Source organism: Schistocerca cancellata, chromosome 7 (assembly GCF_023864275.1).
Source record: "Schistocerca cancellata isolate TAMUIC-IGC-003103 chromosome 7, iqSchCanc2.1, whole genome shotgun sequence".
NCBI lineage: Eukaryota > Metazoa > Arthropoda > Insecta > Orthoptera > Acrididae > Schistocerca > Schistocerca cancellata.
In genome coordinates, this window is record NC_064632.1 from 493,052,296 (window position 1) to 493,289,996 (window position 237,701).

General features: G+C 42.4%; 1 protein-coding gene and 1 non-coding gene across 2 annotated transcripts; one reads left to right on the forward strand and one right to left on the reverse strand.

The window, feature by feature from the left end:
* Positions 1-20,128: 20,128 nt before the first annotated feature.
* Positions 20,129-179,483, forward strand: LOC126092840 (carboxylesterase 5A-like). The gene is made up of 12 exons (XM_049908570.1): positions 20,129-20,179; positions 38,260-38,421; positions 47,833-48,030; positions 63,178-63,322; positions 78,470-78,655; positions 88,951-89,150; positions 102,916-103,090; positions 128,095-128,175; positions 128,260-128,360; positions 155,512-155,629; positions 161,205-161,325; positions 178,785-179,483. The coding sequence occupies exons 1-12, from the start codon at positions 20,150-20,152 to the stop codon at positions 179,011-179,013; spliced, it is 1,746 nt and encodes a 581-aa protein (XP_049764527.1). The 5' UTR covers positions 20,129-20,149; the 3' UTR covers positions 179,014-179,483.
* Positions 179,484-203,566: 24,083 nt separating this feature from the next.
* On the reverse strand, positions 203,567-203,640 carry Trnat-ugu (transfer RNA threonine (anticodon UGU)). Its single transcript has one exon. It is a non-coding gene; the product is annotated as a tRNA-Thr (tRNA).
* Positions 203,641-237,701: the final 34,061 nt, after the last annotated feature.

The window sequence follows — 237,701 nt, forward strand, 5'->3', positions numbered from 1 at the left end:
GGATGTGTGTGATGTCCTTAGGTTAGTTAGGTTTAATTAGTTCTAAGTTCTAGGCGACTGATGACCTCAGCAGTTAAGTCGCGTAGTGCTCAGAGCCATTTGAACCAATTTTTTGAACCCTCCTCCAATTATAAATTGTCCATTTGCTGTGCTGTATGAACCACTGAACTAGTGCAGCCTTATATGCCGCTGTGAGCAGTGGCATTATACAAAGTATACAACTCTATGCAGTTCCTTGAAATATTCGCTCGGAAACTGTTCCAGGTGGACTGCATTCACTGACATCTGCAATTCCTGTTGCTTCTGAGACCCATGGTGGTTAACAAGAAGTGAAATCGTCTCCTGTCGGTTAGGAGTTTTTTTACTACTTCGGATTTTACGCATATTGCAAGGCTGCCAATGATACAGCACTTCTCGACAAAGAAACCAATCGGGCAGCTCCGTTCACGGTATTGTCGTGCGCATGTCCACACACGATAGTTCCTTCCTACTTTGCTGTCACGTGTCCGCGTCCACTCATTTTACTGTGCCGATTTCGTGCAACCGACTGGCACTTGAAGGAGGTTGACAAAAAGTGTAGAAACATTCACAACAGATTCCATTGATCTCTGAATCGTCCGCTATTGTTTTCAAAGGAATAGTATATAATTCTTAATGAAAAATACTGGTAAGATCATGTAACTATGACTGAAATGGATAGCGATCACGCAAAGGCTTTACAACGCTGAGACATGGTGAATCCGATGGCTGGGGGGAAATGCGACAATTCATCCTCGTGGTCACAAAACGAGTCGTGACGATGTGTGCTGTGTGAACTGGGGCCTCTCGTCTTAGAACACAGCATCTTCACTGAGGAACAAACACTGCACCATGGTATGGACTTGATCGGCAAAAATGGTCACATAATACTAGACAGTAATGCGATTTGCTGGAACCCCAGCCATGTTTCGCGCAAGGGACGGCCAGACGTTGGAAGCAGTGTGAAACAGGTCTCAACCGAGGACCGAATAACTTCCTTCCATTCCAGCACAGTCCATACTTTGTTCTCGGCACCAGGTATACCTGTTACGGGCATTCTGATCACTAGTGAGTGGTTCTGGAATTCCAGCTCGCCCTGCAATTCCAAGATTATGGAGCGCTCTTCATCTGCATCTACATCTACGTGATTACTCTGCTATTCACAATTAAGTACCTGGCAGAGGGTTTAAAGAAGCACCTTCGTGCTGTCTCTCTACCGTTCACTCTCGAAAGGCGCGCGGGAAAAACGAGTACTTAAATTTTTCTGTGCGAGTCTTGATTTCTGTTATTTTATCGTGATGATCATTTCTCCCTGTGTAGGTGGGTAGCCAACAGGATGTTTTCGCAATCGGATGAGAAAAATGGTGATTGAAATTACACGAGAAGATCCCGTCGTAACGAAAAACGCCTTCGTTTTAATTATTGCCACTCCAATTCACGTATCATACCTGTGGCACTAACTCCCCTATTTCGTGATAATACAAAACGAGCTTCCCTTCTTTGAACTTTTTCGATGACATCCGTCAGTCTCATCTGATGCGAATCCCACACTGCACAGCAACACTCCAGAATAGGGGGGACAAGCGTAAGCAGTCTCTGTAGCCCTGTTGCACCTTCTAAGTATTCTGCCAATGAACCGCACTCTTTGGTTTGCTCTACCCACGACATTATCTACGTGAATGTTTAACTCTTAGTGTAGTTTCGGTGTTGACAGTGTTCACGAGTGCGACGTTGAAGCCTGCTGTGACTTTTGTGGCAGTCTTCCTCTTATTTTTCGTCACAATCCGTTTCAACGACCGCCTGTCACGATCACTCCCAACATACTTCAGATCGCTTTGTCACTTAGCGGATGATGTTTTCTCCTCTTTCCCTGTATGTGGTATAGATCTTGGATACAGTGCCTCTTGAAACACAAAACACTTGGTCTACCTTGGTTACAGAAGTACTCATCATACCACCATGAACTATTTGTCCTCCTTCGAACTGACCTAGCTCTGACATAATGCATTCGCACCTACACAGTACACTGTTATGACCACGATTGACACATGCAACTTACTGAGGACGTTGTACCGGTGCCGTTTTTTTTTGTGAAGTACAATAGCGGAACCTTGAGGCTTGTTAGCGTCTGCACTTATTTTTAATCATTAATTTATCGCCGTGTTTCGGAAACTTTGTCCAACCCCAGGACATATCACTTCATTGCAATATCATATGTCTGCGTTGGAGTTGCCATTTCTACACCACCTGCGACGCACCAAAGTAACACGTGTTCTCTTTTATAATGGTGGGTAGTTTTTTTTTTCTCTTGAGCTTTTGTAGCTGCGTCGTAAACCCACAAAATAAAAACCGAAAATACACTACTGGTCATTAAAATTGCTACACCAAGAAGAAATTCAGATGATAAACGGGTATTCATTGGACAAATACATTATACTAGAACTGACATGTGATTACATTTTCACGCAATTTGGGTGCATAGATCCTGAGAAATCAGTACCAAGAACCACCACTTCTGGCCGTAATAACGGCCTTGACACGGCATTGAGTCAAACAGAGCTTGGATGGCGTGTACAGGTACAGATACCCATGCAGCTTCAACACGACACCACAGTTCATCAAGAGTAGCGACTGGCGTATTGTGACGAGCCAGTTGTTCAGCCACCATTGACCAGACGTTTTCAGTTAGTGAGAGATCTGGAGAATGAGCTGGCCAGGGCAGCAGTGGAACATTTTCTGTATCCAGAAAGACCCGTACAGGACCTGCAACATGCGGTCGTGCATTATCCTGCCGAAATGTAGGGTTTCGCAGCGATCGCATGAAGGGTAGGGCCACATCTGAAATGTAACGTCCACTGTTCAAAGTGCCGTTAGTGCGAACAAGAGGTGAGCGAGACGTGTAACCAATGGCACCCCATACCATCACGCCAGGTGAAACGCCTGTATGGCGATGACGAATACACGCTTCCAATGAACGTTCACCGCGATGTCGCGAAACACGGATGCTACCATCATGATGCTGTAAACAGAACCTAGATTCAGCTGAAAAAAATGACGTTTTGCCATTCGTGCACCCAGGTTCGTCGTTGAGTACACCATAGCAAGCGCTCCTGTCTGTGATGCAGCGTCAAGGGTAACCGCAGCCATGATCTCCGAGCTGATAGTCCATGCTGCTACAAACGTCGTCGAACTGTTCGTGCATATTGTTATTGTCTTGCAAACGTCCCTCTTTGTTGACTCAGGGATCGAGCCGTGGCTGCACGATCCGTTACAGCCATGCTGATAAGATGCCTGTCATCTCGACTGCTAGTGATATGAGGCCGTTGGGATCCACCACGGCGTTCGGTATAACCCCCCTGAACCCACCGATTCCATATTCTGCTAACAGTCATTGGATCTCGACCAACGCGAGCAGTAATGTCACCATACGATAAACCGCATTCGCGATAGGCTACAATCCGACCTTTATCAAAGTCGGAAACGTGATGGTACGCATTTCTCCTCCTTTGACGAGGCATCACAACAACGTTTCACCGGACAACGCCGGTCAACTGCTGTTTGTATATGAGAAATCGGTTGGAAACATTCCTCATGTCAGCACGTTGTAGGTGTCGCCACCGGCGCCAACCTTGTGTAAGTGCACTAAAAATCTAATCATTTGCATATCACAGCATCTTCTTCCTGTCGGTTAAATTTCGCGTCTGTAGCACGTCATATTCATGGTGTAGCAATTTTGATGGCCAGTAGTGTAAAATATACTTCGAGCAAGTTGTCTTAGATTCGGTTCGAATTGCGGTTCCTCATGTGGAAGAGCAGATAGTCTAGTTCCATCAGATCAGCTAACGACGGTTGAATGTAGTATGGTGGGAGAGGTACTTCAAATCAGTCCTCAGCTTAATAGCGGCAAACCCGTAGCGGTGCGGCGCGCCTGCTTGTGTTCCACACCCCGCTTAGCGGAGCTGCGTTGCGTAACCTACGTAGGGCGATTACGGAGTTGTTTGAGCAGAGACAGCAAACAGGCTCATGACTGTGTGACGGGGTCTCCGCTATCAGCGGTAGTCGTCGCACTCTCGTTAAACCACAGTCCGCGGCTCTCACACGCCGGACGTCGCCACACTCTTCGCAGGTGAGCAGAAGTTAATTTTCCATGACATTCTCCATCGTTTTAGGAGGAGATTTTCTAGTAGGGCCGTAGCTGGCAAAATATTTTTCTTGTTGAAAGTGAAGAAATAAAAAATAAATAAAATTACACGTAGAAATGGTAGCGATAGAATTGCTATTTGCAGAGAAAGTTCCTTTTATTTCTACTTTATTAGTTTTTTTTCGTTTTGTGATCTGGTTTTTTCGGTATCAGGCTTTCATTTTATTCAGTCAGCAGGGCTTTCAGGAATCATGTTTGATCCGTATGCCTCTGACATTTATGGCATCAAACGTTTCATATAGTTCGATAATCTGTTACAAATCTAATGTTCTCTTCTCCCCCCCGCCCTCCGTCTCTTTCTGTCGTCCCTTATGATTCTCGGATTCTGAAACTGCTGCACGCCCGGACCCATATCGTCTCTATTTCTCATGTACTGGTTCACACACGAAACTTACAACGTGCCAAACACAGAGATACAACACTTCAACCTCAAAGAATGTTGTGTATAGGTAGTGTTACATTCTGTATTAATTTGTTTACTTTGTTTACCAGTTGCACAACGACGTATTCATTTGCTTATAAGTGCGTAATACCAGTTACGTGGACCCCTTCCATGTTTCATAAATTAAGCAAATATCTGGCCGTACTTTCCGGCCGTTGCTGGTATTCATAGAGAGAATATTGTGGATAATATTTGCGTCTCTTACGGCAACATTTTTACACAAATTTACCATGTACTTTTTGTCTGTAGTATACGATAACTTACGAAAACGTTATAATGGTATAGTTTACAATGCCAACGGTTGCAAAAATAGCCATAAGATGTGATGAGTGTGTGACGAAAATCAGTCTCCAGGGCCTTAACCAGTTATGCAATGTTTACAGAGAAATGGGCTGAAAATATATTGTATCTCTTGAAAAAGAAAATGTAGTTACATAATATCTAGACAAAAAGATGCATCCATCGGTCAGGAAACTAGATACTCCCACCACTCAGTACTGTCACTAACTCTAAAAGCCACGATATCCTGAATTGTTCATGAAATATTGGGTCTTTCAACGGATTATGATTAATGCTAGTAATCATAACTGTAATAGTGTGGAGCTCGTCATTTCAATAGTTGCAAACATTTCGCTCTTCGTCTTATATGCTACACAGCCTCTAGTTACATGAGTGCCTGGTTTTGCTTCAGAACTCTTCTATACAAAACAAATATACCTCAAGAGGGAAAAACTTAATCTAAACGTTAATTTAAATTTCATTCTTGAATTGCCACGAATTATGCGTAACACGTTTCATTAGAGGACTTACTGATGTGACGTTGTTTGTAGTATTTGTAGTGTCATGCGCATTTGATTCCCGCGCAGGATGGTGATTACTTTCATTCGTGAAATAAATGTCATGTTTGCCTCATTGTACAGTTAATCAAAACGTATACACCATCAATGAATGCAACTTTTCACAAAGGTTCTGTTATTAGTTCAGTAGTGCTTTATTCAGAATTCTACAAAGCACATTGTTTCGCATCTGAAGAAGAGCCTGATCCTATCCCATTACAATATTAGCTGTAACACTCCTTTAAAATTTCTAGGAATGTTACTATGAAGCACCATAAATTTGGGTTTGTACCGGATACAGGCAGTGACGAACGATAAAAATGAACTACATTTGTTGGCAGACTTGTGGAACTGTACAGTGCATCGGCATGGAGAACTACACTCCTGGAAATGGAAAAAAGAACACATTGACACCGGTGTGTCAGACCCACCATACTTGCTCCGGACACTGCGAGAGGGCTGTACAAGCAATGATCACACGCACGGCACAGCAGACACACCAGGAACCGCGGTGTTGGCCGTCGAATGGCGCTAGCTGCGCAGCATTTGTGCACCGCCACCGTCAGTGTCAGCCAGTTTGCCGTGGCATACGGAGCTCCATCGCAGTCTTTAACACTGGTAGCATGCCGCGACAGCGTGGACGTGAACCGTATGTGCAGTTGACGGACTTTGAGCGAGGGCGTATAGTGGGCATGCGGGATGCCGCGTGGACGTACCGCCGAATTGCTCAACAGGTGAGCGCCACAATCAGGACTGCATACGACCGAGGCACACAGGGCCAACACCCGGCATCATGGTGTGGGGAGCGATCTCCTACACTGGCCGTACACCACTGGTGATCGTCGAGGGGACACTGAATAGTGCACGGTACATCCAAACCGTCATCGAACCCATCGTTCTACCATTCCTAGACCGGCAAGGGAACTTGCTTTTCCAACAGGACAATGCACGTCCCATGTATCCCGTGCCACCCAACGTGCTCTAGAAGGTGTAAGTCAACTACCCTGGCCAGCAAGATCTCCGGATCTGTCCCCCATTGAGCATGTTTGGGACTGGATGAAGCGTCGTCTCACGCGGTCTGCACGTCCAGCACGAACGCTGGTCCAACTGAGGCGCCAGGTGGAAATGGCATGGCAAGCCGTTCCACAGGACTACATCCAGCATCTCTACGATCGTCTCCATGGGAGAATAGCAGCCTGCATTGCTGCGAAAGGTGGATATACACTGTACTAGTGCCGACATTGTGCATGCTCTGTTGCCTGTGTCTATGTGCCTGTGGTTCTGTCAGTGTGATCATGTGATGTATCTGACCCCAGGAATGTGTCAATAAAGTTTCCCCTTCCTGGGACAATGAATTCACGGTGTTGTTATTTCAATTTCCAGGATTGTATATACAGGGTGTTAACTAATGAATATCGGGGTTTTAACGTTTTATAATATTTATTACATTAAACTTACAGTTTTAAATGCTATGTCAAATGAAAGAGCAACTCAGACAGTTGAGTTTGGCACCAGTGCGCATTCGCAGCGTGCAATGTTTCCGCCGCAATCCGCTAGACAGCGGTAGTGGCGAAGATGGCGACTAGAGAACAGAAAGCGTTTTGTGTTTTGAAGTTTGCAAAGACCGAATCTGTAGTTACTGTGCAATGTGCGTTCCGGCTGAAGTTCAATTGTGATCCTCCAAGTGATAATAACATTCATCAATTTGAAGATAGCCGGCCGGAGTGGCCGAGCGGTTCTAGGCGCTTCAGTCTGGATACACGCGACCGGAACGGTCGCAGGTTCGAATCCTGCATCGGGCATGGATGTGTGTGATGCCCTTAGGTTAGTTAGGTTTAAGTAGTTCTAAGTTCTAGGGGACTGATGACCTTAGAAGTTAAGTCCCATAGTGCTCAGAGCCATTTGAACCATTTTGAATTTGAAGATACTGGCTGCCTTTGTAAAGGTAAGAGCACAGGACAACCAAGACGTAGTTAAGAGACTGTTGAGCGAGTGAGTGAGTCGTTCACTCATAGCCCAAAGAAATCAGCCCAGAAGGCTAGTCGTGAATTTCAAGGTCCCGTGCCGACTGTTTGGAAAGTTTTAAGAAAACGCGTACAACTACGTCCTTACCGTTTACAGTTATTACAGGCTCTAACGTCGACACACCATGGATTACGTGGCAACTTCGCAAACGAAATGTTGTTTCATGACGATGAAGATTTTCTGGATCATATTGTCTTCAGTGATGAATCGACCTTTCAATTTAGTGGACGTGTTAACACTCACAATGTGCGCATCTGGGGCTCAGGAAATCGTCACGAGGTGGTACACATGCAACGAGATTCCCCTACAGTGACTGTTTTTGCTCCGTATCCCAGTGGAAAGTTTATGGGCCTTTCTTTTTGGTGAACCTACTGTAACTGGCAGTTCTTACCTTGATACACCAGAGCAACGGCTCTTCCCTCAGTTGGAAGTAGATTGTGCACCACCTCAATGGCATAGCGAAGTACGCGATTGGTTGAACTTCTCTGTACCCAGGCGCTGGAAAAGCTGCAAGGGTCCCAATGACAGGGCTTGCTTTGCATGGCCTCCACGTTCACCCGACCTAATGTCATGCGATTTTTTTCTTTGGGCTTCATCAAAGATCGTGTGTACATGCCTCCGCTACCAGCAGACCCCCCTGAATTAAGAAATCGGATTGAAGCAGCTGTTGCTACAATCACTGAAAACACACTTATCAACGTTTTTGAAGAACTCGGCTATGGAGTTGATGTGCGCCGTGTCACAAATGGTGCTCACATTGAGCATTCATAAGGTTCTTGATGAAACTGTTTGAGTTGCTCTTTCATTTGACATATTTATAACGGTAAATTTAATGTAATAAACATTATAAAGCGCTAAAACCCCGATATTCATTTATAAACACCCTGTATTTGGGCGACCAATTGTAAAATCCTGCTCCAACGTGTAGTGACCTTGTCAAGTAGACAGAGCAGCAGACATCGAGCGAATTCAAAGACATTTCACTAGGAATGAAAGAATGTGGTAAAGCTATTATGGAAGTACAGCGGAAGTTCTGAGGGAATATAAAATTGGATCTGTGAAAGGAAGACGAAGGTGGTTCTCTCAGAACCTTGTTGGATGCATTTAGAGGATGAAATTGAAAAAGACAGTGCAAATTTCTGCTGCATTCATTGAATAGTAAATACAAGGAGTGTAAGATAACATTAATTACGGCGTTTATCGAGTCATACAGTCATTTCCCACTAGATCAATGCATCAGATTTATAAGACATCTCTTACTTAAAGTTTCCTGAATGGCCAGAAGATCAATGAGTATCTTACGTATTAGTCCCCGTAACGCAGGGCCCAATGAATTGTAATGATGTAAGGTTGCACGAAAAAAGTAATTTGAAGTAATCCGTTGTCATTTCAGCTGTTAATTGTACATTGGACAACACACGTGACCTCTAAAAGAGGAAATCTATGTCACTGACACTTGCACGTGCGTTAATAGCGGTATAGTAAGCTATGTCTGAGTCGTACAACATGATCTTTACCGACGTAAGGAACTTCAGAGCTGTTGGATCTACAGTGCGTTTGAGGTAAGTTGCGACTTTTGACAGTTGTGTACAGAGCGAGGGCAAGGACGCGCAGTTGCCAGCGTGTGCTCAACACGTCAGCAGGTGACAGTAATTCCGGACCTACTCGCTGCGGAACCTCGCAGGTTCGCATGCCTGCATGAACATCAAGCCGCGCAAGCGCGCAAATTTTCTCAAAAGATTTTGAAGAAACTATTCAGTAATACACTCTGATTCTCGCACATCTTACAGCTTAAATCGTCAGCTTCGTGATGAACTGCCTATCATTCCGTTTATGGTCATGATTATTGTGGTATTCAGTATTAGGTAACATACTGCAAGAAATTCTTGAAGTTTGCAATGAAAAATAGGGGTCGCTATGAATTTTCGTTTGGTGTGTGATAGGTCATATGTTGATGCGTATGAAAAGCACACAACATACTGAATTATCCTTTGAACTTGGAAGGCTGTCGTTATTTGTCTACAATTCAGAGAAATTCAATGTATGTGAACCACTACGTCACGAATGCGTGCGCCAGCGGATAAGCAGGAATGACATATTCTTAAATTCCTCGCATTTCGCAAACGGTCTGAAGTACTGAAACTAGATTTTGGCAAATGATAGCACATAAAGTGGAGGATATTTAACTTTATGATTAACATGCAGAACTTCCACATCAAACGTGATACTAAAGAAACTACATATATTTTTCCATGAAATAATGTAATATTTGAGAACCACGGGGAGCTGGTGGAATGAGAATTGCTGTGGGTTTTGTAACATTATAAGTGAAGATGTTAACGTTTATTTTTAATTCTGAGACGGGATTTTTCTAAACTACTGACTTGTCTTCCTTCAGTTGGTAGTTTAATAATAATTTACGCTGTTTCAGGATTCCGTAGCAAGTTCCATTGCGTTGGAATATTAATGAGATGAGCATTTGTAATGTCTGCTGTCGTTCGGCAAAACAAGCAGATTTTAACATGGGAACAAGAGAAGTTACGTATTACTCAAAACTTCTCATAGTCCTTCATGAATCCATGTCTCCTCCACTAACTTCTTGGTATGGCTGACAACTCGAGACCATGGAGTAACATTTGCAATGGCTTCTTTTTCAGCATTTCAACCTCACCGGGCGTAGACTTCTTGTGGTTTTGTCTCACATTAATTTTCGCTGAGGCCCATACAGTCTCAGTCGGATTGAAATGAGAGTGATACGCATGGAGCCTGATTAAACTATGTCCTTTACTGTCAGCCAGTTTTTCGACCTGCTAGGTTGGCTTGTATAGTACGACAGATTCCATTAACTTTGCATTATACATGGTAGAATCAACTTTACGAGTGGAGCGCTTTGTATACAGAGCAAAATATACACCTTCCCCCGCTGTTTTCGTTGTAGCTTTATCTATCACAATAGATTGGTTTCACACAGCGTTCATTATTATTGTACAATTGAGAGAAATATTTTGCAGCAGAAACATGTCTGCATAGCCAGTGAATGTGTCCTTGAACGATCACTTTTATAGCGAATCTCGTGTTCAGATGTGATGCGCTATTATTATAAATGCAACACAATCACAAGAGAGTTGTTCACAATACCTGACGACTGCAGAACACTTCAACGCCAGAAAATAAACACTTTACAACGGTAGCTGACGAACATAGATGCATCTGATGCGTGACTCCTTGTGGTATTGTTTATCCACGACCTAGGAAGAGGGGCGCCTTACCAACCGAACCGCTGGCTGCGTGGAAGGAAAACTGGCTCGTCAGTGGTTTTACCTGGGCAGAGGCGTCACATCGCCTCCACTGAGCCAAAGTCGCAACTAATTTTAAACGCACTTATAAGAATTCAAATGATCTGTTGATGGAATACATGTTTAAGAACATAGGAGCAGTCAACACAGGCAAAATAAATAAATATATGCAGAAAGTATAAAAAATGAGATGTTGCCACAAAATAGAAGAAACTGCAATATTGAGACACACAAGCAAAGCGGAAAAAATCTTGTGTGAAATTATTTCGCTACTGAGGAAGGGAATGAGTCTGAAGTTTTATTTTAGACAAATCCGTCCGTTACGACGTATCAGCGTTTTCTTATTTCATAAAACCCACACGTGACTACGTCTTTGCTTGGCATACTTTCTAATGTGATAGCGGAAAACCTTCCTGAAGTCAGTTCCTTTCTGTTGTAGAACCAACACGCAACTGTGACAGGGTATGTACAAAATTTCACCAAATATTGTTATATTGTGGGTGTGGATAGGTTCCTGGTCATGCGTCTCGTCTGCTGTCAAGTAACGTTATAAATGATATCAGAGATGCTGTCTCCACTAGAAAAGTAATTACTTGCTCTTGTCTTCTGTGCAACTATAATCGTTTTATAAAAGAATTATAAGATTATTTTTCAACATCATAACAGAAACCGGATATCTGCGAGTAGGACGTGTCCTCTTAAAGTTATGAACAGATTTAGTTATGAATGTAGATATTTAGCCTATAGTTTCTGATCAATGAGTTTGCGAGGTGAAAATATGTGACATGCATGGCTTCATTGACTTAGAAGCTTCAATTTTTACAGCTCCAAGGGGCCGCAGTATTTGCTCGTATAAGGGTCTTAAGAGAACGGACAAATAGACGGACAACAAACTTGATCCTATAAAGTTTCCGGATGAGGGTCTTAAGAGAACGGACAGATAGACAGACAACAAATTTGATCCTATAAAGTTTCCGTTTTTACCGATTGAGAAGAGGAACTCTAAATCGCCAGTAGGCTTATAGAAATTAGTACACGTATCATTGGATCATTCTGCGGAATTATCATAAACTTTAGTTACTAACATTGGTAGTTAGTACATTACAAATTCGTACAAAATTAGCAACATTTAATGATTGCTACCACTGTCAGCTACTGCTGTAATTTAATTTACCTTTCGCACTAGACCTTGAGGATGAAAATAGATCAGGTGCACACCTAAGAATATGCAACATGCACTAAATAAATGAGATTAGTAAAAATGGTGACAGGCAGGAGATAATGCCATTTGATGTTAAATACGTATCCAGTAAACTTGTTGCTCACTAGCTATAAAATTGTGTATCCAAATTTGATGCAACCTACTGTCATGTCAATAGTGCCCTAAAGTTGATTAATGGAATTTGATTGTCTTAGGATGCTCTTCATAGAGACTATTTTAAATAGTACTAACTTTTTTTTCTCTCTTCTAATTTACGCAGAATTTTCTTCTAACCATCTATCTATCTACAGGCGTCTTGAGATCTCTTTTTAAGATGGCATTCTTGCAATGTTCTAACGTTCTCGAGTTTTAGTCTTCTGACTTGTCATTCCGTTCTATATTCTTTAAACTCTTCATTTTTCTTTTTAACCCTTAATTCAGGTATGACAAATTTGCCTTGTATCTCATCTATAAATATTTATAGGTAGAAGATGCAATTATCTTCATAATTCTGATTCTAGATTATTGATGGTCATATATTGTCGCATTGTTACACCACAACCTTATAAACGTTACTTGATGATCCATTTTTCCATTACCATTTGTTTTTCTTTGTCGCTTTACTAGTACGTCAATCAGCCTCGTTGCTGTATATCATTCGCTGGTTGAGAAAAGCGTATTTACAAAAAAAGTTGAATACACTTCAGTTAATTTTCGACTAAATGTTCATCTGAGCGCGAAGAACGTTGAGTATTACTTAATACCAATTTCTTTCTTGAAATTTTTGTGCTACATTCTATTTTTAAACTACATTCGTTTCAAATAGTAATTAACCCAATTTTTTTTAAATTCTGTGTATGCATAGGATCGTATTATATATCTAGTTAATTTTTCAGAACGTATTACCCAAGTGAAAACAGGAGGTTGTCAGTGAGGGAGTGAGTCAACGGGACGTACAGAGGAGCTTGTTCACCAGGTATCGGGTTAGCACAATGGCACTTGAAAATAAAATCTGGCATGGCTGTTCACACAAGTATGTGACCAATCTAAGTGTCTACAACGATTCTATCACAGAAAGAAGTGTAGAAGATACTATGTACCTGGCCAAATTGTGGGCCTCATTCACTCCATTTTCCTGATTCATGTCTACAGTCCGTTTTTGCTCATTTTCTTACCCATTTGCTTCTTGCTAAATCCATTATGTGGCTCTAAACCTTCTCTTTTACGAAATAATGCTGTTAATGAGAGTTCCAATTGACTCTAAATAACCCACTTCGGTGCTCCTTATTATGTAGCACACCCTCCATGTTGCATATGACTGCTCATTTGAATCCAAAGTGCGATTATTTGTTTGTTTTTTATCCACGCACTGCAAAGGTCTGTATACGAATAAATGCCTAGACAATCAAAGAGCTTAAAAATGGTCCTATCATCTATAGACATCGTATGTATCCACACCACTGATCAGGAAATTAATGTTACAGATATGGTAAGACAGTATAATCATCTGCAGAAGCAAAATCGCCAAAACTGACATCCCTCTATGACGAACAATTTCCATCAACAGCATCACATGGTGTCGTTCCAAAAAACTCCGTAAAAGGAACAAATGACCCATTGCCCGAAATACGAATCTCTAAACAAGGTCCGTACGTACGTTTTGTAAGAACTTTAAATCAGTTACCGAACAATTAGCTAGCTCTCGGAAAATCTTTTGTACAGCATATTACTAAAGATGTAGTTAACAAACCAAAATTGATTGAAATACAGTTTAATTGCTAAAAGGAAATTGTAACAGAATGTCAACCCTTAGAAAACGGATAAAACGCTTGACAGATGACACAACATAGTTCAAGAAAAACGTTAACGATGCAGCTGAAGATGGAATTCGCTTTGTGTCATCAGAAATTTCCATGACATTAACGAAAAATCATAAGCACACTAATAACAATTATGTACCTTAATCCGTGCACCATATCTAGTGTGACGTTTCCCAGCAGCAAAAGTGATTCAATGTTATTCGTTTTGTGCACCTTCGTTCACGTGTGACAGTTTTCGTCTCTGTCTGTGTGCAAGTGTCTGAACAATTTTATCTTGGACTCTACGCCCGTGAACGGCACCTTGTATTCTAAAAAGTGTTTGTCTCCGTTTATATGTCCACCATGTTTTTTCTCTAAATGCCTTCATTTGTCTATTTGTGTTTCTTTGCGGCGAAAGAGCGGCGTCGTATGCTGCTGCAGGCCTGCCTGTAATACAGGTTTCAAAATAACAATAAAGAAAAAAAATATATACATATACTGAAACATTGCACTGCGAATGGATGTCACAGTGTTAATGTGCGAGACGTTTTGTCAAAAGAATCTCTCAGTCAGTAATCTGCGGCGCACGTCATTGGCGTATAGGCGTGGCAGTATGTGACAACGTTCCACTTGAAAGAACACCGTAATGTGTGCTGTTATTAGCTAACTCCCCTCTGTGTCTATCGAGTGTAATGAATATGGTGCCGCAACTCTTACCAGATCTTCTATTCATGTTCTACAGATATTTCATAAGATCATAGAATTTCCTGAAAATTGACGGAAATAAAGAAGAAAGTAATAAAATTAAGCCACGACAAGTGACATTTCTAATAGCAGCAAAGGACGTAGTAAAGTATAGACATCTACGAAAGAAGTAATTATGTGCATTTGTTGAATTTGATACTATTAACACAGTGCGTAGTCAAAAAATGGTTCAAATGGCTCTAAGCATTATGGGACTTAACATCTGAGGTCATCAGTCCCCTAGACTTAGAACTACTTAAACCTAACTAACCTAAGGACATCACACACATCCATGCCCGAGGCAGGATTCGAACCTGAGGCCGTAGCAGCAGCACGGTTCCGAACTGAAGCGCCTACAACCGCTCGGTCACAACGGCCGGCAAGTGCGTAGCCACTTGTCATCTCTCAAAATCGCACAGTGCGAACCTTAATGAAAAAGACAGCAAGGAACAGTGGGGGAAGATGAGTACCACAATAGGCAAGTGTAGAAGGAGGATCTCTTTTTTTCAGTTATCAGTCTTCTGACGGATTTGATGCGACCTGTCACGAATTCCTCTCGTATGCTAGCCTTTCCATCACGCAGTGGGATTTGTAACATACGTCCTTAATTATTCACTGAGTGTATTCCAATCTCTGTCTTCCTCTATAGCTTTTAGCCACTATAGCTCCCTCTAGTACCATGGAAGTTACTCCCTGATGTCTTAACAGGGATCCTACCATCCTATCCCTTCTTGTCAGTGTTTTTCATAGATTCCTCCTTATTCATTATTTTATCAGTCCACAGAATTTTAAACATTCTTCTGTAGCAGCACATCTCAAATGCTTCGATTTTCTTCTGTTCCAGTTTTGCCACAGTCCACGTCTCACTATTATAGAGTGCTTTACAGAAGACGTACATTCTCAGAAAGTTCTTCCTTGAATCAAGACCTACATTTGTCATTAGTAGACTTCCCTTGGCCCGGAATGCCCGTTCTGGCTATTACTTTGCTAGTTGTGTCCTCCTTGCTCCGTCCGTCATAGATTATTTTGCTGCCTAGGTAGCAGAATTCCTCTACCTAGTCTAGTTCGCGATGAGCTATTCAAATGTTAAGCCTCACCTTGCTTTCATTTCTGCTACTTCACATTACTTTCGTCTTCCTTTCATTCACTCTCAATCCGTAATCTGTACTCACTGGACTGTTGATTCAATTCAACAGATCCTGTACTTCTTCTTCACTTTCACTGATGACAGCAATATTATATGCAAATCTTATCATTTATATCCTTTCCATTCTTTTCTATATTATTCCTGCCAGTAATTTGGACACATGAGCTGTTCAGCGGATTGTGCGATAATTCTCTCACTTGTCGGCTCTTCTGAACTGTGTGGATGATGTTTTTCGGAAAGTCTGAAGACATTGCGCCATTATCATGTATTTTACTCACCAACGTGACTAATCGTTTTGTTGGCACTTCCCCCAAATATTTCAGAAATCCTGATGGAATTTTATCTATATTTTTTTCCTTATTTGATTTTGTCTTCCAAAGTTCTTTTTAAATCTGATTCTTGTACTGAATCCTCTCTTCTACCATTCAATCATCTCACAAGACATGTCATCCCCACGATAGAGGTTGTCAGTGCACTCTCATGACCTTCTGTGTTTAATACTGGAATTCCCATGTCACTCTTAATGCTATCTCCCTTACTTTTCATTTCACCGGACTTTTCTATGTGCTTACTCACTTCTTCCGGCTATCATTTCTTTTTCGATTTCTTCACATTTTTCATGTACCGATATCGCCTTAGCTTTTCTGCACCTTCTACTTATTTCATTTTCAAATGACTTGTCTTTCTGTATTCCTAAATTCCCAGGAACATTTCTATACATCCTCCTTTCGTCCATCAGCTGAAGTATTTCTTCTGTTAGGCATGGTTTCTTCGCAGTTACCTTCCCTGTACCTAGGTTTTCCTTTCTAACTTCCGTAACTGCTCTTTTTGATTCCTTCACCCCAGAGAACATTCCTTAGTGCTTTCGTAACCCATTTCTTTGCACACTAATTGTTTCTGACTAGTGTCTTTAAAGTTCAACCTACTCTCGATCATTTCTAAATTGTGATCTGAGTCTATATGTGCTCCTGGGTACGCCTTGCAATCCAAAATTTTATTTTCGGATCTCTGACTGGCCACGATGTAATCTAACTGAAATCTTCTAGTATCTTCCGTCCTTTTCCAAGTATACCTCCATCTCTTGTGATTCTTGAACAGAGTATTCGTCATTACCATCTCAAATTTACCGCAAAACTCAATTAGTGTTCATGCTCTCTCATTCCTACTATCAAGTCCATATTCTCCCGTAATCTTTTCCTCTGCTCCCCTTACAACGACATTCCAATCACCCACGACTATTAGACTCTCATCTCCCGTTACATACTGAATAACCCGTTCATATCCAAATAGACTTTCCCTATCTCTTCATCTTCTGCTTGTGACGTGTCGGCATAGATACCTGAACTACTGTTGTAGGTGTTGGTTTACTGTCGATTCTGACTAGTGTCTTTAGCGTTCTGTCTACTCCTGATCACTACTAAATTCTCATATGAGTCTATGTCTTCTCCTGGATAGAACCCTATCACTGACCTGTCCATGGTAACTTACCCTCTGCTCTATTTTCCCAGTCATAAGACATACTACTCTGTAACACCAAAGGTGTGCTGCTGTTGTTATTACCCTACAATTTGACCAGAAATCCGTGTCTTCTTTCCATTTTTCACTTACTCCCATTATATCTAGAATGAGCTTTAACATTTCCAGTTTCAGATTTTCTAGTTGCCCTGCCACGTTCAAACTTCTAACACTCCACGCCGTGATTTGTAGCTGGTTATTCAATCCTTACTCATGGTCACCTTCCCCTTCGCAGTCCCCCCCCCTCCCCCCATATTCGAATGAGGGACCAGTCCGGAATCTTTTGCCAATGGAGAAATCATCATGTCACTTTTTTCAGTTACAGGCCACACAAGTATTTTATTAATAACAAAAGCACTGATTTAACGACGAAGTTGAAAACAACTAGCAAACCCGGCAGCTCTTCTTCTTCCGTTCTCTGTCCATCTCCTCCTTACATGTCTTTACCGCGCCCTTTTTGATGATCTCCCCATTCCCCCTCTCCCTGAACTTGAGCCTTGTATTTTGTTATCGCCACCGAATCCTTGGTTGTGCACTGAAGTTATTCATGGTAATTACGTAAATCAGTTGAGGATATCATCGTACGTGATGTGGGTGTTTCTCCTGCTACTGGATCTGAGGGGATAGCAGTTTCAATGTATTAGCTTCCAATGACGAAAACCAGTTACACAACTTTCTTATTTAAATGTATTATAGCTATAAGTGACTGCGAGAATGAAAAAGAAACCACACATGTTCACAGCACAGCATTTTCTTTCTCACAGATAGTTTTAACATATACACTGTGCATTGTTTAATATATATATATATATATAGTCCATATCCGCCTTAATTTGTATTAGACTATCAAGTAAAAATTCGAAGTAAACTTGTGAAGTAATTTCGAGGTTTTTCCTGACAACTTTTCCCTATTATATTTTGAATGTATAATTCTACTTTATATACATCATAAATATGGATCTCGTGTCGTTTCAAATGTTTATTAGAGCATCGTACAAAAATCTGAAGTAAAGTGGTCAACAGCATTTCGAGATTTTTGCTAAAAATGTTTCCCCTTTATATTAATATGTGTTCACATATCATATGTATTCAAATAGTACAGCTTATATGCGTCCAAACTTTTATAAGGGCATCGTTTAAATATTTGACGTAATTCGGTTAAAACGTTTTCGAGAGATTTGCTATCAATGTTTTCTTTTACGTATTGTACACTGAAGACCCAAAGTAACTGGTACACCTGCCTAATATCGTGTAGGGCTCCCATAAGCACGCAGAAGTGCTGCAACACAACGTGGCATGGACTCGATTAATGTCTGAAGTAGTACTGGGGGGGGGAAGTGAGACCGTGAATCCTGCAGGGCTGTCCACAAATCCGTAAGAGTACGAGACTGTGGAGATCTCTTCTAAACAGCACATTGCACGGCATTCCGGATAGTTTCAATAATGTTCATGTCTGGGGAGTTTGGTGGACAGCGGAAGTGTTTAGACTCAGAAGAGTGTCTCTGGCTCCACTCTGTAGCAATACTGGACGTGTGGGGGGTCGCATTGTCCTGCTAGAATTGCCCAAGTCTGTCGGAATGCACGATGGACATGAATGGATGCAGGTGATCAGACAGGATGCTTACGTATGTGTCACTCGTCCGAATAGTGTCTAGACGTATCAGGGATCCCATATCACTCTAACTACACACCATTACAGAGCCTCCACCAGCTTCAACAGTCCCCTGCTAACATGCAGGGTTCATGGATTCATGAGGTTGTCTCCATACTCATCACGTCCACCAGCTCGATACAATTTGAAACGAGACTCGTCGGACCAGTCAAACTGTTTCCAGTCATCAACAGTCCAATGTCGGAGTTGACGGTCCCAGGCGAGGAGTAAACCTTTGTGTCGTGCAGTCATCAAGGGTACACGAGTGGGCCTTCGGCTCCGAAAGCCCATATCGATGATGTTCCGTTGAATGGTTCGCACTCTGACACTTGTTGATGGCCCAGCATTGAAATCTGCATCAGTTTGCGGAAGGGTAGCACTTCTGTCACGTTGAACGATTCTCGTCAGTCATCGTCTTTGCCATTCCTGCAGGATTTTTTTCCGGCCGCAGTGACGTCGGAGACTTGATGTTTTACAGGCTTCGTGATATTCATGGTACATCAGTGAAATGGTCGTACTGGAATATCCCCCCCCCCCTCCCCTTCATCGCAATCTCGGAGATGATGTGTCGCATAGCTCGTGCGCCGACTACACTGTAGCACATTAACCGATCTAACAACTGCGAGAGACATTTCTTATCTTATATAGGAGTTGCCGACTGCAGCGCTGCATTCTGCCTGTTTACATACCTCCATATTTGAATACGTATGCCTATAGCAGTTTCTTTGTCTCTTCAGTGCGTGTATATGTATATGATGTCAGTCAAAATGTTTGTTACAGGACCGTGTAAAAACTTGAAGTAAATCGATTCAGAACTTTTCAAGATTTTTGGTAACAACGTTAGGCGACAAGTTGTCTTGATGTTGTTGTATAACAAGTAATAGCCGGCAACGGTGGCCGAGCGGTTTTAGGCGCTTCAGTCCGGAACCGCGCGACTGCTACTGTCGCAGGTTCGAACTCTGCCTCGGGCATGGATGTGTGTGTTGTCAGGTTAGTTGGGTTTAAGTAGTTCTAAGTTCTAGGGGACTGATGACCTCAGATGTTAAGTCCCATAGTGCTCAGAGTCATTTGAACCATTATATAACAAGTAATATTGGATGAGTTACTGTAATTTTCATTTATTTTACACTTAAACAAAACTTTTTTCTCTCTTGACCTTTCTAATATTATTCCATTGTTTCTTATAATGTTACAGAGTGGAATAAGCTTTTTCAATCTCAAATTATTATTTTTCGTCGTTCCGTCAAGTTTACGGCTCCTTACCAGCTACTGGAATGAAGAAAAACCTGGTGAAATTTATAATGGTGAGTATTTGCTTCAAACCTGTTCTACTTCAAGAAGCAAAAATTTATTCTACATCAATTAAGAACTCTAGCTACTTTCACAACATCTTTTATCTCCAAAACACAATGAAAATATATAATAACTGCGACCGAAGAAAGGGAGCATTGCGATATCGCATCAGAGGACCACACGTGAACAATAGTAGTAGTAGGTGAATAACAAAACAAAGTCAGAAAGCGCAATAAAGAATCTGATACTACTTCAAGTAGAATCTTCACTGGTGCATGCCAGAGACTTGAACTTAATCTATCGGTTCAAGGCATATTTGTCACACTGTTTTGAACATTCTAGTTACGTTTGCGTTTCTCTCGGTTCAGTCTCCCTTGTCAAAATAAGTGTGAACTTGTATGCCGCGTATTCAGAGGGAAAATAGGAATGGTAATGTAATTGTTAAAGAAAAGAAGTATAGAAACAGCATTTGTTTAGAAGATTTGTTTACTGTAGTAGATCGCAGTGTTGTTAGGCAAATACTGTAGGGATGCATAAAGGAAGTGTACAACTTTTCCATACACTACACCCATGAAATAGCGGAGGCCTTTACGGCGGCTGTATTTCGTAGCAGTGTTGGCGATCGACTGTGATTTCCGGGCACGGCTGATTTTGCATTTCGTCTTGTACAGAATGCAACAGAATAGGACACTGGAAAATAAAGCTCGACGTTCGATACCTCAGGTTGCAAATACAAGTGTGTACGAGGTAAGTATTGGTTCAAACTTCTGTTGTAGGATACGACTATGATTTCTGGAAACATGTACGACATCCGACTGATTTGACGGCGTGTTGAGCTTCAGGTTTCATATTGTAGCCTGTGTACTGTGAATTCTGAACCCAACACAGACTGAAAACTTTGTAAAGGAATTTGTACAAGACAAAATTTGGATTCTTTTAGTAATGCGTCGCTAGAGATAGGAAGAATGGCTCGCGCTGCGTTGATGTACTTGTGGAAAATTCTTGCACATTGTACCGGGATCAACGTCTTTTCCGATTAGCCTGATGATTAGGCACCTCGAACAGCAGCATAGAGCGCAAGTTCCGTTAATATACTGCCCCCCCCCCCCAAAAAAAGTGACGCACGCAGAAGACATGTAACTTCGTATATGTACACAACATTGGAGGGTCCCTAAATTGTTGGAGTTACAATTCCGTCTGACAGGTATAACGACCACTAGAGTAAATTAGTGTTGTTCCTGTTTATTGTTTCCATGCATGGTAGGATCTGTACGAGGAGTGAACAGGGTCTTATGCTTAGTGGTCATAGTGAAGGACACAGAGATAACGCTTACTTGTGTTAAGACAGCGTCAGTGTGTTCGGAAAAATTCTCGTGGGTGTCCATTTGGCCGGCTGGTCGGATCGTGCATAATCTAGATCTGTGGTGTGTTTGGATGTTACAGAGTCCTGGTGTTGGACTGTGGTGCAAAGTGAGGACTAATAAATGACACGATGGCTGCATTGTGCAACCGGAGTATCGTAACACCTTCACATCTGCACCTGCCATGCTACATATACATCTACACTGGAGCCGGCCGCGGTGGCCGTGCGGTTCTACGCGCTCCAGTCCGGAGCCGCGCTGCTGCTACGGTCGCAGGTTCGAATCCTGCCTCGGGCATGGGTGTGTGTGATGTCCTTAGGTTAGTTAGGTTTAAGTAGTTCTAAGTTCTAGGGGACTGATGACCACAGCAGTTGAGTCCCATAGTGCTCAGAGCCATTTGAACCATCAACACTGATGAGACATAGAAACTGGTATAGGCATGCGTATTCAAATAAATGGATATGTAAACAGGCAGAATACGTCCCTGCGGTCGGAAACGCCTACATAATACTACTGTCTGCCGAAGTTGTTAGATCATTTACTGCTGCTACAATGGCAGGTTATCAAGATTTAAGTGAGTCTGAACGTGGTGTTGTAGTCGGCGCAATAGCGATGGGACACAGCATTTCCGAAGTAGCGATGAAGTGCAGATTTTCCCGTGTGACCATTTCACTAGTGGACTGCCAATACGAGGAATCCGGTAAAACATCGAATCTCCTACATCTCTGTGGCCGAGAAAAGATCCTGCAGGAGTGGGACCATCGACGACTGAAGAGAATTGTTCAACGTGACAGAAGTACAACCATTCTGCAAATTGCTGCAGATTTCAATACTTCCACATACTGTAGCAGGTTTCAACGCTGTGCCATCAACCATCTAACGAAATATCATCGATACGGGCTATTGGAGCCGAAGGCCCACTCATATACCCTTGATGACTGCACTACACAAAGGTTTACTCCTCGCCTGGGACCGTCAACTCCGACAATGGACTGTTGACGACTGGAAACATGTTGATTGGTTCAACGAATCTCGTTTGAAACTGTAACGAGCTGGTGGACGTGATGAGTATGGAGACAACCTCATGAATCCATTAACCCTGCTTGTCAGCAGTGGACTGTTCAAGCTGGTGGAGGCTCTGTAATGGTGTGTAGTTAGAGTGATATGGGATCCCTGATACGTCTAGATACTACTCAGACGCAGGACACGTACTTAAACACCCTGCCTGGTCACCTGCATCCATTCATGTCGATCGTGCATTCCGACGGGCAATTCCAGCAGGTCAATGCGACCACCCTCACGTCTAGTATTATACAGAGTGGAGCCAGAGGTACTCATCTGAGCCTAAACGCTTCCGATGGCCACCATACTCCCCAGATACGAACTTTATTGAGTATATCTGGGATGACTTTCAACGTGCTGTTCAGAAGAGATCACCACCTCCTTGTGCTCCTACAGATTTATGGACAGCCCTGCAGGATTCACCATGTCAGTTCCCTCCAGTTCCTTCGACATTAGTCGAGTCCATGCTACATCGTGTTGCGGCAGTTCTGCATGCTCACGTGGGCACTATACTATATTAGGCACATGTGTACCAGTTTCTTTGGCTCTTCAGTGTACATCCAGATAGATACTCTGCAAATCCCGCACCATGCGTTGCAGATAAGACCCTTTACCACTACTAGTCATTTCCTTTCCTGATCCACTGACAAACAGGGCGAGGATGAAACGACTGTCTGTATGCCTCCTTAGTAGCCCTAATTTCCTGTATCTTATCTTCGTGGCCCTTGTGCGGAATGTATGCTGGCGGCAGTAGACTCATCCGGCAGTCAGCTTCAAATGCCGGTTCTCTTAACTTCCTAAATAATTCTTCTCGAAAAGAATGTCGCCTTCCCTCCAGGGACTCCCATTTGAGTTCCCGAAACATCTCCGTAACACTTACGTGCCGTTCGAACCTATTGGTAACAAATGTAGCAGCCCGCCTCTGGATTGCTTCCATGTCGTCCTTGACTCCGTTTTTATCCTATATGCAGTCTCCTATACAAATGAACCACTCTTTCCTAAACTTGTCCCAGTAAACCGAAGTCGACCATTAGCCTTCCCTACCACAGCCCTCACATAGTCGTTCATTTCCTATCACTTTATACTTGTTACGCCCAGATATTTAAACGACGTCATTGTGTGAAGCAGGGCACTACTAATGCTGTATCCAAACATTACGAGTTTGTTTGTCCTACTCATCCGAGTTAACTCATATTTTTCCAATTTTATAGATGGCTGCCATTCATCACACCAACTAGAAATATAGTCTGTCATCTTGTATCTTCCTATAGTTACTCGACTGTTAATCCTCACCAAGCACCACAGCATCATCAGCAAACAGATTTCTGCCTATCCCGTCCGCCACATCATTTCTGTACGTAGACAAAAACAGCGGTCCTATCATACTTGCCTGAGGAACTCCTGACGATTCTCCTGCCTCTGATGAACATTCACCGTCGAGGACAACATGCTGGATTCTACTACTTAAGGAGTCTTCTATTACTTATTCCATATGCTCGTACCTTTCTTAACAGCCTGCAATGGTCCTGTCAAATGCTTTCCGGAAATCAAGAAATTCCCCTTCATCCAAAGATCCTAAATCATCCTATTTGTTGACATAATATTCTCAAGCTTTTGTATGTCCATCCTTTTAACAGGAGGCCTCGTGGACGACGGCCGTTTACTATCGTGACAAATAATAACACCTACAGCCGTCCTTCAGTGCGTTGAAACTGGTAGAGACAAAATAAAATAAAATCATAAGGACGGTTATAGGTGTTTTTATTTGTCATGATAATATTCTCAGTCTCAAGCAAAGTTTATTATATTCAAACTACGAAAATGATCAAGGATCCTGCATCAAACCGAGGTTAGGGATAGTGATCTGTAATTTTGCGATAAACACAAGCTAGGTAAGGGGTAAGTGCCGTAAAGTACTCTTTGTAAAACCGAATAGGGATTCCATCCGGACCTGGTGACTTATTTGCTTTCAAATATTTCGGTTGTTTCAATACATCAGGAATTCTTATCCCTAGGTCGTTCATACGGGAGTCTGTCTGATGGTCAAACGACGGTATGTTTCTACAGTTCTCCAGCGTGAACGATTTCTTAAACGCGAAATTTAAAACTTCGGCTTTCGTTTTGCTATCTTCAACTGCCAAACCAGTCTGGTAACAGGGGACTGAATGGAATCCTTAGACCCGCTTAGCGACTTTACATAGGACCAGAATTTTCTCAAGTTCTCTGTCAGATCTTTTGCTAGGATATGACGGTGGAAGTCGTATGCTTGGCGCATACACGTTTCCACAGACGCAACGATCTCTATTAACCTTTGCTTGTCGTCATTTGTGGGTTGTATTCTAAATTAACCAAAGTGGAACAGCTCCTGCTTCCTCAGCATCTTCCAAATTTCGTTATTAAACCCTGATGGATCTTTCCCATCCTTAGTCCCCTTGCTAGGTAGATGACGCTTCAGACCAAGATTTAAAATCTGCTTGAACTTTGCCCATAATCCTTCTACGACCATGGTACTGGAACTAAGTGACGTTTGCTCACTGTCTAAGTGAGACGGTAATAACTGTTTTAATGCCCTATATATCGGGAACACTGTCCTAGCCTTCTTGACTGGTTTATTAACTTTCGTAACCATAGTTACTATAATGACATAATGAAGGCTAACCACCGTTGTCGATAATACCCGGCCTATTTGTATCTACAGGGTCTAAGTTATTTCCACTGCGTGTGGGCTGCCGAGCTAGCTGCTCAAGACAGTTTTCAGAAAATGTGTTCAAAAGCAACTCGCACAACTGTCTATCTGTATCCCCCGCAATGAATTCATAGACATCCCAGTTTATACTTGGTAGGTTAACTGGTATCTGGCTGTTTACGTGCTACTGACCCTGCCATAGACCTGCCATAGAGACAAGTTATCCGCGACAAGATAACTTCGCTGGCGCTCTCCACCCATACCTCTATAGCGACAATAATACTGTCGACCTCAAGCAACCATCACCCTCCTATAGCCTTTAATCTGTCTTTCTGATACATGTTCCACTACTCGTTAAATGTCTTAGAGCTTTTCACCTTAGATTTCAGTAAGCTCTCGGTCCCAAGAATAATTTGAGTGCGAGAGCTTTCCTGGAAGGCATAACGATATGTTTACGTAATGTGTATACATAAACATACAGTTATAAATGTCCCCGTTCGTAGTCGCTAATTATAACAATATGTTTACTTTTGTGCTGTAACATATAGCTGTAATCAGCGGTGGAAACATATTTGCGAACGCCGACCGTGTGCGGCTGTTTCTTGTTTGATCGTCTGATCAGTCGGAAGTTGCATTGCAGAGGAGAGTAAATGCCTATTTAAAATATAATTATTTTTGGATAGCTCAACATGAATTTCCTAAGGGACCGTAGTTTATCATGCATTTACCAGTAGAATATGGTGCGGAGAAAATATTTCGCCGCATGCAACTTCCGTTCGAACTCGACGAAAGAATTCGTGACTGTGAACTCTCTATTTGGCAGAAACATAAAGAAAATTAAATAACTTCATGAAGGAGTGAGACATAGATTCTATATTAAATAAATAGTCCATACACCAGTTCCATTTAAGTCTGAATTTATGGCAATTAATAGACGAACTTACACTGCAATGAAGGATTTAACATGGATGCCGTTTTGACTGGCACCTCTCGTAATGAAAACAATTCCTTTGACGTTTTCACATACACGTCGCACAATAAATCTACTGCTAGGCACTTTCAGTATTACACATTTACTTTACACTAAAACAATATTATTTTTAACGATAATAATACGGCGGCAAGACATGCGCGTCCGACACAAGTTACAAGAGACAAGAGAAGAATGAGTAACTTTTCATCGAGAATATCTCGTACATAAAAAAAAAAAAAAAAAAAAAAAGTGTAGAAGTGTTATTCTTCTGTCCGTTTTCCGCGCCGCGGTTTTCAAAGTCAATAACTCACTGCATCTCTGACGGCGCTTCGACAATAAACAAGTTACGTCACAGGTCGTTCACCTTTTACATTCTCGCAACATTATTTGCTAACTGTAGCTGTTGCCGAGCGACTGCTCGATTAGTGAATGATTTAAAATGATAAGGCAATCACATAATGTTACAAAGGCAAGTAACGGACTCCACCCAAAAATTTGTGTCATCCCTCTCCAGCAGCCACCGGACTAGGGAATTACCACTCCAGTGCGTCAGCTGTCGTTAACGCCACAACACAAACAACTGCGTCTGAAGAGGTGTAGTGACCGGGAAATACGTCTGCCGATGCATGGCATTCCATCGTGTTCAGCGATGGATCACGGTTATCCACTAACCCAGGTGACCTCCGTCGGCGAATATGGCGGCGACCTAGGATGAGATACCATAGTTCCAATGATTAGGAGAGACACAGCGGTGTTACTCCTGCTGCCATGGTGTGTGGAGGAATTCGTATGACAAGACCACGGCTTTTAGTGACCGAGAGAACTCTGATGGCACACTGGTCCGTCACGTCACGTCCTCATGTGTTATCTCTCATGTGACAGGATCGTAGTGGTGCCATTTTCCAAGACGATAATGCCCATTCAGAAATTGCACCCGTGTCTATGAACTCACTGCGTGATGTTGAATAACTCCCCCTGCCAGTAAGATCCCCGGATCTCTCCCCAACACAACATGTGTGTGACGTCAAGTGCATCTCAGTGCCCGTATGTTGAATATCAAGGACCCATTACAGCACTTGTGGGCCAACTTGAATCAGAAGAGGATGTAACAACTTTATGACACCCTTCGCGACTAAATCCAAGCATGCATCCTACACACACGAGGGTACAAACGTCTTAGTGCTCAGAAGGCTCATAATACGGATTTCTTCGTTAATTTTACTCGATTTTGTAAGCACTACAATAAGATCACATAACCTCTAAACCCCTGAAGCTTCGTTTGTTGCTCTGTTTATGGTTTCGTCACTTTTTTGTCGGACTCTGTATTTCAACAATTCATGGCGTTCAGGAGTCGTAATAAATTAAATATAAACTGAAATGAAACAGTGAGGTACCTAATATGACAGTGACACAGCACACAAATCTTAAACATTTTTCCTCGAGTTTTTGAAGTCTGTTCAGCATTAATAAAGGTACAATTAAACTGTCGAGTTCACAGTCTCTGTCACTCAGTTTGTAGCCACAGATAACTTCTTTCATTTCTATACACATCTTCTTCTTCCTCATCTGCTTCTTTCTCTTCATCTTCTTCGTACAAAAATTGAGTCTTCCCCCTGCCACCACAGCTTCCTCTCTTCAATAGCCTTCATCGTCTTATATGAATAACATCTCATCTCGCTCATTCATTATATATATATATGTAATATAACTGACAGAGACTGTGAACTCGACAGTTTAATTGTACCTTTACTAATGCTGAACAGACTTCAAAAACTCGAGGAAAAATGTTTAAGATTTGTGTGCTGTGTCACTGTCATATTAGGTACCTCACTGTTTCATTTCAGTTTGTGTCTTCGGTTTGTTCCGTAGATATTGGCTTCAAATGGTTCAAATGGATCTGAGCACAATGGGACTTAACATCTGACGTCATCAGTCCCCTAGAACTTAGAAGTACTTAAACCTAACTAACCTAAGGACATCGCACACATCCATGCCCGAGGCAGGATTCGAACCTGCGACCGTATCGGTCGCGCGGTTCCGGACTGAAGCGCCTAGAACCACTCGGCCACTCCGGCGGGCTCTTGGCTTCGAAAATGTTTTGTAAAGGAATATCATGTGTAATTATATGTCCAATGAATTTTGCTCTGCTTTGATCTATAACTTTCAGCAGTTCTTTCTTCTTTCCTATTTCTTGTAGAACCATGTCATGCGTTTTTCTATCCATCCAGCTGTTTCTTCCAACACTTTTTCAAAATTACTTTCCCGCAGCTTCTAGGCGAGCTTTCGCCTGCTTTGCCAACGTCCAGGCTTCATGTCCCTATGGCAGGTCACCCAATATGAATGTCTTTATGAACCGTTCCTAGGCGTGGTATCTGATGTGCTTGCTCAGTGGAACGTTCTTATTTTGTATGGCGCTTATGGCCAGTGCTAGTCTCCTCTTCATTTCATTGAGACTTCAGTTGTTTTCCTCCATGCTGCTGCCCAGGCAACGAAATTCTGTTACTTTGTCGAATTGCTCACTCCTTATTCTTATATCAGACTTACCTTCACCTCCTTTATTGTCTACAACCACGATAATTATTTCATTGGTTTTTATAGTCTTAGCTGTTGTCTCTTAATGTAATACCCTAATCTATTTAGTTCGTTTTGTCACTACTGCAATGTCTTCTGCAAATCTAATGCAGCGAATATGTAAACCATTAAATTTAATTCAAATCCTCTTTTTCTTCATTGTTGGTATTGTCTTCTCCATTATCGTACCGAGCGAGGTGCCGAAGTAGTTAGCACAATGGACTCGCTTTTGGGAGGACGACGGTTGAAACCTGCGTCCGGCCATTCTGATTTAGGTCTTCCTTGATTTCCGTAAATCGCTTCAGGCGAACGTAGGGATGGTTTGTCCGACAGCACACGGCCGATTTGTTTGCCCATCCTTCCCTAATCCGAGCTTGTACACTGTCTCGAATGATCTCGTTGTCGACGGGGCGTTAAACTCCAGTCTCCTCCTCCTCGTCTTCCCATGATCGTATTAGTTTAGTAAGGTTATAGCTGGTACTCCTGTCTCACCCCCATTCACATTTTTGGGTCTTTCTTGCTACTATTAATATCCAGTTCAGTACTTTGACTTTGCTGTATTCTCAAAAGCAATCGCCTGTCCTCCCCGCCAAGTTCTACTTTGCGCATTGTTTCTAATACTGATTTCTAACCAACCTTGGGTAATGCAACAGTTTCACTTTTTGTGAAGTCTGGTAGTACAATAGCCTCTTCATAATATTTAGATACAACAGTAAACAGTTTACAGTTGATGTTATCACTACTGTTTTGTAGTAGCTCTGCAGGGATGTCAAATATACAAGTTGTTTTATTTGGTTTTAATATGCATAATCAAACTAAAAAATATATAAAATGAGCAAGACTGCCGATTACGCAGAGTATTTAGGTAGCAAGGACACCGTTCTCCGCGAAAGCTCGAAGCAACCTCATTCCAAGGGAATAAATGTTATATCTGAAATGTTAACTTGACGTCGTGGATCATAACCTCAGACTAAAGAAAATAATCGTAATAATAATTTACTTAGGATCAACTTTACCATTCGCCTTACTAGAACTGGGCGAACTGACGGAAACCGTATGGCTCAGAATTTGGGGTTCTTTCCTGTGGCAATAGATTTCTTGCATTCCATAGAGGTAAGGAGACTAACTCCCCCCCCCCCCCCCCACACTTCCCCAGATTCGTTCGGTATGGTGGTTAAAATGATCGGTGCCTGGGACCAGATCGCACGTAACCGACAACGTGTAATGAGAATGATGAGGCACCATAGCAGATTCCAAATTTCTTTGAGTTAAAGAGCCTCTGTTCGGCTGCAGAATGTGCTGAAGGATATGGTCCCTAACTCGAAACGCAATATTCATCAGATCACACGCATTGGTGAAGACGTATCCTCGACGGAAGCAAATGTGGTACCAGAACACCTTCGACGTCGTTGTGCTACAGTTGTCGTTGCGTTTCGGATTTTTTCAGTAGGGTATATTCACCTAGATTGGCAAAACAGCCGAAACCTTGCTCTGTGACAGATGAATATTGCAGCCAAAGAACAATGCCGTGCTCGACTGGACCATATAGATCACCACGTCCTGCCTCATACGGCTGACGTGAGGTGAGCGGAAAGTGCTAAGGAAAGTCACGCGCGTGCGGATGTTTGAAACTTTGCTCGGAATATGTTGGTCGTGTAGTGGAAGGTCCATGAGAGCTACATGATCTTACATGTTTTTTAAAATTATAACTGACAAGTTCAACTGTACACTATAGAATCTCCTTATCTGCATTACAAACTAATTTGACAGACTATTCAGAGCAGCCGGCCGGTGTGGCCGTGCGGTTAAAGGCGCTTCAGTCTGGAACCGCGTGACCGCTCCGGTCGCAGGTTCGAATCCTGCCTCGGGCATGGATGTGTGTGATGTCCTTAGTTTAGTTAGGTTTAATTAGTTCTAAGTTCTAGGCGACTGATGACCTCAGCAGTTAAGTCGCATAGTGCTCAGAGCCATTTAAACCATTTTTTGACTATTCAGAGCAGCACTTACAGTCTGCATCTTCAATTATTTGCCGTATCCTCAGTTATTTCCAATCTCTGCTTTCTTCTGCAGTTTATACATTGTACAACTACCTCTAGTATCATGGAAGTATGACCCTTATGTATTACCGCATGTCATGCCATCCTTTTCTTTCTTGTCAATTTTTTTCATCTGTTACTTTCTTCGAGGAGAACCTTTACCTTCTCAGTCCACCTGATTCTCAACATTCGTCTGTAACACCACATCTCTGGCGCTTAGATTCTCTCCTATTCTGGCTTTCCTACAAGCCAAGATTCGCTATCACACAATGCTGTTCTCCAAATCCACATTCTCAGAAATTTCTTCCCTAAATTAAGGGTTATCTTTGATCCTTGTGTGTATCTTTTGGCCACGAATGTCTTCATTTACAGTGCCAATCTGTTTTCCATGTCCTCCAGCTTGGTCCACCATGCGTTAGTTTGCTTCTAAGATAGCTTCGTTAATTGCATCTAATTAGTGGCCATCAATTCTGATGTTAACTTTCCCACTGTTCTTATGTACGCTACTTATAATTAAATTCGTCTTTCTTCAGTTTACTCTCAATCCATATTCTGTAGTCATTTTAATGTTCATTCCACTCAGCAATTCTTCCTCATCTTCACTGAGAATACCAGTGTCACCTACGAATCTTATCACTGATATCGTTCTCCCTGAATTTTAATCATGCTTTTGAATCTTTCTTTTCAATCCATTCTTACTTCTTTGCTGCGTACCTGTCTCACCGCCTTTCGTTCTTGTTTGTTCTTCAAAAAAAAAAAAAAAAAAAAGTATGTAACTCGTTTCCCCTATACCTAACTCTTTTTTTCTCAGAATTTTGAACTTCTTGCAACATTTAACATTGTCGAACGCTTTTTCTAATTCGACTATTCTTTGAAGGTGTCTCGATTTTTCTTCAGCCTTCATTCATTATCAAGCGGAACGTCGAGGGCTTCCCCCTGGTGCCTTTACCTTACCTAAAATTAAACATCATAATCGAACACTTCCTGACTTTCCTTTTCCACTCATCTGCACATTATTCTTGTCAGAATCTTGGATGCGTTGAGTTGTTGATTGTTCGATAGTTCTCACACTTACCTGCTCTTGTTATCTTCAGAATTGTTGTTGATATTTTTCCGAATGTCTGGTCGTATGTCGCCTTTCTGATACATTCTCCGCATTAACCTGAACACCTATTTGGTTGCCACTTCCCCCAATGATTCTAAAAAGTCTGATGGAATGTTACCTATCCCATCTACTTTGTTTAATCCCAAGTCATACATAGCTCTTTTACATTCTGACTGTAATATTGATTCTCTCGTCTCTTCCATTTCCTCTTCTATCACGTCATTGGATGATTCCTACCCCTCATTAACCCACTGTGTACTATTTCCACCTATCCTCTCTCTCCTCTTTGTTTATCAGTAGAATCCCCATTGTATTCTTAATGTCTATTCTGACGATCGTCTCTTTTTTTATTTCTTCATATCTTTCCTGTAACCATTGGTCTTGCTATCCTGCACCTCCAATTTACTTCATTCCTATGTTATTTATGTCTTTCTCTCATTGAAAATTTTTGTAGTTCCTCCTTTCGTCGATTAGTTATCTTCCAAGCACCCGTGTTTGTCTTTTCAGCATCTGCGAGAGCTCTTTTTAGAAATATCCTTTCTTCTGCAACTGAACTCCCTCTTGTGGTATTTCTCATCCAAATCTTTAGCTGGCTTCAAATGCATCTCAACATTTTTCGGTACTTTAGTATCCCATTTCGTTCCACACTGATTCTTCCAAAGATTTTCTTAAATTTCAGTATACTCTTGATCATTACTCACTTGTGAGTTGAGTATGTGTCTGCCATGGGGTGCGCTTTGGATTGTAAGGTATAGCCAAGAACAGTACAAAACTTTCAGTATACACCCGAAAATGTTCAAATGTGTGTGAAATCTTATGGGACTTAACTGCTAAGGTCATCAGTCCCTAAGCTTACACACTACTTAACCTAAATTATGCTAAGGACAAACGCATACCCCCATGCCCGAGGGAGGACTCGAACCTCCGCCGAGACCAGCCGCACAGTCCATGACTGCAGCGCCTAAGACCGCTCGGCTAATCCCGCGCGGCTGTACACCCGATATGCGGAGCAACTGGCAACGGCCATTTCATAATTTAAGACATGATATCTGATAGCATCTCGTCCATTTTTAATATAGAGATGAAAGTTTTTAAGTTCACTGGATTACCGACAACGACCTACATTGTGCTTAGATCCGAAATCCTGTAATTCCTACAAGTTCTGCTCATTTAGCTCCAACTGAAATGATGTGATTTACTGCCACAAGACCATACGCTGGTGCAAGAGTTGCAATGTTCTTTGGGGACCTTGGTCTGAACTGAGCTAGAGACGATGCTTATAGAGGGCAGAACGTTAGACCACTGCAAGATTGACTGCGCAATGTTTTAGACACTCATCGATGCAAAACTATTATGGGGTCTGACCGGCCACTTTGATAACAATAGTTAGCCACAGACTGCAATTTGGTTAGTTGCAGTAAGTGTGAACTTGTATAGCGCTTAAGTAACAACAGTTGACCATACTCTACGCGTTTTCGGAATACGTCTCAAGCACTGGAATTTTTATGCTGTAATGGGAATTCCACTGTTAAATGCAGAGGCGAGAGCATACAGGTGGAACGAGAACACTGAATGCCTCTATGAGGGGAAAGACTTGACTGAGACGACAGCAGAAGGAACAGCAGTCGATAGGGAAGAGATAAGGTATCGAGCACTGTAATCAGAAAGGAAAGTTATTCAAGAAACATCAAATAAAGTGTAACTTCATCCCCTTCAGCGCGACTGCGAACAATGAAGTACTCCGATAAAGACAGCGAGACCAGGAATATCCTATAAAATCCAGTGCCAACGTTCGCACTGTTGAAGGCAGACGCAATTAACATAGACGTCACACCCAATTGGTGCAGCCAGAAATGTATGCTATTGCTGAATGTCTTGACACGGGACGTACTATGAAGTACGGGAGACAAAGTTCATTTCATCCACCTCCACGTCCTGGGACTCCATGGTTAAAGAAGCAGTCGAAGTACAAACAGGGTGAGTCACCTAACATTACCGCTGGATATATTTCGTAAACCACATCAAATACTGACGAATCTATTCCACAGACCGAACGTGAGGAGAGGGGCTAGTGTAATTGGTTAATACAAACCATTAAAAAATGCACGGAAGTATGTTTTTTAACACAAACCTACGTTTTTGTAAATGGAACTCCGTTAGTTTTGTTAGCACGTCTGAACATATAAACAAATACGTAATCAGTGCCGTTTGTTGCATTGTAAAATGTTAATTACATCCGGAGATATTGTAACCTAAAGTTGACGCTTGAGTACCACTCCTCCGCTGTTCGATCGTGTGTATCGGAGAGCACCGAATTTCGTAGGGATCCAAAGGGAACGGTGATGGACCTTAGGTACAGAAGAGACTGGAACAGCACATTACGTCCACATTCTAACACCTTTTTATTGGTCTGTTTCACTGACGCACATGTACATTGCCATGAAGGGTGAGGTACACGTACACACGTGGTTTCCGTTTTCAATTACGGAGTGGAATAGAGTGTGTCTCGACATGTCAGGCCAATAGATGTTCAATGTGGTGGCCATCATTTGCTGCACACAATTGCAATCTCTGGCGTAATGAATGTCGTACACGCCGCAGTACATCTGTTGTAATGTCGCCGTAGGCTGCCACAATACGTTGTTTCATATCCTCTGGGGTTGTAGGCACATCACGGTACACATTCTCCTTTAACGTACCCCACAGAAAGAAGTCCAGAAGTGTAAGATCAGGAGAACGGGCTGGCCAATTTATGCGTCCTCCACGTCCTACGAAACGCCCGTCGAACATCCTGTCAAGGGTCAGCCTAGTGTTAATTGCGCAATGTGCAGGTGTACCATCATGTTGATACCACATACGTCGACGCGTTTCCAGTGGCACATTTTCGAGCAACGTTGGCAGATCATTCTCTAGAAACGCGATGTATGTTGCAGCTGTTTGGGCCCCTGCAATGAAGTGAGGAGCAATGATGTGGTCGCCAATGATTTCGCACCATACATTTATAGTCCACGGTCGCTGTCGCGCTACCTGAGCCAGCAAGGATTGTCCACGGGCCAGTAATGCATGTTCCGTAGATTCACTTCCCCGTGGTTTGTGAAACCAGCCTCATCGGTAAACAGGGGGTAGAACTGCAACGCATTCTCTGTTAATGCCCATTGGCAGAATTGCACTCGATGATTAAAGTCATCACCTTGTAATTGCTGATGTAGCGACACATGAAACGGGTGAAAGCAGTGACGATGCAGTATGCGCATGAAACTGCTCGCCGACCGTGGCCCGTGTTTGTTACAACACGCAACTGAACGTCGGAGGTTTCAAGCGTCAACTTTAGGTTACAATATCTCCAGATGTAGTTAACATCTTACAATGCAACAAACGGCACTGATTACGTATTTGTTTATATGTTCAGATGTGCTAATGAAACTAACGTGGTTCCATTTAAAAAATCCTAGGTTTGTGTTAAAAAACATACTTCGGTGCATTTTTGTATGGTTTGTATTAAACAGTTACACTAGCCCCTCTCCTCACGTTCGGTCTGTGGAATCGGTTCGTCAGTATTTGATGTGGTTTACGAAATATATCCAGCGGTAACGTTAGGTGACTCACCCTGTATAAGAGGCGGCCTCATGACAAGAGACGGGGGATTTCAACTTAGATAGGCATGGGAATAGACTTGGCGGTACTAAGGCATCACGGCCGCAGACGAGCGAATCCAAAGAATAAAAAACATGGAAATCGAAACCGGGAGATTTAAATTGGGCACTAACAAGCTGCCCACATGCGCCCTGGCCCGCAAGCTATGAATCGTCTACGACGACGTTTTCGTTCCATCCCTTGGATCCTACTGTTTCCTACCAAGCCAGCACATATGCTGTTGAGCCACTGCAACATGACAATAAGCGCCTAAACATGACTAGATGCTGTCTCATTGAAATACTGCACAGTTTTCACAACATTATCTGAGGCGTGGCCTGTGGTCAACTGAAGCAGTTAATACCACAGAAATGCTCTAATCAGCACAACACTTTGCTCTTTGCAGATGATTGGCTGCAAAAAGTGTGGCAGTTACAAAGCGACCAGCAACAAATGTCAGCGTCTTGTAAATCATATGTAATACATTATAGATATTTGTTTTCAAAACCAGTGTTCCAGGTCACATTTTCGCAAAAGCATAAACAAACATAATTTCGTATCTCAGTTACGTAATGTATGTCAGTAAACTTACAATTGCAGAGAAAAAAGTCACACCACCAAGACGGAGTTGTGCGACATAAACGGAAGTTGATAGGTTTGTTTCTACATCTGAAAGATGATGTCTCTTCCAGTTTCGCGACAGACGCATAAGATTGGCGCTAGTAACGCCAATATGAGGTGAAAATCAGTTATGCTTTAAATACCCGCTGTAACGGTCATGAATGTCAGTTACCTTTGAAACTGAACGTGATGAGTTAAATGTTATTCAAGAATGCCCTTAACGCTACAAAGACGCCATTATCAGCACCTCACTGAGTTTGAACGAGGTTGTATAATAGGGCTACGAGAGGCCGAATTTTACTTCTATGATGCAGCAGAAAGACTTGGGAGGAATGTAGCCACTGTCATGATTGCAGGCAGTGGTGCTCACGAGAATGTACGGTCGCAAGTAAACTGGGCTATGGACCGCCACGTGGCATTACCGAAAGGGATGACCATCGTGTTCGGTGTATGTGTCTGGCTCATCGTATTGCATCTGCAGCAGCAATTTCAGGAGAAGTTGGCACCACAATGACAAAACGAACAGGTAAAAATCGATCATAGAGATAATTCATAAGCCAAGATCGCTTAAATACTGTTTACACACTGAAGGTGCCATCATCGGATCTGTGAAGACATAACATGAGAGGTTTGAGGGAGGGCTTACATGAGTTACACTATTTACATTACTATTAGTACAGTACCACATGCCTGAACGTAGATTAACATTAATAAACCATTAGGATATAACGATACATGAGGCAGACCAGCTGATATAAAATCATTGTCACAAAAAATAAAAAAACAACTGCTCTCATGGTCATTCTTTTCCATAAGATATGTAAAACCGAAGTCACAAGATAAAACTATATGGTACATGACCGCTGCTCGACTAACAGCGGTCGACATCACAGTGCCCTATTCCACGCAGGTTTACCTGCTGCGATTCTAGTGGTTCGCTGCCAGCCACTAGATAGTGCTGTCCAAGCAGTGCACACACAGTCCCACGGTGTAACCATTCATTACTACTACAAAACACCTGTACTATTACTGCTAATGAAATAGCCATGCGAAGGACACTTTGGCGTCACTTACTGTACATGCTATATATATTATGCATACTATACATAATGTACATAATATACTTACTATAAAGTACGTCAATTACAGAGTAAAAACATCTGAAGGAAGGGCATTATCCATATTAGCGTCATACAAAACTATATATTATAATTTACCCTTATTCATATATGGAAGTCAGGAATACACTCATAGTAAGCTCTTCATAACACGACTTAGATACAATGTGACGAGTGATTAAAACCTGTATGATGGGCTTTACCTCTCTGGGCACTACGGTATTGTAAGCGCTAAAAAATACTAACTTGCTATAAAAGGCTCTCAGCGTCTACACACTCATTTTGAACATAATACCGACCGACTATGAAAACCTGCATAGGTACATGAAATTAAGGAATGCCAGGTCAGAAACAATCCGAAGAGGCACGGGAACAGGGGGGAAAAAAACAGACATGCACACCAAGATGCACAGTCACTCCACGTGCGCTCCCATCGGCATGGCACTCGTTTCGTTCATTCAACTCATCGAATGGGGAATAATGGAAAACCATACTACTACGATACCGAGAAAATACCCATTCGATTACCTCAACGGCAGCTCCGAACCAGACGCCCAGTAGCGTGCATTCCATTTACCCCGAAGCACAGCCATTTTAGATTTTAGTGACGTCAAGAAAGACCTCAAAAGAAGGTGTGCTGGCATAGTGGTTAACACATATGTCTAGTAATAAGGAAACCCGGTCAGGCACAAATTTTTCAGCTTGTACCAGTGATATAAATCAGTGGCCACAGATCACTAATGTCTTTAATTCCTTTGAGTCTTGATGTACCTGAACAGTGACCGTTCCTTCTGGGATACCCTGCACAGGCTTCACCACTCCTCACCAAGTGCCTGACGCCATTAATTTCGCACTACAGTATGGGTTCCACTATAAATGTTACCCGAACCTGTATATCTGGCTGACCATGCACTTGTTGTGGCAGGTGCTGGTGGCGGCCGCCCCCACACTGGGGGTGGAGGTGCAGCTGGCAGACGGCAGCCGCCTCCTGGGCGTCACCAGCTTCTCCTCCAGGACCCGGCGGCCTATCCACGAGTTCCGCGGCGTGCCCTTTGCCAGGGCGCCAGGGGGCTCACACCGCTTCCAGGTAAGTCTGCATGGCTTCCGAGGTAGTGACTGACCCGGGAGAGCCAATATTACATTACGACATATGACACATCACACGATGGCAGTGAATAGTGAATCGTGCGTCTTTTATTGGACGGCACCTGGAATGGACTCTTAGAGGACACCGCGCTCAACCTTTCCCTCCCAGCAATCGCAGATATTTGTTTGTTCAACTACCGGTTTCAGTCACTTTCACATCTTCTAATTGATCTAAAACGAGAAATTGTGCATGTTGTTGTTGTGGTCTCCAGTCCTGAGACTGGTTTGACGCAGCTCTCCATTGTACTCTATCCTGTGCAAGCTTCTTCATCTTCCATTACCTTCTGCAACCAACATTCTTCTAAATCTGCTTAGTGTATTCATCTCTTGGTCTCCCTCTACATTTTTAACCCTCCACGCTGCCCTCCAATACTAAATTTGTGATCCCTTGATGCCTGAGAACATGTCCTACCAAACCGATCGCTTCTTCTTGTCAAGTTGTGCCACAAACTCCTCTTCTCCAAAATTCTATTCAATACCTCCTCATTAGTTATGTGATCTACCCATCTAATCTTCAGCATTCTTCTGTAGCACCACATTTCGAAAGCTTCTATTCTCTTCTTTTCCAAACTATTTATCGTACACGTTTCACTTCCATACATGGCTACACTCCATACAAATAATTTCAGAAACGACTACCTGACACTGAAATCTATACTCGATGTTAACAAATTTCTCTTCTCCAGAAATGCTTTCCTTGCCATTGCCAGTCTACATATTATATCCTCTCTACTTCGACCATCACCAGTTATTTTGCTCCCCAAATAGCAAAAACTCTTTTACTACTTTAAGTGTCTCATTTCCTAATCTAATTCCCTCAGCATCACCCGACTTAACTCGACTACATTCCATTATCCTCGTTTTGCTTTTGTTTATCTTCATCTTATATCCTCCTTTCAAGACACTGTCCATTCGGTTCAAATGCTCTTCCGAGTCCTTTGCCGTCTCTGACGGAATTACAATGTCGTCGGCGAACCTCAAAGTTTTTATTTCTTCTACATGGATCTTAATATCTACTCCGAATTTTTCTTATGTTTCCTTTACTGCTTCCTCAATATACAGACAGAATAACATCGGGGAAAAGCTTCAACCCTGCCTCACTGCCTTCCCAACCACTGCTTCCCTTTCATGGCACTCGATTCTTATAACTGCCATTTGGTTTCTGTACAAATTGTAAATAGCCTTTCGCTCCCTGTGTTTTACCCCTACCATCTTCAGAATTAGAAAGAGAGCGTTCCAGTCAACATTGTCAAAAGCTTTCTCTAAGCCTACAAATGCTAGGAACATAGGTTTGCCTTTCCTTAATCTTTCTTCTAAGATGAGTCGTAAGGTCGGTATTGCCTCACTTGTTCCAACATTCCTACGGAATCCAAACTGATCTTCCCCGAGGTCGGCTTCTACCAGTTTTTCCATTCGTCTGTAAAGAATTCGTGTTAGTATTTTGCAGCTGTGACTTATTAAACTGATAGTTCGGTAATTTTCACATCTGTCAACACCTGCTTTCTTTGGGATTGGAATTATTATATTCTTATTCAAGTCTGAGGGTATTTCGCCTGTCTCATACATCTCGCTCACCAGATGGTAGAGTTTTGTCAGGACTGGCTCTCCCAAGGATGTTAGTAGTTCTAATGGAATGTTATCTACTCCCGATGCCTTGTTTCGACTTAGGTCTTTCAGTGCTCTGTCAAACTCTCCACGCAGTATCATATCTCCCATATCATCTTCATCTACATCCTCTCCCATTTCTATTATAATGTCCTCAAGTACATCGCCCTTGTATAGACCCTCTATATACTCCTTCCACCTTTCTGCTTTCCCTCCTTTGCTTAGAACTGGGTATCCATCGGCGTCTTGATATTCACACATGTGGATCTCTTTTCTCCAAAGGTCACTTTAATTTTCCTGTAAGCAGTATCTATCTTACCCCTAGTGAGATAATCCTCTACATCCTTATATTTGTCCTCTAGCCATCCCTGCTTAGCCATTTTGCACTTCCTGTCGATCTCATTTTTGAGACGTTTGTATTCCTTTTTGTCTGATTCATTTACTGCATTTTTATAAATTCTCCTTTCATCAATTAAATTCAATTTTTCTTCTGTTACCCAAGGATTTTTACTAGCCCTCATCTTTTTACCTACTTGATCGTCTGCTGCCTTCGCTACTTCATCCCTCAAAGCTACGCATTCTTCTTCTGCTGTATTTCTTTCCCCCATTCCTGTCAATTGTTCCCTTATGCTCTCCCTGAAACTCTGTACAACCTCTGGTTCTTTCAGTTTATCCAGGTCCCATCTTCTTAAATTCCTACCTTTTTGCAGTTTCTTCAGTTTTAATCTACAGTTCGTAACCAATAGATTCTGGTCAGAGTCCACATTTGCCCCTGTAAACGGAACCGCGCGACTACTACGGTCGCAGGTTCGAATCCTGCCTCGGGCATGGATGTGTGTGATGTCCTTAGGTTAGTTAGGTTTAAGTAGTTCTAAGTTCTAGGGGACTGATGACCACAGATGTTAAGTCCCATAGTGCTCAGAGCCATTTTTGAGCCCCTGTAAATGTCTTACAATTTACAATCTGGTTCCTAAATATCTGTCTTAGCATTATATAATCTATCTGATACCTTCTACTATCTCCAGGCTGATTCTATGTATACAACCTTCTTTTCTGATTCTTGTGTTAGCTATGATTAAGTTATGCTCTGTGCAAAATTCTACCAGGCAGCTTCCTCTTTCATTTCTTATCCCCAATTCATATTCACCTACTATGTTTCCTTCTCTCCCTTTTCCTAGTATTTGAATTCCAGTCACCCATGAGTATTAAATTCTCGTCTCTCTTTACTACCTGAATAATTTCTTTTATCTCATCATACATTTCATCAATTTCATCGTCATCTGCAGAGCTAGTTGGCATGTAAACTTGTACTACTGTAGTAGGCGTGAGCTTCGTGTCTATCTTGGCCACAATAATGCGTTCACTATGCTGTTTGTAGTAGCTTACCCGTACTCCTATTTTTTTATTCATTATTAAACCTACACCTGCATTACCCCTATTTGATTTTGTATTTATAACCCTGTATTCACCTGACCAAAAGTCTTGTTCCTCCTGCCACCGAACGTCACTAATTCCCACTATATCTAACTTTAACCTATCCATTTCTTCTTTTTAAATTTTCAAACCTACCTGCCGGATTAAGGGACCTCCGATCCGTAGAACTCCAGTATTATTTCTCCTGATTACGACGTCTTCTTGATTGCATATTTACGAAAAATTATTTGTAATAGAAGGCTATCAGCTATTACAAGTGGCATCGTGAGATAGTTAGGAAGGTTAACGGCGTATCTGTGTTCGTAGAGTTAACGGAGGATGTAATGAAATATACAATGTAACCTCCCAAGAAAAATGCTAATGAAAATATTTTAAATGTCAATGGGCATACAGCCAAGTATAACCTCCCCGTAATTATTTTTAAATGATATGAATTCAATAAAAATGCAAATAATCCCATATGTTAGCTTCCCACGGTAAAAAAAGTCAATGATAATAAAAATGTGCAAAAATGTTAAGTCCCCACAAAATTAACGTTATGCTAAACCTGATAAATCTTATAAGGCCAGCTGCGCTAACCTTAGGCCCTGTGCAGTAACCAGCGTGATAAATTGATTCTTGGAGGAAAAGCAAAGGAAATTTTCTTTCAATAAAATGTTTGTTTTGTTAAAAAGCTTGGTTTGAAAACAAAATTATTATTGGGGCGATTCTTGAACAAATTAGTTACAGTTAATTTACATTACATTATCAGATGTGCGCAAAGCTGCTTCATTACCTTATTTAAAAAATATACCTCGTCCTGAATCTTGACCAGAAAGCCATGTCGGCGCCCGCCAACTCCTCACACAACAGCTAACTCGCAACTGTACTACATGCTCTCGCGACTCGCTACGTACCACTACTAGCTCGCAACAGAACTGACTACATGCTCTCTGGTCAGAGATTCTGCGGCTCGCCATCGCTGCCTATGAAACGTACGCGTTTCATAACCCTCCACTGGGGGGGCAAAAATTTGGCAGCGATGGTGAGACATTTGGACTTGCCAAGCGCGGCAAAATTTCTTCTTAACTAATTAACTTTACAATTACAAAGAATATACAGATATAGAACATGAGATAAATATGGTGCACATGCACCGAGTACAAAATATTTCAGACAAAGACAAAAATATATACAATGAGTACAGAGCAAATCACAAAAAAGCTATATACAAATCGTATCGATAAATGACAAAAGTGCACATTCACTGAGGTAGTGAACTTATCAGGAAATCACAAAATGTATACAGAATGAGTACAAGTCATACTAACAAATAGCGAAAGTGCACACGCACTGTAATGCAGAACACATCAGCGAATCAAAATAGTATGGACAATGGATACAAATCATATTGAAAAATGAGAAAATTGCACAGGCACTGAAGTAGTGAACACATCAGGAAATCACAAAGAAAATGTATTACAATAAGTACAAATCATGTTTACAAATGACAAGAGTGCAGATGCACTGAAAAATTCTTCAAAGTTTTCACAACAAATCTCATTGACAAATGACATAGGTGCACATGTACTGTAGTTTAGACCATATTAGCAAATGAGGAAATGTCCTAATGAGTATAAATCATATTGACAAATGACAAAAGCGCACACGCACTGTAGTAATCTCTAGTATTTTTCTACAACGAACAAAAAAATCAAGGAGTGTAATAAAGTGCACATGCACTATAGAAGTCTTTAGTAATTTCAGGATAACTGATCTCATTAACAAAAGAAAAGAAGTGCAAACGCACTGTATATGACTTTTTCATTTTACAATAATTAGGGAAGGAATAGGAAGGATTGCGTCATGGTTGTAGCACTTAGGTTGCACCCAGCTGCACTGAAAGTCCATATCTTTCCACAGAAATACAACACCAAGTGAGACAGTTTGCAGTTCTTTTCCCAGAAGTATTTATCAGCGTATCCAAGACACTGAAATGTCGTAGTAATATTCCCTGTTATCATTTTAGCAGTACATCAGGTACACCAAACAGTGGGACCATAATAACGTCTCCATCGCTCACGGTGGTGGACAGCATGTCGTGTCAACACCACGCTCTTACAAAGCACACCAACGTAGAATTAGTGCAAAAACCTAATATAGTGCTCCATGATCATGAGGATGGACAGGACAAATGGATATTACAGTAATTCAGGGTAGTTAGCTCAGAAGGTGAAGGACATTAAGTCACATACAAGTCGCCATTAGTAATTACATTAGTAGTTTGCGGCATTCATAGCCCAGTTATTGAACATTTCTGTACCATGAATGTAGTATTACAGAAAAATGTTCATTAATTGATTTACAGACAAGAGTGGCAATCAATGGCTGATTACAAACCAACAGAAGTCATTATTCAAAACAAGAGCTAATGTGTGTAGCATCAAGCTACTAGTATTTATATATGTAGCATAAAAGTGACATAATACAAATTTAAAATATAGGAAACTGTGGCATTCATTGGCCAGCAAGTATTGAATATTACAAAACACTTTTCATAACTCATCTGCTTTCGGTAATTATTGGCACTCATTGGCCAGTTACTAAACGTGTAGCAAGTATTGAATATTACAAAACACTTTTCATAACTCATCTGCTTTCGGTAATTATTGGCACTCATTGGCCAGTCACTAAACGTATAGCAAGTATTGAATATTACAAAACACTTTCCATCATTCAAGTAGCATATGACATAGTGAAAATGTAACATATTGTAACTATTACTCAAGGTCTGTGATTAGAAGACATTATTCAGTATTTCTCAGAACTCTCTTCAATGGGTAGCATTATTTGGAACTGGTGATACATTTTTTTTTAGCAATGCATTGCTTTGGGTAATTATAAGGGAAAGCAAGAAGAGAAAAAAAAATTTGCTTCTAGGTTGTTCCTTTAAATGAAAAATGTGTAACGTCATTCGTCATGAGTCAGCTGTAGCAAGGTTATCAAACAAATAGAGTATATGTGATCACATTCATGAATGACACACAAATGGGTAAAAAAAAAAATGCAAGTATTAGAACAGGTATAATAAGTAACAGGTTTAGTAAGTATCATGAAAAGCTTCCACTGGAAAAATACAAAATGGATTATTGAGCTGAAAGAAGAAACGCATATTATGCTGAAAAGTAGTGAACTTCTAATTAACAGCTAGTGAAACATGTATAAAAGATGTGTTCCATAGCTATCCCTTCCAAAACCTTCAGTCATCCTACTAAGCAATAAAATACCTACTGTCAAAACGAACTGCAACAAATACTTAAATAACTACATAGCATAAATACATAAACTTCAACATCATCCTCATCTGTAAAGAAAAAAACTTCATTATCCATCACTTCGTTATCCATAACTCCATCATTATCATCACCTGTAAAGAAAAACTTCATTATTCATAGTAGCATATTCTTCACCATTATTCATCATCACTCATTATCATCTGCAAAAAAATATCACTTCATTATTCATTATACAATTATTCCTTATCTCTATCATATTTCATCACTAAAACTAAGATGTGTAGTTCTGTCTGACAGCCTTCATCAATCGCCTCGTATTCTGAAAGAAAAAATTAGTTAAGAGTGCTATTCTGCGATGTGTATTGTATATTCTTGTTAATGCTTGTTAATTCTGATCCATTTACTCTTCTTCATAAGGTTTTTGTATCCTCTTTCGTCTATTCCGTAGTTGAAATTCCCATTTCCGTTTAATTTATTTCATTTACGCATCATTTCTTTCTGAAATTGATGAACAAAGATTAATGCCTTGCATTTACATCATACACCCACTAAATAATGACTGATTTATAGTAACATAATTAAGCATACAGCATCATAACATGACGGAAAACGAAATATGTCAAAAGCATAGACAGTGTTCAAAGGCAAAAATGTACAGAGAATATCACAATGCAGCAGCAAAAAAAAGAAAAAAATGTAAAATAGTCACGATGTTGAAATATTATAGGGCAAAAAATGTCAAAGTCAACTGGTGTTCGCTATATCTTAACTAATTCATAGTGCATACAAACAAAACAGGAAAACAATCATACATACAAAAAAAATGGAAAATGTGCACGGTCTGATGTGTAACGACAAGAAAAGCGACCTGCTAAACTTACCTTGCCGGGCACTTGCCAAGAAAAAAAATACGACAGTCATCAGTAGGTAATCGCATAAATATAATTGCATAAGTGATCATAAAAGAAATTAGGAAATGGCACTACACTGTGATAAATCATAAAGTATGTTCACTCAATAAAAGGTTTAATATTTGAGACGTGGCGATTGCCTTTACTTTTTCTCGTTCTCAGAGTTTCGGCGTGTACAACATTGGCGTGAGGAATGCTGCGAATCCGATATGGACCTGCGTATAGAAGTTCAAATTTACTGCACTTACCTTTTATTCTGCTGGATAAATAGTGTGTACGTGTTAATATCTTTTGTCCAATGTGAAAGTCTCGACGTGTACAAACCTGTGTACAAACCTGTTTTTGCTGTCTTCTCCGGCGCTCTGCGGCACGTTTGATGTTGTTCAGTGCAATGTCAATTATTTCACGGTGTCGTAGTCGACGAGATGTAGGAAATGTTATTAATTCTTTAATTTTGTTAGGTGGTTCAACATTTATCAGTATAACAGACGGAGATAGCATAGTGGATTCATTTGTCATGGAGTTAATTACATCCTGGAATGAGTGTATGTTTGTGTCCCAATTAATATGTCTTTTGTGGCAATAAATTCTACACAGTTCACCAATTTCTTTCATCAATCGTTCACAAGGGTTCGAAGAAGCATGGTACTTGGATATATAGATCGGAGAAATGTTTCTAGCTCGTAACATACGTGTCCATATAGCAGAACGAAATTGTGATCCATTGTCAGAAATTACTTTTAACACATGCCCTACATGAAATAGAAAATGCTTTACAAATGCTTTCGAAACAGTTTTGGCAGTAGCTTTGCGTAACGGAGTGAAGGTAACAAATTTGAAGTGAGTTCAACAGCGACAAAGATGTAGCAAAAACCTCTGTTAGTTCTTGGAATTGGATGGAATAATGAGTGTTTAGCATTTTTTCATGACTTTATTCTATTCTATGTGATGATGCCATTCATTTCATGGTTATACATTGTATTAGCTTACTCTGTTAACTTCATGACGACAGCTCGCAGTAGTTGATAGCCTACTATTACGTAGATTTTTCCATAAATATGCACATTTTCTCTTTTTAGACCAATGTGAATATTCTCATAATGACTGAAACTGGTAATTGAATGAACAAATATTTCCAGTCAGAGACTGTTGCGGTATTTAAAAATTGTGATAAAATATGATTCATCGGTATTAGTTTGAGACATATTTTGTTATTCTGAGCGCTGAATTGTTCGGTAGTTGCTTATCCTGTAAACCCTCTGGATTGTTTATATGTGTTAATAAAGTGAATTACATTTGCTTAACGCCAACACAACTTCCCAACCATTTGTCATTCCCATTAGGTTCCTGTGACACACCACGAACACCGTGCAAAAGGCTGTGTTATGAGAGGAGGTAGCATCTGTCATCTTTGGCAGCTGTGAAAAGTTCTTCACCCACTCCCTCACATATCACAGCCAAGTGAACAGCTAAAGGACCTGTTACGTGCTTGGAATGCTCTATCACTTACCCGCTTCTGATGATGATGCTAGCCGAAACATGTTAAAGGAAATAATGCAATAAACAAAAAATTTCTATGAAGAAATGATAATCAGCCAATCAATTGCAAAATGGAAACTTCATTTTAACCCGTTAACCATGGGTTCAAGTCTTCTTCAGAAGTATAGTAATGACAACTTGGTTTGACAATTTTCAGTGTAATGTCCAGGCTTTGTGACGTGGGAAGGTAAAAATTTTAAAATTTTGTGCATGGCTGGAGCAGCAACAGTAGGATGAAATTTTCGTGAAGAAATAATAAGCTGCCCAGGCCTCAAAGGCTGCTTCTAATTATACGGATATTTCCTAGGAAATTCTGGGAAACGTGCTGACACTACTATCCTTCTGAAGAAGACTTGAAAACACGGCCAAAGGAGTTTAAATAAAGTTTCCACTGTGCAAATGATTCGCTGTTTACTATTACTTCACGAAGATTTCATCCCACAGCTATGTACAACATTTTGAAATAAAAAATCGTTATGCGATCTAGACAGCCTTGCTTGTATAATTCATGATGAATGATGGTGGACTCATACTTTCCCTTCTGGACTCTCCGTCGCTGACAGTGCGTGCCGTCCCCTTCTGTTGCAGCTGCCACGTCCAGTGGAACCACTGGGAGAGTTCAACGCCAACTGGTTCGGCCCGCTGTGTCCGCAGGCGCTATCGTCGCGGGAGATGGAGATCCCGTGGTTCACGTGGCCGGACGCAGGCACGCTCGCGGCCGTGCGCAACCTCTCTGCCGCCGAAGACCCTGAGGACTGCCTACACCTCAACGTCTACACTCCAAAGGTGCCTCTCGCAACTGACTCTCTTGCTTTTCAGTCACATGTCCGATCAGGCCATTGTTAACTAACATATCCTCCCGTGTAAAATCGTCTCTGTGTCCAAAACCGCGTTAAATCACAGTTAAAACTCCAACTTTCGAAGATTAGTGCCGTAAGAAGATAAGAGGAGAAGGACAGATCTTTCTGTCACGTCTTAAGGTAGATAGCGACACCAAGACGCTTACGAAATTGTAAGGTATTTTTGAATCGTCTCCGTCGGTGCTCCGGAAGCCAACTTGCAGTGTGCGGTGGAGAGTAGTGTTACGTTTACTTAGTTACAGAATTTTAATTCGGGTTTTAGATTCATAGTGTCTAACCACATAAAAACCATCTCCTTGGCCAAAGACGTTCAACAACTCTGTTTTACGTAATATCTGTTCCTGACCAAGCTTGTTTTTCGTCAGTATGTAGTCAATGAATCAAAATTGATTTAAGAAAATATTATTGTTGCAGTTTATTTTGTTAACAGTACGAATGACAAAAGATTGTAGGAGAAAAGCGGGATTAGCATATTAACAGATAATATTGACATCCACTTTTATGGTATTTCCCGACATTTGCGAGGTCGTGTGTCTCATATCAAATAATTCGTTTCAGCAACCTCTACGCCCCTCCGTAGGTTTTTAAACTTTAATAACAATTACCTTGCATACAAACTTCCAAAAATTCACAATAATAAAATTTTCTCCTTGCATGTAATACGGTCAATTTCTTTACAAAATCAATCACCACGTCCAGTTGAAACATTCTGTAAATTCCTCCTCTAACTTAACAGCACGACAAAATCAATCGTTGAAAATATTCCTGGCTACAGTAGTTCATCTCTACACTGCTCTCAGCTACTGTTGTGGCGGAACCGGTTTATAGTATTTCGTGACTTTCATTACGTATAAATGATATTTCAGGTAGATCAAAAAAATATAAAACCAGTTACCTACTGTCAGCGTAACAATTCATTTGATCTCAAAAATAATTATCCCGGCTAATATTTGTCACTCTGATAAAGAAATCTCCACTTGACATTGTGTAGAAATGTTGTCTGTAAAATCGTGTGAGTGGCACTAAGTTGCATATCATTTATCAGATTTTACACAACTTTTACTTAAGATGGGTGCACTTTCCTCTAGCAAAAGGAACATTTACTCACAAAATACTTCCCGCGCACAACACTGACGTATGTCTCCTATTAAAATATTTCATGTAAACCGTCCGAAATAATTAGGCTTCATACATCAGCAAATAAGAAATTGATATTACGTAACGTGATGTGAGCATTTTTAAAGATTCGATCTGAGTTGAATTCTGTCTATTAAAATAGATTCGGTACCACCAGTGCACATTTACTTCGATTCATTTATATCTAACAACATTTATGTTTGTTAAAATTCTCGATTCAGAACTGCCGTGGAGATATTTTTGCTAAGATGGCGGCAGATAGACGATAGTCAATATGTCTATTGTTGTCGATTTATTTTATATCAAGGTAATATATTTAGATAAAACTCTTTAAGGCTTTTATCCCTATCCTTTAGCATTTAAAATCATTTTCAATGATAAATAGCGTCATATTTTTTATACCAGCTACTAGTAAACTCCGCTGTAAGTTATTAGCGCTAATGGCTGCGCTGCTAATTGCGGAGATGAAAATTAACACTTAAAAATCATTAATTACATTGGATTACAATTGAAATAAATAAAAATCCAAGTCTAAACAACAGCGACGCTATTTTTAAAATAATAATTAACAATATATAGTTACAGGTTTTCTCTTTACAGACCTCACACGTCTCACGTCCGAACAGTTCATCTGTTAGCACAGGAAGAACAGCTGAATCACAGTTATCACAGATAACAAACAAAAGATTTTAACTGTCGTTGTCAATGAATGTAGTTCTCCGGTAATAGTTTTAATTCACACAGAAATTAAATTATTACAGAAATAATGAAATAACTATCGTCATTTTTATACGATACAGTCGTTTTATACGTAGCATCGATAATATTTGTTGAAGTTTGTACACTTAGTTCATTTTAACAACTTGTGGCTAGAACATGGTGTCGTGGATATTACACTGTTTAAGTTCACAGATATAAGCGGCGCCAACTTGTGGTCAACATTCACTCATATCGTAATTCTACATCATATCAATGACTACAAATTACACCGCTTAAGTTTTCGTAGCAGGTATTATGGGGACGATACCCGACGCTTCGCAGCTGGTGGCAAGGACCTGGGCACGGCTTGATTTTCTGAGGCATTGCGTATTCTCCCATTGGTCAGTCGTTACATGAAAGAAGTACACTTTTTTATGGTTACCAAAGACACAAAATTCACAACCTAATGAAACTTGAGTAAAATTTGTCGAACATACGTTAGGTCAGATATTATGAGAAACGAATGTCTCAAAAAGTTTGTGAGTCTACATCTTGCAGTACCGTCGTTTCATTTCTTTCTTGGCCCATTTGCAAACAGTGCATACAGGAATGATAACTATCGGCAGAACACCGTAGGATCTTCTAATTCACCGATTTTCTATTTACGTTCATTTCGAGGTGCATATGTACAAGGAACATAATCTCACGACATTTCAATCTTTGAGCTTTTCAGCCGGGAAAAATGCTTTTCTTGTTGTGTTTGCTACTGGAGTTTGACAAATTCACTGATCTTCCACTCGTGTTTATTTAGAGATTTAGAGACGAGTATGTACAAGGAATATACCCTCACGGTGTTCCAATATTTAAGCTTATCCACCACGCACAATGCTTTCCTGAACGAGATTTTCACTCTGCAGCGAGTGTGCGCTGATATGAAACTTCCTGGCAGATTAAAACTGTGTGCCGGACCGAGACTCGAACTCGGGAACATTGCCTTTCGCGGGCAAGTGCTCTACGATATGAGCTACCCAAGCGCGACTCACACCTTATCCTCACAGCTTCTACATCTACATCTACATGATTACTCTGCAATTCGCATTTAAGTGCTTGGCAGAGGGTTCATCGAACCACAATCATTCTATCTCTCTACCATTCCACTCCCGAACAGCGCGCGGGAAAAACGAACACCTAAATCTTTCTGTACGACCTCTGATTTCTCTTATGTTATTTTGATGATCATTCCTACCTATGTAGGTTGGGCTCAACTAAATATTTTCGCATTCGGAAGAGAAAGTTGGTGACTGAAATTTCGTAAATAGATCTCGCCGCGACGAAAAACGTCTTTGCTTTAATGACTTCCATCCCAACTCGCGTATCATATCTGCTACACTTTCTCCCCTATTACGTGATAATACAAAACGAGCTGCCCTTTTTTGCACTCTTTCGATGTCCTCCGTCAATCCCACCTGGTAAGGATTCCACACTGCGCAGCAACATTCTAGCAGAGGACGAACGAGTGTAGTGTAAGCTGTCTCTTTAGTGGACTTGTTGCATCTTCTAAGTGTTCTGCCAATGAAACGCAACCTTTAGCACGCCTTCTCCACAATATTATCTACGTGGTCTTTCCAACTGAAGTTGTTCGTAATTTTAACACCCAGGTATTTAGTTGAATTGACAGGCTTGAGAATTGTACTATTTATCGAGTAATCGAATTCCAACGGATTTCTTTTGGAACTCATGTGGATCACCTCACACTTTTCGTTATTTAGCGTCAACTGCCACCTGCCACACCATACAGCAATCTTTTCTAAATCGCTTTGCAACTGATACGAACAATGTGAGAGAACTGCTCAGATTGTCACCCAGGTCATTCATTTCTGCCAGTACCTCGTCTCTTACCCTCCACGAATAATGATACGAACAATGTGAGAGAACTGCTCAGATTGTCACCCAGGTCATTCATTTCTGCCAGTACCTCGTCTCTTACCCTCCAAACCTTACAGAAGATCTCCTGCGAACCTTTCAGAAAAAATGGTTCAAAGGGCTCTAAGCACTATGGGACTTAATATCTGAGGTCATCAGTCCCCTAGACTTCCAACTACTTAAACCCAACTAACCTAAGGACATCACACACATCCATGCCCGAGGCAGGATTGGAATCTGCGATCGTAGCAGCAGCGCGGTTCTGAACTGAAGCACCTAGAACCGCTCGGTCACAGCGGCCGGCGAACCTTGCAGAACTACCATTCCTGAAAGAAAAGATATTACGGAGACATGGCTTAGTCACAGCCTGGGGGACGTTTCCAGAATGAGAGTTTCACTCTGCAGCGGAGTGTGCCCTGATATGAGCTACTGTAAGGTTTGGAAGGTAGGAGACGAGGTACTGGCAGAAGTGAAGCTATGAGGACGGTTCATGAGTCATGCTTGAGTAGCTCAGATGGTAGAGCACTTGCCCGCGAAAGACAAAGGTCCCGAGTTCGAGACTCGGTCCGGCCTAAAGTTTTAATCTGCCAGGAAGTTCCAACGCTTTCTTTGTTGCGTCTGCCACTGGAGTTTGATGTGCACCCCTGCCGTGCTCTTGCGTTTACTAAACAAATAAGTGACAAAACGCGCCCCTCTGCTGTGTAATATCTCTGACTCCTCTATTAATCTTATGTGAAAAAGCTACGTAGTCACGAGCAATATTCAAGAACCAATCAGTCGACCGTTTCTTAAGCTATCTGTTTCATGGGTGACTTAAACTTCAAACCAATCTTACACCATTTTCCAGGCTGCCGTCTGATTTTGCTACTACTACATTTATTTCTCAGTACCACGTAACACAATTCACATATATGCTACTACATATATCACGTATGTTACTGTTTCCAGTGATAAATTAGCTAATCGCATAATCGAGCAATTCTGTTTACAAATGCAAGTCTTTGCACCAGCTGTCGATTCTCTGCATGTCTTCCTGGATTAAATTAAACTTTTTGTCGTTGCAGCTTTATATCCAAGCAGACTGGCATGACTCTCTCCGACAGCTCAAAAGAAGTTTTGCACCATCTACACAGAGAAAATTAGTAGACGTAAATTGAGGAGGCGAGAGGAATGAAACTAATTAACTAATTTACTGGGAAATAAAACCAAAGTAATGGTAGTCAATTCAAACGCGATTATCTGTAAAAACGGGTTCTGTTGTTGGGTAACATGCAATAACGTGTTGTTACACTCTCTGCATTGCAATAAGCTTGAGTCCTCTTTGGCATGCTGTCTCCAAGACAGTCTACACGTTGCCACTGTGCTGCGGTGGTCCTCCGGAAGTCATACAGTGCGTTAGAACGGATTCTGTAATGAAACACTTTGTTTCAACTGATTTCAAGCTTACTTCAACGAGGCCAGGTCACCAGATGTCGCTTGCCATTCCATTCTGATCACTTTGAGGAAGATGTTAACGTATTAAGCGCGGTTCAGTTTGGATTACATAGTCTTGGAAGAGGAATTCATCGTCTAAATGTTGGCTGTAGGGCTGGACAAGACGCTGGAGGGGTCAGTCCCGATATTGCACAGAAGTTACCCTCGATAACTACGAGAGATGTCCGTCAACCCAAGCATGGTTGATCCCAGGCTTTGGGAAAGGCCACCTGCATGCCCTTCTATTACAATCATCAAGTGCCAGACGAACCCTGCACTCGTCGGTGAAGATGGTACCACGATAATGTTCCATATTCAGATGTTCCCTTGTTCACTTTCTAAGTGAACCAGGATGCTGGAGGGTTGGTACTGTTGTTCATAGGCGCGTGGAGTGACCGTGAGGTTTGAGGCGTCAGGTCACGGATTGCACGTCCTCTTCCGCCGGAGGTTCGAGTCCTCCCTCGGACATGGGTGTGTGTGTGTTGCTCTTAGTATAAATTAGTCTAAGTTAGTTTAAGTAGTGTGTAAGTCTAGGGACCGATGACTTCAGCAGTTTGGTCCCTTAGGCATTCAAAAACATTTAAAAATTTTTTGTTGTTCATAACAGAGGCCCAGATACATAACTGATCGTATGGAGACGCCTGCGAACTGTATGACAGACACGGTTCTCCTCATAGCTTCCAAATAGACAGTGTGTGTTTCCATTTCACAAGTCATTCTTTTTACGTAACGAATACAGCGTTGTTATTTATCGAGAGCGACCACTACGAGTCAGTTCGTCTGTACTGGTAAAGTTCGAATGGCGTATTTGTGGTACATTCTAATCTGACGTCTTCCAGTGCTGACAACACTTCTTGCCCTAAAGTGGCAACGTGAGCACCGCCTAAACTTGATCTGACCCATGCCAGCATGTTGACATACTTGATAGTGTGTATGTGTGGTTCTAGTTAACTCCACTGACAATACGGATTTTGATTTACCTCCATTACAGCCGTAAATCAATACTGAGAAAGACGTTTTCCATTAAAGGAATGCAATTTGTAAAAGCGGTGAAAACTTCTCCTGAAAATTTTATATCGTTAATAGTAACGGTGCTATAACATTTCCTTGAGGTATACCCGTAATTGCTTTTAGGGCCAGTAAGAGCGACTTCTTCTGTCTGCTGGAAAGTTAAACATCAATACATATTCCGACATTCCAAAAGCTTGTACTTCGTTCTTTAAGTGATAAAGTTTCCCGGAAATCAAGAAATGGAGAACCGTTATATACTTCTGTTTAGATTCCATGGATAAGCAGATGGAGCTGAGTTCCCTCAAAATTAATGTTTGCAGCATATGTATTGATTCTTTCAGTTAAGCTTTCCTCTCTCCAGAAAGATCAAATTCTCGTGGCATCAGATGTTGAAGCATTTCTTTTTCGTGTGAGTTTAATTAATCTTTTCTATTGCGTCATAATTTCTCTTGATATATCTGTCATTTATGAGATAGTGGTTGAAACAAAACAAGAAAACAATTTATTTCTTAATGAAGCGATTTCAAAACGATTTATGTATTTTATCCTTTTCTCCGCCATCCTCGACCCTCGCAACACCAAAGCGAAAAAACGAACAGCTAGCAGAATGAAAACAACGGAACCATTCTTGGGATATCGGTCAAGGATTTGGGGCCTAGTTTAGCACTTCAAGCAAATAGTGTCCATCTCAGAATGGATGTAACATACTCATCATCATTTGTGAGAAGATAAATCTGTGAGTAGAAAAGAAGACATCTAACTGACCGATCCGTTTCTCTATAGCTTTCACACCGCCTGGGGCGGCATCCACTAACTTGTGTGATTATCACCTATCAGAGAGCACGGCTTGCGAAAGCCATCTGTTCCGGTACGGTGCGGAGGGTCATCATCATAAAAATGTTTGACGGAGTTGTAACATTTTTTTTTAATTTTAAGGATAATAAGTTGCCGTCTCTTCGTCTAAGAATAGATGATGAATGCAGCTAGCCGCTAACTTTGTGTAATGTCTTGTCTGTATAGACGTGTATCTGTTGCCTTTAAGATCCCTTCACTTTCACACATAAATCTCTACAGTAAAGTAAGGGCCTCCCATTTATTGGCTGATCCGTGATAAGACAGGCGAAAAGTTAGACTAATGGAGGATTATTAGTATTATCTCTATTTTCATTCGCTCTCTCTCTCTTTCTCTCCTTTATCTATGTACAGTTTTTAATATAATACTTCATTACGTGAAATCAGCCAAATAGAATCTTTGGTGGAGTCCTTCGTCTTGGTAATCAGTGGCTGGCTTGCTGTAAGAAATCTTTACATTTATTATTACTGTTAAACACTGCATTCAGTCGGGAGAATCATTCGTATAGACAATTTGTTCCTTTTACGAAAGATTGCGAATTCCAGATGTGTACGAAGCCTTTTTGGACGATTTAACACAGACTCAGTGATTGCAGGCTCTCTTCGACACAATTGAAACTTCCCCACTAATTACAAGGCCAACGTGATCATCAAATGATTCAGAAAAAACTCATTCGTTCATTCACTCCCGAACAAAAAAGTCACAAACCTTATTTGTGAAGGAAATCGTGTATTAAATCCATCTCCAATACATGTCCAGATCTCCGGTGATTCCACGTCTTAATTATTTTCCGTGTATAGTCTCTTTCTCTTCAAACAAACCGCTACCGGCACAAATGTTAATTGGCTCGCTTTAACGAGAAGAAAAACAGAATATGTATCTCTCAGAAACACGTTAATCCCTCAACAGATACTCCAGAAGCTGTCCTAGTTACCACTCTAACAACCATGGAGAATGCATATATGCATCTCTGTTATTTCAAAGAATAAACGCACTAGAAAATACTTTGGCGTCATCGAGCTGTCGCCGCATACGTTACGAGAAAATCAGATCAGATACTTTTCCAAAGTGAATGAATGTGGATGGTTTGATTGACAATGATTAATCGGTGCGTGGTAGAGGGTATTTTCTGCGGGGACATTACTCGGAGTATGCAGTATATTTCGCTAGGACTTCTCAGCGAATTCTTTCTCTCATGAATAAAAGTTCCGCAGCCCCGCAAGTATAATCCAGTGAGCTGTGAAGTGATTGAGTGGCGCAGTCAGTCCAACTTCTTAGCGTCCGCCGGACAATCGTACACCGGCTTGCAGTTCTGACGTACGTGAGCAATGAGACATGTGCTCCCCCCCAAGAACAAAGTAAATACCTCTGGAGTCATTAGTATTCTCAGAGAAATTTTGTACCATTCTGATGGACTCCAGCGCTCAGTGTCTAATATTAAGTTAGAGGAAAAAACGTTTAATAAAGGGAACCCATTTGTCGGAGGCTCAGGAGTAATATTTTGTGGCTGAAAATCATAACAGTTCACTCATTCAGTTATTATAAATTCAACATTTTTACTTATTTCGTTGTATCAAGACCGTTGATACAGCTGAGGAACTCTTAAGCTTCCAATGATTCTTTAAATCGTCCATGTCAATCTCAGGAATCTGGTGCTCAATAACACTTCAGATTTTCTATTTATGTCCAGCAGCAATATTTTGATCGAGTTACGCTATTGTGACGTCGTGGAATGTTGGAATTCACGTTTTCCGTGCCTCGTGATGGTGCGTTAGTGCTCATTTCAGTTTCAGAACATCTCCTGAATTTGTATCTCCGGAAGTTTACATTTTATTTCTGACGATGGAAATGGCGAATATAATTTAGAGACTGAGTTTTAACGAAGTTTTCTGCAAATGTATCTTAGAACATTTTTTTGTAAGTTGATACTGGGAACAGTTGTATGATGCCTATTTTTCATTTCTGAGAGGGACATAGTTCACAAGATTTAGACAATGTGACACGGATTATGCGAATGATGAAGCCAGTCACGGATATTTCTCGGAGCAATATTTCTGAAACTATTCTTTTTTTTTACGTGACACTCACTATTCTACGTACAATGCTGAACCGTTTCTCTTTTTATCCCTGCGTAGGCATGGTATCTGCTTCAACTGAATCACTGTCGAAGTTTCTCTGCCAGTTTCTGAGGGCACGATCGTCGTACTGGGAAACTAATACTAAAGTTGAAAGGCATTTACAGAATCATATTAGGCAAATACAAAATCACTAACTTCAGATAATACAACCGTGACTTAATCACTGCTACTATATAGCAAAACGAACAGGCAATCCATACATGTCAACACTGAACAAGTGCAAGTGACTATTGGTCAACATTAACGACAAGTTTGGTTAGTTGACACATCTCCAGTTATTAAAGGTCTGTTAATATCACACCAACACCAACAACCTTTTGCTCCCCTGCGACGCAACTAGTGCTTAATCTGTAGCACGCTTGAGATAGTGTAAAAAAATAAGTACCACTAATCAGACGGTGCTAGCCATGCACTAATCATCAATACTAAGTTTCGTTTACACTATAGCTTACTAATCCGTTTATTCTAAGGCGGCACTAGCCAGCGATACAAAAAATGGGTCAGAGCACTATGGGACTTAACATCTGTGGTCATCAGTCCCCTATAACTTAGAACTACTTAAACCTAACTAACCTTAGGACAGCAGACACATCCATGCCCGAGGCAGGGTTCGAACCTGCGGCCGTAGCGGTCACGCGGTTCCAGACTGAAGCGCCTAGAACCGCACGGCCACACCGGCCGGCCCAACGATACCATTGCGACTTTTGTTAACTGTGTGGAATTAGCCCTTCTCTTCCCTCACAAATATGTGGGCCAAATAATTCTTAAAATATAACCACAGTTGGAACAAAGTGGTCAGCGTACTAACGCTGTTCGCCACAGATAACCTTTTGGCCTAGGGCAGCCATTCCTTAAGATCCAGCAACAACTAAACCCGGCATATTCATTGCTCTCCGCTCTGACAGATTTATGCCGTGCTTAATAACCAACCCACACAGACAGACAAGGTCTCCACAAATGTCTGCAATAAACGTAGCAGTCGCATCCCGAAAACGCCAACACCAAAGATTTCCACCCACAGGCACGCAATCGCTCTTAAACATTCCGACCACGAACGAGATTATATGCAACAAGAGAAGTTACTGGCCAAGAGAGATCTCCTAATATCAAATAACGGCCATAATTTCCGGAAAAAATTTCTGAGAACGTACAATTGGAAATGTAAATTTGTGGTAAGGCCTTATGGGACCAAACTGCTGAGGTCATCGGTCCCTAGGTTTACTCACTACTTAGTCTAATTTAAAGTAACTTACGGTAAGGACAACACACACACCCATGCCCGAGGGAGGACTCTAACCTACGACGGGGGAAGCGGGCGAACTGTGACAAGACACCTAAGACCGCGCCGCTACGTCTGGAGTACAGCATTGTGTGGTAGTGAAACATGGACTGTGGGAAAACCAGAACAGAAGAGAATCGAAGCATTTGAGATGTGGTGCTATAGACGAATGTTGAAAATTAGGTGGACTGATAAGGTAATGAATGAGGAGGCTCTACGCAGAATCGGAGAGGAAAGGAATATGTGGAAAACACTGATAAGGAGAAGGGACAGGATGATAGGACATCTGTTACGACATCAGGGAATTACTTCCATGGTACCTGAGGGAGCTGTAGAGGGCAAAAATTGTAAAGGCAGAAAGAGATTGGAATACATCCAGCAAATAATTGGGGGCGTAGGCTGCAAGTGCTACTCTGAGATGAAGAGGTTAGCACAGGAGAGGAATTCCTAGCGGGCCGCATCAAACCAATCAGAAGACTGACGACTAAAACAAAATAAAAATGCAACAAATAGAGTCAACAACCTAGGGTACATAGAACAGAATACGGACAACCTCACGTCCCTCAGACGTAGTATTCGCAGTGGACTTCACCCGGACGACGTAACAGCTGTTTAGCCAACGATGACGTAAATTTGATGGTAGTAGGTTCCTGTGGGACCAAACTGCTGACGTCATCAGCCCCTAGGCTTACGCACTACCTAATCTAAAATAATTAAACTCACGCTGAGAACAATACACAGTCATGCCCGAGGGTGGACTCGAACCTCCGATGTGGGGAGGGCGGTGGGGGGGGGGGGGGAGTGTTGGAGGGGGGGGGGGAGGAGGCGCGAACAGTGGCAAGGCACCCTAGAATCAATCGTTTGGACAATTTGTTCCTTTTACGAAAGATTGCGAATTCCAGATGTGTACGAAGCCTTTTTGGACGATTTAACACAGACTCAGTGATTGCAGGCTCTCTTCGACACAGCTGGAACTTCCCCACTAATTACAGGGCCAACGTGATCATCAAATGATTCAGAAAAAACTCATTCGTTCATTCACTCCAGAACAAAAAAGTCACAAACCTTATTTATGGAGGAAATTGTGTATTAAATCCATCTCCATTACATATCCACATCTCCGGTGATTCCACGCCGTCATTATTTTCTTTTTACAGTTTCTTTCTCCTCAAACAAACCGCTAGCGACACAAATGTTAATTGGCTCGCTTTAGCGAGAAGAAAAGCAGAATACGTATCTCTCAGAAACACGTCAATCCCTCAACAGATACTCCAGAAGCTTCTCTAGTTACCACTCTAACAACCATAAATAAGGTTTGTGACTGTTTTGTTCTGGAGTGAATGAACGAATCAATTTTTTCTGAATCTTTTGATGATCACGTTGGCCCTGTAATTAGTGGGGAAGTTTCAGCTGTGTCGAAGAGAGCCTGCAATCACTGAGCCTGTGTTAAATCGTCCACATCTGTAATTCGCAATCTTTCGTAAAAGGAACAAATTGTCCAAACGATTGATTCTCCCGATTGACTGCAGTGTTTAACAGTAATAATAAATGTAAGGATCTCTTACAGCAAGCCAGCCGCTGATTACCAAGACGAAGGACGCCAGCAAAGATCCTATTTGGCTAATTTCACGTAATGAAATATTATATTAAAAACTGTACATAGATAAAGGAGAGAAAGAGAGAGATCGAGTGAAAATAGAGATAATACTAATAATCCTCCATTAGTCTAATTTTTCGCCTGTCTTATCACGGATCAGCCAAAAACGGGGAGGGCCTTACTTTACTGTATAGTTTTATGTGTGAAGGGGAAGGGATCTTAAATGCAACAGATACACGTCTATACAGACAAGACATTACACAGAGATAGCGGATAGCTGCATTCATCATCTATTCTTGGATAAAGAGACGGCAACTTATTATCCGAACATTTAAAAATGTTCAAAACTGAACGTCCAGGTGGTCTGCATCCGACATTAAAAGCACGTCACCGAAACACAACTCTCGTAGTTGTAAAAAAGACAGCATAAAAGAAATGGATTTCCCAAAACGTGATGTTAGTGCTCCGGGCTACACACTGACGCACACAGATCATAAAGTACACTCATGTTCAGAAAACAACAGAACACCTTGAGCGACTAGAGAGAGGAGTTCGTATTCACAAGACGTGTACATTAGTATGATATGCAGAAATGATTAGCAGCTGAACCATGTCGGCCGGCAGATTCAGGATCAACATCGATAACACGGCGCAGCACAGCCCACCGGTAAAGTGTGCCAGCGACTCTCGTAGCCGCTATAAACCGAAGGGCATGTATCAATGTCACTTGAGTAGACGTGCTGGATGCCCCGCAGACGCGTGAGCGAACCGTACCGTCAAATGAGTGAGTTTGTAAGAGGGTGTATTTTTGGCACGACAGAATGTGACGTATCCATCCGGGAAACTTCTGCTCGTATGGGACTAAGTGTTTCGGCAGTGCAATGAATGTGTGCAGAATGGTCCACGAAAGGCCGTGGAACACGACGAGATGAGTCAGGTCGCACCGCCCAGACCGCCCCCCGAGAAGTTCGACATTTCATTTGCATGCCGTTGCTGGACAAATCAGCGTCCTCGTCCGTCCCCTTTTATTACGGTATCGGTTCCGTGGGCGTTGTCCACTTGTACACGTTCTGTGAATATGAATTTCGCATCTCTAGTCGTTCAGCGTATTATTATGTCTTATCTGAACATGAGTGTACATACCCGAAACACCAAACTCACGTAATAGTGGAAATCACATCATCAAACAACCACTTTTCCCTAGTATGACGACATCGTACTCCGGCAAAATATACTCACGCACACATGAACCGCTTTTTCATGGAGGCCAACTAGTCAGCCCGTAACATACAGGCAAACTCTAAATTAGAAGGCTGTTTTGCCTGATTCATACAACTTCCGGCAGTCTGCAACCAGAGACAGAACACTCATCGTATTAAATCCGCAAGTGCACTCTCCTACTTTCAAAGACACCAGAAAGAAAGCCGGTCAACCTGACATATATACATGCACCGTATGACATCAGCAATTAATATCAACGTGCACTACTCACAAGTTTGTTTGTGTGGCCATCTTCCGCAGCAAGCATATAAATACTTGTTTTGTAAATAAAACTGCCTTTTCCTGTTGCTAGTTACTTTATTTATCCCATACGCGTTTCGCCTTCTCCTGTTCTAAGGCATCATCAGTGGGTTCTATAACGATACAGTTTTGTTACTTATAGATTATACACGCACACACACACACACACACACACACACACACACACACACACACACATATACGGTATAAACATCATAAATAGAAGTTAGTAACGAACATATGCTTCGTTAGGTTGGCAACAAATAGGTAAACATATCAAAGAAGATGAAACACGTAATGGAGTCGCAATATTTGCGCTGTGAAAAGAAGTGTACGACGAAATAGTTGTATCGATTGACAAAAGAACAATAGTCCACCACAAAAAAGAGTGAGAAACATGGTGAAGAGTGTGTGGAAGGCGAGAACACGAAAATGTGATTAGATGGCAGTGATAACCTACAGACCAGATGTAAGGAAACGCAGATCAGCAAATGGTAAGTTATTACTTTTTTTACAAAACATCGCGAAGTGAACTGTTTGATAATCTATAACTAACAAAACTGTATCGTTATAGATCCAACTGATGATGCCTTAGAACAGGAAAAGGCGAAACGCGTATGGAATAAGTAAAGTAACTAGCAGCAAGAAGAGGCAGTTTTATTTACAAATTTAAGTGCGCTACTGAGCGTGTCGCGCGGAGTGGCCGCGCGGTTAGAGGCGCCATATCAAGGACTGCAAAAAAATGGTTCTAATGGCTCTGAGCTCTACGGGACTTAACAGCTGAGGTCATCAGTCCCCTAGAACTTAGAACTACTTAAACCTAACCAACCTAAAGACATCACACACATCTATGCCCGAGGCAGGATTCGAACCCGCGACCCTAGCGGTCGCGCGGTTCCAGACTGTAGCGCCTAGAACTGCTCGGCCACTCCGGCCGGCCACGGACTGCAGAGACCTCCCTCGGGCATGGTGTTTATATTGTTACTAGCTTAAGTTAGTTTAAGTAGCTTGTAAGTCTAGGGACCGATGACCTCAGCAGTTTGGTCCCTTAAGAGTTCACACATACTTGAACATTTTCTACCCAGCATAGTAGCTGATATCGGATGACCGCCGCTTCGACACTAGGAACTGGCCCAGTCGGCCAAGCCGGTCTGTTGCTCCAAGAAAACCGCCGCCATGGCTCGCTACAAGCGTAACAGCAGCGCGTTCCAAAAGGAGGCGGGACTTAACATTGTCGCATATAACGAGCATATTTATGTAGATCTGTGAAATCTACTGAATCTCTTTGAAGAACCCTGCACTGTTTATCACATCCCGAAAGTGTTGCCTTGGGGAAACGGATGCCCGCAGCACTCTACGTGATTTGGCTTACCCTCCCCCGACATGGCCGCCCCTACTGTGCTTTGGTAACTGGTGACTGGGAGGCGCGTTCTGTGTTGCAGGTGGACAGCTCCGCTCGCCTGCCGGTGTTTGTGTTCGTGCACGGAGGCTCCTTCACGGTGGGGTCGTCGCTCGTGGCGCGGCCTGGCTTCCTGCTCGACCACGACATGATTATGGTCGTGCCTGAATATCGACTCGGTGCGCTGGGTAAGACGAAAGTCTCCAACCATCTTCTTGGACTAAGACAGTTAGCAAGAACAGTAGCTTCGATTCAGCTGTCATGAGAATTATTGTCTCCACTGCAACTCACGAATTAATTTTATTGTGTATGTATGTGTGTCCATGTGTGTGCGTGTGTGTGTGTGTGTGTGTGTGTGTGTGTGTGTGTGTGTGTGTGTGTGTTTGGTAACACGAGTAGTTATCCGATTGAAATTAGAAAGTGTAGCTGCTTCCCCCCCCCCCCCCTCCCCCCATGAACCAGGGACCTTGCCGTTGGAGGGGAAGGCTTGCGTGCCTCAACGATACAAATAGCCGTACCGTAGGTGCAACCACAACGGAGGGGTGTCTGTTGAAAGTCCAGAAAAAGGTGTGGTTCCTGAAGAGGGGCAGCAGCCTTTTCAGTAGTTGCAGGCGCAACAGTCTGGATGTTCGACTGATCTGGCCTTGTGACGCTAACCAAAACGACCTTGCTATTGTGGTACTGCGAACGGTTGAAAGCAAGGGGAAACTACAGCCGTAATTTTTCCCGAGGGCATGCAGCTGCACTGTATGATTAAATGATGATGGCATTCTCTAGGGTAGAATATTCCGGAGGTAAAATAGTCCGCTATTCGGATCTCCGGACGGGGACTACTCAAGAGGACGTCGTTATCAGGAGAAAGAAAACTGGCGTTCTACGGATCGGAGCGTGGAATGTCAGATCCCTTAATCGGGCAGGTAGGTTAGAAAATTTAAAAAGTGAAATGGATAGGTTAAAGTTAGATATAGTGGGAATTAGTGAAGTTCGGTGGTAGGAGGAACGAGTCTTTTGATCAGGTGATTACAGGGTTATAAATACAAAATCAAATAGGGGTAATGCAGGAGTAGCTTTAATAATGAATAGGAAAATAGGAGTGCGGGTAAGCTACAACAAACAGCATAGTGAACGTATTATTGTGGCCAAGATAGACACGAAGCCCACGCCTACTACAGTAGTACACGTTTATATGTCAACTAGCTCTGCAGATGATGAAGAAATTGATGAAATGTACGATGAGATAAAATAAATTATTCAGGTAGTGAAGGGAGACGAAAATTTAATACTCATGGGTCACTGGAATTCAACAGTAGGAAAAGGAAGAGAAGGAAAAGTAGTAGGTGAATATGGATTAGGGCTAAGAAATGAAAAAGGAAGCCGCCTGGTAGAATTTTGCACAGAGCACAACTTAATCATAGCTAACACTTGGTTCAAGAATCATGAAAGAATGTTGTGTACATGGAAGAACCCTGGAGATACTAGAAGGTTTCAGATAGATTATATAATGGTAAGACAGAGATTTAGGAACCACGTTTTAAAATGTAAGACATTTCCAGGGGCAGATGTGGACTCTGACCATAATCTATTGGTTATGAACTGTAGATTAAAACTAAAGGAACTGCAAAAAGGTGGGAATTTAAGGAGATGGGAACTGGATAAACTGAAAGAACCAGAGTTTGTACAGAGTTTCAGGGAGAGCATAAGGGAACAATTGACAGGAATGGGTGAAAGAAATACAATAGAAGAAGAATGGGCAGCTTTGAGGAATGAAATAGTGAATGAAGCAGAGGATCAAGTAGGTAAAAATACGAGAGCTAGTAGAAATCCTTGGGTAACAGAAGAGATACTGAATTTAATTGATGAAAGGAGAAAAAATAAAAATGCAGTAAATGAAGCAGACAAAAAGGAATACATACATCTCAAAAATGAGATCGACAGGAAGTGCAAAATGGCTAAGCAGGGACGTGAGAGGACAAATGTAAGGTGTAGAGGCTTATCTCACGAGTGCTAAAATAGATACTGCCTACAGGAAAATTCAAGAGATCTTTGGAGAAAAGAGAACCACTCGCATGAATATCAAGAGCTCACATGGAAACCCAGTTCTAAGCAAAGAAGGGAAAGCAGAAACGTGGATGGAGTATATACAGGGTCTATACAGGGGCGATGTTCTTGAGGACAATATTATGGAAATGGTAGAGGATGTAGATGAAGATGAAATGGGAGATATGATACTGCGTGGAGAGTTTGACAGAGCACTGAAAGACCTAAGTCGAAACAAGGCCCCGGGAGTAGACAACATTCCATTAGAACTACTGGCAGCCTTAGGAGAGCCAGTCCTGACAAAACTCTACCATCTGGTGAGCATGATGTATGAAGCAGGCGAAATTCCCTCAGACTTCAAGAAGAATATAATAATTCGAATCCCTCTGACCGAGCGAGGTGGCGCAGTGGTTAGCACATTGGACTCGCATTCGGGAGGACGACGGTTCAATCCCGTCTCCAGCCATCCTAATTTAGGTTTTCCGTGATTTCCCTAAATCGTTTCAGGCAAATGCCGGGATGGTTCCTTTGAAAGGGCACGGCCGATTTCCTTCCCAATCCTTCCCTAACCCGAGCTTGCGCCCGGCTCTAATGACCTCTTTGTCGACGGGACGTTAAACACTAACCACCACCAAATTCGAATCCCAAAGAAAGCAGGCGTTGACAGATATGAAAATTACCGAACTATCAGTTTAATAAGTCACAGCTGCAGAATACTAATGCGAATTCTTTGCAGACTAATGGAAAAACTGGTAGAAGCCGACCTCGGGTAAGTTCAGTTTGGATTCCGTAGAAATGTTGGAATATGTGAGGCAATACTGACCTTACGACTTACCTTAGAAGAAAGATTAAGGAAAGGCAAACCTACGTTTTTTAGCATATGTACACTTAGAGAAACCTTTTGACAATGTTGACTGCAATACTCTCTTTCAAATTCTGAAGGTGGCAGGGGTAAAATACAAGGAGCGGAAGGATTATTTACAATTTGTACAGAAAGCAAATGGCAGTTTAAGAGTCGAGGGACATGAAAAGGAAGCAGTGGTTGGGAAGGGAGTGAGGCAGGGTTGTAGCCTCTCCCCGATGCTATTCAATCTGTACATTGAGCAAGTAGTAAAGGAAACAAAAGAAATGTTCGGAGTAGGCATTAAAATCCATGTAGAAGAAATAAAAACTCTGAGGTTCGCTGATGACATTGTAATTCTGTCGGAGACAGCAAAGGACTAGGAAGAGCAGTTGAACTGATTGGACAGTGGCTTGAAAGCGGGATATAAGATGAACATTAACAAAAGCAAAATGTGGATAACGGAATGTAGTCGAACTAAGTCGGGTGATGCTGAGGGAATTAGATTAGGAAATGAGACACTTAAAGTAGTAAATGAGTTTTGCTATTTGGGGAGCAAAATAACTGATGATGGTCGAAGTAGAGAAGATATAAAATGTAGACGGGCAATGGCAAGGAAAGCGTTTCTAAAGAAGAGAAATTTGTTAACATCGAGTATTGATTTAAGTGTTCGGAAGTCGTGTCTGAAAGTATTTGTATGGAGTGTAGCCATGTATGGAAGTGAAACGTTTACGATAAATAGTTTGGTGAAGAAGAGAATAGAAGCTTTCGAAATGTGGTGCTACAGAAGAATGCTGAAGATTAGATGTGTAGATCACATAACTAATGAGGAGGTATTGAATAGAATTGGGGAGAAGATTAGTTTGTGGCACAACTTGACTAGAAGAAGGGATTGGTTGGTAGGACATGTTCTGAGGCATCAAGGGTTCACCAATTTAGTACTTGAGGGCAGCGTGGAGGGTAAAAATCGTAAAGGGAGACCAAGAGATGAATACACTATGCAGATTCAGAAGGACGTAGACTGCAGTAGGTACTGGGAGATGAAGAAGCTTCCACAGGATAGAGTAGCATGGACAGCTGCATGAAACCAGTCTCAGGCCTGAAGACGACAACAACAACAGCTGCTTCTAGGGAGCAGTAACCACGAGAGCTGAGGTGTGTTCGATATCAATACGTAACGAAGGCTACTTCCCCATTACTCCGTATTACTCAGAAACAAATCATGTCTCAGGCTGTACTTAAGGCTTGGTATGTGATCAACAGCCGTCTACCGAGTGCTACTGCAGTGACACTCAAACTGGAGATGCTCGTTTTATTCCAGACAGTAATATAATTTAAATTTGCTGTCTGCAAACACTATATGCCTCCTACTACTAGAATAAACAGAGCAGATAAATGAAAAGTGCTCCGAAAAATATTTAATGCACCTTAAGATAGACAGCCCAACTTACACCTTCCACACACACACAGGACTGATGATGGAAGTTTGTTTGCTAACTTACGGTGCATGCAATATTTTTAGGGTCAGCATTATTTTGCCTGCCATGTGTATAATTACTTATTTACTACTTAATTTGTAGACCACTGATAATGCGTGATATGATTACATAAATATGTTTGATTAAAAACGAAATAAACATTCGGTAGCAACTGAGCATGGGTGGAGCAAATACCACAATTTTATTTTACCGTGTTTCGGTTACAGACGAGTGATTATTTTGCCATCGGTGTTGATATGAAAATTTACTGCCAAATTACACGAGGGAGTTCCAGTATCCATCCCGACGAAGTACATCTCCTTTCGGTTCTCTTTCGTATACTGATAGTATGCACTACTGATTAATCTATTAAGCTCGTTTGAACTCGCTAATGACTCGTGGCGGAGAGTCTGTGCGTGTTTCTAAATCATGCATCAGCTGACTACCACACTAGCTCCCACACCTTTGTATCTAAGACCGCAACAGGGCTGGGTGAGGTTTCTAATGATACTCGAACGCCCGTGTGCCGAGGAAGAATAAGTCCCTGTCGGGTCAGCCTCATATGGATTTTCTGTGGTTAGCCTGATTGGAGTGGGTCACAGCTAAACTCCTTGTGGAACGTGGTGCTACTTGGATGTCTGCGTCTCCATTGTCCTTCACGCGGAACTCTTTATGTTTCCTTTCTTCCTTCATCCAACAATCTAGACCAAATCATGTCACTTGATAATTGCTGTTGCTGCAGAATATTATTGGTGAGTCAATCTTGCTGCTTCCACTGCAGATTCACTCGCCGATTCCGTTCCAGCATCGTTGATTATCTTCAGCAGAATAACTTGTAATATTTTTAGTCACTTTGTACACTTTTTCATAATACCATTAGATTTTAAACTCTGTTTCAAAACCATCTCGTCTTCCGTTGCTATTGAACAAATGAGTAAGCAGCGAGGGCGGTAAATGAATGCCTTATGTATAGCTCTTAAAGTGACTGTTCTTTTTACACCCCATACTAACCCATTTGCTTGTAAACATTGTTATCTGCCTGCGGTTTCCCGTTATTTTCACTCTATTTCAAAAGTGTATCATTTTGCATTGCTATTTAACATGCAAGTAAGTGACGACGCCGGTAAGTAAAGACATTGTTATACACCTTTATGCGACTATGCCTTGCATACACTCATGTTCGCCTGGAAACATTGTTATCTATCCATCGATTTTCATGTTTTATTGATTTTCAAAATAATTCTGAATATTTTATTAACTTCTCTATTTCCTTATATAATCTGCCTCTCTTAGCATTTCAAACTTTTGTAAACTCGTACGATTTCATTTACATTTAAGAACTGTATTTCCGATGTTATCGATCATAACACAACGGCAACGAATGGAGTATTAATGACTTATTATTCCAGTATTGTAGACATTCAAATTTCTACTCATTCCAGTTTTTTTTCATGTCCCTAAGAAATCTCTGTCTCATAACATTTCCATTCTGTTTATGTTTGTAATAAATACATAGGTGACCAGTACACATATAACTGTATAGTAGGACGCTGCCATACAGCAGTCATAATACATCAGTATGTTCCATTAGAAATGGAAACATCGTATGACACTGTTGGCTGGGATATCGCAAGGGGTGGCTTCAGCCGACTGTCGGGAAGGGTGTTCTTCCTCCGCAGCACTCACCAATTTTCCTGCGGATGCGTGGGATTTGTGTCGTATGTGTTTTTGTAGAGAGTATGTGAGTTTCATAGGTTATTGTTCAGTGCAGTTTTACTTTAGTGCTGTGTAATCATGAGAGAAGGGAACAAGTGAAACTCGGTGGAGGCTATTAGCCTACTCCTCTCCACCCATCCAGCAGCACCAAGGTGACAACTGAGCTCAACGGCACCATCCTACGGACGGTTCATCGTCAACAGTTCAAAAAATGGTTCAAATGGCTCTGAGCACTATGGGACTTAACAAAAAAAATGGCTCTGAGCACTATGGGCTCAACTGCTGTGGTCATAAGTCCCCTAGAACTTAGAACTACTTAAACCTAACTAACCTAAGGACAGCACACAACACCCAGCCATCACGAGGCAGAGAAAATCCCTGACCCCGCCGGGAATCGAACCCGGGAACCCGGGCGTGGGAAGCGAGAACGCTACCGCACGACCACGAGATGCGGGCTGGGACTTAACATCTGAGGTCATCAGTCCCCTAGAACTTAGAACTACTTAAACCTAACCAACCTAAGGACATCACACACATCCATGCCCGAGGCAGGATTCGAACCTGCGACCGTAGCGGTCACGCGGTTCCAGACTGAAGCGCCTATAACCGCAAGGCCACACCGGCCGGCCATCGTCAACAGTGACGCATATCCACACTTCATGAGGCAATGCAGGAAGCTTCGGAATTTAATCGAGGACATTTTTGCAAAGAGGGCGACTAATAATATGGCGCCACCAACACTCCTCCAATTGTTAGCCAAATACTGGCCGTGAAAATTTCATGCATCACCAGAATTCGAATCGGTTAACCACCGGGGCGACAGCTACCGCACCGGCGAGCATCATTGACGTCGGCTAAGGAGGCGTGACCGAGTCATACAGCTGTGTATGATTAATGCCGTGTTTTCAGTTCTCATTTGCACCACCCTGCTCATAAGCGCACCATAATTTTCTGTTTGCTAAAAACTTTGTCAGTTTCTCTCTGAATTCCGGATGGAACTGATTCTGTCGCTAATAAAAGTGATGCAGAAAAACCACTAAACACTAAATCAGGAAGGGCTGCGTGGATTTTAATGTTGCTCTTTCCGAGTACGAAGGCATAACGTTAGAAATGGCACCACCACTCCTGGTCGCGGCAGATGTAAAGGGAGTGTTAAGACACTGTTCTCCTAGTCGGAAATTTCCAGATTCAAATCCTTGACCACCCAATCAATTTAATTTTTCGGTGGTACCTTTGAAAAATCACAGCCGATTTCATTCCACATGCCTTACGCAATTTCAGCTAGTACTCTTTCTCTGGTGAACTTTGAATCAGCGGACTCTAAATCTCAAATTTCCTTCATTTATCTCATTTGGTAGCTACACGAAAACATAGTCTCCCAGCGCTGTTGGCTGTCACACGGCGTACGTTCCGTTCTGTACTGGCAAGGGCAAACAATGCCCGTATAATGCTGCTTCCAAACGTGGATACTAATTAGAAAGCCGTAACATGTAGCTGGCAGCACATCTGTCGAGAATTGAAGTTCCCATGTAACTACTGCCTAAACTTGAATAAATGATGTTACTTGTGTAAAATGTACAACTTCCTTTCGCAATTACTTTGACTGCTAATCACATATGAAATACTATTGACTGATAGGCGGTGTATTAGACTAACGAAGTCTTATTTGTCGCAAGACGTAAGCGATATCTAATGCAAAATTGAAATGTTTTTCTGTATATGGAATACTCTCAACTGTTGAACAATTAAAGGACTTGCAATATTCCAACATACTCACACAGCCATTTTCAGTAAAGCAACCATTTTCAAAGCTAGAACACGTTATTACAGATTCAGACGTTCCTTTCACTTTAGGTGAATCGCAATTATTTGCTGTTTTTACGTTAATAGCGACTCCTCAGTCTCACCCAGAGGAACAGGAGACGCCATGTAATTAGGATGCGGCATGGAGGGGCATGCGAACGGCCTTATCGCATTGGTAACACCGGTTCCCCCAGTTAAGCACTGTCGGGCTTGGCTAGCACTTGGATGGGATACCGTCCGTCTGCCGAGCGCTGTTAGCAAGCGGGGTGCACTCAGCCCTTGTGAGGCAAATATAGGAGCTACTTGATTGAGAAGTAGCGGCTCCGGCCACGAAAACTGCCAATGGCCCGGAGAGTGATGTGCTGACCACACGACCCTCCATATCCGCATCCAGTGACGCCTGAATTCTGAGGATGACTCGGCGGTCGGTCTGCACCGTTAGGGTCTTTTGAGGCCTGTTCGGACGCAATTCAGTTTAGTTTATGGACGGGTATTGTATCAGCATACCGTTCGTCCGGCAGTTGTCAAATTCCATGCCGTAAAGCGGCAACTTCTCATTCAAGCTGCTCCCAAGCTCATTTCAGCCTTCCCACATAGGAAAGATTCCTGGCAGTATAGGGGAATGAACCCGGTCCATCCACAAGACAGTCATTCGTCCTAGTCGCTGATCTACGGTGGAGGACTTGATTCAGAAGTCTGGACACATAAAGTCTCTCTCAGATTTTATCTACTTTCAATTTGCAGATATTTTCATCATTTGAAGTGCCGAGTTAATTTTTTAACATGAATTGACCCGTATTGACTGTAAACCCATAACCGGTAACATAGGGTGAGCAAACTGAAACTAGACCGGAAAATATTTCGTGTATCTTAAGACAGGCAACCCAGCTTACTTTATTCTCACCCAGGATAGTTACCTATTGTAAGTGCACGAAATATTTTCCAGGAGAGTTTTGCACTGATCAGCAGAACATCATAGCACTCGAAATACACTCCTGGAAATGGAAAAAAGAACACATTGACACCGGTGTGTCAGACCCACCATACTTGCTCCGGACACTGCGAGAGGGCTGTACAAGCAATGATCACACGCACGGCACAGCGGACACACCAGGAACCGCGGTGTTGGCCGTCGAATGGCGCATACTGAGCTCCATCGCAGTCTTTAACACTGGTAGCATGCCGCGACAGCGTGGACGTGAACCGTATGTGCAGTTGACGCACTTTGAGCGACGGTGTATAGCGGGCATGCGGGAGGCCGGGTGGACGTACCGCCGAATTGCTCAACACGTGGGGCGTGAGGTCTCCACAGTACATCGATGTTGTCGCCAGTGGTCGGCGGAAGGTGCACGTGCCCGTCGACCTGGGACCGGACCGCAGCGACGCACGGATGCACGCCAAGACCGTAGCATCCTACGCAGTGCCATAGGGGACCGCACCGCCACTTCCCAGCAAATTAGGGACACTGTTGCTCCTGGGGTATCGGCGAGGACCATTCGCAACCGTCTCCATGAAGCTGGGCTACGGTCTCGCACACCGTTAGGCCGTCTTCCGCTCACGCCCCAACATCGTGCAGCCCGCCTCCAGTGGTGTCGCGACAGGCGTGAATGGAGGGACGAATGGAGATGTGTCGTCTTCAGCGATGAGAGTCGCTTCTGCCTTGGCGCCAATGATGGTCGTATGCGTGTTTGGCGCCGTGCAGGTGAGCGCCACAATCAGGACTGCATACGACCGAGGCACACAGGGCCAACACCCGGCATCATGGTGTGGGGAGCGATCTCCTACACTGGCCGTACACCACTGGTGATCGTCGAGGGGACACTGAATAGTGCACGGTACATCCAAACCGTCATCGAACCCATCGTTCTACCATTCCTAGACCGGCAAGGGAACTTGCTGTTCCAACAGGACAATGCACGTCCGCATGTATCCCGTGCCACCCAACGTGCTCTAGAAGGTGTAAGTCAACTACCCTGGCCAGCAAGATCTCCGGATCTGTCCCCCATTGAGCATGTTTGGGACTGGATGAAGCGTCGTCTCACGCGGTCTGCACGTCCAGCACGAACGCTGGTCCAACTGAGTGGCCAGGTGGAAATGGCATGGCAAGCCGTTCCACAGGACTACATCCAGCATCTCTACGATCGTCTCCATGGGAGAATAGCAGCCTGCATTGCTGCGAAATGTGGATATACACTGTACTAGTGCCGCCATTGTGCATGCTCTGTTGCCTATGTGCCTGTGGTTCTGTCAGTGTGATCATGTGATGTGTCTGACCCCAGGAATGTGTCAATAAAGTTTCCCCTTCCTGGGACAATGAATTCACGGTGTTCTTATTTCAATTTCCAGGAGTGTACTACCAGTATAAACCAGTTCAGGTCGCAGCAGGGTCACCTGGCGAGTAATGACTGCTAGTCGAACACATGCATGGTGCATGTAGCATCAGAGAGCGCGCTGTTGTGCTTAGAATGGGGAAGGAGCACGATCTATCTGAGACTGACCGAGAGCAGACTGATGACTCGAAGGCTCGGCACGAACGTTTCGGAAACTTGAGTGTTCGAGGAGTGCTGTGGTGAGTGTCTTCAGCACCTGCCGAAACCAAAGTGAAACAACGTCCAGTCGTCGTACAGTGGGCGTTCACCTGTCATTACAAACGTCGGACGTCATAGGCTGGGCGGACTGGTAGAAGAGAACAGGAGAAGAACTGTGGCAGATCTAGCATCAGAGTTTAATTCTGGAGAGAGTAAAAGTGTGTCTGAACACACAGTGGGCCGAACACTCCTAACGATCGAAGCCGACGACCCAAGCTATTAACACCACGGCATAGCGGCAACTAAGACTGAAATGAGCAGGTGACCGTCGATACAATACGTTGCCGCAGCAGCAGAGCGTTGCTTGGTCTTATGAATCGCGATACCTTCTTAATCGTAACGATGGGAGGGAGCGAAGCCGTCGTCTTCCAGGGGAACAACTCCTTGACACTTGTACTGCAGGACAGAGATAAACTTGCAGTGTCTCCATTACGCTGTGGGGAACATTCAAGTGGGAATCAATGGGTCCAGTGAAGCTAGTGCAAGGCACCATAACGACCAAGGGGTATCTTACACTGGTTGCAGACCACGTACACCCATTCATTACGATCATGTTTCGCGACAGCACTGGCACTTTTCAACAATACAATGCGCCATCTCACACGGCCAGGACTGTGAAAGAACACGGCGACGAGTTCCAATTGATCTGAACGTGATCGAACACATCTGGAATGTGATTTACTGTGGCGTCATAGCTCAACTTCTCCCTCCTTCGAATTTACGGGAGGAGTTGAGTTGTCCTTGGTGCCAACTGGCTCCATCGAACTACTGAGGGCCCAATTGCTTCCATTCCAAGACAAGTCGCCGCTGTTACCGGTGCAAAAGTGGACATGCCGGCTGTTAGGTACACGGTCATAAAGTTCTGGCTGATCAGTGTATTTAGCCCACCATGTACACTCCTGGAAATTGAAATGAGAACACCGTGAATTCATTGTCCCAGGAAGGGGAAACTTTATTGGCACATTCCTGGGGTCAGATACATCACATGATCACACTGACAGAACCACAGGCACATAGACACAGGCAACAGAGCATGCACAATGTCGGCACTAGTACAGTGTATATCCACCTTTCGCAGCAATGCAGGCTGCTGTTCTCCCATGGAGACGATCGTAGAGATGCTGGATGTAGTCCTGTGGAACGGCTTGCCATGCCATTTCCACCTGGCCACTCAGTTGGACCAGCGTTCGTGCTGGACGTGCAGACCGCGTGAGACGACGCTTCATCCAGTCCCAAACATGCTCAATGGGGGACAGATCCGGAGATCTTGCTGGCCAGGGTAGTTGACTTACACCTTCTAGAGCACGTTGGGTGGCACGGGATACATGCGGATGTGCATTGTCCTGTTGGAACAGCAAGTTCCCTTGCCGGTCTAGGAATGGTAGAACGATGGGTTCGATGACGGTTTGGATGTACCGTGCACTATTCAGTGTCCCCTCGACGATCACCAGTGGTGTACGGCCAGTGTAGGAGATCGCTCCCCACACCATGATGCCGGGTGTTGGCCCTGTGCGCCTCGGTCGTATGCAGTCCTGATTGTGGCGCTCACCTGCACGGCGCCAAACACGCATACGACCATCATTGGCACCAAGGCAGAAGCGACTCTCATCGCTGAAGACGACACGTCTCCATTCGTCCCTCCATTCACGCCTGTCGCGACACCACTGGAGGCGGGCTGCACGATGTTGGGGCGTGAGCGGAAGACGGCCTAACGGTGTGCGGGACCGTAGCCCAGCTTCATGGAGACGGTTGCGAATGGTCCTCGCCGATACCCCAGGAGCAACAGTGTCCCTAATTTGCTGGGAAGTGGCGGTGCGGTCCCCTACGGCACTGCGTAGGATCCTACGGTCTTGGCGTGCATCCGTGCGTCGCTGCGGTCCGGTCCCAGGTCGATGGGCACGTGCACCTTCCGCCGACCACTGGCGACAACATCGATGTACTGTGGAGACCTCACGCCCCACGTGTTGAGCAATTCGGCGGTACGTCCACCCGGCCTCCCGCATGCCCACTATACGCCCTCGCTCAAAGTCCGTCAACTGCACATACGGTTCACGTCCACGCTGTCGCGGCATGCTACCAGTGTTAAAGACTGCGAAGGAGCTCCGTATGCCACGGCAAACTGGCTGACACTGACGGCGGCGGTGCACAAATGCTGCGCAGCTAGCGCCATTCGACGGCCAACACCGCGGTTCCTGGTGTGTCCGCTGTGCCGTGCGTGTGATCATTGCTTGAACAGCCCTCTCGCAGTGTCCGGAGCAAGTATGGTGGGTCTGACACACCGGTGTCAATGTGTTCTTTTTTCCATTTCCAGGAGTGTCCTTGAGGAAGACATAAAAAAAGATTATGTAATCGCGGACAGCAGAAAATAGAAACACTTGTTTTTTCCCGTACTGATTTCTCGTGTCTCGTAAATGTGTCATATCGAATGAAATTATATGGTTCCAAAGACCTCTCCAAAGCTCAAACGTATATGACGTAAACATGCAGTTGAAGGGACGAATGAAAAATTGTACCAAGGCCGGGATTCGAACCTGAGTCTCGTGCTCAAGAGGCAGATTTGTTTACCGCTATAGGCTTTGTATCACTATTGGCCTTGTGCCACAGGACAGACTACCCTAACACACTACCAATACAGTTAGAGAGCCAATGCAATACTGTTCGAGTTTAGGGGGAATACCAAGTGGGGTGCGGTGTGAATGGGAATTTGGATTTTGGAGGGAGGCGTGCTAAGGCAGACTGAGCAAAGCCACTGTGCTATCGTCTCATAGTGGTTAGCGCATCTGTGCAGCGTGTGGTAGACCCTGGTTCCAATACTGGTCGTGATAGAAATTTTTAATCGGCTCTTCAGTCTGCTTATACAGGGTGGTCCATTGATAGTGACCGGGCCAAATATCTCACGAAATAAGCGTCAAACGAAAACACTACAAAGAACGAAACTTGTCTAGCTTGACGAGGGAAACCAGATGGCGCTGTGGTTGGCACTCTAGATGGCGCTGCCGTAGGTCAAACGGATATCAACTGCATTTTTTAAAATAAGAACCCCCACTTTTAATTACATATTCATGTAGTACCTACGTAAAGAAATATGAATGTTTTAGTTAGAGCTCTTTTTTCGCTTTGTGATAGATGGCTCTGTAATAGTCAGAAACATATGGCTCACAATTTTAGACGAACAGTTGGTAACAGGTAGGCTTTTTAAATTAAAATACAGAACGTAGGTACGTTTGACCATTTTATTTCGGTTGCTCCAGTGTGATACATACACGTTTGTGAACTTATCATTTCCTAGAACGCACGCTGTTACAGCGTGATTACCTGTAAATACCACATTAATGCAATGATGTCCGTCAACATCAATGCATTTGGCACTACGTGTAACGACATTCCTCTCAACAGCGAGTAGTTCGCCTTCCGTAATGTTCGCAAATGCATTAACAATGCGCTGACGCATGTCAGGCATTGTCGGTGGATCACGATAGCAAATATCCTTCAACTTTCCCCACAGAAAGAAATCCAGGGACGTCAGATCCGGTGAACGTGTGGGCCATGGTATGGTGCTTTGACGACCAATCCACCTGTCATGCAATATGCACTTCAGAGCCGCTTCAACCGCATGCGAGCTATGTGCCGGACATCCATCATGTTGGAAGTACATCGCCATTCTGTCATGCAGTGAAACATCTTGTAGTAACATCGGTAGAACATTACGTAGGAAATCAGCATAAATTGCACCATTTAGATTGCCATCGGTAAAATGGGGGCCAATTATCCTTCCTTCCACAATGCCGTTCCGTACATTAACTTGCCAAGGTCGCTGATGTTCCACTTGTCGCAGCCATCGTGGATTTTCCGTTCCCCAATAGTGCATACAGGTATTATGCCGGTTTACGTTACCGCTGTTGGTGAATGACGCTTCGTCGCTAAATAGGACGCGTGCAAAAAATCTGTCATCGTCCCGTAATGCTCAGTGGCAGAACTTGTCACGATGTTGAAAGTCGTCGCAATGCAATTCCTGATCAATGCAATTCCTGGTGCACAGAAATGTGTTACGGGTGCAATCGATGTCGATGTAGCATTCTCAACAGCGACGTTTTTGAGATTCCCGATTCTCGCGCAATTTGTCTGCTACTGACGTGCGGATAAGCCGCGACAGCAGCTAAAACACCTACTTGGGCATTTTCATTTGTTACAAGTCTTGGTTGACTTTTCACATGTGGGTGAACACTTCCCGTTTCCTTAAATAACGTGACTATCCGGCGATCTGTCCGGACACTTGGATAATGTCATCCAGGATACCGAGCTGCATACGTAGCACACGCCCGTTCGGCATTTTGTTCACAATAGCCATACATCAACACGATATCGACCTTTTCCGCAATTGGTAAACGGTCCATTTTAACACGGGTAATGTATAACGAAGCAAATACCGTCCGCACTGGCGGAATGTTACGTGATACCACGTACTTATACGTTTGTGACTATTACAGCGCCATCTATCACAAAGCGAAAAAAGTGGTCCAACTAAAACATCCATATTTCTTTACGTATTACAGGAATATGTAATAAAAATGGGGATTCCTATTTAAAAAAACGCGGTTGATATCCGTTTGACCTATGGCAACGCCATCTAGCGGGCCAACCATATCGCCAACTGGTTTCCCCTTTCAAGCTAGACAGTTTCGTTCTTTGTAGTTTTTTCGTTTGATGCTTATTTCGTGAGATATTTGGCCCGGTTACTATCAATGGACCACCCTGTATACATCATAGGTGTGCCACATGTTGTACAGTTAGTTTATGTTTGAAAACAATCGAGACATAAATGTTTGATTGGCTCTTCACCGATGTGTTAAACCGAAATTCTGGTTGTTCCAGGGTTCCTGTTCCTGGAGACAGAGGATGCTCCAGGCAACCTGGCGCTGTGGGACGTGGTGGAGGCCCTCCGCTGGACGCAGAAGAACGTGGCCGTGTTCGGGGGAGACCCCTCCAGGGTGACGCTGGGCGGCAACAGCGCCGGCGGCGCACTCTCCGAGCTGCTGGCCATCAGCCCAGTGGCAGACGGTCGGTACACAGGACTATTTATTTGCCTACTTATTTTTATTTGCTGCGTAATCCACATAACCATCTGAAAGCCAGTAAATTAAAAAAAGAATAGGAAAATTTTATGGCCAACGTCTAGATACTATGATGGCTCCTATATTCCATTAATTAGACAACTAACATTCGTAACTACGGTAATGAAATATACGGTAGTTACATTTATTTAAAATTTGTGTTTACGTTGTCGTTTGACAACCAAATCATAACTGAATGAATGGAAGTTCTCTTATTGTTTTTTTTTTTTTTTTGCAACTGTTTCTTCTTTTATTTCTTTATTTCAGTTCTGAGTTAAAAGTACCAAACAAAAATAACTGCAAAAAAGCAGAACAGTACAAAACGATGAAGTTAACATATAAACACAATCTTAACGTAAACTAAAAGCGCAATTAGACTAACGCCAGACAGCAGACGGCAGTATGACAATAACATTGGACCAGAATTACAAATTGCACTATACAGCAACAGGATGACATACATAAATATGCTGTTATAAAAAAGACAAAACATTAAGGGCAAACATAATCCATTATACAATAAGTACAACAATAGCTGTAGAAGAGAACTGCAGATAACATCATATAAGAATGTGAGAATTATAGCACACGTATTAACGTGCCTAAAATAAAAGAAAAACACAAAATGACAAATATAATACAACCAACCACAATAGTGCCAGTAGAACAGTGACTTAAATTGCACAAGAGGGCAACAGTGAAAACGTAATGTACAAATAGGAGTCAGTACGAGAATTAAAACTCAAAATTACGCACCTGATGACGAAGCCGGTTTATGCCATTTGAAAATGAAGATCTCGGCTACTGATGAATTAAATTTGGGCCGGCCGTTGTGGTAGAGCGGTTCTAGGCGCTTCAGTTTGGAACCGCCCGACTACTGCGGTCGCAGGTACGAATCCTGCCTCGGGTAAGGATGTGTGTGATGTCCTTAGCTTAGTTAGGTTTAAGTAGTTCTAGGGGACTGATGGCCTCAGACGTTGAGTCCCGTAGTGCTCAGAGACATTTGAGTCATTTTTGAAATTTGGATGCCGGTAGTTATCAAATAGTCTGTGAGCAAGCTATATTTATCAAAACAGTGGAGTGAAACAGGAACACTGGCTGGAAGGGAGTAACCTCTCGCAACCAGTTTCCTGTACAAGTCAGATTGTGCAGTCGTGTTCACGGAACACGCCAATAAGAAGTGGTTACGATCCGCTACTGCCAGTGTGTCTTTATTGCGGCGTCCACACGTGATGATTATCAACGGATGTAGGTGCGCGGGGTAGCACTTGTGCCCCAGCCTCATGCGAATGGTAGAAGTCACATGATGTGTACGAAGTTGCACTCAGGCGAATCATGGTCGAGAATAGATGTTCGGTTGTATGGCTACCAGGTAGCCACTCTTAGAGTGCTGAAACATGCCATTCACAGATCCAAGCGTGATAGCTCTTACTACTTAATCTAAAAGATATAAATTATGCAGTAAACTGATCTTTGTGAAAGACAGTGTGATGAAAGGAAAAATAAAAAAATTGAAAGAGGTACAGTTAAGTTCAAATGGCTCTGAGCACTATGCGACTTAACTTCTGAGGTCATCAGTCGCTTAGAACTTAGAACTAATTAAACCTAACTAACCTAAGGACATCACACACATCCATGCCCGAGGCAGGATTCAAACCTGCGAACGTAGCGGTCACTCGGCTCTAGACTGTAGCGCCTAGAACCGCACGGCAACTCCGGCCGGCTACGGTTCAATCTCCAGTGCAACAGCAACGGGTTGTGGCCTTGGAATTTTCGTCGATTCTACACCCGCAGCCTCTCTCTTACGTTCTACTACTGTTTCCACGCCTATGGGGTCTTGCAGGTGTGGCTGAGTCTCTGAACTTATATGGCCTTTGTTCCACTTAGAGGGCTGTTGTTAGTACTCACTATGAAACAGTAGGCTCAAATGTAACGTTACATCAGAATTTTCTATAGAGTACAAAAGTGTTCGGCAGAGCAAAGTGTTAGCGCACAATGTAGTAAGGATTACATTGTATTGTTTGTTATGTTTTCGAATGCAAACGATGCTAAGGGCAATTAGTTCCGTAAGCCCCATAGAAAAAGCTTTCTTTTATATCAACTTCTTCGCCGTGTTGTATTTACGTTATTGTCACTGAACTTCGCCAAACATATCTTTCTTCTCTTTACTGCCTTTACGCCATGTATGAGCGGTGTCGTCATGTTCACCGTATACGGCAATGTTTGTGGTGGAGGATGGCCGGATACCCTTTCTGTCGCCATTCTCTCAACCCTGAACCCAAACAACCTTCCCCCACCCCCTCCCACCACCGCCACCGCCACCAGCACCACCTCCACTCTCCGTCATGAAATTTTTGTACCCAATCCGTCTGTCTCTAGTGTTATCTTGGGCGAATATGTGTGAGGATTTATCTAAATGTTTGCGTATAGTGTAACTGAAACGGGATATGGGTACCAGGCTTCACCCACGAGGATGTCGAGCTGCTGCACAGGCCAGGCTCGTCAATCCGTAGGCGGATTCGAGCCGGGAACGGCATGCCTTCCCGAATCTCGGAAGCAGTGTGCTAACGGGTTGCGGCTATAGGGGCGAGTAGAACTTGACCAAACATGTAACATGCAGTGTATCATAATATGGTCTTGTAGGTTAGGACTAATTTTCGCCGATACTTTCATACATCTACATCTTCATCACACTGCGCAAGGCACCTAACGCTGTGTAGCGGAGAGTACTTGTACAACTAATTAATTGAGCCCTCCAACCCTGTTCCAATCGCGAAGAGTGCGTGAGAGGAATGACTGTCAGTTAGTCTCAGTATAGGCTCTAATTTCTCGAATTTTCTCCTCGTGGTCATTACGCGATATTTATGATGGAGGAAGTAGTGTGTTGTCCGACCCTTCCCGGAAAGTATTCTCCCGAAATTTCTCGGTGGTGGATAACGCCTCTCCTGTAACGCCTGCCAATGGTGTTTATTGAACATCTTTGTTACGCTAGCGCGCAGGCTAAACGAGCGCATGACGAAATGCGCCGCTCTTCGTTGGATCTTCTCTAACTCTGCTATCAATCGTACCTAGTAAGGATCCCAGTTAGATGAACAATACTCAAGAATCGATCGAACAAGCCGTTTATAAGCCAATTATTTAGTGGATGATTTAAATTTCCTCGAGATTCTTCCTATTATTCTGACTCTGTCATCTGCTTTTCCCACTATTTGTTTTATGTGGTCATTCCACTTAAGGTCGCTCTGGATAGTTACTCCTAGATATTTTGCGGTACATACTGTTTCCAGCGGTTTGTCATCAACAGTGTAGCTGTAAAGCAATGGATTTCTTTTCCTATGTATGCACAGTATGTTACATTTATTTACGTTCAGGGTCAATTGCCAGTGCCTGCACCATTCAATTCTCTGGAGGTCATTCTGTAAATAGTTACTACCTACTGGCGTTACTACATTGTGACAGACAACCGCATGCATCATCTGCGAACAGCCGACACTTTCTACTAGGTCATTTTTATATACTGTAAACAGTAACGGTCCTATCACACTTCCGCGGGGTACTTCGGAAATTACGTTTACATGTGTGTATTTTGTTCCGTTAAGAGCGGCGTATTGCGTTCTGTCTGCAAAGTAGTCTTGAATCCTGTCGAAAAGTACAACGATACTCGATAATCTCGAATTTTTTACACTAAACGGCGCTGAGGGACGGTGTCAAGTGCCTTCCTGAAGTCAAGGAACGCGGCATCAACCCCAAGCGCCGTCGTATACGGCTCTGTGGATCTTACTGTTTGTTATTAACGTATGACACAAATGATCAGTTCCCAGAATCTGACATTCTCCAGATGTGGGAACAGCACGTCTTCCTTGGTCGTTTGAATAGCTTCAGGTGTAAGTGTTGCTGACGATACGGAATAAGTTTCACAATCGTAATATTTCACTAACGTGCACTCCCACTTCGCTTGCATTCATTGTAGGGTGTTTATCCTTGCTTTGCAGACTTGACTCCCTGGGAAGACACATTTCCTTCTATTCTTCCGGTCCAGATGGCACACCAATCAGGTTCCTTTCAGAGTATGCAGATACAATAGCGCCTTTCTTAGCAATCATATACAACCGCTCACTTGACAAGAGGTCTGTTCCTAAAGACTGGAAAGTAACACAGATCACACCAATATTCAATAAAAGAAGCAGGAGTAATCCATTGAATTACAGACCCATATAACTGAGCTCAATTTGCCGTGGGATTTTGGAGCATATACTGTACTCGAACATTATGAATCACCTTGAAGAAAATGACTTATTGATACATAACCAACACGGATTCAGAAAATATCGTTCTTGTACAACACAGCTAGCTCGTTATTCCCATGAAGTAATGAGTGCTGTCGACAAAGGATCTCACATCGATTCCATATTCCTAGATTTCCACAAGCGGCTATTAATCAAATTGAGTGCATATGGAGTATCGTCTCAGTTGTGTGACTGGATTCGTGATTTCCTCTGAAAGAGGTCACAGTTCGTAGTGACAGACGGTAAATCATCGAGTAGAACAGAAGTGATATCTCGTGTTCCGCAAGGTAGTGTCATAGGCCCTCTGCTGTTCCTGGTTTACATAAATGATCTAGGTGATAATCTGAGCAGCCCCCTCAGATTGTTTGCAGATGATGCTGTAATTTAACGTCTAGTAAAATCATCAGACGATCAGTCCCAATTACAAAATGATCTAGAGAGAATATCTGTTTGCTACGAAAAGTGGCAATTGGCACTAAACAACGAAAACTGCGAGGTCATCCGCATGGGTACCAAAAGAAATCCGATAAATTTTGGGTATACTGTAAATCGCACAAATCTAAGGGCTGTCAATTCGACTAAATACCTAGTATTACAATTACGAGCAGGATTGACGGAGGACATCGAAAAAGTGCAAAGAAGGGCAGCCCGTTTCGTGTTATCGCGCAATAGGTGTGGGAATGTCACTGATATGATACGCGAGTTGAGTGGTAGTCACTGAAACAAAGCCGGTTTTCTTTGCGGCGAGATCTATTTACGTAATGTCAATCACGAACTTTCTGATCCGAATGCGAAAACATTTCGTTGACACCCATCTACGTAGGGAGAAATGATCATCATAATAAAATAAGAGAAATCAGAGTTCGACCGGAAAGATTTAGGTGTTCCTTTTTCACACGCGCCATTCGAGAGTGGAATGGTAGAGAAGTAGTATCAAAATGGTTCGATGAACCTTCTGCCAGGCAGTTAAGTGTGAATTGAAGAGTAACCATGTAGATGTAGATGCAGATGTACTAACAATCTGTTTGTGACTACATTTGCAAGATCGTAAATCATATGTCATTATTTGGGTCCCTTTATAGTCCTATGCAGACCTGCTAATGACCGAATGTTCTGTCTAACGGTGTTGAATGATGTGCAGTGAAAATATATGTGTTCTGGAGTAATTTCGTCTTCACAGTCGCAAATGCCTCTCTGCCTGAGCCTGAATCGTGCAAGATGAGTGCGACAAGGAACGTGACCGGTCTAAAGATGCTCCTGGCCCCGACTGGGGTGGGCATGATGGGTTTCCAAGCTTTCCCGTATGTCAAGTCAGCAACAGTAATCTCTTCGGCTTTTATCAGTAATGTCCTATTGACGCTACCAGTTCTCCACCTACTTTTTTTTATGGAATTTGTCGGTGACCTAACACAAGTTCTCTTCTGGGCATTTTCGACAGTTCCTTCTTTTAAACCAGTATGAAGCATGAAACTTCCTGGCAGATTAAAACTGTGTGCCCGACCGAGACTCGAACTCGGGACCTTTGCCTTTCGCGGGCAAGTGCTCTACCATCTGAGCTACCGAAGCACGACTCACGCTCGGTACTCACAGCTTTACTTCTGCCAGTACCTCGTCTCCTACCTTCCAAACTTTACAGAAGCTCTCCTGCGAACCTTGCAGAACTAGCACTCCTGAAAGAAAGGATATTGCGGAGACATGGCTTAGCCACAGCCTGGGGGATGTTTCCAGAGTGAGATTTTCACTCTGCAGCGGAGTTTGGAAGGTAGGAGACGAGGTACTGACAGAAGTAAAGCTGTGAGTACCGGGCGTGAGTCGTGCTTCGATAGCTCAGATGGTAGAGCACTTGCCCGCGAAAGGCAAAGGTCCCGATTTCGAGTCTCGGTCGGGCACACAGTTTTAATCTGCCAGGAAGTTTCATATCAGCGTACACTCCGCTGCAGAGTGAAACTCTCATTCTGGAGTATGAAGCATCTTTGTTCCTAATACTGCTGCCCATCGAGTATATTTCGAAAACCACATATAATAACTCATCTGGATTGACTCAGAGCGCTCCAAGTAGCACACCGCTCAGTCCTCGACGCGCAGCTACTGTATTCTTCTCGCTATATCTCGAGTCGATACACCCAAGCGCTGACCCTGAAACTGACTACTGCCGCGAATAAGGGACTGTGGTATGCTTGCATGGCGGACCTTGGTAGATTAAAACTGGCAGTTCCTGTACTAGTTATTCCATGCATTTTTCGAAGCTTTACATAATGCCGCTGCGTGATCTCTGCGAGTAAGATTTACATCAATATTTATCCCTAGCAATTTCAAGTTCGTCTTCCTAGCTATGGAACTATGGATGTATTTCCTAACTTCAGTCTTGGATTTCTATTTACTGATAATCTTCCTGTAAAAGAATGAGCCGTTCCGGCTTCGTTCATATCGGTTTCCTCCAAAGATCGTTCCTTTTCGGCGCTCGTGATGCGGTCGCGAGGTGGCGCGCACGAGAGAGGTGATGAACCGAGAGAACGTAGGGAGTGAGTGACAGCTAGTAACAGCCGGTGGTTGGTAGTGGGTACAAGAGGTAGCCTTGGCAGTGAATACTGTCGCTATGAACAGGTCCGTTCGGGTCGGCACCGGCTGCATTGGGCGCGTTTTGGGATGTACTGCGTAGTGAAGAAGTTTGGTAGTCGTTAGCCGATGATATATTGTTGGGGATCCTGATTCGTGACACACCTTTCCGATGCTGTTAGACACGGAATTCAACTGACGTAATAAGATTATATCATTTTATTTACGTCATTCGTTGGAGACACATTTTCTGCCCTCCGAGTTGCAAGTGTGATGAACCTGAGACAACTTACTGGTTGTTTCTCAGTCACGAAACTCAGTGCGCAGTTTATCTTGTGGTTCGCCGCTAGGAAACTTGTGCCATTCTGACTGTAGTAATTCGTGTTGACGTCTGATTGTGTCTGTATTGTGGTTTACCATTTAAACCATGGGGCTTACTGTGTATTATTTCTTAATCTTAACGTTTAGTCTGTTTCAGAAACACTGTATCACTGAACACACCGATGCACTGATGTATGTTGGTTCCGCCATATCGTTTTGCGGAGTCTTGAATGTTTGGGTCCATCAAGGACGTGTAATTATTGTAAGGCTAATTTATCATTTTATGTCTTTCCTTGACGAAGTCTTATCCTAGTGTTCTTTGAACGGCTCGCTTAAAATACTCGGTGTTTCAGGGTGATTTGATTACTGCTTGGAGGCAGTGACAATTTGTTTAAAGCGTTTTGATACTAATTTTACGTTGTTTTACCTCTTATTGTTCTAAGTGCACTGCTTTGAGTTGATGATTTATTTTTCAATAGATTCCAAGTGAGGAGAACATTCGAACAATCGCCGACCCAAAAAGCTTAACTTATAATGCTTTGGGTCGACTGATGTAGCGTGAATCACGGAAGAGCCAGTGGTAGGTTTCCTATAAATATTGAAACATACCTTATTAACCAGTTGGAGGGATAAATATAAATATCTTAGCACACCTTGCTGATTGGTGACTTCATGGGTAAAGAGCAATTTAGGTTGAAGACTGTTAAATTCGAGTAACAGGGTATCTGCATCCTCTTCTTGACCTTTAAAAACAATGAGTATGTGATCCACATAGCGTCTACAAAAAAAGAATATGTTAAAATAGTTCTAAGCTGTTACACGGGGGAGGTACCCGTTGTTTAGATTTCTTGTAAATAGATCGGCAAGAAAGCCTGAGAGAGATATCCTCATAGCTATCCCATCGAATTGCTTATAAATTTTATTATCAAATGAAAAATAGTTAAGTGAAATAAGTAACTCCAGAAGGGAGATTATCTCAGCCAGTTGCTTACTTTTGACCGACGGATTATTGAGCAGAGACTTCCGCACGATGCCGATCGCTTCTATAAGGGGAACATTACCATAGAGATTTTTTATATCAAGTGAAAGAAGAATTCAAACGTCAGGAAACGTAAAATTTTGGAGCAGCTCCTATTGAATAACGAAAGTGAGTCAGTAAACATAACTCTATCTTTCAGCACATCGAATAAAAACTTTGAGGCATGATACCCCGGGTTTCCAATTCCGTTTAGTATGACGTGGACAAGGAGGCAGGTTTGTGAATTTTAACTTGTGCACGAAGAACAGGAGTTCTAGGGTTCATCACTTTCAATTTATATAGGTCATTCGGAAGGATTATATATTGACAGTCTTCAAGCTGCGCCTGAAGGACTTTATCATACGCCAATATGGGATAGAATCCTACTGCACGTACGTTATTTTCCGCAAAATAGTTTAATACATTTTCAGTATAATCCTTGCTATAGAGCAACACTTCAATGTTCCCTTTGTCTGCCAGTACCATAGTAGTTTCTCCCTGATTAAGCTTTATGATGATCATTCTAAGGACTTTCTGTTCAGATGAGAGGACAGATTTATTAATTGCATTACGTATAATACTGCTAGCTTTGGCACTAAGTTGAAGTTTCACTTGTGTTTTCGGTGAGGGCTTTATCAACAGCAACATTCAAATCAGCCGAGAAGGAGGCACTGTTTTATCATTCAACACCAGTCGAACTTGATATTTCGGGCCCTTGTGCAGCAGCCTAGTTTTATGACTGTCAGACTTAATGTCAGTGAGGTTCAGAAACGGTTCGGCAAAATACGAGGTGCATTCAAGTTCTAAGGCCTCCGATTTTTTTTTTTTATTAACTACTCACCCGAAATCGATGAAACTGGCGTTACTTCTCGACGTAATCGCCCTGCAGACGTAAACATTTTTCACAACGCTGACACCATGAGTCCATGGCAGCGGCGAAGGCTTCTTTAGGAGTCTGTTTTGACCACTGGAAAATCGCTGAGGCAATAGCAGCACGGCTAGTGAATGTGCGGCCACGGAGAGTGTCTTTCATTGTTATAAAAAGCCAAAAGTCACTAGGAGCCAGGTCAGGTGAGTAGGGAGCATGAGGAATCACTTCAAAGTTGTTATCACGAAGAAACTGTTGCGTAACGTTAGCCCGATGTGCGGGTGCGTTGAATTGGTGAAACAGCACTTGCGCAGCCCTTTCCGGACATTTTTGTTGCAGTGCAGGAAGGAATTTGTTCTTCAAAACATTTTCGTAGGATGCACCTGTTACCGTAGTGCCCTTTGGAACGCAATGGGTAAGAATTACGCCCTCACTGTCCCAGAACATAGACACCATCATTTTTTCAGCACTGGCGGTTACCCGAAATTTTTTTGGTGGCGGTGAATCTGTGTGCTTCCATTGAGCTGACTGGCGCTTCGTTTCTGGATTGAAAAATGGCATCCACGTCTCATCCATTGTCACAACCGACGAGACAAAGTCCCATTCATGCTGTCGTTGCGCGTCAACATTGCTCGGCAACATGCCACACGGGCAGCCGTGTGGTCGTCCGTCAGCATTCGAGGCACCCACCTGGATGACACTTTTCGCATTTTCAAATCGTCATGCAGGATTGTGTGCACAGAACCCACAGAAATGCCAACTCTGGAGGCGATCTGTTCAACAGTCATTCGGCGATCCCCCAAAACAATTCTCTCCACTTTCTCGATCATGTCGTCAGACCGGCTTGTGCGAGCCCGAGGTTGTTTCGGTTTGTTGTCACACGATGTTCTGCCTTCATTAAACTGTTGCACCCACGAACGCACTTTCGACACATCCATAACTCCAGCACTACATGTCACCTTCAACTGCCGATGAATTTCAATTGGTTTCACACCACGCAAATTCAGAAAACGAATGATTGCACACTGTTCAAGTAAGGAAAACGTCGCCATTTTAAGTATTTAAAACAGTTCTCATTCTCGCTGCTGGCGGTAAAATTCCACTATATTTAGTTTGAGAATGCTGGATATACTGTCAACTGCGGAAAACGTAGCCCGAATCAGATATTAACTAAACTCTGACGTCTTTTGCAGGACTGTTCGAACAGGTGATAACGGTGAGCGGCACTGCGCATGCGCCGTGGTCGCTCGTGGCGGGGCACAGGGCGTCGGCGGCGGCGCGGCGCGTCGCGGCGTTCGCGGGCTGCAACTCCTCCGACGCCGCCCCCGCCGTCGTCGCCTGTCTCCGCAACAGGACGCTCAACAACATCACCATAGCCTACCGCCAGCTCTGCGTACGTACACGCTGTCAAATATGAGTGTGTGCGTGAGTATGTATGTATACTGCGTGTATGTGTGTGTGTGTGTGTGTGTGTGTGTGTGTGTGTGTGTGTGTGTAAGCAGTCAAAGTAATTAACACGTGAAAGGCCAAGAAGTTAGTAGTTTGTACACTATTGTCCATTAACACTTCTTATATGAATTTCGGCCGCCGATATCTATGTGAAGGAGATCGTCAAACTATTGGAGTGATAAAATCATTACTACCGACGCCAGAAGTGCGTTCCATTTGTTGGCGGCCTTCGCGTGTTTCTTCTTCTTTTTGAATTTCCAAGCTCTGGCTGATGTTCAGCCGTGTACAGCCGAGATGTTCTTCGTTGATATACTCTGTTCTTTTTTACTTCTATTAACCAAAAATGGTTCAAATGGCTCTCAGCACTATGGGACTTAACATCTGAGGCCATCAGTCCTCTAGAACTTAGAACTAGTTAAGCCTAACTAACCGAAGGACATCACACACATCCATGCCCGAGGCAGGATTCGAACCTGCGACCGTAGCAGTCGCGCGGTTCCGGCCTGGAGCACCTAGAAATGCTCGGCCACCGCGACCGGCTTGTATTAACCGATACGTTACATTTGTAGGCCGGCCGCGGTGGCCGAACTGTTCTAGGCGCTTCATTCTGGAACGGAGCTGCTGCTACGGTCGCAGGTTCGAATCCTGCCTCGCGCATGGATGTGTGTGATGTCCTTAGCTTAGTTAGGTTTATGTAGTTCTAAGTCTAGGGGGGCTGATGACCACAGATGTTAAGTCCCATAGTGCTTAGAACCACTTGAACTATTTTTACGTTTGTACTTTCCTTACAGTGGATAGACTGCAGTCTTTTGCACATCTCATAAAGCGCATTACCTTGGCTTGCAGCTACATTCTTCCATACATTGCAACATGATTTTATGTATATACACCGAAGCGGCGAATGAAAGTTTGTGTCAAGGTCGGGTATCGAACCTGGATCTCCTGCTTACTAGGATGGTGCGTTAGCCACTACTCCACATTAGCAACAGCACGGGTTACCATGGAACGCCTCCGTCCTCAATCCAAATTCTCACTGCCGCCCCAGTCTACTTCAAATTCCCCCTCACAGTATAGTCGAGGCACTCCATGTTCTGAAATAGCACATCAGCATCGAACGTAAATGGGGGATCCAGCCTGAAACCCAGGTACAAGTACTTATACAAATGAAATGACACAATTTCATAGACTTTACTGGTCTTATACTGTGCAAGGAGGAATTTAAAGTAGCAAGGGTCTGCAGTGAGAATTTGGATCGAGGAGGGGGGTACGTCAGGGTAATCCGTGCAGTTGTGTGAATCGCTCTGTCGAGTGTCTTAGTGACTGATACTCCTACATAGTAAGCATGAAACCCTGGTTCGATCCACGGCACTGGTACAAATTTTCACCAGACGCTTCAGTCTGTATAGTTAAAAATCATAACAATATGAGACCGAAAAGTCTCTGAACTCGTCTCCTTTCTATAAGCACCTGCACCTGGGTTTCAGATCGGATCCCCCTTTGCGTTCGATGCTTAGGTGCTATTCCAGAACACAAAGAGCCTTGGAAATTCTGTTTCTGTATAAAGGGAGGTTTAAAGTACACCTTGGCAGAAGTAAGAATTTGGATCGAAGAGGGAATCATGCCTTAGTAATCTGTGCAGTTTTCTGAACCGCTGTTCAAAGGTGACTTAGTGGCTAACGCACTGCCTAAAAAGGTGAAGACGCGGGTTCGATTCCCCGCCTTGGTACAAATTTTCACTCACCGCTTCAGTCTATACATACAATTATACCTCTATAAGACCAGTAAAGTCTGTGAAATCGTGTCGTTTCAATGACTTTAAATTAGGGAGAGTACATTTTCTGGAATTTAGTTCTTGGTTCAAATGTTCAAATGTGTGCGAATATCTAAGGGACCAAACTGCTGGGTTCATCGGTCCCTAGACTTATAAACTACTTAAACTAACTGATGCTAAGAACAACGCACACACCCATGCCCGAAGGAGGACTCGAACCTACTGCGGGAATGGCCGCGTAGTCCGTGACATGCCGCCTCAAACCGCGCAGCCACTCCGCACGGCGTTGTTCTTTGCATTCCTTTCTAATTTTTCGCAGTTTTTTTGTGTGGAGCATCATATAAAGAAATTTATATAATTTACAGTTTGAATCATGTTTATTTTTAGGATACACAAAAAATATTGGGGAGATTGCCACAGATAGAAAAGCAAGTTGAAGTGGCAATCATTAAAACACAGGTGGTTTTCATTTCGGACAGGTCTTTTCACGAAATTTCGAGCATCAATCTTCTGCTCCGAATGCGACAGTATTCTGTTGGTGTCGACATACATAGGGAGAGAAACCGCTGCTCTCACGGAAAGATTTATGAGTTCATTTTTCCATCGCGCTTTTCGAAAGTGCAGAGGTAGTGGAATAGTTTGAAGATGGTTCGATGAACCCTCGCCAGAAACTTAATTGCGAATACTAATTTATTGATGACAATGTAGATCAGTTTTTAATTCCGATATTTATTCCAACAAAACGACTATACACGTTGGTGTGTGGAATGTATGAGGATGGCGATATAGCATCAGACTTCCGCAAAAACATCATCCACACAATTCCGAAGATTGAAAGAGCCGACAAGTGCGAGAATTATCCCACAATCAGTTTGGTAGCACATGCATCCAAGCTGTTTACAAGAATAGTATACAAAAGAATGGAAAAGAGAAGTGAGGACGTGTTAGATGACGATCAGATTAGCTTTAGGAAAGATAAAAACATCAGAGACACAATTCTGACATTGCAGTTGATAGTGGAACAAGGACCAAAAAAATATCAAGACACGTTCATAGAATTTATTGACCTGGAAAAATGGCAGTAGACAGTGTAAAACGGTGCAAGATGTTTGAAATTTTGAGAAAAATGGAGGAAAGCTATAGGAAAAGAGGGTAATATACAATATGTACAAGAGCCAAGAGGGAATAATGCGAGTGGAAGACCAAGTACGAAGTGCTTGCTCGAATTAAAAAGGGTGTAAGACAGGGATGTAGTCTTTCGCTCCTACTGTTCAGTCTATACCCCGAAGAACCAATGACTAAAATAAAGTAAAAGTTCATGGATGCAATTAAAATTCTAGGTGAAATGATATCAATGATAAAATTCAGTAATCACATTGCTAAACTTAGTGAATATAGAAAGACAAATAGGATCTGATGAATGGAATGAACAATCTAATGAGTATAAAATATGGATTGAGAGTAAATAGAAGAAAGACAAAAGTAATGAGAGCAGAAATAAGAACAGTGAGAAACTGAACATAATGACTGGTGAGCACGAAATAGATGAAGTTAAGGAATTCTACTACCTAAGCAGTAAAATACATGACGGACGGAGCAAGGAGGACATAAAAAGCTGGCTAGCACTGACAAAATAGACATTCCTGGCCATGATAAGTCAACTACTATTAAACGTAGACCTTACTTTGAGGAAGAAATTTCTGAAAATATACGTTTGGAGCACAGCATGCCTATGGTAGTGAAAAGTGGACTGTCGGAAAACCGGAAAAGAAGAAAGTCGAGGAACTGGAGATGTGGTGCTACATAAGAATGTTGAAAATTAGGTAGACTGATAAGGTAAGGTATGAGAAGGTTCTTCGCAGAATCGGTGAGGAAAGGAATATATGGAAAACACTAACAAGAAGAAGAAGGTGCAGGATGATAGGACATGTGTTAAGAGGCCAAGGAATAACTTACTTGATGCTAGAGGGAGCTGTAGAGAATTAAAAAAAAAAAGTAGAGGAAGACAGAATTTTGAATACAGCCAGAAAGTAATTGAGGGCGTAGGTTGCAAGCGCTACTCCGAGATGAAAAAGTAGGCACAGGAGCGGAATTCGTGTTGGGCCACATCAAGCAAGTCAGAAGACTCATGGAAGAAAAAGCACTTACTTCAAAATTACATCACTCTGTGTAGTTTTAATGTTGCTGGAATTTTTCTCTTTAATGTTGTAATGTCTACTTTGTTCCTAGTGATATGTTACTATTACTACGTACATATTATGTTCGATAGGAAGAGAAGTTGTTGAAGATTTCTTTTATCATAATATGCCGGCAACGTGGTGTGTGTGTGTGTGTGTGTGTGTGTGTGTGCTTATGTGGAAAAATTCTGACTATTCGTGACGTCGCTAAGTGTTTCAAAGCTGACATTTTGGTGCAAGAAAGTAGCAGAACATCTCAACAAATGATTGCGATGTACCAGCAGCACTACATCGCTAATGATCGGTGATAACATTATCGGATGCTCTGAAGCTCTGTTTACAGCACTTCTACATTGTCATTACGTCGAGTATTTAGATTTGGATAAGCTGTAGAAATATCTGTATGCTGATATGTGTGCCGTATCTGCTGATAATTCCTGTCAGTCACTGAACTGTCTTACAAGTAGCCAGATATTCCTTAGATGCGATACTGTTGGAGATCTGTACAGTCATCGCAATACTAAGACAAACAAATTAGTTGTAATCTGGTAGTCAGGAAGAGGCAGAATAAGGCAAAGATTGTGGATGGGACCGTAATGAGCTACCGCTGGTTACAGTAAAGACATACACTTTATTTGAAGAAATACCTTTTAACACTTATATTAAAAGATTTTACTGCACTGACGGCTGAAGGCCTTACTAAGAAAGAATTCAGAACTTCTTTTTTGTGGCTGACGGCCACAAGCAACTTCAGAATACTCAACAGCTAAAGGCCTGAATTACTAGTGAGGAAGGCAGTTACACATTAACAAATACTAAGACATATTCTTTTTAAACAATGAAAACAGTAACAAGCTATAGTAACTGCTGAAGGCCTTCTTAAGAAAGAATTGCAAATTATTTGTCGGCTGAAGGCGACAGGCAATGCTACACACAATGAACGGCTGAAGGCCTGATTAAGAAAAAATTTCAAAATTATTCGTCGGCTGAAGGGCACAAGCAGTTTCAGAATACACAGAGGCTGAAGGCCTGAATTACAATCAAGGAAGGCAATAACACACACATTATAGCATTAGAGTAAATTTCAAACAATTATGACAACTTGACCGAGTAAGACGGGGTGATCGACAGACAGTGCTCCATGGATCGACCTGAGGGTGGCTACAGCTGTGTAAGTCGTGAGACAGGCAGCCAAGAGTAATGTTCACCTAAGGGGGGCAACTCAAACTGGAGGCGGTTTAAACGCCGACCAACCTTCTTAGCAGATCCACCTACCGCCAGATAACCAGTACAACGATGGAATAATTCAGGCGAGATCGAATTGACAGACAGCACTGCATCTCCAGAATCCGGTGTCTAAAACATCAAAAGACAGAAGGAACCACTATAACCCAGGTAGACAAAGAAAACAACTATCCATACCCCAATGAAGGAAGCTGTCAAATTACACGACATGCTGGACAGCATCGGCAAGACGAGGAAAAGTACACTGCTAATACGCTAATCTCCAGGGCAGTTAACTGGGGTGTTAGCAGCCACAAGGCAGTAAGATACCGCTGGTTGCACTTCAGCAATAATAACAATAAATCCAAATTAACGTCAAGCAGTAGAAAGCGGATTACAGCTTCCGCCTACCTGACAGACTCCACTTGTTGCGGTTGGTCTCACAGATCCTGGGAGCAGCAACACGCAGACAACAGTGAGATCTCAAACAGTGGAGGTTTCGGTACTGGACACGGTTCACTCAACTTCACACGTCCTGGGTTCGGTCGTCGGCTACAGCCTCAATCCGACGCCGCCAGTGGTCCCGGCCTGCCCTCACACTGCAGACCTCCTCGCTGCTCCGTTCGAAGCCCCCACTGCCTCACACACACGACGACCCGGAATACAACCCGTGACAGCAAAGATAGTACCACAGTACTGGCTACCGATAACCGCTGCTGCTGCCACTCGCTGACAAACAATACTAGCAAATTCAGTGGCGCCATTAACACAAGAGAGAAACGAGACGCCACTACCGCTATTACAAGACAACAAGTTATGAACGGCAAAAAAACGAGAGCCGCATACGGCTCATTAGTTACACTTCAAACTCCGTCACCTTTTAATGGTCATTATAATATATTACGATAAACTGCCATTAAAGACCTGCAGTGTTAGCAGCCTATCTTTTACGAGTGCAGTAAGCGATCGGTAGGATAACGGCTACCACGGCTGAGATGTTATAGTTAAGCCGGCCGAAGTGGCCGTGCTGTTCTAGGCGCTGCAGTCTGGAACCGCGAGACCGCTACGGTCGCAGGTTCGAATCCTGCCTCGGGCATGGATGTGTGTGATGTCCTTAGGTTAGGTTTAACTAGTTCTAAGTTCTAGGGGACTAATGACCTCAGAAGTTGAGTCCCATAGTGCTCAGAGCCATTTGAACCTTTTTTTTTTGTTATAGTTAAACATCAAATGACTTTCGGAATCTAAACTGTGGTGTAACATTCTCACTGAAGTAACTTTGGGCTCGACTGCACACAGCCGCAAGTCAAATACGATGGAAGGAATGTCCTGCCAGTTACGATTCGAGCTCCATTTTATGGAAATCGGTCACAGTGATTCTATTGTCAATTTCATATCTAGTAGGACACATACAACCCTCTCAACGGTACTGCAAATGTTTTGAAACATTCTGAAGGAATAAATATGGCTATTGATCATGAAACGATTGTTAGCTATGAAGCAAACCAGTGCTGATATCTCACATATACTAACGGAAGTGGGGGATATGGTTGCCTCATCACCGCAAAAAAGACCAATACGCTGAGGTGACAAAAGTCATGGGACATCTCCTAACGCCGTGTCAGACATCCTTGTGTCCGGGGTCCCCTGCTCGTGGTTTCGCGGTCGCGATCTCGCTTCCGGAGCACGGGTTCCCAGGTTCGATACCCGGCGGCGTCAGAGGTTTTCTCCTGCCTCGAGATGACTGGGTGTTTGTGTTGTCCTAATCATTTCATCATCATTCATGAAAGTGGCGAGATTAGACTGAGCAAAGGTTGGGAATTTGTACGAGCGCTGATAACCGCGCAGTTGAGAGCCCCACAAACCAAACATCATAATCATGCCCATACAGGTCACTGATATAAGAACGTAGGCTTCCACGGCCGGTGTCATAGTGATTAACATTCTTCTGGGTACTATGCGCGTCATTGTTAGTTTTTAGCAATGACGCGGCATAATACCCAGAAGAATTTTAATCACTATCATCATCATCCTTTTGTCCGGCGTAATGCAGCAGCTCGACATGTAATGGACTCAAGAATTCGATGGAAATCCTATGCAGAAATATTGAACCATGCCGCCTCTATAGCTGTTCATAATCGTGAAACTGTTGCCATTGCAGGACGTTGTACACGAACTTAAATCTCGCGTATGTCTCATAAACAGTCGATTTGATTCATGTAGCCCAACCTGGGTGGCCAAATCATTCACTCAAAGTGTTCAGAATGTTTTTCAAAGCAATCGCAGACAATTGTGGCCCGGTGACATTGTAAGTAGGCTGTTTATGTTTTCTTATTGGCAACGTTACGTAGCGCTCTGTGTGAAAATCACTGGCTGTGCTGTGTGCGGTCTGTCGCTAGTTTGCATTGTTGTCTGCCATTGTAGTGTTGGGCAGCTGGATGTGAACAGCGCGTAGCGCTGAGCAGTTGGAGGTGAGCTGCCTGCGGTGGTGGATGTGGGGAGAGAGATGGTTTTGAAATTTGTAAGACTGGATGTCATGAACTGCTATATATATTATGACTTTTGAACACTAGTAAGGTAAATACATTGTTTGTTCTCTATAAAATCTTTCATGTGCTAACTATGACTATTAGTAGTTAGTGCCTTCAGTAGTTTGAATCTTTTATTTAGCTGGCAATAGTGGCGCTCGCTGTATTGTAGTAGTTCGAGTAACGAAGATTTTTGGTGACGTAAGTGATTTGTGAAAGGTATAGGTTAATGTTAGTCAGAGCCATTCTTTTGTAGGGATTTTTGAAAGTCAGATTGCGTTGCGCTAAAAATATTGTGTGTCAGTTTAAGCACAGTCATGTATAAATTTTTCAAAGCGGACGTTTCAACATGAGATCATTGCTTGGGGACATGCAGTCCATGAATGACTGAAGTTGGTCTCCACGTAGCCGAACATATTTCCGTTCAATGATCGCACCAATTGGGCCAGAAGACCCAGTCCATTTGATGTAAAAACAGCCAACATCATTTTGGAGCCACCACCAGCTTGCACAGTGCCATTGTTGACAACTTGGGTCTATGGATTCGTGCGGTCTGCATCATTCTCGAACCCTACCATCACCTCTTAGTAACTGAAATCTGGACTCATCTGATCAGGCCAGGGTTTTCCAGTCGTCTATGGTTCAACCTGTATAGCCACGAGCCCCGGAAAGGCGCTGCAGGCGATGTTGTGCTGTTAGCAAAGGCACTCGCGTAGGTCGTCTACTGACATAGCCCATAAACGCCAGATCTCGCCGCACTGTCCTAACGGATACGTTCGTAGTACGTCCCACATTGAGTTTGGCTTTTATTTCGCGCAGGATACCAGCACTGGAAACAAACCCAGTTGCTCTCGATCGTTAAGTAAACGCTGTCGGCCTCTTTGTTGGCCACGCTGAGAGGTAGCGCCTGAAATCTGGTATTCTCGTCACACTTCTGACACTGTGGACAACAGGATACTGAAATTCATAACTATTTCCAAAATGGGATGTCCCCCCAACTACAACTCTGTGTTCAAATTCTATTTATTCCCGTCGTGCTACCGTAATCATGTCGAACACCTTTGCACAGGAAGCAGCTGAGCACAAATGACAGAGTCACCGATGTACTGCCCGTTTGTACCTTGTGTAGGTGATACTGCAGCCAACTGTATTGTGTATATCTCTATTCCATTGCTTGTCACCTTTGAGTATTGTCTGTTTCACAAAATCGTCTTTTATGAGTCATTTGGCTCCCACATTCTTGTAATGAGTTCAACAATTTAATTATCGCAGTTAATATGCAAATAAAGTTACAATAAGAAATAAACTGTGGTGTCACCGCCAGACACCACACTTGCTAGGTGGTAGCTTTAAATCGGCCGCGGTCCATTAGTACATGTCGGACCCGCGTGTCGCCACAGTCAGTATTTGCAGACCGAGCGCCACCACACGGCAGGTCTAGAGAGACGTACTAGCACTCGCCCCAGTTGTACGACGACTTTGCTAGCGACTACACTGACGACGCCTTTCTCTCATTTGCCGAGAGACAGTTAGAATAGCCTTCAGCTAAGTCCATGACTACGACCTAGCAAGGCGCCATTAACCATATCTGGAGAGAGTCTCACTTGTATTAACAATAGCGATGTACCACAAGGATGAATTAAAGTTAAGTATTAACGCAGCTACGTACTTTTCTTTATAGCATTCATTAAGTATCCTGTTTCAGACATAATCAAGCCTGCGTGTGTTGACGCGTGCCCTTTCGGCTTCCTCTCCTTGTGTCTAGACTGTCTTGTCTAGACACAACATAAACATTAAACTATTAATATAAGGAAATTTTCACGTTTGTTGTAATATCATCAATAGAAACGTAAATCCTGGGTATGATTTGACTGGGTGTAAACATGACAGTAACTGGGAACGTAAGGTAGGAATTAAATGCCTCATGTCACCGTTCGACTACATTAGTTACGGGCAAAACCACGAACGGTAGATGCAAGAGCAGGGCGACGTGTTTATTTCTCCTCGTCGTTTGTATGGCAGTTTGAGGCAAAAAATGGTTCAATTGGCTCTGAGCAGTATGGGACTTAACGTCTGAAGTCATCAGTCCCCTAGAACTTAGAACCACTTAAACGTAACTAACCTAAGGACATCACACACATCCATGCCCGAGGCAGAATTCGAACCTGCGACTGTAGCGGTCTCGCGGTTCCAGACTGTAGCGCCTAGAACCGCTCGGCCACCCGGCCGGCTCAGTTTGAGGCAGTCGGCAGTTTAATTTTTCCTGTTCTACAGCTGTGCACCAACGTCCTGACCATCTTAACTCGTTCCTTCTTTCCACGCTAGCTGAATTAATCCCTCAGATACAGTGTGCTTGGTGGCCAACGCGGTGTCTTGGTCGCGTGCTGTTGACCGTCTCTAAGAGACGGTGTTAAGCACGTAGAGATGTTTAAAGATTTATCTATCAGGTCGCAAGGATTCATAACTTCAATACGGAGCGACAGTGTTTATATCACAAAATGCCAATAAACATGGGAGTCAAACTTCCCGAGTGTGAATCAACAATAATTTGGCATGCCTACGAGGACAAAACTCACTGTTTCTTCTGATGTCTCTGACTGACTGCTCACCAGATCTCCATTGTCCGCTCACTATCTCCTTACTAATCGACTGCCTTACTGTTTGCTCACTGACTGACCGGTTGACTGTGAGCGGCCTGCCTCTGTCACTTCACTTACTGATTATCCTTTGACTACTCCCATTTGGCAGTTTTGTTCATGGGCTCCCAAAGTCTGCCATCCAGGGCGCTGAATTTTCCGTCCTTTTTTTCTTTGCCATTGGTGGGTTCAGTCAGCAATCCCAACAACTAGTTGATCGATGTTGTGTAAATACACCTCACAATCTTCGCGCAGCATGAAACTTCAAGATCTTCCGGAGGCCAGTCTGTGACCCAGGAACTTCCACCTCATTTCAGGTTATTCCTTATTTTGGCAGTTTCCACCTAATAGCAAACTGGTAGAAACTGTATCACATTTTTGTCTACATTTCTGAGTTGTCACGAAAGCAGCCACTTCTTTCTAACGGGAGTGCCTGTGCATTGCTCAAGTATCCTCACATGCTTTTGACTGCTGTCGACCAGTCTTTACCCTCCTAAGCAGGTTAAACACTTCAATGTAGCAGTCAATGTCTGGCTTCGCGGAAAGTCCCACTTACCGACTGCAGTTTAATCATTCCTCGAAAGCCCTTAGCTTAGGGAGGAAAATTCTTACATGCTGCATACTTCGTTAAACATATGTAACGACTGCTTTTCAGCCATGTGAATCTGATTTTTCAGCGATGTAATACACCAGCTGAAGATGCATGTCTACGGAAGTAATAGTGTTCTTTTGTAGAGCAAATAGGTTTATCGTTTTGTGAAGATGTGACTTTTCAATGGAACAAATCACTTGTCAAATGTTAAAATGTGTGTGAAATCTTATGGGACTTAACTGCTAAGGTCATCAGTTCCTAAGCTTACACACTACTTAACATAAATTATCCTAAGGACAAACACACACACCCATGCCCGAGGGAGGACTCGAACCTCCGCCGGGAGCAGCCGCACAGTCCATGACTACAGCGCCTTAGACCGCTCTGCTAATCCAGCGCGGCACAAATCGCTTATTATCTCCAATCATTTCATTAATGGACAATTGTACAACAGCGAACCTACTTAGACTTCTTTATGGCAACCAAACAGGCAGATTAGTACAAAAGAAGGTACCTATCCTTAATGAAGCAGAGCAGGAGACAATGGGGAACGTTATAACCTGGAAAGCAACATGGACATTTCAAACTAATCGGGAATATTATGCACAAACATTTATATGAGTTGCTTCGAAGTGGCTTCTCAGCTCACTCACTAAATCTGCTGAATAATTTGATTTACATTTTTTATATTAGCGTTTATACTACGGATCTTTTTCAGGAAAATGGAAACATTGTACTCCTTTTAACATACATGAGATTCGTAGTTCACACTTCATGGTAGTGAATAGTAAGGAAGATGTAGAAGGATCTTACGTTGAATGGCTAGCCTTGATTCACAATATTTACATTAAGGCGTGACAACGATCCAAAAGAGACACATGAAAACTTGAAAACTGATGTAGCAATAGAACAACTAAAATAATTTAAAATGTTTGGAAAGTAAGAATTTAGGAGATGTTTGAAGCAGCGGAAGCACAAAAGCCGATTAAACAAGATGTTCTTCCTAATAAGATCTCTAAAATATCTGTACAATGAGAACATTTAGAAAGATGTATCTGAAAGTCTACATCGACAGCTTGTTTGGAATTAAAAAGTGGGCTATAAAGAAATGGATAAAACGAAAGTGGTAGCACTTGCAGAGTAAAGCTAATGTAAGCTGTCAAAATAAGTACACATGTAATGCAAGAAACAAATGGTTGGTTTCGACAAGCACTTATCTCAAAAATTTAAATACAAGATTATATGCACAGGAAGTCATAGATGAAGATATTATTATAGGTAGATAAAGGTTTTTGAACTAAATAACACAAGAGTATGCACAGGTACAGTTACTCCTTCATATCTTCACCTTGCTGCGCAGAACCATAAGCTATACAGGGTGGTCCATTGATAGTGATGGAGCCAAATATCTCACGATATAAGCATCAAACGAAAAAACTACAAAGAACGAAACTCGTCTAGCTTGAAGGGGGAAACCAGATGGCGCTATGGTTGGTACGCTAGATGGCGCTGCCATAGCTCAAACGGATATTAACCGCGTTTTTTTAAAAATAGGAACCCCCATTTTTTATTACATATTCGTGCAGTACGTAAAGAAATATGAATGTTTTACTTGGACCACTTTTTTCGCTTTGTGATAGACGGCGCTGTAATAGTCACAAACATATGGCTCACAATTTTAGACGAACAGTTGGTAACAGGTAGATTTTTAAAATTAAAATACAGAAAGTAGTTACGTTTGAACATTGTATTTCGGTTGTTCCAACGTGATACATGTACCTTTGTGAACTTATCATTTCTGAGAACGCATGCTGTTACAGCGTGATTACCTGTAAATACCACATTAATGCAATATTTCTCTTCGTACTACACAAATATGTAATAAATAATGGGGGTTCCCATTTAAGAAAAACCAGTTGATACCCGTTTGACCTATGGCAGCGCCATCTAGCGGGCCACCTATAGCGCCATCTGGTTTCCCCCTTCAAGCTACACAAGTTTCGTTGTTTGTAGTTTTTTCGTTTGACGCTTATTTAGTGAGATATTTGGCCCTGTCACGATCAATGGAGCACCCTGTATAGATTTAATGTAATCGAGGATGGGCTGGAAGAGTCTCTCTCACTGCCAACTTAACTACTGTTGTTTTTAATGTTCTTCAACTTTTAGAACTGCAGTCTGATTTCTATAAACGTTGTAGATGATATTCCCCTATACGTATTTTATGACTTTCACCTTCAGAATTTATGTCCGCAGCTCGTGGTCGTGCGGTAGCGTTCTCGCTTCCCACGCCCGAGTTCCCGGGTTCGATTCCCGGCGGGGTCAGGGATTTTCTCTGCCTCGTGATGACTGGGTGTTGTGTGATGTCCTTAGGTTAGTTAGGTTCAAGTAGTTCTAAGTTCTAGGGGACTGATGACCATAGATGTTAAGTCCCATAGTGCTCAGAGCCATTTCTTCAGAATTTATAAGACTGTGTTCTAGGCAACATTCACAAAAGCTTTCTTTAAATTTACATAAACTATAAAAGTAGATTTGATTTCTCCTGATCTTATATTTTAAGGTAAGTCTTAGGGTGTTTCCTTGCATTTCCTTAAAAGAAGACATTATCGACGTCGGATCTTCGGTGTAAGGCCACAGAAGTAACAGTAATACAGTACGAGAGACCAAACGGGTCACTTACAACTTTTTATTGTGTCCTCTAACAACAACAGTACTTTTAGTCGGCACCTTAATGAGACGAGCCGCACAGCGTGGGGTAAGACGAGCGCGTGGCTTCTTCCTGCACAGGCAGCGGACTCCTCCGAGTGCTCTGCGGCGGCGGCCGCGGTGGTGCAGGGTTCGTGGCTGTCGGTGCCACTGCTGGAGAGGCGACCTGTCGACGCCTGCGAGTCCGGCGCCGGGTACAAGCCGCGGCCCGCGCTGGGCGGCGTCACCAAGCACGACGGCTACTACTTTGCTCGCGGTCAGTGCCCGGCACGCGCAAGTGTTTTGTTTATACATATCCTCATCTTACTGTGGAACTTACACACTGAAGAGCCAAAGAAACTGGTTCACCTGCCTGATACCGTGTAGAGCCCCCGCGAGCACCCAGAAGTGCCACAACACGAAGTGGGTTGCACTCGACTGTCTGAAGAAGTGCTGGAGGCAATTGACACCGTGAATCCTGCAGGGAAATCCGTAAACCTACGAGGAGGTGGCGATCTCTTCTCAACAGCACCTTGCATGGCACCCCAGATACGATTAATAATGTTCATGTCTTGGGAGTTTGGTGGCCAGCGGAAGTGTTTAAACTCACAAGAATGTTCCTGCAGACAGTCTGTAGCAATTGTGGCCCTATGAGCTGCCGCATCGCCCCGATGGAATTGCCCAAGACCGTCGGAACGCACAATAGACATGAATGGATGCAGATGATCAAAAAAAAAGGTTCAAATGGCTCTGAGCACTATGAGACTTAACTGCTGAGGTCATCAGTCCCCTAGAACTTAGAACTACTTAAACCTAACTGACCTAAGGACATCACACACATCCATGCCCGAGGCAGGATTCGAACCTGCGACCGTAGCGATCGCGCGGTTCCAGACTGTAGCGCCTAGAACCGCTCGGCCACTTCGGCCGGCGCAGATGATCAGACAGGGTGCTTACGTACGTTTAACCTGTCAAAGAATCGTATCTAGACGTATCAGGGGTCATATATGACTCCAACGGCGCACGCCCAACACCATAACAGAGCCTCCACCAGCTTGAACAGTCTCCTGCTGACATGCAGGGTCCGTGGATTCATGAGGTTGCCTCCATACCCGTACACGTCCAACCGCTCGATACAATTTGATACGAGACACGTCCGACCAGTTCCATGTATCCAGTCATCAACAGTCCAATGTTACTATTGACGGGACCAGGTGAGGCGTAAAGCTTTGTGTCGTGCAGTCATCAAGGGTACATGAGTGGGCCTTCGCTTCCGAAAGCCCATATCGATGATGTTTCGTTGAATGGTTCGCACGCTGACACTTGTTGATGGCCCGGCATTGAAATCTGCAGCAATTTGCGGAAGGGTTGCACTTCTGTCACGTTGTACGATTCTCTTTAGCCTTCGTTGGCTCCGTTCTTGCAGGATCTTCTTTCGGCCGCAGCGAGGTCGGGGATATGACGTTTTAAAGGGATTCCTGATATTCACGGCACATGCGTGAAATGGTTGTACGGTAAAATCCCCTCTTCTTCTCTACCTCGGAGTCGTTGTCTCCCATCGCTCGTACTCCGACCATAACATCACGTTCAGACTCCTTAAATCTTGATAACCTACCCTTGTAGGAGCAGTAACCGATCTAGCAACTGCGCCAGACATGTGTTGTGTTATATAAGCGTTGCCAACCGCATGGCTGTATACTGCCTATTTACATATCTCTGAATGTAAATACGCATGCTCTTACTAGTTTCTTTGGCGCTTCAGTGTATGCCAATAGACTCACAAGCCCTGGCAAGTTCCATATGTGTAATAAATTACTTTGCAGTATTTGGATGAGCTATAGCTGGGATCTATTAGTCACTCGTGGGTCTTTTAATCATTGACCTGTTATTTTCAGACACTGTATTTATCGTAAATTGGTAGGGAGTCAGAGATTTTCATAGGTAATTCTTATATATGGAAATTATGGGAAGCGATGCCCCACACAGTCGACCATAGCAGCCACTCAAATATGTTACATTTGCGTCTTGTATAATGCTCACTACTAAGAAGCAATTTGTAAAATTTCATTTTGTCTTGGCTCTACACAAGACAATGTTTTTGTTTGTCAATACACCACTGAATTTTCTGTGCCACATTGTGAATTGCTGAACAGAAACGTAGCACATAATGACAAGTTTTAATTTGTTAATGATTCCTGCTTACATTGACTTTATCTTGTAGTAAAGTCATCAGAAGATTGAAACCAATTTCAAAATAATTTACGTTAAATTGCAGTTACACGGTAAATCACACTTATTTAAAGGTGTCGACTAAAGTAAGTACCTTGGATTACAATTACGAACAACTTAAATTGAAATCGCCACAGTGAAATTCTATGGGAAGGAATTTATTTGAAAAACCACTTACAAGGTATAACAAATACACTTAATGGACTACCTACACAAGTGGTATTCAATCTGGTCCCTAATCCCCATTGCTGGCTCTTTCAGCTCTCACGGTGGTTGGTAGGCGGTTGGCGGTTAAAGGTACTTTTAATTCCCTTTCCACCAAATTTTGACTTAAAGTATTCGATAAGTAGTCATTGTTATATGCTTTAACTAACTGCAACCCCTTTTTATAAATCTTATAAAGTAAAGTTACTTCCCTGCTGTAGAAGTTACCGTTAATATTAGAAAATTGTACTATTGACAGAGATACAAAACTAGGCGGTAGGTAAAAAATTGTTGATTACCCATGAAGTACACTAAGCTTAAGCATTCTCTTCTGGAGCGTTGCTGCGGGGTACGGAACCTTTGCCAGATTGGATTGACAGATGACATCGATAAAGCCTACAGAAGGGAAGCATATTTTTTATTATCACGAAACAGGGAAACTCTTGTCACTGATATAGTAAGCTAGTGGGAGTGGCATTCAGAAATATGAAAGCGCTTCTAGTTTCTACAAGATTTTTCATAAAATCTGAATGACCAACTTTCTCTTCCGAATGCCAAAACATTTTCTTGACTGTCACCCACATAGATAGAAATGATCATAGTGACAGAATAAAAGAAGAGTTCCACAGAAATATTTAGGTTCTCGTTTTCCTCACGTTCTAATCGAGAGCAGAGCAGTAGAAAATTAATCTGAAAGTGATACTACGTTCCTCTTGCCAAAGACACGTGTGATCACTATATATACTTCTCCGCTTATAGGTCTCTGAAATTATTTGTTTAGTTTGCAATTTCAGCATTTGCCGTTTCAAGCATAGTCGGATCTTAAAGGACATCCCACAACGCTTGGAAGTGACAAAACGTTGAAACTGCGTTCGCAGTAAATATTTATCCAACGCAGAATGACTAAAATCAGTGATAAAGTAAAGGCTGTGTAACCAGTCGTCATCAAAACTAAGTGTGCAGTGGCAACAAACCATGTAGATGTGGACTTCTTAGAAAATGTGGCACACTAATTTTAAGCCTGTAACTTACTTAATCGTGTCCTTCGGCATTAAATGTTTTTGTTTGTTCAAAGGAATGCTCACGACAGGAATGGCCCAAATTGTGACATATGTTTGATTAATTATGCTACAGCGTGGGTCGAGGTGCAGGAATGTCTGCTTTTGTGCGATCGTTGCGTGCTACGCTCAAGGAGACCCAGAACTGATTTTTGGCGGCAAATGTTCAAGCTGTAGCACTTTGTGCATCACCATCACCCACATTTCCTCCTGTGCAACTGGTCAGGAAAAATTGTCTGCTCATTATACAAGACCGATTTCCAGATGCTGCTGTCAGAGTAATGTGTGGTGTACACCCACGATCATGTTGTACATATCTGTTTAGTAAGTTGGTTAATCTGACTACATCTCCACAGCATATTTATTACCTGATGAAGTTCGTTGCAAATAATACTCTGCAGTTCAAAAGGAATAATGATTTGCATAATTACAATACTAGATGGAAAATAACATTCATTACTCCACATTAAGGTATTCCTTAGCACAAAATGTTGCGCAGAATGCTGCAAGAAGTATTATTGATAAATTAGCCAGTAAAGCTTTAAGACAAACTATATGACGCTTCTCCTGGAAAATTCCGTCTATTCTGTAGAAGAATTTCAACTACTGTGATGTGTAAAGGGTTGGGGATATAAATTACTTAATCACGTCTGTCTATATTAAAAAACTACTATATAAATTAAAATTGAAACAAATGAGCCCTCGGTCACTATTATTTTTAGTCTTATTGACCAGTAGTCATGCCGGCCGCTGTGGCCGTGCGGTTCTAGGCACTTCAGTCCGGAACCGCGGGACTGCTACGGTCGCAGATTCGAATCCTGCCTCGGGCATGGATGTGTGTAATGTCCTTAGGTTAGTTAGGTTTAAGTAGTTCTACGTTCTAGGGGACTGATGACCTAAAAGACGTTAAGTCCCATAGTGCTCAGAGCCATTTGAACCAACCAGTTGTCAACACTTCTAAGAGTGCCTCCATCAGAATTAAAACAACTAAAATGGCCTATAACATAGTTACAAATTTATAGGAAAAGGCATTTTTAATATAAAATCTGTAAGTAGTGACTAACAATAAAAGACAGAGGAAGTACTTACATGTCACATATAAAATAATTAACAGGCCAGAAGGGCTTTAGTCACAAAGTATATAAAAAGGAATGCGTGAAGGCGAGCCACTGTGGGCTGCCCACACCTGTACAGCGACACGTTGCACCAGACTGAGGCGCCCGCATTAACAAGTGCGGGCAGGTGGAACATGACAGTGTATCGAGAGTGCCATCTAGTAGTCGCAGGTATAACTTGGATACTTAACATTCAAGTGTAGACAGGCGAAATTATAGTGGATATTATTCAGAGCATAATGTAAAAAGCAATATTTTGTTTAACAGCGACAGATAAAGTAACATTTTGTCTGCATCAGAGCTTAGAAGTACATTTTGAAGCATAAAAATGTCATTATAGAAAATACAGAAAGGGTTGAATGACACAGCTTGTAGAAAGCGATATAACATGAAACACCGATAATAGACCATTTAATAAATAAAAAGTTATTAGTTAACTTATTGAAAAACAAAACATTTCTGTAAAATGCACAACGAGATCCGAAATCAAATGTCAAGTAACGGCTCTATAACGGTGAAGAAATTTTCGTTGCGCAACTGCAGCTGTTCATTGAGAATGAGACTATCATTTCGAGAAAGATGTTTAAAAATATTTAATTCTTCCAGAATATATAATTTTCTTCTCGGTGTGCAAAATGATGATATCGCACGTAGCGTTAGGCGCGTGACCTGTAATCAGAACATGGTCGACAAAAGACGAATTTTGGAGGCTAGTGCCATTTTTTCTGGAAAGATGTTCTTTATATCCGGTTGTAAAGGCACGTCCTGTTTGTCCTATGTAGTAAGAAGAGCAGTTATCGCAGACATTCTTATAGACGCCACAACTTTCTAAAGCGGAACGAATCGATTTTAAATTATGAAGAAAGCTTTTTTTCAAATTATTATTGATAGAAAATGCAACGCTGCTGTTGTATTTATTACGAAGAAGGCGTTGGATCTGATAGGAGATGGACCCTACGAAAGGAACAGAGGAATATTTTCTTGGGTTGGATTCAGTGATAGAGGTACCGAGCGTAGTAACTCTTTTAATAGTTTCCTTTTCAAGGATGTCATCTACTATGCTAGGTTTATACTCATTAACTGCTATCGTTTTGAGTAAATTGATTTCGTCGTTGAACTTTTCTTTCGAAAGTGGAATGGAAGTAGCTCCGTGAAGAGCAGAATGAAAGAAGACGTTTTTATGGGACTGTGGATGAATGACAGACGTAGGTACGATCTGATCAGTATATGTTTCTTTATGAAAAATATTGAATGAGATTTTATTATCTTCTATTGTAAGCTTCAAGTGAAGAAGGTTTAACTGGCGGGCCTAGTTTTCAAGTTCGATAGTGAAAAATATTTTCTCATGAAGATCATTGAAGAGATTAAAAATACGGTCAGTGGCATCGGCAGGTCCCTTGAAGATGATTAAAACATCATCAACACAGTTGAAATAGGAGAGAATGCCTAGTGATGTAGCTCAAAAACACTTAAAATACTTTTCTTCTAATGAGTTGATGAAAATATCGGCAAGGATACCAGCTAAGGGTTTTCCCTTAGAGAGACCGTCGGATTGCTGCTACAATTGTTCATTAAATTCTAAATATTTTTACTTTACTACGACTGTGATGAGGTTCATGAAGTCAGTGATTTGTTCATCTGAAAAATCTTTTTTAAAATGAGGTAAATTATGTTCCACTATTGTAAGCGTTTCCTGTACAGGAACATTAGTATAAAGATTTTTGATGTCTAATGAAAACAACTTGGTGTCTGAACTGCATTCCAAATCTTTTATTTTTTGGCGTGACTATTGGGGACGGAATAATTCTACCCGAAAACGAATGATTTTTTCAGAATTTCATGTAGAAATTTGTCCAAATCATGGTACGCGCTATTCATGTTATTACATATCGAGCGTATCTCATGGTTAGGTTTGTGGATTTTAAATTGAGATCAAACTTTTGGGGCCTGAGGGTTCATGTTAATGATCATTTTCTTCTGAAAAGATTTGATTAGAAAATCTGCGTTATTGTGGGCTGACCTGACATCTTTCTGTAATTCTGGAGTCGAATTCCTCATGCAGTTCCGAAATATTATTTTCACTAAAAAAATCTTAGGTTTTAGAAATATATTCATAATTGTAGGCGATAACTAAAGAGCAACCTTTATCAGATTTAGTTATTAGAGCATATGCTTCTTTAAGTTTATTGTTAATGGAATTAACCCATTTTTTATCGTTATCCGTAACATTATGAAGAGAGGCTGTATTTTTGCTGAGAATGTTAGCTACATCATAAACAGTTGTACTTTGATATGCGTTACCTATTTTTTTACAATCAAGACCAATTTTTATGCTTCAAAATGTACTTCTAAGCTCTTATGCCGACAAAATGTTACTTTATCTGTCGCTGTTAAACAAAATATTGCTTTTTACATTATGCTCTGAACAATATCCATCCAATATCCATCTGTCTACACTTGAATATTAAGTATCCAAGTTACACCTGCGACTACTAGATGGCACTCCCGATGCACTGTCATGCTCACCTGCCCGCACTTGTTAACTCGGGCGCCTCAGTCCGGTGCAACCTGTCGCTGTACAGGTGTGGGCAGCCCACAGTGGCTCGGCTCCACGCATTCCTTTTTATATATTTTGTGACTAAAGCCCTTCTGGCCTGTTAATTATTTTATATGTGAAATGTAAGTACTGCCTCTGTCTTTTATTGTTAGTCGGTACTTACACATTTTATATAAAAAAATGTCTTTTCCTATAAATTTGTAGCTATGTTATAGACCACTGTAATTGTTTTAATTCTGATGGAGGCACTCTTAGAAGTGTTGACAACTGGTCAATAAGGCTAAAAATAATAGTGACCGAGGGCTCATTTGTGTCAATTTTAATTTAGAAGCGGCTATTGAACCAAGCAGCCACGTTTAAAACTTTGCATTACTAGATAAATGTTCAGCACGTAGCCATATTTAAAAATTAAGTTGTGATGCGTATGTAAAATAATTCATTCCACCACATTACAGTTTACAGTGCAAATGATCTATGGAAAAGAACTAACTAACAAACTAAATAACTACCAACCTAAATTACGAGGTTAATTGTCTAGCCATATTCATGAAATGCAACAAACGCGGAAGACTGAAATTTGTCACGTAAACTCTCCACCAGCCATCTTCCGCCTGTACCTATTGGTTATTTGCCGTTGATATTCCTCTACGTATTTTCAGGTAGAAGATCAACACAGTTACGACACACCGTGACTGCACGTCCAGAAGTTCAACACAGGCCTTTATATCATGATAAACAATATTATTTACGTCGGGACATAGCCAGACGGCGTAATGCGCAGCCCGCTAGTCAGTGCAACAGAATGGCGAGCCGATCAGGATCCAATCCGCGCGGTGAACTAACTCTGAGGGCAGGGGCATTGTCCAGGATGAGTGTGGTTTGTACGCGGTTCCATACGCTCGTTTATGCAAATGCTGGCTGGTCCCTTATTCCGCTTCAGATAACACCTTGCACAAACAGTTGAAATACTGTCACACGCAGTATACAGGGTGAGTCACCTAACGTTACCGCTGGATATACAGGGTGATTCAAAAATAATACCACAACTTTAAAAATGTGTATTTAATGAAAGAAACATAATATAACCTTCTGTTATACATCATTACAAAGAGTATTTAAAAAGGTTTTTTTTCACTCAAAAACAAGTTCAGAGATGTTCAATATGGCACCCTCCAGACACTCGAGCAATATCAACCCGATACTCCAACTCGTTCCACACTCTCTGTAGCATATCAGGCGTAACAGTTTGGATAGCTGCTGTTATTTCTCGTTTCAAATCACCAATGGTGGCTGGGAGAGGTGGCCGAAACACCATATCCTTAACATACCCCCATAAGAAAAAATCGCAGGGGGTAAGATCAGGGCTTCTTGGAGGCCAGTGATGAAGTGCTCTGTCACGGGCTGCCTGGCGGCCGATCCATCGCCTCGGGTAGTTGATGTTCAGGTAGTTACGGACAGATAAGTGCCAATGTGGTGGCGCTCCATCCTGCTGAAATATGAATTGTTATGCTTCTTGTTCGAGCTAAGGGAACAGCCAATTCTCTAACATCTCCAGCTACTGTAGTCCAGTTACAGTAGCACCTTCGAAGAAAAAGGGACCAAAAACTTTATTGGCTGAAATGGCACAGAAAACGTTTAATACACCACCTATCAGGAGGTTTAACACCATACTTCGTTCGAAATGCACGCTGAACAACTGTCGTCGATTCACTTCTGCCGTACTCAATAACACAAAAAGCTTTCTGTTGAGCGGTCACCATCTTAGCATCAACTGACGCTGACGCCTAGTCAACAGCGCCTCAAGCGAACAAATGTACAACTAAATGAAACTTTATAGCTCCCTTAATTCGCCGACAGATAGTGCTTAGCTCTGCCTTTTGTCGTTGCAGAGTTTTAAATTCCTAAAGTTGTGGTATTCTTTTTGAATCACCCTGTATTTCGTAAACCACATCAAATACTGACGAATCGATTCCACAGACCTAACGTGAGGAGAGGGGCTAGTGTAATTGGTTAATACAAACCATAAAAAATAACACGGAAGTATGTTTTTTAACACAAACCTACGTTTTTTAAAAAATGGAACCCCGTTAGTTTTGTTTGCACATCTGAACATATAAACAAATACTTAATCAGTGCCGTTTGTTGCATTGTAAAATGTTAATTACATCCGGAGATATTGTAACCTAAATTTGACGCATCAGTACCACTCCTCCGCTGTTCAATCGTGTGTATCGGAGAGCACCGAATTACGTAGGGATCCAAAGGGAACGGTGATGGACATAGGTACAGAAGAGACTGGAACAGCACGTACGTCCACATGCTAACACCTTTTTATTGGTCTTATACACTGACGCACAGGTACATTACCATGAGGGGTAATGTTATGTGACTCACCCTGTATAGTTTACACAGTACACAGACAGATAGCGAAGACAATTTCGTTCCGTAAGGTAACCGACGATTGCGGTGAGAGGAAGGGTCGCAAAGTTAAATAAAATAAAGTTCGATAAAGTCCATATCTAAGAATGAGTAAATTTTGAGGAAGAAAAGAAGAGGTACCATTAAGTCGACAGAATTTAGTGATTGCTTTCATTTATTGCATTCTTTCCAGTGACGAAGTTTCTTATTCAGTCTTTGGGATGAAGTTGAAAGCAGTACCGTTGTTTTCAGAGTGAATCTACGATTTTAACGTACTTGCTTGTGCATCTTCTCGACAATCCTAATGCTAAGCTTGGAACGCCGGCCAAGACAGATCAGTAACAGATAAGTAACCGACTTTGTGACTTTTTAGGAGTTACTAACCAGGAGCGAATCGTATAGATTCATCTGTGTGCTATGGTAGTTTAGTTTCTTTAGTTTCTAGGTGTTAATTCAATATTTAATAAGCACAGTTCGCGCCTTTCCGTTTGTTTCAGAAAGTAAACCTATTTTGCGACATATTAGAAGTTCCTAATAGGGAGCGAATAATTTGGTCCCACCTGTGAGCTTCGGTACTTTCAGTTTCTGAGTCTCTACTTGTTAATATAATTCAGTAGACACAATTCTGGCGTTTTCATCAGTTTCTACATTGAGTTTCACGGTGCATGTCGATAGTAGTTTGTTTGTCTGGGTAGCGTAGTTTTCCACTGTCTTCATTATGGACAGGGACTGTGACGGTTGTGTGCGGATGCGAGGCAAGTTGGTTGCACTTCGCTCTCAGCTCCAGGCTGTCTTGGCTTCGGTTACACAGCTTGAGGCTGCAGTGGATGAGCGTCACTGTTGTGGACCGGCTGTGAGTATCCAATTGGCGTCCAGCATGACCAAGGTGTCCCCAATCAGACCGCACCGCTGGCCAGACCAGTTACTTCTCCCACTAAGGTTGACCCCTCACTCGAGGTAGAGTGGGATGTCGCCCCTGGGTGTGGTAAGTTATTTAAGACTTCCCCATGGGCTGAAAGTAAGGCTTCCCAGGCTAGTCCAACAAACGGGCTCCAGGTGCTGTCTGTGGCTGACACTGTCCATCAGCCACATGCAGCTGCTTGTCCTGTTTCAGAGGTAACCTCTCAGCCTGCAAGACCTGGGCAGTCACTGAGGGTGAGGTTATTGGTAGATGGGAACTCCAACGATAGGCGCGTTATGGCTGCTAAGGAGGGGAGGAAGGCCAGAATGCACTCCGTTTGCATACCGGGAGAAGTCGTTCCATACGTGAAACTGGTTTTTTCCGGATGCCATGAAGAGCAGCCACCATGTTGGTACCCATAACCCTTTGGATCGGAAGAGACTCTCTCTGGTTTCGAGTGGCTATCAGAAGGGATAAAGGCTACCAGTCTTGCTTGGGAGATTAAAGCATTTGCAGCACAATCGACAGGACTGATTGTGGACCTCTGGTACAGGGCCGAGTGGAGGCTCTGAATCAGCGGCTCAGACGTTCGACCGAGTAGGCTCCAGATTGAGCCATACAGTGGTGCAGCATCGAGATCCGCTAAATGGGTCACGAGTCCACTACACGCAGGAGGCAGATACACGGATAGCAGGGTCTGTCTAGCGTGGACTAGGCGGTTTTTTATGTTAGGGGGTTTCGTGGAAAGACAAAGTTCAGTCTCAGAGGGTGCTGGTCGTGCACAGGAAGAACGCATATCTAGCGGTATAGCAGTTTTACATTGTTGTAGCTATGTTGGGAAAGTACCAGAGCTCCAAGCGCAAATGGAAAGCACTGACGTTCAAATCGTAACAGGCATTGAAAGCTGGCTGAAGTCGGAGAGAAGCGGAAATGTTTGGGAAAGACCTAACGATGTTCAGAAAGAGGTTAAATATAGTTGCCGGTGGCGTGTTTGTCTCTGTTACAAGTAGTTTATCTTGCACTAAAGTAGATAGTTCCTGTGAGTTAGTATGGATAGACCTCACCTTTGGCAGTCGGGATAAAATAATAATTGGATCCCTTTACCGACATCCAAACTCAGATGATACAACTGTTGAATGTTTCAAAGAAAACTGAAGTCTATTTTCAAACACATTCGAGCTCATACAATAATTTGAATATTTTTAACATAGTGCAGCAGAGTCAGTTACTGTAAAATGTAATTATATTAAATTTAAGCCTCTAGTTGCGTAAGCAAAGACACTTTACCTAGTTTTCGGCTGTAATAATGTAGCGTTCTTCATAAATGTCGCAATATAAAATTAAATTAAAACATGCCAGATATTGGCCTTGTCAAACTTAAAATGTTAGTACTACAGTACGTAGTCATAAGACTGTATGACTGTATGTTATAGCCATGAAGAACGTAGGCGTGGGTAATATGCAAAATACAATATTAGATTTAACAGGTTAATAAGCAGTACAAAGGGGTGTACCACGTCACAAGTCATTATAAAGGCAATTAAAAGAAGTCATGTTGTGTGCAATCTTCTTTACGATAAAGACAACTTGCTTCATCACCAATTGCACTTGAAAAATAAGAACTTCTTTGAAGGATTTCAGCCCTTGCTTCGTCTACTATGATGACGCGGGAATATCTATGTCGCCCGATACCATTGTCCTCTTATACTTACGTTTACATACGAATTTCACGTAATCGTTGTTATTTTCTATAAGCTTAAGGCTGCTTCACAATTTGATACACGTTAAATGGTGTATCTCTAATTATGAACTTAGTAAATATTGCACACAACATGACTTCTTATAACTGCCTTTTAATGACTCTTGGCGTGGTACGCCCATATGTACTATTTATTAACCCGTCAAATCTGATACTGTATTTTTCTTATTACCCACACCAATACCTGGCTACGACATACAGACTTTTTGTTCTTATTAGTAGCTTTTGGTATTTCTCGATTACACATTGCATATTTAATACACCAACCTATGTTCAATGCTGTTTCAGAGTTTGTTACACATCAAATGGTGTATTTATATTTACGAACTTCATAAAATTTGCATATAACTCCACTGGCTATACTGTCTCCCTAATGTTTTGTGGCGTTGCACGCGCCTCTTATCCGACAAATCCTTTACTTTACATGGTCTTCTACCTACGTCAGTAGCTGGCTATGACGAACAGCCTACCGATTTTCCTATGTCTTAATTGCTGATCACATACTGTATATTTACTCGCTAGCCTGTATGAGACAATTGTCCTTACTATCATTCACAGGCGTTAATTCTTAGCTAAGTTCCCCACATTTTAGGCACTGTTAACCTTAATTTATGGCCTTTTCTTATTAAAAGGTTCGTTGGCGCTATATGATGTCATTTGCCTCTCAAAGAAATGTAACTTCAGTTATTATGATTTATTTACCAGTAACATTTCTAGCTGTTGTAACAAATAATGTTATCACTTAATGTTCATTCATACTTACGTACAGTACACTTTTTATATGTCTTTTTCCTTTTATGGAACGGTAACTACAGTGATTTATGGTTTTAATGTCATCAATAGTCCTATTGTAATAATCTGTTTTCCATAGTAATCTCAGATAACACTTCCTGGGTTTAAGTCAGTATTACTCGGCACGCGCATGCGCACGACCACCAGCTGAGCTCCCAGCGTCGCTGCCCTCGGCGCTCAGCTACGACTGAGCGCCCGCGGCCCACCTGTCTGGCCCGTTGATGGGGCCTGTCGGCAAAACATTGGCAGAAGTGACGCAGTCTTATGACTGTGTACTGTAGTACTAACATTTCAAGTTGGACAAGGCCAATATCTGGCATGTTTTAATTTAATTTTATATTGTGACGTTTCTGAAGCAACGGCCTTGCCGCAGTGGATGCACCGGTTCCCTTGAGATCACCGAAGTTAAGCGCTGTCGGGCGTGGTCGGCGCTTGGATGGGTGACCATCCAGGCCGCCTTGCGCTGTTGCCATTTTTCGGGGTGCACTCAGCCTCGTGATGCAAACTGAGGAGCTACTCGACCGAATAGTAGCGGCTTCGGTCAAGAATACCGTCATAACGACCGGGAGAGCGGTGTGCTGACGCCACGGCCCTACAATCCGCATTCTCCACATGAGGATGACACGGCGGTCGGATGGTCCCGGTAGGTCACTCGTGGCCTGCAGACGAAGTGTTTTCACTGTGTCATCTCTGAAGATGGCTACATTATTATAGCCGAAACCTAGGTAAGGTTTCTTTGCTTATACAACTGGAGGCTGAAATTTAATATAATCACACAATTATAGTTGGTGATGACTTCGATTTATCCTCGATATGTTGGCGAATATGCATTTTTAAATCCGGAGGTACGCGCAAAACAACATCCGAAATTGTGCTAAACGCATTCTCTGAAAATAATTTCAAGCAATAAGTTCATGCGTGTACTCGAATAACAAACGTTTGTGAACACAAACTTGACGTCTAAGCGACAAATAAATCTGATCTAATAACGACTATCTAAATGGATAAAGGGATTCCTGAACACAGGGTTGTCGTAGAGAGACTGAATACTGTAATCCCAAATCTACTAAAAATAAACTAAAACCACATCTATTCAAAAAAGAACATAAAAATTTGCTCGACGCTTTCCTGAGAGACAGTCTCCACTCCTTTAGAATTAGAAATGTATGATCTGACTAGATGCGGCTAGAATTCAAAGAAATAGCTTCGATAGCAGTTGAGAGACTTATTCCAGATAAATTAACAAACGACGGAGCTGATCCCCTATGGTACGCAAAATGCGGCAGAACATTGTTGCGGAAACAACGAGAAAACCATGCCAGATTTAAACGGACGCAAAATACTCAGGATTGTCGGACTTTTACAGAAGCTCGAAATTTAGAGAGGACATCAGTGCGAGATGTTTATAATATTTTCCACTACAAAACTATGTCTCCAAACCTGGCAGAAAATCCAAAGAAATTCTCATCGTATGTAAAGTATGCTAGCGGTGAGGCACAGTCAATGACCTCTCTGAACGATTTCAATGGAAATACTACCGATGACTGCGCTGCTTCGCATTCGGGAGGACGACGGTTCAATCCCACGTCCGGCCATCCTGATTTAGGTTTTCCCGTGATTTCCCTAAATCACTCGAGGCAAATGCCGGGATGGCCGACTTCCTTCCCCGTTCTTCCGAAATCCGATGATCTCACTGTCTGGTCTCCCTCCCCAAACAACCCAATCCCAACTGCGCTGCTAAAGCAAAGTTACTGAACACAGCCTTCCGTAGTTCCTTCACCTAACAAGACTAAGTACCTATTCCAGAATTAGAATCAGGAACAGCTGCCAACGTTAGTGGCGTAGATGTAGATAACCTACGAGTACTGAAGAAATGAAATCACATAATAAAAGCAAGTCTTTCGGTCCAGATTGTATGCAAATTAGGTATCTTTCAGAGTATGCTGAATTAATCTCTCCATACTTAATCATATACAGCCACTTACTCGAAGAAAGATTCGTACCCGAAGACTGCAAAGTTGCAGAGACCACACCAGTATTCAAGAAAGGCAGTAGGAGCAATACACTAAATTTCAGGCCCATATCATTAACGTCGAGATGCAGCATGGTTTTGGAACATATATTTTGTTCGCACATTATCAGTTACCTCGAAGAGAACGGTCTATTGGTACACAGACAACGGGGATTTAGAAAACATCGCTCTTGTGGAACGCAGCTAGCTGTTTACTCACATGAACTGTTGAGAGCCATCGACAAGGGATTTCAAACTGATTCCGTATTTATAGATTTCCAGAGGCCTTTTGACATTATACCGCACAAGCGGCTTGTAATGAAATTGCTTAATTATGGAATATCATCTCAGTTATGCGACTGGATTCAAGATTTCTTGTCAGAGAAGTCGCAGTTCGTAGTAACTGACGGAAAGTCATCGAGTAAAACAGAAGTGGTTCTCCGATGTATTGTTCTAGGCCCTCTGCTGTTCCTTATCCATATAAAAGATTTAGGAGGCAGTCTCAGCGGCGTCTTAGATTGTCTGCAGATGAAACTGTCGTTTATGGTCTAGTAACGTTATCTGAAGATCAAAACCATTTGTAAAACTATTTAGATATCTGTATGGTGCGAAAGTTGACAGCTGACCCTTAATAATGTAAAGTGTGAGATCTTCCATATGAGTGCTAAAATGAATCCGTTAAATTTCGGTTATAAATAAAACAGTCGAAGATAAAGACCCTAAATTCAACTACGTACATGGGAATTACAGTTACAAACAATTGAAACTGGAAATAACAGACAGTAAATGTTGTGGGGAAGACGAATTAAAGACTGCGTTTTAATGGTAGAACACTTAAAGACGCAACAGATATATTAAAGACACTGCCTACACTACGCTTGTCCGTTCTCTTTTGGAGTACTGCTGCGTGGTGTGGTATCCTTACCAGATAGAATTAACAGAATACATCGAGACAGTTCAAAGAAGGACAGCACTTTTTGTACTGTCGAGAAATAGGGGAGAAATTGTCACTGAATGATACAGGATTTGGGATGAACATCTTTGAAACAAGGCGTCTCCGGTTGCCGCGGTATCTTCTCACGAAGTTCCATTCACGACCTTCCTCCTCTGAATGCGAAAATATTTTGTTGACGCCGACCTACATAGGGAGAAATTATCATCAGAATAAAATAATGGAAATTAGGGCTCTCATGGAAAGATATAGGTGTTAGCTTTTCCGGGAGCTGTTCGATAGTGGACTAATAGAGAATTATTGTGAAGGTGGTTGGATGAGCCCTCTTCCAGGCACTTAAGTGTGATTTTCAGAGTATCTATGTAGATGTAGAAACAAGCCTCCTAGATAGAAGCGAAAGCCTCAGTGAAGTTGTCTTCATATTTGCTCTCAACTTCACTCTGTAATTTATCCTTCTCCCTAACTCTATTTCTTGTATCTAATAGTCTCTCATACCTTCATACATATTCTAGAACATTCCTGTATATGTCCCTAATGTCCCCCTGTTCTACGTCTAAAGTTCGGCCTAGTGTTTCTAATCCCCTGTCTCCCAAGCACTTTTCATTTAAGCTGTTACTGATATCATCACAGACTGTAAGGTTCTCTTTTTCACCAAGGAAACTCAATATATAGGTGGGCCCTACATCGTGACCTGATCCGAATGGCCCCATATTTTAGCAATTGGTCATTGCCCTCTCGTAATGCTTCCCGTCTGGAATGGCATCTGCTGTTATGTTGGATGTTCGTTCAGCCTCTTCCGCCTCTACCTCCCAGATATGATTTGATTCACTCTGTTGGTTTTCTTTCTAAATTCGTGATACTCCACGTGATTTCTAACAACAATTACTATGCCTTTCTCAGTAGCTCTCACGATCACTTCTTAAACCAGAATCAGTTACTGGAAAGGAAGAAAGTGTACAAAATGGAAGAGAAACAATGGTGCACCCAATATTGAGAAAAGTGGAGAACTCACCGTAAGAAATGGGTGAAGTAGATGTAAAGATAGAAAGGTCAGAGAGGAAATTCCAAGGGGGGTTAGAAGAATTTAAACAGGGATTGGGATTTGGGGTGGAAAAGAAAATTTTCGTGGTTAAATGTAAGACAGAGATTTGGAGAAATTCACAAATGAAGTTTCAGACGCAGTCAGACACGTTAAATTTGATATATTAAAAAAAAGAGGGAGATTTTGAAAGTGTTGCAAGTGAGAAAACAGCCTGCTTCAACAGAAATATTGAAACCTATTTAGTGTGAATGACATAACGATGAAATGAAAGGTTAATGTGACCCGGCTTCCAAACAGCACACTAGAAGAAACGAGAAAGAATTTACAGAAACGAGGGAGACCACTTCCGAGATTGGAAAGAGGAATTATAGTTTGTGAAATACCGTCAAAGGTAAAAGTTTCTCGGGATTATCTGTGGCAGTTCATGTAATGGTCAGAAAGAGATAAATCGAGAAAGGCTAGTGCCTGCTTGAAAGGGGAAAATTTAAATTGGTAGGGTGATGCTCCAGATAGCAAGGAACTCGCCATACGATTCTTAGATTGTATTGCTCTAAGAATAAAAAGAGTTAAATAATAGAAGCTTTCAGAACAATCCCATAATATGACAAGACAACTGGAGAAAGCATGAAAAATAATGTCAGAAAATAAGCAGTGAACTGAAGAATTTAGGCAATCCATGGTGTGAAAGGGATAGCATTAATGTACTTATCGGGTTATATGCGTTATAACAAGAGATATGGGTTCTAAGGGCATAAGGACAATTCATAGTTTTAACAATATCAAACAAATCAGTACGTTGTGCTCGGTGTGACCCCTCTCAGGAACACTTTCAGAACATTCAAGTGTGCTTGCACACTTAGGAATTCAATTAGAAATGAAATAAACACTTTAAAAAAATTAGCACTGTTCCAAAATTATTCAGCTTCTCAAGTATTATAATGACGATCAAAGATATATCATTGTTATGTAAATAAAGAAATCTGTCGCTTTATATTTATTTAATCTACTTTAATATTAAGGATCAATCAAAGGATTTCAATGTTGTTAACTAGGTATAATTGATGTTTGTTAAAATACTGCACCAACAATTTTCACTGGGAGTTACTTAAAATACATTGTCAAAATAATGTTCTTGCTGCTCTGAATAAAAGGATTAAGATATTGTTACTGTTCTTCCTTCCTGATCATCACAGTATCGGTAGGGAACTTGGTACTTTGAATTCTGAAGACGTTTCTCACAACATTATTTACGAAAAAGAAACTACACTCCTGGAAATTGAAATAAGAACACCGTGAATTCATTGTCCCAGGAAGGGGAAACTTTATTGACACATTCCTGGGGTCAGATACATCACATGATCACACTGACAGAACCACAGGCACATAGACACAGGCAACAGAGCATGCACAATGTCGGCACTAGTACAGTGTATATCCACCTTTCGCAGCAATGCAGGCTGCTATTCTCCCATGGAGACGATCGTAGAGATGCTGGATGTAGTCCTGTGGAACGGCTTGCCATGCCATTTCCACCTGGCGCCTCAGTTGGACCAGCGTTCGTGCTGGACGTGCAGACCGCGTGAGACGACGCTTCATCCAGTCCCAAACATGCTCAATGGGGGACAGATCCGGAGATCTTGCTGGCCAGGGTAGTTGACTTACACCTTCTAGAGCACGTTGGGTGGCACGGGATACATGCGGACGTGCATTGTCCTGTTGGAACAGCAAGTTCCCTTGCCGGTCTAGGAATGGTAGAACGATGGGTTCGATGACGGTTTGGATGTACCGTGCACTATTCAGTGTCCCCTCGACGATCACCAGTGGTGTACGGCCAGTGTAGGAGATCGCTCCCCACACCATGATGCCGGGTGTTGGCCCTGTGTGCCTCGGTCGTATGCAGTCCTGATTGTGGCGCTCACCTGCACGGCGCCAAACACGCATACGACCATCATTGGCACCAAGGCAGAAGCGACTCTCATCGCTGAAGACGACACGTCTCCATTCGTCCCTCCATTCACGCCTGTCGCGACACCACTGGAGGCGGGCTGCACGATGTTGGGGCGTGAGCGGAAGACGGCCTAACGGTGTGCGGGACCGTAGCCCAGCTTCATGGAGACGGTTGCGAATGGTCCTCGCCGATACCCCAGGAGCAACAGTGTCCCTAATTTGCTGGGAAGTGGCGGTGCGGTCCCCTACGGCACTGCGTAGGATCCTACGGTCTTGGCGTGCATCCGTGCGTCGCTGCGGTCCGGTCCCAGGTCGACGGGCACGTGCACCTTCCGCCGACCACTGGCGACAACATCGATGTACTGTGGAGACCTCACGCCCCACGTGTTGAGCAATTCGGCGGTACGTCCACCCGGCCTCCTGCATGCCCACTATACGCCCTCGCTCAAAGTCCGTCAACTGCACATACGGTTCACGTCCACGCTGTCGCGGCATGCTACCAGTGTTAAAGACTGCGTTGGAGCTCCGTATGCCACGGCAAACTGGCTGACACTGACGGCGGCGGTGCACAAATGCTGCGCAGCTAGCGCCATTCGACGGCCAACACCGCGGTTCCTGGTGTGTCCGCTGTGCCGTGCGTGTGATCATTGCTTGTACAGCCCTCTCGCAGTGTCCGGAGCAAGTATGGTGGGTCTGACACACCGGTGTCAATGTGTTCTTTTTTCCATTTCCAGGAGTGATATTATTTCCGCGTTTATTCCAACCATAGCTGATCTTAAACTAAGAGACGTTGCAACGGAACAGTGCAGTAAAACGTTAATACAATAAGACGTGTAACAGACCTGGTACTGATTCTTGTAGGACTACAGTAACTGGGTACCTCCTTTTGACGTGGTTCGGTTCGAACGCAACGTAAAATCTGAAACTACTGACGTGATGATGGAATCAATGAGAGGAAAGACACCATCGAAGAGTTTTTTTATTAGCTATTTTAACAGTTTAGGAGCTGCGAAGGTAAAGCTAATGATACCAGGAAACAACGACGTTCGTCACACATAACTGTATGTCTCTACAGTGCGTAATGAAACAGTCACTGACGTTAGACGATTCACAACTCGCTCCAGACCGAAACCCTGTGCCACTGCTTCTCTGCCAGTGTCACTGTACCTGTGTTGGATAGCATTCACACGAACTGAAAAGTAGATGCCGGTGTGTGACTTGTAAAAAAAATTCTGGGGGTACCTATGTAAATAAAATTTCATAAAATTCGGCTCTACGCTTTTTTAGGGATTGCAACGAATGTATGATACCAGATAGCCGACATGGTGGCGGATGTTCGGATGTGCCAATTGATGCCCACTGAAAACAAAATAACATCTGGTCGCCTTATTTGCGATGACACCTCATAGAACATGAACACAAATGATGCTCTAGTGCACATAATTTCAGTTAAGCGTTAAAAATGTGGTATTCCTCGTCACACCTCATTACGGTAATTTCTCTTTATTACACTAATGATAATAACAGTAGTGTTAATACCAGCAATGTTTACGGTGTAATGCGTAGCCTGGTTTTAACTAGGGTCAAAACAGCAAATCAAAGATTAAACATGCATTTTTTTAAATTTTCGCTTCTTGATGAACGACTTCTGTTGATGGAGAAATATAACCTATGGCTCAAATTGTTGACACGTGCATTTTTCGAAATTTTCCTCGACAAGTTGCTCATGCACCTGAACTCTCATTGTACCCACGTATTTTGTTCCCATACTGACCTAGGAATAAAATCTTCAGTGTGGTGGGAAAAGTCGTAGCATCTTTCAACGATTGCTGTTACTTGTTATTTCCGCATGTTCGAATGTCAACAATACCAACATTTCTGTCTGCACTTGGTAACACCACTAAACGACGACTAATGTCGCTAACAAGCATAACCCTTTCAATCAAGTTTCTTCATAAATAGTCTGCTTCACGTCTGCTGTGCAGCGAGCTAAGTTAATTTAAGTATTAACTGTATTTTTATTACTTGTCACTTCTTCTTCCGTGTGTTTTTGCTTTTAGGAAGCTTTAATTGTCGAGTGCTAGTAATAATGTTCCATAGATTTCGTGTTTGTTTTGAATACAGTCAGAGAGAGTCCCTTTAGTCAACCATAGTGCCAGTAGTGCTAGTGTTTGTTTTCAATACAGTCCAGAGACAGGTAGTGCTATTTTCACTGTTTTCTACAAGAAGTGTCTAGTAACCACGGTTTAGTCAACTATCAGCCGCCTTTAGTGAATTAGCAGTCTAGTGAAAAGTTGATTAACTCTCTATAGTAAATTGATTTCTTAGGATGGATAGGATGTGTGACTGCTGTGTACGGACGCAGGAGGAGCTGGCCACTGTTCGCGAACAGCTGAACGTGTTGATGGCCGCGGTCAGCCGTCCACAGGCTGTTGCCTCGGAGTGTAGCGGCAGTGGGGAGTCTGGTGTGTCGCAATGTACACCCCAGGTGTTACATGCTTGACCCACTGTCCCTGCTGTCGAGACATCTTCGCGGGTACCGGGCGAGGTTTGGCCACCCTCTCCGCAAGGGGAGTGGCAGGTTCAGCGGCGTTCGCGGCGCACGAGGCGGAGGGTCAATGTGGAGGCTGGCCGTGTGGCATCGCCCGCTCTGCCTGTGAGTGGACATCTGGCCGCTCGTTCAGGAAGGTCCGAGCAGGCACACGGGGGGAGGGGTTTATTAGTGATTGGGAGCTCCAACGTTAGGCGGGTGATGGAGCCCCTTAGGGAAATAGCGGAAAGGTCGGGGAAGAAGGCCAGTGTTCACTCTATCTGCTTGCCGGCGGTTCTCATCCGAGATGTGGAGGAGGCCCTGCCGGCGGCGATAGAGAGCACTGGGTGCACCCGACTGCAAATTGTTGCTCATGCCATCACCAATGACTCCTGCCGTCTGGGTTCAGAGGTCATCCTCAGTTCGTACAGGCGGTTGGCGGAATTGGTGAAGGCAGAAATCCTCGCTCGCGGGGTGGAATCTGAGCTAACTATTTGTAGTATCGTTCCCGGAACCGATTGCGGTTCTCTGGTTTGGAGCCGAGTAGAAGGCTTAAACCAGAGGCTCAGACGATTCTGCGGAGATCTGGGGTGCAAATTTCTCGACCTCCGCTATCGGGTGGAGAAATGTAGGGTCCCCCTGAATAGGTCAGGCGTGCACTACACGCCGGAATCGGCTACAAGGGTAGCGGAGTACGTGTGGAGTGCACATGTGGGTTTTTTAGGTTAGAGAATTCCCTCCCTAGGCCCGACAAGACGTCTCCTGAGACGCGGCAAGGTAGGAGTAGGCAAAATGCAACAGGGAATAACAATATTAATGTGCTAATAGTAAACTGCAGGAGCGTCTATAGAAAGGTCCCAGAACTGCTCTCATTAATAAACGGTCACAATGCCCATATAGTACTAGGGACAGAAAGTTGGCTGAAACCAGACGTAAACAGTAAGGAAAGCCTACACTAGGAAGGGAATGTATACCACAGAGACAGGCTGGATAGTGAAGGGGGAGGCGTGTTTATAGCGATAACAAGTGCAATAGTATCGAAGGAAATTGACAGAGATACGAAATGTGAAATAATTTGGGTGAATGTAACGGTTAAAGCAGGCTCAGACAAGGTAATTGGATGTCTCTATAGGCCCCCTGCCTCAGCAGCTGTTGTGGCTGAGCACCTGAAGGATATTTTGGAAAATATTTCGAGTAGATTTCCCAACCATGTTATAGTTCTGGGTGGAGATTTTAATTTGCCGGATATAGACTGGGAGGATCAAACGTTCATAACGGCTGGCAGGGACAAAGAATCCAGTGAAATTTTTGTAAGTGCGTTATCTGAAAACTACCTTGATCAGTTAAACAGAGAACCGACTCGTGGCGATAACGTATTAGACCTTCTGGTGACAAACAGACCCGAAGTATTCGAAACAGTTAACGCAGAACAGGGAATCAGCGATCATAAAGCGGTTACTGCATCGATGATTTCAGCCGTAAATAGAAATATTAAAAAAAGTAGGAAGATTTTTCTGTTTAGAAAAAGTGAGAAAAAGCAGATTACAGAGTACCTGACTGCTCAACACAAAAGTTTTGTCTCAAGTACAGATAGTGCTGAGGATCAGTGGATAAAGTTCAAAGCCACCGTACAATATGCTTAGACGAGTATGTGCCAAGCAAGATCGTAAGAGATGGAAAAGAATCACCGTGGTACAACAACCGAGTTAGAAAACTGCTGCGGAAGCAAAGGGAACTTCACAGCAAACATAAACATAGCCAAAGCCTTGCGGACAAACAAAAATTACGCGAAGCGAAATGTAGTGTGAGGAGGGCTATGCGAGAGGCGTTCAATGAATTCGAAAGTAAAGTTCTATGTACTGACTTGGCAGAAAATCATAAGAAATTTTGGTCTTATGTCAAAGCGGTAGGTGGATCAAAACAAAATGTCCAGACACTCTGTGACCAAAACGGTACTGAAACAGAGGATGACAGACTAAAGGCCGAAATACTAAATGTTTTTTTCCAAAGCTGTTTCACAGGGGAAGACTGCACTGTAGTTCCTCCTCTAGATTGTTCCACAGATGACAAAATGGTATATATCTAAACAGACAACAGAGGGATAGAAAAACAATTAAAATTGCTCAAAAGAGGACAGACCGCTGGACCTGATGGGATACCAGTTCGAATTTACACAGAGTACGCGAAGGAACTTGCCCCCCTTCTTGCAGCGGTGTACCGTAGGTCTCTAGAAGAGCGTAACGTTCCAAAATATTGAAAAGGGCACAGGTCATCCCCATTTTCAAGAAGGGACGTCGAACAGATGTGCAGAACTATATACCTATATCTCTAACGTCGATCGGTTGTAGAATTTTGGAACACGTATTATGTTCGAGTACAATGACTTTTCTGGAGACTAGAAATCTACTCTGTAGGAATCAGCATGGGTTTCGAAAAAGACGATCGTGTGAAACCCAGATCGCGCTATTCGTCCACGTGACTCAGAGGGCCATAGACACGGGTTCCCAGGTAGATGCCGTGTTTCTTGACTTCCGCAAGGCGTTTGATATAGTTCCCCACAGTAGTTTAATGAACAAAGTAAGAGCATATGGACTATCAGACCATTTGTGTGATTGATGACCTTGTGGATGACATCGGAAGTTCACTGAGGCTTTTTACAGATGATGCTGTGGTGTATCGAGAGGTTGTAACAATGGAAAATAGTACTGAAATGCAGGAGGATCTGCAGCGAATTGACGCATGGTGCAGGGAATGGCAATTCAATCTCAATGTAGACAAGTGTAATGTGCTGCGAATACATAGAAAGATAGATCCCTTATCATTTAGCTACAAAATAGCAGTTCAGCAACTGGAATCAGTTAATTCCATAAATGATCTGTGAGTAAGCATTAGGAGTGATTTAAAATGGAATGATCATATAAAGTTGATCGTTGGTAAAGCAGATTCCAGACTGAGATTCATTGGAAGAATCCTAAGGAAATGCAATCCGAAAACAAAGGAAGTAGGTTACAGTACACTAGTTCGCCCACTGCTAGAATACTGCTCAGCAGTGTGGGATCCGTACCAGATAGGGTTGATAGAAGAGATAGAGAAGATCCAACGGAGAACAGCGCGCTTCGTTACAGGATCATTTAGTAATCGCGAAAGCGTTACGGAGATGATAGATAAACTCCAGTGGAAGACTCTGCAGGAGAGACGCTCAGTAGCTCGGTACGGGCTTTTTTCAAAGTTTCGAGAACATACCTTCACCGAAGAGTCAAGCAGTATATTGCTCCCTCCTACGTATATCTCGCGAAGAGACCATGAGGATAAAATCAGAGAGATTAGAGCCCACACAGAAGCACACCGACAATCCTTCTTTCCACGAACAATACGAGACCGGAATAGAAGGGAGTACCGATAGAGGTACTCAAGGTACCCTCCGCCACACACCGTCGAGTGGCTTGCGGAGTATGGATGTAGATGTAGATGTAGAATGTAAATTGTCAAAACGCAGTATTTCATCAGACTTTCTATTTTAATTCCTCACGGCTCCTTCAACACTCGCTACAAAATTATAGCGAGATTTATGCAAACCAAACTTACAGTGAGGTAAATTGACAACTCATGGATGTCTCTGGAGCTATGCAACACCATGAGCAAAGGCCAAGTCTTCTCACAACGTCGCTCTCGTCAATAAATCTAAAATTAAACGACACTAGTCAAATATGGAGGAACAGAAGGTGCAGAAGTTTATTTTTTTTGTTTTGTTATGTTTTTTTTCCAGATGTGGAAAAGATGGGAGCAGATACGACAACACCAGGCGGCCTTCGTCTCTACCTGGAGTATTATTTCCGCAAAGCATTCAGTAAGTAGCATAGTGACCACTTTTAAGCAACGAAGAGTTAAATTATGCTGTCAAGATGGTACAAGGTGTCGGCATATTTTTCAGATGTGGACTACAACCCCGTCATCTCCAGCGCAATGCGCGAACTCTTCTTCAAGCCTCAGGGACAAAACAAGACTGCCAACTTGACCATTAGTCTCACAGACGTAAGTAACGATAAGACTAATAGTAATTCCGAGGAAAGGGTCTCATTGCTGATTTGCCAAGGATACGAAAGATACTCAAAGTCACATTTTCTTGCTCCTTATTTAAGTAATTCGCAACTTTTTTTATTATTACTTGCTACGCCGGTACGTGACTAATAGCAAAGATTTATTTTATGTGCATTATAATTCATACAGCCAAATTACGGGGACAAAAGTACGTTAGTATACAGACGCCAAGCGTAATCGGGAAAGGAGAGAAGCTGACAGAGAAGATTTCCCAACAAATAGAAAATTCTGGATTTGAGTGGGTACTTGAGTAAGATACAACAAACTGTAATGCATCAGGCGCCGTTAAAGAGGGTTCTTCCATTACATGTTGAGTAAATGCTAATAAATTTATTGACATCTAGTATGTGAATGCATAGAGTCTGTTCTTTCGGACATGTCTGTAGGAACAGACACCTAACAGAATCTGCAGCTATGAAACATTATTGAGACGTGGGACTTGGGGAAAGTAGGAAAAGGTGTGCATGGGGTATAATCAGTTACCGTTGGTAAACACATACACTTTATTTAAGGAAATAATTTTTTGAAATCAATCACTTAAAAATTTGACTGAAACACAAGCTACACTGACGGCTGCAGGCCTTATTAAGAAGAATTCAAATTATTTGTCGGCTGAAGGCCACAAGCAATAGGAATAATTTAAACAAAATATTATTTTTGAACAATTGACACAATCAGACCAAATAAAAAAAAGGGGCGTGATCCACAGACAGTTCTCCAAGGACCGAACTGAGAAAAGTCCCTACAGTTGCGTAAGTGGTGAGACAGATAGCGAAGAGTTATGCTCAACTAACAGGATGGAAACTCAAACTAGGGACAGTTTAAACGCCGATCAATCCTCTTTCCAAATCCATCTAATGTGTGATTGTGGTGTCACCGCCAGACACCACACTTGCTAGGTGGTAGTCCGCCAGTATACGACGGACCCGCGTGTCGCCACTGTCAGTGATTGCAGACCGAGCGCCGCCACACGGCAGGTCTAGCGAGACGTCCTAGCACTCGCCCCAGTTGTACAGCCGACTTTGCTAGCGATGGTTCACTGACAAATTACGCTCTCATTTGCCGAGACGATAGTTAGCATAGCCTTCAGCTACGTCATTTGCTACGACCTAGCAAGGCGCCATTACCAGTTTATATTGAGATATTAAAACCTGTACAGTCAAGAGCGATGTACACCAGTTATGGATTAAATTTAAGTATTCCAGCAGCAACGTACTTTATTTGCTACATTAAATTACATTGTCCTGTTCCAGCCCTCACGCCAATCTGCGTGAGCTTCCACGCATGCATTTCGGCCTCCTCTAGCTACAAGGTGTTAGCTCTTCTGCCAACACTTCAGTGATAACCAGTACAACGATGGAAAAATTCAAGCGAGGGCGGAGTGACAGGCAGCGCTATGTCTTCAGAATACGGTGTTTAAAACATCGAAAGGCAGAAGGAATCATTATAACCAAGGTAGACAAAAGAAACCACAATCCACACCGCAATCAAGGAGGCTGTTGAACTACATGTCATGGTTGACACCATCGGCAAGACGAGGAAAACACACTGTTGCAAACATACGCTAATCTCCAGGGCAGGTAACTCGGGCGTTAGCGGCCACTAGGCACTAAAATACTGCTGGTTGCACTTCAACAAACACAAAATTCAAAAACTAATAAGAGGCAGTAGGAGACGGCTAATAGATTCCGCCATCTCGACACGCTCCACTTGCTGCTGTTCGTCTCACAGCGACCCTCGAGCAGCAATGCAGGAACAAATGGCATGATCATCAAAATGGGGGTTTCACTACTGGATTAATGTTCACTGAACTGAACGTGCTGGGTCCAGTGGTCAATGAGGCTGTGGCCCTCGCAACTACAGCCCCTCGATCCGGCAATGCCTGCATGCTGCCAGCAGTCCCGACACGTCCACGCGCTGCCGGACCTCTCTGCTGTTCCGTCCCAACCGAACTACCGACCACCCGACCCGGAAAACACTTCACATCCTTCCAAAGATAGTACGGGTACTAGATATCGATAAACGCTGCTTCTGCCACTTGCGGACAGACAATTCTAGCAAATGTAGGGGCGCCAGTAAACAGAAGATGAAAACGAGACGCCACTATCCCTATTACACGATGCCAACCTATCAACGGCACCAACGCGAGCCGCACACGGCTCAATTATGTGTAAATTGAAAGGGATCACAGTTGTCAACTGCAGCGAGACATTACGCGGAATCAGCGGTGACGACTGAAAATGTGTACGGGAGTGGGATTCGAACCCGGGATCTCCGGCTTACTAGGCACAGTGGTTAACGCACCTGTTAGTAAGCAGGAGATCCCGTGTTCGAATCTCGCTCCGATACATATTGCCGCTCGTCGCAGCTGATTCCGCGTAATTTCCCGTTGCTGCTGACGGCAATGATCCCCTTCAATTTACAAGTTATTGATATCTTCCGATCGTGAGTTTAATTAATAGACTATACATTAACATAAGGAGCAATCAAATGGAAATGAGTCACATGGGAAAAAGTAAGTAAACTGTTTATTATTGCAAAATTAATCGCCGTAAATATTAACACAGTTATTTCACAGTGAAATAAGACCGTCACTGCCTTAAAGGAAAAATTTTATTTGTGGCCTGTGGAACCGTGATTGTACCCAGGCGTGCATCTCTTCCTCCGAAGTGAAGCAACGGCCACGAATATCTTCTTTCAGGGCTCCAAAGATACGGAAACCGTATGGAGAGATATCGAGACTGTATGCGAGATGTGTCAGGGCTTAACAGCAAAACTTTTACAGAGTGGTCGAAACAAAGTGGGCAGCATGTGGGCGATCATTAGCCTGTAAGAGAATGATGCTGTCCGTCAGCATTCTTGTGAGTTTGGACTTGATGGCACCCTTCAATTTTTGCGAAATGCACTCGTACCGCTGTACTTACAGTGTGGCGCCGTGTTCCGGGAAAAAGTATTCAACAGGCCCTTGCTGTCAAAGAAAAAGGCCATCATGACTTTCCCGAAGCTGGCGTGCCTGTTGTCCGACTCAGCTGCAGAAGTTTTACAGGTAAACTGTACCACATCCACCACACAGTCGCGATCTCTCCCCATGCAACTTCAATATTTTTGGAGCCCCGAGGAAATACATTCGTGGCTGTCGATTATCTTCGAACATAGAACTCCACACCTGGGTACAATCATGGTTGCATAAGCAGTCGCAAACTTTTTTCCATGAAGGTACTGACCGTCGTTTCACAGTGGGTTAAATGCATAAACAATTACTTTCCAAATAATAAACACTTTACTTACCGTCACTCACCTATGCGTCATTTTCATTTGACGGCCTCATATCTGTGCTGGGGCTCGCGTTGGTGCTGTTTGCAGGTTTCTGTCCTCTGTTGGAGGCCAGACTGTATCGTTTGGTTAACACTGTTGCGGTTGTTTGTCGTCTTCTCGTGTTGACTGGCGCTACTTGGTTTCGCAAGCGTTGCTTGTCCGCTAGTGGCAGCAGCGGCGGTCTTCGATGTGCAGTAACTGTGCCCCTATCTTTGGAGCGACGTCGTGGTTCTTCCGGGTCGTGTCAAGTATGCAGTTCAGTTGGGAACTCAGGAGGAGCCAGGTCTGCACAGTGCGTGAACACACCGGGACCACTGGCGGCGCCCATGGACTGCTGGATCGGAGGCCTGTGGTCATGAGGGTGCACGACCTCGTCGTAAACCGGATCCTGCAAGTTTTAAGTTGAGTTCATTTGGATTCAAGTAGAGAAACCCCCACCATTGTGAGATCTTGCGATTCTCCAGTGACTTGGGTACGTGTTGCTGCTCGTAGTGTTGCTAAGATAAGAGCAGTGAGTGGAGTGCTTGGGGAAGGCGGATCTGATTAGCTTTCTGGGACTTCTAAATACTATTTATTGCGTTCAGTTTGTTACTGTTTGTTAAATTCAGCCAGCGGTATTTTTCCTGCCTCGTGGCTGCTAACGCCCCAGTTACCTCCCCTGAGGGTTAGTATATGTAACAACAGTGTACGTTTCCTCGCCTTGACGCTGCTGTCCAGTGAGGCGTGTAGTTTTGACAGCTTTCTTGACTGTAGGTTGCTTGGAGATACTTCTACTCTGGTGGTAGTGATTCCTTTCTCGTTCCGGGCGCTCTAAGCACAGTATTCTGCAGGTGGAGTCCAGATCACCAGTTCCAGCTATGGCGTACTTTTACATCATTGCATTTGGTTTATTAGACGTCAGGTAGCCTCAGCAAGATTATCATTAGTCATTCGTTAGACTGCCACTAGTATGCGTACCCGTCTTGTGAAGTGAATGCAACTCTTGGCTGCCTATCTCATCCCTCATGAAAGTGTTTTTTGTCGTAACTACTCAGAGGTTGATTCCTGGTGCACCGTCTGTGCTGGCCCTTGTGTTTTATTATTGTATTTGCTGTTTTATTGTATGTTTCTAAATTTTTTATGTGATTGCCATTCTTGGCGTTACAGCAGGTTTAAATGATTGTGCTACCAAGTTTACCATCATTTTGTCTCACCTGTTTGGTGATCAGTTGCTTGTCCTTTTAAATTAACCTCTGCTGTTGTATCTGCTGCTTTTCTGTACCTTTTTTTCTTGATTTTTAGTATAACTGCCATTCTTGGCGTTACAGCAGGTGTAAATGGTTGTGCCACCAAGTTTACCATCATTTTGTCTCACCCATTTTGTGATCAGTTGCCTCTCTTTTTAAATTAACCTAGCAATTGCACTGCTAATTTACAGTATGTTTGTCAAATTTTTTTATAACTGCCGTTCTTGGCGTTAAAGGCCTCCAGCCGTGACTGTGGTTACTTGCATTAAAATTCTACTTGGGATCAAATTGGCTTGTTTTTGAAACATTATTTGCATTACCTGTATTTTATGCTCATCTGGTACATTGTAACGCACTGAATACACTATTAATTACACAGTTGTTTATTCCTTCATTAATAACGTGTGACATCCTTATTTATTGCTGAGTCTGAAATTGCCGTTTCAAAATAAACGTGTGTAATTGCAAAAGGGAGCCAACAGTAACTGATTACGGCCCCGTCCACAATCGTAAACGAATCCTGCCTTCCTTGACTACCACATTCCAAGTATATATAAGTCATATATAGCAATTGACAAGCCGTGGCTATGAGTGATCTAGTCCATGCTGAGAACAAAATGTATATCACAGACTGATTAAAATTTGAACTGACAGTGCAAATCATACTTCCGTGTCCTTACACAGTTGTAAGCAACAAAGAAGGTGACATCTCTACGAATGACCCAAGTTTAATAAAGAAAGTTTCCATTCTTTAATAAAATGAACCAAGAATTAAATGTTGACATATGAAATCACCGGTAAGCTGGCAATCCGGATCCGAATTCCGGTCCGGCAAGAATTTCCATTGTCGTCATTCCATTACACAGCTGATGGTAACCCATATCCGCAATTGTGAATACACTTAATGTAATACTGATGTAACTCGAGAAGGGGAATAGCATGGGTTGAGATGTGAGTTGGATTTTGTATGGAGGAGGGAGACATACTAGGATAAGTCATGCAGGTCTCATAGCCACTGTGCCAGTGTGACATAGCGACTAGTGCATCTGCCGAGTAAGAAGGAAATCTGGGTTCGAATCCAGGTACGGGTACAAATTTTAATTGTTTCGGCCTACATCATTATCGTGAATAATTTATTGTTTTATTTCGTTTTGTAGGGTAACGACTCAGCATTCTTTACATCCAGCGATACAAGTTGCCTGTACAAAACTATAGTCACCACTTTACAAGTTGCCTGTACAAAACTATAGTCACCACCTTTAAAGTCGCCTGGTCCCTTTCTTGCACCATAGCGGACGATTTGTTTATTTGTCTGTGCGAGCCGGCCGTTGAAGCCGAGCGGTTCTAGGCGCTTCAGCCCGGAACCGCGCTGCTGCTACTGTCGCAGATTCGAATCCTGCCTCAGGCATGGATGTATGTGATGTCCTTAGGTTAGTTAGGTTTAGGTAGTTCTAAGTCTAGAGGACTGATGACCTCAAATGTTAAGTCCCATAGTACTTAGAGCCATTTGATCCATTTTTTTTTTCGTGCGTCTTCAGAAAATAATGTTCGACTCAAAGCTATGTAACAAACGTAAAAACGGTGGTCTTCAGAACATTGCAACCGGCAAGGGATCGTAGTCAAACGTCACCTTTCGTCAAAGGCAGGCGGTCTCAAACCAATAGGAATGGCTTTTCAGTGAATATAGATCCATCGCAACAGATTTCCAAGCGAATGTTGCGACAGGGGCTGCAGTGGACATTTGGTGTCGGGCACATCGCGAAACGGCACCGCTCAACCGTGTGACACTAAGCTGCATGTTTTCAATTGGCCATACAAACAGAAACTTGACAGTAACTCTCTGGAAGCGAACAACGTGGTACTACGGGTCGGAATTTTGACTCTGTTCTAATAATACAAGGTATCAGCTGTACTTACGGCCAAATGGGACGTTTATTACCCATTGTTTGAAGGGTGTAATTCAAGACGGAGATAGCTCTGTGTAAGTGTTCTCTCATTTTTTTGCCTTTAGGACTTCTTGTATCATCACTTGGACCAAATCATTCAGGTTACCGTGAACATTGAGCAGAATGTTTAGTGTAGCATTCTCAGTGATCGAATGTCAAGTCTTTTGATTTGACGCCACTTCGGCGACTTGCGAGTCGATGGGGATGAAATGATGATGATTAGGACAACACAACACCCAGTCCCTGATCGGAGAAAATCTCCGACGCAGCCGGGAATCGAACCCGGGCCCTTCGGATTGACAGTCCGTCACGCTGACCACTCAACTACCGGGGGCGGACTCCGCAGCTAGATGATGAGAAGCGTTCACAGGCCTGCACGCGTAAGTTCGTTGGGACAGACACTGAGGCACCTTATCGCATGTCAACTTACCAGTCAAATCACCAGTTCTTAACCAACTAAAAATCATTGGAACTATTTGGAACAGTCGGCAAAACTTAGTAATCAACATAAACGGGAGTTTGGTAGGTCTGCGGGATCTAACCGCTAATTAGTGGCTTCAACTGGATACACCATAATTGACGAACGTTATCTCATCTCTTCCTCGCTAAATTGCGGCTGTTATAAAGACTAGCGGCAGCTTCACAAAGTAATAGCTAGTTTTCTGCTTGTGGTGACTAATTCTTTCTCCAGGGTGTCTGACTGCAATTTTCTGATCTCAATAAGTAGTGTAAGGAAAGAGTTACAGGAACTTTTTTTTTGCTTTCATACTAAATAAAATAATCTAATAATAGAATGCGGACCTCTACGAAATTTTCGAATGTCACGCTATAGTCATAATCTTATGAAACAACTGAGTGTTTGCGATGCTGCAAGTCACCGATGTTCACTTGGTCCTTCCTCTCACATCTAACCAGTAGATTAAGTCCATTTTATTTTACCTACTTGTCAGAAAACTATTTCCATAATTTTTCTTCTTCCTGGTCATCCTCAATCCTTCAGGCAGTAGAATTCCATATTGCGATTGTCGTCATCTCTCTAATGGGATCTATTTCTTCATTTCTACATAATTAGAGACAGCATTAAGTATATCTCCTTTTAAAAATGCCAGTCGTCGTCTCCCTCGGGCTACTTCTCCTTGTAATATTCCTTCTCTGTTATTTACAAGAAACTGGCTGTGGTCGTATGTTATGAGCAATGCATTAGTTTTTCGTTCTCTCCATTGTTCTCCCTGCTGACTTTTCCTCACAATTTCTTTGCACGACTCCCTGGTTTGGGCTTTTATCTATCCACTATATCTTTAACATGCATTTGTAGCACCGTATTTCCAATGTTTCAAGGGTTTCATTTTTGTCTATTGTCCGTATCTCATAGCACACAGTACTGCGTTCCAAATGCAGCTCTTAACCATTTTTCCCCTCACTTCAGTATTTATGTTCTTTGAACAAACATTTACCATTCATCGATGAACGTTTCTTTTGCTTCTCTAATTGTTAGCTGTATTTCTTCTTTGTTTCCTCGTATTCAGTTACGCTATCAAGATTCCTAAATGTTTGTATGATCTTGTTCATTTTATGTTCTCTTCTCTAATTTTAACGTTTATTTCTTCTGGTTCCTTGTGGCGCACGATTATTTATGTCTTTTTGAGTTAATTTCCGTTTTGTACTTATCCCTATACTATATCCATAACTTCTAAAATTCTTTACACATTTCCTTTATCTGGAGCTACAACAGCTATGTCATCCACAAACCTAAGCAAAATATCTGTCCATTCGAATATTTATTTTCTTCAGTCTCCTTTCTGCCTCATAATCATCGCTCCTCACCTTTCGACCTAGGAGTCTCAAGAATTAGTATTTAAGAAACTGTTTCGTGACGTCCTTTTAAGTGAATTTGATATTTGTGATCTTCCTGTTGGACTATGCAGACAGACTGTTGTTGCACATACCCGAAGGGTGTTCAAAAAATGGTTCAAATGGCTCTGAGCATTATGGGACTCAACTGCTGTGGTCATAAGTCCCCTAGAACTTAGAACTAGTTAAACCGAACTATCCTAAGGGCATCACACACATCCATGCCCGAGGCAGGATTCGAACTTGCGACCGTAGCGGTTGTGCGGTTCCAGACTGTAGCGCCTTTAACCGCTCGGCCACTCCGGCCGGCCCCGAAGGGTGTCCACGCTCTGAATACAGTTGAGGTACCGCAGGAGAAAGCTCCGTTTTATAAAGCTCGGTCACGTGACTAATGATACAGCGCTACCGGACGACAGAACCATGTATAAAGTTTAAGAATATGCGTCCGTGGCCCAGTAAACAAAATTACTTCCTTTAATCTACTGCGATCGAAAAGCCACTATGCTGCTAGGCTCTGCATCCTGTTCACACACACACACACGGACCCAATAACACAAGAGTACAGGGGAAATGAAGTGAAATGAAATGCAAACTCAGGGCGCTGCCAAACGCTTTGCAAGCCTCCCTCAACGAGGACGAATCGCCTCGACTTTTCCGCTGATGCTGCATATTTTGCCAAGCTCCGACGCAAGAGCGGAGATCAGAACAACTAAACGGCGCAACTGTTTTGTAGATAGACTTCAAATGGGTGTGAAAATAATAGTAACGCCTTAAAGAATTTATTTCTACTGCCAATGACCATCTTAAACGTGGCGTGCGACAGAGATTCGCCACCAAGAGTTGTTACATTTGAAAATGGTAACACTGATGACGTAGAGCCACATTTAACTACAACTTACTTTAGTAATTTCACTTAGGTAAGTGTTTTATAATGTGCTGGTACGTTCCTCTCCTGTGTATTTTCCACCATTAATGTGTTGAAGGATGATAGACTCTAAGCTCTAACTTGGAAATATAGCACTTCCGGACCCATGTGCACATAACATATTTTATTCCTCTACTGCGAGGAGTTTTTCCTGAAAGTTTTTCCACACCCTTTTATTATGGCTCTGAGCACTATGGGACTTAACATCTGTGGTCATCAGTCCCCTAGAACTTAGAACTACTTAAACTTAACTAACCTAAGGACATCACACACATCCATGCCCGAGGCAGGATTCGAACCTGCGACCGGAGTAGTCGCGCGGTTCCGGACTGAGCGCCTGAACCGCTAGACCACCGCGGCCGGCACCACACCCTTTTGTTACACTGTTTATATTTCATGCACCCTACGACAAACAACTCGTCTTACATCGTCCATTCGAGGATCGGATGTTGTAAGCTGGGTTACCTATACTGAGATGCAGTTTTATTAGCCCACCCTGTACCTTTCGCCTCTGGATTTTGTGTATCTACATGTGAAAGACTTTAATGCGACATCTCTTATGATCTCAATGACTAAAGGTTGATTGTGTGCCTGTAGCAGACATCAGACTGTTTTTTTACTTTTCAACACTGAGAACTTCGGCTTTAATGAGCCGCCCTCGCTACCGGCATGTCAGAGTCAGCTTGTTGTGCGCTGCAGGAACATACTCAACAGTTAACGCCACCGCTTATAACTACGAGGATCACTCCAAAAGAAATGCACACTATTTTTTTTAAATTCATCTTTTATTCTAAGTGTTTGAAAGTTTTACAGTGTGTAGATACATCCGTTAGGAACAATATTTTCATTTCTCCACATAATTTCTATCCCCCTCAACTGCCTTACGCCATCGTGAACCAGCGGTTGTATACCCGCACGGTAAAATTCTGGACCAACCTGTTGGAGCCACTGTTTGGCAGCGTGCACAAGGGAGTCATCATCTTCAAACCTTGTTCCACGAAGAGAGCCTTTCAGTTTCCCAAAGAGATGATAGACACATGGAGCCAGGTCAGGACTGTAAGGCGGGTGTCTCAGTGTTGCCCATCTGAGTTTTGTGATCGCTTCCATGTTTTTTTTGACTGACATGTGGCCGTGCATTGTCGTGCAACAGCAAAACATCCTGCTTTTACCGATGTGGTCGAACACGACGCAGTCGAGCTTGAAGTTTTTTCAGTGTCGTCACATATGCATCAGAACTTGTCGTGGTTCCACTTGGCATGATGTCCACAAGCAGGAGTCCTTCGGAATCGAAAAACACCGTAGCCATAAATTTTTTAGCAGAAGGTGTGGTTTTGAATTTTTTTTTTCTCGGGTGAATTTGCATGATGCCACTCCATTGATTGCCTCTTCGTCTCTGGTGAAAAATGATGGAGCCATGTTTCATCACCTGTCACAATTCTTCCAAGAAATTCATCTCCACCATTCGCGTACTGCTTCAAATGTTTGCTGCATACCGTTTTTCTTGTTTCTTTGTGAGTCACTGTCAACATCCTGGGAATCCACTTGGCACAAACCTTGTTTAACGCCAACACTTCCAGTATTCTGCAAAGACTTCCTTCCCCTATCCCAAAGTTGCGTGACAATTCGTTCACTGTGATGCGTCTGTCAGCAGTCACCAATTGGTTAACTCTCTGCATATTGTCTGGAGTGTGTGCAGTACGAGGCCTGCTGCTGTGAGGACAATCCTCAATATTGCCGTGCCCGCTTTCATCACGTAACCTGCTTGCCCACCGACTAACTGTACTGCGATCGACAGCAGCATCTCCATACACCTTTTTCAACCTCTTGTGAATCTTTCCCACTGTCTCGTTTTCACAGTACAGGAATTCTATGACAGCAAGTTGCTTCTGACGAACATCAAGTGTATATGCTATCTTGAAGACATGCCGTGACGGCGCCCCTCACGGGAACAGGTCGAACTAAGTTTGAAAACAAACGGGAAGGATGTATCTACACACTGTAAGACTTTCACGCAAGCAGAATTAAAACTGTATTTTTACAGGAGTAGTGTGCATTTCTTTTGGAGTGACCCTCGTAATAACAGCTGTCAGACCTAACGCGTTCGTGACAAACCAACTGATTGTGCATACGGACAATACCTAAATAGTAAAATGAAATGATCGTATGGCATTGTTGGCCGGGATGTCCCATTCGGGTTTGGCCGCCAAGTGCAAGTCTTATTCAGTGGGTGCCACATTGGGCGAATTACGGCCTATAATTAGAATGAAATGATGATGAGGACAACACAACACCCAGTCCACGAGCCGAGAATATCTCCAACCCGGCCGGGAATCTAACCCGGCCCGATTGCATGGGAGGCAAGCACGTAACCACCCAGATAAGCAGACGGAGAATACCTAAATGAACGCAGTGAAACGTAAAATACATATCCTTCAAAAGTTTCATAAAAGACTGCAAAAACACTACAAAAGCACTAGAGCGCAGTGAAAGAAGACAGCCACTTAATTACGGGTTTGAATCAAATACAACTATATTTAACAATCCAGATATCATCATCTTGGCAACAGCGTGCAGAAAAGAGACACATTCCTACACTCAAGCACTAAATTCACAAGCACGCATCTGACACCATTGAAACAGCGTTAGACATTATTACTCACTAACTATAACAGGATACAGCGATTTTCCTTCTATTAAAAAACGGTTTAAGGGTGGTACTCTGGTGCAGTGCACCTTAGAAAATATAGGGTGATTCGAAAAGAATACCACAACTTTAGGAATTTAAAACTCTGCAACGACAAAAAGCAGAGCTAAGCACTATCTGTCGGCGAATTAAGGGAGCTATAAAGTTTCATTTAGTTGAACATTTGTTCACTTGAGGCGCTGTTGACTAGGCGTCAGCGTCAGTTGATGCTAAGATGGCGACCGCTCAACAGAAAGCTTTTTGTGTTATTGAGTACGGCAGAAGTGAATCGACGACAGTTGTTCAGCGTGCATTTCGAACGAAGTATGGTGTTAAACCTCCTGATAGGTGGTGTATTAAACGTTGGTATAAACAGTTTACAGAGAATGGGTGTTTGTGCAAAGGGAAAAGTTCTGGACGTCCGAGAACGAGTGATGAAAATGTAGCACGCATCCAGCAAGCATTTGTTCGCAGCCCAGGAAAATCGACTCGCAGAGCTAGCAGAGAGCTGCAAATTCCACAATCAACTGTATGGAGAGTCCTACGAAAAAGGTTAGTTATGAAACCTTATCGTCTGAAATTGGTTCAAGCACTATCTGCAGCTGATAAGATTAAGAGAATCGATTTCTGTGATTTTATCCTTGCTCAAATGGAAACAGATGAATCTTTCGTTTCAAAGATTGTGTTTAGTGATGAAGCAACTTTCCACACTAACGGGAAAGTCAACCGTCACAATGTCTGTATATGGGGCACTGAGAATCCGCGGGAACAACTCAGTATGAACGTGACTCGCCTAAGGTGAACGTTTTCTGTGCCATTTCAGCCAATAAAGTTTTTGGTCCCTTTTTCTTCGAAGGTGCTACTGTAACTGGACTACAGTATCTGGAGATGTTAGAGAATTGGCTGTTCCCTCAGCTCGAACAAGAAGCACAACAATTCATATTTCAGCAGGATGGAGCGCAACCACATTGGCACTTATCTGTCCGTAACCACCTGAACGTCAACTACCCGAGGCGATGGATCGGCCGCCAGGCAGCTCGTGACAGAGCACTTCATCACTGGCCTCCAAGAAGCCCTGATCTTACCCCCTGCGATTTTTTCTTATGGGGGTATGTTAAGGATATGGTGTTTCGGCCACCTCTCCCAGTCACCATTGATGATTTGAAACGAGAAATAACAGCAGCTATCCAAACTGTTACGCCTGATATGCTACAGAGAGTGTGGAACGAGTTGGAGTATCGGGTTGATATTGCTCGAGTGTCTGGAGGGGGCCATATTGAACATCCCTGAACTTGTTTTTGAGTGAAAAAAACCTTTTTACATACTCTTTGTAATGATGTATAACAGAAGGTTATATTATGTTTCTTTCATTAAATACACATTTTTAAAGTTGTTGTATTCTTTTTGAATCACCCTGTATGTTTAAATGAATTAGCTCCTGAAATGGGATATCGCTGCAAAATAAATTAACACTGAAATACAGGAGTTTTCACAGGAGATGCACTCTACTCGACAAGAGATGAATAGGATCGTAAGTCTAGCTGTCACGTCGTATCTGAATTTATTGACTGGTATGGACTTACGCTTCCTGATGGGACCGTAGCAACGTCAACGTTGTATCGCCGTTGACGCGATGCAGATGTTGTGGTCGGCGCCTTCATTTCGCCTAAACAAGCAATAGTGGACTTAACGGGCATTGGTTTTGACATCATATACAAAGCAATGAGCGGACCTGGCAGGCTCATCATTGCGTTCAATTCCGCTTAGTCACACACATCCGCCTAGCACAGAATTCGGAAGCGATCTGCTCCGCCCAACCCTCGTTCTCGGTCATCGCCAGTTTCCCAAATCACAGCTTTACCCTTCAGTTAATAAAACTTTCAATATTCCTATGTTTACGTGCAATGTAAATCTGTCTTCAAACGGATTTGAACGCCCATATGATTCACTAGGCGTGGAGGACCCATAGTCCACGGTCTTCGACTAATCAGCCAAGCCATTAAATTCCGAATGAAAATTATCAGCAGTGACGGCTGAAGGCTACCGGCTTAAGGGGACCACAGCGTCGTTCAGGTGGAAAAAAATCGATTTTCGGTTTTCATCATATTTCGATAGATCACGGTTTTATTTAAGTACTCTGAAAAGGATTTTTATGAGAATTTTTTTTTCGAGCATTTAAAGAGCATTTTCCTTCCACGTGTGTTTATGTGCCACGCCCACTTTTCTGTCACCCACTTTTCTGCATATATTTTAGATCATTATATCCCCTATATTGCACGTTAGAATTTTTTTTTACCCTCTAGTGTGTCGGCTATCCTTGGAATGCAACGGTCGGTATTCTTTTGTTTCTGCTATTTGTAAACAACACGCTTTCATACACGCTGTTAGTTTTGTTCAACCGTAATTGCGAGTAGGTGTTATACTTACGTTTGCAGTGCTTGTTTACGTGTGTTTTGTTGTGTTTATTGTACATGACGAACGTAAAGGCATTTTCAAGAAACGAAAATTTTGAGGAAAGAAGTTTACAAAGCTTTCTGTACAAGTGGTCATGTCCCATGGCAACGATGTTTCTAATTATAATTTTCAACAAGTGCATCATCAAAGAAGCCCTCACCATTTCAAGAGAGTTACAACTAATTTACTGTAAGTGACAAGAGGTGCATTAACATATTATAAATTTAAGAATATTATCAGATGTAATTTCTAAATTTGTACAATGTAGACAGTGTGGTGAGTCACAGACTGTGAAAATTTGTGAGAGTGCCAGTGGGAGAAAAGGCCTAGCAATTGCTTTGGATTTAATTTACACTAAATGTGAGGTCAGTGAAGAAAGCATGAAACTGGCTGCTAGAGAAGCAGTGAAAGAAAATGATGGATGTTCGGATATTGCAGTTGCACGTGATGTAAGTAGGCAGAAAAGAGGACATACTTCTCTGAATGGAGTAGTGACTGCCACGAGTGTAGACACCGGTAAAGTGTTAGATGTGGAGATAATGTCTAAATGTTGCAAATGTTGTAAAGTCAATGAACATAATGAACACAACTGTGTGGCTAGTTTTAGAGGAACAAGTGGTGGTATGGAAGTTCATGGAGTACAACAAATATTTCATCGCTCCGTAGAAACAAGAGACGTACGGTGCGCCAAATATTTGGGCGATGGTGACAGTAAGGCATACAACAATGTGGTGAACTCTAAGCCATATGGAGATGTCATTATTAGCAAAATATAATGTGTAAGCCATGTTCAAAAACGTTTGGGAACAAGGCTGAGAAAACTAGCTGTAGATATGAGACGAAAAAAATAAGAAGATGGAAAATTGTTGATCGGTCAGAGTCGGTTAACTAAAACTGAAATAGAAAACTTGCAGTTATACTATGGGCAAGCAATTACGAAAAATAAATAAAATCTAGAAACGACGAAGAGAGATGTTTGGGCCATATTCTTCCATACGTCTTCTACTGATGGTAAGCCATGTCATGGATTGTGCCCCTCAGGAGAAAATTCATGGTGCAAATACAATAGGGCTCAGGCAACTGGAAAATCTTATTCTCACCAGCATTCTCTTCCTGCTGCTGTTATTAAAGCAATTAAACCTATTTTCAGAGACTTGGCTCATCCTGACCTTCTAAGGAAACGTCTGTATGGGCAGACACAGAACCCAACTGAATCTTTCAACAGCATAATTTAGAACCGCCTTCCTATAACTGCATTTGCAGGATTGCAAACAATGAAACTAGGAGTTCATGATGCTGTTATTATATTCAACTGTGGTAATATTGGAAAGTGTTGGGTACTGAAAAAGCTGGAAATTAATCCTGGTGAAAATATGATCACTGGTCTGCAACATTGCGGTAAAATGAGGCTGGCCGATGCAGACAGGTCTGCATCTAATGCATCTAATAGGAAGATCACAAAAAAATATTTTCTGTAGAAAAAAGTTAATATTTTTAGTTAATAAATTTAAAAAAGTATTTCTTAAAATCTCTAAAATGGTTAAAGTACATTTTAGTACAGTTGACTCTACCTTCATCATGTAACATACAGTAAAAATATTAAGGACCTGCATCAAATAGTTTTTTTCAGAAATGGGTCAAATACTTGCCTAACTTAACATGGGTTAGATAGGCAGGGTGTGGTCTCCTTACGACGTCACTCTCCTTGTGGCAACGTCTTTGTCAAAGTAGGCGGAGGAGCTGATACAGGTCCAGGGTACTCTCTTGCCCTTTGGATGGGAAACTAAAATGCAGGAGAGTCAGCAATGATCAAAGTTAAAAAAAATGTGGGAGGCAGTTAAAATCACTGCATTAAAGGTACTTAACGTGTAGCTGGGAACTGAAAACAGGTTAACAAGGGCTCTCTATTGACAAAATATTCAGGATAAGACCCCCGCAGTAGGACTGAAAGACCAGAAATGCTAATTGAATTCATCAGTGTACACTGAAGCGCCAAAGAAACTGGTATAGGCATGCGTATTCAAATACAGAGATATGTAAACAGGCAGAACATGGCGCTGCTCAAAAATGGTTCAAATGGCTCTCAGCACTATGCGACTTAACTTCTGAGGTCATCAGTCGCCTAGAACTTAGAACTAATTAAACCCAACTAACCTAAGGACATCACACACATCGATGCCCGAGGCAGAATTCGAACCTGCGACCGTAGCGGTCGCTCGGTTCCAGACTATAGCGCCTAGAACCGCACGGCGACTCCTGCCGGCCCATGGCGCTGCGGCCGGCAACGTCTATATTAAACAACAAGTGCCTGGCGCAGTTGCTAGATAGGTTACCGCTACTACATTGGCAAGTTATCAAGACTGAAGTGAGTTTGAACGTGGTGTCATACTCGGCGAACGAGTGATGGGACACACCACCTCCGAGGAAGCGATGAAGTGGGAATTTTACCCGCACGACAATTTCACGAGTGTACCGTAAATATCAGGAATCCGGTAAAACATCAAATCTCTGACATCGCTAGGGCCGGAAAAGGTCCTGCAACAACGGGACCAACGGCAACTGAAGAGAATCGTTCAGCGTGACAGAAGTGTAACCCTTACTCAAATCGTTGCAGATTTCAGTGCTGGCCCATTCACAAGTGTCAGGGTGCGAACCATTCAACAAAACCTCATCCATATGGGTTTTCGGATCCGAAGGCCCATTCTTGTGCCCTTAATGACTGCACGCCCGCATCTCGTGGTCGTGCGGTAGCGTTCTCGCTTCCAACGCCCGGGTTCCCGGGTTCGATTCCCGGCGGGGTCAGGGATTTTCTCTGCCTCGTGATGGCTGGGTGTTGTGTGCTGTCCTTAGGTTAGTTAGGTTTAAGTAGTTCTAAGTTCTAGGGGACTGATGACCATAGATGTTAAGTCCCATAGTGCTCAGAGCCGTTTTTTGATGACTGCACGACACGAAGTTTTACGTCTCACCTGGACCCGTCGACACGGACATTGGACTGTTGATGACTGGAAACATGTTGCCTGCTCGGACGAGTATCGTTTCAAATTGTATCGATCGGACAGAGGTCTCCGGTTATGGAGACAACCTCATGAGTCCATGGACCCTGCATGTCATCCAGGGAATGCTGAAGCTGGTGGAGCCTCTGGTGTGGAGCGTGTGCATTTGAAGAGATATGGGATCCCAGATACTTCTGGATACGGCTCTTACAGGTGAGAGGTACGTAAGCATCCTGTCTAATCACCTGCATCCATTTATGTCCACTGTGGACTCCGACGGACTTGGACAATTCCAGCAGGACAATGCGACCACCCACACGTCCAGAGTTTCTACAGAGTGGGTCCAAGATCACTCTTCTGAGTTCAAACACTTCCGCTGTCCGCCAAACTACCCAGACGTGAACATTACTGAGCATATCTGGGATACCTTGCAAGGTGCTGTTCGGAAGAAATCTCCAGGCCCTACGGATTTATGGACAGCCCTGCAGAATTGATGGTGTCAGTTCCCTTCAGCACTCCTTCAGACATCAGTCGTCGAGTCCGTGCCACGTCGTGTTGCGGCATTTCTTCGTGCTCGCAATGGCCGTACACGATATTAGGCAGGTGCTCCCGTTCCTTTGGCTCTTCACTGCATGTCAGATGGTAACAGCAAATACTCTGTTTCAAGACTCACAAGAGGAAGTGTACGTGGAAAAGACCTGGAGATACTGGAAGATTTCAGCTGTTTCACGTGATGGTCGGACAGAGGTTTCTAAATCATCTAGCGGATTGTAAGGTAAGGCGTACCCAGTCACTGATACAGACCCAGATCACAATTTGGTGATGATAAGTATAGAATGAAGTTTAAGAGAATCGTGCAGAAGTAACAGTGCGGAAGGAAGTGGGATACTGAAGTACTGAGTAATGATAAGACACGTTTGAAGCTCGCTAAGGATATGGAGACTGCTACAAAGAATATCAGAGTAGGCAGTTTAGTTGAAGAAGAGTGGGCAGCTCTACAAAAAAATTAATGATGTTGGACAGACAAATATTGGTACGAAGAAAAACATCTCAAAGAAACCTTGGATAACAGGAGAAATCAATTTGTCGACGAAAGATAGAGGTACAAGCGGTTCAGGAGGACAGAGGAATACAGCAATACAAATCACTTAGGAATTAATCAAATTGGAAGCGCATGGCAAATAAGGCGAAAGGGCTGGAGGCAAAAAAAAATGGTTCAAATGGCTCTGAGCACTATGGGACTCAACTGCTGTGGTCATCAGTCCCCTAGAACTTAGAACTACTGAAACCTAACTAACCTAAGGACATCACACACATCCATGCCCGAGGCAGGATTCGAACCTGCGACCGTAGCGGTCGTGCGGTTCCAGACTGTAGCGCCTTTAACCGCTCGGCCACTCCGGCCGGCTGGGCTGGAGGCAAGATAAAATAACATCTAAAATAATATGATCGTTTGGAGGACTGACCGGCCGCAGTGGCCGTGCGGTTGTAGGCGCTACAGTGTGGAACCGAGCAACCACTACGGTCGCAGGTCCGAATCCTGCCTCGGGCATGGATGTGTGTGATGTCCTTAGGTTAGTTCGGTTTAATTAGTTCTAAGTTCTAGGCGACCTCAGAAGTTAAGTCGCATAGTGCTCAGAGCCATTTGAACCAACCATTTGAACCGTTTGGAGGACTGACTCAACATACAGAAAAGTCGAAACAGACTTCGGTGAAATTAAGAGTGCAGTGGGATAACGACCGTTAATGGCAGAGGAGAGGGCGGGTAGGTGGAATGAGTTCATGCCTGTATGAGGGGGAGGACTTATGTGATAGAGAAGAAATTGGAGTCCATATGGAAGACATGGACGGTCCAGAATTAAAGTCAAAATTCTAAAGATTTGTGGAAGGAATGCAGAAGGGACAGATAATATTCCACCGGAATTTCAAAAATCATTGGCACAGTTGTAACAGAACGACTGTTCAACTTGGTGTGTAGGATCGACGACATTGACAACATACTATCAGAATGTCGGAAAAATATCAGCCACACAATTCCAACGAGAGCAAGGGCAGATAAGTGCCAGAAATACCTCACAATCAGATTAACAGCTTATGCATCCAAGCTGCTGACAAGAATAGTATACAGAAGGAAAGAAACATGGGGTATATGCAATATAAAAAAGAACCAACATGAAACAATAAGACTAGACTAAAAGAACGAAGTGCTCGTTTTGGTGTAAGATGGGGATGCAGTCTTTCGTCCCGACTGTTGAATCTTCACATCGAAGAAATAATAACGGAAATAAAAATAAGGATTCAAGAGCAGTGAAAAGGTATCACTGATAAGATTCGCTGATGAGATTGCCATCCACAATGAAAGTGCAGAAGAATTACAGAATATACTGAGTGGAGCGAACAGTCTACCGAGTACTGAATATTGAATGAGAGTAAATGGGAAAAAGAGAGAAGTAATGAGAAGTAGCAGAAATGAGAAGAGCGATAAACTTAACATCAAAACTAATGATCACGAAATAAAGAAATTTAAGGGATTCTGTTGTCTTGGAAGCAAAATAACGATTGGCGGCCGAAGCTATGTGGATGTAAAAAGCAGACTAGCACAGGCAAAGAGAAGTCTACTGGTATTAAGCATAAACCTCAGTTTCAAGAGGAAATTACTGAGAATGCACGTTTGGAACACAGTATTGTATGGCGACAAATGAAGCACAGTGGGAAAACCAGAACGGAAGACAATGGAAGTGTTTGAGTTGTGATGCTACAGAGGAATGCCGGGAATTTGGTGGACGGGTAATGTAAGCAATCAGGAGATCTTTCACAGAATCGCCAAAGAAGGAAACGTGCGGAAAACATTGACAAGAAGGGACAGAATGATAGGACATGTATTAATACCCCAGGGAATATCCTCCACAGTACTTGATAGAGCTGTAGAGGAGAATGCAACTCTAGGGGAAAGCAGATGTTGAAATGCATATTGTTATGTATGAGGCGGAACTATGGGCTTCATGGAAAAAGGGTGACCCGGCTAAGTCACGCAATTTGACTCTTAAGTCTGATCACGAGCAGTGATCGTGAGGATCGTGAGGCTGACGTGAGGATCAATGAACTATACTTGACGCGATGTATCTGTAACATCTTAGGTGATTAGAAAGTTAGTAGACAGGAATACCATTAAATACTTAGCAATAATTCAGCATCAGCGGTGAACATCGATCTTGACTTTGTTCAACAGTATTTACAAGTGCAGTAATAGACTGAACTGCGAATACGTCTTTACAATTCTGATTGCTTCACACATATAGATCAATCGTAAATGTATAAACTGTATGTGGCGCCTGGAAAGATCGTAGCTACTGACTTAGCTGAAGACTATGCTAATTAGCGTCTCTGCATATGGGATCTCTGAAGCTATGACAAGTGAACCATTCGTATTAAAGCTGTAGAACTGGCCAGTGCACTAGCTTGTCTCGTAAGACCAGCCGAGAGGCGGTGCTCGGTCTGCTAGCGTCGACAGTGGCGACTCGCGGATCTGATGTGTACTGACGGACCGCGGTCGATTTGAAAGCTACAACCTAGCAAATGTGATGCCTGGCGGTGACACCACACATATAACAACTAACTGGGGACGTATGGTACAAGCAACCATCTGAGAAAAGAGAAGGTGTGGTCATTTTGGAGGTGGTGCGCCTTTGTCTTCCTCTGACTAGTTATCCAACTGTAGGATTACCTACAGATTAACATGGAATTAGAACCACAGTATAAATATTGATTTTTAACTGTAATAATTCGTTACCGTAGGTGTTAATTCTTCCTCCGAAATCGTAATGACACATTAATTCTCTTCTCTTAATCCATTTTACCTGGTCGTTTGGGAAGTAATAGACTGAATCATCTATTTTGCTTAGTATCGTTACGAAATGGTTTATTTACGATCGGATGATGTTGCAGGTAATGAAGGCTCAGAGTTGTCAATTACGGGTAACCAAGTATACTCATTAATTTTTTCACGTCGGTTACACGAACACTTGATAGTGGAATTTCATAATATATGAATATAGTGGGCCACAACTTCATTCACCAGTTACATAAAGAAAATCTTAATCAGCAGTGCTGCACAATTAAGGACATCAGACGACATGCGACCACAGTAATGAATTAATTCAATAAAGAACTTGACAAATATAAATATTATATGCTGGCTGATCCAAAACACAATTACCAACTGCTTAGTAACGCGTTGTTCCACTTTAGGAACGCAGTGCAAGACCGATTTTGCGTGGCATGGGTTCGACATGTCCTTGATAGGTTTGGTGAAATATGTGGCACCAGGTGTCAATGCACAGGACACACAATTCCAATAAATCACTGGTTTGTGGCTTCAGAGCTGGCACCCGACGTCGTTTCAGATGTGTTTCATCGAGTTCATAAGGGGTAAATTTGGCAGCCAAGACATCAACATGAATCACGATTTTGGTCTTGAGACTCGGTCAGTACCTTGCTGGATGATGCCATCACTGTCAGGGAATACAGCAGGTGTGAATTGGTGCAACTTTTGCACAATAATGTTCACGTAGCCCACAGCTGTCATGGCGCCTTCGATTACTACGACTGCACCAATGTAAACCGAGGTTAATGTCCCCCACCGGCAAGCATCCATGATGTCGTGCATGTTTCGAGAAGCCTGGATGGCGACTTATCTGTTCCATTGAACCATAATCCCGTGTTGAATACTCGTGGTCACTGCAGTCGTATTCGGGCTTTTCGTTAGTCAACATGGGAGGATATCAAGGTAGTGTGCCGCGGAGCACCATGAGCATAGGTGCAGAACGGTGAGCTCCGAAATACTTGTCCCTGCACCAGCATTACAATCTATCGTCAGCTCTGCCGCACATGGCCTCTATCCAGAGCGAGCGAGCCTCTGGTCTCCACCTCGTCGACCACTGGTGGTTTTACCGCCCTTCAACCACTTTCTACAGTAGCATCTACATCTACATCTACATGGTTACTCTTAAATTCACACTTAAGTGCCTGGCAGAGGGTTCAACGAACCATTATTATACTACTCCCCTACCATTCCGCTCTCGAATGGCTCGTGGGAAAAAGGAACACCTAAATCTTTCCGTTCGAGCTCTGATTTATCTTATTTTATTATGATGATCATTTCTCCCTACGTAAGTGAGTGTCAACAAAATATTTTAGCATTCGGAAGAGAAAGTTGGTGATAGAGGTTTCGTAAACAGATCTCGTCGCAAATAAAACCGCCTCTGTTTCAGTGACTGCCACCCCAACTCGCGTGTCATAACAGTGACACTCTCACCCCTATTAAGCGATAACACGAAACGAGCCGCCCTTCTTTGCACTTTTCCGAGTTCTTCCGTTAGTCCTACCTGGTAAGGATCCCGCACCGCGCAGCAATATTCCATCAGAGAACGGACAAGTGTAATGTAGGCTGTCTCTTTAGTGGGTTTGTCCCATCTTCTAAGTGTTCTGCCAACAAAGCCCAGTCTTCGTTTCTCCTTCCCCGCAATATTATCTATGTGGCCTTTCCAATTTAAGTTGCTAGTAATTGTAATTCTTAGGTATTTAGTCGAATTGACAGTACTTAGATTTGTGCGATTTATCGTATACCCAAAATTTATCGGATTTCTTTTAGTACCCATGTGGATGACCTCGCACTTTTCTTTGTTTAGTGCCAATTGCCACTTTTTGCACCGTACATAAATTCTCTCTGATTCATTTTTCAATTGGAATTCATTGTCTGACAGTTTTACTAGACGGAAAATTACAGTTTCATCTGCAAACAGTCTAAGCCCTCAGATTATCACCTAGAACATTTATATAAATCAGGAACAGCAGAGGGCCTATGACACTACCTTGCGGAACGCTAGATATCACTTCTGTTCTACTCAATGATTTACCGTCTATTACTACGAACTGGGACCTGAGAGGAAATCACGAATCCAGTCACACAACTGAGACGCAATTTGATTAATAGTCGCTGGTGAGGAACGGTATCAAAAGCATGCGAACAGCGAGTCAGTTTCGCCGTTTCCGCAGTGATCGATCAGAGGCGCTGGGCCATAATCATATGCACTTATATCTGTGGCTTTCCCTATGTAGTCAGCCCACTGGACTAGAGTGGTTTCACTAAATGGCTCCAAACAAATATCGGGATGCATTCTTTGAAAGTGCATGGCCGACATCCCCCCATCCTTGACACAATCCGAGTTTGTGCTCTGTCTAATGATTTCGATGTCGACGCGACGTTAAACCCAAGCTACCTTCCTTTACTTTCCTCGTATCTAAATAATGCTCGTCAGTATGGGATCTGCACAAGGTAGGATTGATAGACGAAGCAGGGAAGATCCCAAGAACAGCAACGCGTTTCGTAACAAGTTCATTTTGTACGCACGATAGTGTCACGGAGATATTCAACCAACTCCATTGCCAGAAGCTGCAAGAGAAATCTTTTGCATGAAGGTGTGATTCACTGTTAAAACTCTGAGAGCGTAATTTCCTAGAGCCGACAACAAATATATTGCGTTCCCTTATAGACACACATCAAGAAACTTTTTGCATCACCCCGGTTCCCAGAACTCCTGAAGATAGACGTTGACTGTGGATATTGTATCACAGACACAGTCCCTTTGACTGTTCAGAGATGTGACTAAACCCGCCCAAAGATGTAAACAACCATGCAGGAGCAGCGCCCATCAGACCGAGGGGTCCGACAGCCGAACAGTTCCAGTCAATCCACCAGGAAGGAGATACACGGTTCGTGTTGTCTGTAGTTCAACCATGCCTAGACGGTCAATACCGTGGTTCGATTGCGTCCGTATTGTTACTTTGTGTCAGGAAGGACTCTCAACAAGTGAAGTGTCCAGGCGTCTCGGAGAGAACCAAAGCGATGTTGCTCGGACTTGGAGGAGATACAGAGACACAAGAACTGTGGATGACATGCCTCGCTCAGGCCGCCCAAGGGCTACTACTGCAGTGGATGACCGCTACTTAAGGATTATTGCTCGGATGGACCCTGACGGCAACGCCACCATGTTGAAGAAGGCTTTTCGTGCAGCCACAGGACGTCGTGTTACGACTAAAAGTGTGCGCAGTGGGCTGCATGATGCGCAACTTCACTCCCGACGTCCATGGTTGCAACCACGACACCATGCAGCGCGGTACAGATGGGCCCAACAACATACCGAATGGACCGCTCAGGATTGGCATCACGTTCCCTTCACCGATGAGTGTCGCATATGCCTTCAACCAACAATCGTCGGAGACATGTTTGGAGGCAACCCGGTCAGGCTGAATACCTTGGGGACACTATCCAGCGAGTGCAGCAAGGTGGGGGTTCCCCACTGTTTTGGGGTGGCATTCTGTGGGGCCGACGTACGCCGCTGGTGGTCATGGAAGGCGCCGTAACGACTGTACGATATGTGAATGTCATCCTCCGACCGATAGTGCAACCACATTGGCAGCATATTGGAGAGGCATTCGTCTTCATGGACGACAACTCGCGCCTCCATCGTGTACATCTTGTGAATAACTACTTTCGGGATAACGACATCGCTCGACATGAGTGTCCAGCATGTTCTCCAGACATGAAGCCTATCGGACGTGCCTGGGATAGAGTGAAAAGGGCTGTTTATGGACGACGTGACCCACCAACCACTCTGAGGAATTAACGCCGAATCGCCCTTGAGGAGTGGGACAATCTGGACCAACAGTGCCTTGATGAAATTGCAGATAGTATGCCACGACGAATACAGGCATGCATCAATGCAAGAGGACGTGCTACTGGGTACAACATTCTGGACCACCACCTCTAAAGGTCTCGCTGTATGGTGGTACAACATGCAGTGTTGGGCGCTAATGACCATAGAAGTTTTGCGCCCTAAAACCACAAACCAAAAAAAAAAAAAAAAACAACATGCAGTGTGTGGTTTTCATGAGCACTAAAAAGGGCGGAAATTATGTTTATGTTGATCTCAATTCCAATTTTCTGTACAGGTGCCGGAAATCTCGGAACCGAGATGACGCAGAACTGTTTTTGATGTGTCTATACATCCCGAAAAGATCGTAAAAATAAAATTAGAGAAATTCCAGACCATCCGGTCCCTTACGGGCAATCGATCGTGTCGCAAAACATTCTCAAAGTGAACAGGAAGGAGGGAGAGTGACTGTGGTACACGAAGTACCGTCCACCAGACACGCAGGCTGGCTTGCTGAGTATAGATGTAAATGTAGAAGTAGATTAGCAATCCTTATCGTCGCTAGAATGATTCCCCAAACACCTCTGCTCCGCCTTTATCATTCTTTATGATGTCGTGTGTTGCAACGGCACCTGGGGCATTGAATACTGCTATAATACAAGGTAGCGTGCAAAAATTTGACAGGACATAAGAGTATGCTCAAGTGAACAATTTCAGGTAGGAACCTGGTGTCAGAGAAGCCAGCTTAAGATCATTCGAATGAAATGACATTACTGGGAACTTTTTTATTTATATTTGTTACTGTTAGCTGCGAATACCATCACTGACACAATGAGCGTACCATTTGTATTGTATTTCACAAAATGTGTTGAAACTGACGACCATCAACCTCAATGCAAGCATGACATCGGCAAACAAGATTCTGCGTACTCTGACAAATATCCCTGGTGTGTTTCGAATCACGATACTATCAGCTATAATTCCTGCAACTTACTCCATCTCCGTCTCCATTGGAGTCTTATACATAAGAGACTTTAGATATCTCCATTGGAAATAATCAAGGGGCTTCAGTTCAGGCGACCTTGCAGGCCATGAAATAGGACCTCCCTTTGGAATCCCGCGACCAATAAATACAACATCATGCCTTCCTAGTAATCAGGCTCGTCCTCCTTGTTTCCTCGCAGGAAATAAAGAGTGTACATGGGAAAAAACAGCACAGAACATGCAAACTTCTACGAATGTTAGTTGTAAATATGCTAGAAAACAATAATTCTAGATAAAGCGAAAGACAAGTTTATTTCTATGTCTCCTTAAGCTGGCTTCTCCCATCCCAGGTTCCGTGCCTCAAATTGTTCAGTGGAGCATTCTCTATGTCCTGTTACATTTTTACACGCTCTTATGGAAGCAACTTCTATATTTGGGCACATGAAAGTATATACGTGTGAGGGTATAGGATCCTCGCAAGCGGAATAAGTAATAAGTAATGAAATATTCTAGGCCCGATTGTGAACAGAACTCCGGACATTTTCGTATGCAGTGTGACACCTACTCACTTTCACAGCAAGTCGCATATCTACTCATGAATAAATAATTACTACGTTATATAGATGCAAGTTTAATCAGTTTACATACTTTGTCCATATGACTTATCATCACACAATCGAGCCCCACCTGGTGAATATTGTGAAACTACGCACACTTGTTAAGTAATAGAAAAAAATATGGTTTATGCAAGTGTTCAATCACAAGTGCTGCCACATTAGCGTGCGTTAGAGAAAACGGTCACTGTTGTCTTTGAGATTTAAACTCAAACAGATCATTTTCAAAACGCTTTTAAATATTAATTTCAAAAATTAGCTGCCAGCTCTGCAACACTCTGAAAAATAAAACGCAGTTTAGAGTATACTGAACTATTGGAGATGCGTGTTTATGCCTCTATCGACACTCTGCGTGTAACCGTACTTCTTCTCACACTTGCAGTTCATTGGTGCTACGCAGTTCAAGGGACCCCTGATGACGTCAGCGGATTGCAACACGCTGCACGGCGGCAAGAGCTACCTGTACACCTACAGCCACCGCTCCAGTTTCAGCGTGCCAGGTGAGCGCCTAACGAACTACTTTTTAATAGAACGTTGTCTCCTTCCTTGTGTTATCCCTATCTCTTTACAGCTGGGTTCTCATGTGATAAATTCTGCCACATTGTCTGTACTTGGTTGTATTAAAAACACTGTCACCTCGTGATCTTCACTAGTGAGTGCTTTCGGTTATGGAGGCATGATGAAGAGTGTGTAGTCCCATCAAGTGGAAGTGATTGTGCTACATTTAAAAATGTATAATTAAAAGAACATCCAAACGGCAACACAATTAGCCTATGTCTTCTTGACGGGTTATGCTATACTAATCTGAAAATAGCTGCACAGTCAAAACTGTATTTTAATCCGCCAATGGGCAGCCAGTGGAGAAGACTGTTCTCATGAAGATATTTTGGCTACGAATTCCTTTGCATCTCAAACATTTATGAGTTTCTTTGTTCATCTTCGATATCGTTCTTCCTGATGAAACAATTAGGACTGATGGCACCTTACTCAACGGAGAACTAATGGCTTCATCACGCCCATCAATATATTTTGGCTACGAAATCCTCTGTATCTCAAACATTTTTGAGTTTCTTTGATCACCTTTGATATCGTTCTTCCTGATAAAACAATTAGAACTGATGGAACCTTACTCAACGGAGAACTAATTGCTTCACCGGGCCCTGAGACCCAAGCGATACCCACCCATCGAGACATAATTAGACAACCGTGTTGTTGAGACGAAATGAGCAACAAAATAACAACTAGCTTAAACAGAAGTAGAGGATTCCCTGAAAACCATAGTGACTGAGACCGGCGTAGCGAATGACCGGTTGTTCGGCTGCGTGTGAATCTCCTCCACATGTTTTTATTTTCTCGCCTCACATACGGTCTGTAGAACTATCAGCGCGTGTCGACTGACGACCATCACTTCTTTCGGATTATAACACCGAAAGAACATCTTATCATATTCAGTGACACAGAAACATTTTAATGAAGAATATTCCGAATTCTTTGGTGAATCTAATTCCTTCAACTATTTCATTTTTTCTTTCACTTCTTTTTTGTGGTCTATGAAAATGTTTATGAGCCAAGCGTTATATTAGTTTTTAATACTATTGATTGTTCGCAAATATTTTGAGCCGGCTGGAGTGGCCGAGCGGTTCTAGGCTCTCCAGTCTGGAACCGCGCGACCGCTACGGTCGCAGGTTCGAATCTTGCCTCGGGCATGGATGTGTGTGATGTCCTTAGGTTAGTTAGATTTAAGTAGTTCTAAGTTCTTGGGGACTGGTGACCACAGCAGTTAAGTCCCATAGTGCTCAGAGCCATTTGAACCATTTTTGAAATATTTTGATCTTCATTGTAATTGCAAAGGAAGAAATAAACCCATAAATTATACAATACCACTACCACCAACACTGCTAATAACGTCCTTTCCATAATTTTTCCTGACGTTATTATTTTATGCCCTAGGTAGCTGTGTACTTATTCTATGATATTAAAAGAAATCATGAGTTTTCGTGAAAGGCTGTTGCTATCGGCTTTTGATTTCTGCAATTCTTTCGAAAGAGCGAGCACCCACACAACAGCTTATTTAACGGTAGCAACAATTTCCTGTCAGCAACACACTTCCTCTGAATGTAATTAAAGGAAATCATAACTTACTCTGTCGAGCAACTTCTTATTTGACTAATTTATATTAGCTGGAAGTATGGTCATCATACGCCATAATATTGTGTTCTTCACCAGATGGCTGAGCGGGGTAGCACAGTAGTTAGCTCACTGGACTCACATTCAGGAGGACGACAGTTCAAACCCGGGTCCGGCCATCCTGATTGAGGTTTTCCGTGATTTCCCTACATCGCTTCAGGTAAATCCAGGGATGCTACTTTTGACAAAGGGCACGGCCGATATTCTTCCACATCCTTTCGTAATCCGAGTGTGTGCTCTAATGAGCTGATCGTCGACGGGATGTTAAACACTCCTCTTCACCAGATGCTAGTTAAAGTCTGTGTATTACCTGGTCACGTTTACCATATTCTTCTCTATATTGGAAAAAGCTGCAAAATTAGGTGCAGCAGAGAAGAAGATAATGATAATCGATACCGACATGACCATAAAACACTATTGCTTTTAATACATGAAATGTATTCGAAGCTGCGAATACAGACAACCATCAGCTGTGTAATGTAATGATGACAATGAAAATTTGTGCTGTACCGGGACTCGAAACTGGGTTTCCCTCATTACGCTAGCGGCAGCCTAAACAGATTTGTCTATCCATGCACGACTCACGGAGAGACCCCAAGTTCCATACGCAGTCTTTCCAGCGTCACAAACTTTACTCGTTCTACACTTCATGTAATTCCCGTACTCGAAAGGACAATTTAATTGGAAGTCGATGCTCGATATCGGCAGATAAAAAGGATATTGCAGTTCTTCCGTTGTTAATAAGTTCCTAGGGAACATTGCATCGTACTTCTTAACAACAGAGGCAAGCATTCCTTAATGGCATGTGGTATGAATTCCACGTTAAACCGTAGTTCCCCTTTCCATAGTACGATTATTAGGCTAGGTTAAAGATATGCGTGTCACCTAAGCGTCGTCGAACTGAAAGACTGCACCAGTCCATTGACCCACAAGCAGTTATTATTATTATTATTATTATTATTATTATTATTATTATTATTATTTTCGATTATTCACATTTAAAGAGAGCGTTTGAACTTGAATTCCTTTATGATGATTGTTTATGTTTCTTCTGAGCCCAAATTTTCCTCATGTGTTCACTGCGTTGTTCATTTCGCTCCGCTGTCCATTTCCATCCTGGTCTCTTCTGTGTTGTGGTGTAAGGACATCACACACATCCATACCCGAGGCAGGATTCGAACCTACGACTGATGCGGTCGCGCGGTTCCAGACTGAAGCACCTAGAACCGCTCGGTCACCAACGGCGGCTTCACTTTGAAATTCTGTTTTCATTCATCCTGTGGATATGTCCGTAGAACTGCATTCTTCTTTTCCTTATTATATCCGTAATCTTGTCTGTATATTTATATTATTCTGAGGTTGGTCTCTTCTTCCAGATTCCTTGCTCTTGTATCGGGGCAAAAATTTTCCTGAGAATTTTCCTTTCTTGTTTCTCTATTTCCTTGATTTTAGTTTTCCCACCTATTTGTGTTGTTTCAGATGCATACAGTGCCTCCGAAAGTACGACAGTGTTGTAGTGCCTCAATTTTGCGTTAATGGATACGGACTTTTTGTTATAATAGTACCACGTGAGTTTATACGCTTTCTATAGTTTTTTTATTCTTTCCTCATTGGCCTTTAGGTTGATCCCTGATCGTTGGATGATTTCTCCCAGGTATTTAAAATGTGGTACTTGTACGATTTTCCCATGGGTTGTCACAATAGGCAATTTGCCTTGTGGCACTCTTTCTGTGTACTGGGTTTTCTCATACGAACTTTGCAGGCCAGTTCTTTGTGCAGTTTCGTGTAACTTCTCTATGGCGTTAGTGGCTTCTTTTCTATTATTTGTGAGGATTGCAAGATGATCTGCAAAAGCTAAACACTTCACATTGAATCTATTATTTTTTCTAATGCCAATTTGGATTCCTTTGACTTCTTTTTCACATGTCCTGATATTTTTTTCAAGAATGGTATTAAAGAATAATGGTGAAAGTCCGTCACCCTGTCGCACTCCAGCTTGGATTTCAAATGGTTCAGAGATATTGCCCATAAATTTAACCTTGGAGATTGTGTCAGTTAATGTTTTCCGAATGATTGTTCTTGTCTTTCTGTCAATGCTGAATTCTTCCAGCGTTTTGCAGAGCGCTACTCTGTCTATTGAGTCGTAGGCCTCTTTAAAATCTACAAAAGTGACCACTGTGTTTCGGGTGTTTCTCAACTGGAGAATCATTTTCAGATTCCGGATCTGTTCTATGCAGGATCGTCCCTTGCGAAAACCAGCCTGGTATTCTCCTATTTGTGTGTCAGCTTGTTCTTCTAATCTGTTCATGAGAACTTTTGATAGGATTCTATATGTGACCGGCATGAGTGAGATACCCCTGTAATTATTTGGTTGAGTTTTGTCCCCTTTATTGTGGAGTGTATGGATGAGTGCGCATTTCCATTCAGAAGGGATCTGTTCAGATTCCCAAATGTTTAATATGATTTTGTGGAAAATTTGCTGTTAATCTTTCATCATTTAGTTTCAAAAGTTCTGCAATAATTCCGTCTTCTCCTGGGGCTCTATTGTTTTTCAGTGTCTCGATAATTTCTACTATTTCGTTGATGGTTGGTTGCTTAGCGTCCGGATTTGGTGTAGACGACTGGTAGTGAATATCCTCTGTAGGTCTTGGCAGTTGAGAAGTTGGTGCGAGGATTTGGCAGTTATTCTTCGTCTTAGCTTCAAGTGAACCATCCGGTTTCTTGAAGCAAAGATTGGTTGGCTGGTACCCTGCAATATGTTCTTTAAACGTCTTATAAAAATTCCTGGTGTTGTTCTTCTTAAAGTCTTGTTGTATCTCATCTAGTCGCCGTTTGTCATAATTTCTTTTTTCCCTCCGAATAGTTTTCGATGTTTGTTTTCGGATTACTAGAAATTGTTGATATTTTTCTGATGTTTTGTGACTATTGAAGTTTTTCCAGTTATTTGTGGGTGCGTGTGCGTTGATCAAGGTACATGCTTTGTTGGCCGATTTGAAGGGAGAGCGTTGCTATACGTTCTGAGGCAGACTGGAAGTCAATGACAGAGTCGCTGATGGATTTGTGGACTACAAATGCTGTACCAAACTGTTTGAGTCCTTTTTCATTAGTTTTAACTGCTGGTTTTCCTTTGTAGATCCTGTAGGTGTCTGTGTCAAAATGGTTTTCGTCCGTAAATCATGTTTCCTGGATTGCAAGGATTTTAATCTGGAATTTTTGCAGCACGTCTGTAAGGTTTTCGATCTTGCCCAGTTTTAAGAGAGTATTAGTATTAAGTGTACCGATGAAGTGTCTTTGTTTTGTGTGTAATAAATTGGACGTCGTCTGGTTCTCAACCTTAGGCGTAACAAGAAGCTCCTGGTCCCCCGGAATCCGATGACCAGGTAAAGCCAGCCTTGTGACTGGTGCCCGGGGTTGTGGAGTCATTCCTTGTGTTATCATCATGTTCGGTTTTCAAGTTGAAAAATAACTTGATGGTGGTCCTTCCGAGGAAGGATCACGAGGAATACGACTTGATTGTTGAGATCAAGAAGGTTGCTGCAGCAGCATCATCTAGGCGAACAGACGCTGACCCGTAACCGCTGGATACCAGGCAGACGTTAGTGGATTTCTGTTGATAGTTTTGGTCCACCCCGGGTATTTTATTTCCCCGGCACCCTCCATACCTGGAGAGCATTCCCCTATCCGCCACCTGGGGAGGCGCCCGATGGGAGACTATGAACTCCACACGGGCAGTTATTATTATTATAATTATTATTATTACTATTACTATTATAAACAGTCTCCACTTAAAAGCTACTGCATTTCCGGTAATACTAATATAGGAAGTGCAAGATGTTTATCATGCAACATTACAAGAGAGCATTAAGTTTCGGTTTGTATTGTTCACAGCCATAGAACATGCGATGGATTTGGTGTACCTCTTTCCGAGATTGGATTACAATCTTACGAAAGAAGAGGACAAAGTTTCCCAGAGGATGGTGCACCTGTTTGCTAATTTCATTATTTATGGGTAAGTACAATCTAATCTGAACTGTTGTCCACACCTCGATGCTACAATGCGCAACAAAATTACAGGATCACTTTCTCAGAATTCTGTATCTGTCTCCTACTGCAACGCGTACGTTTGAAATTTGGCTCAAATCATTTTCTGTAATAGTGCAAAAGCTTGGCATCCTGCCACGTCATCGATCGGAGAAGCTTCAAATTGTTCGATATCGACTCTTGTGAAAAAGGGCCATAACTCAGAAGTTCATGTGAGAAGTTATGTGGGTTAATGATGACATATTGGCATCAAATTTCACCACAATTCTGCCCAATGCCTCTGTGGATGTATCACACGTTGGGAAAGACGTCAGAGCCTTTCTTAACCACATATCACCCCTTCTTTTGACGACCCTAGCAACTAATGGTTAGGCAACCCCTTCAACAACACGTAGGTGGGGTGTGCCTACCTTCAGGTGCTTGAGCAGCTGCCAGACTGATTTGGCGTCGAAATTTCTGAAAGGTATATTTCCAAAGTGCTCATCAAAAGTGCTTGGGTGGCACCGAGGATGTTGTCGAACTGGCAGCATCAGAGGGACCCTTTGACGTTTTATTCACACACATGTTAATGTTGCAGCCGCTCATGATCATGCCAGAGAAGAGTTCGAAGCGTTAGGGCTGAAGAAGCATAATCGCCCTCTGCTACTTCGGCTCACATTTAAATTTCGTTGAATGTTCTTGAACGATCCATAGTTGTATCACTCTGAACACCAGAGCAAAAATTGCGACCGGACTACGTTCCTAAGGGGGTCAGATCGTGTTCAGTGTGGTTGCAGCCCCACAGTTTCCTCAGATTAGATTTTAATTGCCAAGAGGTGACAGCAGTGTAAAAGTTGATAAGCACATCGTCCTGTTGCTCATGGCAATGCGAACTGTCGTTTTCGACTATGAAATGTGTTGGAATCAACGCCCCAAGTGTAGGGATGGTTTCATGACGCCCTTTATGCCAGCCCCTGAGGCATTTTCGTGTCGATAATGAGCATCGGTGTGTCTAAAATGTTTTTGTCGGCTACCCATTAGAAAAAGGCGTGATTTGGACAGTTCTGACATAGATCGGCAGAGGCGTTAAAAAGGTAAGGCGAGATGTGGATTACGGCTGTCCCATCATATGACACATCCACGGTGGTGTTCGGTAGAATTGTGGTGTAATTTAGTGTCAGTGTGTTTTCATTAAGCCACCTGACAGCTCACATGAACTTCTGAGCAGTAGCCTTATTTTCGAATGTGATGTCACTTTGCCGTTTCAAGCGTCGCCAACCCAGAGGGTGACGTCGCAGGATGCCACGCTTTCGCACCATTACAGACAACGGTTGTAGCCAACTTTCAGTCAAAGTTCAAACTTGCGCATCGCAATGGGAAACAGTTAAGAGGTTTCGAATAGGTGATGCTTCGTGTTACGCAGTGTATCTTGAAATACTAGGTTTCAGCTACTCACAACCAAATGTATGGTTTTATTGGTAGACAGACTTCTGTACAGTGTTCATACACTCGTACCCCTGAGCTCTGAGAAACACGAAATCAACATGGAAGCATGGGATGTATAAGGCGTATGTTAAACAGATCGCTTGCAACAGTCTGTGATGGCAGAGATCTTGGGTATAGTGGTACACATTGTCCGTCGTACGGGAAACGTAGTCATCACCGGCAGGCTGCAAATCGTATATCATTTATTTCATTACTAGTTTCAGTCATCAGACGCGAGCATTATGGGATTCTTCTTTTTTCTCCTGTAGTGACAACATGTCATACTGTGAGAGTCTGGATACCTCAGTCCGTACAGCACTTGTCGTGGGACTGTAAAATGTTCTGGACTCGAGTCCCAGTCACACACGTAATTATAATTCACCAAGACGTTTCAGCCCATTAATGATTTCGAGCTCCTCTCGGCAAAATCTTCAACACGTGTCTTGTGACTAAGAATGAAACACCATGGCACAACTAAAGCATTTTGATGAGAACAGGTTGCTGCGTCATTGAGACAGAACATTCTGCCTCAGTCAACTGATCGGTGGTGCAGAGCCGCATGTCGCCCTTGCTTCATTTCATTGCAGTGCAGAATTTTCCAGGAGACAGGAAATATTTAGCTGGTATATGACTAAGCTTGTCTACCCACAATCAAGTACCTGCATCCTTATCTTGCTTTACGATCTTGAGAAGAACTGACCATCACAGTAAATGTCCTGGTCAGCTCGCTTTTGTGTAGTAGTCCGTCATTAACACCTCACGTTTGAGGTCAGCAGATGATGATCGTATTTAATAATTACAAAATAATTATACATACGTGTACCATTAGAATTTAATAATAAATGAACGGATTAGGATCATCAGACGCAGGAATACAAACTGATTACATTTCAATAGTTTATTCAAAGCCTAATTCATGCATTTCGCCATTGTTATCGCTAACGTGCGGGGCTGCGGATTATCCTGGTGAAGAGCAAATTTTTGCGTGTGAACCTTGATTTTTCTCAGTCAACGCAATTTTGAAACGGTCTACCATTGAACCATATTAGGGCACAGTAATGATTCTGCCTTTCTTCAAGTAATCTGTGAGAAAACGGTCTTAGCCTTCTTCGGTGTATCTCGATCAGCTTTTGTCCATGGTTCTGACTACCGTTGTAATTCTGGTGTCTAATGATGAGTCCAAGTTTCATAAACGGTCACAAATTGGCGGAAAGGTGTCAAAAATTGGCGCAAAAGGTCTTGCAAATTTCTATTAAGCGTCGCTAGACAATGCGTTGAAATGCTGTGCGTTTTTGGTCGACTGTGAACAATGGCAGCACCCACCTCGCACACTGCTTCTTCATAGCCAAATCTCCGCGCAGAATATTACGCCATCGTACATTTGACAAGTCTACAGTCTCAGCAAAGTATGAATTTTTATTCGACGGTCCTGCATTACAACATCATGGATTTTGTCCAAGGTTTCCTTTGTGATGTCTTAACTGGACGCCAGGAGCGCACTTCGTCTTAGATGCTGTCCGACCACGTTTAATTTGATTAACCCAGAAGTAAATGGTCTTTAATGACGGTGCAGAGACGGCGTGAGCTTCACTCAGTCCAGTTTTGATTTGTACACCAGTCCAACCATCAAAGGAAAATGTTTAATAACGGCACCAAGCTCGGTTTTCGGCATTTTCAATCGTGAACAACACACTGACCATTTCAAACGACTGTCAACAATGAGCTCGACGCTGTGCATTGTTGGAATTATAATTGGAATAATCAGGTTCACTAACCATGAAGGGCCAACGAAAATATTACATTCTTTCATGGGAATTTATTGGACGAAAGTACTCTCGTAGGTTACATTACAATACTGATTTCTTTTTACAAACAGCAGCATTTCACCGTTGTTAGTTGTTGCACTATACAATAAACCATTACAAAGCAGTTAATATCTCTCTGTCATGGATATATTTTGAAAAGGGCAGAAAAATAAATCATATTAACGACATTCCTCACGACCGCTTCTTCTACAACAATGGCAGGTGGTCAGTTGTTCGTGTGCTGTAGTTAATTTCATTTCCCAGATGATGTGTGGTCGGTTGGCAGCGATAGACCACTGACGCTATGTACTCGGGAGGGCAGCACTCCCCTTTTTCTCTGTGTGGGTGAGGGGGTGAGGGATGTACACGGTTGTAATACTTGGGCAAGTATGAAGGCTGTGGCTGCAGTTCTGTGTTGATTACTGCCGTCACAATGACACCCATCGACAGCGACTGAGTGCGGATGCAACGTCTTCAGAAAATTCAGCGCGGAAATTAAAGTGTCTTACACCAGAGAGTCCAGCAAGGTGCCTGAAGCCTGGCAGTGATGTGTCCCCTACAACGAGGACCTCTCCAGTCGCGTTCTGCGAAATTCCAGTTGTCCATGGCCTTCCACCTGACTGGCCAGTTATAATCCTTACCTGACTTTGCTATTCTATAACACCAACTTTCCTCACCCAAAAAGACACACACACACACACACACACACACACACACACACTCACACACACACACACACACACACACACAAAACCAAGAAAGTTTTGTGTGTGTGTGTGTGTGTTACCTTGAATTACATTTAGTTAGTCCAATCTGCACAAAACCGTGTCATGTCGAGTTGTTTGTTATTTCTCTTTAACCAGGGCCTCCATAGTGCAAATATCATCGTACACGTAGCGAACCCACAACTAAGGCATGGTCCATGTCCTACCTTTTAGGCACCAAAATAGCATTTTCTACGGCAACTTTCTGATAATGTTATATGTTCCAGCCAGCTACTTGTACCCTCTTACTGGCTCATTGAAATACTGTGTTTTAGTGGCTTACAACGGTTCAGTGACCCTCTGTACGAACACCGCTGAAATAATAGCACTATGTGACTCAGCACAGTTGCTGAATAACCCACCGTGGAAAGACCTAAAACAGTGCCTATTGCTCTGTTCATGGAGCTGTCGCAGCTTCATATGGAGGGTGAGTTACGATGTATGTTTATCTGGACAGCCTCTGAGACAAACCGCACAGTATGAAAACAGTGAAATCGTTACAACGGCGGAGTGTCTGACATTCTTAAACGGTGGAAAGGGGTCACTTTGACCCCACCTAAAATAATTTCATATTTGACTTAGACCAGTACTTTTCTAGTGTTTGTTAATCAATACTTTATTTCTAGTAATCACAATTAGTTACAGTTATAAATACACTACTGGCCATTAAAATTGCTATACCACGAAGATGACGTGCTACAGACGCGAAATTTAACCGACAGGAAGAAGATGCTCTGACATGCAAATGATTAGCTTTTCAGAGCATTCACATAAGGCTGGCGCCGGTGGCGACACCTACAACGTGTTGACATGAGGGAAATTTCCAACCGATTTTCATACACAAACAGCAGTTGACCGGCGTTGCCTGGTGAAACGTTGTTGTGATGCCTCGTGTAAGGAGGAGAAATGTGTACCATTACGTTTCCGACTTTGATAAAGGTCGGATTGTAGCCCGTCGCGATTGTGGTTTATCGTATCGCGACATTGCTGCGCGACATTGCTGCTCGCGTTGGTTGAGATCCAGTGACTGTTAGCAGAATATGGAATCGGTGGGTTCAGGAGGATAATACGGAATGCCGTGCTGGATCCCAACGGCTTCATATCACTAGCAGTTGAGATTACAGGCATCTTATCCGCATGGCAGTAACGGATCGTGCAGCCACGTCTCGATCCCTGAGTCCACAGATGGGGAAGTTTGCAAGACAACAAACATCTGCACGAACAGTTCGGCGACGTTTGCAGCAGCATGGGCTATCAGCTCGGAGACCATGGCTGCGGTTACCCTTGATGCTGTATCACAGACTGGAGCGCCTGCGATGGTGTACTCAACGACGAGCCTGGGTGCACGAATGACAAAACGTCATTTTTTCCGACGAATAAAGGTTCTGTTTACAGCATCATGATGGTCGCATCCGTGTTTGGCGACATTGCGGTGAACGCACATTGGAAGCGTGTATTCGTCATCGCCATACTGGCGTATCACCCGGCGTGATGGTATGAGGTGCCATCAGTTACACGTCTCGGTCACCTCTTGTTGGCATTGATGGCACTTTGGACAGTGGACGTTACATTTCAGATGTGTTACGACCCGTGGCTCTACCCTTCATCGATCCCTGCGAAACCCTACATTTCAGCAGGATAATGCACGACTGCATGTTGCAGGTCATGTACGGGCCTTTCTGGATACAGAAAATGTTAGACTGCTGCCCTGGCCAGCACATTCTCCAGATCTCTCACCAATTGAAATCGTCTGGTCAATGGTGGCCGGGCAACTGGCTCGTCACAATACGCCAGTCAGTACTCTTGATGAACTGTGGTATCGTGTTGAAGCTGCATGGGCAGCTGTATTTGTACACGCCATCCGAGCTCTGTCTGACTCAATGCCCAGGCGTTTCAAGGCCCTTATTACTGCCAGAGGTGGTTGTTCTGGGTACTGTGTGCTCAGGATCTATGCATCCAAACTGCGTGAAAATGTAATCACTTGTCAGTTCTAGGATAATATATTTGTCCAATGAATATCCGTTTATCAGCTGCATTTCTTCTTGGTGTAGCAATTTTAATGGCCAGTAGTGTAATAATTACTAATTTATTTGAACAATGGATCATACAAATTGTTGCTACTGCTAACAAGTTCCTTTTCTATAGTTTTTAATTTATTAACTACTCATACAACCTTCTAGACACATTTAGTATATTTCGTCCATTTTATCTCACATGTGTTTTACAAATAGCTCTCTACTACTTTTCATTCAAGTCATTTGAAGCTGCTAGATTCACATAGCATAGGTGACTTCTGTTTTATCCGCACACGCATATGTGGCACTTTACACAGTTTTCGCTGATCTTTTTACCTTTGCAGAGGCTGATCTGGCACATCCTCTACTTTCTTAGTGATTTCAGACCAATATCCTCTTCCTTTGCCTGATGTTCTTGCTCTTTCGTTCCCTTGATTCCATTTGCCAGCTGAAGTATTAACTTCTTCCTTTCCATTTACTTGTTCGTTGCTATGTTATACATGACCCACTCATTTATTGGCGCCATGTCAAATATTTTATAGAAGAAATGCATTGGTCGTCTCCTACATGCAACCTTTGCAGTATATTTACGGGTCATTTGATCAACCACGTCCACTCCATACTTTGTTGCATTCCTTCCTTGCTAATTCCTACTTCAGCATGCAGCGTACTCAGAAGCATAACATTTTTGTTCTTCTTTCCTTGGTATACAATCAAGGTGCAGTCTGTGTTGCCACTATTGTGCAGTACTGTGGTGGAGTGTATTTCAGCATTAGGATTCCTTACATCATCGAAGATTTCACGGCGGATTTTGTTCATTGCACCAACTAACAAAGTTTTCTTTTCGTTGAGTTTGTTTAGCAAGCTGACGAGACGTAACGAAGTTGTCTGTGGTCACATTTCTTCCTTGTTTTACAAATGGCTCCATGACACTCAGAACGACGTGCTCTCGAAGTGGCTGTTTCTCTCTATGCGTGTCCTCTTTTCCTAGGTAGGGGAAATCATTACATATATACTTTCTCGTTACATCAATAGCCAACCGGAATTTGAGACCATATTTGTCTGGTTTGTTGTACATGAATTGAGTAAACCTGCATCTTGCTTTGCTTGGTAACAGTTTCTCGTCAATGGTTATATTTTCTCCAGGTCAGTAAGCGCGAATATTGTTTTCAACGAACATTGCCCGAATTTCAGAAACAAGAGCGAATTTTCTGGCTGCCAGAGGTTTAGCCCGGGTTGATTTTTCATCAGAACGGAGAAATCCGAGAAGCTCCTGGAATCTGCCCCTTGGCATAAGGTCCTGGATGAAAGCAGGCCTCCAAGAGTGTGACCAGAGATCATCCCCAGACTTACCTTTGGTGCACAATACACCCCAAACATACATGATGGCTATCAGATTCTCCAGTTCCTAAAATGACACAGTCCAGTCATTGCTTTCTAGTACTTTTCGAGCATTTGATTCTGTGTCTTCCTTCATGAGAAGTACCATTGCTTCATCAAAACTAAGATGGAAGGCACTGATGTCTGAGCTGTCTACTCGTTGGCAAGCATAACCAGTATGACCTCCTGTCTCCTTCAGAACACTCACAGCGAACCGCCTTCCAGAAGATGAATAATTTCCAGTCTCCCAGACGGTTCCATCCCTTGCACACATCTTTGTAGACGCTTCCAACTGTACCTGCTGTGATGAAAGAGGAGATGATTGATGTATATCAACATCTGAATCCTCTTCCACTGTCTTCATGTTCATCAGTGAAGTCAATTTCCGTTTCGGAATTCTCTAAGAGATGTAACACTTCATCAGGAAGTCCGCGCTGTTGATACATGTTCTAAGCGCGTTCCACAGACAAAGACTGCCTGAGTGACACAACATAAGCTGTGGAGGACTAGAATGTACACTTTCCAAGTTGCAACAATGAGGAGCAACTGCTCTGCGTTACTGCTCACTGTTGCCACTATATTGTTGGATAATTTATTTATGTTCAGGAGAGAAATTACAGTGGGGTCAAATTGACCTCTTCCGTCATTCTAAGTATACTGAATGAAATGGCGAAGAGAATTAAAATATTTTGTAAAAAGTAAAACATCTTCAGAAAGAGACGAAAAAATTAGAAAAAGTCATATAATTTCATCTTGCATCTGCTAGACTATAATGAACGACGCGAATACAGAGTAACAAGGTAGCTGCCCAGTCTTCAATCTGTCAGACTTGGGAAGCTCTAGACCGAAGGACCACATACTTAACACAACCACTGTAAATGATTACTAATCTCCAGATGGTACCTGAAGTATAATGAGACGCATTAGCAGAAGGCATGCTAGACCTCGCGCTCTGCAACTTAAGAGACGACGTTCGTCCTGTATTATGGTGAGAGGACTCAGCGCCCTTACCGACGTCTTGGGTGATTGTGTGACGACGCCTTTCAGTAAGCACTATCGCTGTAATTCATGTTTCATATGAAGATCTTATATGCAGTCTTTCTTCTCCCCATCCCAAAGACTAGCATTAATGCAAATCTATATGTTAATCTATACTCAGACTATTCATCTCTGTGTAACTGCTTCTAACTACGTCCAGCTGAAGCTCCCTACTGTAGTCAGACTTTGGTCACTCACACAGAGAGTTTCAGCTTAATATACTACTACGAACAATAACAATAATAAAATTACTAGCGGATGATGAGATAACAGCAATCGAACACGTTGAAACCCTTAAGCACTGTTCACAGAAAGTTGGTCTGCAGATATCTTTCCTAAAGCCCCCTGAGTTCATCACTACAAAAATTGACACCTAAAGCCTGACTAGAAAATACGGTCATATCAATAGAGTCCCGTATTGTAAATACATTCCACATAAAAGGTGACCTAGAAAACTTATTAAAGGAAGAACGTAAATTCATCAGAAAGATACAAGGGGGGGAAAAAAACGGAAGAGAACTATAGACTACAATCTCGTCAAACAACTGAGAAATAGTTCAACATTGCAGCAGATACGAGAAAAAGGTGATTAAAATTTTATGGGCACGTCTGTAGGCTACCCAAAATAAGACTTACGCAGAAAATTCCTAAATACATAAAAGGACTTAAAACTATACTCTGGATACAAGAGGTCAAAAAGGACCTACAAAATGTTCAGATAAATTATCCAGATATTTTGGACAGAAAGGTATTTAAGCAGGAAGTTGATACATGGGAAGTTAAGCCACAGAACGCAGCTGCGAAGAAAGCAGAAACAAAAAGGACAGAGGAAAGGAAGAGAGCCCATGCTGAAAAAATGAAAGCAGGGTGGAAAAAAAACGAAAAAGAATCAAGAAGCTTTGTGTGATCCAACAGGGTCTAATCGCACACAATAATAATAATAATAATAATATATAATATTATTATTATTATTATTATTTAAAACCTGAAATAAAATTTTCTAGTGTTCGTTACATTGCATTATACAATTTTTAACTTGTTATCTTCAAATATGCCAACTTTGCTTCAGTATACAAAAATATATATGTTATATCAGTACGACTCGAAAATCAGTCTGTGACCACCGAAAAGTACGAGTATCTACATTGATATTACTGTTCACCTAAGCAATCAAATCATTTACATAACTTTAAGCTTTGCACTAAATATTTTTTTTTTGTATCTGACACAGATATACGAGAAACCGCCCGTGGTTCAGTAATTGGCATACATCCAATTGATAACGCAATTATAACCCTACAAAAGGCTGGTGGATACAATATTAAATGAGGCTGGTTAAATCTGTTGTTTGAACTGAGTTATAATCGTTGTAAACTTACCGAGGATCTCGGTATTAGTTTGTACATGGCGTTTACAACACTTCCTTTGCACGTAACAGTTTTCTGTGACTGGCGTTGCTGGACCATTTATCCCTCTGTAATGTATGTGCTTGCAAATCTGTAGTATACTTCAGTAGTTTGTTTTCGCATCTTTCAAGTGATAAAAAAGGCATGCTTTCAGACGCATAATTTATGTAACATAACTCAGTCGGCCACCCCGACTGACAGTTGTTGGAAGTTTCTTGTTTCAGTATCCAAAGAGGATATAACGAGCAAGTTTAACTCCATGTCCTAACCTGATCCTGACTTCAGCTGCAGTGGTCACTATGTATGGTGGTCAGAAACAGTCTCAAAAGCTTCTAAATGTGTAAGTGTGTTGTAGAGTAGATTATGTTGAGAAATAATTATTCAAAAGAAATTCTCTATGGTTACGCCGTTTCCGGGATGGTTAGCACTGAAGTTACCCAATAAGGCCGCACTAATTCAAGCTGCCCGCCAGATACAATTAGTGCCAGTTGTTATCATAGCGTAGATAATAGCATACGAGGCTGTTTAGCCTTTGGCTCGGGTCCTACCCTTGCTGCCGTTCCATGTCCAGTTTTGTATCGCTCTCTTGTTTGGTTTTAAGAAACAAATCGAAGCGCATGCCTGGCGACACCAATTCTGACGGACCGCTTGAATCTGCGTGCGCAACGGCCTGATTACCTAACATAAATCCTAATTAATTCGGAAAACACGCAGCTTATGGAATTTCTTTCTTCAGAATTATTTCGCCACAAACCCTATCTTGAAACACCCTGTCAAGCTTTTCAGGCTGTTTCTGACCACACTGTATATATACTGAAGCGCCAATGAAACTGGTATAGGCAAGTGTATTAAAATGCAGAGATATGAAAACAGGCAGAATACGGCGCTGCTGTCGGCAATGCCAATATAACACATCAAGGGTCTGTCGCAGTTGTTAGATCGGTTACTGCTGCTACAATGGCGGATTATCAAGATTTAACTGAGTTTGAACGTGGTGTTATAGTTGGCGCACGAGCGATGGGACACAGCATCTACGAGGTAGCGATGAAGTGGGGATTTTCCCGTACGACCAATTCATGAGTGTACTGTGAATATCAGGAATCCGCTAAAACATCAAATCTCCGACATCGCTGCGAGTGGAAAGAGATCCTAGAAGAACGGGACCAACAACGACTGAAGAGAAACGTTCACAGTGACAGAAGTGTAACCCTTCCGGAAACTGCTGCAGATTTCAGTGCTAGGTTATCTACAAGTGTCAGCCTGTCGACCATTGAATCAAACATCATCGATGTCTGCTTTCCGAGCAGAAGGCCCACCACTCGTCTGCCCTTGGTGACAACACGACACAAAGCTTTACGCCTGGCCTGGGCCCGTCGACACTGACATTGGACTGTTGATGACTGGAAACATGTTGCTTGATTGGACGTGTCTCGTTTCAAATTGTATCGAGCGGAAGGATCTGTACGGGTATAGAGACATCATCATGAATACCTGGACCCCGCATGTCGGCAGGGCACTGTTCAAGCTGGTGGAGGTTCTGTAATGATGTGGGGCATGTGCATTTGGAGGGATATGGGACCCCTGATACGTCTAAAAATGACTCTGACATGTGACACGTAAGTAAGCATCCTTTCTAATCACCTGCAGTCATTCATGCCCATTGCGCATTCCGACGGACTTGGGAGATTCCAGCAGGGCAATGCTACACCCCACATGTCCGGAATTGCTACATAGTGGCTCCAGGAACACCCTTCTGTGATTAAACGCTTCCGTTGTCCCCGAAACTCCACAGACATGAACATTATTGAGCATATCTCGGATGCGTTAGAACGTGCTGTTCAGAAGAGATCTCCACTCCCTCATACACTTAGGGATTTATGGACAGCCCTGCAGGATTCATGGTGTCAGTCCCCCCCCCCCCCCCCCCCAGCACTACTTCATGCCACATCGTGTTGCGCTGTTTGTCTCCTCTTTCCCCCTTCTCTCTATCAATTTCCCCATTCCTGTCCATCTCGGATCCCTCTCTGCCCCCCTCCCTTCCTCCACTCCTCACTGTCCACTCCCACCTCGCTTCTCTCCCTGTGCAACACCTCTTCCCCATCTTTCCATTTACTTTTCCATCTTTCTCTGTCCGTCTTCTCTCCTATCTGCCCATGCCTTCTTCCCACCTCTCGTTGTCCACCCCATCATAATTCCACCCCAGTGGTAGGTTGGTGGTTTTTATCCCCACAGTATTTCTTTCCAGGTGATAAGCAATATGTGAATCAAGATTGGTTGCTATCGAGCCAAGGGCTTTAAGAGATGGTCAACATATGTGCATGTAAGCTACGTTGCAAATGTGACTCAATGCTGTTTCACTAGACGACCCATGTGGGGATATTAAGTTTATCTATGGTATTCATCTGTGTGGCTTGATCTTGGGTCCCAAAACACGTTGACAAAATTATTGGCTGGCTTCAGTGTTCACTCTAACGACCTGATTGTCACAATGAATACTGAAAACAATAGACAAATTACAATTCGTCCTTTTAAAAGTATTCCAAATCATCTACATACAGTAAATAAAAAAGCAACAGGTCGTTTTTGAACATTTTTGCGTCACACCTGCTCATCCATGCCCCACCCTTAGTGTTAATCTTATTGCCATAGTATTTATGTGCAAATAATGAGTCATGTGCCTAACAAATTTGGTTGAAATTTCTGTAGGAGTTCCTGCGTTATGCTTCAATGTTTCCCTCTTCTCTTTCCCGTCCCAATGAGGTTTAGATTGTTCTTCACCCCACAGTGCTTCTTTCCAGATATCATGAGATAACTGTTCCAAGTTTTGTTGAAATCGATACAGTAGTTTACGAAGAGAAGTTGAACATATGTACATAAATACACTTTTAAAAGATACATAGCGTCTCACTGCTACTTAGCACATGCCACATATGTCTGCCAATAATGGTCTTGCAATATAGTTTGGTAGTTATACGGCAGTTTTAATCAGCATATTAATTTTAGTTATAATATATTTTTCAATGGCGAAGTGTTTAACACTCAAACTGAGTTGATTATTCCGCTAATTTTATAATTTCATGTCTAAACTGCGTTACCTGTGTTACTGGAATTGTTAAACAAAACAATTATTTTAGCACTTAAGGTTTATGTGAATATCGCTAAAATGTTCGATGAACTGTTTTTATTGTTTGTTTTAGATCGGTCTCTTCTTTGAAAATATGTTTCGTCAACTATGTGAAAAATCCCATTGTTTCCAATGTATTTAGCAGGCTGCTTTCATGGAGGGTGTGAGATTGACAGGCATTATGTTGTATATAAAGTGTTTATAATATATGTTATGTAATCTATACTACTACATAAAGACGATTTATGGTTTGATATTGTTACCAAAAATATGATAATGTTCTTCACTAGTTTACTTGATATTTTTACATGGTACTCTAATAAACTTTCGGATGGGCATAGGATCACACTGTTTTTCTAGTATATTTATGCAGGGTGTATCAAAAAGAACCATCCGGTTTGCCGCGTATCTATTTCTGAAACTAATAAACATATGCAATGAATTTAATTTTTTGATGAATGGGAAACTCAAAACGATTTTTTTTTTCATAGCTTTCCGTGGCTGTTCAGAATGCCCACCTTGAAATGCACGGCATATGTCAACGCGTTATTCAAATTGTTCACACACTGCAGCCAGCATATCTTGAATTACAGCTTCTATAGCTGCTGTTATGCGATGTCTCAGTTCATTCATTGTTGCCGGTAACGAGGGCACATAAACAGAGTATTTTATAAACACCCACAAGAAATAATCACATACAGTCAGGTCGGGTGACCTTGGAGACCAGTAATATAAGGCTGAATCATTTAGTCCATTGCGACCGATCCAACGTTCAGTTATCCTTTTACTTAAAAATTCCCGCACTTGCAGATGCCAGTGTAGCGGTACGCCATCCTTTCGGTGAATGAAGTCGTTCTAATCAGTCTCCAATTGTGGGAAAATAAGACTTCTAAAAGCACATCGAGCTATGTGCTTCCTGTAACAGTACTCTCAGCAAAGAAAACTGTACCATTCGGCGTTTCCTGTGAAACTGCACAAAACTCATTAAATTTTGGAGAGTCCCTCTCATGTTGAACAACTTCATCTAGTTTTGCCGTGTCCCATATTCTCACATTATGACGATTCACCTTTTCATTTAAATGAAGTGTAAATGGAAATTTGTGGTATGGACTATGGGACCAAACTGCTGAGGTCATCGGTCCCTAGGCTTACGCACTCCTTATCTAACTTGAACTAACTTGCGCTAAGGACAACACGCACACCCATGCCCGAGGGAGGACTCGAATCTCCGACGCGGGGAGCCGCGCGAACCATGACAAGACGCCTGAGACCGCACGGCTACCCCGCGCGGCCGAAATGGAGTGTTACCTCGACACTGAACACTAAACGAAGAAGATAACTTCATCCTCCATCTTGCCAAGAACGAAATTACAAAACAGCACACGTTGTTGTTTGTCACCTTCACGAAGAGCTTGTAGTAGCTGAATTTTGTATGGTTTCGTTTGTAAACGTCGACGCAACACACGCCAGACGGACATCGGGGGCATGTTGAGCTGTCGAGCTGCACGGCGAACGGATTTCTGCGGACTCCTTGTGAAACCATGGCGGTTGCGTTCGACGTCTGTGCTAGACATTCGGGGACGGGCCGGTGATTTGCTTTTACACAGACAGCCTGTTTCTCGGGATTGTTCATGTCACCACCTTATGCTCCGTGCTGCAGGAGGATCCACGCCGTATCTAGTACGACAGTTACGCTGAACAGTTAGTACTGACCAGCACTGCGCGAAACGTAGAAACTAAACGCTTTCTGTTGTCCCGACACCATTTTTACTAGAACTGAAGTGGGGGCTGCTACCTAGCGGGAACCATGCAAACCTTTCTTCAACAGCACGTTGTTCACGCACATATCTGAAACAACGTAACAGTTAAGATTTTTTTTAAAAATAGGATGATTCTTTTTGATACACCCTGTTTATACTGAGGGTGTTACCGTAAGAGCGTGCAACAAAAATTTAACATGACATAGAGAATGCTCTAATGAACAATCTGAGACGGGGAACCTGGGATCGCTACGTCTAGCTTTACTGTTTCCCATCTTATTTACAACTAACGTGCATACGAGTTTACACTTACTATGCTGTTTATTTGCATATACATTCTTTATTTCCTGTAAGGAAACAAAGAATTCGAGCCTGATTACCAGGAAGTCATGATGCGTGTTTTGTTTATTTTACTTGTCCATAAGGTGGCTCTGTTGTATCGTATTTACGTTGTCCAGTGACCGAACGTGCTATGAATCAGCGACGGTGCCATTCATTACTCAGTGCTACTCAGAGATGTACACTACAACACGATGGAGCAGTACCGGTACAGCGTTTCCTGGTCGCTATATTGGAAGGGGAGGTCCTATTCCATGTCCTGCGGGGTCTCCACACCTGAATCCGTTTGATTGTTGGCTACGGGGATATCTAAGTCTCTTTTGTATGAGACCTCAGGGGTTACGGAGATGGAACTAGCTGCCATTATTGTAGCTGCCTGCGATGTGATTCCAAACACAAAAGGCATATTTCTCATGGAGCGTCAGGATCTTGTACGCCGATGTGTTGCTAGCATTGATGTTGATGACGTTAACTTTCAGCAGATTTTGTAAGATACGGTACAAATGATACGTTCATTGTGTTAATGATGGTATTCGCAGTTAACTAATGTAACTAAAAGAGTACTCAATAATCTGATAATAATGTAATTTTCTCCTGTTATCTTTCTGAGTCCGGCCGCGGTGGCCGAGCGGTTCTAGGAGCTTCAGTCCCGAACCGCGCGACTGCTACGGTCGCAGGCTCGAATCCTGCCTCGGTCATGGATGGGGGTGTGAAATTTTATGGAACTTAACTGCAAAGGTCATCAGTCCCTAAGCTTACACACTACTTAACCTAAATTATTCTAAGGACAAACACACTCCCGTGCCCGAGGTAGGACTCGAACCTCCGCTGGGATCAACGGGCATGGATGTGTCTGATGTCCTTAGGTTAGTTAGGTTTAAATAGTTCTAAGTTCTAGCGGACTGATGACCTCATATGTTAAGTCCCATAGTGCTCAGAGCCATTTGAACCATTTGAATCTCTCTGAGCTGGTTTCTCAGAGCGTAGTTTCCCTACCTCAAATTGTCCGGTAGAGCTTGGTAAAAATATCAAAGAGTACTTGACCAATTTATTTCAAAATTTTGCACAAGGCACTATTGAACATTCAGACAGACACTGGCTGTATGTTTTTTTTTTTTTTTTTAAATGGCTCTGAGCACTATGCGGCTTAACTTCTGAGGTCATCAGTCGCCTAGAACTTAGAATTAATTAAACCTAACTAACCTAAGGACATCACACACGTCCATGCCCGAGGCAGGATTCGAACCTGCGACCGTAGCGGTCGCTCGGTTCCAGACTGTAGCGCCTAGAAACGCACGGCCACTCCGGCCGGCATATTTTTTTTTTAATTTGTGGAATAAACAATTATACATGGTCAATATATAAGTGGGACAAAATCTCTATAAATTATTGATCGTTTTACTTCAAATTGTTGTGTGATACTCTACTAATATTCAGACGCGTATGAGCTATATATTTTATTTTCAAAAGAATGTAAAAATTTTCTGTTTAAACCAAATGTGAGGAAAAATAACTCTGTGGTGCTAAAATGTGTGGTTTCGTTTTCTTTTCTGCTGTCAGTTTTAACTTAGATATCTGGGTCTTTACATCATTAGACAAATTGTTTCTTCCACTCATATTCTTTCTCCATATACGGAAATTGTATACGCAACATCGTGCTGTTTTGTTTTCTCTCTTGAATCGGTTTTCAGAGGGAATATGAAAGATTTATTTATGGCTTATAACCTTATGTTTAGAATACTACTATGGAATCTGAATCACCCGAAACTTTTCAGTCCTACCCCTTCACACATTAAAACTATAAGAAATATTGTCATTGAAGCTACTATCCTCACAAATCTAGCAGATGGAGAGGTCTCTCCTGTACCCCTTGTATTAACGATCTCCTTTGATTTACCCGCTCATTTTAAGCGATATTAGTTTCTAATCAAGGTTTCGTTGGCAGTAACTAGAAATAAAGCTCAACGTCAGAGAAAGATGGGAAGACGAGACGGACTGAGATGGGGAAGAGGTAGAAAATGGACAGAGAAAAGTGCAAGGCGGAGACAGACAGAGAAAGGAGTGAGGAGGGGATGGTGAGAGATTTGGGTGGGAAAGGGGTAGGTGGACAATAAGAGGGGAAGGAGGAGAAGATGGACAAAGAGAAGGGGAAGAGGAGGAGACGGACAAAGTCAGGGGTAGGAGGAGATGAGAGAGGGGGGAAGAGATTAGGATAAACAAGTCGCAAGCTATTCAGCAATTGTGAAGCATTGCTGGGTTGGATAGTATAAAACATAAATACACGTATAATATGACATGTTTTCACCTATTGAAATTTCGTTTGTTTCCACAGGGACCCATCATCCAACAAGAGCAAAGTAGACAACGTCCCCACGTGGAAGTCATACACGCCGGAGCGACAGGAGTTCCTGCGCATTGACTGGCCGTTCCGGGCTGAGGAGCAGTTCGAGAAAGAGTTCACCGTGACACTCAGGGAGGGACTGAACGCTGCAGCACTGCGCCTGGCCACTCCTCTGCTCGTGGTCTCGGGGCTGCTGTTGCCGTGGTTACACTGCTTCTAAACAGCGGCCAGACATTCGCTGAACAGTACTGATCAGCAACTGAACAGTGACTGAACGCTAACTGAACAGTGGCTGGACACTAAGAGTGGTTGAACAGTAACTGGAAAGTGGCTGAACAGTGTTGGGAAGCGGCTGTATGGTATGTGGATGATGGCTGAACAGTAACTGAACGGTGGCTAAATTTTAACTGAACAGCAGCAGGACGTAACTGAACGGTGGCTGAACCTATGTACTTTTCTGGTATCGTCATTCAAATACTAGCCACATCGCATATCTGAATTTTGCGAGAGAGACTTCAGATTGACTAAAGCAGAATGTATACATCAGTGCATACCATTTGACATCCATGTCACCTTACTTCTGTGAAAGTTATTATCGGCCTGTCACAAAATCCTAGTTTCCTGTCTGACACGTAGTACTTGATGTATTGATTACTCTCAATATCCAGAGGTCTCACCCACTCAACCTGTCGCGTCACCACCTAGAATAATTCATCAATGCAGTTTTCGTCTTCTAATATTGTTATTGAGTTCTTTAACCCTTTAACAAGTTCTCCTTCCCTGATCCAATCGGAAACCTACATTAGCTTAATCAAAGATAAGAATTCAAACACTGCAACCGAATACTTAATCATAGTTCTTGTGTATTGAAGTGTTACAGCGAAATATAGTGAGCTGAAATTCAGTGCATCTGGAAACCCGACATCATGCAATCTATTACTGAATTTCCTAAATGAAATATAACATAGTTAATAGCCTACGTCTGGACTGTACGCAAATTTACGCTTCTTCATGTGATAATCTAGTATTTACTGTCTGTAAAGGTGCAAGTTTCTAAAACATGCCACAGATCTATAGATCGAAGATGAGATGAATGGGACAGATATTTACGTATTTTTATACAGAGAATAGTTAAATACATCGGAAATGGCCATTTGTTATGATTCCCTGGTTTTGAACGGATTTACAATCACACAACCCGAAACTTGCTCATGTTAATCGCAGTCGTAACAGACAGTATGATGTCCAACGGTGACAGTCAACTATACAGTCTCGAACACAGCACTGTATGGTGGTGGAACATGGACTGTGGAAAACCACAAAATAAGAGAATTGAAGGTTTTGAGATGTGGTCCTACAGAGAATTTTGAAAATTAGGTGGACTGATAAGGTAAGGAATGACGAAATTCTCCACAGATTCAGCGTCATCTGCACTGCAGTTTCATAATTATTAAAATCTTGCAATTATTTCGATACGTCGGTAAGGGATACTTGAAAACTCCCAAATATTTACACTAGTGAAAGATCCGCTACCTCCTTACAAATAGCTCCCTTGATCATATTGATTTCGCTAACACCACAGGTAGATAACGTAGGGTTCTGTGCAACCAGTTGCAGGCATATATTTTTGTTTATCTGTTTACTTATTTTTTTAGTCACCCGACTTCTGACGCGTTTGAAACGGCCCACCGCGAATTCTTCCCCTCTATCAACATTTTCATCTCAAAAGTAGCACTTACGGTCAACGTCGCCAATTATTTGCTTGATATATTCCAATCTCTGTCTTTCTCTAGAGTTTTCAACCTTTGCAGTTCCCACTAGCACCATGCAGTTTACGTTAACAGATGTCATAAGATCGTGCCCCTTCGTATGTCAGTGTTTACCTTATATTCCTTTCTTCGTTGATTCCTAGCATGATACAGGCTATTCTCTAATATCACTCCTTCTCACCAGTATTTTCGTTACATTCCCCTCTTCGCCCATTCTGCAGAGAACTTCCTCATTCCTTACCTATTACAACTGTTTCGATTTTCCTTTTCCTGTTTTTCCACAGTCCAATTTTCATTGCCGTACAGTGCTGTGCTCCAGACGTACGTTCTCAGAAACCTCTTCCTCATGTTAAGGCCTATGTTTGGTACCAGTATACTTCTCTTGGCCACAAATGCCCTCTTTGGCGGTCCTAGTCTGTTTTTTTTTGTCCTCCTTGCGTCGTCCGTATGGGGTTTTTCTTCCAAAATTGGAAAATTCCTCAAATTCATCTCCTTCGTTATCCCCTGTTCTGATATTGAGTTTCCCGTTGTTTCTAAACTCTGCTACTTCTCATTATTGTCGTATTCTTCAGATTTACTCTTAATCCATATTCTGTTCGCATCAGACTATTCATTCCATTCAACAGGTCCTTCACTTCCTCTGAGGATACGAATTTCATCAGTGAATCTTCTCATTGATATCCTTTCACCTTGTGTTTTAATCCCAATCATGAACCTTTCTTTAATTTACGGCACTCTTTCTTTGATGTTTAGATTGAACAGTAATGGCGTAAGACTACATCGCTGTCTTACACCGATTTTAATTCGAGCACTTCGTTATTTGTCTTCCAGTCTTACTGTTCCATCTTTGTTCTTGTACATAAACGGATTTTCCACATCTACAATTCCTATGAACGTGTCATGATCTTTCTTCAGTCTTGCTTCCATTAGGAACTGCAGCGTCAGAATTGCCTTTCTGGTGCCTTTAAGTCCTAAAGCTGAGCAGATCGTCATCTAAGAAATCCTCACTTCGCTTTCCATTTTTCTTTATGTTATTATTGTCGGAAACTTTGATGCACGCGATGTTAAGCTGAGGGTGCGATAGTTCTCGCACTTTACCAAAGAGAATGCTCAGTTTGTTACATCTTCCCTCAATGATTTTAGAAATTTTCATGGAATGATATCTATTCCTTCCACTTTATTTGATCTGAAGTCTTTCAGAGACCTTTTAAATTCTGTTTCGAATACTAGATCCCCTATGCCTTCGTTGTCGATCCCTGTTTCTTCTTCTACGTCATCAGGCGTATATTACCACTCACAGAGCCCTTCACTGTGCTCTTTCTACCTATCCACTCTCTCTTCGGCATTTAATTGTGGAATTCACACTGCAGTCTTAATGTTACCAGTTTTGCTTTTGATTTCAACGAAGGTTGTTTCGAATACGCTGAGACTTCTACAGATTTTTCATGCAGCCATTTTGTCGTAGCTTCACTGCTTCCGGTTTATTGCATTCCGAAGGGATCTGTACTTCTATACATCTGAATTCCCTTGAATTTTGGTTCTTGCTTCTTTCGTGATCAATGAAGAATTTCTTCTCTTACCCCTGGTTTCCTGGCAGTTACCTTCTTTGTACCTATGTTTTCTCTCCAACTTCTGTGATTGCCCAATTTAGAGGTGTCCGTCCTTCTTTAACTGAACTATCTATAAAGCTATCCACTATCGCAGTGTCTATCGTCTCAGAGAACTTCAAGCGTAACTCTTCATTCCTTAGTTTTCGTACAGATTTTTTTTCTCACCAATCTCAAACTTCAGCCTACTCTCCATACAACTGAGCTACATATGAACGCAGCTGTCAATCTGAAAAACTTCTTTTGTAGCCGTAGACATCCACTAACACCGAAGATACTTTATATCGTGCAGCTCAACATCGCTGTTAATATGTAAGTTTTAGCCCCATGTCTGAAAATGAGATCTTGGAACCAAACTGACACTCACGGGAATCAAAACATTTATAAAACATCCAGAAAAATTTGCCAAGATGACAAAGGACGGAGCATGTGAACATCTATGCTTCCTGTGCATTCTATTTGACAGCAACAAATTACCTCAACAAGTCGGGTCAGTTTGACTATAATGAATATCATGTACGATATATGACGCTACAAGCAAGGAAATCTGCTTTACATAAATAGTAATTGTCACTACTAATTGTTGTAAACTGTAAACCTGCCAGAATGATGGAATAAATTAAAACTAATCGAGAGAAGCTATTTCTGTAAGTACCATTTATCGCATCTCCAATCCGTAAACAAGTGACACCTTTGAATTTGATTTAGTAGTAGTTGAATAGCTTGTCAGTGCGCTATCCCACTGGACCTGAAGATACATACCGCAACCAATAATTTTTTTACAGACGTTGAAGTTAGTGCAATCCCATCCGGTTGCATCCATTTATTCCCCATAACACATTTGAATCACCTATCTGGAAGATCTTGACAGCGAGAATAATCAAAAGAGGTATCTGTAAATGGTAACTACAGACCAAGGGCCCCAGACAACCAAAAAACCAACCATATCAACACCCAAATATCTGTGGGTATTGTTTGGCCCCTTTCTCTACGATCGGTGTTACTAGATTCTATAGTTTGCACATCCTACGAAATAAGAGTAAAATTATTCTCTCAGTTACGAATAATAACTCATCTGTGCAGAGGAAATGATCCCTTCCTGCTCCGGAGCAAATATAAAGAAAGGTAATGCATAATAAAAGCTATTATAGAACCATTTCAGTTCACGATACGTATGATTTTGTAAAACTATTCATACTTTCATACACGAAGCAGAGGCTACTAAGACGATAGTACTTAGAAGGGGAACGTATGACTGCAGACGTAAAAGATGAAAAAAGCGGGCTTTTTCACGAGGGGTTGCTGGATGGTGTACATTCGGATAAAAAGTTTCTCCATTACGATAGGACGCCAACTCACTGCAGAAATTCTTTTAGGTACAAGTTGACTGCAGTGTTCGGGAACTGATGGTTTGGCCCAAATATGATGATAGTGTGCCATGTGATTTCCTAATTTAATAATTCTGGACTTTGTAAGTAGGCTGTTTATGTTTTCTTATTGGCAACGTTACGTAGCGCTCTGTATGAAAATCACTGGCTGTGCTGTGTGCAGTCTGTGGCTAGTTTGCGTTGTTGTCTGCCATTGTAGTGTTGGGCAGCTGGATGTGAACAGCGCGTAGCGTTGCGCAGTTGGAGGTGAGCCGCCAGCAGTGGTGGATGTGGGAAATGAGATGGCGGATTTTTGAGTACAGAATGGATGTCATGAACTGATATATATATATTATGACTGTTAAGGTAAATACATTGTTTGTTCTCTATTATCATCTTTCAATTGCTAACTATGCCTATCAGTAGTTAGTGCCTTCCGTAGTTTGAATCTTTTATTCAGCTGGCAGTAGTGGCGCTCGCTGTATTGCAGTAGCTTGAGTAACGAAGATTTTTGTGAGGTAAGTGATTTGTGAAAGGTATAGCTTAATGTTAGTCAGGGCCATTCTTTTGTAGGGATTTCTGAAAGTCAGATTGCGTTGCGCTAAAAATATTGTGTGTCAGTTTAAGCACAATCGTGTATAATTTTTCTAAGGGGAAGTTTCAACTTCTTCCTACGCAGACATATTAAGAAGCTCGTTTAACTGTCAATCAGTAAGAAGTGGACCTCGTCACAAGAACTGTCGTCGCTGCTCATACAGTCCGGGATGTGTCAAGAGTTGCCGAATGAAACAGAAATCAGTACTTCGACGCTGTGTTACTGCAATAAAACGCTTGGGCACCATTCGTGACATAAATAAATTTTAAATGCACTTAATTGCGATGACCACGACCCTTCACAATGTACACGTATGTGCAGAAGTAAACGATGAAATGAAAAATCTCAAGTGAAGTTAAACGGAAAAGGTTTAAATCTGACGCCACCGGCTAATTGGGATGCTTGACATGATAGACTGATCAAGGAATCCAGACCCCATCTCGCTGTAGAACACAGACGTGGAATAACAGTAAACTTTGTTTGATAACATCTAATCAGATGTACACCATACATATTGCCGTTAACCTCAAGAATCTCTAAATTCACGATACATAAGATTCTCTAAAAGTAATTATATGTAAACTGAATGCAATCAGTCCTCAGTAATTTCTAATAGAGAACAGGCGTTTGGAACAGCGAACAAAACGCGCACGTCAAGTTATTCACCAACAAAATCAGATGCTACACATGCCAGAATATGACAGCAAGGTGCCCGCTTAAACACGAGATGAAAGCTTAACATTTGACAAGAAATTTTAGAAAACTACTAAAGGTTGAGTTTGAACCCAAATGATTTAAATGAAAGCAAGTGCACCGGCATCTGACCTAGAGGCCACAGACTTAATTAGTATGATTCTCCAAGATTTTAATAACAAGTGGCCAGGATTTCTAGAAACACGAAAATTAATAGCTTGATAACAATCAGGTTCATTAACAAGTGAGGCAAAATTTCAACACCCGTTGCATGCGAACGCGCTTCGCCGCACAACAACAGTTACGACTTGCTGAACATCGAGTTACTGTGCCAAAGGAAAGGAAGCTCCTGTAAACACCACAAAAGGGATCAGAATTAATTCACCAATTTCTCTTACCATTTACGCTGATGAGACAACCCATTCAAACGAAACACAAGCGTGCACTACACAATTATTTTATGAGCCACAAAATCTAAAAGAACAGTTCCTAAAAACACAATTACAGAGAGCAAAAATACTAAGGGAGGCTGAGTTCGCATCACACACAATTTAACTGTCTAAAATATGCTTCTGCAGCCCCGGAAAATCAGATCTACATCAACCAGTTACACTAGGAGCAGATTGCATATCACTGAAGAGATTTAAAGAACTGGCCACACAGCATACCCCTTGCACCGAAACCACAACGTGCGACACAAGGAAAGTTCCAAAACGCGCTCACCCGCAATAAAATCCGGCGAGCTGCTAGGAAATGCAAGTTAACGTCGGTCTGAGAGCCGCCTTGCACCTGTGGTAGGACTCCCTCTCCGCCAGCCACTGTGCACGAGAACACAACTACGGCAGTAAACGGCAGTCGGCTTACTCGTTGCAACCGGTGCCAGTCTGATCCGTCCACGTCACCACAACCAGGACGCGACACGTGCGCCAGGAAGGAGTGCGGCGTCGAACTACGGTTCCAGAACCTGAGAACACCAGAACCAACATAGAGTGAAATTGCGACCACACTCCCGGCTCTGCTCCGCGACCAACATCACTGTCCCACAGCCGATCTTCAAGATAGCGAAGACACAGTCGGTGCGGCCTGACAGACCGCTACTCACGCCCTCTGGCCAGAAATGAATGCTTACGAGCGAGACCCGACCTATTGATTGCGGCACGGCTCAAAAACCGTTGGGCTCACACTGAATCTGCTCCTATACACTCCACAACTAAACACACTACATAACACGAATGAAACCTGATAGTCAAGGGAAGGCAGGATTCGGTTACGATTGTGGACGGAGCCGTAATCTGTTAATATTGGTGTGGCCGAGCGGTTCTAGGCGCTTCAGTCTGGAACTGCGCGACTCCTACGGTCGCAGGTTCGAATCCTGCCTCGGGCATGGATGTGTGTGATGTCCTTAGGTTAGTTAGGTTTAAGTAGTTCTAAGTTCTAGGGGACTGATGACCTTAGATGTTAAGTCCCATAGTGCTCAGAGCCATTTTCTTTGTTAATATTGGTTGCCTTTTACAGTTACAACAATAAATAAAAAAATACCACACGTTATTAATGAAGGATTAAACAACTGTGTAAATAATAGTGTTTTCAGTGAGTTACAATTTAGCAAATACCATTAAATATAGACAACAGATAATGTTTTAAAAGCAAGCCGCTGTGATCTGGGCAGAAGGCCTTAGACGTGAAGAATGACAATAAATTAAGAATTGTTTAAAACTCGCTGCAATTGAAATATTAAAGGCAAGTCTCCACAAACACAGCAGAAGGCATCAGACGCCAGGAATGGCAGTAAATAAGGTTTTAAGGCTTACTGCTAAAATACAAATACCAAATTAGAATTTTAAGGCAAATCACCTAAATCACGGCTAAAGGCCTTACATGCCAGGAACGGAAATCACATAAAAACTTTGAACCTGCTGTAAAACAGCAAATACAATAGGAAAAGTTACTTAAGAAAAAAAGCAAGCAACTGATCCAGATGGTGCTCCAGGAATCGACCTCTGAGAAGGTATGGCAACAAACACTTTCGAGAGCTATGAGATAGGCAGCCAAGAGTTGCATTCACTTCACAAGATGGTAACCCATAGTGGCAGTCTAACGAATGACTAATGATAATCTTGCTGAAGCTACCTGACTTCCGATAAATCAAATGCAACGATGGTACAATACGCCAAAGCCGGAACCGTCTGTCTGCACTACGTCAAGAATACTGTGTTTAGAGCGCCCGGAACGAGAAAGGAATCATTACCATCCGAGTAGAAGAATCACCAACCGGCCTACAATCAAGAAAGCTGTCATAACTACACGCCTTACTGGGCAGCAGCGGCAAGGCATGGAAAACTACACTGCCGGTACATACAGGGCAGGTAACTTGGGCGATAGCAGCCACCAGGCAAGAAAAATTACCGCTGGTTGAACTTAACAAAGTGTAACAAGTTGAACGCAGTAAATAGTAATAAGAAGACGAGGAAAGCTAATCAGATCCGCCTTCTCCAAGCAGTCCACTCGCTGCTCTTCGCTTCGGCGACACCACGAGCAGCAACACGAACCCAAGTCACTGGAGAATCGCGAGATATCACAATGGTGGAGGTTTCTCTACTTGGTTTGAAATGCATTCATCTTAAAGCTTGGTGGATCCGGTTTACGAAGAGGTCGTGGACCCTCGTGAACACAGCCCTTCCATTCTGCAATCCATGCGCGCCGCGAACACTCCCGGCGTGTTGTGGCTCTGCGCGGATCTGGCTCCTCCTGAGTCCTCAACCGAAATGCATATTGACACGACCCGGAAAAACAACGACGTCCCCAAAGATAGGGCAACAGTTACTACATATCGATAACCGCCGCTGCTGCCACTAGTGCACAGGCAACGCTTACGAAACCGAGGTGGAACCAGTCAACACGAGAAGAACACAAACAACCGCAACTATGCCTACTAAACAATACCGTCTGGCCTGCAACAGAGTGCGGTAACCTACAAACAGCACCAACGCGAGCCGCGGCACGGCTCAACGAAGTTCTCTAAAAGATTTTTCACATGACCTCAAGTATCACAGTGGATCGGAAGCTCCCATATGTTCAAACATATAAGTTTGTCACTTCTTCGCCACTGAGCCGCATAGATTCTCTTCGTCGCCAAGAAGTGTCTGTCCATGCAAACTACATCGAACTTTTAGGTTTTGCTCCCTTTCTATTCCTACGCCAGCTCTCCAGTCTTTCGGACGCTGCGAACCTAACCCTCGCCACAATTACTTGCCATTTTCGGTCACTGCGTCGCCCCACCACGCTACAATACCGCGAATCAAAATTTAAATAAAGCACTAGAGATCAGTGTAAACGCATGGGTATTTTTAGGAAAATTAACGTTGTCGAAAGGAAGGAACGAAGATTGGGTTTAACGTCCCGTCAACATCGAGGACGGAAACATTGTCAGCTGGAGTAGTTATGGACAGTGTATATACAATAGTATGAGAGCCACTATACTGACAAATGCAGTCACATGGTATCACATTCGATGGCAGTACCATAGTATAGCCGCGCGGGATTAGCCGAGCGGTCTCGGGCGCTGCAGTCATGGACTGTGCGGCTGGTCCCGGCGGAGATTCGAGTCCTCCCTCGGGCATGGGTGTGTGTGTTTGTCCTTGGGGTGATTTAGGTTAAGTAATGTGTAAGCTTAGGGACTGATGACCTTAGCAGTTAAGTCCCATAGGATTTCACACACATCTGAACATTTTTGAACTACAGTATGTAATAAGACATCAACGATTAATGTGGTAGAGGGTGGAACACTACAACGGCAGTCGGCTCTTTGTGGTGTCAGTTTGTGCGTATGTGCATCTGCTGCAGATAGTAAACAGACACGATTAGAGCATGTTGGGTACACAAACAGCTTTTGTGCAGTACCAAGCGAAAAAATGTTAGCGTCAGATGAAAAAGCAAAAATCTGTGTGTGCATGGGAATGAACCTCTCTAATCTTCAAATCGCTAAGAAGGTGAACTGTTCAAGTACGGAGATCGAGAATTTCGTTAAATTGGGCGCACGATATGGACAGAACGTAAAATTTCAGCAAAGTAGAAAATTATTTGAGGCATCGCAACGGTTCATTTTGAGCAAAGCAATGGGCACAAATCGTTATTCTTCTCAACTTGTTGCTGATTTACGGTTGTCAGTAGCTGTCAGACGCGTGCGACAAATTTTCATCAAATGATGAACATCTTGCATTCAAGAAACGACTGCAGAGACCTGCTCTAACACCCAAAAAGTTTGTTGGTGATTTGGACAGCCTTGTGCGCTATAGATAAATCACGCACTACTTGGCTGAAAACTACAATCAACTCTATCATATGTACTGAGATGCTAGAGACTGAATTGGTTAGAATGTGTGAAGATATAGGGAACGAAAGTGTATTGTTCTAACAAGATAATGCATCTGTACATGTTTCTGCTACAACCAAAAATTGGTTTCGAGATAAAGATATCGATGACTTGCCCTGGACTACAGATAGCCAAGATTGAAACCTGTGAGAAAGACTTTGGGGAATGCTTGGAAGGCGTGTTTATCATTATGGGAGGCAATTTGATGCCGCATGTGAGGTGTAATGTCCGATATGAGAAGAATATGCAGCAATTTCATTGGAAGAACCACAAACCCTAAGAAAATCAATACCGTGGAGAATTTTTGGTGTAGTTAGAAATAATAGTGGTTGGGCAAAGGACCATCAATGCAATGACAAAAGAGGGCAGTGAGTGTCCTTGTACCGATTTCCGCCCAGAAAATGCAAACGGCTTGTTTTGTTACTCGTGTTATGAATGAAACTATGTAATTCCCTTATGATTCTTTATGTCTTATGTGTATCTACTACTTTCTTAACAAATTTGACACATTATGCTACAGGCAATGTACTATTATTGTCGTAGGAACCCTACCTTTACACTGTTTTCCACTACTGCATCTCGTGATCAAAAGCTTAGATCATGATGAGGTTTGCACCACTCTTTCTTAAAATAAAAACTCATATACATATAGCTTATGTTTCGAACCGATTTAAAATTTTACTTTCCTATTATAGTCCCAGAACATTGGAGCTTTCAAATGAGCGGGGTCAATGAGACGACGTACCAATGCCACGTCTTAAACCAATGACATCTGCGCCTGCCATAACAGGAAAAGTAACGCATTCTATGCAGCTTGTGTCATCCCGAGCCGTTGCTCAGAGTCTAGTAGCAGCCAGACAAGATATTGCCACCCCATGCACGACCTTCTAGTAACACCGCAACACAATTGGAGTAGTGCCATGGAAATGCCGTGTTGCTAGGGCATCCCGTCGGGTAGACCGTTCGCCTGGTGCAAGTCTTTTGAGTTGACGCCATTCCGGCGACTTGTGTGTCGATGGGGATGAGGACAACCCAACACCCAGTCCTTGTGTGGAGAAAATCTCCAACCCATCCGGGAATCGAACCCAGGCCGTTAGGTACGACACTCCGTTGCGCTGACCACTCAGCTAGCAGGGGCGGACAATGGTGCGATAATGTCGTAGCATGGCCTGCTGACGGTTGGCATCGCACTGTGTTAAGCGATAAATTGTGGCTCTGTACTACCCTGGATGCCCCTCGTTAGTAACTAGTGTGGCGACCTGGAAAGACGTCCCGTTCTTCCAGTGTTTTGAAGAGGCATATCGGTGTTACGGCCTTTGTAAATTATCAAATAACTTGTCGGATTTCACTACGTTTGCTACATATTAGACTGTGTAAAGTGCTGTTTGGCGTGTTTGTCAAACAGAGCGTGTTCAACGAGTGTGCCGGAAATTTAGATTCACGGAAAATTTTACAAGATGCTGGACGTTATTTGTATAGATGTTCCGCCGCAAATGTTTATTGAAAAATAGCTTTAGTACAATTTACTTTACTGTATCGTCAGTTCCCACACCTATAGACACTACAATCAAGAATAAAAACAAAGTAGCACTGGCAATTCACAAGATGGTAGCTGTGTTACAACTTTCACTCCTATGCAGAGTGATTCTTACTAAATTTTAAAACCCCGAAGTGACGTAGATGACACCGAGACAAGTATTTTGATTTCAGACACATGGAGTCGCAAATGTACGGAAATACCCCTAAAGTGGACAAAACTTGCTGAACATGTGAAGTCACTAGATGATGTAGCTCACCGCACTCACAGCGGTTGTGCCTGTCGAGCCTATCCGATGCAATATGATAGTGCTGTTGGTAGTGGTGATCCAATACTACGGTGAGTCGGTTTACATTTACGAAAACAGAGTAGCCTAGTGGAGCAATGTGTAGCACTATCCGTCTCCTGGTGAGGATAGAATCGACCTGCCCCCCCCCCCCGCCCCCCTTCCTGCAAGTGTGGCGAGGTGCACTTGACAGCAAGAAAAAATAGGCCACTGCTGCATGCAAATAACATAACGTAACTGTGTCCAACGTCCTCTAAGCGCTGAAGCCTTGTGGGGGTACAGTCGTTTCACTATACACAGTGGTTCCAGCAAGAAATCAGTAGAGAACCCTCCTCATTAGGGCAGTCATTCTAGATGTGAACAGTTACTGCGATATGGTTCAAATGGCTCTGAGCACTTTGGAACTTAACATCTGAGGTCATCAGTCCCCTAGAATTTAGAACTACGTAAACCTAACTAACTTAAGGACATCACACACATCCATTCCCGAGGCAGGATTCGAACCTGCGACCGTAGCGATCGCGCGGTTTCAGACTGAAGCGCCTAGAACCGCTCGGCCACACCGGCCGGCAAATACTGCGATACACCAAGTATTAGAAAACACGTCATTAGAGATGAGACAGTCCCTAACGCTTGTAAATGAAACTTCAATCCAATAAAGAGTCTTATCACACTGATTAAATTACGCAACGAGTTGTTGTTCGTGATCCAGATATGAACACACTGTTAACCAGACAAAACTCGTGTGTCTTATCGTGACTCACCTAGGCATAAAGAGATGAAAAATATCGAATTGTTCAACAGTATCAGTTTACAAGACCCAGTGTACGAACATGGACATAAATAACGATACGTTTACCACTGCATTGGGAGGCATCCGAAACTTAGATTACCCCTGAGCAATATCCACAAATCGTACGTAATAAAGCGCAATGCACAAGTGTGAAATGCCATGAAGTAAAGCTGTGGTGATAGATGGGGAGTAGAAGCCAATACATATATTAATTGTTAACTACGCATTTCAGATTTTATATACAAGTATATTCACAAACAGCGTGGTACTGGAGCCTGAAACGACGATAAGAATGTTTTTCCCTGGCAGGGATTTGAACCCAGCAGCTTTCGCTATTGTCATATGCTTACAAAGAGACACAAAATACTTATTGTTTCTTCACCAGTAACGAGATGTACACATATTCGCCTAGAGTAACACAACGGATAGTTCTGTGCACCCTGTGACTCCAATATCTCGCATATCATCGTTGTTGATCCCACACGAAGAAGTGGCAACTATCAAATTCCCTTTCACTAGTAGTTAGAATCGCGCCATTCCTAGAAACCTGGTTGAGATTGGCATCATAAGGAAGCAACGAAATAATGGGACAGTATCATGTCGAGGGTTTCAAATTCAGAGAAAGATTGGAATCTGAGCTCAATGACGACTGTAACATTACTAGTGGAAGAAAGCTTACAGAGACAGAGTTCTGCAAACAATGACTTCCCCCTCTGACAGTCAAAACTAATCCCACTCTGTCCAACCAGTAGCGAATGGACATGTTTAATGTTGATCTGAATTCACTGCACAGTCCTACGTTCTTTACTCGACGTTACTGTAGGTGAAGAGGGTATGTTTGTGACTATTAGAAACTGGTTCCCCTAACAGGGCACGAACCCACACCTTAGTTATTACAAACTAACTCAGTCCAAAGAATTACCGAATTTGACATGTGCTTTTGTGATAATTGGGTACGCATCACGTAGCTCGAGAAGTTTTGACTTCCACCTGAAGTGTTGTTGCGAATAATCTATTCGTTGTCTAATAATCAATGTCACGCAGTGCGAACGGAAAGCTATAATCTCAAACCTGTCTTTTTCCTTCCTTTTTTAAGCCCTATTTCGTCTGTGTGCTAAGAGCATCAATCTGAGAAGAGGTCAGAGACAGTTCATTTTGTAACGAGCCAATTGTGGTGTCACCGCCAGACACCACACTTGCTAGGTGGTAGTTTTTAAATCGGCCGCGGTCCGCTAGTATACGACGGACCCGCGTGTCGCCACTGTCAGTGATGGCAGACAGAGCGCAGCCACACGGCAGGTCTAGTGAGACGTACTAGCACTCGCCCCAGTTGGACAGCCGACTTTGGTAGCGAAGCTACACAATACGCTCTCATTTGCCGAGACGATAGTTAGCATAGCCTTCAGCTACGTCATTTGCTACGACCTAGCAAGGCGCCATAGCATTTGATAATTAATATTGTGAAGCCTGTACAGTAACGAGAGATGTTCACCAATTGTGGATTAAAGTTAAGTATTCTACCAGTTACTCTTGTTTTGCTAGTCTTATTTCTCTGACCTGTTCCAGACCTCACGCCAGCCTGCGTGAGCTTAATCGCGTGCCTTTCGGCTTCCTCCAAACTCCGTGAATTTGCTCCTGCCAAATCACAACACCAATAATCGATAAATCTTACGGAAACAAGTTTGTGAAAGGCCTCGTGGGTGTCTGTCACGGTAAGACCAATTTCAGCACCATCAGCCAGCAGCCACTTGATACAGACAGCCGTCCGCCCAAGTGATAGGTGATGCGATGCATTTGGAATATGACCTATGATCTCGATCGGCCTTTCTCAGCTCTAATTAGTAAGGATAGCATTATGGAACGTTGAGTAAGACATAACACTACGTTTCAGCACGCCTCATGGCGATTTTGTATTGCAAGTTGCTGCAAGCGTATTTACCTATGGTCTTATTTTGTTCAAGTTTATAGAATAGCTCATGCAATGACAGTTTGAATATTTCTCATGTTGACGTTATGAGGGACGTTATCTACGCATTACAAAATGGAGTCTAAAACGGAGTAAAATCAAAAATTTATGGCATTGTGTTCTGGTTCTGATTAATAAAAGGGTGAATGCAGTGGAGGCAATGGAGTGAGTGCTATCGAGAAAGTAAAGTTGTATCATTTCAAGTACGATTGTTTTGAGAAAAGCTAATCACCACGTCCAGGAAAGCAAACAGGGGTTGATGAAGGGTTTTTCTGGTCAATGACGGTGTATCTGATAATTGGCAAATGTGATGACCAAATAACCTTTGTGCGACACTTGCCTTCAATAGTCATACAGAGCTTACAAGAAAGGAAGGAGGATTACGGTACAGCGTCTCGTCGAAGTCGAGATTCGACATGAAGTAGAATCTGGAACTGGGGGGGGGGGGGGATGGGGAAGGGAGTCTTCTGTAGTCATTTTAAGGGTTGATACTGTCGTTTGCCGTAATAGATTAAAGGAGGTCTTCGTAAACTCGGTCTGATGGTGTGTACGGTAACTTCATAAGGAGGAAGTAGTGGGTAAGCCATAACAAACATTGTCTCAAGTGATGGCCAGTATACGTCCACAGGGATGTGTCCTTCGCAGTCGACATTTGTTGCCAACATATGAGATCCCTCGCTGTCGCAGAGTAACAGATGCTACCTGGGGGACAGCGGCAAGGAGCTTGGTTGGCAAACACAGAACCGCATATCTTCTAATCTGGCACTCGCATCTCCTTGCCTTTCTTGCCCCTTATCGATCAACCACCAAGAAAGACAATTTTTCATTAAAGGTTTCAGGAATTATTGCAACCAATCGCCGTATTTCAATTTTTATTTATTCATGCCCTGCTTCGAATCGCCGGGCAACTCATCATCAAATGATTGATTTCTTTTGTTTGGTTTTGGTTGTTTTGTTTTGGTGATTGCGCTTTAAACGTGGCTTAACTCAGAATCACCAAGTCGCCACATGAGTGCGATCGAAAAACTGCCTTCACATCATCAGACAGTATTCGATAATGAGGTGGTATATATTGTTGACTATTTCTCTGATATTTGCGTCTGTTTTGTTCAATAACCTAAGTGGAAACCTATTAATATGCACTTCACTAATATAACTGTTGTCTCACCACAATACCGTACAACGAATGGCTATCTTAGTTAAATGTGAAGCCTATGTGATACTCAAGTAGCTTTATCGGACTATAACATAAATAAGACAATGTGACCGTGAGAGTAATTGCTGAATGAAACACAGTTAACACAGTATTCTGTGATACGGTCTCAGTAATACATTTGTTTATTTTCAGTAACAATTCCGCAGTATTTTATGTTTCTTACTTCTAGATCTAATGATTACTGAGTGGAGCGAGAAGTCTTATAATGACAAAATTTCTAAAAATATCTTACTCTCTACAGCGTACCGACATTTTCATGGAGCAAACGTCCAACCGCAGCGTTAATTCCTCCTCATTGCACTTGTGACGGCTGATACATATAATCCGCAATGTAGACAACAAGATTAGTTGAGTTTCTGCGTGAAGGTAATCTTAACTGTCTGCAAATACATATTTGATAAGTCGATTACTCACCAGAGCGGAATTCGTTCAGAATGTTTGATTGGCACACCACGAAAATATCAAGTGAATCTTGATAGATAATTCTCTGTCATTCCAGAAAATGACAAACCATCACAGAATCGGCAGACATGTTCCAATATGTTGTCATGGCCCAATCATAGTCGTAGTGGGACGATTTTGTTTATACAAGCAATGTCCTTCTTGAATGGGCTAACAAATTAGGAGTGCATCCTGTGCATCGTCGATGCACCAGCTTAATTACTTTTCCTATAATGTCATGAGAAGCAACCTAGTATTTATGGTGAGGGAGATGAATGGCAAATTGCACGACCATTGCAATTCATACCAAAGAAAATAAACGTAGACCACTGAGTTACAGATCTATATGATTGACAAAAAATGGTTCAAATGGCCCTGAGCACTATGGCACTCAACATCTTAGGTCATAAGTCCCCTAGAACTTAGAACTACTTAAACCTAACTAACCTAAGGACATCACACACACCCATGCCCGAGGCAGGATTCGAACCTCCGACCGTAACAGTCCCGCGGTTCCGGACTGCAGCGCCAGAACCACTAGACCACCGCGGCCGGCTATGATTGACATCGACATGTGTTGTTGTTGTGGTATTCAGTCCAGAGACTGGTTTGATGCAGCTCTCCATGCTGCTCTATCCTGTGCAAGCTTCTTCATCTCCCAGTACCTACTGCAACCTACATCCTTCTGAATCTGCTTAGTGTATTCATGTCTTGGTCTCCCTATACGATTTTAACCCTCCACGCTGCGCTCCAATACTAAATTGGTGATCCCTCGATGTCTCAGAACATGTCCTGCCAACCGATCCCTTCTTCTAGTTAAGTTGTCCCACAAGCTCCTCTTCTTCCCAATTCTATTCAATACCTCCTCATTAGTTATGTGATCTACACATCTAATCTTCAGCATCCTTCTGTAGCACCACATTTCGAAAGCTTCTATTCTCTTCTTGTCTAAACTATTTCTTGTCCACGTTTCACTTCCATACATGGCTACACTCCATACAAATACTTTCAGAAATGACTTCCTGACATTTAAATCTATACTCGATGTTAACAAATTTTTCTTCTTCAGAAATGCTCACCTTGCCATTGCCAGTATACATTTTATATCCTCTCTACTTCAACCATCATCAGTTATTTTGCTCCCCAAATTGCAAAACTCATTTAGTACTTTAAGTGTCTCATTTCGTAATCTAATTCCCTCAGCATCACTCGAATTAATTCGACTACATTCCATTATCCTCGGTTTGCTTTTGTTGATGTTCATCTTATACCCTCCTATCAAGACACTGTCCATTCCGTCTAACTGCTCTTCCAATTACTTTGCTGTCTCAGATAGAATTACAATGTCATCGGCGAACCTCAAAGTTTTTATTTCTTCTCCATCGATTTTAATACCTACTCCAAACTTTTCTTTTGTTTCCTTTATTGCTTGCTCAATATACAGATTGAATAACATCGGGGACAGGCTACAACCCTGTCTCACTCCCTTCCCAACCATTGCTTCCCTTTCATACCCCTCGACTCTTATAACTGCCATCTGCTTTCTGTACAAATTGTAAATAGCCTTTCGCTCCCTGTATTTTACCCTTGTCACCTTCAGAATTTGAAAGAGAGTATTCCAATCAACATTGTCAAAAGCTTTCTCCAAGTCTACAAATGCTAGAAACATAGGTTTGCCTTTCCTTAATCTTTCTTCTATGATAAGTCGTAGGGTCAGTATTGCCTCACGTGTTCCAACATTTCTACGGAATCCAAACTGATCTTCCCCGAGGTCGGCTTCTATCAGTTTTTCCATTCGTCTGTTTAGAATTCGCGTTAGTATTTTGCAGCTGTGACTTATTAAACTGATTGTTTCACATCTGTCAACACCTGCTTTCTTTGGGATTGGATTTATTATATTCTTCTCGAAGTCTGAGGGTATTTCGCCTGTCTCATAATTCTTGCTCACCAGATAGTAGAGTTTTGTCAGGACTGGTTCTCCCAAGGTTGTCAGTAGTTCTAATGGAATGTTGTCTACTCCGGGGGCTTTGTTTCGGCTCAGGTCTTTCAGTGCTCTGCCAAACTCTTCACGCAGTATCATATCTCTCATTTCGTCTTCATCTACCTCCTCTTCCATTTCCATAATATTCTCCTCAAGTACGTCGCCCTTGTATAGACCCTCAATATACTCCTTCCACCTTTCTGCTTTCCCTGCTTTGCTTAGAACTGGGTTTCTATCTGAGCTCTTGATATTCATGCAAGTGGTTCTCCTTTCTCCAAAGGTCTCTTTAATTTTCCTGTAAGCAGTATCTATCTTACCCCTAGTGAGATAAGCCTCTACATCGCTGCTTAGCCATTTTGCACTTCCTCTCGATCTCATTTTTGAGACGTTTGTATTCCTTTTTGCCTGCTTCACTTACTGCATTTTTATATTTTCTCCTTTCATCAATTAAATTCAATATTTCTTCTGTTACCCAAGGGTTTCACTAGCCCTCGTCTTTTTACCTATTTGATCCTCTGCTGCCTTCACTATTACATCCCTCAAAGCTACCCATTCTTCTTCTACTGTATTTCTATCCCCCAGTCCTGTCAATTGTTCCCTTATGCTCTCCCTGAAACTCTGTACAACGTCTGGTTCTTTCAGTTTATCCAGGTCCCATCTCCTTAAATTCCCACCTTTTTGCAGTTTGTTCAGTTTTAATCTACAGTTCATAACCAATAGATTGTGGTCAGGGTCCACATCTGCCCCTGGAAATGTCTTACAATTTATAACCTGGTTCCTAAATCTCTGTCTTACCATTATATAATCTATCTGATACCTTTTAGTATCTCCAGGGTTCTTCCGTGAATACAACCTTCTTTCATGATTCTTGTACCAAGTGTTGGCTATGATTAAGTTATGCTCTGCGCAAAATTCTACCAGGTAGCTTCCTCTTTCATTTCTTAGTCTCAATCCATATTCATCTACTATGTTTCCTTCTCTCCCTTTTCCTACTGACGAATTCCAGTCACCCATGACTATTAAATTTTCGTCTCCCTTCTGTACCTGAATAATTTCTTTTATCTCATCATACATTTCATCAATTTCTTCGTCATCTGCAGAGCTAGTTGGCATATAAACTTGTACTACTGTACTAGGCGTAGGCGTAGGCGTAGGCCACAATAATGCGATCACTATGCTGTTTGTTGTAGCTTACCCGTACTCCTATTTTTTTATTCATTATTAAACCTACTCCTGCATTACCCCTATTTGATTTTGTATTTATAACCCTGTATTCGCCTGACCAAAAGTCTTGTTCCTCCTGCCACCGAACTTCACTAATTTCCACTATATCCAACTTTAACCTATCCATTTCCCTTTATAAATTTTCTAACCTACCTGCCCGATTAAGGGATCTTACATTCCACGCTCCGATCTGTAGAACGCTAGTTTTCTTTCTCCTGATAATGACGTCTTCTCGAGTAGTCCCCGCCCAGAGATCCGAATGAGGGACTATTTTACCTCCGGAATATTTTACCCAAGAGGACGCCATCATCATTTAATCATACAGTATAGCTGCATGCCGTCGGGAAAAATTACGGCTGTAGTTTCCCCTTGCTTTCAGCCGTTTGCAGTACCAGAACAGCAAGGCCATTTTGGTTAGTGTTACAAGGCCAGATCAGTCAATCATCCAGACTGGTGCCCCTGCAACTACTGAAAAGACTGTTGCCCCTCTTCAGGAACCACACGTTTGTCTGGCCTCTCAACAGATACTCCTCCGTTGTGGTTGCACCTACGGTACGGCTATCTGTATCGTTGAGGCACGCAAGCCCCCCCACTAACGGCAAGGTCCATGATTCATGGGGAAGACATCGACATGTAGCAGGATGTAAATACTTTGTTCCACCATTACGAAAGGCTCCCAAATTTATTACTTATTGACACCAGACCATCACGAATTTGGAAAGCATCACTCTTGTGAGACACTATTCGCAAGATGTACTGTAGAGAAGGGCTCCCAAATAGATTCCGTTTTTATAGAGTTACAAAAAGGCTTTTGATATCATTCCTCATAAGCGGCTTCCAAACATGTTGCCTTCCTATGGAATATCGTCTCAGTTGTGCAACTGGATTCGTTATTTCCTCTCTCAAAGGTCGCACAGTTCGCAGTAACTGGTGGAATGTTACCTAATGAAATGGAGTAATGAGTGTGATTCTGCAAGTAAAGTGATGTAGACCTTTTGCTATTTCTAATGCATAAACACTATTTCGTAGACTATCACAACATTTCTCTTAGATTTTTGGCAGGTAATTCCGTCTAGTGAACTCCTCAGAAGAGTAAAGCCGATTGAAAATGGTGGTCGAACGATAAGGGGCAAGAAAGGTAAACACATGCGGCTGAAAGATTAGAAGGCATATGCGTGTTTGCCAACCAAGCTCCTTCATTCTGTCATTCAGGTCGCATTTGTTACTCTGTGACTGCAAGGCACCTCATTTCTTGGCAACAAATATCAACTGCTAAGAACACATCTCTGTGAAGCAATCTGTAACACAAAACACCTTCTTTGTGCCACCAGATGTATATCAATAACAATATATTTTGTGGACGTATACAGATCATCAGTGGAAATAATGTCTGTTATAGCTTAGTCAGTACTTCCTCGTTACGCAACTGTCATACGGTAATTCAAATCGCCATCTGGCCGCAGTGATTGAGGTTTGCGGTGACGTCCTTAAATCTATTAAGGCAAATGACAAGATCAACCCATTGAATGAGTACAGACGACTTCCTTCCCCACCCTTCCCTCTTCGAGATTCTTCTTCACATCGAATCTCGACTTCGACGAGCCGTTGTACCGTAATCCTCCTTCCTTTCTTTTAACCTCAATATGACTACTGAAGACAAAGGTTAATTGGTCGTCACACTTGCCAGTTATCAGATACACTGCGATTGACAAGAAACGTCCTCCATCAACGCCTGTTTGCTTGCTGAAGTTGGTGATTAGCTTATCTCAAGACAATCGTATTTGAAATGATACTACTTGACTTCCTCGACAGCACTCACTCCATTGACTCAACTGCATTCACCAATTTATTAAACACAAACAGAAATCTTAGATTTTACTTCGTTAGACTCTGTTTTCTAATGTATAGATGACGCTCCACACAACGTCAAACAGGAGAAATAATCAAGTTGTCATGGCACTAACCACTCTATAAACTTGAACAAAATAGGCCATAGTTGCTTACTGCAACATGCCATAGAAAATCGGCATGGAACATGCTGAAACGTAGTATTAATTCACACTCAACATTATATAATGTTATGGTTACTAATCACAACACAGGAAAGTCCGCTGGAGATCCTGGGCTATATTACCGATGCGAGGCGACCACTTGAGTGGACGCCGGTCTGTATCAAGAGGCTGCTGGCTAATGGTGCTAAAATTGGTCTTACCATGACAGACACCAACGAGCCTTTTCACAAAGATGTTTCCGCAAGGTTTTTCGATTACTGGCTGGTTACAAAATGAACTGTCTCTGAATTTTTCTTAGACTTTCTCTAAGCAGACAGATGGAATACGGCTTAAAAAAGAAAGGAAATGGATGAGTTTGATATCATAGCTTTGCGTTCGCGCTGTGTGACATTGGCTACTAGACCACGAATAGTTTATTCACAACAACAGCTCAAGTGGAAGTCAACACTTCTCCCACAGTGCACTCCGCACAAAAATACGATGCTAATATATGTCAAATTTGGTGGTTGGTTGGACTGAGGTTAGCTTGTAGTTTCCAAGGTGTGGGTTCGAATCCCGCTGGGGGTACTAGTTTCTAACAGCCACAAACCTACCCTCCTCACCTACAGTAACGCCAGGTTAAGAACGTAGGACTGTGAAGTGGTTTCAAATCAACATTAAACGTGTCCATTCGCTTCTTATTGGAACAGAGTTGGATTAGTTTTAGCTGATAGAGGCGGAGGTCGCTGCTTGCAGAACCCTGTCTCTAGTAAGTTTTCTTCCACCCCAATGTTACTTTAGTTCACGAACCAGTCGTCATGTAGGGCCTTCATTTCTTAATTTAAATGACGCTGAGATTTCGAAAAAATTTGCAATGGACTGGGATTCGAGCTCCGATTCCCATCTTCCTCTGAATTTGAACCATTCGAGAGGATGCTGTCCCATTATTTCGCTGTTTCCTCACGATGCCAAACTCCTCCACGTCTCTAGGAACGGTGCGATCCTAACTACTCATGAACAGGAATTCAGTAGTTGTCACCTCTTCGTTTGCGCTCAACAACGATGAAATGCGCAGTGTTGGAGTCCCAGGCAGCATAGAACTATCTGTTGCGTTACCTCTAGGGGAACATGTGCACATCTCGCTACAAGTGAAGAAGCAACAAGTATTTCTCGTCTGTTTGTAATTACAAGACAATAGTGGCGGGTTCGAATCTTTGCCTGTAAAAAATCATTTATATCGTCGTTTCAGGTCCCAATATCATGCTATTGCTGTATATACAGGGTGTTACTTAAAGGTACGGCCAAACTTTCAGGAAACATTCCTGACACACAAATAAAGAAAAGATGTTATGTGGACATGTGTTCGGAAATGCTTAATTTCTATGTTAGAGCTCATTTTAGTTTCGTCCACCTACGCTCAATGGAGCACGTTTTCATGATTTCTTAGGGATACTCTACCTGTGCTGCTAGAAAATGTGCCTTAACAAGTACGACATAACATGTGGTTCATGCGCGATGGAGCTCCTGCACATTTCAGTCGAAGTGTTCGTACGCTTCTCAACAACAGATTCGGTGACCGATGGATTGGTAGAAGCGGACCAATTCCGTGGCCTCCACGCTCTCCTGACCTCAACCCTCTTGACTTTCATTTATGGGGGTATTTGAAAGCTCTTGTCTACGCAACCCCGGTACCAAATGCAGAGACTCTTCGTGGTCGTATTGTGGACGGCTGTGATACAATTCGCCATTCTCCAGGGCTGCATCAGCGCATCAGGGATTCCATGCAACAGAGGGTGGATGCATGTATCCCCGCTAACGGAGGACATTTTGAACATTTCTTGTAAGAAAGTGTTTGAAGTAACACTGGTACGTTCTGTTGCTGTGTGTTTCCATTCCATGATTAATGTGATTTGAAGAGAAGTAATAAAATGAGCTCTAACATGGAAAGAAAGTATTTCCGGACACATGTCCACATAACATATTTTCTTTCTTTGTGTGTGAGGAATATCTCCTGAAAGTACGGCCGTACCTTTTTGTAACACCCTGTATATTATCTGACGCATGAATGAACTTAGTTAACAATTCATATAGCTACTGTGCTCTACTCCCCATCTAACACCACAACTTCACGGCAGGGAATTTCACAGTTGCGCCATTATACTTTATTACATACCGTTTGCGGTTACTTTTCAGGGGCCATACAAGCATCAGAGGGTTCGTGGTACAGTGCTAAACGTATCGTCTTTTATTTCCTGATATGGACATTTGGCCTTGTAAACTGATACTGGTGAACACTTCGATATTTTACGTCTTTTTATGCCTGGGTGAGTCTCCATCATACACACAAAATTCTTTTGCTTAACACTGGGTTCGAATTCGGAACACGAACAAAACTTGTCATGTCACTGAACGAGTCCCATAAGACTCCTGAAGTGTCACGAAGTGTCACTTATTGTAATGAATTTTAATCTACAAGCGTTAGGGATTGTCTCATCTCTAGTATCGTGGTTTTTAATATTTTTTGTATCGCAGAATGAGTTATATGTGCAGTGACTGCCACAAAGGGCAGTGGTCTCTAGTAGTCCCTCGTGGTACTCAATTTGAATAGTCAAACGACCTTAATGTACAGGGTTTAGAGGGCCTGCTGTTTTGATTGCATACAGTCAAATACGCCTTACATACTGGAATTCAGGTAAGGCACGCTTTATGTGCTGTCAAGTGTACGTCATCTGGTAACTCCACACATTCAACATTCATCATCCACTTTTAGTGTATCTCCCGACATTTGCGACCCTTGAGCCATATTAAATTACTCTCTCAGCCCCGTCTACGCCGCTTTGAGGGGTTTCAAAAGTTAATAAGAATTACAATGAAATGAATACCCCTAGATGCATACAGGCGTTGATATAAGTCAACGGGGACAGTTGAAAATGTGTGCCTCGACCAGGACTCGAACCCGGGATCTCCTGCTTACATGGCAGACGCTCTATCCAGCTGAGCTACCGAGGACACAGAGGATGGTGCGTCTGCAGGGACTTATCTCTGGCACGCCTCCCGTGAGACCCAGATTCCGAACTTATTGTCCCGGACTATATTCATAGTGCCCCTGCCCATTATACTCAACACTCGCAGCTTTTTGCTGATTCTCGTAAGAATTCGGGGACTGTTTGAGCATCCGCACAGAAGAAGACGGTAAAATGGCCGGTGAGCCATATATATATATATATATATATATATATATATATATATATATCTATATATATATATATATATATATATATATATATATAGAGAGAGAGAGAGAGAGAGAGAGAGAGAGAGAGAGAGAAATAGTATATCATGCTGGAAGAGGTTAAGAAGTAACTCAACATTCCACAAGTAACATAAAAGCGGGAGTCCAATGGAGTAAAAAAAAACAAAAAATAGTTCTCCGGTTCTTCCATGGACAGTGTAGGCTATATGTTCCTTTGTTGTGATATTTTAAGGAACTGCCGTTAAAGGACCGAAGATAAGAGAATAAATTTTCACATATTTGTGTCCTCTTTTTCAGCATGCGGGCTAAGTAAATCTAAACAAGTTAGTAACCGTTTCACTGTCCATCCGCAAAAAGTTGAAGTAAACTTCAGATTCTGAGTATAACATTTCCTTTAATAAGTTTTCATTTGCGTATAATCAAAGACAATAAAGGACGCATCACGAAGGAACTATCCGAATGGACGCAAATAGCTGGATGTGATATAAACGAACAGACAAACAAATGATTACAGTTTCGGTAAAATTTGATTATTTATTCGAGAGAAACAGTTCCACAAATTGAGCAAGTCTATAACGTGTTGGTCCACTTCTGGCCCTTTTGTAAGCAGTTATTCACAAAAGCTATACGGAATTCAAAAACTCTGAATGATCGCGGAAAAAAAAATGAACTAGATGATTTAGATCCGTTTATTTTATTCCTCATCATGAGTTTCGGGCTCAAGGCATCTTCAGGTGATCTGATGAAAATACGATAACAAAAATATGAATTTACGTGGTGTACACAAAACATACATGTGTTAAATAAGCAATGTATGTTCAACATATTTGTACAGCAATTAATAAGCTTCAGACTTACAGAATTGTTGGATGTCCTCCTGACTGATATCATGCCAAATTCTGACCAGCGAAGAATTCTGACCAGCGAAGACGTGTCTTGAGACGCCCCGGATGGTTGTGGGATACCAACCTGTCTTGCGCCATACGGCTTGATAATCAGGTATGATGGTCTGGGGTGCCGTTTCTTTTCATAGCGGGACACCTTTGGTTGTCATCCGCTGCACCCTCACATCACAGTGGTATGTCGACGAAATTCTACATCACGTATTGTTCCCCTTGCGTACCAGCCAGATCATTCCCGCTCGCAGACGCTGAGAGTTTCTACTGCTTGTCTTTGTGCATGTCAGACCTTAACTTCGCCAGCTAAGACGCCGGATTTCTTCCCAGTTAAGAACGTTTGGACCATTAGGGGTGCAGTCCTCCAACCATTTCGGAATTTTGACGATATGATGCTCCAATTGGACAGAATTCACGAAGTCACTCATGAGGGCATCCAACAACATCATTAATCAATGCGAAGCCGAACAACTGCTTGCACGAAGGTCAGACATCGACCAACGGGTAATTGACTTTCTCAGTTTGTGAAATTCTTTCCCTTTAATAAATCATTCAAATTTACTTGAAACTCTAACCGTTTGTCTGTAAAAGAACATGATATCTACCGATTTCCGTCCCACTCGGATAATTCTTTCGTGGTGCGTTTTTCTCTATGTATTTCTCTCGTATTCTAAACCATTTCCTGGAACTGCGTCTTGTTTTATATTTTCCTTTAAACACAGCGCGCCAGTCAATATTAGAAATGTTTTTTCTGCATTTGTGCCCCCTCTCACTACTGTCAGGATACTCACGAACGCCGGCCGGTGTGGCCGTGCGGTTCTAGGCGCTTCAGTTTGGAACCGCGTCACCGCTACCGTCGCAGGTTCGAATCCTGCCTCGGGCATGGATGTGTGTGATGTCCTTAGGTTAGTTAGGTTTAAGTAAAGTTCTAGGGGACTGATGACCTCAGATGTTGAGTCCCATAGTGCTCAGAGCCATTTGAACCATTTGAACCATACTCACGAACACGAATAGGGTCTGCTTCGAAGCGAGGTTAAACTGACAAACTTTGTTTGTGCGTGTAACGCCTTGTTTGATAAATCCGTATCTGCAGAAGGACGAATTTGACAAACAAGTTAGGCCGAGTGGTTCTAGGCGCTTCAGTCTGGAACCACGCAACTGCTACTGTCGCAGGTTCGAATCCTGCCTCGGGTATGGATGTGTGTGATGTCCTTAGGTTAGTTAGGTTTAAGTAGTTCTAAGTTCTAGGGGACTGATGACCTCAGCAGCTCAGTCCCATAGTGCTCAGAGGTATTCTCCTAGCCAGCAAGTCCACTAGAACTTGCGCCACCTTGGACGTCAACTTCGACAAGAAAGGGCACCCTATCCCACTAACAGTACCAAATCCAGATTGACATGCCGACTCCGTGCAGATGGCACAGGATGAACGCAAGAAAAAGAAACAGAAAAAAACTAGGTTTTCCAACTGAGCCAAATTATTCACTGCATGGTGCTCGGATTAGGAGACAAGATTATTTAAAATGTAAATGAAGCATCTTTATGTTTTACGAAAGAGAGTCGCCTCAGGCTGTTTTTGAAGTTTGCTGTGTATTGTATATGGTCAGGGAAGGGGTGAGAAGGTTGTTACGTATGCCTCGTGACGATAGTGTGCAGGGTCGAGTGGTCAGGACCTGAGAGTAGGCATCCAGCGCTGACATTAAATGACAGAATAGGAAATTAGGTACAATAAAGAGAATATATTTCAGTGTATGGCATACAAGGGGCGCGCCTAGGGTCGGAAGTTACCAGGTTTAGGCCAGCCTAGGAGGTCGAACAATTAATTGAAATGGGCAATGGAAGGGGAAGCGGTTCATGTTAACTGACGCTGGTCGCGGTCGTGAAAAGCAGAGACAGACGCTCTTCCTTCCGAAATGACGTCTGTTCTGCTTGGGATCTGAATTACAAGAGAGAGAGAGGCAACTGTGTTTCGAACCGCAGAACACTCCAGCGTTCACACACGTGACCTGTATCCCACGCACGCTATTGGATAAACCAATGGCGTGAATTCGCTAGCAGTTTCAGCAGAGGTCTCAGGACGTCTCTTGTCAGCAGCTTTAACTTGCCAGAACTGCCTCAGTTTCTGAAAGACAGACAACTTTGCGTCACGTAGGCACAGCGTAAGTTGCTCGAGGAGTAAACTTGTAAAGATTTGAGTGGGCCTTTGGAATAAATTTTCCAAACCAATTCCCCAAAATATTCCTTGAATGACTGCCACCGTGTACAGCTACATGTACATGTTTTTCTCGTATTCTCTGGTGGTTTTTGAACCACGCCACGATCTATCGATAAATCGTAGCACTTCTTTGAGGCAAGGATTCTCGTGTGAGAAACGGGCCAGCGAGAGGTTAGGCATGTGCTGGAAAAGTGAGATTTTACAGTACGGCGCGAGGCGAGCTGGAGGGAGCTGAGTGGCTGTTGCGGACTGAAGCGGTGTGGTATTAGTCAGCGGCTTTTCGGCTTGCAAGCCTTCCTGGTCCCATAGAAGACGTCGTGGTCCCACAAGACGCGGTGCGTGCAGAGTGTTACCCTGGTTAAGGCGGCTGGTTGGAACGGAACAGAGCTGTCAAAAGGGTCCGGTCTGTCTGCAGTAGGATCGGCTGTTGAAGTGTGACTTGCTGGAATTACGTCCACTGACTTTCCTGTCGCCGCCACCCAAATCAGCTGTCTTCAGCGCCGGTGAGAACATACTTGGTGTGGAATTATTCGAACTACGATTCCGTTCCTGGGCTGCATTTCAGTGGTGATCGACGGAGGTTAAATCGATGGCTAGTTCATGGCACCGCAGTAACGGTTCCCGCCAGTATCATAACGGCCGTTAGTTGTACTGTCGGTTGCCGATATCTGACCAAGTTCTATACAGTCGTTCGGCTCAGTCTCCCTGCATTGTAAGTGTTCCCGGATTAGCGATACTTGTACCCACTCTTAGGTATTCTGTGTACGTCAGATCATAATGCCAGTGCCAATATACCCGTTAACCTGCTGTTAACGCTGTTGATTATTTTCTGTTTATACTGATTTTACTGCTGTATCTGTGTATCTTAAACTGTGAAACCGAGCGGGCCTGCTTCCTTGAGGCGTCTCTGTTCTGTAACTTGCTTACTTTTTGAGGGAAGATTTAAGTGCAAACCAGCCACATTTGTCCTGGTATGTGCTTGTTCAATTTTCTGGTACTTCCTACCCTTTTATGTGCGCTTTCTTATTCCACATTAAATTTGGTCATTATTCTAACCCGACCTGTTTCTTGAACTCTTTCCGCGTCGTTTACTGCTGTGGGGAAAGGAGAGTCAGATAACTACTTAACACTAATTATTCACTACTTCCTAGATCTTTCACCTGAAGATTTTGTTTCATCTAGCTGTTCTAAGCCAAACTCACACCTGCTATTGCACTCGGAGCCTCGAATATCTTTAAAATGTTATGTGTATTTCCAAGCGAGTATTTTGGTGTGTTACAGACATTTTCTGCTGCTGTGCATAACCTAAAGGTCAGTGCGGCGGGTCGATTGGCCAGTCGGGGCCGGAGGTTATAGTATGCTCCCGCGTGGGCGGCTAAGGCGGATTGCACTAAATCTGCTGTTGCTGTATTTATGATACCGCTGTTATTCTATACCTGTTCTTGTTGGTAAAATTTTATTTCAACTTTTATTTTATTTTAACTTACAGCGCTTGGAAAACTTGACTTTTTCCTTTTTTTGGTTTTCCAATTAGTTAAGTTAATTATCATTCCTGTAAGTCAAAACACTGCTTAAAATTCTAGTTGAATTGCAGTCATTTTGACCGTTGGTCTACCATTAGCACTTCAGAATATTTGTTCAATTGTTATTTCAAAGCTCTAACGAAACCTAGAGACTCTTGTTCTGTATTAATGGAAACATTATTATCACTACTAAAACTGCTTTAAATATTCTGTGAAGATAACATTTCAACGAGGATAATGGAATGTAGTAGAATTAAGTCGGGTGATGCTGAGGGAATTAGATTAGGAAATGAGACACTTAAAGTAGTAAAGGAGTTTTGCAATTTCGGGAGCAAAATAACTGATGATGTTCGAATTAGAGAAGATATAAAATGTAGACTGGCAATGACAAGGAAAGCGTTTCTGAAGGAGAGAAATTTGTTAACATCGAATATAGATTTAACTGTCAGGAAGTCGTTTCTGGAAGTATTTGTATGGAGTGTAACTATGAATGGAAGTGAAACGTGGACGATAAATAGTTTATACAAAAAGAGAATAGAAGCTCTCAAAATGTGGTGCTACAGAAGAATGCTGAAGATTACATGGGTACATCACCTAACTAATGAGGAGGTATTGAATAGAATTGGAGAGAAGAGAAATTTGTGGCACAACTTGACTAGAAGAAGGGATCGGTTGGTAGGACATATTCTGAGGCATCAAGGGATCACCAATTTAGTATTGGAGGGCAGAGCGGAGAGTAAAAATCGTAGAGGGAGACCAAGAGATGAACGGATTCAGAAGGATGTAGGTTGCAGTAGGTACTGGGAGATGGAGAAGCTTGCACAGGATAGAGTAGCATGGAGAGCTGCATCAAACCAGTCTCTGGTCTGAAGACCACAACAACAACAACAACAACAACATTTCAATCTTGTTACGTAGTTTAAAATATATTGTGTTATATGTTTTACGAATGACGATTAATATTCATTTGGGTGCAACCCCTCCAACTCTTGAGCAATCAATATGTCGCAGGAACCGTACCAGTTTTTAATGTAAGCCGTCTACGATTGTCTTCTTATTAATCTAACCTGTTTCGAGTCAGTAGCAGCTGTCGGTGCCGCTAGATGTTGCGGCCGTCTTGATGTGCGGTTTTCGGCCTAGCGTATGCGTTACCGTGTTGTGTTGCCACGGTATATTTTCGTAGAAAAGGCGGCCACCCCCTTCAGATCGGTTCCTTAGAAATGGAATCTCAGCCATTTTGTGCTGCTGAGCCGTCAGAGGGGTCCTTGGGATTTGAAGGTGTTCTGCAGTCTTTTTAGCGTCTTTAGGTGGGACTACGCGGCTTGATCTCACACTACGGCAGCGTATTCCTCTACGGAGCGGAGCAGCACCATTACAATGTGAAACCCAGTTACGGAGGTAAGGTGAAAGATGGATTCAGCAATGGGTACAATTTGCTGAGCCTGCCGTGGCTTTGTTCCTGAATCACGGACGTGCTGGAGACACGTAACACAACCGTCTAGCGTGACGCGATGATCGGTATCACTTCGTGGAAACGGTCCGCCTGAGATGTTTATGGGTGGCAGCGCTGAAGAAATGGCGCCTCGAGTAGCTACCAAGCACTGTGTCTTTGTAGCGCCACTTAACGGCTCAGGCTTGCTGGTTGTCAGAAGCGAGCTGCAGACGATGCTGGGGCTGTTGACATTCATGCTGCTACTATAGAAAGCTGTAAAAATCGGCGTATAGCGCGATCTGTACGTGGTCGGTCATACGTGGGTCATCAATGTAGGGCGTGTTCAGGCAGGCAGTAGTTTGAGGTGCTCTGACGAACACTCGCCAGTCGATTCACATCATGGGAAATCAAACGGAGTTAAGAATAAAGACAATTCGACTGTAACAATTATTGTATCAGTAAACTGTCGAAGTATTCGTAATAAAGTTCCCGAATTTACTGCCTTCCAGTAAAGCTCTCGTGCTCAAGTTATTCCCGGGACTGAGAGCTGGCTGAAACCCAAAGTGGAAAGCTCTGAGATATTTAGCGAGCCGTGGAACGTAAGTCGGAAAGACAGATTATAGGCCGTAGGAGGAGGAGATTCCATTGCAGTTCATAAAAATATTATCTTTATTGACGTCGAAGTTGAGTGTGACATTGGTCTGGTCGCGAATAACAGGTGTAGGTGAAATTAATTTAATTGTTAGATATTGTTACTGGCCATCGATTCCACTGTGGCAGTTCTAAAGTCATTCAAAGAAAATCTATGGTCAATATCACGTACATTCTCACATCATGCAATACTAGTTGGAGGTGACTTTAACCTGCCTCGGATGACTATGGATTCATTACATTACGTGGGGAGGGGGGGGGGATAATCGATCAGGATGTCATTGTAGCAACCATGATTCCGAGAGTTAATAAATCAGTAAAGAAGGCTAGGAGAGTGTTTCTGCTAGATAGAGCAGATAATAAGTTATTAACATCTTACTTAGATTTTGAATTGGCGTCACTTAGTGCCAGTAAGATCGATGTAGAGGAATTATGGACAAAGTTTAAGCAGATTGTAAATTGTGGTCTGCGCAGTTACGTGCCTGGTAAGTGGATAAAGGATGGAAAAGACCCACCATGGTTTAATAATGAAATGCGGAAGATGCTGAGGAAGCAGAGCCTACTGCACTCTAGGTTCAGAAGGGACGCTCAAACGATGACAAGTGAAGGTTAGTAGAGATTAGTGCGTCTGCGAAGAGATCTGCGTACAGTATACAATTACCATCGTCACACCTTAGCAAAAGATCTAGCAGAGAACTAGAGAACATTCTGGTCGTATGTAAAACCACCAAGCGGGTCTAAGGCTTCCACAAAGTCCCTTATGGACCAGTCTGGTCTGGCACTTGAAGAGAGCAATTTTTGCAGGTGGCTTCATCAGTTTTGGACCACCAATATTGTCAACACTGTCATCACGAACACTATCCCTTCTCTCAAACTTGCGAATCAAGTCCTTGATTCTAGGCGCTTCAGTCCGGAACCGCGCGACTGCTACGGTCACAGGTTCGAATCCTGCTTCGGGCATGGATGTGTGTGATGTCCTTAGGTTAGTTAGGCTTAAGTAGTTCTACGTTCTAGGGAACTGATGACCTCCGATGTTAAGTCCCATAGTGCTCAGAGCCGTTTGAACCAAATTCTCGATTGTTAGCACACTTCGACCGTTTGTCTTCAGCTTCAGCTCGGTCGCAAACTTCCTTTGAACCGCAGTTGGACTGTTATTGGCCGCATAGTTGACGTTCACAAGCACTATACGGTAAGGCAACGTGCAAATGGCCGACAACTACAAGGCACGTGCCCACTTGCGTACTAATTCCTATCATGTCCTGCGGCCAAGCGTGCAGTTTGAACGTCGTAACGTAAACCGTTAAGAACTAATGACGATTTTATTTCATATACTTCATTAATAATTATCACCCTGTTTGTTGACAACCACAATACCCTTGCGGGCTTTCAAATAAACAATGTGGCCCTACATACCCTCCGACTCAGAGTTGAAATATTATAAGTTCTGGCTGGTTTCGTTGTCTAGGGACTGCGATACGTAGTTGCCGCATTACAAGCCAAATACGGCTGAGTCTACAGTATACAATATGAATATACACATGAATCGAATGGTCGAAGGTTCCTATCACTTGGCAATAGCGAATGTAAAGTAGAAATTTATAAATAAAATAAAAGATAAAAAATAAAAAATAAAAATAAAATAAAAAATTTATAAATAGAATAAATAAAATCTGCAGTACTATCTTAATGATTTTAAATGGTTCAAATTGTTCAAATGGCTCTGAGCACTATGGGACTTAACATTGGAGGTCATCAGTCCCCTAGAACTTAGAACTACTTAAACCTGACCAACCTAAGGACATCACACAACACCCAGCCATCATGAGGCAGAGAAAATCCCTGACCCCGCCGGGAATCGAACCCGGGAACCCGGGCGTGGGAAGCGAGAACGCTACCGCCCGACCAAATGATTTTAAATGATGAGTACAATAATAGAAGTACTTTTGAGAATGTGGTAGATTTCTGCAAAACACTTATTGGTGTCGATGGTCCAGTAATTAAACAAAATATAGGTTGAATAACAGGGAAACAATTGATTCCGACTGCAAGTAATTAGTTATGAACGACAACATAGCTCGCGAAATATTCACTTCTAAACGTATACTACGTCTTCACTGTAGAAACCTCGGAAATCTCACAAGTTCACTAGTCCGCACTCCGAAGTATTTCTACCTCTTGCGACCACGCGCAAACCGCTCCACACTCCTAGTCTCTCTTGCGACCGTGCGTCCCTTGTGCCGTACTGTCCCAGACCCCCTCTGTCCTCTCCCGTAGTATTCTCTCATTTCCATCCAGTCTCCCCATTCACGAGCGCTGTGATTGGCTAGAGTGCTCCTACCATATCTTCAAGCCAACGCCCATTCACAAACATAATGAAACACATTCGAAATATTGGATTTACATTTAAATAACTTGAAGTTAAATAAATATTCCTATGGCTGGACCATAAACATGTTCTAACATACATTAATAAGTACATAAACAAATTAAATAAACATATAGAAAAGGAACAGCAAGCAAAAGTAGGCCAGTAACCTAATGTCTCTGTGCTTTCTAAAACATAGTAAATATTTGACCAATTTCTTCATGAATAGTATATATCGGATATAAACAAAGACATAGATGAACAAATATATTTATAAGCATGCTGCTACCGGTTTTTCGTGTAACTGTGGAGTACTTATGTTCTGACGCGATCGATAGTAATCGACCACTTTGACCTCCAATAACTCATGTACTATTCACGTTACATGCCTGTAATTTATACCAATTTAGGTTTACACTAATAGCTTTGTAAATACACGTCGACCGACGCATTCAGATGAACCGTTTAGATTTTGGAAATTCGATGTTGGGCGTTACTTGTATAATTTACAGTCAGATACTAAACTTTAAACTAATAAAGATACTGAAAATCTGATTACACCATCAGAATCGTCATGCAAATAATGGTAATGTACATGTTTCTTTGTCAGGTATCATGATTCATCTGGCTACTGTTAATTTCTATACGAACTGTGAAATGTCTGCCATTAAGGTTTCACAAAGCCCGCCATCTTCGGCACTCCCGACGTGTCTGTTTCATCGACACAAAGTCACCATGGAATTCCCAGCCACTCGGCTGGACCACGTGCTGGGGCTATCCCACATGCTCAGCTAACATTCGACACCACGTGGTTGCTGCCGGGCCGCGGCCCGCCGAGAGGCCCCCGCGCGGCCACGCCAACTCCGAACTTAGAATATTTCCAGGGCGCCACAACTCACCCGTTACCTCACTATCTGAACTCACGATAATCAAACGTTTCCCTTCTTACCACTGCTCATATGAAGCAGATGATATCAAATGAAGAAATAGTAATCGAAATTAATTCGATAACTCCTGTTACTAAAATCATCGCCTTTGCTTATACCCATAAAATTGTATACATTCTCAGTCATTGATTATTTATAAATTTCGAGGGATTCATTAAAAGTCATATCTGGTTTAACACAATCGTTGAATACATGATTCACACGCATTTGTCATGTTTAAAAGAGTAGGATAAATACATAATATTTGCTCCAATATATTGTTTCGGAATTTTACTGTATGTTTGACATAGATAAATGGTATCTACACCATAATGGCGTCAGTCAATAAAAAGTGCTGCTCATAACATCCTTCATGCGACATTTCAACGCGAAAGAATTGTCTTTCTTCCCCCTTACAAACAAAATTATTTTTAAAACTAGATTTTACGTGCTCACTCGGTAGAGCAGTCCCATATTAGTGTAGTGCGATATTCGTTTTATCGATATGTATTAACAAAGGCAGTGGAACACGAACCAGTACTCCACAAGTGACAGTACTGCCCTACTGCACTCTGACTGCTAAAGCTGTGCAGCAGTGCTCCTGAGTCACTGCTGGATTGATGGATGTTTTTCGTGTTTCCTGTCGTTGTCAAACCATATCGATAGAACAAATGTCGCACTAGACTAATTTTGGGACAGCTCTATCAAGTGCGCATATAAAATTTCGCTTTAAGAATAATTTTGTTTGTAATAGGAAATAAACTGGCACTTTATGTGGACAATAGCTATGGCATAAAAGGTGTTATGAGCAGATGTTTTGGACAGACTCCTGCTACACATTGCAAGAACGAAATGGCAGATGTCTGCCGAAACATTAGAGAGAATGCGTCTGACAGATTTTAGGAGAGCCATCCGGTATATTCTTTTCAAATCTGAGATGATTTTCATGAAGAGATGGTTAATGATGACATCCGTTTCACTACAGTTGAAAAGAGGTAATGGATCTACTTGTATCCAGAAATAGATTACCATCATTTGCGATTATGTTGTTGTAACACACTTTTATCCGTAAAACAACTGATGAGAAGTCGAAATACTTGCGGGTTGATTCCCATCTTCAAATACATGAAACATTTTTCTGTCTTTGGCAATCAATATGTACTTATAAGTGCATTGTCTTGATTCTTGTATGCCACTCGTGAAGTGAAATATAAGCAATGACCAAGAAGAAGAAGGAGAAGAGTAAGAAGCAAGTAGGATCCCTTCTTAATCATCTTATTAACAACTTACCTTTAAAACTTCTTATACCCGGATACACATATTGTGCACCAGGAACAAAAAAAAAATTTGATGGAACAGCTAAACAGAGGTGATATGATGTCAATTAGGTGTAGTGTGTAAGGAACGTGATATCGCTAATGCTGTGCACCCAGATGACTTGCCAGACAGATACCGAGCAGACTGTATTCTGGCTGAAAGCACGTAGCATAGCCGGCCGCTGTGGTCGAGCAGTTCTAGGCGCTACAGTCTGGATCCGCGCAACCGCTACTGTCGCAGGTTCGAATCCTGCCTCGGGCATGGATGATGTGTGTGATGTCCTTAGGTAGACGGAAAGCAAGAGACATTAAACTCACTGAAAAAGTAGCTATTTTAGCAGTGTCTGATGCAATGACAGCGAAAGTAAAATGAACAAAGTTATGACGACGAAGAAGAAGAATGATACAAAGAATGTAATCAACAGAATAATTAAAACAGTATGAAGTATACAGTGTGTGAAGGCAACCAGCAACTTTTTAGCAGCTGTGAGAATATCTCGTAAAATTGCTTCACAAATGGCTCCAATAGAAAAATAGCTGTGCAGAAAGCAGATACCACCCGCCCCAGAAATAGATTGTAGTATTTGCTGCATTATGAACTGATACAGAAATTGTAAGAGAACCATTAATACGTGAGAAACATGGATGGTTAGACGCAGGAGAGAAACAGTTAAAAACTGTGTTTGGAACAGCTGATAACGAGGATATCAAGAATTTAAACAGCACAATTGGAAAGGTAGAAGAGTTTCCAGAAGATATAAAAGCAACCGTAGATTGGTACACAACACTTATAGGGAACATGGAGCAAGGAATACTCAGTTTTACTAAAATAATAGGAAACTTAACAACAGAATTAGAACAATAGATGCGTAACACCAGGAATGTCTTGAATAGTGATCTAGCAAAAATAGATAGCCGTTAAAGCAGCCTAAATGAAAAAGTGTTAATAGCTACATCATTACGATCTTTAACAGATACATCCGACGACGCAAGAATCGAGGTCGAAACGTTGCGTGAAGTAATACAACACGCTATTCATGGGCAACTTAGTTCAACGTTATTAAATCCTCATCAAGTGCTGATGAATTTACGGAAAACACAAAGAGACTTTCCAGAGGAACTACAATAAATCATTCCTATAACAAATAAGAATATAGCTACATTTGATCGAACATTTGCTGTAAGAGTAGGTTGTGAGCAGGATAGACTGGACATTAAAATAATTTTAATGCAGTTATTGCATTTACGGTAGTATGAATAAACGCGCAGTTTCAGCGTTACCAAGTACATCCATATCCATTTAATCGAGTACAATTGGGAAGTAGATACAGTTACAAACTCATAAAGTATTATTAGTTTATAGACGCACAGATGCTCATGTCGTCATGTCTGTAGAAGTTTCCAGGGACTGTTTCAAAGAAAATATTATTTGTCCAACAAGGCAACAAGGGTGACACAGACGAACAACAAACCATGAAATACAGCTGTTTTGGGAAAAATGGAAAACTGTTACTCATTGCCCCCCCTCCTCCGCGGCTAGAAAAAATTGCGATGATTACAACGTTATGCAGGTGTGGTGAGTTGGAGGTGCGAATGTAAATGCCAAGCTCTTCAAGAAGGTTAGTTTTCTTGGCTTTGCTGACAGTGTATAGTATCTCCTGGCTGTCTTACACTTATGAGAAGAATTTCTAAATGAAGAACAGCTGTGATCTTATAGAAGGTAGCAAAGATATACCAATAATAGCAGGTGCCGAATTTGCTTCAATGAACATAGAAAACCTTCACACCAACATACCTTTTCAGGACACAATCCAAATGATTAAAAAGGATCTATTAAAACACAGAAAGTTATCCAAATCCAAGACATGTTAAATCATTGAAGCGCTAGAACTAATCCTGTCACACAATTATTTCTCTTTTAACAACAAAATTTACAAGCAAGAACATCGGATTGTGTGTTGATGATATCATTATTCTGTAAATGGTACAACAGAGGAGACTGAAAAATTCGCAGATATTGTCATGAGAATACATAACAACATTAACTTCACTGTTGAACCTCAAATAGATAAAGAAATGAATTTTCGTTATGTTACAATGTAATTTAAATAACAAACAAGACTTATTTGTTGACCGAAAACTCAGCACCAGTGATGTTGACGTAAGCAACTTTTCCTGTCTCCGAACACAACACAAAATGGCATTCTTGCCATCTATGCTTTATCGTATACACATAGTCCCACTCAGTACCCTTGATGAACCAAAAGAAATTAATATTATCAAAGGAACAGCACACAGGAATGGTACAACAATGTACTGTCGTGACGAGACTGAAAACTGTGACTCCCAAATTCTCCAAACACAAACGAAAAATGTGCCTATCCAAAAATCAGATAAAAATCCACTTGAGACAATCTCCACTCCTTCCACATTAACAATGTACGTACCGGTAAGTGTAGGCCAGAGGTGGATTGAATTCAAAGAAATATTATCGACAGCAAGTGAGAGATGTATATCAAATAAACTAACAAATGACACAGCTGATCCCCATTGGTGCACAAAGCTTGTCGCAACACTGCTTCAGAAACATTGAAAAAATGCATGCCAAATTTAAATCAACGTAAAATCTTCAAAATCAGCAGTCTTTCACAGAAGCGCTAAATTTAGCGGGGACCTCAATGCGAGATGCTTATAGTAGTTTCCAGAACGAAACTTTGTCTGAAAAGCTAGCAGAAAATCCAAAGAGATTCTGGTCGAATGCAGAGTACGCTAGCGGCAAGACATAATGCCTTCTCTGCGCGATAGCAATGGAGATACTATCGATGACAGTGCTGCCAAAGCAGATTTACTAAACACAGCCCTCCGAAATACCTTCACCATAGAAAACTAAGTAAGTATTCCAGAATTCTAATCAATAACAGCTGCCAACACTAGTAACATAGAAGTAGGTATCCTCAGAGTAGTGAAACAACTTAAATCATTTAACAAAAGCAGACTGTGTACCAATGACGTTCCTTTCTGTGTATGCCGATGCAATAGCTCCATACTTACCAGTCATATACAACTGCTCACTCGACGAAAAATCCGTACCCAAAGACTGGAAATTTGCACAGCTCACACCAATATTCAAGAAAGACAATACAAGTAATCCACTAAATTACAGACCCATATCATTAACGTCAAAATGGGGCAGGTTTTTGGAACATATCTTGTGTTCGAACATCATGAATTGCCTCGAAGAGAGCGGTCTATAGATCCACAGTCAACACAGATTTAGAAAACATTGTTTTTTGAAACACAGCTAACTCTTTACTCACGCAAAGTCTTGAGTGCTATTGACAAGTGATTTCAAATTGATTCCGTATTTCTAGATTTCCGTAAAGCTTTTGACACTGCCCCTCACATGCGACTTGTAGTCAGATTGCGTGCTTATGAAATATCGTCACAGCTGTGTGACTGGATTCGTGATTTCCTGTCACAGAGGTCACAATTCATAGTAACTGACTGTAAGTCATCGAGTAAAACAGAGGTAATTTCTAGAGTTTCCCAAGGTAGTGTTTAGGCCCTCTGGTGATCCTTATCTATACAAACGAAAGGAGACGTCATACGTGGTTTGCAGATGATGCTGTTGTTTGTCGTCTAGTAAATTCATGAGAAGATCAACACAAATTGCAAAAAGATTTAGGAAAGTTATCTGTATGGTGCGAAAATTGACAATTAACCCAATATTTAATGGAAAATGTGACGTCATCCATATGAGTGCTAAAAGGAATTCGTTGAACATGATAACTCAGTAAAATCTAAAGGCCGTAAATTCGACTACTTACATTGTAAAGAACACACAGAAAATATTGTGGGGAAGGCGAACCAAAGACTGCGATTTATTGGCAGAACATTTAGACGATGCAACGGACCTACTGAAGAGAGAGCCTACACTGCGCTTTGTAATGTCAACGCCAGTATTTTGTGTCACCACTCTATGAGACAGTCCCCGAGATTTCCAGAAATGACTTTCAAGCGTATAGGTGATAACTCAGAAAGTACTTGTAATTATGTTGTGACTTTTTATTATATTGTGAAATGTACAACAGAAAAATGTTTTATTACTTTTATCACCAGTTTTGTACAAGGAATAATCATATAACGAAAGATAATACCACTAAAAGAATGTATTGGCATTGTATTGTCTATGAAATCTTCCTTCTTCTGTTCTTCTTCTCTGTGATGTACGATGCGGATGAGATCGAAGATAAGCTAAGGTCTGTAATATAATAAAATGTAGACATACGAGATCAAAAGAAAAATACAACGTACAATTTACTAAATGTAATTCTAGTTTACGGACTTTTATTTGTAACTACATAACCAACTATGTTGTTGTTGTTGTGGTCTTCAGTCCAGAGACTGGTTCGATGCAGCTCTCCATGCTACTCTATCCTGTGCGAGCTTCTACATCTCCCAGTACCTACTGCAACCTACATCCTTCTGAATCTGTTTATTGCGTTCATCTCTTGGTCTCCCTCTACAATTTTTACCCTCCACGCTGCCCTTCAATACTAAGTTGATGACCCCTTGATGCCTCAGAATATGTTCTACCAACCGATCCCTTCTTCTAGTCAAGTTGTGCCACAAATTTCTCTTCTCCCCAATTCTGTTCAATATCTCCTCCTTAGTTAAGTGATCTACCCATCTAATCTTCTGCATTCTTCTGTAGCACCACATTTCGAAAGCTTCTATTCTCTCCTTGTCTGAACTAATTATCGTCCACGTTTCACTTCCATACATGTCTACCCTCCATACAAATAATTTCAGAAAGGATTTCCTGACACTTAAATTTATACTCGATGTTAACAAATTTTTTCCTTGCCGTTGCCAGTCTACATTTTATATCCTCTCTACTTCGACCATCGTGAGTTATTTTGCTCCCCAAATAGCAAAACTCATTTACTACTTTAAGTGTCTCATTTCCTAATCTAATTCCCGCAGCATCACACGATTTAATTCGATTGCTTTCCATTACCCTCGTTTTGCTTTTGTTGATGTTCATCGTATATCCTCCTTTCAAGATACTGTCCGTTCCGTTCAGCTGCTCTTCCAGGTTCTTTGCTGTCCCTGATAGAATTACAATGTCATCGGCGAACGTCAAAGTTTTTATTTCTTCTCCATGGATTTTAATTCCTACTCCGAATTTTACTTTTGTTTCCTTTAGTGCTTGCTCAATATACAGATTGAATAACATCGGGGATAGGCTACAACCCTGTCTCACTCCCTTCCCGACCACTGCTTCCCTTTCACGTCCCTCGACTCTTGATAACTGCCATCTGGTTTCTGTACAACCAACTATGATTGTTTTAAATTTTTTGTCCGCAGTAGTCCAGACTGTGCTTTGGTACATGAGCGTATGGAGTGGCAATTCAAAACTGCAGAAATAATCAGACACTAATTCTTTCGATCTTTATTACAAAATTTGAACTCCGAGGACAACCACCCACATGAATTTATTATTTTTCTATTCTAACAGTGAAAAAAACATTCAATAGAACAATCTTAGACTTTACGTAAATGAAATAATTTTATGGCTGCTGCGTAAGAATAATTTTTCTCAGAATAATTTATCATTGTCTTTAAATAAAAATATTTACGACACCACTGTTGTTATGGGTAGAGGTCGTGGTGTGATATATTAATTATTTGGTGCATACATCTTAATGTCGAATAAAGAATTATTGAAAATTGTTATAGTCGGGCTCAGCAGCACATAAATCAGAACTATCCCAGATTATTTCTTTCAGATAATACTGTTATTCTTGCTGCTACATTTTCATACGTTTTACAATAACACATATACACCACCAAAACAACATTAAATAGAATCCCATTTCCCATTACAGCATGTCCGTCCTCTTTTGGAGTACTTCTTCGTGGTATGGGAACCTTACCATATACGATTAACGGAGTGCATTGGGAAAATTCAATGAAGAGCAGCACGTTTTGTTTTATCGAGAAATAGGAGAGAGAGTTACACTGACATGATACGGGATTTTGCGCGCAGTCATTAAAACAAAGGCGTTTCTCGTTGCGGCGGAATCTTCTCACGATTCAGCAACTTTCTCCTCCGAATGTGAAAATATTTTGTTAGCAACGACATACATACGGAGAAACTATCATCATAATAAAATAAGGGAAATCAGAGTTCGCACAGAAAGAGACAGATGTTGGTTGTTTCCACAGGCTGTTGGAGATAGGAATAAAAGAGATTTGTTGTGAAGGTGGTTCGAGGAACCCGCTGCCAGGTACTTAAGTGTGATTTGCCGAGCTTCCATGTCAATGGACATCGACTAAGTTGGATTCAACAGAACAGTTTCATTCCTTTTATAGGAAAAATCTCACGCCGAGTTGCTAACTTTTTTCGTAAGAGTGGTATTCAAATATCCTTCAGCACTAACAATAAGCTACAACAACACATTATTCACTGCAGCAAGACAAAGCGCCAACGTCACAGTAAATAAGGTATTTAAAATCTTTCATGTGACAATTGCTCACCGCTCTAAACAGGTCGGAAAGGAAAGAGTTTCACTGTAAGGTATCCAGAACACATGGATGTCGTGTGACTAAACAACTTGAATTACTCCCCTTTTGCAACACATCTGAAAGAACACACTCAGCCACAGCCATGAAAGGTAACTTGTAGATACTACACAGAGAGCTTCTTGCAGAGCTTGAAATTCACATCCACAAATGCAACTCACCACACCACTTTCTCAGTGAACAAGAAGACTTGGTGAACAACTGATTTCTACACACGTTAAAAGGAAACTGTTAAAAACGAAAACTAATATACATTGCCCCTCACAACTAGAAAAAAATTGCAATGATCACAGCGTTATGCAGGGTTAAGCGAAATTCGCGCACTCGGGCTTCGCAGCGCGACTCCTCACATGCCAGCAATAAAAAAATGTATCTCACGAAATTTCGTCTGGCGAGTATATCCGGCAGAAAATTACGGCTTGAACCAAGGATCGAACCCTCGACCTCCTGCATGCTACCCTCTTTCCACTACACCAACTATACCGAACAAGCATAATGTGTAAACAGAGCTAGTTACTATACACGTGGTTACAGTGTTGCCAGATTGCCACAGTTTAACGACCTTTTTCTGCCGGATTTACTAGGCGGACGAAATTTTGTGACAGACATTTTTTTTATCGGTGGCATGTGAGGAGTTGCGCTGTGCTTTAAATACCAACATCATTCTCTGCGACCCTCATTCAACATTGCAATGAGTGAAGAAAAAGATGATTATGACGACGATGATGATGAATTCCTTACTGAATGAGACACCGAGCGAGGTGGCGCAGTGGTTAGCACACTGGACTCGCATTCGGGAGGACGACGGTTCAATCCCGTCTCCAGCCATCCTGATTTAGGTTTTCCGTGATTTCCCTAAATCGTTTCAGGCAAATGCCGGGATGGTTCCTTTGAAAGGGCACGGCCGGTTTCCTTCCCCATCCTTCCCTAACCCGAGCTTGCGCTCCGTCTCTACTGACCTCGTTGTCGACGGGACGTTAAACAACACTAACCTAACCTGAATGAGACAGAAAAAATTTTCGTTGACGGGACTGTTACTCGCTTCCAGTATCATAAGCGTAAACCATTTGGTCAACCAGTGTCCACTCGCGAATCCATACCGACTGTGAAACAAAATGGAGACCCTTAACTATTTCGATACAAGAGTCGTCTGTATAGTGAAGGCAGACTTGCATACGAATCAGGTAGCAGGAAACTTGTGACACTGACTTAAATTGCTCAGTTAATTTGGTTCCGTAAATTCAGTGTCGTTCGAATAGCGAAATTATTTATCATATGTACCATGTTGAAGTTGCAATGCTGATGAAAGGGTATACATCTTTTAAGCCAACTGATGTAATCACATTTCAGAGTCCTGAGTGGGGAGCCAGAAACGAACTAAAGGAATTATTTGCTGGTGACAGACGTTTCGGTTTCTGTATCCCACTAAGCATAGTAATTTGGTTCGCAGAGTATTGCAGGTATATTATTTTAAACACTCGCCTTGTACATGTACTGAATCGCTTCAGAGAAGGCACCCAATGTATTGTCTCATATAATGCAGACTTCAGGTCGAAAATTGTGGTCGTAAAATTAACTGGAATTGCCAAAAACTCGAGTGTCCAAGGATGAAAGAATATCATTACGTACATCTTAGGAGCCTGTGGTGTCACCGCCAGACACCACACTTGCTAGGTGGTAGTTTTAAATCGGCCGCGGTCCACTAGTACATGACGGACCCGCGTGTCGCCACTGTCAGTGATCGCAGACCGAGCGCCACCACACGGCAGGTCTTGAGAGTCGTACTAGCACTCGCCCCAGTTGTACGACGACTTTGCTAGCAACTACACTGACGAAGCCTTTCTCTCATTTGCCGAGAGATAGTTAGAATAGCCTTCAGCTAAGTCCATGGCTACGACCTAGCAAGGCGCCATTAACCATTGCTAGAGAGAGCCTCACTTGTATCATCAAGAATGCTGTATACAAATGATGGATTAAAGTATTCCAGCAGCTACGTACTTTTCTTTATAGCATTCATTACGTATCTTGTTTCAGACCTAACGCCAGCCGGCGTGTGTAAACGCGTGCCTTTCGGTTACCCGTCACTGTGGACTGGCTGTCTTGTCAGTCCACTACAGAGCTCGACTCTAGGAATCTGTCACTTGAATTTAATGTAATGTGTTGTATCAGAAATTAGCACATGGACATGGAAGGTTGAATTCGATAGATCGCTCCAAACACCTTGATGTAATATTTTAGTTTTCGAACAGGAATTTGTTAGTGACTGCAACTTATTCGAAGTAAGATACATAACAGAGTTGAAGGTGTATCTCCTGAAGATAATTGTTGAATTGATACCAGAAAGCATACTGTGCAGGCATTTGAAATGAACAGAAATTTTCAGACGCAGTGTTACGCAGAGAGCGAGGACTAAAGAAACATCTGCTATGTTGTTATGTGTCGTACAGAATTCCGGAAGTGTGTCATGCATTTCATCGATTTTTCACGTCAAGATGAAGAAATTATGAAATCATATGTCATTGATATGAGAATTGAAATGCAAACATAAACACGGCTCCCAAAAAATGTTATGGCGCACTGCCTGGTTATTGGCGATTTCTGTAGTAGATGCGACTCCTTCAGCAAACTGAATATCAAGCGTACTCGTATAACGGAGATTTAATGCTGTACGTATGAGAGAAAGATCCTGATTTCTCAACTTTCAGTGGCGTCATGATCATGTGATCAGAAATGTGGCCATCTTCGATCTTTCGGGTGTATAACAAGCTTTGGCAGTCACAACTGACCAGCAATCCGTCGGACATGGGATAAAAGCCACATCCCTCACGCTTACGAATGGCGTTTGATTTTGCATGACATGTCTCACTGCTGTGTTACCTTCCTTGTAGTAAACCTTTCTGTCTGCAGACAAGTACGCAGATAACGTGTTTCTCGATCGTAGACGCTTCTGGAAGCTCTACACACGGTGTCAAGAGGGTATGTGCAAATATTTTATTGGTGAATGAGGATAGTGTACTGAATAACACTACTTCAGTCTTTACTTGATTTGTCGAGTAATAATCATAGATATTTGGAGTAGTACGTTTTTGGAATAGTTGGTAGCTTAACAACATGTGGTAAGAGCAAGCTATTACTACTTATTTTCCTTGTGCAGCAGGTCGAGTATTGAGGACGCAAAAACGCTCTACATTTACATCTACATGCATACTTTGTAAATCACATTTAAGTGCCTGGCAGAGGGTTCATCAAACCACCTACACAATTCTCTCTTATTCCAATCTCATATAGCGCGGGAAGAACGAACACCTACATCTTCACGCACGAGCTCTGATTTACGTAATTTTATCATAGTGATCGTTTCTCCCTAAGTAGGTCGGTGTCAAAAAAATATTTTCGCATTCGGAGGAGAAAGTTGGGGATTTGAATTTCTTGAGAAGCTTCCGTCGCAACGAAAAACGCTTTTGTGTTCATGATGTCCACCACAAATCCTGTATCATTTCAGTGACACTCTCTCTCCTATTTTGCGATAGTACAAAACGTGCTGCCTTTCTTTGAGCTTTTTAGACGTACTCCGTCAATCCTATCTGGTAAGGATCCTGCTGGCCGCTGTGGTCGAGCGGTTCTAGGCGCTTCAGTCCGGAACCACGCGGCTGCAACGGTTGCAGGTTCGAATCCTGCCTTGGGTCTGGATGTGTGTGATATCCTTAGGTTAGTTAGATTTAAGTAGTTCTAAGTCTAGGGGACTGATGACCTCAGATGTTAAGTCCCATAGTGCTTAGAGTCATTTTTTTGGTAAGGATCCCACACCGCACAACAGTATTCTAAAAGAGAACGAACAAGCTTAGTGTAGGCAGTCTCCTTAGTAGATCTGTTACATTTTCTGAGTGTCCTGCCAATAAAATGCAGTCTTTGGTTAGCCTTCCCCAGAACATTTTCTATGAGACCTGAGTTCCTTCTGGCGTATACAGTTTTCAAACAACTTACGGGAATTCAGCCAGGTAATCTTTACAGGGACCACCTATATTTCGGTGGCAGTACACCCCGGTTTACGGCCTTCAGATTTGACTGATTTATCGTGGAACCGAAGTTTAACGGATGACCTCACACTTTTCTTTATTTAGGGTCAACTGCCAAATTTCACACGATACAGATATCTTTTCTCAAACGGTTAGTATATATTGACAGGTGTAGTCCAGTTAATGGTGCAGCTACGATCGAGTAGAAAACATGAGGCATGTGACACGCTTGCTGGAAGACAGTTAGTACGAAAACTTGGGCAAGCTGACTTCTGCAAGTCGCTTCGGCAAGTTAATTTCACGAACTTTCTGCAAGTATTTGCGGAAGTGTATCCACTACAGTTCGCGTTGTGAGGCAGGCAAGTTGTAAATTACAATATCATGTGTACAAACCAGAGCAGCCGCCAGTGTTGCTGTATTGTTATTGTTAAAGAAAAAGCGTGACGAAAAACGAAAAGTTAAGAAAAAGAGAAGTGTTTGAGTAAAGAAATGGATACAGAGGCGTTTATGCTTAAGTTTCCAAGAAATACTACTGAATGAACTGAAATCAGAGGACTTTGCTCAGATTACAAACTTTCTGAGAATGTCTTCCGCAAGATTTTAACACCTCTTGTCAATTGTAGAATCAAATACTCGGAAATAGGAAACAAATATGCGACAAGCTGTATCACCAAGAGATCTTCTTCTAATTACTCTCCACAGGTAAGAGAATAAAACACGTAAACTCAAATAAATATTTGTTCTCAATAGTCGTACATTTACATTTATTTCACTGAATTACTTCTTTTTAATTTTTAGGCGATAGTTTTAACCCTTTGATGTACCGAATACCCATTTGCACAATCTCCCGAGTTATTACGGACTGCTATGTGGCTCTATATGAATGTTTGAAAAGCGAATATTTGAAGGTTAGTGTTTAGATATTTCATAACTCACACACATAATTCGCTTAAGAAGAAAATTTACGAGACAGTTACCTTGTGGATGATTAACTTGGGCAGCATCATAAATAATAATTGCTTTATCTGATGGTGTGCAGATGATACTGCTTTCTCATGTCATCCAAGAATTAGTTATAGTTTCATCTTCCTCAGATACGTCGAGTATTGCCTTTTGTATTATCCTCCTCAATTTTTTTCGACTTGACATTTCTGTTAATAACCTTAATTCTGGTGCAACATGGTCTCCAAACACCTGATGTTCATCAAGAGGTTTGTGCACCGCTTGTATTGCCTTGTTTAAAATAGTGTCTGAATTTTCCTTGGTTTTTTTTTTCTTTTCAAAATTCTTCTTTCCTGTGCTATTTCCTGGACTGTATCTGTCTCACACTCATTATCTTCCCTGGCACTTTGTGATCCCTAAAATAAACATTGTAATGAAATATTTATCTTCAAAGGGAAAGTTTCAGATACAATTCTGTTTTATATAATTTTAGGTACCTTCAACAGAAGAAGAATGGTTACAAATAGCTACTGGTTTTGAGAATAGATGGGATTTTCCAAACTGTATTGGCGCTATGGATGGAAAACATATCGTCACACAGGCTCCCAAGAAAAAAGACACTGTGTACTTTAATTATAAAAGGAACCACAGTATTGTGCTATTGGCACTGATTGGACCTGACTACAGAGTTATACAGGGTGTTACAAAAAGGTACGGCCAAACATTCAGGAAACATTCATCACACACAAATAAAGAAAAGGTGTTATGTGGACATGTGTCCGGAAACGCTTAATTTCCATGTTAGAGCTCATTTTAGTTTCTTCCACCTACGCTCAATGGAGCACGTTATCATGATACGGGATACTCTTAGAACATGTGCCTTTACAAGTACGACACAACATGTGGTTCATGCACGATGGATTTCCTGTACATTTCAGCCGAAGTGTTCGTACGCTTCTCAACAACCGATTCGGTGACCGATGCATTGGTAGAGGCGGACCAATTCCATGGCCTCCACGCTCTCCTGACCTCAACCCTCTTGACTTTCATTTATGGGGGTATTTGAAAGCTCTTGTCTACGCAAACCCGGTACCAAATGTAGAGACTCTTCGTTCTCGTATTGTGGACGACTGTGATACAATACGCCATTCTCCAGGGCTGCATCAGCGCATCAGGGATTCTATGCGACAGAGGGTGGATGCATGTATCCTCGCTAGCGGAGAGATTCATTCCATGATAAATGTGATTTGAAGAGAAGTAACAAAATGAGCTCTAACATGGAAAGTAATCGTTTCCAGACACATGTCCACATAACACATTTTCTTTCTTTGTGTGTGAGGAATGTTTCCTGAAAGTTTGGCCGTACCTTTTTGTAACTCCGTGTATACTTAGATGTGGGCAGTAATGGTAGAATATCTGATGGTGACGTTTATGACGATTGCAGACTGTCCGAATGTCTTGAGTCTAATTCTTCGAAGGTACTAGTTCCTCGAAATTTACGTGGTAGGGCTGTGCAGATACTTTATGCCATTGTTTCTGATGATACATTTGCTCTAAAAAAAATTATATTATGAAGCCCTACCATTTCAGAGCCCAACCAGTGCAAAATCGTGTGTTAAATATTTGCTCTCAAAAGCAAGAAATGTGTCTGAAAACTTTTTTGTGCTTATGTGCATACGTTTTCGATTATTACGAACGCAAATTCTTCTAAACCCAGAGAAATCGAGGCAAATTGTCAGTGCGATTTGCGCTCTTCTCAGCTTTTTACTGACAGAAGAGAGTAGAAATTCCGTTTATGCCCCACCTGGCACATTTGATTCTCAAGATTTACAGACGCAAGGAGAATGGTGCAGAGACATGTGGACAGAAACGAATATACCGCTGGAACCAATAAACATACATATTGCCCATAGATGGCCAAGGAAGTCAGAACAGAAGTCACAAATAGCTTTGTTTCACCAGAAGGGGAAGTAGCCTGGCAATACAAACGCCTTTAAATTCCAATTGATTTCTGATGAGAGTGTATAAATAAATACATCTGTAATAAGAGTAATAAATACTATATGCTGAATATTAAATTTGTTTCACTTACCTTATTATCTTCGGTTTCTTTTGGTGTGTAGGAACGAAACATACATTTCATGGACTCAATGAATTCCCATTCACTTTTATATGTCTGAACTTTGTCCACTTTTTCATTTTTCGATTTATTTAGTTATCAATTATACTGCGTACGCAAACTGTGGATTTTTTCCCGAATTTCTGGCTCTGTAGTGTCGAGTTCTGACGCAATAATTTCCCATGCGTCTTGCTTTTTTAACCGATTAAAGTCCATGTGTTCTGTGTCCCACAACAGGGGAAAACCCTCCACTCGCTGAATAAGCATTGTGTTTTTCCAATCGCCCACACGAACTTCAAGACTGACATTTCGTGCTGTAAACACTCCTGCAAGCTCAGAAAAAACTTCCCGCAACTGGAGAGTCCAGCAAGTAATTGCAGCAATATACGGAGAACCATTTACACTAGTTTGCGGAAGCTACTTCTCCAAGTTGACGAAACTTACCGAAGTCAACTTGCTGCTGGTGTTTCCACACGCAAAGAACTTGCAGCAGTAGCTTCTGCAAACGGCTTGCGGAAGTTTACTTGCTAGTGGACACGCGCCTTAACACGCTGAAGACACCGATGATCATACGTAGTAGCTTCACTTACACTCGTAACATCCTATTTCGTGAGTGAGTTCGTGATTCTGGTTGTGTGCACATTGCAGGAGGCAGATGTCTTACTCAAGGTATAAGGAACTTTCTCGCTTGATTAGGAATAATTTTTATTTTCTGCTATCGTGAGAGTGCGCATTTCTATGCTTTTTTTTCCAGAACCACGTACGCTGTCCTCTGTGTTTGTCAAGGATTCAGCACCAAAGAAATTCACTTTGTTATGAAGGAGCATGCATGTTATAAGTTGGATGGTGCATGTAGTAGTGTAGTTGCTTTGGCTGCCTTTGTTCTACAGTGGAGAACATCCCACGATCAGTTGGATACTACTTCATCAAAGTGGTTAATGGAAAATAACCACCAAGGAGGTAATAAATAAGGTGGTGTGTCACCGGAGACGTCGCAAAATGATATATGTATAACTATTCCGGATGAGTTGAGTGACTTGCTGTAGGATTTGATGAGACTGAATGGATTTAAGACTTGTTGCCAGCACATGACATGCTAAATATTGCGATCAAAGTGTGCCCCTCAGTTCCTGCACTTCGATCGAAAATATGTGTTGACAAATATTAACTAGTTACTCCTGAATTAAATGCGAAGTTTGGTGGCGGGACTGCCACGTGGAAGATTTCTGATTTGTTACCAATGAGCACATTGGATGTTGTCGTCGATCAATAACAGAAATGTATTGTTTTTCGATGGCAACAAGCGAAATGGATCACGTTGTCGAACAATGAAAGAAATGTAACGTTTTTTATAATAAATTTTTCCCGTCTCCCTCCTTAACATCTATATAGTACTATTTTATTGCTGATGCATCATTCTGATGAGATCTTGCTTTTATTAATGATTTCATTGTAAGCAGTATAAAAGCTAAATTAATTAACATGGAAAGTTTTACCGAGGAGAGTGGTTATTATGACAGGGACTGATGACCATATCAAGCTGATTTATTTGAACTAATTGAATTTCCAAATACAATTCAGTTTATAAACATATTTAAATTGTAATTGATGTGACTCCATACATGCATTGGGTCACTATTCTAAAGACGAGAATTGGTACTGATATTGAACATGTCCTTAGAAAAATCTGCGGAAGAAATAACCGGATTCCAAATCATTTACAATCAGATTTAGATAAGAAATATTACAATATTCATTAAGATTAGTGACTACTCATCAGTTTCAATGTTGAAAGCTTCAGTTGTCTAACGAGACATTGGGACCCTTAAATGGAAATTATTTGAACGTTTCACTCCAAAGGTTCTTTCCATGGAATGATATGGTACAAGATCTAGCAAGTTGGTACAATGCACGGAACGTAGAACAGGTGACATGAGGCTTCAGTACAACGTAAAACCAGTCCAAAGTTGCAATTTTTACTTTTTTTATTCAGTCGATGAGTTAGTTTCGGCCGAGACTCACGTTCAAATAATCCTAACATAGTCAAGAATGACATTTCCGAAGATGTGAAAACCACGTTTATACATCACACGGCTCCAAAAAGCCATGTATCCATCCACACACAGTCGAAAACTCATACACAAAAAAGAAAGTAAGTCTTTCATGAAATAGCAGGATGTTGATAGAACATACTATTCTTCCATTACTTTGTAAAAGAGAGTGTCATGGTTTTTACATCTTCTTAAATACTATTTTTGACTATGTTACGATGACTTGAAACTGGGTCTCAGTCCGAAACTAGTCATCGAGTGTATAAAAGAAGTCAAATTTGCAACTTTGGGGTTGTTTTTTGCTGTACTGGTTAACAGAAGTTGCTGATCCACAGCTATTGCAGCATGCTGAAGTTCGTAGTATGAGACTAGTTGGTATAAAAGATAACAATCTATTGTCTACTGTGTATAATAAGATCAAGATTATTGAGTCACGAAGACTTCAAGTCAAAGCCGGCGCTTTAGTTATAATTAGGAAACCCGAGACAATTTTGGGGAATGTCTGCTCCTCCAACTGACCTTTCGAGGCATTCAAAATTCGAGCAGTTCAGAAAACCAACTCAGTATCTTCTCAGCTCCAACACTGAAGCCGGATGTTTGTGCAGCACAGAACTCCAAGAAATCAGGTATACATCCACATATATAGTTACATAACCATACAGAAAAAAGAAAATGAAGCCTTCATGAGATATCAGGGTTTTGATAAAACATGATATTCTTCGATTACTTTGTAAAAGAGAGAGTTTATATTTGCCCTAGCTTCTGTCTCTGCAGGAGCAGAACTGCGACAACAGCATTATGTGCTGAGAGAGAAATGTACGTGTCTCAGCTGTGTGTGTGTGTGTGTGTGTGTGTGTGTGTGTGTGTGTGTGTGTGTGTGTGGTGTGTGGAGTGTGGTGTGTGATTGCTCCGATTTTCGCTGTTCAGAGTCAAATATCTTTGAACATGATGAAATTTTCGCAAATATCTTTCAACGTGATCCCAATTTAAGTGAAGCCTACGTAATTGTTTCGGAAATACTGCATTTGTTTGAGCGTGGCACAATTTTTACGCATTTTCAATGAGTCTTACATAATTTCAAAGCTACATTGTAAGTGGCCATTTCATTTCAGTATTACCCTGAGACTGACATCAGAAGGGAATATTTGAGGGAACAAGGAGAGGGTAAAAAGCACAACTTAGCTAGCACCAGCAACTTGAATTGTGGCCCAAGACCAAGGTAGATGCCTTGCTAACATGTACTCTGACCCTTTCAGTTTCACACATCAGACAAATATCGATAGCGTTAAATGAAACAACAAGTTTACTGTTACCAGACACCGTTTTAATTATTTCCACGACGCGTTTCAAAGGTTTAAACCTCCATCATCGGGTGGATTTACATTAGTTAGTATGACATTTGCGTGTGTGTGTGTGTTGTGTTACGATTTTTGGAGGAACTTGTGGCACTGCCTAGTGGAGAAACAAGACACTATTTCAGAACATTGTTCTGTATCTCTTCTGACAAAAAATTAAACTGATATCTAATGGTAAACATAAAATAAATAAAGTAGAGTACCTCCACTGGTCACAGGTTCCTTTCGCTGTCGTAACACATCACATGTATACTGTCACATTTAGCGTCTGGAATCTGCTGGGTGCAAGGTTCGTATAGTAGAAGAGAAGACATAATCGCAAAGTACAAAGAATCTACATCGTAACAACATTATTACAGAATAACACAAACACTTTAAATAATTATTCTGTAATAATGTTGTTACGATGTATATTCTTTGTACTTTTCAATTATGTCTTCTCTCCTGCTATACCAGCAGTTTCCAGACCCCATATTTGTTTACAAATGTGACAGTATACATGTGATGTTTTACGACAGCGAAAGGAGCCTGTGACCACTGGAGGTACTCTACTTTACTTACTTTATGTTTACCATTAGATATCAGTTTAATTTTTTGTCAGAAGAAATCCAAAACCATGTTCTGAAATAGTGTCTTGTTTCTACAGTAGGCAGTGCCACAAGTTTCTCCAAAAATCGTAAAACAACACACACACAAATGTCATACTAACTAACGTAAATCCACCCTATGATGGAGGTTTAAACCTTTAAAACGCGTCGTGGGAATAAATAAAACGGTGACCGGTAACAGTAAACTTATTGTTTCATTTAATGTCAGGAACAGTCACGGTAAAGCATAACCTAACATGTTCGCATTTAAAATCGATAACGTTGTCTTGAAGAAACTGGCGTACTTCGCCAGCTTGAAGTGTGACCCTTATTGGCGTTCCCTGCTGCTACTCTCTGCCCATTAGTGTTGTGGCCGGGGTCCGGTGGCTGCTTGCATAGCTGATATCACTGCAGCATTAATTTGCTACTGAAGGGGCTCTGTCAGCTTTGCTACGCTATTAACCACAGCAGTGTCTTGCGCAATTAAGCAGGACAGTTGTTTGGAGCAGATGTTATGACACGGGTTTTAGTTCCAGTTACCACAGTCGCTTCATTGGCAGTGCTCGTGGAGGTATCTGCAGCTGAACGTTGCTTCAGGTGTTCACCATTATTTCAGCCCCAGTTTCGTTGAGACGCAACACTCGACTGCACCAGTGGGGAATCGAAAATAAATTTCTGCCTTGTTTCAAGAGGCTACTATGAAGAAGTGTCAGCATCTTCAAGCGTGTCGGACGTAGTCTTTTACGTGTTTTTTTCTTTTTTTCTTGTTTTAGCAGTTTTTTCCTTCTGTGTCATGTTTGGGCATTTTTGGGAAAATTCTTCTGCACAGTGTACAGCAAAGGAATAAATATAATATATATTTTAGTCAAAAAGGACCCAACCAAATTTATAATGTATACGATGGTGAGTCAAATGAAAAAGTTAAATTTGTAATAACAAATCGAAATTTCACGCCGTTAAGTTGGTAAGCGTGCTACAAACAGCGTGCAGAATAACCTGTAGGTGGCAGCATAGTGCAGATGCACACATACCGTCGCAGTATCAGTATAAAGATCGCCGCCCCACTTGCGACTTCCACAAGGGAAGAACAGCGCTCGGTTATTCGGTTTTTGCGCAGTGAAGGTGTGAAACCTATTGAAATTCATCGACGAATGAAGGTTCAGTACGGTGACGCATGTCTGAAACAGTAGCAAGCCTACGAATGGAGTAGGAAGTTCGCAAATTGTGCGACTCCAGTGGAATATGCTCCTCGTCCAGGTCAGGCACAACGAGTTGTGACACCACAGAACATTGCAGCAGTTGAAGTCATCGTGAAGGAAAACCACCGAGTGACACTGAATGACATTGCAGCATGTTTACAGATTAGTCATGGGTCAGCACACCACACTGTGCATGATGTGCTCCAGTTTCACCAGGTGTCTGCAAGTTGGGCGCGACGGCAGCTGACTCCTGAAATGAGAGAACGGCGTGTTGATGCTTGTGAAGAACTTCTTCGGCGCTTTGAACGAGAAGGTGGTGTCTTCCTTGCAAGAATCGTTACTGGGGACGAAACCTGGGCTCACTTCCACCAACCGGAAACGAAGAGAGCGAGCAAGGAATGGCGCCATTCCTCATCACCAAAACCAAAGAAGTTTCGAACAGAACCATCAGCAGGGAATGTTATGCTGACTCTCTTTTGGGACGAAAAAGGCGTCATTTTTGAGCATTATATGCCCAGAGGGACCACTGTCACCAGTGCATCATACACAGACATTCTAAAAAACCATCTGCGGCCTACAATCAAATCAAAACGACGTGGATTGCTGTCAGCAGGTGTCCTTTTGCAACATGACAATGCAACGCCCCACACTGCCAGTATAACAGCTGCAACAATCACAGACCTGCATTTTGAGTGTCTTCCTCATCCACCATACTCACTAGACCGTGCCCCAAGTGATTTCCATATGTCTGGGCCACTCAAAGACGCAATGGGAGGAAAGAAGTTCCGTTCTGATGAATAGGTACGCCACGCTGTACGTGAGTAGTTGCGCGGACTACCAAAAGAAATTTTCTAAAGGAATTTATGCATTTTGCAATCGCTGGAGGACTTGCATTGAGCGTGGGGGAGATTGTGTTGAAAAGTGATACAGCTCTGAGCCACTTCTGCACGATAAATAATATTTTTAAAAAATATTTAATGTTTTCATTTGACTCACCCTCGTATAACTGCCATAATAGTCTGACTTAACACAGCCATGAAAACGGGGTCTGCCTTGACAGAAGTACGGTAATGCACCTCACACTTAATAACTGACACGTTATAATAACTGACACGTTATAACTCTCAAAGGTACCGATACTACGTGATCGTCATAGACATCAAGTTGAAACAAAAAAATGGTTCAAATGGCTCTGAGCACTATGGGACTTAACATCTTAGGTCATCAGTCCACTAGAACTTAGAACTAATTAAACCTAACTAACCTAAGGACATCACACACATCCATGCGCGAGGCAGGATTCGAACCTGCGACCGTAGCAGTCCCGCGGTTCCAGACTGCAGCGCCTAGAACAGCACGGCCACCACGGCCGGCCAAGTTGAAACATATAGGAAGTACGAATACCTAAAAGACTCCAAATGTTCTCCGATTTAGTTAAAGATTACAACAATGGAAATACAAAAATAACATGGAGTCTTTTTACTGAAGAACAAAATCAATACACAACCTGTTACAATGTAGCATGTCGACTTTACTGTTACAAAAATTAAAAAGAAGGTATTTATCTGTACTAAAAACTATAAAAGAAGTCAATTTAAAGGACTGTAATGGAGTAGAACATTAAAAACTGTTTTTCTGTGTGAGTAATGCAGATGAATTTATTATCTGGATAGATCGACAAAGGCAGTAGAAATACCGTGCAGCGGCGAGCTACGCTTGTCCCGCCCGGCATCGTGTGCACAGCTGGCAGCGCATTCATGTCGCTGTATAAGGAACGGGCCGGGATTCACTGCTAGTGGCTGCAGTTATGTTGGGAGATGGGATTCAACATTATTACAATTGAAACAATGAAATTAATTAATTATATTAATTACAATTAAATACCCTGTACTCACCAGTACACAGTAGCTCCTGGAAATGATTTCCTCTTTCTTGAAGTTACAGTTCAGCATGTTTAAATGAAGGTACAATTCGCAGGAGAGCTTCTGTTAAGTTTGGAAGGTAGGAGGCGAGGTATTGGCAGAAGTAAAGCTGTGAGGACGGGGCGTGAGTCGTGCTTGGGTAGCTCAGTTGGTAGAGCACTTGCCCGCGATAGGCAAAGGTCCCGAGTTCGAGTCTCGGTCCGGCACACAGTTTTAATCTGCCAGGAAGTTTCATGTTTACATTTATTTGTGAACGGCTGTACCAATGTTTCAGATATATTCGAATATATATAATAAATTATCGGTGTTTCAAGTTCAGGAATGGAACTAAAATTCAAGATGAAAGGATATCAGTGATACGATTCGCTGATGATATTGCTATCCTGTGTGAAAGTGAAGAAGAATTATGATCTACTAAATGGAATGAACACTCGAATGAGTACAGAATATGGACTGGGAGTGAATCGAAGAAAGACGAAAGTAATGAGAAGTAGCAGAAATTAGGAGAACAGCGAGAAATATAATATTACGATTGATGGTCACGAAGGAGATGAAATTAAGGAATTCTGCTACCTAGGTAGGATAATAACCAATGACGGGGGGAGCAAGGAGGACATCAAAGGCAGGCGAGGGCTGGCTGAAGAGAATTCCACTACTTTCAAACATAAGCCTTAATTCGAAGAAGAAATTTCTGGGAATGTGCATTTGGAGCATAGTATTGTATCTTAGTGAAAAGTGGACTGTGGGAAAACCAAAATAGAAGAGAATCGAAGCACTTGAGATGTGGTGCTGTAGAGGAATGTTGAAAATTAGGTGGAATGATGAGGTGAGAAATGAGGAGGTTTTGCGTAGAATAGGAGAGGAAAGGAACACGTGGAAAACACTGACAAGGAGAAGGGGAGGCTAATAGGACATCTTTTAAGAGATCAGGGAATGATTTGCATGGTACTATATGGGGCTAGGGCAAAAACTGTAGAGGAAGAAAGAGAGAGATGGGAATATATCCAGCAAATAACTGAGGACGTAGGTTGAAAGTGCAACTCTGAGATGAAGAGGTTGGCACAGGAGAGGAATTCGTGGCAGGCCTCATCAAATCAGTCTGATTACTCAAAAAAAGGTTCATCTATTGTCTTTGGGTTCTTCTGAAACACAAATGTGTCAGCCGCACTCAAAAGCAAATAGTCGGACGGAGACGGATAGGGTGAGCGCGGCGGCTAGAGGCCATCATTTATTACTGTGTCTCCAGAGATTTCATCTAAACGTCGCAGAGACAGGTGTGCCGTATGAGCGGTATCGTTGTGCTGTTGGAGACATGAATGATTGATCTAATTTTCATTCAAAAGGGCAATAAACGGATAAATTACCTGGGGACAACTGCCATCGGACGTGACGGTGGTATAAAGAAAACGGGCCCTATATTCACGCTCGCATTATGGCAAGCCACACTCCGATTTTCTCTGCGTGCAACGCCATTCTCTTATGGTATGTGGATTTTCTGATGACCAGTTCCTGAATTTTGGGAATTAATGTAGCCAGATGGGTGAAACCAAGCCTTATAGTGAAAAAGGATCGATCTTAAACACCAACTTAGTGTCGGTTGATGAATCGCTGAACCCATTCACAATACCCCATTCGTTTCACCTGATCCATACAATGTAATTATTGCACAGCAGTAATTTTATACTGACACATCCCCACTACTTACATTACAGCCTTG

Bases quoted from the DNA above. Each gene is read 5' to 3' on its own strand.
- LOC126092840 (XM_049908570.1), top strand. From the start codon at position 20,150: ATGAAGAAAAACCTGGTGAAATTTATAATG. The intron at 63,323-78,469 runs GTAAGACGAAAG...TGGTTGTTCCAG, and splicing joins ATATCGACTCGGTGCGCTGG to GGTTCCTGTTCCTGGAGACA. The intron at 89,151-102,915 runs GTACGTACACGC...CTTCCTGCACAG, and splicing joins TAGCCTACCGCCAGCTCTGC to GCAGCGGACTCCTCCGAGTG.